This window comes from Carcharodon carcharias, chromosome 17 (assembly GCF_017639515.1).
Source record: "Carcharodon carcharias isolate sCarCar2 chromosome 17, sCarCar2.pri, whole genome shotgun sequence".
Taxonomy (NCBI): Eukaryota; Metazoa; Chordata; class Chondrichthyes; order Lamniformes; family Lamnidae; genus Carcharodon; species Carcharodon carcharias.
The window spans coordinates 73,954,208-74,192,549 of NC_054483.1; the positions used below are offsets into that span (position 1 = coordinate 73,954,208).

A 238,342-nucleotide genomic window follows, 5' to 3' on the forward strand; every position below is an offset into this window, starting at 1 on the left:
TTGTGGTACCCAGGTGCAACTTCTGGAGCTCGTTTGGTTTAACCTAAAACTAGCACTTAAATCATATTCATTACACGAGAGCCAGGAAATCAAAAGTTCTGCTAATTAAAGAAAGAACAAAGGCACTTGAGGATTAACACAATCACCTAGTGCATTAGGTATAAATAAGACATTAATCTGTAGTATTATTGCTACCTTGGGTACTGACCGCATCAGCTTAAACACTCAACAGTTGGAAGATAACAAGAAAGCAAGCTAAGTTTCATCGCCAAGAGCTTGATGTCTATCGTTATTGTGAGCAACGTGTTATGGCTGCAATATCAACATTTTTACTTGCCTTTTCCTTTGCCCATTTTTTTCCTTCTGGTAACTGCCCTGGAGTTTCTAAACTTTTCTTGGGACTTCAAGTTCCCCGAAACATTTCGTTCCCCTTCAGTGTAATGAGACTGGGATCTGCCATGCAGTTGGCCATTGAGAAAATAGATTCAGACCCTGTTTTCATGCTAAACTACACGTTGGATTTTGTGTACGCTGACAGTGAATGTGACCCCAAGGTATCCATAAACGCGTTCATCAGCCAAGTGCAGAAGTACAATATTTCAGCGCTCTTTGGGCCAGGCTGTTCTGAGGCAGCAGAGGTAAGAGATATGTGTAGAGCATCTTCATCTGGCGTTCAGCACGTTAACGTATGTTGTACATCATCCACTGCAAAATTCACATAATTGAAATTACTATTTCAGGAGAAAAAAATTTAGTGAAACAATGCACCACTTTGGATTTAAGGGGAGAAAATTAACTAATTAAACTAACAATGTTTAACATTTAGATCAAATTAATTTTAAAACCTCAAAGAAGTTAAAGTGAATCTAATTAAAAGATTCTGAGTAGGGCAGTTGTCAATTTTCCAGAATTCTGTATATCTTGGGTTGTTCTAATTTGGGTGGTGTTGCATTAAGTAGGTTGTCAACTTGAAATATCATTTTTGTCTGTTGGATGAAACTGCATCCAGAAGGAGCAGTATTAATGTGCTTTTTTAAATTGTTTGAAAGCGTGAAAGGTGAAGAATGGGCAAATGTGAAAAAGCAGTTTAAAGAGAACGTTTCCTGAAACCGAAAAGGGACTGAGCAGGTGAACAATGAATGAAAGGAAATTCTGAAGCCTAAGAAAACAAAATAATTTTAGAAGACAATAAAAAGGATGGAAAGTGAGGTGAAACGAGCATTGATAAGGGATGAAGAAAATAGAAACTAAAGAGGAAAGGCTAAAAGAGAGACTGAATACAATGGACAGCATTTAAAATAATGACAGAAATGGATAAAGAGTCAATTACAATTGAAAGGAGAAAGCTGAAAGAAAAATGGTATAAAATTCAACAATTAGTTCCAGGAACATAGGGGAGAATTTTCTCCCCGTCTTGCAGACTGGGCAGGACTGCACAGCTGATCACCCCCCGCGATTGGCTGCGTGCCGCCATTTTACATGTGCGGGCTAATTAAGGCCCGTCCAGCGTGACGCGCACGCAGAAGCGCTCTGGGGTCCCTGTGCAGGCTGGGGGAAGAGGGAGAGTCGGGGGTCGGCGCTCTTTTGCGCGCATGAGCATAATCTCCCTGAGGCTCGGAGCTGTCTCAGGGAGTTTAATTTGATTGTGAAACCTGAGAAAAAGATTTGAAAAAATTATTCGGACATGTCCCCTCATGTGACAGTGTCACACGAGCTGGGACATGTCTATGAATTTTATTAAAATTTTTTATTAAAGTCATAAGACCTTCATGAAACCTCATCCTGCCCGTGGATGAGATTCCATGAAAAATGCAAAGGCCGTCTGGGCTCTTTGCTTGCCCACCAACATTAAAGTTGGACGGGCAGCCCTGAGAATCAGATTACTTAGTTAATTAATGGCCTTAATAGGCCTTTGACAATTTAGCAGCTGATTCCGGTGCGCGCCTGCTGAACTGAGGATCGGAATGTCGCGCGGTGATGTTGAGATACACGCCCAATGTCACCATGTATCATTTTACACTTCGGCGAATGGTGCCTGCCCCTGCACGCTGACCAGAAGATTCAGGCCATAGGAACATAGGAGCAGGAGTGGGCCATTGGTATCTAGAAATCTATCGACTTCTGCTTTGAACATACTCAATGACTGAGCTTCCATTGCCCTCTGGGGTAGAGAATTCCAAAACTTCACCACCCTCTAACTGAAGAAATTCCTCCTTATCTTGGGCCTAATTCTGAGACTGTGTCCTCTGGTCCTAGAAGCCCCCCACCCCACCGTAACCAGGGAAATCATCTTTCCTCCATCTACCCTGTTACCCCTGTAAGAATTTTGTCATTTTTGTGTTGTCCTGTTGCTTTTTTTTAACTAAACTGATACATCTACTGTGCACTGACTATTCTTCGGACATTCTGTTTAGATTACAGGTCTGCTAGCCTCTCAATGGAACATCCCCGTCTTTGGATTTGTGGACCAAACACCTACATTAAATAATTTCCTTGTGTATGACACTTACATGAAACTGCTGTCTCCACCCCAAAGGAAGGCTGATGTCCTTACCAAAACGTTACAGTTCTTTGGCTGGAAGTACATTGCCCTTATTGGAGGTACTGCCAGTGATTCTACATGGGACAAAATTGACGAGCTATGGGAAATTGTGGTAAAAATGTTGGAAACAAACTTCATCGTCACGGCTAAAGCCAAATATGACACCAGCAACTCAGCCCTTCATCAGGAAAATCTCAAGCAAATTGCCACTGTAGCTAGAAGTAAGTGTCACCACATGATTGCACAAGCAGGTTATTGGGGGAAATGTTCCCAGGCAAGGGGAGGCAGGTTTGGGTGCACAAGCGGAGTTAAATCCCCTAAAAGCAACATCTGGTCAGGATCCAAGCTTCATCCTGCTCTCTTTTGAGTTTCCCCAGGATGGGATTGAAGGTGAGCAGGAACCCCCTTGGATCTGTTGGGTGAGTAATTAAGGTACTTCAAAAACCAATCAGGAATTGTTTTAATCCTCAATTCTGGATTTTCCAGCCAAGGCACCTAGTTTCCCGGCCTGTCAGGAATGCATTAGTGTCACCAAGGCGAGTGCACAGTGGGAGGGGCGTCTTCACTAAAACTGACAGACTGGGGAGTCTTTGTTCAGTAAAGCTGAAGAGCTCCAACCATGGCCAGGGAAGAGCACTTCTCGGAGAGTGCTTTCAATGCTTAATAAGTGATCTCCAATGTCTTGGAGGTCACTTCACTTGCCTTGCAATTCATTCACCTGCAGCCCTGTGACATCACAGGCATTAAGAGGACATGGGCTGTATTTTTTTTAAACTTTCGCTTTCACCCTTTTTAAGGGTGTGCTTCTAGTTACCACATTCCACTCCACAGGCAATTATCTGCACTCTTATCTGCTGTAACTCTGCATCCTAAAATAGCTTACTCATAGTTGAAGCTGAACGCATATGTTGAAAGATCAATGCCTTTCCCTGTTGAATCAACAATCCCTCTAACCTAATATGTCTGATATCATCAAGGGGCGCTCAATGAGTAATAATTTTTTTTTAAAAATCACTGTAATTACTTAGAGAATATCAAACAAATGTTCAAGATGACCATCATTTTTGTAGCTCTTTCATTTTAAAAAGTGAGACTGCCTTCTCAATATTTCATTAATGTTGTCTTTTATTAATTAATTAAACTAATTATCCTTAGTTTTTTATATTCTGTTGATATTTTAGAAATTGTTTTGTTCTTGAGAGACCTAGGAAAAGGATGTCCACAAGATGATACCACAAAAATTTTAAAGGGCAGAATTAAAATAGGACAGCAGTTTAAGAATGTAAGCATCAGCGTGGGCCATTCAGCCAAGGAGCTTGTTTAGCCATTCTATTAGATTATGGCTGATTTGAGTCTCCACTCTATGTACCCACCTTATCTCACAGATCTCTTTCAATCTCAGTCTTGAACATTTCATTTGACTCTGCAACCACACATTATGATGGGAAAGAGTTTTAGATTTCCATAGGATCTTTTAGATCCACTCGAAGCAGTTAGATAGGGCCTTGGTTTAACATCTCATCCAAAAGACAGGATCTTGTTCCCTCATTACTGCACTGGAGTGTCAGTCTTGATTTGGCTCAAGTCCTGGAGTAGGATTTGAACACAAAACCTTATAATACTAAAGCAAGCACACTACCAACCGAGCCACAGCTAACATTTACTAGGATTGGGTGATATTAGATCAAGCCATTTGCACTTAAAATGCTTTTCTCTTGTCGAATAGTGTACAGAATGGCCCATAACTTCGGAGCTTCCCAGCGTCAGATTTGGGGGTACCCCAAAGATGGGCTGGGGAATCCCTCTGGGAATTTCCCAGGTAAGGGTTTGTATGGCAATTGCCCAGAAGTGCACACTTCATCTGGACAATTGCTCTGCTCTGGGAACTATTCGAAAATGTGCTTTAAATCGCAAATTTCGGATGGTTCCACCAGGGTTATACCAAGTTTCCCAGAAAAAGTTAGAAGAATTAAAACATATTCGAACTTCTAAGCAACTATTGTAAAGACCCAGACTGACCCCAGGGGACTCGCCCCACACCTCTGACACTCCCCTCATGGGTCTTTCCCTACTTCCCTGGCCTCCAACACTCCCCACCCCGCCAACTTCCAACACCCCCAACCTCTGAACTCCCACCTCCGACACACCCCACCCCGACCTCCGACACCTCCCACCTCCCGATCTCCCACTTCCCCAACCTCTGACACCCACTACCCAACCAAACTCCAACACCCTCCACCCCCACCAAACTCCAAAACACCCCACCGACCTCGAACACCACCCATCCCCTGTAATTCAAGCCTCCTCACTCCCCATGGACTGCCGACTCTCTGTCACCCCAACCTCCCGGATCTTCCACTGACCTCCGCCCCGATCTTGGGCACCCCGACTCCCCACGGACCTCCGACTTCACTCCTGACACCGACCTCAGACACGCCCAAGTACCTGCCGAATGTCCGACCCCGCCCCACCAAGACCTCCAACTCCTACCAACCACCACCCCCACCCTCCCTCCCAGACCTCAGACCCTCGATACAACACCCCATGACCTCCAATACCCCTCAATGACCTCCTGGGACCTCCGACCGACCTCCACCCCCGACCTCGGACCCCACCCCCACCTCCCCCAATCCTCGAAAGCCCCCCTCTCCCAATCTGTCCATGGACCTCCAAACCCCCACTCCTCCACCGGACTTCTGACCTCCCTCCCCGAACCTCCGAGCAAGCCACCCAGCCCCCTGAGAACTCCAACCACCCCCCACCGACCCCCAAACTGCCCCCGGACACCCCAACCCCCCAAAATCCTATCCACTCACCTTAGACACTTAGCTTTCCCCTGGCCTGTCAATTTCCCAGGCCCTTTAAAATTAAAACAGAATTACTTGGAAAAACTCAGCAGGTCTGGCAGCATAGGCGGAGAAGAAAAGAGTTGACGTTTCGAGTCCTCATGACCCTTCCACAGAACTAGGTGAATCCCAGGAAGGGTTGAAATATAAGCTGGTTTAAGGTGGTGGGGGGAGGAGGGGGGGTTGGGTGGGGGGAGAGAAGTGGAGGGTGGTGGTGTGGTTGTAGGCAAAAGCAGTGATAGAAGCAGATCATCAAAAGATGTCACAGACGACAGAACAGAAGAACACATAGGTATTGAAGTTGGTGATATTATCTAAACGAATGTGCTAATTAAGAATGGATGGTAGGGCACTCAAGGTATAGCTCTAGTGGGGGTGGGGGGAGCATAAAAGATTTAAAAATATTTAAAAATAATGGAAATAGGAGGGAAAAAGAAAAATCTATATAATTCATTGGAAAAAAACAAAAGGAAGGGGGAAGAAACAGAGGGGGGCGGTGGGGATGGAGGAGGGAGGTCAAGACCTAAAATTGTTGAATTCAATATTCATTCCGGAAGGCTGTAAAGTGCCTGGTCGAAAGATGAGCTGCTGTTCCTCCAGTTTGCGTTGGGCTTCACTGGAACAATGCAGCAAGCCAAGGACAGACATGTGGGCAAGAGAGCAGGGTGGAGTGTTGAAATGGCAAGCGACAGGGAGATTTGGGTCATTCTTGCGGACAGACCGCAGGTGTTCTGCAAAGCGGTCGCCCAGTTTACGTTTGGTCTCTCCAATGTAGAGGAGACCGAATTGGGAGCAACGAATGCAGAAGACTAAGTTGGGGGAAATGCAAGTGAAATGTTGCTTCACTTGAAAGGAGTGTTTGGGCCCTTGGACGGTGAGGAGAGAGGAAGTGAAGGGGCAGGTGTTACATCTTTTGTGTGGGCATGGGGTGATACCATAGGTGTGGGTTGGGGAGCAGGGGGTGATGGAGGAGTGGACCAGGGTGTCCCGGAGGGAACAATCCCTACGGAATGCTGACAGTGGGGGTGAAGGGAAGATGTGTTTGGTAGTGGCATCATGTTGGAGTTGGCGGAAATGGCGGAGGATGATCCTTTGAATGCGGAGGCTGGTGGGGTGATAAGTGAGGACAAAGGGGACCCTATCATGTTTCTGGGAGGGAGGAGGTGGCGTGAGGGTGGATGCGTGGGAGATTGGCCGGACATGGTTGAGGGCCCTGTCAACGACCGTGGGTGGAAAACCTCGGTTAAGGAAGAAGGAGGACATGTCAGAGGAACTGTTTTTGAAGGTAGCATCATTGGAACAGATGCGGCGGAGGCGAAGGAACTGAGAGAATGGGATGGAGTCCTTACAGGAAGCGGGGTGTGAGGAGCTGTAGTCAAGGTAGATGTGGGAGTCGGTAGGCTTGCAATGGATATTGGTGGACAGTCTATCACCAGAGATTGAGACAGCGAAGTCAAGGAAGAGAAGGGAAGTGTCAGAGATGGACCACGTGAAAATGATGGAGGGGTGGAGATTGGAAGCAAAATTAATAAATTTTTCCAAGTCCCGACGAGAGCATGAAGCAGCACCGAAGTAATCATCGATGTACCAGAGAAAGAGTTGTGGAAGGGGGCCGGAGTAGGATTGGAATAAGGAATGTTCCATATACCCCATAAAGAGACAGGCATAGCTGGGGCCCATGCAGGTACCCATAGCCACACCTTTTATTTGGAGGAAGTGAGAGGAGTTGAAGGAGAAATTGTTCAGTGTGAGAACAAGTTCAGCCAGACGGAGGAGAGTAGTGGTGGATGGGGATTGTTTGGGCCTCTGTTCGAGGAAGAAGCTAAGGGCCCTCAGACCATCCTGGTGGGGGATGGAGGTGTAGAGGGATTGGACGTCCATGGTGAAGAGGAAGCGGTTGGGGCCAGGGAACTGGAAATTGTTGATGTAACGTAAAGTGTCAGAGGAATCACGGATGTAGGTGGGAAAGGACTGGACAAGGGGAGAGAGAAGGGAGTCAAGATAATGAGAGATGAGTTCTGTGGGGCAGGAGCAAGCTGACATGATCGGTCTACCGGGACAGTTCTGTTTGTGGATTTTGGGTAGGAGGTAGAAGCAGGTTGTCCGAGGTTGGGCGACTATCAGGTTGGAAGCTGTGGGAGAAAGATCCCCAGAGGAGATGAGGTCAGTGACAGTCCTGGAAACAATGGCTTGATGTTCAGTGGTGGGGTCATGGTCCAGGGAGAGGTAGGAGGAAGTGTCTGTGAGTTAACGCTCAGCCTCCGTGAGGTAGAGGTCAGTGCGCCAGACAACAACAGCACCACCCTTGTCAGCGGGTTTGATGACGGTGTCAGGGTTGGACCTGGGAGAATGGAGTGCAGTAAGTTCAGAGAGAGAGAGATTAGAATGGGTGAGAGGAGCAGAGAAATTGAGACGACTAATGTCGCGCCGGCAGTTCTCAATGAAAAGATCAAGAGAAGGTAAGAATCCAGAGGGAGGGGTCCAGGTGGAGGGAGAATATTGGAGGTGGGTGAAAGGATCCGTTGAACGGGGAGAGGACTCCTGCCCAAAGAAGTGAGCCTGGAGACGAAGACGGCGGAAGAAGAGTTCAGCATCGTGCCCAGCCCGAAATTCATTAAGTTGAGGGCGTAGGGGTATGAAACTAAGTCCTTTGCTGAGCCCTTTAAAATTAGCTGCTTTACGGCAGCAATTGCCATAAGAAGGTGGTGTGGCCTCCTCGAATCTGCTGGAGGTAGGCTTCGCTGGGGCCTTCAAGGGATCTCTTGATGTAAGCTGAAGCAGCTCCAGCGAATGGATGTGTCAGCGTAATTTTCAAGACCAGGTAAGTAGGTATTTATTTCTTCTAATTCCTGTGGGCCAGCACTTTCCAATGCTAGTAGGAAGTTATGGCGTTGTAATGTGACAGGAACATGCTAGGTGTTGATTGCTAATATTGCACAGAGTAATCTCTTGTTTTAAAAGCTTGCGGTGTTAGGTTAAAGCAGTTGTTGCTTGATACAAGATCTTATGAGGTGTGCTGGATTATATTGTTCCAAGCAAGAAAAGCAAGATAGAACCAGTCCATGTTAGATGCTATCAAATTACTGTGAAATAGCAATGAGTCAAACCCCAATGACACAAAATTGCAGCTGTGTCAAAGTCGTCAATTATTCCTGCATAGCAAATCCCATAGGATGATGCCTGTGATAAATCAATATTCTGCACTGATAATTCCAGATTAGTTGAACTTGTATAAACTTGTCATATGACCGTGCTGACCAAACAGAGTAGAGTTAGATCACACAAGAGCATGAAATCATGGAGCACTGGGATGGCCACCATTTGGCATCAAGATCTCCCTGTAAAAGGACATGCAAATATAGCTAAACCCGTGAGAGCGTTAAAAGTGTTGTCAATTGAAGGGAAGTTTACGTTGATACAGCATGTGGAAAACCGTGGTTCAAAGTGGAAAGTGGACCTTTCAAAGGAGTGGGAGATTGCACCATTGAGTTTGTCCACTATAATGAAACACAAGGTGAGCATCTTGGAACAGTTTGAGAACAGGCATGTTCTTCAGTAAGAAAACTAATGAGAATGGCTGCCTATCCTGACATCGAAGAAGGTCTGCTAACATGGTTCAAGTCAACCCCAGCAGAAAACATTCCCAACTATGGTCCAATCCTACAGGAAAGGGAGTTGTCCTGGCAAAGAACCTAGGCCACATGGAGTTTACATGCAGCGATGGATGGCTGGACCAATTCAATACAACACAAAACATCATCTTCTGTGTGGTAAGCAGTGAGGGTACATTGCCAATCAATGACAGATGATTGGCTTCAAAGTGCTCTTGCCCATATCTTAACAAGTAAACACCACAAGCCATTTTTAATGCGGATGATCTCTCAGGTTATCGAGGCCATCGATAAAAATCATAAGAATCCAACTGTTCTGGAGGCCATGTTCATGATGAAGATGGCATGGAAAGTGATGATGGAAGACAGAGTTGCCAACTGCTTCCACCACACTGGGATCAAACAGATTACGACTGCACAAGATGATGAGAATGAGGAGGAGCAGGGTGAGGCAAACCAACCTGATGACAAGGAGGCACTTTTTGTCCGCCTGCGAGAGGCCAATATGGAAATTCCAGCAGAGACAACCATGGAAACGTACGCAGAGGTGGACAATGTTGTACACTGCATGACAGAACTGATAGATGTTGCCATCGTAGATGCAGTACATTCCACTGAGGGGCCCAAGGAGGCCAATGACCCTGAAGAGTCTGAAAAATGCCTGCTCACTCATCTGCTTTTTCCTTAACTGATGCTGCAAAGGTATCCTAAGATGCTCCAGGATTTTGCACTGCAGCACAACAACACTGTAAACATGTTTGACTGCAGTGGCAACATGGTGGACTGATCACACACATCTAAAAGCTGCATGCTAAGCAGAAAAAGATTCCCGACATTTTTCAATGCAAAACCTCAGCCTTTTATAAGGTGAGGTCCATTGTAAGGTGTGAACAAATTGTATAAAGATTTTTTCGCACACTTACTGCTTCACTGTGTTTTCATTTGGCATTTGAATCTGCTGTTTTTGACATGTTTGTAGGCATATCAGGTTACTTAGAAGGGCATTCAGGTGGGAATAGGGCCTCTTCCATGAATCTCTACCATGAATCTCCTCATAACACACATTTGTGGCAGATCCCCTGGGAATTCAAATGATTGGGATTTTATTGTATTCCTTGTGCAAACTAGTAAAGGAATTGAACTGTAGGGATCTTTGAAATGGCAAAATGAGCAATTATATCATACTTCAATTTTTTTTATTCTTTAAGGGATGTTGGCAACAGCATTTATTGCCCACCTCTAATTGCCCTTGAGAAGGTGGTGGTGAGCTGCCTTCTTGAACCGTTGCAATCCATCTGGTGTTGTTAGGAAGTTCTAGGATTTTGACTCAGTGATAGTGAAGAAACTGTGATATAGTTCCAAAGCTGGATAGTGTGTGGCCTGGAGGGGAACTTACAGGCGGTGGTGTTCCCATGCATCTGCTGCCTTTGTCCTTCTACATGGTAGAGGTCATGGGTTTGGGAAGTGCTGCCGAAGGAGCCTTGGTGAATTGCTACAGTGCATCTTGTAGATGTTACACATGGTTATCACTATATATCAGTGATGGAGAGAATGAATGTTAAAGGTGGTGAAAGGGGTGCCAATCAAGCTGGCTGTTTTGTCGTGGTAGTGTTGAGCTTTTTGAATCTTTTTGGAGCTGCACTCATTGAGGCAAATAGAGCAAATTCCATCAACTCTGACTTGTGCCTTGCTGATGCTGCATAGGATTTGGAGGGTCAGGAGATGAGTTACTCACTGCAGAATTCCCAGCCTCTAACCTGATGTTGTAGCCACAATATTTATACAGCTGGTCCAGTCAGTTTCTGGTCAATTGTGACCCCCACCTCCATGATGTTGATAATGGGGGATTCAATGATGGTAATGCCATTGAATGTCAAGGGGAGAAGTTTAGATTCTTTCTTGTTGGAGATGGTCATTGACTGGCACTTGTGTGGCATGAATGTTACTAACTATTTATCAGCCCAAATGTTGTCCAGATCCTTCTGCAAATGGATTATGGACTGTTACATTATCTGAGGAGCTGCGAATGGTGCTGATCATTATATAACCTTCAGTGAACATTCCCACTTCTAACCTTATGAGGGAGGGAAGATCATTGATGAAACAGCTGAATATGAATGGGCCTAGGTGTTATGGTATGGCAGGTGGTCTTTGCCAGGCTGACCAAATCCACAAGGGAAACTTGGCCATGCTATCACAACAGTTTTACAATTTGTATTGATTACAGGAAAGCTTATGCACTGAATTCAGAAGTAACGAGTCCACTAACACCTTGAGAGATTTTACAAAATAAATTAAAACATTTATTAACAAAGGCAAAGAATAAAAACATATAGACAAGATTACTTACAATTCCTAAAATTCCTAATTAACCAGACTCCCAACAATACACCCCCTTTAAGGCAACAGTCCAAAATAGATTTTAAATTTAGAGAGAGACAATCCAGCGAGGTTACCACAAGCACCCAATCAACAATGGAATTCCAAAGGCTTTTAACACAACTTTGGTTCCTGGAACAGCAGACTTCAGCAAAGTGATTCGAGGCTTTTCCCCAAGTCTGTTTTCCACAAGTGTACCAGTCAGATCTCATATGGCTACACACCCTCACATAGCCTTCCATCCTTCTTTAAATATATTTCTTCACCTTTAAATACCATTGGTCCCCTTTGTCTTTGGAATTTACTTTTCCCATAATATAAAAATCGTTCATATTATCATTATGGTCAGCACTTCTGGGAAAAATCAACGTAATAACCTTTCTCTATTTATCTTGCCAGTCATAAAAACCTTATCATGTTTCTCTGAAAATCCAACAACTTTTCCCCATAGCTAAAAATGCAAATTTCATTCATACCCTATCTGCTGACTTTACCCTAGCTCACTCATTAGCATTTCAAATGTCCTTTCACACCTCTTTTGATAATTTCAACCTTGAAGTGTATCATTCTCTAATTTAATTAAATCAGTCACACAGACAGAACCATCTAGAAACACACATAAGCCTACTTCATAATGAAGCTATGAAAAATATGATAGTTTTGTGACAATAGGACACTACCCTGAGGTATTCCTGCATCAATGTCCTGGCACTGAGATGATTGACCTCCAACAACTACAATCACCTTCCTTTGTGCTAGATATGACTCCAGTCAGTGGTGAATATACCCCCTGGTTCCCATTGATTCCAGTTTTGCTATGGCTCCTTGATGCCACACTCGGTCAAATGCAGTCTTGATGTCAAGGACAGTCATTCTCACCTCATCTCTTGAGTTCAGCTCTTTTGCCTATGTTTGGATCAGGGCTGTAATGAGGCCAGGAGCTCAGTGGCGCTGGTGGAACCCAAAGTGAGCATCAGCGAGCAGGCTATTGCTCAGTAAATGCCATTTCACAGCACTGTCAATGACACCTTCCATCACTTTGCTGATGATTTCTTTCTTATTCATTCATGGGATGTGGGTGCCACTGGCTAGGCCAGCATTTGTTGCTCATTCCTAATTACCCTTGAGAAGGTAGTGGTGAGCTGCCTTCTTGAACTGCTGCAGTCCATGTGGTGTAGGTACATCAACAGTGCTGTTAGGGAGGGAGTTCCAGGATTTTAACCCAGCGACAGTGAAGGAACAGCGATATATTTCCAAGTCAGGATGTTGAATTGCTTGGAGGGGAACTTCCAGGTAGTGGCGTTCCCATCTATCTGCTGTCCTTTCCCTTCCAGATGGTAGCAGTCGTGGGTTTGGAAGGTGCTGTCTAAGGAGCCTTGGCGAGTTCCTGTAGTGCATCCTGTAGTGTAGTAGATGGTACACATTGCTCCCAAAATGTGTCAGTGGTGGAGGGAGTGAAAGTTTGTGGATGAGGTGCCCATCAAGTGGGTTGCTTTGTCCTGGATGGTGTCAAGCTCCTTGAGCGTTGTTGGAGCTGCACTCATCCAGGCGTGGAGAGTATTCAATCACACGTCTGACCTGTGCCTTGTAGATGGTGGACTTTGGGGAGTCAGGAGGTAAGTTAATCATAGCAGAATTCCCAGCCTCTGACCTGTTCTGTAGTCACAGTATTTATATGGTTAGTCTAGTTCAATTTCTGGTCAACAGTAATCCCCAGGATGTTGATAGTGGGGGATTCAGTGATGGTAAGGCCATTGAACATCAAGGGGCAATGGTTAGATTCTCCCCTGTCGGAGATGGTCATTGCCTGGCACTTGTGTGGCGTGAATGTTACTTGTCGCTTGTCAGCCCAAGCCTGGATATTGTCCAGGTCTTGCTGCATTTGGACACAACTGCTTCAGTACCTGAGGAGTTGTGAATGGTGCTGTACATTGTGCAATTGTCAGCGAATGTCCCCACTTCTGACCTTATGATGGAAGGAAGGTCATTGATGAAGCAGCTGAAGATGATTGGGCCTAGGGCACTAAATGGAGGAACTCCTGCAATGATGTCCTGGAACTGAGATGATTGACCTCCAACAACTACAACCATCTTCCTTTGTGCTTGATATGACTCAACCAGCAGAGAGATTTCCCCCTGATTCCCATTGACTGCAGTTTTGCTAGGGTGCCTTGATGCGAGACTCAGCCTTGATATCAATGGCAGTCACTCTCTCTGCAGTTCAATTCTTTTGTCTATGTTTGAACCAAGGCTGTACTGAGGTCGGGAGCTGAGAAGCCCTGATGGAAGCTAAAGATGGTTGGGCCTACGACACACATGTCCTTCAGAACTCAGCCAACTCAGTCAGCAGTAATACTACCAAGCTACTCTTATATTGGTCATTGAAGTCCCTTATCTAGAGTACATTCTGTGCCCTGATGCCCTGAGTGCTTTTTCCTAATGGTGTTCAACATCGAAGAGTGCTGATTCATCAGCTGAGGGAAATGTGGTAGGTAGTAATTACTTGGAGGTTTCCTTGCCCAGGTTTGACCTGATACAATGAGACTTCATAGAGTCCAGAGTCAATGTTGAGACTTCTAGGGCTACTCCCTCCTAACTGTGTACCACTGTGTCACCTATCTCTGGTGTGTCTGTCTTGCTGGTAGGGCAGGAAATACCTAGGCATGGTGGTGGCCATTTTTGAGACATTACCTGTAAGGTATGATTCTATGAGTATGCCTATGTCAGGCTGCTTCTTGACTAGTCTGTGAGACAGCTCTCCCAATTGTGGCACAAGCCGCCAGATGTTAGCAAGGAGGACTTTACAGGGTTAACAGGGCTGGGTTCGCTGTTGTCATTCCTGTTGCCAAAGTCAATGTCCAGTGGTCCATCTCGTTCCTTTTCAACGTTTCTGTAGCGATTTTGTACAGCTGAGTGGCTTACTAGACCATTTCAGAGGGCAGTGAAGTGTCAACCACATTACTGTGGGCCTGGAGTCACACATAGGCCAGGCCAGGTAAGGACAGTTACTTCCTTCCCTAAAGGACTTTTGTGAACCAGATGGGTTTTTACAACAACTAATGATAGTTTCATGGTCACATTACTGAGACTAGCTTTCAATTCCAGTTTTATTAATAATTTAAATTGATTAACTAATTGAATTCAAATTCCACCAGCTGTCACAGTGGGAATTGAAACTATGTCCCCAGAGCATTCACCTCTGGATAATTGTCCAGTGATGTAACATATTTGAAGAATTTCACTCTTTTTTTTCTTTTTTACATTCTTGCTAATTCAACAATACCACAATAGTTAAATTACTATGATGCACTAGGATTTTTCTAAAAAGCAATACCTGGTTAGAGATGTTTACACCTATATTGAATATGTAAACATAAAGACAAACTCCATCACACATTAGCAGTAAAATTGATGTAATCATATGACATTTCCTTTCTTATGCCTTCAATTAGTAACACTGCTGCATGTTTATTTTTCCAGTTGTCATTTTAATTTGTACTCCTGAGGTGGCAAGATCTATAATGTTGGAAGCTCAGCAGCTTGGCATGACAAGTGGCAAATATGTGTTTTTTATACTGCAGCTGTTTGAAGTCACAGGTGACGTGGTGAGTATGTTTTTAGAAGAAGCTTTTTACAATTAACATGTTGGGAAGAAGGTGAATATTTGTTTGGCAAGACCAATTAGTCACAGTGTAAAGTCAACTGACTAGTCCTAGTATAACACCAGCTCTTTTCCCATTATGAAAACACATAATCCAGTAGTTCTAGAACTCCCACCCAATGTGTTGATAGTATATATGTGTTGATAACAGTTCTGATCTTCCATAGGCTTAACAAGTCAGTTACATCCAATAATGCACAAGGTAACATTTTACAGTTCATGCGGAGAGAGAAACAGAGTTAGTGGTTTGAGTCCGTATGACTCTTCTTCTAAGCTGAAGGGAAGTAGAAATGGAATGCGTTTTATACTGTTGAAGAGAGGGAGGGAGACTAAACGCAGACTGGGTGACCACTTTGCGGAACACGATCGCTCACTCAGCAAGCGTGACCCTGACCTTCCTGTTGCTTGCTATTTCAAATTACCATCTTGCTCTCACACTCACATTTCTGACCTTGGTCTACTACAATGTTCCAGTGAAGCCCTACGTAAACTGGAGGAACAGCACCTCATCTTCCAATTAGGCACTTTACAGCCTTCCGGACTTAACATTAAGTTCAACAATTTCAGACCATGAACTCGGTCCTCCATTTGTGATTTTGTTTTCCCAACGCCCCTGCCCCCCACAGGGCGAATCGAAAACTTGTTCTTATGTTTTGCTTTCACAGAGCTCTGACCCTTGTTCTGCTATTAACACATTCTGCTGTCTGACCTTTATGCCACTATTAGCACCTGCCTTGGCCTTTAACACTTTAAAATCCACTCCTTTTGTCTTGTGTCAATGATATCTTTGTCAAGTTTCTCCTGAGCTCCCACCTATCCCTGACCTTCTATTTTGCTTCACCTGCTCCACTCCCTCTCTTCAGCAGTATAAAACCCATCATATTTCTACCTCTCCTCAGCTCTGAAGAAGTCATATGGACTTGAAATGTTCACTCTCCACAATGTTTCTCTCTCTACAAATGCTTTCAGAACTGCTGAGTTTGTCCAGCGTTTTCTGTTTTTATTTCAGATTTCGAGCATCCACAGTATTTTGCTTTTATTTTACAGTTCATGCCTATTTCATAATGTGATTGAATGAAGGTAAATACATAATTAGTTTTCCATGCTTGAATCAGATCTATCAATATTGAGGTAATAGTCCACTGAATAAAACTGATTGCAATGAATTGTGGCGCTGAATTATTTTGGATAATGATATGTGCCTTCCTTGAAGGAATTCTTTCATTGCTTGGATTTTGCTGACATGTAAATAACTATTTCATTATTAGAAATGAAACTTGAGAGAAATGTATAATGGGCATCTGGCCCAAAATTGACTATTTTATATTATCGGTCATTATCAAACTTATTCCCCAAGGGCTACATAACATAACTGGACAGCCACTTGGCTGCTCCTTAGCTAGTAAAACCATTCTGAGGCCGTCTGTTCAGAGATTTCGTTCTAATAGTGCAATCAAGAAATGTATCCTTGGAATAACAAGGCTTTGGTTGCTGAATATTAGGTGCCTAGAAATCACTGTGTGATATTAGTGCACGGATCTTAACACTTTGCTGCTTTAATTAAGTTATTAATCTGTTAAATCTCATTTCCTGTTTAAAATCTGCAGCAGGTGTCCTTAGTGTTTGAATGTTCTTTCTAAGGTTTCCTCTCTCCTGTGATGTATTATTTTTGGAACTGATTTTATTCCCAGATTCTCAAAAAAAATTGTAGTTTTTATTTAAACAAGATAAATCCAGCTGAAGATGATGAGTTTGAGACTACATCGTTTCTGACAGAGTGGCTACTATACTGCCCATAAATGGTTCATGTGTTTGAATTCCTGAATGACCAGAAAGCATCCTAGGTTAATCATTGCATCGTATTTACAGCTGCAGACCAGTAGCGAAAGCCACAATGGTTTTCCCTCTCAGCGGCAATCTTGAGGATGAAGAGAATGCGATTGATGCTTTTTGCTTGAAACATAGGTTGGAGGTGGAGTGTTTTACATCACTCCCAGTTAAATTGTGCCAGTCCTAGATGCTCAGTCTGAGACACCAACCTTAGACCACAATCCAGACCACTCTGCATTAGTAGCTGGAGATGCGCAACAATGACTGTAGGGAAAGGTACAAATGGAAAACAACAGGTAGCAGGATAAAGATAAAGTTAGAAAGAATTGACAGTGTGCAATTTATCAGTTTTGCATCACAACAATAAATGTATCTCTTTCACTTCGTGCCCTGACTATCCATTACCCATGGATGATAAGAACAAACATGTAATTTAGAATTCAACAATCTTACATTATGGTAGAATTAACTAAAACAAAATACATTCCAAATGTCAGCCACCTGTAGTGGCATTTCACAAAGCTCTGGATCAGCCCAACAGTTTAAATAGCCCACAAGGTAGTTTGTACAAATTACTGGTTCCATGGCATATCAGGAATTCAGGCACAGAAGTCAGCACAACATATACAATTTCCTATCCAATAACTTTGCAGCCAGAAGCACTCATGCTTAAACTGTGTCCTACATTTAAATGTTGTTTCTGGTTGTATTTCAACAAAAGGAAGACAAAAGCAAAAGCCTTAGTCCTCATGGTTTATAATGTCATCCGAAATCCTTTGCTGAAGTGCTGCCTTGCAACTCATAACTATCCATTATTCTCTATACATCATCAAAAATGATGATGCAGAGACTGAGGATGCTGTGGGTAGCTGAATTTGTAAGGCTAAAGTTATCCTATGCTATATCCATTTGGTTTTTAAGACAGGAACATTCTGAGCTTGAACTTGGACTTCTTCTGCTACATTTGGTAAGATTCAAATACGAAGGGAGTGTAACAGCAGTGAAACTCATCCAGAGTATCTCAATTCCCTCCTTACTCCGAAAATGGCATCAATAAGACAGTATGGGAATTGCTCATATTGCTTCAAAGCTTTCTTCTTCACCACAGGATAACTTTTGGAAATCTGCTTCAGTGGATGGGAAAGATGAAACCTTGAATGCATACAAATCGGTATTTCTGATTGCACTGAAGTCCTACAGTGAATATGGCTACTTCAACTTTCTACAAGAAGTGTACCAACGATTAAAAGGAGCCCCTTTTTACAGTGAATTGTCTTCAGAAACAGAGGTTTATAACAGCACTTACTTATGTTGTTAGAACACATTACCATTCTTCAATGAAAGTGAATGGAATTTAAAAAAGCCCATTTATTTTTATAGTTATATTGACACATTTATTTTATTTGTTAAGCTGGCTCCACCAAGTAAAGTCATTATTTTTAAGAGTGAAAACAGACGTTTCCCTCGTGGTTTATTGGAGAGAATCTTTGGCTTGGTGAGCCGGGGTGGGACCCGCTCGCCAAGGCGTAAAATGACGCGGGGTGACGTCAGGCATGTGTCCCGATGTCACCGCGCGTCATTTAGATTTTCAGTTCAGCGGGCGCGCAGCCGAGTCAGCTGCGTGCCCTCCGAGCTGTCAAAAGCCTATTAAGGCCATTTAACTAACAATTAAAATAATTAACGGAGCTGACCGTCCATCCTTAAGGTTGGCGGGCAGGCAAAGAGGCCAGGCGGCTTTCACATTTTTCATGGAACCTCATCCACGGGTGGGATGAGGTTTCATGAATTATTTTAAATTTTCTCAAAAATTTTTATTGAAATCAATGCACATGCCCCAGCTCATGTGACAGTTTCACATGAGAGGACATGTCATAAATATCTTTTCAATACTTTATTGAACTGTTAAATCTTAAAGCTAATCTCCTTAAGGCATAGAGGTGCCTCAGGGAGATTTCTGCTGTCTCAGGGACCCCCCCACCGCCCCCGCCACAGCAGGGAGCAATCAGCACTTCCGGCTGCGTGTCACGCTGGGCGGGCCTTAATTGGCCCGCCCACATAAAATGGCAGCGCGGGCCCAATCGGGGGCGGCGATCAGGTCCATGCCCGCCCATGCCCGCCCCCCAACAACCCCCCACCCCCCTACGGGGGACAATTCTACCTAATGGGTCAAGCACTGACAGGTGTAACAATGAAAAGCACTTAGGTTCAATTCCTGGAAAATGAACATGTGTCAATGTCAGGTGAGACAGGTCAACCATTGTGTGATGCCCTCCTGTCAAGGCACAGTCATGAAGATGAAAACTTATAGTGATGTGAGTGACCTGGGAAAAACTTGCCTCTGCACTTGCATTGTGATGAGTATGGGACTAATATTGCAAATGGTGTAGGAAAAATATGCTATATTGGCAGCCGGAGTGATGTTAAGAAATAAAATACACATGAGGCATGTCTTTGAAAAGTTAGAACAAATAAATCAAAGCGTTATCTGGAGTTTTATGGGCAAAATCTTTAGCTCAACGGGTGGGGGCATGCCCAACCTGCTCGAGTGTAAAATGATGCACATTGACATTGGGTGAGTGTCCCAATCGGTTGGCGGGCAGGCGAAAAGGACGAGCAGCCTTTGCACTTTTTTGGAAACCTCATGCACAGGTGGATGAATTTCTTGCTTGATAACAATCCTTGGCGAGTAATAAAAGTAATGCTTTGATGAAATCAAGGAGGAAAACCTGCAAGAATGGTTCACATCCCTTCAAATGACTTAGTCCCAGACTTGAAGATTGTCTTGCAAAAAAATTGAAATAGAATATAATCATTATTTTTAAATGGCAACAGAACTGAATGAAGCAATTACAAATGTTGAAGACTTTATCATGACGCTCAGTGCTTCAAAATGGTTATCTCCTGTAATAGTGTCATCTATCAGCTTCGCATTAGCCTTCAAGCTTCATTGGGATATCTAGGGTACCTATAATGAATAATCCATTGTAATAACTGGATAAACTATATGCATAACACTTCTATTAAGGAGTATTCCTGTGCCATTTCGAGTCAAATGTGAGGTAATCCAGTTCAATACTAAATAAGGCAAGCTGCAAAATAACCTGTCTGGGACAAACCAAGTGGTGAATAAGCTAGTGCCTTATTTAGGAGAATAATAATAGAAAATAGTAAAATAAAATAAGAGGTTAAAAAAGGAAAGTGGCATTAGGCTGGGTAGCTCCTTTTAGGCCGGTAGAGATATGTTGGGCCAAATGGCCTTCTTCTGTGGTATAAATTTCTATGTTTTCCATGTGAATATTGCTTCAGGGCATATACATAATATACTTGGAAAAGAAATACTAGCAAATACTTTAAATGAGCTAGATTATTTTGCAGATTTAGATGAAGAAAGAAAAGAGAACATATTAGTCTGACAGTTGGATTCTATGACAATTTTGTTCTTAATCTAAATTTTATCTGTTATAATGCAGGTAAATTCCTATTCAGCTTATCTTCATGATGCAGTGATGCTGTATGCCATGGCTGTTCAGGAAATGTTAAAGGCAGGAGAGAACCCATTTGATGGAAGAGCACTTATTAAGAATTTGAAAGGTTATGGTAAAGGGCGATTTTATGGTATGTAATAAAACATTGTGCCTCAAGCTTTCTTCCATTTACTTGTCATCACTTTGTTCTTCGATTAGCATCAGCTTTCTCCACAGTGGCTTGGGAACAGGACACATTGAAACAGAACCTAATTAGAACAGCTTAATCCTCGCTTCTATGATACTTATTAACCTTTGCGAGGAGCACCCCATGAACGCCAGGCAAAACAAGTTAAAATTGGAAGTGATGTTTTATTCCATTATGAATGTACGCTTTTATTGATGCAACAATAAGGTTTTTTATACATTTCAAGAGCATTAGAATATCAGTGAAGCTTTTCAAAAGACCTTTCGGACTGAATATTGAATTCAACAACTTTAGGTCTTGACCTCCCTCCTCCATCCCCACCCCCTTTTTGTTTCTTCCCCTTTCCTTTTGTTTTTTTTCCAATAAATTATATAGATTTTTCTTTTTCCCACTTATTTCCATTATTTTTAAATATTTTTAAATCTTTTATGCTCCCCCCACCCCAACTAGAGCTATACCTTGAGTGCCCTACCATCCATTCTTAATTAGCACATTCGTTTAGATAATATCACCAACTTCAACACCTATGTGTTCTTTTGTTCTGCTGTCTGTGACATCTTTTGATGATCTGCTTCTATCACTGCTTTTGCCTACAACCACACCAACCCCCTCCACTTCTCTCCCCCCACCCAACCCCCCTCCCCCCACCCCCCACCACCACCACCTTAAACCAGCTTATGTTTCACCCCTTCCTGGGATTTACCTAGTTCTGTCGAAGGGTCATGAGGACTTGAAACGTCAACTCTTTTCTTCTCCGCCGATGCTGCCAGACCTGCTGAGTTTTTCCAGGTAATTCTGTTTATGTTTTCAAAAGACCACTTTGATCCCATTTCATTCCTTCCGCATTGTGGCAGTTTTTTTGCCATTCTTCCTTCCTACACTCCTGACGAGAGATGAATAGGTCACAGCTTCAAATGCAGCATCTATCATGGCCATCAATTATAGGCCAGAGGACACAAAGGGTGGAATTTTCCAGGCCCATTGGCAGCAGGCATGGCTGGCGGCGTGAGCAGGCAATATGGTGAGAAGGCCAAAAATCAGTTTCACGACATCGTGAAACCAGTTTGCAATCGTCCACTCTGCCTGTCAATAGCAGGCTGCACTTTTTGCCATTGAATGTCGGGAACATCATTATAATACATATCATTATAAGCCCAGCTCGCGGAATCATCCCCTCACATCAAATTTACCGCCCATGTTGGCAGGAAAACATGTAAGCGCACAACAGATCTTGACAAATGTGACATGCAGAAATCAGGACTTACTGTCAGGGCCTTGCTCACATCGCAGACATCCGAGGAGCAGAAGATGCTGGAGCCTGACAGCAATGGTACACTGGAGGAACATCCATCACAAGCTGGATGGATCCTGATGGACCTGGCTCTGCCGCAAAGTGACTCATGGAAAGTGGAAAGTCACCGTTGAGGGTCTGCTCAGTGTCTTGGCCATGGTCTGCCCTGGCTTGCTTTGGCTGTCCTCTTGTGGGTCAGCTCGTCTCTCTGCGGTGACAGAGAATGAGGCAGAGGGGGTCACTGGCAAAGGGGACTCGGAGGGAGAGGACAGCCTCTGAGATTCCTGAGTGAATGACCCAGCTGCCATTCCTCCTCCCTTCAATGTCTGACTCCTTGATGGGAAGGAGCACCTGGAGGGATGTCGAGGTGCCCCATTTCCCTTGCGTTGCCACTGCAGGAACTCACCCGTGGTTACCACGACGGAGTGCAGGTCTGCATGCATCTCCGCTTTCTGCTGGACCAGGGTCCCCATGGTGTCTGCCATCCTCCCCATGGAGACCTCCATACACACAAATATGGGCGTTACTTCATCAGAGAGCAGGTGCACACATTCCTCCAACTCGCGTGCCACTCTGTTGAGGGCTTCCAAAACATGATGTTCCACCACCTTCTGCTAACTCTCCACAATGAGTTAGAAGCCGAATCCAGAGGCTTGTCACCTGACTCAAACTCACAGATGCCTCTTCCCCAGCAGTCCTCCAAACGCCGGGGAGCTCGGCTGAATCTGCCTCATCCTGCTTCAGGCACATATCCATGCAGTGACCACCAGATTGTGAACCTGAGCCTGCTGTAGATCTAGGTCCCAATGAGGTGTGTGTCCCTGCACTGGTGGAGGGTGTGGGTAAGTGCTGTGATGGGTCTTCCAGGCTGCTTATTTGCAGCTCCAGGAGGAGTCCTCTCGGCTGGAGGTGAAGAGGTAGATTGAGCTGAGGGACTGGCTGGCTGAGGGTCTTAGTTGCTTGGAAGAGCTCCCTGTGAACCAAATTTGAGAGAATTAGTGCATGGCAGCAGAGTCAAAAGCAGGAGAGAGAGAACTCACAGTTCCATTGAGAGAGGGATGATGTGGTGCAGGATCCTCACTATCACTGCAGGCGTAGTCTACAGCCTCACCAGTCAGCATGATGTCATCCTCCTGACAGAAGGCAGGCTGGAATTTGAAACTTTTTGGCTACTCAAACTACAGGATGCATCAAGAAAACATTTAGAGGTTGCTTTGGTTGGGAGTCTTTTTAGTTATTTGCAAACTATGAGGTATATTTTCTCAGGTATTGATGCTCAAACAAAAGTGTGGAAGTGATGGTGGTGTAGTCTAGAAGCCCAGGCAAATGCCTGAGGACATGGGCTCAAACCTCACCAAGGCAGGTGGCAGAATTTAAATTAATTTGATAAATCTGGAATATAAACCATGAAACTATCATCAATTGTCATAAAAGCCCATCTGGTTCATTTAGCCCATCTGTTTCCTTTAGGGAAGGAAATTTGCCATCCTTACCTACATGTGACCCCAAACCCACAGCAATGTGGTTGACTCCTAACTGGCCTAGCAATCCACTCAACTCAAGAGGAATTAGGGATGGGCAACAAATGCTGGCCATGTCACCGGTGTCCCTATCCCATGAAAGAATAAAGAAAAAAGATCTTGAGAAAAGTAGGATTGTTGCCCAATGTGCAACAATTATAAAAATAGTGCACAATTGTATAATTGTTAGGTCCATCTCCATATCAATCTATCCCCTTATGTGATCATGTTGCAGTATGGCCTTTTACAAAATGAATAATGTATGACAGTTTATATGTTTATTTGTACTCTGTTTCCTGCTTTTTTCCTGCCTTAATAGCTATTTGTGACCACATTCCTACTCCAGCTGGAATAGTAGGATGGTCACAGCTATTGTATTTCCCTCCACTATCATGTTTACCAACCCTGCGACACTCAAGCAGCAGCAAGCACATTTGGAGTAGGGAAACTTGTGTTTTTTTCCCCTTCTCACAAATGGGATGGCTCATTCCAAAATGGGCCTCTGTCCAACTGGCTAGCTGAGAACTGATGATACCCACACATCCCAAACAGAGGAACTTAGTCTTATCACTTTCTTGAATTAATCATTCATGCCCTCCCTATATCTTTTTTTCTGTACCTTGTTTGACATTGAAGACATCCACTCCAATTTACACTTCCTCCTCAGTCCTCGACATGTTTCTTTCTCAATCTTTCAATCTGATTAGTTGCTCACCCTGTTCACTCAGGGTCTCGGATTCCGGGCAGAATTTTGCCCTTGGCATGCAGGATCGGTGGGGGCGGGCGGGGGGTGGTTGAGAAGCCGACTGCTGCTCGCGATCGGCAGCGGACCGTGATTTTATGCTGGTGGGCCAGTTAAAGCCTGCCCAGTGTGAAATGCAGCTTGTGAATAAGCGGGAAGGTACGGGCGGAGTCGGGGGCATGATGTCTGCCAGTTCCAATGGCGACCCGACGGCCAATTCAAAAGCTGCCTCGGCAGCCCCTGGAAGGCTGCCAGGGAAGGACGCTGAAGTCTGGTCAATGGAAACCATTGCCTGTGGACTCGACAGGCAGGAGAGCAGCTCGGCGGGGCAGTCAGCTCTGTGTTTCTCCGATGAGTGCCTCGCTGCTTTCCTGGATGAGGAGGCAGCATTGAGAGAAACCCTCGTCCTCAGAGATGGGAGGAGGAGGCCCCCCCACCTCACCAAAAAGGCATGGGCGGAGGTGGCATCCAGGGTCAGCAGCCACAACATGCTGAGGCACACATGAGTGCAGTGCCTGGCTGGCCTCGTCCGTAAGGTAATGAATGAAAGTCAACTCCCGCCTGAACAGAGCTGCTGTCACCAGTTTGATGCAACTGTGGACAGCTGATTGGGAAACTGCACACAGATCCCCCACTGAGCCCTGGAAAGAGCCGGAGGCATAGAAGTTGAGGGCCACCATGACCTTCAGCGCCACTGGCATGGAATGTCCACCCATACAGTCGGAGCTGATCTCAGGGCCAATCATCTGACAGATGGAGGTCACTGCCTCTTTTGAGAGGGGGGGCCTCCTTCAGCACTGCACCTTGGACACATTGAGATAACTGCATCGCTACCTGTAAACCCTGGTAGCAGGATAGTGGTATCTTCTGTGGCCCTTTCCGCCTTGGACTACCTGCTGGCTCTGCGCCCCATGTGACTGCACCTCCCTGGTCTCCTCCCCTTTCTGTCCCTCTCTTCCTCCTCAGAGGAGGTGCCTCCAGGGGAGACCACAATCCCCATTACCAAGGAAAGGGAAGGCTGTCTGACACCCAGAAGTCCCCACATGGTTTGAATCCTCCGGGGGCCTGGAAAACAACAGTGAGTCCTGAACTGAAACCTCTAAAATATCTGAATGCAGCTCTGAAGTGAGATGAAGCTGTTCTATTCGCAGAAGCAATCAGCAGCAAGTGATATCCTGCACTTCTCACTAATCACATTGACAAGGCCACTGACCCCTCTTATCCCACCCATGGTTGAAGTTTTGCTAATTGTGGCCTGACCGTTTTGCCCATGCGATGGCCTGAAAATCGCACGGGCTACGTAAAGCCGGAGACAATTGGTGTCTCTAGGGCCTTAACTGGCCACTTAATTAATGGCGGGGGCGTCACCGTCTCCATGGTGTGCCCGCCTAGCGAAATATCACGAGAGTGCGTGTTTGATGTTGGCAAGCTCAGCCAACGCAACGTGCTTTATTTAATGCACGAACAGGTTGGGCGCAACCCTGCCTGCCAAGCTGAAAATTCTGCCCGGTTTCCTTTGCTGCACAATTTTCAGCTCAGACTCATAGCAACTTGGCATACAATAAAATTAAAAGCCTAAAACATGCAAGAGCAAATCTAACAGCAGACACCATTAGTTGTCCTGTCACAGCAAATAATGGCCAACATTAACCATTCAAAAGAAACCAGGTCAAATGCGAGTGTTAAAATTGCAATATCTCATTTATGGATGGACCTTATTTTACAGACTCAGTGGGAATGAATGATGGAGTGCTTAGCAATTGTGAGATTCTCCATTTTGGAGGAAGCAGTAAAACTTCACAATGTCTGCTCAGCCTCTCCACCACAGGCCTATCTAATACGAATAATCATTAAACATCATTGGTGTAATAATCCATCCTCCAAATCTAGCCAATTTCACATAAATTAATGTTTGCCTGTTTTTAATTATAACAATGTTGATAAGGATGTCAAAAGAGTACTGGAGATTGTAACTTGGTTTTGTAAATAGAGGACAAGAGGTCCATATGAAGGGGACAAATATCCTTTTATCCTCTTGCAATAGCAGAAATTGAGAGCAGAAATCCAACTCTTTGTCTTAATAGGTATAACTGGCTTGGTAGACATTGATAGCTCTGGAGAAAGATATATGGATTATTCTGTGTATGACCTGCAATCATATGAGAACATCACAAAGTTTATTCCTGTTCTTCAATACGACAGCTACAGAAAATCAATAAGGTAGGTTCTGTTGAGCAGGTTATTGTTAGCTCGTTGAATGCTGTAGTGCTTTATAACAGTTTTTTCATGTCTCAGTCTTGATTTGACGAAAGTCTCTTTCCTCTGAAGGCTCATGGAAAAGTATTTGTTAGATTTATTTTATATTTGGGATAAGGAGAAACTAGAGTCCTACATCATTCTGGTCATGACTATATCACCTATGCGTTTCAATATAATAATGTAAATATTTGATGAATGTGCATGTAAAAAAAAAGTCTTCAAAATGCAATGGTTTGTGCAGTCAGAAATCTCAATTTCTTGTTCTGACATTTTAAAAAATTGAACATCTATTTATATGTACTGCAATTTTAACGTTTCATTAGTAACAATGAGCTATCAAATGGGGGAGGGGGAGATAATGCCTGTGCATAAAATCATGAACACCTTTATAAGGAACACACAATTTTACTACGCATGGGAAAGAATTTTACGTCCTGTGGGTGGGTGCTCACCTGACTTGATTGGGGGTAAAACAGAGCGATATTTTTGTCGATAGGTGCGCATGAGAGTCTAAGAGGCCTATTGAGACCATTAAAGTAACAATTTAGACAGATTTTTCACTGCCTGTCCAACCTAACTGTTGGTGGCAAATCGGCCAGGCAGCCTTCGCATTTTTGAGGAAACCTCACCCATGGGCGGGAAGTGGTTTCCGACATTAATTTTAAAAAATGTTTTGCCATAATTTTTATTATGTTTATGTCCATGTGATGGAGTCCTGTGGGGTGGTGGGGGGAGTGGGGGGTGGGGGGGGAGGTGGGTGGGTGGGTGCGGTGTGGAGGGTGGGGGGACATTTTTTTCAGATTTTCCTTATCGTTATTTTTGAGTTTAAAATTCTTCAGCACCCTGAGGCGGCTCTCTGCCTTCAGGGAGCTTTCATTACGCGCTCCCCCTGCCCCTGTGCAGATTTCAGTGCTCGCCCTCCTCCCTCTCCCCCAGCCCCAGCAGTGCTGAGCCTTTCAGCGCGTGTTTCACACTGGCTGGCTGTTAATTGGCCAGCCAGTGTGAAATCGCAGTCGGGGGCCAATCGTGGGCTGTGGACCATTTCCCCACTAATCCCAGGCCTGCTCGCCACACCCGCTCAATGACCCAAAAATCCTGCCTATGGCGCACAGAGGAGCTATCCCTCATAAAACTTAAAATGTTGGTTAGAATGTTTACTACGGACAGGATTTTTCCTTGTCACAGACAGTATATTTACTCTCAAAAAATGTACAGAATGAACCATAGTATGATTATTTCCTCTTCCCCACTTTTTCAGCTCGACTAAGGAATTTGCTTACATTTCATGGCTGAGTGGAACTCCTGTTAAAGACTACCCCGACTGTGGATTTTACAATGAGCTATGTGAAGCAGCCTCCAAAAGTAGGCATTTAACCAAGTCATTCTCCTGTATGGGAGAGCCTGGATGCACCAGTAGGTCTTTTCCTGTCATTCATCTTGAGTCTGTGGCATGTATAGTATGCTTCACATAAGCTTTCACATACATTAAGGTAACATGAGGCTGAAATTTCTCCTATTGATCACTTGACTGAGAAAGTCAGCACAAGGCAGTTAATAGCATTGTTTTTCTACGATAAACAAATAGGATGAATTTCACTTTATGGTCAGTTCCATGTTGTATGATAGTGAATAATACTATCAATGATATCAGGGCTTAAAGAATTAAATTATGAAGACAATAATTATGAAGTCTATGCAGTAATGCATTGACTAGGTTTGTATTCCATTGAGTACAGGAGATTAATGGCTAATTTAATAGACGTGTTTAAGACGATTAAAAGATTTGAAAGGGTTGCTAGAGATAATGAACCTCTGGTTAGGGAGTCCAGAACAAGGGGGCATAAACTTAAAATTAGAGCTACGGCATTCAGGGGAATTGTCAGGAAGCAAGCACTTCTTTACACAAAGGATAGTGGAAATCTGGAACTGTTCCCTCAAAACACTGTAGAGACTAGGTCATTTGAAAATTTAAAAACTGTGATTGATAGATTTTTGTCAGGCAATGGCATTAAGGGATATGGAATGAAAGTGGATAAATTGAGTTATGATACAGATGAACCATGGTCTAACTGAATGGCAGAACAGGCTCAAGGGCTGAGTGACCTCTTCCTGTTCCTATGTCCTGATGCTCACGCACAGGATAAACGCCAACATAGTTTAGTTGGATCGAACAGCCTGTCCTTTGTTGTAATTCTATATTTTGGACCAGGTTTGCATCTAAAAGTATAAGTTTCCTGGAAAGGTGATACGGTTTAGCCATTTTATGTTAATAAACCTGCTATGATTAATTAAGTGCAGCTTTATCATTCACACAATTCTGACAGCTCAACTCTCAGCTGCAGATGGTAACATTCGGATTTATTTAAACAGTTAATTGTAAATGAACATACATATGAATTAGGAGCAGGATGAGGTCACTCAGCCCCTCAAACCTGCTCCACCATTCAATAAAATCATGGCTAATCTGATTGTAACGTCAATTCACATTCCAGCCTACCCTGATAACCTTTCACCCCCTGATAAATGCATGCATCCCATTTAGGTTAGTGCTTCTTTGCATGTATTTGTTCTAGATTTATCACAGTTATCCAAGTAACATTTAGAATGTCAAAGGAACCATAACTGATTACATTGAAATGATCTGGAAAAGGTTAAAAGTCAAATGTTAAATGAACATTTTATGAGGGATATCTCCTCATCATGTATGGTAAAATGCTAAAAGTCCTTAAAAATGATTTGTGCATATGACTTCATTGATTCAAGAGAGCTATTTGTTTAATAGATATATGTGGTGGCTTTTGTGTACAATCTTGTGGGTGAGTGTATAAATATTTACAAAAGGAAACTCTGATTGATTAAGACCTATGCTAAACCGTTATCAAAAATGCACAGTATTATATTTAACTATTGGCTTTACTGATTAAAGGTTTTTCTGTCAAAAGTGGTGCAGAAAACAGTTACTTCCGATACATTAAGGAGAATTTTAATTCCTTTTGCCTGGCAGAAACCAGGCAGAGCACAAGTTCAAAAATCCAAGCACTTTCTGCTCATTTCTGCCACATAGTTTCCTTAGCTGCTGTGTAATTGTGAGTTTCGAGAAGCCGTCTGGCTCAATTGGGAATCTCATAAATAACTGCAAATCGAGGCACTATCACTTAGCTGCGCCTGTGGTGCAATTTTAATCACTGACTGATTGGAATGTTTGTCATGAATGTTCCACTCAGGACAAACACCCAGCGGAGGCACTGCAAGGTAAGTGTAAAATTTATCCTCATGAAGCCTGGAAGAATAGGCGTCCTCTGAGCCCCACAAAAAATGTTTGGGTTATTCCCGCCCGGGATTCTGCTCTCCCGCCCACAAAACCCTCCTGAACATCCCCAGCTTTCTCCCCCACCACCGCCACTTACACCCCCACCCGGACATAATCTACCTGACTGCTGGTCTGGCAGCCCCCAGGCTGCCCGATCTTCGTAGGCCCAAAGCCAGTGAGCTGCCTCTGGTTGCCCATTTCAAGCAGGATGTTCATGAAGCCAGGCTGTTAAACTGAACTGGCCTCCCATTGCTGCCCCTGGACAACGGCCCCTTATCCTGTGGTCTTCCTAACTGCAGTAATTCCAAACCCACCACTCCATAAGTCAGGAAACAACCTCTAAAATATCAAGAAATTTGGCATAAAGGTCAATTGCCTTCTTTTTTCAAACAAACCAATGCAGATTGACAGTGGTAAATAAAAACGGAAAAGGCTGGAAAAACTCAGCAGGTCTGGCAGCATCTGTGTACAGAGAAACAGAGTTAACATCTTGAGTCCAATATGACTCTTCTTTGAAACTGAAGAAGTTCTGAAGAAGATGAGTCATATTGAACTCAAAGCGTTAACTCGGTTTCCCTCTACACAGATGCTGCCAGGACTGTTGAGTTTTTCCAGCATTTTCTGTTTTTATTTCTGATTTCCAGCATCCGCAGTATTTTGCTTTTATTTTCGATTGATAGTAGATTGTAAACCTCATTAGTAACTTATTTAATCTATAGAAGGTCAAAGCTTCTTACAAAAGCTATGGGCTGAATTTTACATGCCCCCGATGGGCGTGTTTTCAGCTGGGGTGGGCAGGGCACATGAAATGACATGGACGCCCACCCCACCATCTTCCCGCCCACCCTCCAGCTCACTCCCATAATACAGTGGGGAGGTGCGGGAAGGCACCGAAATCGGCAGCTCACCCGCCATATTAAAATGACCATTTAGGAATCACTAGGTCTGTTATCGAGCCTATTGACCCTAATAATACCCTGCCCATGCCATAATACATTTGGCTTGGGCAGCAGGTCGGGAGCAGGAAGTCTGATTTTTAACCACAAATGGTTAAAGAGCAAGAAGCAAAGCCAGGGGGATGGTGGGGGGGTTTGGGGGTGGGGTGGCTCTTCGGTGACTGTCCTTTGCCGATTGTGGGGTGGCCCCCCTTAGACTGAACGCCCCCTTCCTTCGCAACTGCCCCTTCTTTTAAACCCGCCCTCTCTCCTGTCACAGCTCCTGTCCCTAACACTCCCAAACCCTCCTGGCCCAAGACCCTGAACTTACTTGCTCTGGGGGCCCTAGGCCTTGGGCTCCAGCTGCATTTTCGCAGCTGCTACTGATGTCTTCCTGGCACTGCTGGAACTGATGGAGTTTCCAGCCAATCAGATTGGCTGACATTGGAACATGGGGTTGGAAGACCCACTTGACCCTCATTAATGCAGCACTTTATTGCTGTGGGGCCGCTCAGCATGGAGTCACTTGGCTTCAGGCCGATGTGGTTTCCAGGGAGATGTGCCATCTGCCACCCCCCAACCCCAAATTATTCAGCCCTATATTCCTGCATCTGAAAATGCTTTAAAAAAAGACTTTTTAAAAAATCCTATTTGTTATCCCAGTACGTGTTAAAGAAGAAACAACTCTCCCACTGCAGTAGAATGCAGTGTCACAGAAGGAGGCCATTCAGCCCATTGTAATTGTGCTGGCTCTTTGGTAGAGATATCCAATATCTGTACTCTTTCCCTATAGCCCTGTAATCTTTTATCCTTCAAGTACTTATCCAATTACATTCTCCCCAGCCCTCCACCCACCACACTCCAATTTCAGGCACTGTCTGTCCCTGGGATAAAAGTTCAATTGGTACCTCAACCATGTCGCCCTTCAAACAACTATTCAACAATGAGCCAGGGATGAATGCAATCTTATTTCCACCCAATATCCACACAGAAGCACAAATGTGCACACGCAGACACACACACTCACAGAAGTCACTAGACAGCAATTCAGAAGCAGAAACTCTGCTTGCATCTTTCCTCTCCATAGCTCATTGGACAATGTGGTCAACTGGGGCTTCTTACTTTGCCTTGGTTGACCAAGTAGACTGAGCACAAACACAGGGACAGAGTCCAGGGCCTTCCTGGGCTGGACAGCTCACTATTCAGGCTAAGACATGAGCATGGGCCTGCGAAAGAACAGTTGTGCCTACAGGCCGACATACACACTTTTTGTCTGTAACCCTGTAAGTTCCTCATCCTCAAATACCTGCCCAGCTCCTTTTTAATATTGATAATGGAACCAGCTTCTACCACAGTGTTTCAGGTAGAGAATTGCAGGTCCTGACATCTCTCTAAATGAAGAAATTTCTCCTCATCTCCCCTAATGTCTTGTACATCTTTTACAGGCACCATTGTTTTCAATGCTACAGTCCCTTCTCTATCAAACACAACAGGTACTTGAAATGAGTTTTCTGAGAATGTGGATGTTTAAGTTAGTTGATTAAACTGGAGGGAATTGCTGAACCAATGATGCAGGGAATGTGGAGCTTGGAAGTACGTCATCGCAGTCTTTAATGTCTATAATCTCCTACAATGTTCAAGCACTTACAATCAAGTTTCCTGTCACTTAATGACTACGTTTTATAAACTTGACCACACCATGATCATGGGCCTGGGTCCTTTTTTTAAATTCATTCATGGGATGTGGGTTTCGCTGGCTGGGCCAGCATTTATATCCCATCCCTAGTTGCCCTTGAGAAGGTGGTGGTGAGCTGCCTTCTTGAACCGCTGCAGTCCATGTAGTGCAGGTGCACCCACAGTGCTGTAAGGAACGGAGTTCCAGGATTTTGACCCAGTGACAGTGAAGGAATGGCAATATATTTCCCAGTCAGGATGGCAAGTGACTTGGAGGGGAATTCCTAGGTGGTGGTTTTCCCAACTATCTGCTGCCCTTTTCCTTCTAGATGGTAGCGGTCGTGGGTTTGGAAGGTGCTGTCGAAGGAGCCTTGGTGAATTCCTGCAGTGTATCTTGTAGATGGTACACACTGCTGCAACTGTGCGTCAGTGGTGGAGGGAGTGAATGTTTGTGGATGGGGTGCCAATCAAGTGGGCTGCTTTGTCCTGGATGGTATCCAGTTTCTTCAGTATTGTGGGAGCTGCATTCATCCAGGCAAGTGGGCAGTATTCCATCACACTCCTGACTTGTGCCTTGTAGATGGTGGACAGGCTTTGTGGAGTCAGGAGGTGGGTTACTCATCGCACTATTCCTAGCCCCTGACCTGCCCTTGTAGCCATAGTATTTATACGGCTAGTCCAATTCAGTTTCTGGTCAATGGTAACCCCCAGGATGTTGATAGTGGGGGATTCAGTGATGGTAATGGCTTTGAACATCAAGGGGTGATGGTTGGATTCTCTCTTGTTGGACATGATCATTCCCAGGCACCTGTGTGGCATGAATGTTACTTGCCATTTGTCAGCCCAAGCTTGGATATTGTCCAGGACTTGCTGCATTTGGACATGGACTGCTTCAATATCTGAGGAATCACAAATGGGGATTGTGAAATCATCAGTGAACATCCCCACTTCTAACCTTATGATGGAAGGAAGGTCATTGATGAAGCAGCTGAAGATGGTTGCGCGGAGGACAATAACCGGACGAACTCCTGTGGTGATGTCCTGGAGCTGAGATGACTCACCTCCAACAACCACAACCATCTTCCATCGTGCTAGGTATGACTCCAACTAGCAGAGAGTTTTCCCCCTGATTCCCATTGACTCCAGTTTTGCTAAGGCTCCTTGATGCCACACTCAGTCAAATGCGGCTTTGATGTAAAGGGCAATCACTCTTACTTCGCCTCTGGAGTTCAGCTCCTTTGTCCATGTTTGAACCAAGGTTGTAATGAGGTCGGGAGCTAGTGGCCCTGGTGGAACCCAAACTGGGTGTCAGTGAGCAGGTTATTGTTAAGCAAATGCCGCTTGATAGCACTGTTAATGACGCCTTCCATTACTTTACTGATGATGGAGAGTAGACTGATGGGGTGGTAATTGGTCGGATTGGATTTGTCCTGCATTTTGTGTACAGGACATATGTGGGCAATTTCCCACATAGTCATGTAGATGCCTGTGTTGTAGCTGTACTGGAGCACAAGTCTTCAGTACTATTGCCGGAATATTGTCAGGGCCCATGGCCTTCCAGCATCCAGTGCTTTCAGCCGTTTCTTGATATCACATGGAGTGAATCGAATTGGCTGAAGACTGGCACCTGAGATGCTGGGGACCTCCGGAGGAGGCTGAGATGGATCATCCACTCGGCACTTCTGCCTGAAGGTTGTAGCAAATGCTTCAGCCTTATCTTTTGCACTGATGTCTGGGTTCCTCCATCATTAGGGATGGGGATATTTGTGGAGTCTCCTCCCCTAGTCAGTTGTTTAATTGTCCACCACCATTCATGACTGGATGTGGCAGGACTGCAGAGCTTAGATATGATCCGTTGGTTGTGGGATCACTTAGCTCTGTCTATCACTTGTTGCTTATGCTGCTTGGCACGCAAGTAGTTCTGTGCTATAGCTTCATCTGGTTGATACCTTATTTTTAGGTATGCCTGGTGCTGCTCCTGGCATGCCCTCCTGCACTCTTCATTGAACCAGGGTTGATCCCCTGGCTTGATGGTAACGGTAGTGTGGGGGGTATGCCGGGCCATGAGGTTACTGATTGTGTTCGAATACAATTCTGCTGCTGCAGATGGCCCACAGTGCCTCATGGATGTCCAGTCCTGAGTTGCTAGATCTGTTCGAAATCTATCCCATTTAGCACAGTGGTAGTGCCACACAACAGAGGGGAGGTGATGGAATAGTGGTATTGTCACTGGACTAGTGAACCAGGGACCCAGAGTAATGGCTTGAATCCCGCCACGGCAGATGGTGGAATTTGAATTAAATAAAAATCTGGAATTTAAAAGTCTAATGATGACCATGAAACCATTGTCAATTGTTGAAAAACCCATCTGGTTCACTAATGTCCTTTAGGGAAGGAAATCTGTTGTCCTTACCTGGTCTGGCCTACACGTGAATCCAGACCCACAGCAATGTGGTTGACTCTTAAATGATCTCGGAAATGGCCTAGCAAGCCTCTTAGTTGTAACAAACCGCTACAAAGTCACAAAAAATGAATGAAACCAGACGGACCATCCAGCATTGACCTAGGCACCGGAAATGAGCAAAACAATCTCAGCCCTGTCGACCCTGCAAAGTCCTCCTTACTAATATCTGGGGGCTAGTGCCAAAATTGGGAGAGCTGTCTGACAGACTAGTCAAGCATCAACCTGACATAGTCATCCTCACGGAATCATAACTTACAGATAATATCCCAGACACCACCATCACTTTCCCTGGTTATGTCCTGTCCCACCGTCAGGACAGACCCAGCAGAGGTGGCAGCACAGTGATATACAGTCAGGAGGGACTTGCCCTGGGAGTCCTCAACATTGACTCCTGACCCCATGACGTTTCATGGCATCAGGTCAAATATGGGTAAGGAAACCTCCTGCTGATTACCATGTACTGCCCTCCCTCAGCTGATGAATCAGTGCTCCTCCATGTTGAACACCACTTGGAGGAAACACTGAGGGTGGCAAAGGTGCAGAATGTATTCTGGGTAGGGGACTTCAATATCCATCACCGGGAGCTGCTCAGTAACACCACTACGGGTTGAGTCCTAAAGGACATAGTAGCTACATTGGGCCTGCGGCAGGTGATGAGGGAACCAACAAGAGGGAAAAACCTACTTGACCTCATCCTCACCAATCTGCCTGCCACAGATGCATCTGTCCATGACAGTATCGGTAAGAGTCACATAATACAACTGGCGCTAATTTACAAGTTCAGCAAAGGCAGTATGTTTGCAGTAGTGGACCTATTTTTCACCTCAGCTGATTTTCATATCCACCGACTTTGGGCTGTTTCTATGAAAGGCTACTTCTTCAGATTAGCCTCATGCAGTGAAGATGGAAATGCAGCACATACAACCTAACCGCTTGTAATCATTTTGCAGGAAATTCCTCAACTATTATTATCACCTCTTCTGTGACAAATAACTGCAAATGGGTGTCTGAGAATTTTACATTTTGAAAATGACAGCTGTACATTAATGGACAAAGTCTGACCTTTTGTTTACATGATTGTCCAAATGGTCTTGTTCTCTTTCTCACCAACGTATGGTTGACTGACAAATTCTTCCCCCTCTGTTCATTCGCCATCAGAATCTCCTCTAAGATGTGCAATGATACACTGGGAAGTACTGGATAGAGAGAATAATGGTTAGGTCCAATTGCCTTGTAACACGCCCCTATTATTGGCGCTGGAAACTCAGAAAAATGCCAATATATTATTGATATAATGCAAAAAAAAAATCAATGACTTGCAAATGGCATGTATTGACATCAGAGGGAAAAGGGACATCAAAGTGAATACGTAGTTTGTAGATGTGTGGAAGAAACTCAGGATAGACAGTCATTCCTCTGAACATTAGTAATGGCACAATTTTAACAGGGAGGGATCAGCAAGATAGAATTAATCATATTTCATTTGAAATTAGCTCTGTTTGATTTAAATTCAAAAGTGGACTTTGCAAAGTAATATTGTAGGCCAGGTGTGACTGTTGATTATCTAATCTGAGCTCTTGTACTTTGCTTACAGTGAACACCACTATCGTTAATGCGACATCTTCTTCAGAGAACACAACAGGTACTGAAAATGCCCTCTTTGAAAGTGCACTGTTTGAAGCCCACGCCCCTCCTCCCACTGAACTTGGTGTAATGCCTCCAGGCCGGGGTCTCTTTCCAATGCTGGCATTGATCACTGGCCCGGACTCTCTCTTTCTCTCCCCTGAGCCTCCAAACTATCCATGCTTTCCGGTCTATATGGCTTCTGTCAGCTTCTTGTCTCCTCCACCAATAGCCTCACCTTTGGTTTTCCAGTGGTGAAACCACATGGTTTTGGATCTCTCTTGTGAGATAGCAAGAGAGGCATAGTTTTACTCAGAAGTCATAACTCCTATGATCAATTTACAAGTGTTAGCATGCCTGCACCTGGGAATAAGAATTCTCCCTATTGTAATACTATCTCCTATAGAATCTAAGTTGCGCCATGGCAGACACTGATACATCCCTGATACATACTGGCAGCACACATTCTTTCTGACTATTATCAATTTAGTTAACCACGTTATGTATTCACTTTGTCTACTCTGTTCTTCCAGATAACTTCGTTGTGATATTAGTTGCTGTTTTGGTCATGGCTTTTGTTGCAGCTGCTTTTATTGCCTACTTAATGGCACAGAAATGTAAATCACTAAATCAGGATCAGGATATATGGTGGAAAATAAGATATGAAGACATAACTATCCTGAAAGAAAACAAGGTACAGGATTGGCTATGTACAATATATTTGCTGTTACCAAGAATTAAAAGAGACATAAAATGAAGTACAACTTTACACAAATGCAGTTTTTGTTTCCATATCAATGTATAGTGCCATGTTGATGTATCAACCAAAGAAGTTGGAAGCATTGGATCTAAAACTATCATCTCAAGCCATCAGAATTACGGTTTCAGAGATAAACTTGGAAACAGAGTAGTTTATTCCACAGTCGGCCTTTATCGGGTGAGTTTGCTTCAAGAATTCTTACATTGTTAAAATATATCATTAGGTGATGCTTTAATGAGTAAGGTCAGATCATTGCCAGGAGTAAGGTTGTTAACAAAATTGAATTTAAATAATATTTAAAATGCTTTCAGAACACAACCTTGAAACATAGGCCAGTTCATTTCAGTGGGATTTTTTATTTTCACAATGTAGGATTTCATATACACTGACTGATTTCATATCAAAAGAATGTACTGCAATATTCCAGAGGCTACCATATTCAACAGGGTGTTCCACCAACTCCCAAGAAACTTCCAGAAAATGCTCCAGCCTCCAATATTTTCTTCATTGAGAAATCCAGATGAGAGGCAAAGGCACCTGGTGTAGGACACAGGCAGAAGAGGTAGCAAAGGGCAGGAGCGGACAAACAAATTAAGAATTTTGATTAGCTAAGGCCAAAAAAACCTATGAACAAAGTAAAATGTTCTACAGTTTTGAGTCGGAGGCAGATTGAATAGGACATAGTTAAAACAGTGTTGATTTCAACAGCAGGATGCCAGGAGGAGGAAAACATGTTGTATAGTACATTTCGAGCTTTGGAAGTGTAAGAATGTTCAGAGGAGAAATAAACTTTACGGTATCGATAGGAGAGATGTTTGCCTCATAAGAATCAGAGCAGGATGTAACTCTTGCATACGTTTAACGTCATAGATACTTACGGGGAAAATTATTGCTTAGCATTAAGAAAAAGTAGCTGAGCTTCTTGGAGGAAGCTTTAGCAATGGAGAGATGTTAGAATTCCATTCAGTAAGAGGAGATAGAAGAATAATGTTGTTAGAACCATTTCTTCCAGGACAATGTCTTCTTTTAAAATATGGAAGGATATTGCATTATCTGGACACTTGGAAGGTGACATGGATTTTTTTTAAGAAAGGGTCGTTTCAGCTTGGATTGTGAACAAGCATGTCTTTTCACATGACCAGCACGGCACTTGAAGGGGGAGAGCTGTTTGCTTATTGAACTGCAATCATTGTAATTGATGGGGGGAAAAAACTGGTTTAAAGGCAGAGGCTAGTGATTTACTAGAAATCACCTGACAGAGGAGCTTTAAGTTTTGAACTTGTTGTTTTGAACTCAGTTGGGAATGAACTGAGAAGGTGAAGCTGCTCAGCTCACACTCTCCTTGCCTTGCCTGAAATAGAGTGGTTATCAGTATCCAGCTAGGAATCCTCATCTCAGTGGAACTTGTCTGTTTTTGGAAACCTGAGAGGCTGAGACGAGAAGAATTGATCCAGCTATATTCTCCTCCATGCCGAAGATATTATGGTGAGAACCTCCAGACATCTACACATGAGGCGGGCTCAAGGTTGACAGCATTGATACCCTGCAAACTTTATGCATTATTTTATGAAATCTTTTTGTGTGTGTGCATGTGTGTGTGTGTTTGCATGCTGGGAAATTTTACGAGGGATAGATAGTTACGCTTCCACATTACATATTATGTGTTAATCAGTTCTTGCAACTTGTATTTAAAAAGTAAGTTTAATTTTATAATAAACCAATCATTCTGAGTTTATTGAAAGAAGCCTGGTTAAAACCTCTTTTAACCTGAGTCTAAAGTAGCAAAAGTAAATAATTAACCATTTTGGTGAGTGAATTAAGCTTTTAAGTTAATGGTGCGATCTATGGAGTAGTGGGGCCTGATAAACAGAGCTAGCACTCTCTAAGGGATTGAAAGCTGGTGGAAAGTTATGGCTTCCAAAGGGAAGAAACATACTGTCCCAAATTCAGTGAGGCCTCTCTTGAGTGCCCACTGGACGCAGTGGAGGCCCATCATGAAGACCTCTACTCTGGGCTAGGAATCTCATCCATGGTGACAAATCCAGCATGAGAGGTGGTGACAGCAGTGGTGAGCACCAACACCCTACAAAAGAGGATAGCCACCCATTGCAGGAAGGGGATGAATGATCTCTTCTGTTCCGCTAGGGTAAGTTACCCTTCTCATCACTCTCAACTCACACTCACAAACTCATCACACATCCACAGGGATCTCACCTACTGCCAGCTCAAAGGGCATCACTATTCACTCTCTCTCACACACCTTCATCTCCTTTGCGGATTATGTCCTCATCCCGTTCATGGCACCGCTCACCACCCACACATGCCAGGCATTTTTCTCATCAGGCCTGGCAGGTGCCCTGCTTACACTCTTCTCCAACTGTCTTCATGTAGGACAAGCTGGTACACAACAAAAGGGAGAGGAATGGAATGCCTGAACTGAAGGTCCTGACTGATTTTGAGAATAGAGCCATCCACCCAGCCAGCGAGGATGTGGACCATTCCTGTGCTAATGGTGACATCAGTGCCACTCAATCAAATGATGATCCTGCACTTCAGCATCCATCGGACAATCACACTGAGTGATGTCTCCTGTTCCGCAGTCCACTGCAATGCACTAATTATCCCTCCTTTCTTTCGCAGGCACATCTGGAAAGCATCCGAGGGCATCCGTGAGCCATGCCCTCGACTCAAACCCCAAAGCCACATTGGAGGAGGAATCTGATGACACCTTAATTGAAGTCCCATCACAGCGCTCACCCACACCCGCACAGAAACACACACCTCGATGGGACCTAGCTTTAGAGTAGCCTTGGGGTCACAATCTGGTGAGAACATCGCGCTGCCTGAACCACAGCAGGTGGAGGCAGGGACCTCCCAGGGTGCTGGCACTCGGAGGACTGCTGAAGGCCAGGAATCTGCTGAGTCCAAGTCAGATGACAAGCCTACGTTCTACCTCAGTTGCTGGAGCTGCAAATACAATCTCAGGAACATCAGGAAGGGAGGTCTGCTGCACTCCTCAGATTGCAAGGCACAATGGAGGAACCTATCCACCTTCAGTCCGAGGTGATATTGCCAGCATGCCATAGCATTGAGGCTAACACTGGTGGGCTGGTAGCCACCGTGGAGACTTTGGTCGAGGACATTGGTCCTGCATTGCTGTATGAATTGCACTCCATCGCTGAGGCATTTGCTGGCATCTATCAGTGTAAAGGTGAGGGAGGGTAGGGCATCTCACTCTCACTCCAGCTGCCCCTTCTCCTCAAGGACTCAGCCAGGGACTCACGGACACCCACAGGGAGGAGGATCAGCAGCCCTACACCCCGGGGCCATCCATCCAGGTGACTCCAGGAATGTCCGACCAATTCAAATCCCCTCTTCCTGTGAGCCCCGCAGCTCTAGCTCCACAAGCCAAGGAGGATGTAGCTTGCCCACAGCAGAACACCCAAAGCAGGCTGGGGCCCTCCAGGTCTTGACCCTCCAGAGGACGCCCACTAAGGTCATCACAGATAGGGCATAGCAGTCAGCAGGCTGCCTCCACCTCTGCTGTGAATGTCCAGGGAGCACCAAGACGTAGTGGCAGGGTTAGGAAGGTTAAGAAGATTGAGCTGCGCAATGTGGGCACGGGTGTTAATTGCTTGTACAGAATGTTGACAATTGTAGATACACTCCCAATCATATCTCCTTGTCTATGGCTCCTTGTTATGATCTAGGCCCTTGACTCAAGCCCTGAAGCCACGTTGGAGGAGGAGGAGGAAATTGATGGTACCCTAATTGAAGACCCGTCACAGCACTCACTCACAACGCCCACCAGTGCAGAGACACACAGCTCGGTGGGACCTAGTTCTAGAGTAGCCTCAGCATTACAATCTGGTGAGAACATCACACTGTCTGATCCACAGTAGGTGGAGACAGGAACATCCAAGGGTGCCGGCACTTGGAGGATGTTCGTGGAAATCAGATGTGAAACCTTGGTTCTTGCACAAACAGAAGGCAAGTGTCGCAGTCCGGGGTCTCTCCCCAGTGCAATGTGTAACCTTCTGACCATAATGATTGCCCATTTCAAAGTCATTCTCCGGATCAGTGATGCTTGCACCTCGATGTGGTTTGCGTTTGCTGTAAGAATCTCATACCCAAGCATTGCAAGGTTCTGTGATGTTCTCTGTGTGCTGTTAGCACTTTTGAGGCAGACTTGCACCCCACCCCCCCATCTCATCAGTATTCCTGACAGGTGAAGGTGTGGTGCTAAATGGAATAGGTGATGAAGCCTGCCAAAGGATTAAGTTGGCTTAAAGTCCGTGGCCGCTGTTTCTCAGCAGCATCTCCATGATATAAGCCTCTTCACAGAGCGCAAGTGCACTGCCCTCAGCCAGACAGCTGTCAGACCTTCCCAGATGCAATATGATGATCTCAGGAGTGTCTCAGGATCTGAGGAGGACGAGGATCTCATCCTCGCCTTCCAGGACCTCGTCACACTCATCCCCTTCAGCTTCCTCCTCATTAGAGGAGATGTGCAGCTATTCCATCTCTTCATTATCCAGGTCCTCCCCACTTTGCATCACCAGGTTGTGTAGCGAGCAGCAGGCCACGGTGTTGTGTGACTCTCTCTGCTCTGCCAGAGACTCATTTTCAGGATCCAAATGGTGTGCTCCACCGAAGTCCAGGTTGTGGCATGAACCTCATTATACCTTCTCTCAGCAGCAGTCTGAGGCTGCCACATGGGTGTCATCAGCCAAGGCCTTTGGGGTAGCCTTCTTCCCTAAGGAGCCAACCCTGCAGCCTGTGTGGACCCTCAAAGATGTCAGGGATCTGAGACTTGCTGAGGATGTACGAGTCATGGATGCTTCCAGGGTATCTGGCGCAAACATGCATGATCCGTTTGTTATGGTAGTAGACCAGGTGAATATTGAGAGAATGGAAGCCTTTGTGGTTCAAATACTGGACTGCTTGTTGCCAGGGAGACTTAAGAGCCATGTGAGTGTAATCGATGGCACCCTGCACCTGTGGGAATCCGGAAGTCACAGCAAATCCCAGCAATCTTGCTTCCTGGCTCGCCTGATCTCTGCTGAAGTTGACAAACTTTTGTGCCTTGGCAAAAATGGCATCCATAACCCCCTGGATGCAATTGTGGGTGGAGGCTCACGAGATCCCACACAGGTCTCCAGTGGAGCCCTGAAAGGAGCCAGTGCCGTAGAAATTGAGCATGGCGGTTACTCTCACTGCCACTGGCACTGATGCCATCCAAGTCTCTGTGGGGCCAGGTCCTGGAAAAAGTAGCATATGTGAGTGACCATTCCCTTGGCATTGGCGACACTGGTTACGAACATACGATCAAGGAGCACTCTTGGTCAAGTCATTGCCTGTGGCTGTATCTCAAGGCTCCTTTATGCATACCAGAAAGTCCTGGCCATTCGGCCCCTTGGGCCTGCTTTCTGCCATTTAATAAGATCATGGCTGATCTGATAGTAAGCTGAAATCTGCATCCCACCTACCACCCATGATCTATCACCCCCTTGCTTACCAAGAATCCACCTACCTCTGCCTTAAAAATATTCAGGCTCTGCTTCCACCATCATTTCAGGAAGAGAATTCCAAAGACCCATGACCATCTGAGTGAAAAAATTTCACCTCATCCCTTGTTTTAAATGGGCAACCCCTTATTTTTAAACAGTGACCCCCTAGTTCTAGATTCTCCCACAAGAATCTTCCCACTTCCACCCTGTCAAGACCCCTCAGGATCTTATATGTTTCAGTCAAGTCACTTCTTACTCTTCTAATCTCCAGTGGATACAAACCTAGTCTGTCCAGCCTTTCCTCATAAGACAACCCACCCATTCCAGGGATTAGTCTGTTAAACCTTCTCTGAACTGCTTCCAATGCATTTACATCCATCTTTAAATAAAGTGACAATTACTGTACACAGTATTCCAAATGTGGTCTTACTAGTGCCCCTTCGCTCATCTGCAGATAGCAAATGCACCATGTATAGACCCTGGGTCTAGCGATGCACCTATGAATGACTGCTCTCTGGGGATCATCCTCTGCATGTGGAGGAAGCCCTGCTGCCCCTTGGTCTTGAGGGTTCTGCTCCTCCCTTTGGTGAGTCAGGCGCCTCCGTCGCATTCTTCTCCTTCTTCCATCCTGCTTATAAGCAATGAGGCAGACAGTGAGATCACCAGGCTCCAATTTCCTGATCGTCTCCTCACTGCAGTATCAAAGAGAGTGACGCAAGGGTCAGCAATTGTCTCCTAAGGACCACTCTTAGTCAAGTCATTGCCTGCGGCTGTATCTCAAGGCTCCTTTGTGCATACCGGAAAGTCCTGGCCACTAAATGGATGCCCAGAGCTTAATATACATGAGGGTTCACCACAACCCCACCCACCTCCACCCCACACCACATGACCCAGTGGCGACAGCTTCAGCTGCATCCTGAGCTCTCTTCTCAGGCGATGCCATTATCCTAACCTACATTCCAAGGCTGCGCAGTTTTGTTGGACCATGACGCTGAATGTACAATGCCTACATAACAATAATGCTAGGGGTACAGAGCGCTACCCCCATGCCCAGTTCTCCCAAGGGGGTCCTTAGGCTTGCCCAGTGGCCCAATGGTTCTGCCGCTATATAACACTCCATTGATTTTGAAGTCCATGCCCGAGATGTTAAAACTAGAAGAGTAATCGTTAGCACTCTCAGAAATAGGTGTTTCCTGAGTGGGCATAATTGCTTCACTAGACTGTGTAAGATTTTCTCGCTCCCATTTCTCCCTTGCAGACTAGGTTTTTTTTATAAAGAACAAAATTGCACAGACACAGGGTTTGGCTCAACCATAAACATGTTGTTTATTAAAAAAAAACCTCCTAACACCCCAATACAAAGACTTTAAACTAGCTTGAATGACACTGCACAATACTTAAATTGGTTAATCCGATTTAAATCCCTCCACGATTTAACCTCGGCTCTCACTCAAACACACAGTCACGATGACTTCTTAGAAAACTTTACTGAAATCCACAGGAAAAGCCTCACATTTCTGCTCCAAACCTTCCTTAATTCAAAACAAAAACAGAATTACCTGGAAAAACTCAGCAGGTCTGGCAGCATCGGCGGAGAAGAAAAGAGTTGACGTTTCGAGTCTTCATGACCCTTCGACAGAACTTGAGTTCGAGTCCAAGAAAAGTCTTTTCGTTAAGCTCTGGCACTGCAGTCAGAAAGGAGGGTCAGGAACAGTCACCCTGGCTCTCGGACTGGGAGGATTGTAAATTTTCAACCAAATCCGAGGGATATTGAGGCTGAAGTCTTAAAGTTACTTAATGTAACAGGCAAATTCTTGGGGCGGGTGGGGAGAGAGGGGTGTTGCTGGGGGGTGGAGGGCTGAGTTGGGTTTGAATTAAGGAATAAAAACAAAAAAACTGCGGATGCTGGAAATCCAAAACAAAAACAGAATTACCTGGAAAAACTCGGCAGGTCTGGCAGCATCGGCAGAGAAGAAAAGAGTTGACGTTTCGAGTCCTCATGACCCTTTGACAGAACTTGAGTTCGAGTCCAAGAAAAGACTGGATGGTCAGTGCTCAGCACCTTTCAGTCCTCTTAGTCTGTTACATGCCCTGGTCCAGACAGACTCACTCGGTGCTGGTGTTATTTTGCATAACTGAAAACAATAGACTCCACCAAGGAGAGGTTTCTCTGGCTCCAAAGCTGATATGCATGTAAAGGTTTCTCTTCTTCCTTGACTGCAGCAAATGCTGTTGTGTGATGGCTGTTGCCTGGGGCTGTTTGGTTGTAACAATGGCCTCCTCATTTCCTAACAACTGGGTTACATGATAGCAGTTATCTTGTGCCATTGTTAGGATAATGTCTCCATTTCTGGTCCTTTAATTGTGTCAGCTCCTTTGCGATGTTGGAGTGTTTGAAATTAACCCCTTACAGTATAGCCTGCCTCTGTGTGTTGTGTGTTGAGGTTTGGCTTTTATTTACAGTGCTCGCATCTGCGGTTTTTGGGGTTTTTCATATTTCATAAAGTCCAGCTGGAGGGGATTCTGATCCCACACCTGACTCCAAGCATATCAATTGAGCTGATGCTAACTGGTCTCAGCTGCTGCAGAGTCTGCATTTTTGAACTGTTTCTCCATTTGCATGGCCACTTTCTTCCCAGCCCCCTCGTCACCCCCACCCCCACAGTCTTGTGTTTGTGTGAAACCTTCCACAATCTTCACACTCACTGGAGCTCTTGCCCCGAGGTTTCCATCCTACAGGCTGTGCTGCCTTGCCCACATCTCGCACTGGAGCCCTTGCCCCGGCACCACACTAAAAACCAACCACGATGGAACTGCTGTGGAGACTTGCCTCTGACCTCACCAGAATCCGTGGAAGCGCTTCCTTGCATTCCTACCGGGGATCCTTGTGAGCGCGGCACTGAGTTGTGTGAACTCTCCTCTGAGTTCCCCACAAAGCTCAGGTCGCCGGCTGTACAACCTTTAAAAGCAGTTGTAAATCATGCTGTTCTTCATTAATGCCGATGTGGGATTTAAATATTGGGGGGGTGCTTCCGGCATACGGCCACAATGATGAGATGCAGTTGCACGCTGATGACATTCACGCTATTCGGCAGAGGGAAACCGCAGCCCGCCATTGATGGGGGGAGGGGCCAATCACTTCCTGGTTTTCCTTCGTGGGAAACGCTCCTAGGGCCTCCTCGCAATATTTTGCGATCCCGCAACTGTACACACCCATCCTGATTGGGCACGGAAAACCCCAGGCAATGTCAATAGTTGAAGAAGAACTGAGGTTGGACCATCATCTGTGAGAGATAATTGCTGGTTAGACATTGTGATATTAACAAAGGGATGCTTTTCAGACCAAACTCATTCTAAGCATTTATATTTAATTTATCCCATTAACTTACAATGGTTCCATGTGCCCCTTGTGATATTTGTTGTTGTTGACATGTGAAAGGACATGCAAAAATTATGGCCTTGAAATTTTGCTTCCAGCTGAAATTTATCTCCACTATTTTAATCCATTTATTTTAAAGGTGGTAACACATCTGCTTATATAGCAGAGAGAAAGATTTTTTTTATTCATTCATGGGATGTGGGCATCACTGGCGAGGCCAGCATTTATTGCCCGTCCCTAATTGCCCTTGAGAAGGTGATGGTGAGCTGCCTTCTTGAACCAATGCAGTCCATGTGATGTAGGTACACCCACAGTGCTATTAGGAAGGAAACTCCAGGATTTTGACCCAAATAGGCAAACATGTTAAACTTTCACATTCTCATATACCACAGCATTATTTCAGCAGAAATGCCTTGAAGGAATGAAAAAAAAAGATTTTCTCCTTTGTTATTTTACTATTTAAAAAATTAAACAGAGTAACTCTTCTATTTACACCTTTTTATGTCTATCTTGGAGATGTAAATCATATTTTCCCGTTACATGATGAGATCTATCATGGTGTTGGTCATGATGAGTGAAAAGATTTGCTAAAATATGACAGGTAGTTAAGTGTGACACCTACAGGATGTACACACTATATGCAAGACCTTTAATAGTGTCCTAAGCCCAACCATCTTTAGCTGCTTCATCAATGAACTTCTGCCCAGCATAAGGTCAGAAGTGGGGATGTTCGCTGATGATTGCACAATATTCAATGCCATTAGAAACTCCTCAGATACTGAAGCAGTCCATGTCCATCTGCAGCAAAACCTGGACAATATCCAGGCTTGGGCTGACAAGTGGCAAGTAACATTCACACCACAGAAGTGCCAGGCAATGACCATCTTCAACAAGAGAGAATCTAACCATTGCCCCTTGACGTTCAATGACATTACCATCACTGAATCCCCCACTATCAACATCGTGGGGGTTACCATTGACCAGAAACTGAACTGGACTAGCCATATAAGTACGGTGGCTACAAGAGCAGGTCAGGGGCTAGGAATCGTGCGATGAGTAACCCACCTCCTGACTCTCCAAAGCCTGTCCACCATCTACAAGGCACAAGCTAGGAGTGTGATGGAATACTCCCCACTTGCCTGGATGAGTGCAGCTCCCGCAACACTCAAGAAACTTGATATCGTTCAGGACAAAGCAGCCTGCTTGATTGGCATCACATCCACAAAAATTCACTCCCTCCACCACTGATGCACAGTAGCAGCAGTGAGTACCATCTACAAGATGCACTACAGGAATTCACCAAGGATCCTTCAACAGCACCTTCCAAACCCATGACCGCTACCATCTAGAAGGACAAGGGCAACAGGTAAATGGGAACACCACCACCTGGAAGTTTCCCTTCAAGCCACTCATCATCCTGACTTGGAAATATATTGCAGTTCCTTCACTGTTGCTAGATCAAAACCCTGGAACTCCCTTCTTTACAGTACCGTGGGTGTACCTGCACCACATGGACTGCAATCATTCAAGAAGGCAGCTCACCACTACCTTTTCAAGGGCACCTAGGGATGGGCAATAAATGCTAGCCCATCCAATGAGGCCCACATCCCATGAATGAACAAAAAAAAACTCCACTTGCCTGGATGAGTGCAGCTCTAACAACACTCAAGAAGCCTGACACCATCCAGGTCAAAGCAGCCCGATTGATTGGCACCCCGTCCATGACCTTCAACGTTCATTCCCTCCACCATTCGCAGTGACAGCAGGGTGTTCCATCTACAAGATGCACTGAGCAACTCACCAAAGCTCCCTCTTCAGCACCTTCCAAACCTACAATATCTACCATCTAGAAGAACAAGGGCAGTAGATGCATGAGCACACCACCACCTGGAAGACCCCCTCCAAGCCACACACCATCCTGACTTGAAAATATATCACCATTCCTTCACTGTCGCTGGGTCAAAATCCTTGAACTCCCTTCCTAACAGTATCCACACCATACCGACTGCAGCAATTCAAGATGACGGCTCACCACCACCTTCTCAAGGGTAATTAGGGATGGACAATAAATGTTTTCCTAGCTAGCAACACCCACATCTCATGAAAGAACAAAATTTTAAAAATTATAGACAAGGGCAACACCAACGATCACGCAACCAACACACATATGGTGAGGCATGTACATTGTACTTGAATGTATATTCTTCTTTCCCATTGCCTACAATAGCACCAGTAAAATAACAGGCAATTTACTCCATTCTCAGAATACTAGCTTGCGATTATTTTCTCACACTTATTATATAGTTAACTTTCATTGGTTCACTGTATCCCATGTGATTGATATTCCAGTGATAAACAGATCGCCTGAGGTTATAATGGGCTATGGAAGACAAAATTGAATATTGAATATGTTTAAATTATTCTCACATTCTGTATGTCAACATATCTGCCAAATTACTAAAAGGACTAGCGACATAATCTGCAGTGGAGCACTCTATCACTAATATGCCCAAAAATTTCATTGGATCGGATGGCTTTATCAGATCATAACAATTGAACGATTATATAGAGTCAAACGTCATTCTCATTGTGAAAATACAATGTGCAGGAAAAGAAAGCACTTTGCTGTGAAAGACAGGCTGGAATCGTGTCAGTGCTGTTTGACAACCAAATAGTTTCTTGTTGACTCATGTTGCCCATGTTTATTCAATTCTAACCATTTGATAGACTGCTTGGCATCTACAATAGGCTGAAACAACTTCGAGTCCACACATGTGGAAATCTAGGCCTGGATTTTCTGGTCCCATTGCGGGCAGGACCCGCCGCGGGTGAGGCACCCCCAGCAGGAAACTCATTGACTTTGGCGGGACTGGAAGATCGCGGCGGTGGGTGGGTGTGGAAAATCCCGCCCCCAGAAACTGCTGTCAGTGATTCTATAGCCAGAATCTTGCCTTGCAGCTGTGGAGGCTGGGAAAGTAGTGGAAAATCCCACTGAGACAGCTCTCAGAAGTGGTCCCGCCTCTGGGCGAGTTTGCCAGAGGTTGGTCTGCTATGGGAATCAGTAACCTTCTCCGTGGAGGTAGGCAGACAACCAAAATTAAAGCGCCATCTAAGGGCCATTATCCTGCACTGATGGAACTTTCAGGAGCCTGGCAGCGATTTGGAAGCTGTAATCTTGATGGAAATGTCTGAGGGCATCAGAACCTGCTCTCCATGCCCTTTGACAGAGACGGAAGGCTGAAACAGCCATAGTCTTAGCCGAAAGCATTCTTGTGGAGGGGAACTGATGGCCTTAACAGCTCTGGGCCCTCTTTGCTATGGAGCCATTTGTGTCCATTTGAGATCATCTCCGTTTTGAGGTACCCTCACATTCATCTTCTGTCTCAGCGGCACCCACCTCTCCCAGTGAGGCCTTCTACTGGTCAGTCCTGCAGGCCCTCTCATTAGGCTTTCCTCATCCCTGTTCTATTAGTCAGTGAACATGGAGGTGGCCTGTTAATTGCGGAACTCCCCTAAGATTGCAACACTCTGCAGACATCAGGCACTACTGGGGTTGGGGCCTAGAAATCGTCTTGACCTTCAGTTATTTTCTAAGTTCACCAGATTCCAGCCTTTGCTTCCCCACAGGTTTTTCTGCTGAAATCCCTGTGGCCTGCAATGAGAAATCACTGCCAAGAACCTGCCCTTTTATGTAGCTAGTCTTGCTGTAAAATCCCTTGAAAAAGTAGCACTTGGTTGGATGAGGTGCAACTGGATTTTTAATGGTGCACTAAGTTTGCTGAACAAGCCCTCTGGCCGTGAAAAACTAATTTTGTTTTTGTGAAATGTCAAATTTCTGCATTATGATAAAGGAAATTCCACATATTTCTAAAATTTATTTTGAAGTTTATTTACGATATTTCAGCTACTACCTTACTCCAAAGTCTGTTTGTTTTCTCTAAAATATTAAATGATACTAAAAAGAGAAGAGATTCAGTGACTTTTATTTCCTCATTTGCTGTTAGTGAGTGAGAATACTTCAATGTGATTGGTTGCTTATTGCATTTGGTGACATCAATGTCACTGGACTCGCGGAGATCCCCTTGACTTGGCGCCAGATTTAAACTGAGGTCTGGAAAAGGGAAATCCACAGCTCGGAGATGGCTAGGCTTTCGCGGGCAGCTTTCTTTGGTGTTAGTACTGAGCGCTGACACTTCACTGCTGTCCAACAAAATGTGGTTCGTCAGGGGTAATTTTACCCCCAAAATGGGCTTGAGTCAGGTGAAAAATCCTAACCCAAACCCGCCTCTAACCCACCCAGCTCTGGCTTTAACAGAAGTGGGAAGGTGGGCAGACGACCAACCCACTCCAAGGAGGCTGGTTGGTACCTTAAATATGCTAATGGGTTGTGAACCTCATTGTTATTCAGCATTAACAGGGCTTTTGGAGCCTCAGGAAATCCAGCAGCTGCATCCAGGTGAGGATTTACTTAGCAGGCCAGGAGGTAAGTGAGTTTATACCTATCTGTTAGATCCACTATGCCTGCGGAGGAACCTTTGTGATCAGGAACACCCTCTCATGATCATTCTCACCAGGTCTCCAATTGCCCTGCCCCAGTCCTCCAATTTCATCAGCTACCCACCACCCCCACCACCAACCCCACCACCCGCCCCCCCCCACCACCCCCCCCCCTCCCCCAACCACCACAAGCTTCCAACCAACACCTGCCCCCCCCCATCCCAGTCTTGCATGCATGCTTCCAAATTCCCTTCCAGGTCTCCATTCTCTCCCCAGGCCTCTGATTTACTCCTCCAGATTTCCCCACCCTCATGTCTCCAATTCTCACCATCAAAGATCTTCTTTATTTGGAAATTTCCTTAACAATAAATCAGTATAATGATGTCTAGTACCAGTATCTGACCCCACCCCACCAACTCCCCACTTCATTTTTGGCAGCAATCCCCCTGCAACACCCCCCTCCCCACCCTCGCCACACCCCCCCCCTACAACACCATCCCCACCCAGGTTTTAAAACTTCACATTCCAATTCTGATATTCCCTTGATTTTCTGCCCCATCCACTCCTGACTGGTCAGGTAGGTAACAATCCAGTGTATTATCTCAGCTCCATTGTGCATAACATGGGACACAGTGTCACCTACAGGCACAATGCCTTTGGCATTTTATAATGCACTCAACAATTTTAACAATATAATTTACTAATAATATTGTTCTCATGAATTCAGATACTGGTACTAGACATCATTACACTGATTTATTGTTAAGGAAATTTCCAAATAAAGAAGATCTTTGATATCATACAAGTCATTATTATAGTGTGTTCTTGGTTCTGATACAGCGTACCTACTCTCCTTATTGCCTGAAATGTTTGATCGATTCTAGGCACTTTAGTGACCAACCCCATGTCGAATCTATCACCTGTGAAAAATCCTCCAAACATACCACCTTGTACAAAAGTCCAAAATTATCTATAGGAGTGAAGGGGCTACCTTGAAATTTCCCAGGAATGGATGCATTAGCATGTGGCATGAATGGAGGGGCATGTGGGAGAATCAATATTTGGACAAAGTGTGTGCAATTTTATATATTCTGCCTACATTTCTAGCCGATAAATGTTATAAATATCTTTGCCCCCTCTTGTAATCTGGGAATATCCTAAAGGTAGTCTGTCAAGATGCACAATACTGGTGAGGATATCACTTACACTCTCAGTGGATTCTACAAACTTAAAGTCTCACACCAACAGAGATTCCCAGGATGTAGTAGAGCCCCTCCATTTTCCACTGAAGACAATGCAATGCAGCAAGTTTAGTGTCACACTACATCAACTGCCCTCCAGCATTTACTTAGCTTGCATGATCTGTAATTCAAACACTGGTTCATAATTACAGTGAGATTTCATCAGAAAACCACCTAGTCAAATTGCTAATCCATGGAAAGGAAATTTGCTGAAAATAAACAAGACTTGATTACTGCTGTGGTACTCATTCATTTCTGCTATGACAGGGAAATTACGTAGCCGTTATGTATCTTGACGGATCAACATCTCCCGATATGAGCAAGCAATCAATACTACAAGAACTGCAGATGGTATGACAAATATGGTTGCAGCTACATTACTTCTCAGAATAGGTTTAAAAACTATTAGTTATATACACTTTAAGAATTGCTTTTTTATTTTTTCTACCTTTTCTCTCCTCCTTTTCCAAGATGCTGACTCTCACTAGGCTCTAGTTCCTCAGGTCCCTACAGCCCTAAGCCCAAGTGATTGTTCCATATGCATATGCTTAAGCAGTGAGTGCTGGCAGTCTATTCCTTCAAGACTGGTCCTGTCCTCCCCTGATCACTAAGGACATGCACCATCCTACAGGGATCCCTGGACAATGCTCAGGAGCAGTAACCCTGGCTTCTTTCCTGATCCACAGTTTACGAGTGCTGTGATTGCCAGTTGTGACTTAACTTCAGCCTCCCCTGTTTGAGCTCAGCTAACCCAGCATGTAAAGGCATTGCTGACTGGAAACTGTAACACAGCCCCTTTAGTAACGTCACAAATTAAATATTCTTCAGGAATCTTAAAATATATATAGTTTTGTGCAAAGGACAGTCAAAAAGAAGCACTGCATATGATTAAGTATATAAGAAATAGCTGCAGGATTAGGTCACATAGCTCCTTGAACCTGCTCCACTGTTCAGCAATATCTTCTTTGTCAAATCCACTGTTCCTGCCCTAATCCCATTTGTCTGAAACTCTTAATGTTCCAAGATTTTCTTTCTTTAAGACTGAGATTGATCCATTTTTATATACTGTATACTGAGCAGTTTGGATGCAAGATTTTCACTGCTACATGTTTATTGACTCAGATATGATCATTTGAAGAAAAAACATACATTCAGTTTTAAGATACGTCTAACCGAATTATTAATGTTGGTTCCAGATGCGAGAACTAAGACATGAAAATCTAGTAACTTTCTTTGGTATATGTATAGACGCACTACAAAACTGTATCATTTCACAATACTGCAAAAAGGGAAGTTTAAAGGTAAGCTGATTGAAATAAAATAATGTGGAATCACTGAGTATTCTCAAATATGTGTCATACTTTATCAGCTTATTACCTGTTCACAGAGATTGAGATCATCTGTTCAGTTGCCTCTATTGCTCCTCTTTAGGCTTCCCCATGCCCTACCTCTGAACCCACACCTTTCGCCAGTTTCTCTTTCCGTATCCTCTCCAAGCTCATCTTGTCTATAAGATCTGCTGACTGCCTGCTCTCTTAACCCTCTTCCCATTAGACTGCTCCCATTTTGGCTCCCATGTGAGTGGTTCCCTTTCCACATTAGCTGACCTCTCCCTTTCAAAACCACCATCATCAACCCCCTCAAAAGCCCCCCTCATTGACCCCTTTGTCCTTGCAAATTACTACCACATCTCCAATTTTGATACTTCTTGAAAATGTTTGAGTGTATTGTTGCGTTCATGCCCAGTATTCCTGCTCTGGTTTTGTCTCTTCAGTCATACTTACTGTCATAAACCACAGAACTGAAATGGTTCTCACCAAAGAAACAAATGACATTCACTAGGACTGTGACTGCAGTGTATTATTTATGCCTCCTTGTTGACCACGATCTCTCTGCAGCCAATGACACGGTTGAATGGACCATCACCCACTGCCTCTGCCATGCCCACTCCTCATTGCGTTCCTTCCTGTCAGGCTCACTGGGATTTCCCTCACTTGATTCCATTCTTACCCACCTGATCATAACCAAAGTATCTTCAGTAATACATTCTTATGTCACCTTTCGTGACATCTTCCGCAGACATAGGGTTAGCTTCCTCATATAGGCTGAGAGGCCCAGCTCTTCTCTTCACCAACTTTCTTGACTCCACCACTTCCTCTGTACTTCCCGACTGTTAATCTAATATTCGGTATTATCTGTGCTGAAATTTCCTCTGGTTAAACATTATGAAGGCTGAAGCACTGACTTCAGCTTCCACAACCAATTCCATTCCCCTCCCTGCCCATTGTCTCAGGTTAAATCCAGCTGGTCACAATCTTAGCATTCCATTCAGCCTTGACTAGTTATCCTCTGCATCACAAAGACTGTCATACTTCCAAGGGGAGATAGTGGTATTGTCACTAGACTGGTATTCCAGTGACCCAGGGTAATGCTCTGGAGACCTAGGTTTGAATCCCACCACCATGACATATGGTAAAATTTGAATTCAATGCAAAAAAAAATCTTGAATTAATAAAGTCTGATGATGACCATGAAACCATTGCTGATCATTATAAAATCCCACTTAGTCTGGCCTACATGTGACTGCAGACCCACAGCAATGTAGTTGACTTGTAAATTCCCTCTTAATGAGGGCAATTAGGGATGGCCAATAATACACCCATATTCAATAAACAAATAATAATATTACCTGACTCTGGTCCTGCAGCAGCCCAGCTACTATAGAAGGCTTTCATCCAGGCACAACTATTCCATTTGTCATCTTCCATACACTGCACTTCATCCAAAACTCTGCTGTTGTATCCTACCAGTTCCTACTCACTTCTTACTCACTTACATCGTATCCTGGTATTCCAACAGCTCCAACTCATAATCCTCATGCTTGTGTTTAAATTCCTTCAGTGCCTTTCCACTCCTTACCTCTATAACTTCCTCCGGTCCTATAACAACCTCAAACTCTCCTTTGTTCAGACTCTAAGCCTCTTGTGCACCTGCTGTCCCTTTATCCCACTATTGGCAGTTGTTGTCATAACCATTTAGGCCCTACACTCTGGAAATCCCCCCCTAAACCCCTCTGCCTCTCCAGCTCCCTTTCACCCTTTAAGATCCTCCTTAAAACTCATCACTTTGTCATTTTAGTCTTCTTCTTCATATCTTCTTCTTTGCCTCAGTGTCCATTTTTGTCTAGTTTCAGCTCTGGTGAAGTACCTTGGGATGTTTTATTTTTGAAAAGAACACTCCTGATTTTCTTTCTTGTTGGGTAGCACATTTGTCTCTGAATCACAAAGTTTTGGGTTCAAGTCCCACTTCAAGGCTTGAGCACAAAAATTAAGGCTGACACTCCAGTGCTGTGCTGAGGGAGCATGTTGCACTATTTGAGGTGCTGTCTTTCAGAAAACACATGCGAACATACGACTTAGGTGCAGGAGCAGGCTGTTTGGCCTTTCAAGCCTGCTCCACCATTCAATAAGATCATGGCTGATCTGATTTTAGACTCAACTCCACATTCCCGCCTAACCCAATAAATTTTCAATACCTCATGGTGCTATTTCAAAGAAGAGCAGAGGGCTTCTCCCTGGTGCCCTGGTCAATATTTAGCCTGGCATCAATTAACATAACAAAAATCAGATTATCTGGTCATCATATTGCTGTTTGTGGGAAATCGTTGAGCACAAATTAGCTGCCTCGTTTCCTACGTTACAGTAATAACACTTCAAAAAGTGCTTCATTGTCATGAAACGTGCTATATAAATGTAAGCCTTTCTTACTTTCCAGGCTGTTTGTGAGTGTTTGCTATTGGTTCCTTTGAGGACCGCTGCACACTACCTGGCACAAATTTTGGTGGAGCAAGCACAGCGCTTACTCTGCCCATTAGTACCGCAAAATTGTATTTGGTGTCCTATGCATACCATTAAGTTCCCGATTTGCATATTATAAGCAACTTTCCTGTTATAGGTGGGCACTCTGACCACCCACCTCAAGGCCCTTTCTAAGATGACAGCAACTAAGGCAGCTGAGTGAACACAACATTAAGTGATTCAACATCATTTTCAGACCATTTCAGCCCTGTTTACACCAGATGGAGAGATTTAAAACCAGCTATAGTATGGCAGTACCTTTAAGCAAAGTTGCCCATTGAAAATGGTACTTGAAAATGTGTTTAATTGGGAACACTTAGGCGCCTTTCTGCTATGGGTCAATACTGTGGAATGTATATCTTTTATTGCTGCTTTCTCATTCCACTGGAGGAAAATTGTATCACAGGGTCCGGATGCCGGATGATCACCACCTGTAAGTCATAGCAAGTTGCATTTATTCAGCACGTGTAACATTATTAACATCAAAAGTCATTTCACAGATGTGCATGCAACACTGAACTATGTGAAAATACTACAAACATCTTCCACGTTAGAGAAGTTAAAGGAGTGATTTTTTTTGAGTGGCATTAACATTGAAATATAAAATTAAGTGATGTAGTTTGTGGGACGTTGCGACTTTAAACAAAAAAACCCTCAGGATTCAGGCAAAATCACACCATCCAGTTGTGTGTGATCAAGCATCTGGCAAGGACACTTGTCCATTCATAGCTGCAGCTAAGCTTTCAACATTTGGCGTTATTTTCGTCCAATCACAAAGGTGAATGTAAAAGTCAGCACATGGTTATAAGGGAGAATAATCTGTCACTGAATATATTCAATACACAAGTATTCAATTTTCTTTCACCAGGATATCCTGAAAAACACAGATTTTAAACTTGACTGGACTTTCAAGCTCTCACTTGCTTATGATATAGTAAACGTAAGTACCTTGGAGCAAGATTAGATATTTTGAAGGTAACAAAGTACATATTAGTTGTGATATCCAATATAACCATTCATGATGGGAATGGAATTTAAAACACAATCTAATATTTTGATTAAAAGTCATGTAAGTTTGAAATACAATTTTTGGGTTCAATTGGCTAGATTTTACACTCCCCCTCCCCCTGCCGGGCATATATCCGGCAGGGAGGCACATAAAATACAAGAGGTGTCCAGCCCACGAACTTTCCCCCCACTCCTGAGCTGTCCCCCATAATATTCTGGGTGAGTGGATGCCAGTCCACTCGCCATATTTAAATAAATAATTAAAGGTCAATTGTGCTTGTTACCAAGCCAATTGACTGGGATATTACACTGCCCATACCATGACATGGTTGGTTGTGGGCAGGCGGGCAGGAGTAGACAGTCCATTTTTGAGGCCAAGTTGGAAAATGGTGGGAAGGAAGGGGGCACATCATTTGAGGGGTTTCCTGTGAGCATTGAGGGCACTCCCTCAAGATTTTACACCCTCTCCCTCCATTCCTGGCTGACTTGCTAACCAATCAGTACCTCTTTTCTCATGCAATATAATTGTTGTTCCCTTTGACATTTGGCATTCTTGTGTCTGTCCTGATAAGTAAAGATGAAAAGCTTTGATAGCATGTCTCTTTTATCAGCAGTGTTTATGTTTTTTTCTGATTTACAGCATTCAGCTTTTTTTTCTTTTTATCTACTACAATGGCCCACTCATGAAAATGCACCCTGACTCTGCACCCATCCTCTGTAATTTATCTGAATCTTGTAATATGATATTTCACTTTTAATGCTCCACAGGTCACTGCTGCTCAAGAGCCAAGTATCAGAATGCAATTGAAATCATACTGAGTGATAAAAAGATTACACATAACAAGAAGGAAATGTATACACATTCTGACACCTAGCCTATGCCAGATTTAATAAATCTTAAATGATTTTCTTCTCTACAGTGCTTTATGGAGGTTGCAGCAGTGTTAATGAAAGTTAAAGACAATTTGGTGGTGCTCAGCCACCATGTTAATGCAATCTCGACATCATCCTTGGATTATTTGCATTTATCAAGTATAGATAGAATATAAAAACAAAGGGATCATGCTGGAACTTTATAAATCCCCATCACCTTCTCAAGGATGATTAAGGATAAGCAACAAATGCTGGCCTTGCCAATGACATCCACATCCCATGAAATAATAAAAACAAATCACTGATTAGACCTCAGCTGGAGTATTGTGCCTAATTCTGGCAATCACCCGTCAGGAAAGAAGTGAAAGCCTTATAAAGGTAACAGAGGAAGTTTCCAGAACGTTACCAAGAATGAGGGAATTCAGTTCTGATGAAGGTTTAGAAAAGTTCAGATATTTCTGCCTGTAACCGTGATGATCAAGAGGTGACCTAATAGAGGTTTTCAAATGGTGAGAGGTTTTGATACGGTAGCGAGAGACTACCTATTCCCTCTGATGAGTGGGTCAATAACGAGAGATCATAGATTCAAAACCACAGGCAAAAGATTGAATGTGGAGATGAGGATTTTTTTTTCTTATGAGAACTGGAACTTCGCAAGAAAGCAAAAGCTGAATCCATAAATAATTTTAGGAGGGAGCTGGACATGCACTTGAGAATGAGGAACTCACAGGGTTACAAACGAAAAGCATGAATGTGGGGCTAGGCACGACTGTTACTTTTATAGCAAGCACAGGCATGATAGGTTGAATGGCCTCCTTCTGTGATGTAAATTTCTCTGCTTTCTAACCAGTATTTTATTTATTAATTTTGGCTACAACTTTGGATCTTACCTCAGATTTTCTCAGGTTCAGTGTTGTTGGTCACAATTAAATGAAACTGTTGTTATTAAATATCTCAGAGTAAAGGCAGGAGAGAAGATAGTGCCAAAGCTAATGATTTTTAAAATTTTGATCTAGGGAATGATATTTTTACATGACAGTCCACTGAAGTCTCATGGTAATTTAAAACCTAAAACGTGTCTGGTAGACAGTCGGATGCAAGTAAAGATATCAGGATTTGGCCTGTGGGAGCTGCGATATGGATCCAAAAGGGAAGTGATCACTGCAGAAGAGATGCACTATGAAGGTATATTCAATCACTGTTATACAGCGGTTAAGAGAAAGCTTGCATTCAGGAATTTGCTATCTATTTTCCACACATATTCAATTTATCTTCTTGCAGAGCTGTACTGGACTGCTCCAGAACTGTTGCGACTCAATGAATATCCATTGAATGGAACACAGAAAGGAGATGTATACAGTTTTGCCATTATTATAAGAGAGCTGCTGTATCATGGGGATAAGGGGCCCTTCCATGATTTTCAGATCAACTCAGAAGGTAAAACATTGATTTGTATCAATTGTTATGATTTATCTTCCTTCCTTCTCCTCATTCTCTTTCTCCTCCGCCTCTTTCTACTCTTCCTCTTCCTCTTCCTCAGCTTGCCACTGTATAGCTGGTAGCAATGGTAAGGTTTCGCACTATATATCCTGATCAAAGTAAATTTTGAGATGTAATGCAACCAAAATGATGCGATTGCAGTCAATGATACCCTGCACCCTTAAGAAGCCTGCAATCCTTGAGGAAACACATACTTGCGTCAGTTGCATCTCTCTGGCAAGAGACAATGAAACGTATGGAGCTCTCTTTTGAAATACAGATCCTGATACCCACTCTGCTAAGTACTGCAGGGCTCCCCAGAGTGCTCTAAACAATAGAAACGTTGTTTAAGCACTCTAATGGTCATGTGGCGGCATGGCTTTCGTTATATGCTTGCTGCCCATGAAAATGGCACACCAGAATCAAGAACCATGATGTCAAAGGATTGCAGAGTAGCCACCTTCTGTTTTGTCATGGTGTTTCAATTGCAGATGGTACAGAGGACTGGCACTGAATGAAGGCATCATGACTGCTGACAGGATAAGGGCATTGACTTGTATGATACATAGGATTTAGGAGCAGGAGAAGGCTATTCAGCCCTTCAAGCCTGCTCCGCCACTCACTGAGATCATGGCTGATCTGGTTGTGGTGTCAACTCTACTTTCCTGTCTACCCCACATAACCCGCGACTCCTTCATCTATTAAAGAGCTATCTAATTCAGCCTTGAATAAATTCAATGACCCAGTCTCCACTGCTTTCTGGGGAAGAGAATTCCACAGACTAACAGCCCTCTGGGAGAAAAAAATTCTAATCATCTCCATCTTAAAAAGGAGACCTCATTCTTAAACTATGTCACCTAATACTAGTCTTCCGCACAAGAGGAAACATCCTCTCAAAGCCACCCTATCAAGTCCCTTCAAAATCTTTATGTTTCCATAAAATTACATGTCATTCTTTTGAACTCCAGTGGGCCCAACCTGTTCAACCTTTCTTCTTAAGATAACCCCTTCATCCCAAGAATGAGTCAAGTGAACCTTCTCTGAACTGCTCCTAACACAATTTTATCTTTTATTCAAATAAGGAGACCAAAACTGTACACAGTACACCTGATATGGTCTCACCAAGGCCCTGTACAGCTGCAGTAAACCTTCCCTACTTTTATATTCCATTTCCCTTGCAATAATAACCAACATTCCATTTGCCTTCCTAATCACTTGCTGTACCTGCATACTAACTGTTTGTGATTCAGGCACCAGGACACCCAGATCCCTCTGTATCACTGAGTTCTGCATTCTCTCTCCATTTGAATAGTGCACTATTTTTCTATTCTTCCTGCCAGGGCAAGTTCAAATTTTCCCACATTAAATCCATCTGCCAAATTTTTGCCCACTCTCTTAGCCCATCTATGTCCCTTTGAAGACTCTCTACCTCCTCTTGACAACTAACTTTCCTACCTATCTTGGTGTCGTTGGCAAATTTAGCTACCATACATTCAGTCTCCTCATCCAAATCATTGATAGAGATTGTAAATAGTTGAGATCCCAGGACTGGTCCCTCTGGCACTTCACTAGTTAAAGGTTGCCAACCCAAAAAAGTCACATTTATCCCTACTCTCTGCTTCCTGTTAGTTAACCAATCCTTTATCCATGCTAATATGTTACCCCCTATTCCATGTGCTCTTATCTTGTGTAGTAACCTTTGATGTGGCATTTTATCAAATGCCTTTTGGAAATCTAACTATCCCACATCTACAGGTTCTCCTTTATCTACCTTGCTTGTTACTTCCTCAAAAACTCTGATAAATTAGTTAAATACAAATTTCTTTTCACCAAACCACATAGACTCTGCCTGATCCCATTATTATTTTCTAAGTCAAAACAAAAATAGCTGGAAAAACTCAGCAGGCCTGACAGCATCTGTGGAGAGGAATACGGTTAACATTTCGAGTCTGTATGACCCTTCATCAGAATTAATGAAATATAGAAATGTGGTGAAATACAAGCTGGTTGAGGGGGGTGGGACAGATAGAGCTCCACCTGTCCCATCCTCCTCAACCAGCTTATATTTCACCACATTTCTAAATTTCGTTAGTTCTGATGAAAAGTCATATGGACTCGAAATGTTAACTGTGTTCCTCTCTGCAGATGCTGTCAGGCCTGCTGAGTTTTTCCAGCTATATTTGTTTTTGTTTCAGATTTCCAGCATCTGCAGTATTTTGCTTTTATATTATTTTCTAAGTATCCTGCTATAACCTCCTTAATAATACCCTGCATATCATTGCATAGCAGTTGGACATTGAAGGGTGGAATCCCTTCTGGTTGAATTACATCTCAAAATTTACTTTGGCGTCTGCAAAATGATGCAATTGCAGTCAATGATACTCTGCACCCTGAGGAAACCTGCGATCCTTGTGGAGATACATGCTTGCGTCAGTTGCGTCTCTCTGGCAAGAGACAATGAAACGTATGGAGCTCTCTTTTGGAATACAGATACTTTCAGCCTGCTAAGGGCCCTTCTCCCTCCCTCTTCCCCTCCTCTTCCCTCTTCCAGAAGCTTTTGTCTATCCTGTACATTCTCCCAGCCATGTTACAGGCCAAAGGGGTGCAAACTACTGCACCAATGTTTGGGAGTAAGTGTTTTGTGAAGAAACCTACCCTCCCCTGTAGAATTCAGTCATTTTCAACAACTCTAAGAACCACCAAACACTTTTACAATTGTAGCAAACGTTAGTAAAGATCTGTCAGCAACTAAGTTGAAAACAGTGATTATCCCTTTAAATAGAGCTGGAGGAGAGTTGCCTCCCTGCCACTAAACACATGTGTAGCTGGCGTGTTTAAGAGATGCCGTTACTTGGAGCATTGAGCTCCAAATTGGCAGCATGGATGTCAAAACAGCATCACGCACCGATTGACAACACAATCTGCCAACTCTGCATTCTTCCAATGGACGCTCCTTGAAAATGTGTTACTAGCCTCATCAAGGTCACACCAGGCACAACTCATACTAGAAGTGTGCGCGCATGCTGCAGATGTCAGTTTGAAGTCAAAACAGCACTCAGTGTTTTAAAAAAAATCAGGCACTACAGTGTTGAATTTCATGGCCACCCTGTTTGGTGTAGGGCACAGTAACCATTGGAGTCCATGGAATTAATTCTGAATCCCCTATGTTCACATCAATATTGAGGGGACTACTCACTGCAAGTACTCAGTGACTGTGAAACTGAATAATATGGCTAATCATGCATTGCATTCCATCTCAAGGGCAAACAAGTTGTTGGAAATCTGTAGAGATTATCCATAAAGCCAGAGCTGGAATATCATGTGATATTTTGGATACCTTACCATCACATTTATAAGATAGAGCAGGTTCAAAAAAGAGCAACAAGAATAATTGCAGAATTCAAGGTATAGATTTTGAAGACAAACTCACAGAAATGAACTTTCTTCTTTAGAAAAATGACTGAGAGGGGCACGGACATGGCTGTACAATGCAGGATATAAAGTGAGGCAGATATTCTGAAGCTATGGTTAAGATAACCTTGGTGGTGAGAAGGGAGGGAGAATCCTAATCTGAACCTTTCTACAGGAAGTTAAATGGATTGGGTAGAGCCCACGATAGAGTGTTTATATATGCTGTGTGAATAAGTGGGTTTGAAGACAAATAGCCTTTTCTCAATACATCTTTTCTTATGGTGTTATACTACAGACAATTTACAGACTTCAAAATAACATGTTGCCCCAGACTACCACTGGAGAAGAGTGAAGGCAGGTGAGGGGGTTTAAGGTGGGGGACTGGAACCAGTGTTCATTCAGTGGATGAAACCTAGCAGTCCTGTGTTGTTTAGTGACAGAGAAAGAGAATTCAAATTCACCAGCATAACGCAAAAAAAAAAATTGCAATATCGGTTCCATAAAAACGTATGAGCAGAGTTACTACTCAACATAGAACAGCAGTGAAGTGGTTCAGTTTGTGTCTGTGTGTCTACATATTGCTGACCTTGGGGCAGTTGAGAAGAAGTAGAGAATTGTTGTGAGGTACTTGAGTACACAGGGAGTAAAACTGTGAAGTTGACACTGCTTTTTTGCATCCTCTAGTGGAGATTGATAACACGGCTGTGATAGAAGTTTGGGAACGTGTCATTACATTGCTACCTGTACTGGAGAATGATGTTTGCCATAGCACAAATGTAAAAAGAAAATGGAGAAAAAATGGAAAAATAGGTTCAGGTTTTGAACAAAAAAGTAGAAATTTAAGAATTAAGATAAATTAATATATATTATTATAATAATATATTTAATATATATTAATATAATAAAATAAATATAAATTCTATGGGAGCAAAATAGGTAAGAGAGGAAAACAGACAAAGGTTTGAAAGATTTACTGATGTGTTTTGTCACAGAATTACCTATAAAGGTAAAGATACTCAGAACTGTCAACTGTTGTGTTTTCTAAATGGAGTTACATGTTTTGTTCTGAAGTTCTAAGTTTTTTAATAGTATGAACTTTATGTTAAAATAATTAAATCAGATGTGTAAGTTTTACACAGGTGCTATGATTTCTTCTAATTTATTTGTCATTCTGAATGAAGAGTAACATTTTGACAATCTAAATCACCAAAATATAATCTACTATAACCTGATCAACTAATAATCCAGAGAACATGTGTTCAAATCCCACTGTGGCAGTTTCAGAATTTGAATTCAGAGTTTTTTTTTAAAAGATCTGGAAATATAAAGCTGGTACCAGTAAAAGTGATCATGAAGCATTGGATATTGTAAAAACTCAACTGGCACACTAATGTCCTTGAGGGAAGGAAAGTGTCATTCTTAACCAGTCTGTGATTCCTGTTCCACAGCAATGTGGTTGAGGCTTAACTACCTTCTGAAGTGGCCCTAGCAAGCCATTCACTAGTATCAAACCACTCACTGTCTTGTGAGGGTGTTGGTAATAGAATGGTGTCTCTTAAAGGAGTCTTTGTAGTCATCAGTAGATAACAGCAAGTCTTTATTAACTACTTGTAACTATATACATATATACAGTAAAGGGTACAGCAAGGAGCTATCTCCATGTCTAGGTCTTCACACATCTCTGCTCAACACCAAGCTGATCCTAGGTCTGGGTCATGCGCCTTCTTACATCACAGTGAGGGCAGTATTGTACTCAGTCTCACATTAATTCAGTAAGTGCCAGACCCTTATACTACACAAGGCAACAAAGAATGATCAATAAATGCCAGCCTTGCCAATGATGCCTACATCCTGCAAATAAATTAAAGTAAGTGAACATAGGAGTGGGCCATTCAGCCCCTTGTGCCCTGTTCTGCCATACAATTCGATCAATTCCTTTTGCCCACCTTTATTTGATACCTCTTGATTTCCTTATTTTAAAAAAATCTATCAAATCAGTCAATTTTCAATTGACCCAACTCCCACAGCGCTTTGTTGGGAGGAGGGGGGTAGGGGGTTGGGGTGGGGGGGGGGGGAGGGGGCATGGGGGTGGGCAGGGTGTTGTACGACACTGTGTGAAAAAACACTGCTTAATTGCTTTCCTAAATGGTCCAGCTCTAATTTCATTCCTGATTCCCTGACCAGAAGAAATAGTTTTTTTTCACATCTAAACTTTTGAACGCATTTATTATTTTAAACATCTTGATTAGATCACCTCTCAATCTTTTAACTCAAATTAATACAGGCAAATTATGTACAACCTGTCCTCATAATTGAATCCTTTAACCCCGTTACCATTCTTGGAAATTTGCATTCTATCCCTCCATAGCCACTGTATCCTCCCTGTGGTTCAGTTTATAAGCCGGGCTGAGTACTCCAGATGGGTTCAGTTGTTCAAAGCCTTGGTCAAACTCCATCTGGAGTACTGCATTCAGAGGAACATTCTGACTGAGGGATTGGGAAATAGCTTAGGATTGGAAAACAAGGAATAATGTAGAAATATAATAAAACTATGACTTTGCTGCTCAAGTTTAGTTTTCCTTTAATAATGAAGACAATATAAGTAATGCGATATACTATTTAGTTAAACATCAAACATAACTTGGGACTGTTGTAGGCTTGAGTTACATGCTACATAAAAAGGAAAGTAAACCAAAGCTAAACAAAATCAATTACAGACTCTAAACTGGGGACCATAACAATTACATCTACAAGGCATCCCAGGAACACAATATCCTCTAGTATGTGCTTAGAGTCTTTACACTGGGCTTTATATAGTCTAGGCTTGGATGTTCCAGTATTGAATTATGAGGACAAACCATTGAAAGACATTCTACTGAATTGTCTATTTGTTTCATTTATTAAGAAACTATGTGAATGGTTGTGTCACCTAGACTCTGAAACATTGAGAAGATTAGAAGGTAAATTAAGTGAAGGTTGGATGACACCAAGCTTGGGCTTCCCTAAATTACAACAGTGACTACACTTCAAATGTACTTCATTGGCTATAAAACTCTTTGAGATGTCCGGTGGTTGTGAACAGTGCAAGTCTTTCGTTAAAAGCTGTAGGCTGTAGAAAACCACAAGATCAATAGTGGTAATAAGTTAAGCATGATGAGTCTTACTTTCAATACAGTGAAGATGTGGGTTAGAAAAAAATTGTGAAGGCCAATATAGTTGTAATTTAAAATAGAAAGAAAGTGGAAGGTTTAAAGGAGAATAGCTTATAATTCCAAGGAAGAGAAAGTTGTGAAATGTGTTTCTTGAGAAGGATGAAGCGGGTCAGTTGGCCCACAATGAAGAGCAATAAAGAAGTTCTCAAGGTAGTGGAGGAAGAAAGGTTGTTAGTGAATATCATCAAGAAAAAGCAACAAAGTTGGATTGGCCATATTCTAAAGAATGAGAACTTTTTGAAGGAGGTGATTGAAGGAAGATTAGAGGGACATAAACCAAGAGGGAGAAAGAAAAAGATTAAGTTTGATAACTTGAAATTGAAAATGGGAGGCTCCCACAAGCAACTGAAGAGGAATAAGACCGCAAGGTATGGAGAAAAAGGCAGAGGACCTGCCCCTAGGCAGATCACCTCTGCTAGATTACAATTAATAAAATAGAGGGGTCAGAGATGTGAGAGTGAGTGCCAATCAGGCAAGAGCCTGATTTTTTTGTCTAGCTGAGGAAACATAAGCTGGGCAATTTCCCCACTTCTGAAACACGAGCCTGTCACCTCTGCTCATATCCTCCATTTTTGTGTCTTCTGGAGACATGGCTGGGGATGGCTCTGCTTTCCCAGATCCCAAGGCAGCACTGGAAGAGTATGGGTGCTGAAATGGGCCGGTTAGAAGACCAGCCCTGGTTCGCTAGGACATCAGCCCAGCTCTCCAAGAGGGTTCTCATTTTCCCTAACCCTGTTGCCACACCCACCAAATGTGCTCTCTCATAGCCCCATGTCCCCTCCATGCATCTGCATTTTTCCCATGTCCCCTCCAGGGCCTCTCAAATCCCTCATGCCCTCTCCAAACTCCCCTGTATCCAGATAGACATTCACCCAGTATCCAATATGTAAGGTAATCAGGAGCCATGAAGTAGCAATGAGAATCTCAAAAATAATATTAAAAAGTATACCTCTAACAGGATAATAGAGCTGTCAATAAAAAACACAACCGTTCACATTTAAAAGAAAATCCTAACTCAATGAAAAGTACTTAAATCCTTCAAGTGGTCAGTCTTCTGTAAAATCAAGCAAAATTATATCAAAGACAGATAATCCTTTAATAACCCCTTAAAACTGTCAATGAAACTGTTAATACAATTCCTTGTTGAGATAAGAGATAGATTTTAAACTCAGTCAAGCATTCATAATAATCACAGCTGTTAAAGCAAACCATTACAGCTCACTGACAATGAAGTCTATTGAAATTACAAGAACAGATTGCCCTTTTGTTTCTAAGATACACCAGATGTCCTGTGAATCAAAGCGGTCCATGAGAATATGTGTTTTTCTCCCTCCCAGGTGAATCTGCAGACCAACTTGTTTTTCAAATTTAAAGGGATAATGACTTTTAAATCTGTTCAGATTATGCCACTAGAGCTCCCAAGCACTGTTTTCTACAGTTTTGAATGCATGATAGTACATTTCCCAAAGGGAAAAGTTTTCTTATGCATCTCTGCACTTACACAATGCTGATCAATGTAATGGTCAACTTACCTTTGCAGGATGGAGCCCTATAGTCAATCACTGCAATAAAAAAAACAACTTATAATACAGCATCTAATAATGACATTTGAAGTTGGCAAGCAACACTTACCTATCAGGATGTTCCTAATGCCATAGCAGGTCCATTAACCATTAAAATAAATGGGTTTTCAGAAGCCTTCCAAAACTCACCTGACCTAATGAAAATACTGTGGGATAGGAAAAGCAAATTTCCCCTAGAGCTGTCAATGGCAACCCCAATGTCAGTGGACGTGCACGCGGGGTCACAACCCAAGCTATTCCTGACCACAAAAAATGGCCATATGAAAATGGCATGGGGTCAGGAAGGCACAGGAAACTTGCTAAGAGAATAAAGCCACAATACTTCACAGGTTTTGAGGAAACACAAATAAACTTTATTATATGAGGTTGGAAAGATGAAACAATTTACAATATCTATCTTAGACTCTAACATTCAGGGTTGATATGAGGTACATGTGAATTAACAGGCAACTGTGGTTGATTACACCACATTGCATTATAAATGGCAGATGTAGATTCCACAGATTTCTCAACAACCCACCCAGACATTAGTAACACTATAAGTCAACCAATTTCATTGAAACTCTGTCTTTCTTAGGAGGGATTCCGGTCTTTATCTTCGAAAATCTCACCTTGGAAGTCTCTCCAAAAGTGACTCCTACTCGGATGGCCTCAACAACAGCCCACTTCGCAGGGATTCAATCTCGTCTTCTGAGATTCTGTTCTCTGAATTCCTAAGTCTGCACGTCAGCATCAACTCACAAACACAACTTCAGCTCTTCGGTTGTGCTGAGCAGAACATTACTGCTCTAAAAGGATATCTTCGCCCCAACAGCCCACAGCCACGGAGTCACCAGCCTTCTGTTGCCTCCTCCGCTTGCCAGAGCATCTCTAGCTAACCACAGCCCTTTTTCTGCCTGGAGCCTCCTTCTCTGCTCTTCTTTCTTCTTAACTGGAACCTTTTCCCATCCTCTGCCCGGGACTTCCTTTGGGACCTCTCCTTGTCCTTTCTCCCTGTCCCCTGCCTGAGACTCTTCCCTAATTATGGCGCTCCGCTCCTGAGTCACATGACACTGTTTTCACACCATTTTCCTTTTATGCAGATGCACCGGGTCCATCCTCAGCCTGAAGAACCACAAAATGCTGGATTGCGGATGCACCGGCCGCTCCCGGTCCGTGCATGCGCAGAAACTCCTGAGGTATGCTGGGAGTTGTAGTTCTCAGGCCCCCCCACTCGGTGAGAAGGTAAGTCAGATCTCGTAACAAAAACAGAAACTGCTGGAAAAACTCAGCAGGTTTGACAGCATCTGTGGAGAGAGAAAAATAAAGTTAACATTTCGAGTCCATATGACCCTTTTTCGGAGCTTCAGATTTCCAGCACCCGCAGTATTTTGCTTTTATCATATCTCGTAACACTGTCTGAGAGTGTGAGAGAGATATTAGCAGATATAGTAGCAGAATTCAAGTATTGGATGGAATTGGGCTTTGTAAGGTATTAAAAACTGTTAAAGAGGGAAACATTTTCACATAAAGAGTAAGGGAAATCTGGAACTCTCCCCAAACCAATAATGTTGAGGCTAAGTCAACTGAAAATTTCAAAACTGAGATTGATACATTTTTGTTAAGTAATGATATTAAGAGGCATGGAACCAAGGTGGTTAAATGAAGTTAAGTTATAAATCATTGAATAGTGTCTCAAGGGACTGAATGGCCTGTTTCTGTTTTTTTTAAAATTCATTTACGGGATGTGGCTAGGCCATCATTTATTGCCCAGCCCTAATTGCCCTTGAGAAGATGGTGGTGAGCTGCCCTCTTGAACTGCTGCAGTCCCTATGGTGTAGGTACACCCACAATGCTGTTAGGGAGCAAGTTACAGGATTTTGACCCAGCGACAATGAAGGAACAGTGATATATTTCCAAGTCAAGATAGTGAGTGGTTTGGAGGGGAATGTCCAGGTGATGGTGTCCCCATGTATCTGCTGCCCTTATCCTTTTTGATGATGGCAGTTGCAGGTTTGGAAGGTGCTGTCTAAGGAGCCTTGGTGAATTCCTGTGGTGCGTCTTATAGATGGTACAGACTGCTACACTGTTTGTCATTGATGGAGGAGGTGAATGTTTGTGGAAAGGGCACCAATCAAATGCACTGCTTTGTCCTGGATGGTGTTGAGCTTCTTGAGTGTTGTTGGAGCTGCATTCATCCAGGCAAGTGGAGAGTATTCCATCACACTCCTGACTTGTGCCTTGTAGATGGTGGACAGGTTTTGAGGAGTTGGAAGGTGAGTTACTCGTCGCAGGATCCCTAGCTCTGACATGCTCTAGTAACCACAGTATTTATTTTACTAGTCCAGTTCAGTTTCTGGTTAATGGTAACTCCCAAGATGTTGATTGTGGGGATTCAATGATGGCAACACCATAGAATATCAAGGGGCGATGGTTAGATTCTCTCTTGTTGGAGATAGTCATTGCCAGGCACTTGTGTGGCACAAATATTACTTGCCAGTTGTCAGCCCAAGCCTGGATATTGCCCAAGTCTTGCTGCATTTGGATATGGGCTGCTTCAGTATCTGAGGAGTTGTGAATGGTGCTGAACATTGTGCAATCATCAGCGAACATCCCCACTTCTGACCTTATGATGGAAGGAAGGTCATTGATGAAGCAGCTGAAGATGATTGGGTCGAGGTCACTACCCTGAGGAACTCTGGCCTGGAACTGAAATAATTGACCTCCAACAAGCACAACCATCTTCCTTTGTACTAGGTTGACTCCAACCAGCGGAGTTTTCCCCTTGATTCCCATTGACTCCAGTTGTGTTAGGGCTCCTTGACGCCACATTCGGTCAAATACTGCCTTGATGTCAATGGGAGTCACTCTCACCTCACCTCTGGAGTTCAGCTTTTTTGTCCATGCTTGGACCAGAGAGCTTACGAGAGTAAGCTTGTGGGGAACATAAAAACTGACTGAAAAAGTTTCTGTAGGTATGTGAAGAGAAAAAGATTGGTGAAGACAAATGTCAGTCAGAAACAGGGTAATTTATAATGGGGAACAAAGAAATCGCTGACCAACTAAATACATACTTTGGTTCTGTCTTCACAAAGGAGGACACAAATAACATACCAGAAATGTTGGGGAACACAGGGTTTAGTGAGAGGGAGGAACTGAAAGAAAACAGTATTAGTAGGGAAATGGTGTTGGTAACTGATGGGATTGAATGCCAATAAATCCCAGGCCTGATAATTTACATCCCATTGTACTTAAGAAAGTGGCCCTAGAAATAATGGATGAATAGGTGGTCATCTTCTAAGATTCTATCGACTCTGGAACAATTCCTACAGATTGGAGGGTAGCTAATGTAACCCCATTATTTAGAAAGGGAGATAGAGAGATAGCAGGGAATTATAGACCAGTCAGCCTGATGTCAGTAGTGGGGAAAATTCTAGAGTCCATTATAAAAGATTTAATGGCTGAGCACTTGGAAAACAGGAATCATTGGACAGAGTCAGCATGGATTTACAAAAAGGAAATCATGCTTGACAAATCTACTGGAATTTTTTAAGGATGTAACTAGTAGAGTTGATGAGGGGGAGCCAGTGGATGTGGTTTATTTGGACTTTCAGAAAGCTTTTAGACCAAGTCCCACATAAGAGATTAGCATGTAAAATTAAAGAGCATGGATTGGGGGTAATGTATTGAGATGGATAGAAAATTGGTTGGAAAACAGGAAACAAAGAGTAGGAATAAACAGATCTTTTTCCAAATGGCAGGCAGTGACTAACGGGGTACCGCAGGAATCGGTGCTGGGACCCTAGCTATTCACAATATATATTAATGATTTAGTTGAGGGAACTAAATGTAATATCTCCAAATTTGCAGATGACACAAAGCTGGGTGGGAGGGTGAGCTGTGAGGAGGATGCAGAGATGCTTCAGTGTGATTTGGACAAGCTGAGTGAATGGGCAAATGCATGGCAGATGCAGGATAATGTGGATAAATGTGAGGTTATCCACATTGGTAGCAAAAACAAGAAGGCAGATTATTATCTGAATGGCTATAAATTGAGAGAGGGGAAAGTGCAATGAGACCCAGGTGTCCTTGTACACCAGTCGCTGAAGGTAAGCATGCAGGTGCATCAGGTAGTAAAGAAAGCAAATGGTATGTTGGCCTTCACAGCCGGAGGATTCAAGTACAGGAACAGGGATGCCTTGCTGCAATTATACAGGGCCTTGGTGAGACCACACCTGGAATATTGTGTGCAGTTTTGGTCTCCTTATCTGAGGAAGGATGTTCTTGCTATAGAGGGAGTGCAGCGAAGGTTTACTAGACTGAATCCTAGGATAGCGGGACTGACATATGAGGAGAGATTGAGTCAGTTAGGATTATATTCGCTGGAGTTCAGAAGAATGAGGGGGGATTGCAGAATCTTATAAAATTCTCACAGGACTAGACAGGGTAGATGCAGGAAGGATGTTCCCGATGGTGGGGGAATCCAGAGCCAGGGGGTCACAGTCTGAGGATACGGGGTGGACCATTTAGGACTGAGAAGAGGAGAAATTTCTTTACCCAGAGAGAGGTGAGCCTGTGGAATTTGCTGCCACAGAAAGTAGTTGAGACCAAAACATTGTATATTTTCAAGATGGAGTAGATATAGCTCTTGGGGTGAAAGGGATCAAAGGATATGGGGAGAAAGCGGGAGCAGGCTATTGAGTTGGATGATCATAATGAATGGCGGAGCAGGCTCAAAGGGCCGAAGGCCAACTCCCGCTCCTATTTTCTATGTTTCTATGTAATGAGGTCAGCATCTGAGTGGCCCTGCCAGAACCCAAACTGAGCATCAGTAAACAGGTTATTGCTAAGCAAGTGCCACTTCATAGCACTATTGATGACCCCTTCTATCACTTTACTGATGATCAAGAGTAGACCGATGGGGCGATAATTGGCCAGATTTGATTTGTCCTGCTTTTTGTGTACAGGACATACCTGGGCAATTCTCCACATTGCCAGGTAGATGCCAGTGCTGTATCTGTACTGGAACAGCTTGGCTAGGCACACAGCAAGTTCTGAAGCACAAGGCTTCAGTACAATTGCTCGAATATTATCAGGGCCCATAGCCTTTGGAGTATCCAATGTCTTTAGCTGTTTCTTGATATCACGTGAAGTGAATCAAATTGGCTGAAGACTGGAATCTATGATGCTTGGGGCCTCCAGAGGGGGCCGAGATGGATCATCCACTCGGCAGTTCTGACTGAAGATTCTTGCAAATGCTTCAGCCTTATCTTTTGTGCTGATCTCCTCCATCATTGAGTATGGGGATATTTGTGGAGCCTCTTCCTCCAGTGAGTTGTTTAATTGTCCACCACTATTCACGACTGGATGTGGCAGGACTGCAGAGCTTAGATCTGATCCAGTGGTTGTGGAATCGCTTATCTCTGTCTATCACTTGTTGCTTATGCTGTTGGTACGCAAGTAATCCTGTGTTATAGCTTCACCAGGTTGATACCTCATTCTTAGGTATGTCTGGTGCTGCTCCTGGCATGCCCTCCTGCACTCTTTTGAACTAGGGTTGATCCCCTGGCTTGATGGTAATGATAGAGTGGGAATTATGCTGGGCCATGAGGGTACAGACTGTGTTTGAGTACAATTCTGTTGCTGATGATGGCTTACAGTGCCTCATAGTTGCCCAGTTTTGAGTTGTTAGTTCTGTTCAAAATCTATCCCATTTAGTACAGAGGTAGTCCCACACAACATGATGGAGGGTACCATCAATGTGAAGATGGGACTTTGTCTCCACAAGGATTGTGCGGTCATCACTCCGACCGATACAGTCATGGACAGACGCATCTACAGCAGCCAAGTTAGTGAGGATGAGGTCAAGTAGGTTTTTCCCTTTTGATGGTTCCTAAACCACCTGCTGTAGACCCAGTTATGTCCTTTAGGACTCGGCCAGTTCGGTCAGTAGTGGTGCTACCAAGCCACTCTTGGTGGTGGACATTGAAGTCTCCCACCTAGAGTACATTCTGCACCTGTGCCACCCCTAGTGCTTCCTCCAAGTGAAAGTTCAACATGGAGGAACACTGATTCATCAACTGAGGGAGGGCGGTACGTGGTAATCATCAGGAGGTTTCCTTGCCCATGTTTGGCCTGATGCCATGAGACTTCATGAGGTCCAGAGTCAACATTGTGGACTCCCAGGGCAACTCCCTCCTGATTGAACACCACTGAGTCGCCAGCTCTGCTAGGTCTGTCCTGCCAGAGAGACAGGACATACCCAGGGATGGAGATAGTGCTGTCTGGGACATGATCTATAAGGTATGATTCTGGGAGTATGATTATGTCAGGCTGTTGCTTGACTAGTCTGTGAGACAGCTCTCCCAATTTTGGCACAAGCCCCCTGATGTTAGTAAGGAGGACTTTACAGGGTCGACAAGGCTGGGTTTGCTATTGCCATTTCCAGTGCCTAGGTCAATGCCAAGTGGTCTTCCCTGTTTCATTCCTTTATTTTAGTGGTTGGATACAACTGTGTGGCTTGCTGGGCCATTTCAGAGGGCATTTAAGAGTCAACCATATTGCTGTGGGTCTGGGATCATATGTAGGCCAGACCAGGTAAGGACAGCAGACTTCCTTAAGGGCATTATAACAATCAACAATGGTTTCATGGTCATCATAGACTTTTAATTCCAGATTTTTTATTGAATTTAAATTCGACCCCAGGTTCCCAGAGCATTACCCTGGGTCTCTAGATTACTAGTCCAGCGGCAATACCACTATACCACTGCCTCCCTATGTTCCTTCCTACTAGAGAAGATAAGACCACACCTCAAATATTGTGTGCAGTTTTGGTTTCCTTATTTAAGAAAGGATGTAAATGCAATGGAGGTGGTTCAGATGAGGTTTACTAGATTGATACCTGGAATGAGTGGGTTGTCTTATGAGGAAAGGTTGGACAGACTGTGCAAATTTCCACTGGAGTTTAGAAGAGTAAAAGGTGACTTGATTGAAGCATACAAGGTCCTGAACAGCCTTGACAAGGTTGATGTTGAAAGGATGTTTCCTCTTGTGGCTGAGTCCAGAACTAGGGGGCAATGTTTTAAAATTAGGGGTTGCCCTTTTAGGACAGAGATGAGGAGAAAATTTTTCTCTAAGAGGGTTGTGCGACTTTGGAATTCTCTGCCTCAGAAGGTGGTAGAGGCGGGGATATTGAATATTTTTAAGGCAGAGGTAGATAGATTATTGTTAGGCAAGAGAATCAAAGGTTATCAGGGTTAGGTGTGAATGTGGAAATTGAAACACAAGAAGATCAGCCATGATCTTATTGAATGGTGGAGCAGGCTCAAGGGGCTAAATGGTCTACTCCTGCTCCTATTTCTTCTGTTCTTATGTTCTTATAATAAATGTTGAAACCACTGGTCTGGTTCAGCATTGATTTGGACACAGAATAACTTGAGGAATTTGTCAATGAAATATATTTTGGATTTTAAAAAGCTATCAGTAATAACCACAATAGTTTTTCATTATATATTTTATTTAGAAATTATTAATAGAATCATAAACCCTGTGACATTGCTGAGACCTACGTTGTCATCTGAAAAATGCAATGAACAGATCGCCACCCTGCTGGATGCCTGCTGGGCTGAATGTGCAGACAGGAGACCAACATTTCATTCAATCAAACAAACACTGCGAAAAGCAAGTCCAGAAGGGTGAGTTTGAAAAGTCTGACACTGATAAGCTTTTCACTTTTCTTAGGAATTAACATTTCATGGCAATTAGGTAAGAATTCTCAATAACTGGTGCAAAAAATGCTTTCCATTCACAGATAGGGAGCTCTTTTTCAGATCTGTTTCTGCTAAATGTCTGAAATATTGTGGATGGTGCTGTTATGTTATGAGAGAACCGTGTAAGCAACATACTGTTGAAAACAATAATTGAAAATTAATGATATAGCCAATAAATATGTGGCACTTTGAGTTCTAATGAAATGATATTTGTAAAGTTCTTGGAACAGAAACAGTAATATATTCCACCAGAGGCATTTAGAATTAGAACTACACAAGCCATTAAATATGGATCCTTTATGATCTCTTCCTAGCAGATTCCCTCTGCTGGTACATGTGTATATGGTAGCCTCAAGTGGACAAAATGCACAATGCAATTGTCAATACAAAACACCATTGACCCTCTATCTCCCAGTAGATGTGTTTTCTAAATAATTCAACAAGGAAACACTGGTCTGTCCCAGTATCATCAAATAAAAGTGCCCCTCTTTTAAACTTAGCCAGAAAGCAAAGAAAGCTCATAAACTTGCGAACTTACTTACTCACAAACTTACTTACGAATGCCAAGTATGCCCTCCAGTTCCTGTGGTACCCATCAATCGTGCAAGGCCTCAAACATACCGGTGGACATTGCAAGCTCCTTCATCGGAGCCACTCTCTCTCCAGGGATGCAGCCTGGCTTTCTGAGTGTTTCCAGAATTTTCTGCTTTTACAGTACTTTTGTTTTCCAGAAGCTAGAGTATTTTGTTGGGTTTGTTTTACTGCATTTAGTGTGTTTGATTGACCAGTAGCTAAAAGACTGTGTTGCACTCTTCAGTTGTTTTGCTGGTCCTCAGTTTGATGAAAGCCTTTCAGCCAATGAATATTCAACATTTGTTCATGTGCATTTGAACAGCCATCACAGCTGTGCTCAGTTAACAAAAAAACTGCGGATGTCGGAAATCCAAAACAAAAACAGAATTACCTGAAAAAACTCAGCAGGTCTGGCAGCATTGGCGGAGAAGAAAAGAGTTGACGTTTCGAGTCCTCATGACCCTTCGACCAAACCGATGCTGCCAGACCTGCTGAGTTTTTTCAGGTAATTCTGTTTTTGTTTTGTGCTCAGTGATAGTTGGATTCCAGCTCCTGTAAGGGGCATAAATGAACTAAGAAAGCGAGTTCATTTCAGGAGTGCTGTTTTTCTAGTTAAATATTTATCTTTATTTTTATAGTGAAGTAAGCATTCTAGACAACATGGTAGATAAACTGGAAAAATATGCTAATCATCTAGAAGAAGTGGTTGAAGAAAGGACAAACCAACTAATGGTGGAGAAGGGGAAGACAGATCAGCTCCTGTCCAACTTGTTGCCAAGGTATTGTTTCCTGGAGTGTTGATATTTGAGAAGCTCTATTAAGAAATGTTCTCCTCATAAAACATTATTCTTATCTGTAGTATCTTAAAACACTATTCTAATTAAAAATAGAACAATGATAATTACGTACAAGAAGATTCTACACTAATCCAAAGTTATGGGTCTTTCTGGAGCGCACAGCACATTCACTCTTACTAGCATATTTAACAAATTCAGGTTGAATCATGACACGATGGGCCAGGTTTCACAGCAGCAGAGTATCTGTAGGTGCTTGCAATTATTAGACTTGCCTTTCCCCATTTAGATTTTAAATTTTTTTTGTGTGGTGAGTTGCTGATAGTGCAACTTGATAATGGCACAGCAAGATAAACAGAGCATCTAGAACCTGAGACAACAACTACAAGAACAAAAACTTACATTTTTATAGCACTTTTAATGCAGTAAAATATTCCAGGACATTTCTATGAAGTACCACCAAACAAATTTTAACACTGAGCCACATAAGGTGATAGTAGGGCAGGTCATCAAAAGCTTGATCAAAGAGGTAGGTTCTAAGGAGCGTCTTAAAGGAGGAGAGAAAAGGTGAGAGGCAGAGAGGTTTAGGGAGGTAATTCTAGAGTTTAGAGCCCAAGCAGCTGAAAGTATGACCAGCAATGCTGGAGGGATTAAAATTAGCGATGTGCAGGTTGAGAATTCGGACCTGCATTGCAAGAGTACAAATATCTCACGGGCCAATAAAAATCATAAGAAATGGGAGGAGGAGTAGGCCATTCGGCCTGTCAATAAGATCATGGCTGATCTGATTGTGACCTGAACTCCACTTTGCTGCCTGTCCCCATAACCCTTGACTCCCTTGTAAATCAAAAATCTGTCTAACTCATCCTTGAATATATTCAGTGAACCAGCCTCCACTGCTCTATGTGGAAGAGAATTCAAAAGATTAACGACCATCTGAGAGAAGAAATTCCTCTTCATCTCTGTCTTAAATAGGAGACCCTTTATAATTAAACTGTGCCCCCTAGTTCTTGATTCCCTCAGGAGGAATCTTCTCAGTATCTCCAATGTCAAAGCCCTTTATATTCTTATAAGCAACAGAGTATCTCCTTATCCAATCAGATTGAAGGATTACAAAATAATTGGTGCAATGACATAGAAGAAAATGTAAGTTAGACTGAGTGAATTCAATGTCAAATCAGGTAGCAAAAGAGAAAGAAAGATTGTATTAATTAAAAGTTAGATTAGAAATAAGACAAAGTAAAATTAAATAAATGAACTTTAAAATCAACATTTGTAAAGTCTCCAACAAGAAGTAATACCTGATGAAATAAAATTTCACACTTTGAATAGTCAATTTGCCATGCCAGAAATGTTAATTGGCAATAATTGACAGTTGTCACACTGTAAGAGATTACTTGTGCTTCTAATGAAAGGACTTAACTTTCTTTGATGAATTTATTTCATATCCACTGCACAAATACAGCATCTCCTTGCAATTCAATACAGTTCAATAGTGAAGTAGAATTCTCTGTTCTTGAAGTTAATGACAATGGCATATCTGCGGGCTGCAGTCAGGCCGGCTGACCTGGGAAAGCATTCAGAGGTAGCCACAGGGCCTGCCAGGTGCCGAAGCAGGCTGTTTAAAAAGACCACCTTGGTGCTGTGGGACTTTATCTCAGTTACAATGAAATAAGTAAGACCCTCTGGCTTTCACCCATCACATCCCCTCACCACCCCACACACTCCCTATTCCCCATCCATGGCACCTCATGCCCCTCATACCAAGTATGGCCCCAGCCACATGCCATTGCCCCGATGCCCCTCATGCCAAGCTATGGCACTTCCATACCCATTCACCCACCATACGCAGTATTGAACTAATGAACCCTATAGTGATAATGGGATGTATAAAAGTAGCTTTTAAAAACAGTCTTTATTTCCACTTTCTTAAAAAAATACTATTTTTGACACGGTCAATCAAATTGTCAATCATCCAGACTCATTAAAGTATCAATAGCAGGAACTGCAAACACTTGAAACCTCCTTGTTTTGTGTAAAGATTGTGCAATTGATAGAAGTGAGCAGAGAACCAGAACTGTCAATCAAGCTTGACTGAGAGCCCAGATATCTATTAGGCTGTTGAAACAGCTGAGCCCCAGGGAAAACATTGCTTGATTGATAGCCCTGGCTCTCTGATTACTTCTGCCAATGGCACAAAGTTTATTTACACCGGATAAAGAGGTTTCAAAGGCTTATGGCTTCTGCTATTGATACTTTAAAGGGTCTGGATAATTGATGCTTTTATTGGCCTGTAGTAAACAGTTTCTTTTAAGAAAATGGAAAGTAATGAATGAATGACTATTTTTATAAAGCTTTTTTCAAACATCCTATTGACACTAAAGGGTTCATAGTTCTATACAATGTATAGTGGGCGAATGGGCATCGAAGTGCCATAGCATGGCATGGGGTGCATTAGGGGCCATTAGGGATGGGTGGGGGAACATGGCTTGGCATGGGGGGCGCATGAGGAGGACCCTTTGAGCTAAGCTTTCAAAAGGTTTCCTCATCCAGACTATGGTTCATGACATCTCTGAACCATGGCTCTTTGAAAAGCTAGCCCGATTCCATATAAATTATGGAGGACTAGGACATGCCTAGCTTCAAAATGGAGCCAGCCACATCGGGAGTGCAGGGTGCTGACTTGTGACCTGAACTAGCCCTCATTCTTAAAAGGCACGAGTGAAAATTGGAAAGCCCAGGCATGGGGTTGGGAATCCTGGAATCAAGTCCCAGTTTCACCCCTCCATGGAGTCTCCACTACTCCAAGAAAATCCAGGCCATGATTTTTGCACTTCTATTAACGAGTTGGGTTGTTACATGGTGTTGGAAAATCAATGCCCTTTTAAGTGCAATGATGCTAATTGGGCTTTTAACTGAAATGTTCAGCCTTGCCGTGCCAATCACATTTTATACATACTGTAAAGTTAGACACAAGTAGTCTCATGACTAATAGGTCAACTCTGAATTTTAAGCCCAAATCCTATTCAAGTGCACTATTCATCACATGTTTTATTCATAGCCACCAGGACACCAGGAATCAAGGCAGTTAAGCTACCTGGGCCTCTGAAGATTTTTCTTTCAACATTTCAGGTCAATGCATTTTCATTAAGTTTTCAAAGATCCAGGATCTCCTTTAGATTATGAATTAGTTGCCTGCTGACTGATAGTTGCTATCCTCATTATCAACAGGTTTATTGCTGAACAGCTCATGCAAGGAAATCCTGTGGAGCCAGAATTCTTTGAATGTGTTACTATCTTCTTCTCGGATATTGTTGGCTTCACGAACTTGTGCTCCATCAGTACTCCGCTGCAGGTTGTGGATATGCTCAATGATCTGTACAGTCTATTTGATGACATTATAAAGTCTTACGATGTATACAAGGTAGGAAAATTCTTACTGGATAATGCTTGATATATTAAATGGTGATTGAAATTCAACTATTTTTCTCATATTCTCCTGTCCTCAATAGATATACACTGAGGAACAATAATTGCATGATTTTACTATATTTGACATATGAAGGCAAGACTAAATAACCAAAGCTTAAGCAAAGAGTTCAATTCTCCTCTGAGTATTTTTACTGGACACAGCAAAACATTTCCGAAGTTAACATGGGCCAGGATTTTCCACCCCTACCATGGTGGGACCCTCTGCGGGAGATGCGGCAGGCCAGCCAAAAGTCCTGGAGATCCCGGTGTCAGGCGGAGCCGGAAAATTCCAGCCATAGTGACACTCCACTGAAGGATCCTGTAGACATGACATATGGGTAATTCCCAGTGAGATTTTACTCTATTCTTCCCCATTCAAATTTAACTTTACGTGAAATATCAATAAGACAGCAAGACCCTGCTAGTCACTACCAAGTTGCATTTCCATTGTTTTAAACAGGCTGTGCCCACAATTTTACAATTTGCTCAGGGTAGTCAATGAGAATGCTCTCATTTGGCTTCCCCCAACTTCCATTCAATTGACTCAGTCTCTTCAATCATGCCTCAGATGCATAAAATGCAATATCAATGTTTTCAACCTGTTCAATTAATGCTGTTTTTTTTATATATAGAATCATCCCAACTGTTTAGAATGATTCCATCTAGTCATGGAAACATGGCATCTCCCTCGATCCAGTTTAATTAATTGTAGCATTTGATAACTTTAACTGTTTGTATTTCAGCATCCTGGTGTGGTACAGTTATTATCAGGCTAAATTAAACTGCTTGTCTGAGTAAATAAAGAGGTAGTTAAGGGTATGGAGTAAATAAGTGACTTTCCCTGATGTCACTCCTTTAAAATTATCATCTTTTCCTCCACTTGTTTTATAAAATGGAGTTATGGAATTCCACTACATGCCCAATATTTATTATGTCCACTGGGCTTTGTAATTAATTTATTTTTCTCTTGGTTCTTTCCAATCCTGGAATATCAAAAATGGGAGAAAATCTTAGCATTTTGTGACTACCGCAATAAAGTTATATGAAAGGTGGAGTAATTATGGAAATTTTTAGTATGTAATGTACCTTTAAGAATAATATTTGTTAGGAAGATTAAATAATCCATAGTAACCAATAGGACAAAAGCAGGAGCTACCTCAGAGTCAGTGTAGAGTTAGAGTTGGAGTTGAAAGCACATGTATAGTTGCTGCTGAGTATATTGTAAATAAATTTTAGGTTTCCACCCAAGAAGTGTCTGCAGATCAACCCTATCACTAATAGTACAACTCGGCCACCTTACAACAAACTAGCAAAGAGGATAAAACAGGATTGAATAGAAGGAATCAAGTTAGAAAGAAATCGGTACCTCGCCCAGTGATTATAAGTAGCAGGCCCTGTTGGAATTGAAGAAGTTACCCTCTCTCAAAATGCCACAATTTGGGAGAATTGATCCTTTTGAACTAGCCACAGGCGACTCTTCTCAATACGTAGAACGCCTTACATTCCTTTTTCAAGTGAACGAGATTACAGGGGAAGAGAAGAGACGAGCAGACATCTTGAGTACTTGTAGGAGCAAAGCCTACAGCTTGATTCAAAGTTTGACGGTACCCAATGCCCCAGATTTGAAGAATTTCAATGAATCGATGGACCTTGTGAAGGGTCACTTTTAACCCAAGCCCTCAGTCACTTTGCAGAGGTTCAGGTTTAATTCGTGAACTCGAGCACCGGGTGAGACAATTGCCAGCTCTGTGGCAAAGTTGAAGCAGCTAACAGAACATTGTGAGTTCGATACGACTCTGAACGACATGCTCAGAGATCATTTAGTGTCTGGTGTGAAAGAGGACTCTATTCAGAAAAGATTATTGTCCGAAGTGAATCTGGATTTCAAGAAGGTGCCAGAGGTAGTGCTGGCCATGGAAAGCGATGTAAGAGATTCAAAAGCAATACAGGGTATGCAAAATGGCACCATCCTCCACATTGAGCAAGAAACCTCAGCCGAAAGTGGTGCAAAAAAGGTGTGAAAAAGCAAGACCCTGCCAAAGAATAAAGAAAAATAACTTAGCGGCGAAATTGAAGAATAATTTTAATAGAGGTGGAAACAAGCAGTCTTTTAGTGATTGGCAGTTTAAAAAAATCGAATGCTACCATTGTCCTAGAAATGGACATATGATGAGGCAATTCAAGGAAAGATTCAAGTAGGCTTGTAAAGAAAAGAAGCAGCCCAATGAAATCTACAATGTAGAAAAGTCTGAAACAGAAAATTCAGACATTACTTGTTTAATCTGAAAGTTGGAAAGACAGGACCAATATTTGTCGCAGTGGAGGTAAATGGCAAACCTGTTAGAATGTAAGTGGACACGGGAGCTTCTACTACAGTAATTGGAGAACATACCTTCAGGAATTTGAATAATGGTGAACATCAATTAAGTTTAGAAGAAACAGCTGCCAAGCTAAAAACATATACGCGTGAAGATATTCAAGGAAAAGGGACAAGCAGAGTAACTGTCCATTATGGAAGCCAATCGGCAAAACTACCTTTGATGGTGGTAGCAGGTGTAGGGCCAAGCCTCCTGGGGTGAAATTGGTTATAGGAGATTAAGTTAGAGTGGGCTGAAATTTTCCAGTTGAGAGCAAGTGGCCTACCAGAGCTACTTAGAAAGCATGCCACCATCTTTAAGAATGAACTGGGGAAAATCTAGGGCCTGCGAGGCCAAGTTTCATGTGGATCCGGAAGCAACCCCTTGCTTCATGAAGGTGTGACCGGTGCCATATGCCCTGCAAGAAAGTCGACATTGAACTGAACAAAATAGAGAAACTGGGCATTACACAAGCTGTTCAGTTCTCAGAATGGGCAGCACCCATTGTCCCCATCCTTAAACTTGACCAAAGCATCCAAATTTGTGGAGACTGCAAACTGACGGTTAATAAAGTAACTAAGTTAGACTGGTTACCCATTCCAAAAAATGAAGACCTGTATGCCAAGCTGGCAAGAGGGACAACATACACAAAGCTTGACATGAGTCATGCTTATCAGTAACTAGAATAGGATAATGCCTCCCAGGAATTTGTCACAATTAACACCCACAAAAGGTTGTACCAATATGCACAATTACCTCTTGGTGTCTCCTCCACTTGTGCCATCTTTCAGAGAAAAATGGAAAGCTTACTGCTGGGACTGCCCAAGGTTGTACTCTATTTAGACGCTGTATTGGTGACAGGATTCACTGAAAAGTAGCACTTGGCAAACCTAGGAGAAGTCTTAAAACATTTCTTGCAAGCTGGAGTGCATTTAAAAAAAGAAAAGTGCACATTCCAAGCAAGGGAGGTAATCTATTTGGGTCACCGGGTGGATTCACAGGGCCTCCACCCAGTTGGCGAGAAAGTGAGAGCCATAAGAGAGGCACCTGCTCCAAGGAACACTTCAGAGCTCAAATCATTCCTAGGAATGATCAACTATTATGGGCGTTTCTTACCCAAGTTGTCTACAGCGTTCAGCAAAGGACTTAGTTTCATACCCTTACGCCCTCACCTCAATGAATTTCGGGCTCGGCATGATGCTGAACTCTTCTTCCGCCGTCTTCGTCTCCGGGCTCACTTCTTTGGGCAGGAGTCCTCTCCCAGTTCAACGGATCCTTTTACCCATCTCCAATATTCTCCCTCCACCTGGACCCCTCCCTCTGGATTCTTACCTTCTCTTGATCTTTTCATTGAGAACTGTCGGCGCGACATTAGTAGTCTCAATTTCTCTGCTCCTCTCACCCATTCTAATCTGTCTCTCTCTGAACTTACTGCACTCCATTCTCTCAGGTCCAACCCTGACATCGTCATCAAACCCGCTGACAAGGGTGGTGCTGTTGTTGTCTGGCGCACTGACCTCTACCTCGCGGAGGCTGAGCGTCAACTCGCAGACACTTCCTCCTACCTCTCCCTGGACCATGACCCCACCACTGAACATCAAGCCATTGTTTCCAGGACTGTCACTGACCTCATCTCCTCTGGGGATCTTCCTCCCACAGCTTCCAACCTGATAGTCGCCCAACCTCGGACGGCCCGCTTCTATCTCCTACCGAAAATCCACAAACAGAACTGTCCCGGTAGACCGATCGTCTCAGCTTGCTCCTGCCCCACAGAACTCATTTCTCGTTATCTTGACTCCCTTCTCTCTCCCCTTGTCCAGTCCCTTTCCACCTACATCCGTGATTCCTCTGACACCTTACGTCACATCAACAATTTCCGGTTCCCTGGCCCCAACCGCTTCCTCTTCACCATGGACGTCCAATCCCTCTACACCTCCATCCCCCACCAGGATGGTCTGAGGGCCCTTAGCTTCTTCCTTGAACAGAGGCCCGAACAATCCCCATCCACCACTACTCTCCTCCGTCTGGCTGAACTTGTTCTCACGCTGAACAATTTTTCCTTCAACTCCTCTCACTTCCTCCAAATAAAAGGTGTGGCTATGGGTATCCGCATGGGCCCCAGCTATGCCTGTCTCTTTATGGGGTATGTGGAACATTCCTTGTTCCAGTCCTACTCCGGCCCCCTTCCACAACTCTTTCTCCGGTACATCGATGATTACTTCGGTGCCGCTTCATGCTCTCGTCAGGACTTGGAAAAATTTATTAATTTTGCTTCCAATTTCCACCCCTCCATCATTTTCACGTGGTCCATCTCTGAAACTTCCCTTCCCTTCCTTGACCTCTCTGTCTCAATCTCTGGTGATAGACTGTCCACCAATATCCATTACAAACCCACCGACTCCCACAGCTATCTCGACTACAGCTCCTCACACCCCGCTTCCTGTAAGGACTCCATCCCATTCTCTCAGTTCCTTTGCCTCTGTCGCATCTGTTCCGATGATGCTACCTTCAAAAACAGTTCCTCTGACATGTCCTTCTTCCTTAACCGAGGTTTTCCACCCACGGTCGTTGACAGGGCCCTCAACCGTGTCCAGCCCATCTCCCGCGCATCCGCCCTCACGCCTTCTCCTCCCTCCCAGAAAATGATAGGGTCCCCCTTGTCCTCACTTATCACCCCACCAGCCTCCGCATTCAAAGGATCATCCTCCACCATTTCCGCCAACTCCAGCATGATGCCACCACAAAACACATCTTCCCTTCACCCCCCCTATCGGAATTCCGTAGGGATCGCTCCCTCCGGGACACTCTGGTCCACTCCTCCATCACCCCCTACTCCTCAACCCCCTCCTATGGCACCACCCCATGCCCACGCAAAAGATGCAATACCTGCCCCTTCACTTCCTCTCTCCTCACTGTCCAAGGACCCAAACACTCCTTTCAAATGAAGCAGCATTTCATTTGCATTTCCCCCAACTTAGTCTACTGCATTTGTTGCTCCCAATGTGGTCTCCTCTACATTGGAGAGACCAAACGTAAACTGGGCGACCGCTTTGCAGAACACCTGCGGTCTGTCCGCAAGAATGACCCAAACCTCCCTGTCGCTTGCCATTTTAACACTCCACCCTGCTCTCTTGCCCACATGTCTGTCCTTGGCTTGCTGCATTGTTCCAGTGAAGCCCAACGCAAACTGGAGGAACAACACCTCATCTTCCGACTAGGCACTTTACAGCCATCCGGACTGAATATTGAATTCAACAACTTTAGGTCGTGAGCTCCCTCCCCCATCCCCACCCCCTTTCTGTTTCCCCCTTCCTTTTCTCTTTTTTTTCCAATAAATTATATAGATTTTCCTTTTCCCACCTATTTCCATTATAAAAAGAAAAAAAAATTATTTATTTGTTTATTTTATTTTTTTTAACATCTTTTATGCTCTCCCCACCCTCACTAGAGCTATACCTTGAGTGCCCTACCATCCATTCGTAATTAGCACATTCGTTTAGATAATATCACCAACTTGAACTTAAACACCTATGTGTTCTTTTGTATTATTGTTGTTGACATCTTTTGATGATCTGCTTCTATCACTGCTTGTTTGTCCCTACAACCACACCCCCACTCCACCTCCCACTCTCTCTCTCTCTCCGCCCCCCACACACAAACCTTAAACCAGCTTATATTTCAACTCTTTCTTGGACTCGAACTCAAGTTCTGTCGATGGGTCATGAGGACTCGAAACGTCAACTCTTTTCTTCTCCGCCGATGCTGCCAGACCTGCTGAGTTTTTCCAGGTAATTCTGTTTTTGTTTTTGTCTACAGTGTTGTCCCCCCTGCATTCCCTACTCAAAAAGAACCAACGTTGGTCTTGGGAGGGGCCCCAGAAAGAAATTTTCATAAAGGTGAAACAACTGTTGCACTCATCCAATCTATTAGTGCATTATGACCAGATGAAAGAGTAGGTGGTGAGATGTTGCGCATCTCTCTACGGAGTGGGAGCAGCGCTCTCTCATCAGATGGATGACGGCACAGAACAGCCAATAGGTTATGTATCAAGAACACTCACCGCAGCCCAAAAGGGATACTTGCAAATAGAATCTTTGGTGTCAAGAAATTTCACCAGTACATACACAGCCGCCATTTTATAATTGTTTCAGACCACAAATCATTGCTAGGATTGTTTAGTGAGGACAAGGCTATACCACCCATAGCCTCAGCAAGAATACAATGATGGGCTTTAATTCTGGCAGCACACAAATACACTTTGGTACATAGGCCTGGCAATCAAATTGCAAACGCCGATGCCCTTAGTCATTTGCCTTTACAAGAAAATGATGAGCGCATCCCACTTCCGCAGGAACTTGTTTTACTGTTAAACTTCTAAGATTCCTCACCTGTATGTGCTCAACAGATCAGAGACTGGACAAGTTGGGACCCTGTCCTATCTCAAGTACAAGAACAAATGCTACAAGGTTGGGTACAGGAGCCCTTATCTTACAAAATGAAACCGTGCTTCAACAGGAGAAATGAAATAACCAGCCAGGATAGCATCTTATTGTGGAGAGCACGAGTGATTGTTCCTCCAAAGGGAAGGGAGCCACTTTCAGTTGAACTACACAGTGCTCACCCAGGAATTTCCAAAATGAAAACAAGAGCATGTAGCTATCTATGGTGGCCTGGGATGGATGGTGAAATAGACAGTTTAGTGTGCACTGTGTGCAATGTCAGCAACTGCAAAAGTTGCCAGTGACAGCTCCATTACACCCATGGAAGTGGCCAGGCAGACCCTGGATGCAGTTACACATTGACTACATTAGACATTCCCCGGGAACAATGTCTCTGTTCATTGTCGATGCCCATTCAAAATGCTTGGACATATATGAGATAAAGTCACCAACGTTGGGCCCTACGATTGAGAAACTTAGTCAGGGTTTTGCCATTTGTGGACTACTAAAAGTAGACGTTTCCGATAACGACACTGCATTTACGAGTGCTGAGTTTCAACAGTTTATCATCCTAAACGATATCACTCATGTGAAAACTGTACCATACCATCCTTCCTTAAATGGACTGGCCGAAAGTGCGATTGAAATGTTTCAAGGCAGGCATGAAAATGCTAACTGGCGATTCCTTGGCAACCAAGCCAGCACGCTTTCTTTTTCATTACAAGACTATCCCTCATACAACAACAGGTGTCATACCTGCAGAGTTATTGTTGAAAAGCCGTCTCAGGACGAGATTGAGCTTAATAATGCCAAATTTAGAGGGGAAGCTGGAAAGAGTATCTTGTTGATGCTCAACACAGGACTGACGTGTCTGATGTTCCCCTAAGAGTTGAGGATACAGAACTGCAAGTGCCCACTGAAGCGCAAGTTCAGGCAAGTCTGGACAAGGAGGTTCCTGACAGAGTCTGGAGCTGTGGAGCTACAATGTTCCACACTTACCAGGAAACTACCTAAAAGACCGAACTTGTAAATTCCTTACCCAGTGTAAATGTTATGTTGTCTTGAAAAATATGTACTTGCAAATATAATATGTACAGCCGAGTTAAAGGGGGAGGAATGTAGTAATTATGGTTTTATTTTAGTGTGTAATATACCTTTAAGAATAATACTTGTTAGGAAGATCACATGATCTGTAGTAACCAATAGGAGAGTAGCAGTTTGAGTTGAAAGCTCATGTGTGGTAGTTGCTGAGTATATTGTAAATAAACTTTAAGGGCAGAATTTTCTGCCTGCTGGGTGGGCGGGGGGCGGGCCCGACCCAATCTCTGGTGGGTGGGGAGCCGATCCTCGCTGGAGAAACGGGCCCCGCTGCCATTTTATGTGGGTGGGCCAATTAAGGCCCGCCCAGCGTGACGTCTGCTGGGAAGCGCAATGTGCTTCCTGGGTGAGGGGGGATTCCCCAAAAGCGAGAGAGCGCTCTTTTGCGCATCCGCATGAAAGAGTGCACATCTCCCAGAGGCGAAGTGCTGCCTCAGGGAGATCGCTGACAGTTTTAAGAACATGAAATTAGAAAAAAAAACCTTAACATGTCCCCCTCATGTGACAATGTCACATGAGATGGGACATGTTCATAAATTACACTAAAACTTTATTAAACTGTTTAAATCCCTACATGAAACCTCATCCCGCTGGTAGATGAGGTTTCAGTTTTTTCTATTCCCCACATTAAGGTTGGACGGGCAGGTCCTTTAATTGTTTCAATGATCCTGTCAATGGCCTCAATTGGCCATTGACAGGTCGGCAGGCCCGCAGCTGATTTTGCTGTGTCCCTGCCTTCCTGAAAATTTAACTGGGGTGGGATGATGTCGGGCGTTCCTCCCAGCGTCATCCTGCATCATTTTACACATCGGCCACCCAAGAAGTGTCTGCAGATCAACCCTATCACTAATAGCACAACTCAGCCTCCCTACAACAAAAGGGTTTTAAATATTCAGTCCCTGTATTAATTTTCTAAAAAATATAATAGTAACATTTAGTTTGTTTTTCAATAGTGACAAGCTATTGCAATAGGATCAAAGACCAGTCAGGAATTGTTGGATGCATTTGCAGTCTTCAGCACTGCATTCATAGTCACTGGACCATCACTTTGCTTGCAACGCAATCACAGGGAAGAGGGTACAGTCATGGTGATGGCAATGTTAAAAACTGACACTGCTACTTCTCTCTAGTGCTTGTGCAACTGATTACATCCTTTAATTATTGTTTGCATTGTCAGTAAATGGTTGTTGAATCAGCTAAAATGTCTGGAGTGACTGCAAATGTTCACAAATTTAAACAGTGTGCAGGACTGTGATTAGTGTTGTGATGGCATCATTGCATAGTCAATCAAGCCTGCTGTCGTTTTCCTTTAAAAAGTTAAATCCAATTTAAAAGGGGGAAGCAAATGTTCTTAATGTCTGTTCCCTTCCATTAGTCCAGATGTTTACACATTCCTTTCAAATTTTGAAAAATTATACAGCGTTCTATTTCTCTCTTGACTGAAGGTTGAAACAATAGGCGACGCTTACATGGTAGCAAGTGGACTCCCCATTCGCAATGGAATGCAGCATGCTGGGGAAATCGCCACAATGTCTTTACATTTTCTCAGCACCATTGTGACCTTTAAGATACGACACACAGATAATGTGCAACTCAAACTTCGAATTGGCCTAAACACAGGTAACATAGCATCAATTTGATTTAAATGTTTCTGTTGTTAATTATTTTATTCTAGTGTACCATACATACACAGATCGTATAATTCTGTCTCCTTAGCCTTTCCACTGTCCTTGCATGATTTCAGTCAAAAATTGAAACTGTTGTAATGCCTGGAATTTTATGTGGCGATGTTGACCCCGAACCTCTGGCTGAAAAGTCAGGGGTGTACCGGCCTCTGCATGGCCAGGAGGCCCTGAGTTGATTTTATGGCAGTCGAGCCATTAAGTGGCTCAGGGCAAGATTTCCACCCCAGTCTGGGAGTAAGTTTCGCCTCTGAGAGCAGCTGGCAGTTCTTAACTCCCACCAGTGTCCCCAGGAGCGGTGGCCAACAAAGACCTAAGACCTTTACTGGACCTGGATATCAAGGTGAGATGTGTGGGTTTTGCCAGGACTAGTCTGGCAGGTCTCGCTGATGGGCAAGGCTGCAATTTGGAGGGCTGGGGGGGTGGAATAAGCACCATGGGGTGGGTCCTCCGTTGGGCACAGAGGTCTGAAATAGAAGTGACCCCCTAACCCAACCCGCAACATGGCCACCAGGAATCATTTGGGGTCTGGCCACTTGATGTGGGAATCCCCTGCCACTTATAAAATATCAGTAGCAGCAGGGGAAAGCTTTAATCGAACATTAATTGACGACTTAAAGGCCTCAATTGGCTCAATGGCGGGTGGACTGCCCGATAATTCCCCCCACCGCTGGTAAAATACCAGTGGAGGTGGGTAGCTGATACACAGGACACATCCTGCCATGCCACCCAATTTTACAGACCTGCCAGCCCAGTCCCAGGGAGCAATGTAAAAGTCCATCAATAATTCGAGTCCAAAACAGGCGCTAATCAATCGGTGTAGGGAGGTCTGAAATGGCACACCCAGAAATTGTGAAGGAAGCAAAGGAATTAAAATGGCTTGGTTTTATTTAAATTTGCTAAAAATGTCACCCACCCAAAAGTGGTGGGATTGATGTCTGGGCCAGAGGGCAGGAATGGGAATTTGGGCATTTGCTGCATCGCACTGGAAAATGATCCCTGACGTAAGCTGTGTGCTGTGGGGAGAATGGATCGTGGAGCTGATGCCAGACAGTGACTCCTGCTGAAGACTTAAAGACACCCAATCATCCTAATCCACATGGATTCCATGTATGGTATCTCAGCCTTCATAAATAGAGGTACTGAATACAAAAGCAGACAAGTTATGCTGAACCTTTATAAAGCTCTGGTTATGCCACAACTGGAGTATTGTCTCACGGTCTGGCCACCATGCTTTACGAAGGATGAGAAAGTTTTTTTAAGAGGGTACAGAGAAAATTTCCAGAATGGTTCTAGGAATAAGGGAATTTAGCTACAAAAATAGGTTGAAGAAGCTGAGACTGTTTTCCTTGGAGCAAAAGAGATTGTGGGGAGAAGACAGAGTTGTACAACATTATGACAAGTTTAGGTAAGGTAAACAAAGAATAGCTGTTCTCATAAAGCTGATTGTACAAGAGGAAGGTCTTGCACAAGGGAAAAAGGGGGGTGTGAGACAGAACTTTTTAATGCAGTGAGTGGTCATGACCTGGAACTGGCTACCCACGAGGGTAATGAAAGCAAAGACAATCAATGATTTCAAAAGCAAATTGGATAGGCACTTGAAGGGAATAAAATGGCAGGGCTATGGTGCAGTGCAGGAAAATGGGATTGACTAGGTTGTTCTACAGAGAGCTGGAATGGACTTGATGGGCCTCCTTCTGTGCTGTAATGCCTCTATGACTATAAAGGTAACATTTTAAACTTAGCTTGGACTTTCTTAGCCACTCTGCGGACTCTTGTCAAGGTAGAGCTGACTATGGGCAGGTCTTTGGAATTCATGAGTTAATATGGAATTGGCGTGTGTGTGACAGTATTGGGCTGTGATTTTTAAATTTTAATGAGGCCTAGCCTGCATTGCAGCAAGAACCTTGACCAATTTCATAGTCGTAGGTAAACTGCTGCCAGTTGGGAATTGTATAGTGTTGGGCCAATAAGTGGATTGAGACAATCTTGACCCCTCCCTCTCACCATTCCTACTTTTGTGGTTGAGGGGGTGGTGTTAAAAATGAATCTCAAGGTGTTTCAGTTTCAATCTCTTTATCATCATTTTCTCCTTCAATGGCCTGAGAACAATTTCTTTAAGCTTTAACCCATGAATATATAATAAGAAGCCAATCCCTCTGAATGGGGTGTCAGATAAAAACAAAGCAAACACACTGCACGGGGCCTGATGACAGTTTCCTTACCATTTGAATTCTGCATCTCCTCGCTTTCTGGCCCAACGGAGTTTCTGAAGCTGATGATGAACAATTGTCCCAACTCGGATTAAACTCCCACACTCACTTTGGATAGGAACAGTAAACAAAGACATTGGGTGGAATCGTCCCAGATTTGCACTAAGTGCGGTAGCAGACGGGGAAAAATGACGTTTCACCCGTCAGTTGCCATGACAGGTTTTCACACTGTATCATCCCAATCCCGCCACATTTATGCATTCCTGGGAAACAGACCGTTTCGATGGCGGGCGGCCTCTCATTTTCCCGCCTGCCATCACCTCGCTGCTTCATCGTGCCAGGCACCATATTTAAAGCCCAGCCATGCGCACACATCTCAACTGTTGCAGGGAAGATGTCCACCAAAGGCAAGAAGACTGTAGCCCCCAGGTTTAGCGGCGCATCACTGGAACACATTTTGGATGCCTTGGAGTACTGCCAGGGTGTCCTCTACCCCCGCTCTGGCTGCAGGGTGGGCAGCCACATCATCAGCCAGACTTGGGAGATGGTGGCAGTGGTGGTCAATGCCAATGCCCTGCAAAATAGGACAGCCACCCAGTGCCTCTACAGGATGAACGGTCTAATCAGTTCCCCCAGGGTAACTCACGCTTCTCATCACTCTCAACTCACACACTCACAAACCCATCACACATCCACAAGGATCTCACACCTCAAAGTACAAAAGCACTAACTCTCACGCACACCCTCACATCTCCATTGGCTCATATCCTCTCGAGCTCACATCCTCATTTCAGCCCAAAGCTTCATTCGCCACACAAACATTCCCTGTGGTGCCATATGTCCTGCTCACACTCTCTCCATCTATTTTCATGCAGGAGAAGCTGGCTCACATCAGCAGGGAGAGGTCCCAGACCGCAGGTGGAGTGGTCCACATTAGACTCCTCCCTCACTTTGAGGAGTGTGCCATCGCGCTGACTGGTGAGGACATGGACTGTGCCTGCAGTGACTGTGAGGTCAGCAGCAAACACCCACGTGAGGATCCTGCACCACACCATCCCTCCCTCAATGCAACTGTGAGTGCTCTCTCTCCTGCTTTCTCTTTCTCTCTCTCTGCTGCCATGCACTAATTATCTCTACTTTGGTTCACAGGCAGCACTGCCAAGGGACCAACATCCTCAGCCAGCCAATCCCTCAGCTCCATCCACATCTTCATCTGCAGCCAAGAGCAGCCCAGAAGACCTGTCACCGCTGATGGAGCAGCCAGCCCACCAGTGATTCTGGATGGAAAAGTGATTGTGTGACAGGGCCTTTCGGAGCCTCATGCAAGCATTCTCTCACGCACACTGATCCTTCACGTTTCACACTCATCTTAATGTCCTGAGCATTTTGAATGCTGCCTGCTGGGGTTCGCTTTCAGTTGTCCATCTGAGCTGACCTGCATCTCCAGCCACTCACTGATCACACTCCCATGCAACACATGATCTCGCCCACCACCACTCTCATTTCACTTTCAGTTTAGCAAGCACAATCTGGTTTCACTGCATTGTCCGCTCACCTGTCTTTTCCCCTCCCGTAGTCACCCATTTCTTCTCCCCTATCACAGTTGACATCGCCCCCCCCACCCCCGACCTCCCCCACCCCACTGAGAGCCTACCAACCAACCCGTTTCCTTCGGGAACCTCCAGGTGAATGTGCACATGAACTTCCTTCCCGAAAATCCCACCTCCATCCACATTCACCTCCCCGACCTCCTCCTTCCCACCCCCAGGGTCCATGTCTGCTTCCAAGTCCCCACAAACCACCTTCACCATCCCTTCAATTGCTACCACTGAATCTCATTCTCCCACCCTACCGCCTCAATCTGCCCTCGGTCATTCTCACTCTTCCTGCATATCACGCCCAACCTCAGTTCACTCCCCAGGAGCCAGACGTGGCCCTATCTGACCCCTCCCGTGAACGTTTACCTGCACATCATCCCCTCCATACCCTTTCCTCCCTCCACACCCCTTCCCCCTCTGCACCCCTTACCCCCTCTTCACCCCTTTACCACTTCACACCCCTTCCACCCCAGTCCTCCCACCCAACCCTTGGACTCCCCACTCCTGCTTAGTTCCTCCCTCTTCCTGACTCCTTCCCCCACCCCACCTCTTCCGCCACCCTTAGTCCCTCCCCCTGACTCCTTCCTCCAGCCTTACCTCTTCCTCCAACCTCATTTCCTCCTCCAGCCTCACTTCTTCCACCAGCCTCACTTCTTCTTCCACCTTACTCCCTCCCCTCTCCGCACACCTTCCCCCCCCACCAGACACCCTCCACTCTGCACTCCTTCCCTTGCACCTTCCAACTCCCCCTTACTCCTACCTGCCCAGTTGCCTTCTTCTCTCCTGTTACCCCCTCCTCCCCATTCTCCCTCCCTCCTCCCACCTTCACCCTGACATGTTTATTCCCTCCCTCCCAATCTTACCCCATCCTGACACCTTCATTCCCCCCTCCCAACCTCACCTCCACCGAAACCTTCATTCCCCCCTCCCAACCACCCCTCCTCGACACCTTCATTCCCCCTCTCAACCTCACCTCTCCCAGTCGATCCTAGCCCTCCCTCTCCCCCCCACCTCGACCATCATCCATTGTGAGCATCAACGGTGACTTTCCAACTTCTGTGAGGTGCTTTGCGGCAGAGCCATGTCCAAGAGAATCCATCCAGCATGCCATGGACGTTCCTCCAGTGTGCCATTGGTGTCAGGCTCCAGCATCCTCTGCTCCTTGGATGTCCGTGGTGTGAGCGAAGCCCTGGTGAGTAAGTCCCGACTTCTGCACATCACAGTTGTCAAGACATGTTCTACAGCGGCATGTTTTCCTGCCAACGTGAGCGGACGATCCAGTGTGGGGGACGATTCCAGCGGGCAGGCCTAATAACGATATGCTGATGTATTACAATGAAGTTCCCAATGTCCGATGGCAGAGAACTGGCTTCACACTGTTGGGAAACAGATCACGCCACTGAACACGCCCGATGCTGATGGGCATGGAAAATCCAAGCCATTGAAACAACATGCTAAAACCATTGATCCAATTTATTTGCAAAGCTAGTTGGTGTTATCAATTAAAGAGATTTACACAAATACAAGTCGAATTTATAACGTCATTTCATCTGCCCTTCTGTAGTTTATGGGGCGTTTGAGGTTTCCTATGGAAGAGATTTAGATATGAGGTCAAGTGCCTGGAGAGCATTTGGATCTCAACACACAGCTTAACCAAAAGTCCAACTCTACTTAAAGAACCAAAAACAAAAGCAGAAAATAAAACCATAAGACCATAAGACGTAGGAGCAGAAGTAGGCCATTCGGCCCATCAAGTCTGCTCCACCATTCAATGAGATCATGGCTGATCTGATAATCTTCAACTCCACTTTCCTGCCTTTTCCCCACAACCCTTGATTCCCTTACTGATTAAAAATTTGTCCATATCAGCTTTGAACACTTACAACTCAGCTTCTACAGCCCTCTGCGGTAAAGAATTCCACAGATAAACTACCCTCTGAAAGAAGAAATTCCTCCTCATCTCTGTTTTAAATGGGCGACCCCTTACTCTGAGATTATGCCCTCTGGTCTTAGACTCTCCCACAGGGGGAAACAACCACTCAGCATCTACCCTGTCAAGCCCCCTAAGAATCTTATATGTTTCAATAAGATCGCATCTCATTCTTCTAAACTCCAATAAGTACAGGCCCAACCTATTCGACCTCTCCTCATAAGAAAATCCCTTCATACCAGGGATCAACCTAGTGAACCTTCTCTGGACTGCCTCCAATGCCAGTATGTCTTTCCTTAGATAAAGGGTCCAAACTGTTCACAGTATCTTAGGTGTGGTCTACCTAGTGCCTTGTACAGTTTTAGCAAGACTTCGCTACTTTTATACTGCATTCCTTTTGAAATAAAGGCCAACATTCCATTCGCCTTCCCTATTATCTGCTGAACTTGTATGTTAGCTTTTTGGGATTCATGCAATTGGACCCCCAAATCCCTCTGTGCTGCAGCCTTCTGCAGTCTTTCTCCGTTTACATAATATTCTTCCTGTCAAAGTGCATAATCTCACATTTTCCCACATTATATTCCATCTGCCACTTTTTTGTGATAGTACATTCATTTCCCTCATCTAAGTCCTTTATATATATTGTAAATAATTGAGGGCCCAGCACAGATCCCTGTGGCATTCCACTGGTTACAGGTTACCATCCTGAAAATGTTCCCCTTATCCCAACTCTCTGTCTTCTATTAGATGGCCAATCCTTATCCATGCTAATATACTACGCCCAACTCTCATCTTATTAAGTAGCCTTATGTGCGGAACCTTATCAAATGCCTTTTGGAAAACCAAATATATTACAACTCCTATTTCCCCTTTATTTATCCTACTTGTTACCTCCTCAAAGAATTCTAATAAATTTGTCAGGCATGATTTCCCCTTCATGAAGCCATGCTGACTCTGCTTGATTAGATTATGTAATTCTAAATGCTCTGCTATTGCATCCTTTATAATAGACTAACATTTTCCCAGAAAGAGATGTTAAGCTAACTGGCCTATAGTTACCAATTTTTGTCTCCCTCCCTTTTTGAATAATTTTGAAAAATGCAGGTAAAGCTCAGCAGGTCGGGCAGCCTCTATGGAGAGAGAAACAGAGTTAAAGTTTCAATTCCATATAACTCTTCTTCAGAGCTCTGAAGAAGTCTTGTGGACTCGAAACATTAACTCTGTTTCTCTCTCCACAGATACTGCCAGACCTATTGAGTTTTTCCAGCATTTTCTGCTTTTATTTCAGATTCCCAGCATCCGCATTATTTTGCTTTTATCTTAGTGTAGAACTAAAAAGTTGCCCCCCAAGTACAAATGAATGAAAGAACAAAGAAATCCTACTTTTGGCTGATATGTATTGGAGTCCTATTATTCTTCATGTGATTGATGATTTTCTATTCCACTTTACATAAAATAGAGAATAAGGCAACATAATACTTCAAAGTTTCCACAGAGGGGGTTTTACTTTCTAGTTTCCTACATTATATGATCAATTCAGATTCTTAATCCCTAGGAGATTTTTGGGAGCTGACTGTTGACAGAGATATGGATTACTGCAAATTATGAGAACCAGGAAACCATCACAGAATATTGGTGGGTGGGTTTGAAAGGTGTTAATTACAGAGTTGTGAAGAGAAAATTCCACTCTTAACTCACTGTTAAAATTACTTTTTCAGGTCCAGTAGTTGCCGGTGTAGTTGGAACAACTATGCCCAGATACTGTCTGTTTGGAGATACTGTCAATGTAGCATCAAGGATGGAGAGCAATGGTTTACGTAAGTATTCAATCTTTTTCCTTAATACGTTTTGTTAAACTAAGTAAAGTAACACATCTGGAGCTCAGCTTCCCTGGATGGGTAGGCAGGGCAGTATCATCCTGTGTACAAGTGTTGAATACTCCATGCTGTACAATGGCCGTAGATTCTGCACCTTCCTCTTTGATATTGTGCATTTGGGAAAGGAATTGCTCAGTAAAAATATGGGATGCTGTAAAATTTGAATTATATTTTAGGCACACATATGTAAAAGAAATCAACTTTTAGTGATCGCAAGAAATCAGTTTCGTTTAATTTTTTTGAAAGTGTAAAACGGAGAAAATATCTTTTCACCAAAAAGAATACTCTCATCAATCAATAATCATGGTCAGAAGGTTGCTAGTGGGCACCCCGGCGACAGCTCACCACTTCCTAACTCTGGATGCCATATTTAAAGTGTAGGCACGCACAGCCTTTTCAATGTCAGTTGTCCAGGACTGCTCCACTGAAGTCATGGCCCTGAAACTCAAGAAGACAGCAGTCCCCAAATTCAGTAGATGCAGTCAAGACCCACTGCCATGTCCTCTATCCCTGCTCTGGCCTCAGGAGGCCCAGCAAGGTGACCAATCCAGCTAGGGAGGCAGTGGCAGTGGTGGTCAGTGCCAACACAGTCCAGAAGAGATCAGCCACCCAGTGCAGGGAGAAGATGAATGACCTCATCTGTTTTGCCAGGATAAGTCATCCATCTCATCACTGTCGACTCGCACACTCACAAACCCATCACACTTTCACTAGCATCTCACTCACTGCAGCTTAAGGGGCATCACCACTCACTCTCACACATGCCCTCATGCCTCCATCTGGGCTCATCCACTCTGGACATCATATCCTTATGCCGTCCATGGCTCTGCTTACCACCCAATCATGTCAGGCATCCTTATCATCTGCCCCAGCATGCGCCTTGCTCACACTCTCCCCATCTGTCTTTATGCAGGTCAAACCCACGCACAATAAAAGGGACAGGCCCAAGGCTGGGGGTGGAGTTCCCCACATCAAGTTCGAGAATCAAGTTCTAGCGTTCAAACTTCCAAACCTGAGTGTCTCTCACACTGCGGTATGTGTCTTATGGGGACAAGGCTCTCGTCACAAACTAGGGGTGCTGTGCTGTGCATCTCCTCACCTCAGCACTTGCCGAAGTCACTGAGGCTAATTCCAAACATTGATTTTTGACGGGTAATTGAGGCTTTGAGCAGGCTCTGGGGGTGAACGTGGTTGCTTTAGACAATGTTTAGGGGAGCAATGGGATAGGAGCAAGGATGTGCTGAAGCTGAAGTGTGCTCATTATTAGCAATGACACTCTTGAGGGCTTCATGGTGTGAGTGCATTTTGGACTTGGCAAGGGGCAGGGCTGGCCATGGGGGCATAATGTTTGTGTTAAAGAGGAGGCATTTTATTGTCTGGCAGGCAAGTGTTTGATGTCATCAGGCTCAGGTGGTCCGCATCCATATTAAGCTGAGGATAAATGCAGCCCTGGATCCCTAACTGAGAGTGTCAGATGTCAGTGTGGTTTGGAAGAATGCACCACAGACGACTGACTCATCTCTAAATGGATTCACAGCAGCAGAATATCATCGGCTACCCTGCCCCATGCGGGAATTAACTGCTTCACCATCGATGTCACACGAGTGTGTAGTTCCATTGCTTCAGATGGACCCTCTTGAGGAGCCTTGTCCCATTGAAGGCACACAGCTTCAATACCACCGAGGATCGACCGACAGCTCCTGGTTCTTGTAGGGTGTCTTTGCGACTGGGATGCTGGAGAGATGCTTGAAGAGGCAGCAGCTTCTAACGTCTGATGCTGGGATGCCCTCCTCCAGTTTGCACCTCATCTCAGCAAGGGCACATGCTGCCAAAGGTTCATCATCCTTCAAAGGATCAGGACAATGTGAGCCTGATGTGTAATTATTCACTCTCATATTGAAGTGTATGGGCGAAATGAGAGGAATTACAATACTGGTGCTCATGCAGGCAAAGGGTGCTCAATACAATTTGTCATCCTCCTGGTGGAATCTGGTAGATCTCAGGTTCTCACATGCATACCTGCTCATCTGGCCCATTCTATGGCCTCATACCCTGCAGCGTCTACTTCCCCAAACTCATCACCCTCATCCCCTTCGAGGTCCTCTCATCGGAGGAGATGTGCGGCTCCTTCATCTCACCATCTGGCAAGTCCTCCCCACTTTACAGCTGCAGGTTGTGCAGCGCGCAGCAAGCCACGATGATCCTTGAGACCCTCTATAGACAGTACTGGAGTGCTCCACCAGATCTGCCCAGGCATTGCATCTTTAGGATCCCTACGTTGTGCTGCACCAATGCTTGGCTAGTGCCAAGAACTCGTTGTACATTCTCTCTGCAGGAGTCTGAAGCTGCCACATGGCGTCATCAGCCATTTCCTTTGCTGGTACCCTTTGTCACCGAGGAGCTAGCCCTGAACCCTGGATGGTCCCTCAAAGATGTCTGGGATCTGCGACCTACTCAAGGTGTATGAGTCATGGACGGCTCCTGGGTGTTCAGCGCAAACCTGCATAATCAGTTTCTTGTGGTCACAGACCAGCTCTACATTGAGCGAATGGTAGCCTTTCCGGTTTATGTATTGCAGTGCCTGTTGCCAGGGAGCTTTTATAGCCACATGAGCCCAGCACATCAGCGCAAAAGGAAAGGCTGAAGCTTTTGCTGGAAACTTCAGCCAGATTTGCCGAGTGGGCGATCCATCTCGGCCTCCTCCAGAGGTCCCCAGCATCACAGATGCCAGTCTTCAGCCAATTTGATTCACTCCACGTGATATCAAGAAATGGCCGAAGGCACTGGATATTACAAAGCCTGCAGGCCCTGACAATATTCAGGCAATTGTACTTAAGACTTGTGATCCAGAACTTGCCACATGTCTAGCCAAGCTGTTTCAGTGCAGCTACAACATTGGCATCTACCTGGCTATGTGGAAAGTTGCACAGCTATGTCCTGTACACAAAAAGCAGTACAAATCCAGCCGGCCAATTACCGCCCCATCAGTCTACTCTCCAGCATCAGTAAAGTAATGGAAGGGGTCATCAACAGTGTTATCAAGCAGCACTTGCTTAGCAATAACCTGCTCACCTACACCCAGTTTGGGTTCTGCCAGGGCCACTCAGCTCCTGACCTCATTACTGTCTTGGTTCAAACATGGACAAAAGAGCTGAACTGCCGAGGTGAATTGAGAGTGACTGCCCTTGATATCAAGGCAGCTTTTGACCTAGTGTGGCATCAAGGAACTCTAATGAAATTGCAGTTAATGGGAATCAAGGGAAAAGTTCTCCACTGGTTGGAGTCATACCTAGCACAAAGGAAGATGGTTGTGGCGAGGTGGGTGATGACGTGCCACTTAGCAACATTAGTCACACATGAATGGGTATCATTGCTTCATTTTCCCGATTCCCTGCACTGCTATTGAAAGGTTCCTAACATGCCTCAGCTGTGCCCCTCTCCTCATTTGGGAATGCACAGTTCAGTTCTGTGCCAATGTACCAGTCCCCCCAGTGCATGCAGCTTCCCTCCAATCTGCCCACCGATACTTCACCAGCAGAGTTTCTCCTCATTCTAATTTAGGACTGCATCATCGCTATAGGTTGGAAGATGGTGGTGCAGAACTCTCACTGCCAGACCAGCTTGAACCCTCTCTGTGTGAGTATGGAAACCTCTCCCATTGTCCAAGAGCAGCTTCATGTTCAGGTTTCCCTCCCTCACAGATGTCCCCATCCACCCCTATATTCATCAATCCCATCATGCTTCAGCTGCATGTCTTTTTGTGAGCCCCCAAACATTTTGAAGTGGATGTGTCTACAGCTCATGTGGACCTCACCCATCCCCATTTTGAAGCCACTTACACTGTTCAACTTCCCAACACAAACACTCCCCCCCTGCACACTCCACCCTCCCACCCAGTCATGTGTCTGAGTGCATCCTTCCCCACTCGTAACCCCCAGTATAGCCCTAGCCCCACAGCCCCTTCTCCAGTGTGAGGCCACTTGCTGCTTTCCCCAATACAATCCTAACCATGCAGCCCATGAGGAGCCACACCCGCCTTACCGCTGGTCTGGTAGTTAGAGGCTTACCTGTGACAACCTCCTGAAAATTATGTGGTGCTGCCTGCAAAGCTTGGCACTGATTCCCATGAGCGCTATGCAACACAAGTTATGCAAGCTAACCTTGAAGTGATGAGCGAAGTGCAGGTCGCCAGGTGCAGGTGGCTTATACTCTGTTGTGAAACACATCGTTCTAATTGCAGGTCGACCTGCCCAGATGATCCATGGAGGGTTGGTTCCAGCGAGGAGTCCTTAGAATGACATACAGAAATGTTGAAATGAAGTTCCTGATGTGCCATGGTGGGAAATGGGGCCCACCGTTGACGGCTGTAGTGCACAATTGCGACCTGGTTTTACGACGCAGCACTTCTCACGATACTTTCCACTCCCACCCGTGATGATGCCTGCTGTGAACGGGACCGGAAAATCCTGGCCATAGTCTCAGGATGAGAGATCAGCCTTTTAAAACAGTGATGAGGAGACTATTTCTTCACTCAGAGGGTCGTGAATCTTTGGAATTTTCTATTCCAGATGCTATGGATGCCCATTAATTGGCTGGGATTTTCTGGTCCCACCAGTGGCGGGCACTGTCGTGGTGGGATGGGATGGGAAAATTTGGGGAGCTGTTGATTTTTAACAGCTCTCCAAATTTTCCCATTCCTGCTTGCGACAATGTCTGCCGGTGTCTGGGATGGAAAATTCTGCCCATCGAGTATATTCAACACTGAAATTCACAGCTTTTTGGACACTCAAAGAATGAAGGGATATGGGGAATCGGGCAGAAAAGTGGAGCTGGGATCTAAGATTAGCCATGACTTTATTGAATGGTAAAGCAGGCTTAAGGGCCTACTCCTGCTCCTATTTCTTATGTTCTTATGTTAGTTGACTTTCTTTTGATATTTAGCCTTGAAAATACACATATCACAGAGCACCGCTGAAGCACTGAGGGCATTGGGAGGATACGATCTAGTGGAAAGAGGGACAATTAAAGTGAAGGTAGGAAATCAAATTGTAATCTTTTTAATCTGTTTATTTTTACATTAGAAACAGTATAAACATCATTCCTTTAAGTAATATACTTGACAGTTTGCATTTAACAAATCAGCAGGTGAATTATGCTGCCATTTCCATTGAGCTCTGCACTTCAGCTGTATTAAATGCATTTATGGAGCACCACGGTCAATGTTGGTAACATTTTAATGTTAGTAAAATTGCATGAGGCCTTTTGATCATTTGTTAATATTTAAAAACCTACAGTGTTCCTCAAAATCATTTTCAACTGTGAAAGTATTTTTTTTGAAAGCTGGCATTGCATGATTGGTAGTTATATTGCAGCCAACATGAAGATCCCGCCGTGTGCAACTACCCCCTCAAAACAGTCTGCCACTATTTGCCAACAGTGGTGACTTCAAATTATGGTCATATAGTATTTTCTGTATCAATGTAATGTGAAATCTATCACAGAAACAGCTGTGCAGCTGAGCTGCAACTTCCATCCAGTGCTGATCCTAATGCGGTGTTTAAAATAAATTTATGACTTATGTAACCGTCAATACAGACAGAAATAATCCAACTTGGGCCTAGATCAATTCTCTCTCTCTGATTTTCCTTTCATTCCTGAAACAAAATTCATGGACAGTATCTACATTTTAGTTTCCATATTGCTGTTGGTAGAACTTAAATTGCACCATTGCCTTTTGTCAACTTAGTGTACAAGTACATCTGTTTAGATTTTATGTTGGTTCCCTACCATGAAACCTGCACAATTGCACTCAACTTCATTACAATACCTTAAGTAATCATGTAATCATTTCAAAATGTCCTCCAAATATATGAGAACAACTTTTTTTCTGCCACTCCCCAGCTGGTGGCAGATATCTGAAGCATATTGTGTCAAATTTCCTGGCCCAGACTATTAGCACGTTTGGGTCTTGCACTGAGAATGAGAGGCAGTAAAAGAGACTTGCCTGCATTTCTGGCAGTCAGATTTGAGAGACCTCCTTGAAGTACATGATGAGATATGAAAGTAACCTTACCTGCAGCCTACCTCTATCTTTAAGCCATTCACAAGTTCAGCTGACCTCAATGATCTTCCAGTCTAAGAAGATTCTGTGATTGGACAACGTCTGCTAAATAATCTTCAGTGTGCTAAAAATTATGCTGACAACCAATTTAAGATTGTCAGTCAAGCTCGTAGTGTGATACATTTGCTATATATATTAATACACAGGGCCCTTTTCTTTGCAAACAGAAAGAACATGTACACACCTTGCGCCTGTTTCAGCTAAACAAAATAAGTGACAGCCATTCGCTGACTCATTCCTTAGGGCAATGCCTTAACCACTTATACCAGGCTACCTGGTATAAATTTCAAACAATGCTTGACAGTTAACTCTCAGTCACCATTAACTGGTTCATTCTCCATCACAAAGCCTCTTCCAATTAGAGTCCACTTGCCAACAAATCAGTACTCTCTTCTCATACAGTATAAAGTTGTTGTTTCCCCTGACATTGATATTCTTCTGATTGTCCTGATGAGTGCAAGATGAAAAGCTTCAACAAAATGTCTTTTTTCAGCAATACTCTAAGAAAATTCCTGATTCAGGCCCCACTATCTGCTTTTGGGGGATGCCTTATCTTTGGGTGTCTAATTGCTCAGTGTATTGTAAAATAAGGTAGGCTTCCTCCCACCTCATGTTAATACACAATGAGCGGAATTTTCTGTGACCGCTAGCTTGTTGGGCATGTTTGAGTGGACAATATGGCAAGAAGGCCCAAAATCAGTTTCACAACATTGTGAAACCAGTTTGCGATCGTCCTCTCAGCCCATTGATACTGGGCCACGTATCCTGCCATCCAATGTCAGGACCCTCATTGTAAAACACCCGCCAACGTTATAAGGCCAGGCTGTCAAAATCATTGCCCCATGCTGGATCGTCTGCCCATCACGCCGAAGTGTTTCACAACAGCATGTATAAGGCATGCACTTTGAGGGGATCTCGGAGGTGAGTGCACGGTAACGTTGCGCAGCTCTCGCAAAGGTCATTTGTTGGACTTCAAGGTAGAGGCGGCTTGGGGGTGGGGACAAGGTCTGCCCTGCAGTTGAGGTGATTTGGGGTGGGGGTGGAGGTGGGGCAAGGGCTGCCCTGCGGTTGAAGGTAGTGCACAAGCACATGCATGTTGGAGGGAAGGAAGCGGTCACACATTAGGAAAACCTTGTATAAAGTGACCATTCCTCCGCAGCTGAGGCAGTTTAGGTGCAGACAAATTGACATATGGACTGCAAACTAATGAACATTTTAGTGGACTGCAGGACAGTTGGACGACTGGGCACGTTGTACAATCTCCTTGCTAAATCTGGCCATGGAGCAGTCACTGCCTGAGGTGATCACAGCCCCTTGCAATGTCATCGTCCCGGTTTGGACCATTCGCCCCCCCCCCCGGGTTTAAGCTAACAGTTCAGCCTTGCAGTGTGGGTTCGGAGAATGCCTGCACCTGAGCTGAGAGCACAGCATGCAGTCCAATGGGCAAAGCTGCCGTCAATCATAAGAACATAAGAAATAGGAGCAGGAGTAGGCCATTCAGCCCATCAAGCCTACCCCATCATTCAATTAGATCATGGCTGATCCGGCCCAGGCCTCAACTCATCTTTCGTGCCAGCTCCTCATAGCCCTCAACTCCCTGATATTTCAAAAATTTATCTACATCCTCTTTAAATACTTTCAGTGATCTAACCTCCACAACTCTCTGGGGTAGAGAATTTCAGACACTCACTACCCTCTGAGAGAAGAAATTCCTTTGCATCTCAGTTTAAATAAGCGTCCCCTTATTCTGTAACTATGTCCCCTAGTTCGAGATTCCCCCACTAGTGGAAACATCTTCTCAACATCTACCCTGTCAAGCCCCCTCAGAATCTTGTACTTTTCAATAAGATCACCCCTCATTCTTCTAAACTCTAATGAATAAAGGCCTAATCTGTTTAGTCATTCTTGATAAGTCAACGCCTTCATCCCAGGAATCAGCCTAATGAATCTCTTTTGAACTGCCTCCACTGCCAGTATATCCTTTCTTAAATATGGGGACCAAAACAGTACTCCAGGTGCGGCCTCACCAACACCCTGTACAGTTGTAACAAGACTTCCCTATTTTTAAGCTCCAACCCCCTAGAAATACAGGCCAAAATTCCATTTGCCTTCTTAATTACTTGCTGCATCTGCACGCTAACTTTTTGTGTTTCATGCACAAGAAAACCCAGATCCCTCTGTACTGCAACTTTTTAGAGTCTCTCATCATTTAAATAATAGACTGCCTTTTGATTCTTCCTATCAAAGTGCATGACCTCACACTTTCCTACATTAAACTCCATCAGCCAAGTTTTTTCCCACTCACTCAACTTATCGAAATCCCCTTACAGATTCCTTATGTCCTTAACACAACAAGCCCTCCCACCTATTTTTGTATGGTCAGCAAATTTGGATACACTACACTCTGCCCCCTCTTCCAAATAATGAATATAGATAGTAAATAATTGTGGCTTTAGGGCTGATCCTTGTGGCACTCCACTAGTTATGTCTTTCCAATCTGAAAAAGACTCATTAATCCTGACTCTTTATCTTCTGTGTGTTAACCAATCCTCAATCCATGCTAATACATTACCCCCAATACCATAAGCTCCTAGCTTGTGCAATATCTTTTACGTGGCACCTTATCGAATGCCTTCTGGAAATCCAAATACACTACATCTACCGGTTCCCCTTTGTCAACTCTGCTTATTATATCCTCAAAGAACTCTAGCAAATTTGTCAAACATGATTTCTCTTTCACAAAATCATGTTGACTCTGTTTGATTGTGTTAAGCTTTTCTAAATGTCCTGCTATTCCTTAATAATGGATTCTAGCATTTCCCAACAACCAATAATTTCCTGCTTTTTGTCTCCCTCCCTTCTTGACCGGGGTGTCATATTAGCAGTTTTCCAATCCGCAGGGACCCTCCCGGAATCCAATGAGTTCTGGGATATTTTGACCAATGCTTCCACTCGGTCAGGTGGAGTGGGGCAGAGGTGGGTGGGGCAGAGGTGGGTGGGGTTTCGGGCAGCCATGCAGCACACTGAACTCTGGCCATCCAAGTGGTGGTCAGCACTCCCTGGGATGTGTTAAGGAGCCTTCAGACTTAACCAAGAGAGGTTCTTAGAACATCCACCTAACCCACGTGTTTCTCTCTTTCATCCTCCAGGAGGAGTCCATCAGGAGCATGGAGGTGACCTAGTTGTATGCCTCATGGCTTACAGAGAGTGAAGAGGGTGGAGGAGAGAGTGATTGAAGCACCTGGCTACACAGAGAGAGGAGCAGCATGCTCAGGAAGAAGCGGCAGCTGGGGCTCCCAGACATGCCATCAAAGAGCCACAGCGAGCCATTGCTTGTGGACGCCTAGCTATCCCAAGGTCTATAGAAGCCATCTTTCATTCCTGCAGATGACTGAGAATCAGTGTCGCCGAAGACTGTGCATGTCTAGGGAACTGGTCGGTCACATCTGCCACCTCCTGCAGGATTTGGTGCCACAGGGAGATGGAAGGGATCCACTGCCCATAGCCATGAAAGTGACCATGGAGCTCAATTTCTACACCAGCGGCTCCTTTCAGGGCTCCACAAGCCTCCACCCACAAATGCATCCATGAGGTCACGGATGCATTCTTCACGAGGGCACACAACTTTGTGCATTTTGCTCAGGACCAGGAAAGCCAGGATGCAAGAGCAATTGGATTTGCCCAGATCTAGGGATTCCCACAGGTGCAGGGTACAATTGACTGCATTCATATAGCGCTCAGATCTCCATCACAACAAGTGGTCAACTATGTCAACCACAGGGGATTCCATTTTCTGAATGTGCAGCTGGTGTGCAACCACCACAAACACATCCTACAGGTGTGCACATGGTTTCCAGGGATTGTCCACGACTCCTACATCCTCAGTCGGTCACATCTTTCAGGGTCCACAGAAGCTGCAGGGTTGGCTCCTTGGGGACAAGGGCTGATGACACCTGTGCGGCAGCCTCAGACTGCAGCAGAGTGACACTATAACGAGGCTCATGCCCCAACTTGCACCTTGGTGGAGCAAACCATTGGGATGCTGAAAATGAGGTTCTGGTGTCTGGACTGGTCTGGTGGAGCCCTGCAATATAGTCCACAGAGGGTGTCACACATTGTCGCTTTCTGCACCCTTTACAACCTGGCGCTGCAATGGGGAGGGGAGCTAGCTGAAGAGGAGATGGAGGAGCTGGAGGGAGAGGTCAATGGGGATCAAGATGAGGAGGTCCTCAAAGGCAACAATGACAGCGATGGGCCCTCACACTGGCTAGACAAGGCAGGCACGCTCAGGAGGCCCTCAAAGCTGCTAGATTTGTGGAGGATGATGATGACATGCAGCGAGGAGACACCATAGATCCTCACATTGCATCTGTGAATGTTTTACTCCAATCTCGCTTATGGCAGTGCATATACCCTCTGTGATAATGCTCCTGTCATGGAGATGCAATGGAGGCCCTAATAGTTGCTCAATTTCAGGAGGATGATGATACCATCTAGTGAAGACACTCCTTAGATCTTCACATAGCCTCTGAGAATGTCTGACTCCTGACTGGCCGAGGGCAGCTAGCTTGTGCTCTGTGATCAGGGTCATATCATGGAGACACAGCCGTGAAACTTTAAAAGAATCAGATCCTTTGTCTGCCTTCAGCACCTGAGCCCTTCAGGAGCACAGTGTCACTGGTCACAGATGCTGAAGAGATGGAGGCCAACCCCACCTTAAAGGTGCTGAGAGCACACAGAGAGAATGAGAGAACTCTGTGACACTTGCCCACGACATTCTGGTAGCATTGACGAGCACCATCAATGTGCAGGCATCACTAATGTGTCCAGGGAGTGTGAGGCTGGATCATCACTTTGGTCTGAAGGCTGCAGAAAGCACAGGGAAGAGGCTCTGGACTGACACACCTACCTTTATCTTGTGCAGAAATGTTTCTGAGTGACAAGAATGCTGCTCTTCAGAACAAGGAGCCATAGGCAGGATGACATTGTGAGAGTTTATTGACAATAGTGAACATTATGTACAAATGATTAACACCTGTGTCCAAGCGTATCCAACTTTCCTAACCCTGCTGCTATGTCTTGGTGATCCCCGGACATCCATAGTGGAGGTGGAAGCAGCCTGTTGACTGTGATGTCCTGTCTGTGATGCCCTTGGTGGGCGTCCTCTGGAGGGCCAAGACCTGGAGGCCCAGCCTGCTTTCAGGGTCCTGCTGTGCGGCACTGGCACCCTCCTCGGCCTGTGGAGCTGGAGCTGCTGGGGTCACAGGAAGAGGGGATTCAGATGGGCCGGGCAATCCTGGAGTCACTTGGCTGAATGGCCCTGGGGTGTGCACCTGCTGATCCTCCTCCCTATGGGTGCCCAAGAGCCCCTGGCTGATTCCGTGAGGAGAAGGGGAAGCTGGAGTGAGAGTGGGCTGCCCAGCACCACTCTCACGTACATACTGTTGGAGGTCAACTATGGTGTCAGTGATGGAGTTCAACCTGCGCAGCAGTGCAGGAGTGACACCCTGGACCAAGGTCTACATGGCGGCCACCATCCTACCAGTGTTGACCTCGGTGCATTGCAATGCCGGCGCTATCACCTTACCCTGAAGGCAGACAGACTCCTCCATTGTGCCTTGCAATCTGAGGAGTGCAGTGAATATCCCTTCCTGTTGTTCCCTAGCTTGCCGCTGCAGCTTCAGCAACTGTGACATGACCGAGTCCAGAGGCTCGTCATCCCACTTGGACTCAGCAAATTTATGGCCTCCAGCAGTCCTCGGAGTTCTGGGGACCTGGAAGGCCCCAGCCACCATCTGCTGTGGATCAGACATTGCGATGTGCTCACCAGATTGTGATCCCAAGGCTACTCTAAAACTGGGTCCCACCGAGGTGTATGTCTCTGCACTGGTGCAGGGTGTGGGTGAGCACTGTGATGGTCTTCAAGAAGGGTGCCTTTAGATTCCTCTTCAGAGGTTTCTTCGGGGCTTGATTGGAGACCCTGGGTCATGTACTCTGTCGGATTTTTCCCAAATGTGTCCACGAAAGCAAGCTGAGATAATTAGTGAATGGCAGTGGCCTGTGAAACAGGACACTTCACTCACAGCATGGTTGTCTGATGGATGTTGCACTGCTGGATCCTCTTGGGTGAGCACTGCCAGCCTCACCATCAGCACAGGAACGGTCAAGATCCTCTGTGATAATGCTCCTGTCATGGAGATGCAGTGGAGGCCCTAATAGTTGCTCAATTTCAGGAGGATGATGACGACATCCTGTGAAGACACTCCATAAATCTTTACATAGTCACTGAGAATGTCTGACTCCTGTCTGGCCAAGGGCAGCTAGCTTGCGCTCTGTGATCAGGGTCATATCATGGAGACGCACCCATGAAACTTTAAAATCTCCTGACCCTTTGTCCGCCTTCAGTACAGGACCCTTTCAGCAGATGACTCTCCAATGGTTTTCAAAGTCTGTGAGGGCCTTGATTTCAGACATTCCTCCACTGGTCTGCAACCTCTCTTTCTTGTTGTGTGCCAACTTGTCCTGCATGAATAGAGATGGAGAGAGTGTAAGCAGGATGCCTGCCAGGCCACATGATAAGTATGCCTGGCATGTGTGGGTGGGATGAGGACAAGGAAGGTGAGTACGAGAAGTGAATGGTGATGTCCCTTGAACTGGCAGTAAGGTCCCTATGGATGTGTGATGGGTTTGTGAATGTGTGAGTTGAGAGTGATGAGAAGAGTGACTTACCCTGGCAGAACAGACGAGATCATTAATCATCTTTTGCGGGGCGTTGGCGCTGACCACCACCTCCCAGGCTAGATTGATAATGTTGCTGCCCATTCTGCAGCTAGGGCGAGGGTAGGGAACATTATAGCAGGCCTCCATTGCGTCCAAAAGGTGCTCGAGGGACTGATCACTAAACCTGGGGACTGCAGTCTTTTTGTCTTTTGGGGCCATGTCTTCTGTGCAGCATGGGCTGGAAGCACTGAGAGGTGTGCATGTGGCTGCACTTTAAATATGGAGCCCAGCATTATGAAGTGGCGAGGTGATGGCGTGGCGGGGAAATGAGATCCCGCCCCCCCCGCCCCCCCCGCCCCCATGGAAACAGCGTTTCCCGGGAATGCATAATCAATATGGTGGGATTGGGACTATACAGTGTGAGAAGCCGCCATTGCAGCCGATAGGTAAAATGTCGTTTTTCCCGCCCTCTACTGCACTTATTGCAAATCTGGGGCGATTCCACCCCAATGTCTACTGCAGGTCCAAGCTCTGTTATATCCAGACTAGGATCACCAGGAAATACCAGAATGGCGTTGTGGGAATGGAAACCTAATGAACCAGTTCTCTACTCCTTTTCTCTTCCCAATGTCTGGAATCTGAGTATTCATCAGACACAAAGAAGAATAGCCCTATTTTCCTTCAATTTAAAATGTGGATGTTATGCGTTCAAGGAAAAGATTTTTTAAGGAGATGAATCCACCCATACTATTCCACACATCCAACTCTTATTATAAAAAAATGTATTTTACTTCAAAAATAAGAGAAATTAATATTCCAATATGTAACATTGAGAATATGACCCACTTTTATTTTTCATAAGGGGAAGGGAAATCAAGCAACATACTGGCTAAGAGACAAAGAGGGATTCAACAAGCCTTTGCCAAAATTAGATTTCAATATAGGAGAAGATTTAAAGGACTCGTTGGAGGTAGGAATGGATTAATTGGAGGTAAACTATGTTTAACATGATACAGAAAAGCTGCAAAACATTTTGAATTAAAGTATTTTAGTAAAAATGCATGAGGATAGTCTTCCTTCTTGAGCAGTAGTGGAAAGCTTTACTCTTAACAAAAGGATGACTTGCATTGACTTACCTTTCACTGCCCCTGGATATCCTCAAGTGTTTCACAGCCAATTAAATGCTTTTGAAGTGTGGTCACTATTATGATGTAGGAAACTGAAATGCCATAAACTCTACACTGTACAATGGTATGAAAGTTGCTGCACCAATTGTCTACAAGATTCATCAGTGCTGTGTAATTATTCAAAGATTTCCCATTATGCAAATAGTGCAACTTGGATGTGCTTTGGCTGCCTGATCTTATTGGCACTCAAGCTAAGGCTCCTCCAAAACAAAATACATTTCCCCACCTGCCTCACCTGCCCCCCCCTTCTCAATTTGACCAAACCCTTTTACCTCTCCTTTCTTCCCCTCTCCTCATCTCCCTTTGATCTTCACTATCTCCCCTCCTTATCCAGCAAACCTCCTGTAAACCACCAGGCAGCCTGCAGCCCATAACCTCTCCCAGTTCCGTGTTGAGCAATCCCATGTTTTTAACGTGTCTTCATCGTGTCAGAAATATTCAAATCAGCTAACTTTGTGTTATCACTTCAGCCCATCTCATTTGTGTACAAAGGCTTAGAACATTTGAACAACACTGGCACAGGCTGCACTGCCCGTGGACTGCAGTATTGACCCCATAGTTAGAAACAATAACAGGCACCCTCTTGCTCTATCCAACCTGCTCCATACAATGATGATCCGGTGTTCATCACAGTATATACTCTCCCCATCGCACATGAAACATTTGATCTCCTGGGAGAGAAACAAAGAGATGAAAATTGAGGCAAATTAGGGGGAAAAATATCTGGAAAATTCCTTTTTAACCCCCTGAGGTGATCAAAACTAGCCCAGGAAATCACTCTGGCCCTGATATAATCTTGGTGAGGTGACCTCCTCCCCAGCCAGAAACAAGTCCAGCTCTCACTCGAAGAAACTTACTAGATGAATTCACTAGATGAGTCTACAGCCTATTCCACAGGTACACAATTCTCTGAAAAAAAAACAGCTCCTAACAATTAGCTTAGTTTTGGCCTTGTATAATTAGCGATTGTGACCACCCCCGTCCACCTTCCTCCCCGCCCCCTGACCCCTGCCCTCTGCCCAAGAGTGAATGACTGCATGTCATTTTGATTAGTAGGGCAGATGTGCAAGGATTCTAGCTTCTTTCGTCCTCCTCGTTAGCATTTGTGTTTTGATTTATAAATGGATATTATAATATTAGACACTTATTAGGCTGAATTTTCTGGTTGGTGGGGGGGGAGGAGCAGGAGCAGGTGCAGTCCGACGTGGACCCGATCGATGCCCGGGATCAAGTCTGCGTCGCCAATTAAGGCCCGCCCAGCATAACGTGCGACTCCCGAGGATAGTGGGAGTGGGTGGGTGGCGGTGGGAGTGCACTGTCTGCTGGGTCCAATGGCAACCCGGCAACCTGTTTATCTGAAGCACTATCAGCCTTTGCAAGGCTGCTCACAATGGCAAGTGGAAGGGCTCACCAGAGGGCTTCTGGTGAGCAGGCCAGGCTGGAGGGTAGGCCAGTGGAGCAGGCTAGGCTGGAGGGTAACCAGCGGGACAGGCCAGGCCAGACGATAGGCCAGGGAGCCAGTGCGCCCCTCGTTTCTTGGATAACTGCCTTGCTGCCCTCCTCGAGGAAGTGGCAGCACGGTGGGAGATGTTGGTTCCCCAGGATGGGAGGAGGAGGAGGCCCCCCACAGATGACGAAACCTGCCTGGGAGGACGTGGCAGAGGTGGTGAGTTCCCGCAATGTGGTGCGGCACACCTGGATCCAGTGTTGCAAGTGCTTCAATGACTTGTTGCGCTCTGGCAGGGTGAGAACCATGTTGGCATTGGGCATTTATTCCAGCAGGTTGGCATACCCCCCCTGCTGCCCCACACTCCCCCCACCCCCCATGTCTGAGTGTAGTGACTGCATTGAATCATTGACGGCATTTGTCGTTTGCTGGGTGGGCCAGTAGATATTGCCCACGCTGAGGAAGCCTGAGAAGGTGATGAAGAGATGTGTTTTGCCTCCACAGTTACACTAGACCCACATGACTGGTTTGGGGGCAGCCTGGAGGAGCTGCACCTGGACGCTGTGTTTGAAATCCAGGACATGTCCAAGTCAGGGTGATGACATGCTGGGAGGGGAGCTCCAAGGTGGCATGGCAACGAACCATCTGCTGCGCTCTGCACTCCATGTGCTTGTGCCTCCTTGCTATGGAAAGATATGCCGTGTGGTGCCTAATGTGATGTAGGCAGCATGTGTCCAAGAGGAGGGGTGGGGGGTTGTGGAGCAGACCTAGCATCTTTGTGTGAATGTTCACCAGCAGCGGGTTGAGGAGGCACTGGAGTCCTGATATGTCCCACTCTGGTTGGGGTGGGCCGTGTGTGAAGAGAGTCCATATGCAACTTGCACTAATCAATGCTCGTCTCTCATTTTCAGGAGAAGAATGCTTATGACATGGCAGAGCATGTGAGGACTGGCAGCAGCCAGGCGCAGATCGCCATTCTTAGCTGCTTCGAGCAGGAGGCCCTGGATCTGGAGAGGTGCCATGCACCAAGGGCCACTGGTGTTGGTGAGGCTGGGGTGCCAAGCCAGGTATTTATGCCCAACAATGAGGTCAGCATTGTTCTCCCAACAGCCATAGCTCTGCTGAATGTTAAGTGATTTAATTTTGCAACATGCCTTGACCATTGGTTATGGAAGGATGAGCGCATAATGATCCGGTGGACAGGGATGCACTTTGACATTGTCTCCACGTTAACTGACCCACTGTCCTTGTTCTTTCTTTCAGCATCACTGGAGCAGGGCCGAGAGGAGGAGCAGCGGAGGCCCCCGCTCACACCTGAGGGGCCTGAAGTCTCATCAGAGTCACACCATTTCTGCGAGGCAGGCACCAGCACTTCGGCGGGAATTCAAACATCGGCTAGTATCCCAGGGCACAGTGGTGAGGGCACTTCACAGTCGCTAGAGGAGCTGGCAGAAACAGAGAGTGCCCATGGCGCCAGCAGTCGGAGGACTGCAGGGGACCAGGCACATGCTCAGTCGGTGCCTGATGATGTGCCTCTGGAGTCATCCACAAGGCAGCAGGTGCTGGAAATGCGGCCGGGTGTGCAGGAGCATTTGGGGGTGATACATGAGGCTATACTTGGCTTGGTCTCCGTGTTGGAGGAGTCTAACGGACGATCACCTAAGCAATGAGTCACATGTCCGAATGCCAAGCATCCTTCATGGTGACTCTCATGGAAAGGCTACTCCAGGAGACCCATAACGGCTTCCTGGGGATGCACTCTGACCAGCAAGCCCTCACATCAGCATTGACCACAGCTGGTCAGTGCCAGTGTGGGAGATAGTTTGGGCATCAACTTTCCCAGCTCGGTGCCCATCCATCCACGGTGAGCAGGAAGGTTCAAAGCGACCTCACGTCAGTGCTGCAGCTGCCTGGCGTCTTTGTGGGCTCCTCTCAGGGCGCTCCAGATGAGGGTGGCAGCTCCTTCGCCCCTCTCCCAGTGACCATACCATCCGGTGAGGCTGAGATGACTGGGGAGATGCCAGCTGTGGAATTGGCAGCTCCCTCCCAGGCGGGGCCAGCACAGGCTCCATGGGCCAGAGGACGACTGCCAAGGTCATCGAGGCCAATAGGACAGCAGAGTCAGCAGGCTGGCTCAGATGCCACTCCCAGCGAGGGGGTCAGCACCCAGACGTAGCACCCAGAAACAAAAACATAAAACCTTAGGTACACCATGAGTTTTTCACTGGTGCTTTTGTGTTGGCCCGAGATGAGGTCCTTATGATTTGTTTTGTTTTGTAACACTATTGTCTTTTTTTTGGAATAAGTTGCTTTGCTTGACATATTAAATTCAGATATGTCACCATGGCTGAGGGTGCCTTTTTTCTTCTGTATGTGGATGGTTTCCAAAACTGTAATGAGTGCTTTGTTGGACATTCAGCTTTATTAACAAGGCCCTTAGTAAATGTTCCTAACCTGGCAGATTTTGCACTTAGGTGTTGAGTATCGAGACTACAGCCCAGGCTTGTCCTGGTGGTCCATTTGTGGTGGGTGAGCTGGAGGTTCATTGGATTAAAGCCTCTCGGGTGTCCCTGCCTCCCTGGAGTATCCCTGGGTCAGCGTCTACTCCCTCAGCATTTCCCTGTGCGTGCTCATCCTCAGACACACTGCTGGACTCATTGTGTGCAGCCGCAGCCATTGTGTCGACATCTTCATCATCCGCTGCATCCCCCCTTTCCAGTGCATGATTGGGGAGAGCGCAGCATGCAACCACTATCACCGAGACATGATCTGGGGGCTACTGGAGTGCACCCCCTGAGCAGTCCAGGCATCGGAAGTGCATCTTGAGAAGACTGATGGTTCTTTCCACCACAGCCCTTGTGATGCCGTGGCTGCTATTGTACCGCTGCTCAGCTTCTGTTCTTGGATGGCGGAGAAGCATCATGAGCCACCTTCTGAGGGGGTAGCCCTTGTCACCCAGCAGCCATCCATCCAGCCGGGCTGGAGCACTGAAGATCCCCGGCACCTGGGAGTTTCTGAGGATGTAGGCGTTGTGAGAGCTGCCGGAGTACCTTGCACAGACTTGTAAAATCACATCCTGTGATCACACAGTATCTGCACGTTCATGGAGTGGAAGCCCTTCCTGTTGGCGAAGGCATCGTGCTCACCTGCTGGCGCCTTGATGGCCACATGTGTACAGTCTATAGCACCCTGGACACGGGGGAAGCCAGCAATGGCCACGAAGCCTCTGGCTCACTCTGTCTGGCTTGCCTGGTCCCAATGGAAGTGGATGAAGGTCAATGCATGCCTGAACAGAGCGTCTGTGACCTGCTTGACACAAGTGTGGACAGCTGATTGTGAGACACCACAGAGATCACCCACAAAGCCCTGGAAGGAGCCAGAGGCATAAAGGTTGAGGGCAACTGTGACCTTTAGAGCCACTGACATGGGGTGTCCACCCACACAGTTAGCGGAGATCTGAGGCCCTATCATTTGACAGATATAGTTGACTGTCTCCCTTGAGAGATGGAGCCTCCTTTGGCTCAGACATATTGAGATAGCTACTTCATTGCTATCATTGCTTCATTGTATACCCTGGCAGCAGGATAGTGGTGTCTTCTGCGGCCCCTTCTGCCTTGGACTACCTCTTCGCCCTGCACCCCATTGTGTCTTCCCAAAGGTGGCTCCCCTCGAGGCTGGATGTGCATTCCTGGCCTTCTCCCCCTTCTAGCCCTCCCTTCCTCCTCAGAGGAGCTGCCTCCAGTGGAGAGTTTAGTTCCCCTTCCCAGGCCAAGGGAAGGCTTCCTGAAACCTGCAGGCCCAGAAAAGATTCCTGAGTGCTGACCTGAAGGGTTGGAGTCCAGAAAAAGCAGCTGGCATGTGTTTTGAAGTCCTGCAGATCACACAGGCAAGTTTGAAAAACTTTCATAAATAAGTACTTGACTGTGCACACTCGCAGCCCCAGTGAGCCTTCTTATCCCGTCCACGGATGAGGTTTATACAAATGTGTCCTACCTGCCTGCCCATTGCGCCCGTGCGCCAACCCGAAGATTGCACGAGCGCCGAAAAATCGGCGTCGATTGGGGAGTTAAGGGCCTTAAGTGGCCCATTAATTAATGGCGGGCACGGGTCGAACATCATTGCGCACCCGCCCGGTGAAATATCGCAATAGCACGCGGTGACTTCGGGACGCTCTCCTGATATCACCACGCGTCATTTTACACGCGGACATCTGGGGCCAGCCCCTGCACGCTAACGGGAAAATTCTGCCCATTGTGTATATTCTGAAACTTATTAGATACAGTGCAGGAATACGGCATTGGGATAGCGGGATCAGCCATGATCATATTGAATGGCGGGCAGGCTTGAAGGACCAAATGACCTACTCCTGCTCCTATTTTCTATGTTTTTTGTGCTTGTGCTGTTGGACCATTATGGAGGCAAATTATAAGTATGTCCACAATAGATACGGCTTTGCAGAATCTCGTGAGCTGGAGGTTCTGTGTTGAGGGAATAGAACGTGGACTCTCAGATTTGTGAATATTAGGGACAAATTATTCTGATCAAAGAGAGTCTTGAAAATAACAATTCAATATACAAAGTTATATCAGGAGCTGTTAGCAACAGAGACCATTTGTTAAGGAGTCTCATAGAAGGTACTCTAAGTTTTAGTGAATTGGTAGGTAATAGATGACAAAGTGATGGGAGAAGGGATCCTTAGTTCAGCTTGCATCTCTAGAACACTGGGCAGAATTTTCAGTTTGATGTTCGGGCGCAATCAGCAAGTCCGGGAGTGGCCGGGGAGCAGATCCCTGACTCTGATCGGCCCCTGACCGCACTTTCACGCAACCAGCCAGCCAGTGTGAAACGCGTGCTGCAATGCTCAATGCTTCTGGGGTGGGGACGGGAGGAGGGCGAGCACTGACGTAAGTGCGGGACAAAAACAAAAATACCTGGAAAAACTCAGCAGGTCTGACAGCGTCTGCGGAGAGGAATACAGTTAACGTTTCGAGTCCGTATGACTCTTCATCAGAACTAAGGAAAAATAGAAAAGAGGTGAAATATAAGCTGGTTTAAGGGGGGGGTGAGGGGGTGGGGCGGTGGGAAAGGTAGAGCTGGATAGAGAGCCAGTGATAGGTGGATTGCCCAAAAGATGTCATAGATAAAAGGACAAAGAGGTGTTGACGGTGGTGATATTAGCTAAGGAGTGTGCTAATGGAGACATTAAGGGTAGAAAGCAGGACGAGCAAACGAGCAAGGTACAGATAGCCCTAGTGGGGGTGGGGTGGGGGGAAGGGATCGAAATAGGCTAAAAGGTAGAGATAAAACAATGGATGGAAATACATTTAAAAATAATGGAAATAGTTGGGAAAAGAAAAATATATATAAATTATTGGAAAAAGGGGGATCGGAAAGGGGGTGAGGATGGAGGAGAGAGTTCATGATCTAAAATTGTTGAACTCAATATTCAGTCCAGAAGGCTGTAAAGTGCCTAGTCGGAAGATGAGATGCTGTTCCTCCAGTTTGCGTTGAGCTTCACTGGAACAATGCAGCAGGACAAGGACGGACATGTGGGCAAGAGAGCGGGGTGGAGTGTTGAAATGCCAAGCGACAGGGAGGTCTGGGTCATGCTTGCGGACAGACCGAAGGTGCAGGTGAGCGCTAAATGAAAGCTCCCTGAAGGCAGAGATCTGCCTCAGGGAGCTGAAGAACTTAAAAGTAATGAATAAATATTTTAAAATTCAGAAAAAAATGTCCATGCATCAGAATCAATCACCTGAAAAAATAGATGATGAAAATCCTGTCCAAATATTTTTTTTAAATTAATAACGGAAGCCTCATCCCGCCCTTGGATGAGCTTTCATCAAAAAGGCAAACTCCACCAGGCAGATTCGCCCGTCTACCAACCGTAAATCTTGAGTTCATTGGAACTTTAATTAATTTTAATTTAATTTTCGGTCGACGCACTTCTGACTTACACGCATGCCCGCCGACCAAAATATCGCATGAGCCCAGGATGACGTCAGGATGCTTGCCTGATGTCATCACGCACTATTTTACGTTTGAGCAGGTCAGGAGCACACCAAGCTAAAAATTCTGCTCACTGATTGTAAGTAATAAAGGAGTGTTCTATATGCAGGGGAAGTAGTTAGTTTACCTTGATTACTCTGGTGACAGCATTAAACTTCTTTCTGATATGCGAACGAGTACTGGGGGGGTGTTTGGGGGAGGGAGGGTGGAGAAGGAGTGGAGGTCAAACATGCACTGTTCCATTCGTTTCTTTCCACAATGTGCCCATGCACCCAATTCCAAACAGCCCGTGCCTCCTGCTTCATTTTTCTTTTTAGTGGAAAATCCAAATTACTCTTTCTCAGTTCCAAGTCTCTTTTCAAGTCTCCTTGCTATCACCAAACTTTAGCTTTCTTCTTTCCTCCACAGTTGCTATTTCTGTTTTAAGTAAGTTTTATATTTTGCTGCTGCATCAGATCTCCATATCTCTCAAACTGATTTCCTGCCCCTGGCATTTTGACCATTGAGTGGCATTGGGATGTTTCTCTTGCCTCTCTAAATGCTTTCTATCTCCTCCCTCATCACTCCCCAGCCAATGGCATCGCAAACTTGTTTGATTTGTACAGCATGCATGCCCTTCATTTCAATTACCCAAAATGGTGATTTAATGGGGTTGGCATTACTATAATTTGGCAGCTGAAAATCCTGCTCTATCTCAATTTCTAGTCCCTTTGTTTTATGTATGAATAGCATGGTGCTGATGTTGTATGACACTCTTGATGCATTGTTTGTGGATCATTATTTGCTCTTATTTGGTACTTATTTCTAACCCAATGTGATCGTGTTTCAAATTGTACCATCACATTTAGAAGTATGAGGAGAATGAGGCAGAACAAGCAGCATTTGCAGCATCACAGGCACCGTGGGATTCGGCATCAGACCCTCCAGAAGAAATGTGTGCAAGGCCTCTCGGATGCATCCTCGAAAAGAATACAGTGAAAGACAAAACCTTCTGATTGGCACAAGGCATTCTCAAAGATGACACGAACACACAAATATGTTAAAAACAGATGATCAGAATCCTAATAGAACAACTTTAGTAGTACTTATAAATTGAATTACTGATAATGATGCAAGTTATTATCCTGAAGAACAAAGGCTTAGAAAGAAATAATATATTTACTAGGAATTTATAATAATTAGCTTTATATGTAATTATGAAAGTTATAAATACTAATGTTGCTAAGTGAACAGATTCAATGATCTCATATTTGTTTACAGAATTAAAAGTGTAGAAAACCTGTCTCTTATGAATCTATCATGGCTCATGGTTATTCAAGCGACAGATATTGTGAATGTATCGGTGCACATAGAAACACAACATTAATTTGAGAACTTTCACGAAGTTGGGTATCTTCAAACTATACCTGTATTGGTATTTTTAATAGGAGAGAAAGAGGTAAAGAAGTAAAAATCAATCCTGGTTTTACTCTGATTAGCACTTTATTTTAAAAAGAAACTTCTTGGGATGTGGGTGACACTGGGAATATAGTATTCATTGTTTATCTCTCATTTCCTCTGGGAGGCATTAGGAGTTAATCACATAATGTGAAACTAGAGGCATATGGAAGTCAGGCAAGGAGAGAACGGCAGATTCCATCTCTGCAGGACATCAATGAACTGGTTGACTTTACTAACAATCTGACAGTTTTCATGAATGGCAAAGATATTAGCTTAGATTTACTAAGATGATCCCAGGAATGAAAGGACATATTTAAGAAGTGAGACTTGATAGATGAGGACTATGTTCACTGGAGCAGAGGACCTTAAAGGGCAGCCTTCTAAGGCTATTCAAAATTTTGAATGATGAGAAATGATTTCCACTGTTTGGTGAGTCAGCAACAAGGTGGAATAAATAGTAATTAGTAAATTAGTACGAAAATGATAAAGAGGGAGCTCAGAAGTCATTTCCTTCACATACAGTATTATTTTGAATGTGGAGCATATTACCACTTGGCAACTGAAGCTGAGTCAATTATGATATGTTCAAGTGAATGAGAGAAACATTTGGGGTAGACCTGTGATATTACTACTTATACAAGAAGATCTTGTATTTTCATTATGCCTTTAATGTAGAAACTTTTACAGAGGTTTCATAGAGACTGTTAAAGGGGTAGAGGGAGGTATGGAGGCAGAGGGCATTTGGAAGGAAATTTCAGAGACTGAAGGTGTGACACTCAAAGGAATGAAAGATGATGTATAAGAGGATGGAATGGGAGTGTACAAGAGGTTGGAGTCAGTGCACTTGAGAGTTTAGAGAGCAGAGTGTAGCACTGGAGGAGAAGTAGAGACATAGAGGGAAAAGGACTTGAAAGGAATTTAAACATGAGTTGAGAAAATTTAGGCTGTGGGGGCTTGGCACCAATGTAGATTAAGGAGCTTTAGGGTGAAGGGGATTTAGAACAGGATTGGATACAGACAGCAGGGTTTCAGATGAAGTGCAGTTTATGGATGGTGGAGGAGTGGAGGTCACCCTGGAGGGCTTTGGAATAGGGGTCTAGAAGTGACAAAGACTGGAATGAAGGTTTGAACAGTTGATTAGCTGAGGTAGGGACAAAGACAGGCAATGTTACAGGGGTAGAAGTAGGCAGCCCTTGTGATGAAGAAGATACAGTTTGGGAGTTCAACTCAGGATCACATAGAATACTGAGGTTGACAACAGTCCAGTTCAACCTGAGATAGTAGCTGAGAAGACAGGAGGAAGTCAATGGAAAGGATACAGAGTTTATGGCAAGGGCAAAAGATGCACAACACTTCGTTGGAAAACCTGCAGCTCACTTAAAACTGTAACAAAATGTGTATACATGCTGTTCAATCACTTATCTGACAATGCAGAACTCCCTCGGTGTCACACAGGAGTGTCAGCTAATATTGTGAGCTCAAATCCTTTTGAACTCAGGGTCTTCTCACTCAAGAGATTATAGATAAAAGAAAAAGATTATAGATAAATGGAAATTATTGATTGTAATAATTGCCTAACTTGTTTATTGTAGACAGGCATTAGCTGTCATTTACAAGAACTTGCACATTTTCTGCAACGCTACACTAACCATAGAACCAGGAGCTGAATTTTACATCCCGCAGGCAGGCATGCGCCCAAACCGATCAGACATAAAATCGAGTGAGAAGACGTCAGGCGCAAATAAAAGTCAGAAGTGTGCCCACCAAAAATTAAGAGGGCAATTAAGCCCATTAACAGCGATATTGTCTCCGATTTTTCGTGGCCCAACCAGCATTACGGTTGGCGGACAAGCAAATCAGCCAGGCTGCCTTTACATTTTCATTAAACTTCATCCAAGGACGGGATGAGATTTCCGTTGTGAAATAAAAATAAAATACATATCTGTGGACAACATTTTTATCAGGTATATTTTCAGGTGCCTGACTGTGATGCATGGGCATTTTTTTCTGGTTTTTAAAACTTTATTTTAAGATTTTCAGGTCTGCAGCTCCCTAATGTACCTGTTGGCCTTCAGGGAGCTTTCTCGCAGCAGTCACCTGCGCCCATGGAAATGTCATCGCCCATCCTCTTCCCGCCCCCACCCCAGCAGCGCTGAGCTTCTCAGTGCGCGCTTCACGCTGGTTGGCAGTTAATTGGCCAGCCAGTGTGAAATCACGGTCGGGGGCCGCTCGTGGTTGGAGATCTGTTTCCCAACCGCTCCCAGGCCTGCCGATTGTGTGCACACCCACCAATGGTAAAATTCAGGCCCAGAAGTAGTACAAAAATGTACTTGATGTCCATATTAGGTGAGTGAGTTATTTGACAATTTTGTTTCAATTATTGACTATGGTGTTACATAATTTGCATGATAAATTATATGTTAAGATACCAGCTCCGACAAAACATCACTATGTCCTCATTTGATAAATTCACTGACAATAAGCAACCAGCATAAAGGGTTAAATGAAATATGTTTATTCAGTAACAATTTCTATCATGACTTTAAAATATCTATGCTTACTCATCTTGTTACTTCCAATACATCTAGCATATTTATAAATTAAATTTGATGATACCTTTGTAGTGATTTATATTTAGTTGCAATCCACAACCTAGTCTTTAAGGTATTTTGTTATATTAATAAAATCTGAAAAATTGTAACAGCCAGTTACAAGGACTAAATGAACTCACATAGCACAGAAATCCTCTCAGATTGGCAGCCAAGCCAGATAAAAGTGCAGCTGCCTTCAAATAGAAGCAATTTTGGTCATCCTGGTTTCTGAAACCCGATTAAACATGGCTTCACACATTTGAGGAAAAGGTCTAAATCTAGCAGAATTCTTGGGAGGTAAGGTACCCTTTTGGAGAATTCATGTGCCCCTTTGGGATTGTTAACAGTAGATGTTAACGTGCGTAAAAGGTGGATAAACTCTGTGGAACTGTCAAGCTGTCAAGGTATTTAAATCTCCTGTCCTTTAAATGATTGAAAAAAAAGCCTGCAGTTGCAAAGAATCGGTCCTTGCAATTTCACTGGTTGTTTGACATAAGCCTGAAAGATATCCTAATAGAATTAGTGCTGCTTGACTGCTTCTACAACCTGTCATTATCACAGTGGTGGTGTCTAAGTTCACAGTTTGATTGACAGCTCCAAGTGCTTATAAAAAGATTAGCTGACTTTGATGTGGGGCTATGAATACAAATATTTGTTTTATAAGGGCTTAAGTACTTGGAATGGATTCAAATGTATTGAATAGGCTTTTCTTAATGAGAGTGTTTTTTTTTAATTTCATGAAATCTGTAATAGATATTCAGAACTTATTTTATTTTACCTCACCATGGTCCCTGAGCTCTGGCTACGGTAGAAATTGGGTGAGTTGGCATGGAGGGTGTAAGGGCAAAGAATGGTGGGTGGGGGCATGGGTTGGCAATGTTGGCATAGGGGCTATAAAGAGCCATGGGGGTGGGTAGAGGGGCATACGTTGGCATGGAGGGTCTGAAGGGCTTTGGGGAACTGGTGTGGGGCATGAGTTGGCTTGAATGGGCCATGTAGAGTTTGTTGGGGAGTGAGGTTGAGGCTAAAGGGTTGTTTTTTGTTTTACTGTTTTTTTTACAAGAGCACTGAGGTGGGCCTTTTAAGCAGCCTGCCATCGCACTAAGCAGTTCTTGTGGCTGCCTCCACACTGTTTGCAGGATCAGTGGGCCCAACTCCAGTTAGCACCTGCTTCCACGGAGTAAAAATCTGGCAAGTCGGGGCACTCTCTTCCAAGTCAGGTTTGCAGAGGTGGGAATTTTCCGAAGTCAGGAGTGAAAATTCAAACCTTGGGATTAGGAAAAACTGGATTGCTGCATATTTATATGTTATTCCTCTGACACATCTACAAGAAGAAACAGGTTTAATACTTCAACATGGTTGTGTTGTGAAAGCCATTTTAAAAAAGTTCTCAAGAATTTCTATATGTGTAAAGTTGGATCAGACTTAGGGCCACCAAAATGGACACACTATCAAATTTGCTATTAAATTCTAAAGTGGCACTAGAAATAACTTGGCTCAGCTGGTAGCACATTGTTCTCTGAGTTAGAAGATTATAGGTCAAATCCCCACCCCAGTTCTACAAGCTCACAATCTAGGCTGATCAGTGCAAAAGTAAAAGAGTGTTGTCATGTGAAAGACCTGTTAAATTGAGGACCTCTCTGCCTATTCCCGTGAATGTTGAAGATCCTATAAAGCCTTCTGAAGAAACACAGAGAGCTCTCCCAGCGTCCTGGCCAACATCCCTCCCAGACCAACACCAAATTAACATTTTAACTAATCATTCAGTTCATTGCGGTTTGTGGAATCGTGTTGTAAATAAATTAACTGCCATTTCTGTCCCCAAAACGATTGTGTATGTATACCAAAGATTTTTAAATGTTAAAAGACATGTCCTCTCATGTGACTGTCACATGAGCAAGGGCATGTTATGAATGAAATGTTAACATTTTTATTTAATTTTTCGTTGCAGTTGGAAACCTTATCCAGCCCGTGGATGAGGTTTCCTAAAAAAATCCAAAGGCTGCTTGGCCTTTTTGCCTGCTTGCCAACCGTAAGGTTGGACGGCCAGTGAAATATTTAATTCAATTGTTACTTTAATGGCCTTAATAGGCTTGTTAATTGTTAGCAAGTGTGCCGCCCACTCCAGCATGCGCCCGCCAACCAAAATATCGTGCGTCATTTTATGCTCGCTCGGGTCGGGCGCACGCATGCCTGCCCGACAAGCGCAATATTCCGCCCATAGACTCATCGGCGTTTACAGCACAGAAGGAGGCTTTTCAGCCCATTGTGTCTGCGCCGACCAACAAAGATCTGACTACACTATAAGTTCAAACACTTTCTGACTTTGTATCTTTAAAACTGAGGGTAATTTTAACTTTCTATAATAGTGTAAAATCAGTAATGGCAAATCGACAGCATATTTTATATCTCTCAATGGATTTTTATTTCCATTGAAGTCCACGGAAAGCCCTTCTGTAACCACTGTTCTTCACTCAACGTGTTGCAAAGCAATAGTAAAAAAGAATGCGAGAATAGTTTGGACTCAGACAAAAGTCCAGCTGTTAGCACACCCATAAAAGTCACGTACTACATAATGTGTTTATTGTTCAGCTCTCAAAGTAAACAGTTTTGCAAGTGATTTGTAACAGACTGAGTGGATCCTGTTTCTGTTTGAAATTACAGTAACAATTCATTCTTCTTTCACCCAATTTACAGATGTAATGAGTTTCAATGATTCCTTGGTTTCAAGAAAAAAGTGACTGAAATGAGACCTACCTGGGGGCTAGGTTGGGAGAATGGTCTACACTCTCAAATCAAAGAGGAGGCAGCTTGGTTTTTGTGGCGATTTTCACTCCCTTACAAAGGGGTAGGTGCAAATATTCAGCTCTGTGTTCGTGGTGAGGCAAGGTGCAGGAGGGAATTCAACATCTTTCGCCCTCCAACAAAACCAGCTGCCATTATTTTAGCTTGCAGCCTCCTGGGTCAGCTCATGGCTGTAGTTGTGCGCCTAATGATCCAATGCAATGCTATTCAAGAGACCTCCCACTGACCCCTTTAAGTTTGGCAGACTAGTAGAAGAGATCCCCAGAGTACACAATCATCAGTCCAAACATTTTTTTTTGGAAAAGTATACTTTATTCATAAAATATTTGGAAGAACATTCCAAACCAATTCAAAGTCACCATCACAAACGTACAATCAGGTTCACCTTTTACAACATGTATCACGAGGTGCATCAATACAATCAATGAATATTACAATCATTTGCAGACAAGCATTTTGAGCTGTACAGGCCAAGGGGCTCTTAACAGTTCCCAGTCCCTTGGTGCCCTATGGCAGAAAAGTCTTGACAGCGACCCTTCCCCATTGCGCCTTTGCGGCGGCTGCCCCAAGCTTTAATGCGTCCCTCAGTACGTAGTCCTGGACTTTGGAATGTGCCAGTCCGCAACACTCGGGACAACTCTTTGCGCTGGAAGACTAAAAAATTTTGGGCAGACCAAAGAGCGTCTTCCACCGAGTTGATGATCCTCCAGCAGCAGTTGATGCTTGTCTCGGTGTGTCCCCCTGAGAACAGCCTGTAGAGCACAGAGTCCTGTGTCACAGAACTGCTCGGGATGAACCTCGACAGAAACCACTGCATCTCTCTCCAGACCTTCTTTGCAAAGGCACAATCCACAAGGAGATGAACAACGGTCTCGACCCCACCACAGCCACCTCGAGGGCAATGTGCAGAGTGGGTGAGACTCCTGGAGTGTTGGAAGGATCTGAAAGGGAGGGCCTTTCTCACCACCAGCCAAGCTAAGTCTTGGTGCTTGTTGGAAAGTTCTGGCGATGAAACATTCTGCCAAATGACTTTGACAGTCTGCTCAGGGAACCATCCCACAGGATCCACCCTCTCCTTTTCCCACAGGGCCTCTAAGACGTTACGTGCCGATCATTGCCTGATGGACTTGTGGTCAAAGATGTTTGTCTGCATAAATTTTTCCACGAGTGACAGGTGGTATGGTACGGTCCAACCACTTGAAGCATTCTGCGGCAGCGTGGCCAGACCCATCCTTTGCAACACCGGGGACAGGTAGAGCCTCAGCACGTGGTGACACTTGGTGTTTGCGTACCGAGGGTCTACGCACAGCTTGATGCAGCCGCACACAAAGATGGCCATCAGTATGAGGGCGATGTTGGGCACGTTTTTTTCCGCTTTATTTAGAGGATTGCACATCACGTCCTTGCAGACACGATCCATTTTCGACCCCCAGGTAAAGCGAAAGATGGCTCGGGTGATCGCCATCTTGCAGGAGTCCGGAATGGGCCAGACCTGCGCCACGTACAACAACAGCGAGAGTGCCTCACACCTGATGACCAGGTTCTTACCTGCAATAGAGAGGAAGTGTCACTCCAACATGCCCAGTTTTCTTTGCACCATAGACTCTCGCTCCTTCCAGTTTCTAACACATGCCCCGGTCCCTCCGAACCAAATCCCCAACACCTTCAGGCCATCAGCCCTGATGGCGAAGAAGACAAAGGATCGGTCAGCCCAGTTCCCAAAGAACATGGCCTCGCTCTTCCTACGATTTACCTTGGCTCCCAAGGCCAGTTTGAACTGGTCGCAGATGTGGATCAGTCTGTGCATCGACAGCGGATCTGAGCAGAAGACGGCAACATCGTCCATGTACAGGGAGGCTTTGACCTGAGTGCCTCCACTGCCTGGGATCATCACTCCTCTTATGCCCGGATCCTTCCTGATGGACTCAACAAAGGGTTCTATGCAACACACAAACAGGACAGGGGAGAGAGGGCAGCCCTGCCTGACTCCAGAATTAATAGGAAAGCTATCTGATTCCCACCCATTGATTGAAACTGCGCTTACTGATGTTAGTGTAGAGCAGTTGGATCTAATTGCGAATTCCCTCCCCAAGCCCTATTTTGGAGAGCACATCCACCACGTAGGTGTGCGATATTCTGTCAAAGGCCTTCTCCTGATCCAGGCTGATGAGGCAGGTGTCCAAATCCCTGTCCTGCACATAGGCAATCATCTCCCTGAACAGCGTGAAGCTGTTAGAGAGCTTCCTCCTGGCACTGTGCAGGTCTTGTCAGGGTGGATCACCAATTCCAGCGCAGACTTAACCCGATTGGCGATGACCTTGGACAGAATCTTATAGTCCACATTCAACAGTGAAATGGGTCGCCAATTCTTAATTTCCTCCCTTTCCCCCTTGTGCTTATAGATGAGGGTGATGATGCCTTTCCTCATGGATTCTGACATGCTGCCGGCCAGGAGCATACTCTCGTACACTTCTAGCAGGTCTGGGCTGATCCAGTCCCACAGAGCTGAATAGAACTCCGCCGGCAAGCCGTCGCTTCCGGGAGTTTTACTTTTCTTGAAGGACTCAAGGGCCTTAGTCAGTTCGTCAGGAGTTAGCGGTTTGTCCAGGCTTTCCCGTGTACAGTTGTCTAAGACCTCCATGATAGAGCACAGGAAGGACTGGGATGCCGTGCTGTCTGTGGGTTTCACATCATACAATCCGGCATAAAAGAATTTGCTGATCCTCAAAATGTCGGACTGTGATGACTTTACTGAGCCGGCTTCTTCCTTCAGGCTGCTGATCACAGAGCTCTTTGTGTGTACCTTTTGGAAGAAGAAACGTGAGCACGTCTCATCCTGCTCTACGGAGCGGACTCTGGAACGGAAGATGATCTTGGAGGCCTCTGAGGCAAAGAGCGATGTTTGCTGGCTCTTCACCTCTTGGAGTTCCTCCTTGACATCGACACCCATCGACTGCAGCCGGAGCAGATTCTGCATGCTTTTCTGGAGTCGGGACATTTTCCTGTGTTCCTTTCTAGTTTTCTGGATGCCTTTGAGGATGATAAACCTCTTGATGTTTCCCTTGATCGCTTCCCACCAGTGTGTCAGGGACTCAAAGAGGGGTTTCACGGTTCTCCAACCTTTGTAATCCCTCTTGAGCTCCTCAATGTTCTCTGGGGTCAGCAGTTGCACGTTTAGCTTCCATGACCCCCTGCCCACCGTCTGGTCTTCCTCTAAGTGGCAGTCAGCCAGTACGAGGCAGTAGTCAGAGAAGAACACCGGCTTGACTTCGGTGGATTTGACTGCGAACGCTCGGCACACAAACAGGAAGTCTATCCTGGAACGGATGGACCCGTCTGGCCGCGACCAGGTGTACCTACGCTGTGCTCCATCTGCAGGGTTGCTGAAGATGTCGTGCAGCTTGGCATCCTTTACTGTTTCCATCAGGGATCTGGACGTAGCGTCCAATCTGCTGTCAGCCCTGCTGGATCGTCCAGCCGCATCGATGATGCAGTTGAAGTCACCAGCCCAGAATGACCGGCCTGGAGGTCGCCAGCAGCAGTGGGAGCTGCTGAAGGACCGCCAGCCGCTCGCCCTTTTGTGCCGGAGCGTACACGTTAATTAACCGGAGTGGAACATTTTTGTACATTACGTCTGCTACGAGAAGGAGCCCGCCCACCACCTCCTTAACCTCAGAGACAGTGAAGTTGCCCCCACCCCGCAGCAGGATACCCAGGCCGGAGGAACGAGAGTCGTTTCTGCCCAACTAGATCGATGGCCCATGGGACCACCATCGTGACCATTGCTTGTAGGAGCTGAGGTGCGGAATCGCACACTCCTGCAGAAACAACAGGTCAGCTTTGATCTTGGCAAGGTAGTCCAAGGTCACAACACATCATGTAGTAGATTTAATGCTACGCACATTTATGGATACAATCTTTACACCCATTTTAAAGCATTTAGTCTCTTACCAAACATGTTGTCTCTGAGAGTTCCAGACCCTTGGTCTGCTCCTTCATACCCATAGTGTTCACAAATTGCCTCATTTTGGATGGGCTGAGGAAACTGTCCTGAACCTCCCCATTGGAGATGTTCCGCTCAGGTGGAATCTGGGGGTTCATGCAGAGAACGGGATTTGAAATGTTCTTTGTTGGAGAAGCTTATCCAATCCTCTAGCCCTCTGGGCGTTTCTGCTCCTGGCTTCCCGGAGCTGGGGTGCACTGAGCTCTTCGGGTTGTGGGCTGGTCTCCTCATTGTCTCCAATGTTCTAGAGCTCGGATATCTCGTCCTTCAACTCCCTAAAGCTTTGCCGCTTCTTCTGTAGGTGCCGCCCTGGCACTTTTTCGTCTGAAGAGCAGCTGCCCTTGTCATCCGTGTCGGATGGGAGACGCCTCTTGCCACTTGTCTGGGAAGTGGCTTGGTCCCTTCTTAGCCCCTTCTTCCTTTCGGGTCTCTTCACCAGCTGCCACTTCCCCTGCTAATTTTCCGCTGCTTCCTTCTCTATTGATTCGCTCTCCTGAGGAGTGGGAGGTTCAGGGACCAGTGCTGTCGATTGGCTGTCTGCTGCCTCAATCTTTTCCTCCACCTTGTCTCTCTCTGTGTCCTCCTTTGTCCCATTGTTCTCACTGGGGGCCATGGTGGTTGGAGTGTTGCAAGTGTCCTTGGTACTAGTGACATGAAGCATTTCTTCTGCTTCCCCCTCGTTGGCTTTGGCTGCCTGTGCATAAGTGAGGCAGCGTTTGGGGCAGGTCCTGTAGAAGTGACCTGCCTCATCACACAGGTTGCAGCACTTAGTCTGTTTGCAGTTCTTTGTCTGGAGCCCTTCCTGCTTGCAGTTCTTGCAGAGAGCAGCGCTGCATTTGGCTATCACATGACCAGACTTGCCGCATGAGCGACAAAGTTTGGGTTGCTTAGCGTAGACAAGGTAGCCACGGCTTCCCCCGATAGCGAAGCTGGAAGGAGGGTGGAAGATGGCTCCCTTACTATCGGTCTTGAGCGTGACCTTAACCTAATGTTTGCATGTCCAAATCCCAAAGGCATCTCTAACCTAGGTGCAGCTCCCAACCTTGTGGATGCACCTGGCGAGGAAGGTGAGCACATCGGCGACAGGGACGTAGGGGTTGTAGAGATGCACCGTCACCACATGGTCCCGTTGCAACAGCAGAGCAGAGCGGCTCCACCTTCAGGATCTTCTGGTCTTCTCCAACACCTTCAGGAACTTGACGCAAGCTGCCACTCATTTGAAAGTCACGTCGAAACATCCAGCGCTGGGGAAGTCTTGCAGGGAGTAGATCTCCTCCACTTCAAATCCACACACCTTCAACAGGATCCGCTTGATGAAGAAGGCTCAATCCATGGGTGTTCCTCTTTCGCTGTCCTTCACCGTGACCCGGACGGTGTTAGGTACCCCATGGTATGGGGCTCGACTGGTTATAGCCATCCCTTCACGACTACACTTGATCTTAGCCAAAAGGCTGAGAAGCGTTCAGTCCATACATGTTTCAGGACTGCTACTTACACATAATTGTGGAAGGCGCAAAGTAGAAATGGTATCTGGAAAGCCAAAGTTTTACATACACATTTAATCTAATCTACTACAAACAACTTTTCTTGTAAGTTTATTTGAGTTGCTCAACATTATAACATTATAAATTGAGTGATTGTTGGTCACATGATATGGATAATAATCCCCATATACTTATCAGCTTAATAGCAGTAAATACAAAGTTACCCTCCAAATTAATCTGCATTATCGCCAGCCAATTGTTTGATGTTACTGCATGGCATCATATTTGGGAGGTATTGTGCAAGGGACACAGATTATGCAATTGGAACCATAAAATTGAATATGCGTTACAATGAATTTCTTAATCCCCTTGAAGAACTCAGCAACCTACAAAGTTAAATGCGCGTCATGAGATGCTGAACAATTCGGGGGGAAACCTGAGCAGCACTGAATTTGGGCACTTGGATCTTCCTTTGGATCATTGGATTTTCTGTTAACATGGGCAGCCTGGCAGTGCCAGTGGTATTGAATCTGTCTCCCAAGCAAACGGCTGTGGGTTTTGAGATGTTTGTTTTTGAGATCAACCACCAAATCTGAAAGCAATTTCCATGAAAGCCTTGGAAGGCCACCACACAGGAGCGCCATGTTAAGCCTAACCACTCTGATCTTGATTTTCCTAAGCCTTCCCATTAATTTTTTGGCTGGCCTGGATCAGACATGGCTGAACAAATCACTTGTGCATATGTTCTGCTTTGTCTTGCTTTTTGTATACTTCCAATTGGCAAGTCAGGTGGTAATGACAGGTTTCAGTCTGTTGTGGGCAGGCACATGCTAATGATATTACAAGAAGGAAAATACATATCTGTCAAGTTTCTCACTATTTGGCCTCAAATGGTGGAGGCAAAGCCACCTGTTAGCAATCTAATGCTGGCAGAAAGACCCTTGTGGGTCCCTTGAAAGAGGGGCTTGTCCTAGTGCTTTCAGGGTCTGAAATTCTGGAACTGACAGGCAAGATTCCTGATGGCCAATCCAGAATGATATTGAAGCCATCCCAAATCATGGGCCTGAAAATGCAGAGACCCATAATCCCAATTTAGGTGTCTGGATGCTCCTGCTGACCACTTTTCTCAGATGACCCCAACAAACTTTTTGGGATCAGGGTGGCATTCGCTACTTTACAAGGCATGGAAGCCCTTCCCACTAGGGGTGCATCTCGGGCATTTATCCTGCTGGAAAGACTGGGTACTTCAGTGGGAAGAAGCAGGGACTCATTCCCACCCCTCAGTGAAAAAGCACTGGTTCAGAAATAAGAAAATTGCTATATTTTTCTTCTGTGCTCTAGAACACAATGTCAACAGGACCCACTTCCATCCTTTGTTGGCCAGATATGCCTGGCCTAACCAGACATGCCAGGACTGATCCTACACTGAGTTCCTCTTGAAAGCCAGGGAAGCCAAGACTCCAAATTCAAGAATCCCAGCCTCAATAGTTCTAATTAACATATTCTGGTGCTGGCTTAATTTCTTGCCCTTGTGACACTGTCTTGCAGGGGTTACAATGAAAGTTCACGAGAAAGGTTGAGGGTTTTTGGCCCCAGGACGAATATCCTTTCCTGGACTAGGGTAAGGGTAATGCTATATTGCACCGAAATATCTCAATATGCATTCTCTCTGCCATTTATCACATGATCCAATTTAGTGGCCATATGCTGTCACATGATTCATTCTCCCAAAGTGAAGATAAGATGATAAGAAATTTGCAGGGTTACAGGGAAAGGGGTGAGGGGAGGGGTAAACTCAGTTGATGAGATGGCTAACGTATGGGTCAGATTAATGCCAACAGCAGATCCCCATTCTGGCTGAGGTAGACCCAGAGCCTTCCACCTCACCCTATATTTTAGTAAAAAAATATCAGAACTTTGCCGTGGTTTGGTGAATAAACATCAAGGACCTGCCTTCAGCAGAGAACTCAAGAAGCAGAAGAAAACAGGGAAAGAGCAGGGCAATGGGGCTAGTTGAATTTCTCATGCAGAGAACCAGATGGGCTGAACGGCCCTCCTCTGCTGCAACTATTCTATGATTCGATGTGCTGCCACCTGTACCTTTCCCTTCAGCCACACTGACTCACTTTAATTCAAGCTTACTTTGGGCTTCACTGGAACACTGCAGTTGGCCAAGGACAGAAATGTGAATCTGAGAGCAAGATGGTGAATTAAAGTGGCAAGCAACTGAAAGTTTGAGGTCATACTTGCAGGCTTAGTGGAGCTGTTCTGCAAAGTGATCACCCAGTCTGTGTTTGGTCTCTCCCAATGTAGAGGAGACTGCATTGTAAGCAACAATTAGACTACGCTACATTGAAAGAAGTACAAATAAAGCACTGCTTCACCTGGAGGAGTGTTTGGCATCTTGGACAGTGAGGAGAGAGAAGGTATAAAGGGCCATCTCCTCTACACAGGGGGCCAACTACTTCAAACCGTGAACTCTGTCCTCCATTTTGATTTATTTTTGCCATCTGTAACTTGTTTTCATATTTTTGCTGTCAGATAGAGCTGTCATTTATTCTGCCATTAACATTTATTCTGGACCAGTGCTTTGTTTCTTTACAAGCATTGCAAGTCCAGTACTGGTACAATCCAGTTTTGTTTACACAATTCTTTCCAGTGTTTTCCAGCTACTAGCTAATTATAGGAGGGAGAAGAAAAAGAACAATGGAATCTTAGAAATAGATAATGTATTCAATTCAATGACTATGACTGTCAATATTAGCAGATCAACAAAATTATCATCCTGCAAAATCTCCAATGCTTGAAATACGTTAACATGTACCTTCACACTTGTATATCTGAATAAAGCAATACCAGTACCTTTAAGCTTGAGAAGAGTTAGGCCAAAAAGCTTAACCTGTCTTTTTAGCACAAATGTTGACTGACCTTTTGCCTTTTGTTCCATGATATCTTGGTTATCCCTAACCTTTCCTTTTGTTCCATCAGACCCTCCCCCCTTTCTCAACAGCATAAAACCCATCAGATCTCTACCTCTCTTTCAGTTCTGAATGGACTTGAAATGTTAACTCTATTTCTCCCTCCCCAGATGCGGCCAGACCTTCTGAGCTTTTCCAGCACTTTGTTTTTATCTCTGACACATGAACTTGTTGCTTTATTTCTTAAGCATTGTGCCTGAGTTGCTGAATCTATCCAGCATTTTCTGCTGTTATTTTGATCTGCACTGTGATATTCTACATTTTACAATCCAAAATCCTTTAAATGTAAAATTCTTAACTTATTTATGATGTTAAATGAAGATCTTCATTCTGAGATTATCCAAAGTAACTCACCAATGATTACCATAAACCTTCATTGTCCCAGTTTTTGTATCATCGATTAAAATTAAAAATTCAATCAAAATATAAACAGTAAATGACTTTTTTTTTAAATACAGAGGAATATATAAGGTAACTAACAAATTTGTACAAAGCAAGCAAAACAAATGAGATTCACGGAACTTTGAAGATTTTGTTGATAATATTTGAATACTTAATTTTGCCCTCCATGTTTTCATCATATTTTGACATCATCTGATAAATTTCATCTTCATCCAAGATGACATTACAGAGTTGAAGAACAGATCGGAATTCAGGCAATGTGAGAAATCCAGTACTGGCACAATCCAGTTTTTTACACATTCTTTCCAGTGTTTTCCAGTTACCAGCCAACTGTAGGAGGGAGAAGAAAATAGATAGTGTATTCAATTCAGTGACTATGACTGTCAATATTAGTAGATCAACAAAATTATCATCCTGCAAAATCTCCAATGCTCGAAATACATTAACATGTACCTTCACACTTGTATATCTGAATAAAGCAATACTAGTACCTTTAAGCTTGAGAAGAGTTAGACCAAAATTCTTAACCTGTCTTTTTATCACATATGTTGACTGACCATGTCTTAGCTTTTTTCAGATCTCTAACTTTTGCAGTTTTTCTTTTAATCTCTACAATAGTACTTTTAAATTTTTACCTGACAAACCAGACATCTACAATAGCATAACCCAACTGTAGCTTCAGTTTAATGTAAGAGCAAACCAACTCTTTTTTAAAGATAACTTCAAGTAATCATTGGCTATGTGGTACAAGCAAGTTGTGGTAGAACTCGTAAAGATCAAGCAAGTTGCAGGTTATCGTTTTATGAAAAGTTGTCAGGATTAAGTTGGGTGGTAGAGAAAGAACGACAATTGTCTTCTGCTTTTGGTGATGGGGGAACAAAATCTCTTAAATTGCAATTGAGCAACACCTAATAACGTTCTTTTGTAAGGCTGGAAAGTGGAGGCAGGGTTGAGTTAAGTTGTATATCCCTCTCTGTCACAGTCAATAAATCTGCCAATGTGAAGAATAACCATTCGGACAAAGTACTGCAAACATCGTCCATCCAGAGAACATACTCCACTATGCAGGTGAGAAGTACTGGTAAAGGTAGAAAATTCTGTAAAAGGAATTTGTAAACTAAAATAGCAAGCTGATGCTTGGGAGTAAAGGATTCTTAAGTCACTTCCTATACAGTGCTCACTAGAAAATTATACTGCCACTTTTAAGATAAAAGACAAACTTTCTTTTTTATTAATTCTTTCATGAGCTATGGGTGTCACCGGCAAGGCCAGCATTTGTTGCCCATCCCTAGTTACCCTTCAACTGAGTGGCTTGCTAGACCATTTCAGAGGGCAGTTAAGAGTCAATCCCATTGCTGTGGGTCTGGAGTCACATGTAGGCTAGGCCAGGTAAGGATGGCAGATTCCCTTCACTAAAGGACAAACCAGATGGGGTTTCACAACAATGGATGGTAGTTTCATGGTCACTATTACTGAGATTATCTTTATATTCCAGATTTTATTAATGGATTCAAATTCAGGCAGCTGCTGTGGTGGGATTTCAATTCATACCCCCAGAGCACTGGCCTGGGCCTCTGGATTACTAGTTCAGTGACATTACCTCTACCCCACCATCTCGCCATTAATAGACAAAAAGGATACCCAAATAGCTTGATTAGTTTTTACAACATGTCGATCACAGGTATTTTCATGCACCTAAATAAATATTCCAAATTGCCTTCAGCTTCACAAATTGGAATATATATTAAACCAGCAAGGGAACATGCAATTTAGGGATAAAAACAAAAAAACTGCGGATGCTGGAAATCCAAAACAAAAACAGAATTACCTGGAAAAACTCAGTAGGTCTGGCAGCATCGGCGGAGAAGAAAAGAGTTGACGTTTCAAGTCCTCATGACCCTTCACCAGAACTAGGTGAATCCAAGGAAGGGGTGAAATATAAAAATATAAGCTGGTTTAAGGTGTGTGTGTAGGGGTGGGGGAGGTGGTGGGGAAGAGAAGTGGAGCGGGGTGGTGTGGTTGTAGGGACAAACAAGCAGTGATAGAAGCAGATCATCAAAAGATGTCACAGACAACACAACAAAAGAACACATAGGTGTTAAAGTTGGTGATATTATCTAAACGAATGTGCTAATTAAGAATGGATGGTAGGGCACTCAAGGTATAGCTCTAGTGGGGGTGGGGGGAGCATAAAAGATTTAAAAATATTTAAAAATAATGGAAATAGGTGGGATAAGAAAAATCTATATAATTTATTGGAAAAAAACAAAATGAAGGGGGAAGAAACAGAAAAGGGGTGGGGATGGAGGAGGGAGCTCAAGACCTAAAGTTGTTGAATTCAATATTCAGTCTGGAAGGCTGTAAAGTGCCTAGTCAGAAGATGAGGTGTTGTTCCTCCAGTTTGCGTTGGGCTTCACTGGAACAATGCAGCAAGCCAAGGACAGACATGTGAGCAAGAGAGCAGGGTGGAGTGTTAAAATGGCAAGCGACAGGGAGGTTTGGGTCATTCTTGCGGACAGACCGCAGGTGTTCTGCAAAGCAGTCGCCCAGTTTATGTTTGGTCTCTCCAATGTAGAGGAGACCACATTGGGAGCAACGAATGCAGTAGACTAAGTTGGGGGAAATGCAAGTGAAATGCTGCTTCACTTGAAAGGAGTGTTTGGGCCCTTGGACAGTGAGGAGAGAGGAGGTGAAGGGGCAGGTGTTACATCTTTTGCGTGGGCATAGGGTGGTGCCATAGGAGGGTTTGAGGAGTAGGGGGTGATGGAGGAGTGGACCAGGGTGTCTCGGAGGGAACGATCCTTACAGAATGCCGACAGTCAGGGTGAGGGGAAGAGGCGTTTGGTGGTGGCATCATGCTGGAGTTGGCGGAAATGGCGGAGGATGATCCTTTGAATGCGGAGGCTGGTGGGGTGATAAGTGAGGACAAGGGGGCCCTATCATGTTTCTGGGAGGGAGGAGAAGGCGTGAGGGCGGATGCGCGGGAGATGGGCCGGACACAGTTGAGGGCGCTGTCAACGACCGTGGGTGGAAAACCTCGGTTAAGAAAGAAGGAGGACATGTCAGAGGAACTGTTTTTGAAGGTAGCATCATCGGAACAGATGCGACGGAGGCGAAGGAACTGAGAGAATGGGATGGAGTTCTTACAGGAAGCAGGGTGTGAGGAGCTGTAGTCGAGGTAGCTGTGGGAGTCGGTAGGTTTGTAATGGATATTGGTGGACAGTCTATCACCAGAGATTGAGACAGAGAGGTCAAGGAAGGGAAGGGAAGTGCCAGAGATGGACCACGTGAAAATGATGGAGGGGTGGAGATTGCAAGCAAAATTAATAAATTTTTCCAAGTCCTGACGAGAGCATGAAGCAGCACCGAAGTAATCATCGATGTACCGGAGAAAGAGTTGTGGAAGGGGGCCGGAGTAGGACTGGAACAAGGAATGTTCCACATACCCCATAAAGAGACAGGCATAGCTGGGGCCCATGCGGGTACCCATAGCCCCACCTTTTATTTGGAGGAAGTGAGAGGAGTTGAAGGAGAAATTGTTCAGTGTGAGAACAAGTTCAGCCAGACAGAAGAGAGTAGTGGTGGATGGAGATTGTTCGGGCCTCTGCTCGAGGAAGAAGCTAAGGGCCCTCAGACCATCCTGGTGGGGGATGGAGGTGTAGAGGGATTGGACGTCCATAGTGAAGAGGAAGCGATTGGGGCCAGGGAACCGGAAATTGTTGATGTGACGTAAGGTGTCAGAGGAATCACGGATGTAGGTGGGAAGGGACTGGACAAGGGGACAGAGAAGGGAGTCAAGATAACAAGAAATGAGTTCTGTGGGGAAGGAGCAAGCTGACATGATTGGTCTACCGGGACAGTTCTGTTTGTGGATTTTGGGTAGGAGGTAGAAGCGGGCCATCCGAGGTTGGGCGACTATCAGGTTGGAAGCTGTGGAAGGAAAATCCCCAGAGGAGATGAGGTCAGTGACTGTCCTAGAAACAATGGCTTGATGTTCAGTGATGGGGTCATGGTCCAGGGAGAGGTAGGAGGAAGTGTCTGCGAGTTGACGCTCAGCCTCCGCGAGGTAGAGGTCAGTGCGCCAGACAACAACAGCACCACCCTTGTCAGCTGGTTTGATGACAATGTCAGGATTGGACCTGAGAGAATGGAATGTACTAAGTTCAGAGAGAGCGAGATTAGAATGGGTGAGAGGAGCAGAGAAATTGAGACAACTAACGTCGCGCCGACAGTTCTCAATGAAAAGATCAAGAGAAGGTAAGAATCCAGAGGGAGGGGTCCAGGTGGAGGGAGAATATTGGAGGTGGGTGAAAGGATCTGTTGAATGGGGAGAGGACTCCTGCCCAAAGAAGTGAGCCCGGAGACGAAGACGGCGGAAGAAGAGTTCAGCATCATGCCGAGCCCGAAATTCATTGAGGTGAGGGCGTAAGGGTATGAAACTAAGTCCTTTGCTGAGCACTGAATGTTCAGCATCGGAGAGGGGAAGGTCAGGGGGTATAGTGAACACACGGCTGGAACTGGGATTGGAAGATGGGTTGGGGACGGAGGGACAGGCAGGGGTGGAGGGTCCTAGATGGATGTTGGTGTCGATGAGTTGTTGGAGCTTGCGTTCCCTAGCACTTAAGAGAAAGAGAAAAAGTTTCTTGTTGAGACGTTGCATGAGATGAAGAATAAAATAAAAATAAAATAAAATGAAACTGGGGGCACGCGCAGCTTTGAAAAAGGGTACGGCGGTTCTGCTAGAGGGAGAGGTCGAGTGTGTTCATATGGCGGTGCATGGCACTGAGTGTGTATCTCGACACCAACACCCATCTAGGACCCTCCAACCCCTGCCTGTCCCTCCATCCCCACCCCATCTTCCAATCCCAGCTCCAGCCGTGTATTCACTTTACCCCCTGACCTTCCCCTCTCCGATGCTGAAGGTTCAGTGCTCAGCAAAGGACTTAGTTTCATACCCTTACGCCCTCACCTCAGTGAATTTCGGGCTTGGCATGATGCTGAACTCTTCTTCCGCCGTCTTCGTCTCCAGGCTCACTTCTTTGGGCAGGAGTCCTCTCCCCATTCAACGGATCCTTTCACCCACCTCCAATATTCTCCCTCCACCTGGACCCCTCCCTCTGGATTCTTACCTTCTCTTGACCTTTTTATTGAGAACTGTTGGCGCGACATTAGTCGTCTCAATTTCTCTGTCCTCTCACCCATTTTAATCTCTCTCTCTCTGAACTTACTACACTCCATTCTCTCAGGTCCAACCCTGATATTGTCATCAAACCCGCTAACAAGAGTGGTGCTGTTGTTGTCTGGCGCACTGACCTCTACCTCGCGGAGGCTGAGCGTCAACTCGCAGACACTTCCTCCTACCTCTCCCTGGACCATGACCCCATCACTGAACATCAAGCCATTGTTTCCAGGACAGTCGCTGACCTCATCTCCTCTGGGGATCTTCCTCCCACAGCTTCCAACCTGATAGTCGCCCAATTGCGGACGGCCCGCTTCTACCTCCTACCGAAAATCCACAAACAGAACTGTCCCGGTAGACCGATCGTGTCAGCTTGCTCCTTCCCCACAGAACTCATTTCTTGTTATCTTGACTCCCTTCTCTCTCCCCTTGTCCAGTCCCTTCCCATCTACATCCGTGATTCCTCTGACACCTTACGTCACATCAACTATTTCCAGTTCCCTGGCCCCAACCGCTTCCTCTTCACTATGGACGTCCAATCCCTCTACACCTCCATCTCCCACCAGGATGGTCTGAGGGCCCTTAGCTTCTTCCTCAAACAGAGGCCCGAAAAATCCCCATCCACCACTACTCTCCTCTGTCTGGCTGAACTTGTTCTCACACTGAACAATTTCTCCTTCAACTCCTCTCACTTCCTCCAAATAAAAGGTGTGGCTATGGGTACCCGCATGGGCCCCAGCTATGCCTGTCTCTTTATGGGGTATGTGGAACATTCCTTGTTCCAGTCCTACTCCGGCCCCCTTCCACAACTCTTTCTCCGGTACATCGATGATTACTTCGGTGCTGCTTCATGCTCTCGTCGGGACTTGGAAAAATTTATTAATTTTGCTTCCAATCTGCACCCCTCCAACATTTTCACGTGGTCCATCTCTGACACTTCCCTTCCCTTCCTTGACCTCTCTGTCTCAATCTCTGGTGATAGACTGTCCACCAATATCCATTACAAACCTACTGACTCCCACAGCTACCTCGACTATAGCTCCTCACACCCTGCTTCCTGTAAGGATTCCATCCCATTCTCTCAGTTCCTTCGCCTCCGTCTCATCTGTTCCGATGATGCTACCTTCAAAAACAGTTCCTCTGACATGTCCTCCTTCTTTCTTAACCGAGGTTTGCCACCCACGGTCGTTGACAGGGCCCTCAACCGTGTCCGGCCCATCTCCCGCGCATCCACCCTCACGCCTTCTCCTCCCTCCCAGAAACATGATAGGGTCTCCCTTGTCCTCACTTATCACCCCACCAGCCTCTGCATTCAAAGGATCATCCTCCGCCATTTCCGCCAACTCCAGCATGATGCCACCACCAAACACATCTTCCCCTCACCCCCCCCATTGGCATTCCGTAGGGATCGTTCCCTCCGGGACACCCTGGTCCACTCCTTCATCACCCCCTACTTGTCAACCCCCTCCTATGTCACCACCCCATGCCCATGCAAAAGATGTAACGCCTGCCCCTTCACCTCCTCTCTCCTCACTGTCCAAGGGCCCAAACACTCCTTTCAAGTGAAGCAGCATTTCACTTGCATTTCCCCCAACTTAGTCTACTGCATTCGTTGCTCCCAATGCGGTCTCCTCTACATTGGAGAGACCAAATGTAAACTGGGCGACCGCTTTGCAGAACACCTGCGGTCTGTCCGCAAGAATGACCCAAACCTCCCTGTCGCTTGCCATTTTAACACTCCACCCTGCTCTCTTGCTCACATGTCTGTCCTTGGCTTGCTGCATTGTTCCAGTGAAGCCCAATGCAAACTGGAGGAACAACACCTCATCTTTCAACTAGGCACTTTACAGCCTCCCGGACTGAATATTGAATTCAACAACTTTAGGTCTTGAGCTCCCTCCTCCATCCCCACCCCTTTTCTGTTTCTTCCCCCTTCCTTTTGTTTTTTCCAATAAATTATATAGATTTTTCTTTTCCCACCTATTTCCATTATTTTTAAATATTTTAAAATCTTTTATGCTCCCCCCACCCCCACTAGAGCTATACCTTGAGTACTCTACCATCCATTCTTAATTAGCACATTCGTTTAGATAATATCACCAACTTTAACACCTATGTGTTCTTTTGTTGTGTTGTCTGTGACATCTTTTGATGATCTGCTTCTATCACTGCTTGTTTGTCCCTACAACCATACCACCCCCCTCCACTTCTCTTCCCCCCCCCCCCCCACACACACACACACACACCTTAAACCAGCTTATATTTCACCCAGTTCTGCTGAAGGGTCATGAGGACTAGAAATGTCGACTATTTTCTTCTCCTCCGATGCTGCCAGACCTGCTGAGTTTTTCCAGGTAATTCTGTTTTTGTTATGCAATTTAGGGAAATGGCTAGCTCCTACTGCTCATCCGTTCCTCCAATTTTCATTATACTGTTAAGATTGTAAACACATTGAAGTTACAATTGCAAGTATGAGGAACTATCCTGCGCCTTTCCATTCTATGGCTTAAAACATTGGGAGCTAGAAATGGATTACAGGCTGTGTCGGTATCTGGTCAGCCACCAGTTTAACTGATATTTAATTCTACTGACTGTCCAAAATGAGCTTCTAGCCCTAGGTCAGTCTCAAAAAGATTACCAGACTAATGTACCCACTCTGATATGCTTCTTGTATTTGAACTATTGGTCGGTGTTCTCTACAATTTAGTAAATAAATCTTCAATTCCAAGCAGATTGCAACAAGAACCTGCCACTTGCTGTCAATCTGTTACAAATACCTCATTTACCACAAGGTAAAGTACAATATTGGCTACAAAGCCTAGTGAAGGGACTTTTCTAATCAATTACCTTTCTTCGAAGTTTCTCTGTGATAGTATTCAAACCTTTATGCATGGATTCTGTGTACATGGTGAACTCTGGTTGTTGTTGTTTTTGGATTGGAGTTTTCACATTGTTAAACCTGACTGACCTCCTTCGATCTTCAAATGGCTGAAGAAACTCGAGGTAAGAAATCCTAAACAAAATATATGTAATTATTTCAAAGAAAATTCACCTCTAAATTATAACAACGCACAAGCTTTAAGTATATTTTTGACTATGGCCTGAAATTGAGACAGTTTCACTTAAGCTGAAAAAGCTATATAATGATATACTTCATACCATAATTAATCTAAGTTGCAGTGGTTTATTTGACGTTGCTGGTTTTGTGACCAATTAGCTGCAATTAGTAATTTTTTAAATTTAATATTTGACCTCTGATGTAGGAACAAAGGAATGTTGTGAATTGCATGTAGCAGATGTGAAAAATAATTCAATTTATGATATTAAGAGGCATATAATCCCCTTACCCTTTAGACTTGTGAGATGTACAAAGCAGTCAGGATAACGATTGAACTTGCCTGGCTTTCCCCTCTATTTGCCCTGGCAAAAGGTCATTTTGGCTTGCAGTGTCAACCACCAATGCTAGGACCACATTCCCAGTTCTCTCAGACATCCTCCATGACATAAGGTGATCTTTAATTAAGAGCAACCTGGGCTGCACCTAATGCTTGATCCTTGCAATGGTTTCTCTTCCCACTCTCACACCGTTATCTCTGGTATCCCCCTAGAATCTATCCTTGACCTCTTCCTATTTCTCGTCTACATGCTGCCCTTAGTGACATCATCCAAAAGCACAGCATTAATTTTCACATATACTCTGATGACAGCCAGCTCTGCCTCACTATCATGTTTATTGATTTCTCCACTGTTGCTAAATTATCAAACTGCTTATCCATCATCCAGTTACCGGATGAATAGAAATTTACTCCATTTAAATACCTGCAAGATGAAAAGCCATGGTTCCCTTAGTTCCCTAAATACTGATTCCACCCATCTCATATTTTGTTTGTAATGCTCCTGTAAATCCACTGGGGATGTTTTCTTACATTAAAGGTTCTACATAATTGTCACAAAATGGCAATGCCTCAATTGTATATTTTTTTAAACAATCTGTCTTTGGCAAGAAAGCAAAATAAGTTTTTGTAATACTGGCATGTCATCCCTTTGTCTCACCATTTTTATCATTTTCTTTCCCTCTCTCAGCACATGGCAAGCACCAAGCTCACGTCCATCCCTGTGGAGAAATGTCCACATTCTGCTGACGCTCTACAACCTCCTCCCAATCAACAAATAAAAGGTCATAAAATGGTTGTGTGTGAATTTGTACCTGTAAGCTTACATCCTACTGCTCCATGGAAAATACCATGAATGCACCTCACCTATCCCTAAATACTGGTGACTATATTTTTGTGGTTCCTCATTCATTTCTGTATGAATGCAATCAGGATGTGACGGTGCAATCTGGGGAGGAAATTATTTTCAAACAAGACAACTGGACGTTAACTAACCGGTTCTTTCCATGGTCAAACTTGTTGGTGATTATCTCACGTGCCTGATCATTCAGTACCTCGCATAGGTCCATGAGGATGTCTTTGAACTCCTCTTTACTAACAAATCCAGTATTAAATTGATCCAACTCATGAAAGTTTGTCCAAAGTTCATCCAGCAAGAGCTGAACCTATGATAAGATAGCACCACAGTAACCAATAAGAATGAAAATCAGTGATAAGACAACCAGTCGGTTTGTTCCACATACTTGTGTTGCAGAAGAATCTATAAAGTGTGAATGAATATCAGATCGAATGGTAGCTTGAATTGTGTTTACAAAAAGAAATGGTTCATTTCTGCCTATTTTTATCCACCTACTTGTAATCAAAATCAAATTAGTTTAGTGATATTACTGATAGGTTTTATACTATAAAGATTACAATTAGAATGCACTTTTGTTCTAAATATTATATCATTGTGAACCCAACTTAAGAGAACTTAGCAGAGAGCTAGGTCTATATGGAAGTGCTTAAAAACCAGAATTACACTCCTGTATATTAGCTATTTTGAGCTCCACAATGATTTCGGCCTCAAAACTTCCAGGAACTCTTCCTATTGCTCCATTAACCTGCCAGCTACTAGGCTAACTACAGTAGGCTTTTAGTTTGTGATAGAAAATTTTATAGAGAAGGTACAGAGATTTATGAGGATGTTGCCAGGGATAGAGAATTTTAGTTCTGAGGGAAGAGGCTGAAGTTGCTTCCTTTGGAACAGAGGGGAGATTTAATTGAGGTATATAAAAGTATGAGGGGCTCAGATAGATTGGATAGGAGGGGTCTATTTCCATTAACAAAGAGGTCAATAACCAGGCGGCAAAGACTTTGCAATTCGTAGAAGGATTAGAGGACAGTTATGGAGAAATACTTTCACCCAGAGGGTGAAGGAGGTCTGGAACTCACTACCTGAAAAAGTGACAGAGGCAGAAATCCTCATGGCATTTAAAGAAACACTTTGATATGCACTTGAGGTGCCATAACCAACGGAGCTATGGACTAAGAGCTGGAAGTTGGGGTTAGACTGGATGGATGTTTTTCAGCCAACACAAACAATGGGTAAATGGCCTCCTTCTATACTGTACATTTCTATTATTCTATGATTCTAGAAATGTATACAAAGTATATTATTCTATCAACCATATAATCACACAATAAATAATCATACGGTATGTGAACTGCAGGTGCACTAAGTTTTTGCTTATAATTCACTTAGCAAGGGCCAGCAGAAGAACCACATTACCATTACTTATTCATTGCAAAACTTTATCTGGAAAGACAGAACTGAGCAAGTTCTTATAACACCTCTTGATCTTCTTATCAACATAGCAAACAACATAGCATAACATATTTCATTAAGCTAGCAGCAAGTTACTTCAAAGCTACTGATCAAAGCGGTCAGATGATGCTCATAGATGGTAGGAATTTTACTTCTCGGTGTGTTCATGATCAGCTGAGCTGCTCAATTATTTCTGGCATTGATTTTTACTCTCAGGCACCCAAACTTCTATACGTTTCTAGAGTGAGTATGCCAATGGTGCCAACTCTGAATGGAAACATTGTGGAGATAGAGCTGGTTTTCATTCAAAGACCTTAAACTAGTGATAACATTCACTGGGATAGGTTTTAACAACAGTCCACCAGCCAGCAGAGAGCACTGGCCTAACAGCACATGTAAGTGAGCCCGACTGACAGTCTTAAACTGGTTTTCATTGTAATTCTTAGCACAATCAGGATTGTCTAGCAGGTGTTCCAACTGTGGAATCACATCTAATGTTGAGCACTATGTTTTGAGTTTTGTGGGCTGGTTGGGTACAGTCAGTGATTTGTTGAGAACAGCTAAAGGGAACGTGCTGTTTGATACAATTTGCCAATTGTTGGGATGTTTGGCCTATATACCTGGCATCACACTGGCACTGAAATTCATATACCACATTGCTCATTTGTGTGATAGGCTGATATCTCTTTGGCTTGACAGTAGCATCCTGTTAGTGGAGAATACCACTCGTGTTGCTACTGCACAGTAACAGCATGCAACAGCTCGCTTCACCTGTTGCACAAAGTTTTGAGACACCTTACCCTTCCAGGGTAATCTGAGGTAAACTGTACACTTTTCAGGAATGAAAATGGCGGCCTTAGGCCCATTCATGAGTTTGTGCAATATACAGCGATCAATGATCTGATCAGGGTAGCCATATCCCGCAGGATGGCTTTGATGTGCCCTACTTCAACATCAAGCTTGCGCAGTGAGCAAATGGCTCAGGCCCTATTTACGATGTTGCTGATAAAGCCAATCTTTTGGCACATGGAACTGTAGGAATTCCAACGTATATATTGACCAGTGAAGGTAGGATTGCGGTAGACAGTTGTAGAAAACCCAGTTGCAGATTTCTCAACTGGCACGTTGAGGAAAAGGAGCTTGTTTGATTGCTTCACTTCCAAGGTGAATTTGACTCAAGGTGAAGCTCATTAAGATGTGTAAGGATGTTTTTACATGCAAATAAAGCAAATGCATCAACTATATATCAGAAATGTGCAAGGGGTAGGAGTTAGGAGTCAAAGATGCATTCCTCATGGAGACCGAAGAAGATGCTTGCGAGAGCTGGACCTAGAGGCGATCCTGAGGCAACATCATCTATTTGGCATACATGATGTCCTTAAAACTGAACTCAACTACACGAGTTGCTGAATTCATAAGTTCAGTGAACACAGATTCAGAACTTGGTGAATCTAGATTGCCATGATATAGTGATGCGATGCAAATGTCTATGGCTTCCTTGAGCAGTACATTGGTGAATAGGTGAGCAATATCAAATGAACACATGGACATGGCATCACTATCAAGATGTAAGTCCTGTGTATGTGGAAAACTTGCTCAGAACTGATCGTAGCAAATTGCCCAAACATTTGGCCGATTCATGTTGTGCAGAGCTGGTCATGGAGCATAATGCGACATCACTTGTGTTTGTCTTGGGCAGCCCATACATACACAATCCGTGAACAATGAGGATGAATCCTATCAAAATACCACCTGGCAACTCATTACTCTTACATAAGTCCGACAAGCGTTTTTGCAACTTGCTTTCGAGCACGGCTGTCCACTTATGTTTTTCACATGCAACGTGAATGTCTGGTAGTATTGCTAGGCCTCAAGACCAACCCAGACTTATCTAACAGTAAACTTGACAAAGGGACTGGTATAGTCATCCTCAACAAGTGTGATTATATCAGCAAAGTGTGCACCATTCTTAATAACAGGTCCAAATTGGTATCCATTGGACCTGCTGCTAAGCATGACCCTCCATTGTGTTGCACCAAATGGGACAGGTTTCAAACAGAGCTAGCAACTCAAAACTGGGCATGCATAAGGCACTGTGGGCCATCATCAACAGCAGAACTGTATACAACCACAAGCTGAAACATCATGGCCCAGCATATTGCTCTATCATTACCATCAAGCTGCGGAATCGACCCAGGTTCAATGAAGAATGCAGGAGGGCATTCCAGGAGCAGCACAAGTCACGCTTAAAATTGAGCTGTCAACCTGCTGAAGGTACAACACAGGATTATTTGCATACCAAACAGCAGAAGCAGCACGTGATAGACAGAACTAAGCAATCCCGTAACCACTGGATCAGATCTAAGCTCTACAGTCCTGCCACATCCAGTCCTGAATGATGGTGGACAATTAAACAATTAATGGGGGAATGAGGCTCCACAAATATTCCCATCCTCAATGATGGGGAAGCCCAGCACATTAGTGCGAAAGGCAAGGCTGAAGCATTTGCAACAATCTTCAGCCAGAAGTGCCAAGTGGATGATCCATCTTGGCCTCCTCCTGGGGGCCCCAGGATCACAGATGCCAATCTTCAACCAGCTCAGTTCACTCCACATGATATTAAGAAATGGCTGAAGGCACTGGATTCTGCAAAGGCTATGGGCCCTGAGAATATTCTGGCATTAATATTGAAGATTTGTGCTCCAGAACTAGCTGCACCCTTAGCTAAGCTGTTCCAGTACAGCTACAACACTGGCATCTACCTGGCAATGTGTAAAACTGCCTAGGAATGTCTTGCCCAAAAAAAGCAAGACAAGTCCAATCTGGCCAATTACTGTCCCATCAGTCTACTCTCTATCATCAGTAAAGTGATAGAAGAGGTCATTAACAGTGCTATCAAGTGGCACTTACTCAGAAATAACATTCTCACTGACACTCAGTTTGGGTTCTGTGAAGACCACTCAGCTCCTGAACTCATTACAGCATTAGTCCAAACATAGACTAAAGACCTGAACTCAAGAGGTGAGGTGAGAGTGACTATCCTTGATGTCAAGACAGCATTTGACTAAGTGTGGCATCAAGGGGCCCTAGCAAATCTGGAGTCAATGGTAATAGGGGGAAAAGTCTCCACTGGTTGGAGTCATATTTAGCACAAAGGAAAGCGGTTGTGGTTGTTGGAGGTCAATCATCTCAGTCCCAGGACATCACTGCAGGAGTTCCTCAGGATAGTGTCCTCGGCTCAACCATCTTCAGCTGTTTCATCAATGACCCTCCTTCCATCATAAGGTCAGAAGTGGGTTTGTTCGCTGATGATTGCACAATGTTCAGCACCATTCACGATTCCTCAGATACTGAAGCAGTCGTGTCCATCTGCAGCAATACCTGGACAACATTCAGGTTTGGGCTGATGAGTGGCAAGTAACATTCATGCCACACAAATGTCAGGCAATGACCATCTCCAACAAGAGATAATCCAACCATCTCCGCTTGACATGTAATGGTTTTACCATCGCTGAAACCCTCACTATCAACATCCTGAAGGTTACCGTTGACCAGAAACAGAACTGGACCAGCCAAAAAATACTATGGCTACAAGAACAGATCAGGGGCTGGGAATTCTGTGGAGAGTGACTCACCTCCTGGCCTCCCAAAGCCTGTCTATCATCTATAAGGCACAAGTCATTGCACAAGTGTGATGGAATTCTCTCCACTTCCCTGGATGAGTCCAGCTTCAACAAAACTCAAGAATCTTGACACCATCCAGGGCAAAGCAACCTGCTTGATTGGCACTACATCCACCCCTTCAACATCCACTCCCTCCACCACAAATGCACAGTAACAGCAGTTGTACCATTTACAAGCTTCCTTCCACAGTACCTTCCAAACTCATAATTTCTACCACCTAGAAGGACAAAGGTAGCAGATGCATGGGAATGCTAGCATGGGCAAGTTCCAGGCCACACCCATCCTGACTTCAAAATATATCGCCGTTCCTTCTCTGCCACTTTGTTAAAATCTTGGAACTCCCTCCCTAACAGCAAAGGATACTAATAGCATCATTTCAGCAGTTCACCAAGGCTTCTTTGACAGGGCCTTCTAAAACTTGTGATTCTTGTAGATGGTACACACTAAAGCCATGAAGGGAGTAATTTTTTAAGGCAACAGTGGGAACAGAGCAGTGTCATTAGCCATCATCTTTGGGGCACTACTGATGTGCTTGTGCCAGGTGGGGAGCCCTGAAATCCACTCCACTGTATCAGTCTGGGCAGCTCCAGGGACCACACATAATTATACAGCACATGGAATCAGCTACAGATAAAGCTGTGTTTAAGATCCTGAAGGCGGGAAGTTTGGCTAAGTATACAATTGGCATCAAAGGAGGGAATCAAAGACAAATTTTATGCATACATAATTTATAGATTGCCCCATACTTTAGCCATGTGCAATAATATTTACATTTAATTGGACCTTTTAAAAATATCCAAAACACTTTGCACAATGAATTTCTATTGAGGTGCAATGATATCCCACAAACAACAAATGAATAAGCAACCCATGAATCTGTTTTGTATTATGAGCATGTCATGTTGGCCACAATACCAGGGGAAACTCTTTGTTCTACTTTGACTAGAATAGTGCCAAAGGCTGCCTTACATGCATCTAGAACAACTGATATAACAGGGATAGGGCTTTGGTTTCACACCTCATTGCCAATTCCATCAATGCAACACTCTAGTACTGTATTATTGTCATAGATACATACAAACTAGGATCTCTGCCATTCAATGAGATCATGGCTGATCTGACAGTAGACTGCTCCCCATCACCTTTCATCCCCTTGTTAATCAAGAATCTATCTAGCTCTGCCTTTAAAATATTCAAAGACCCTTCTTCCACTGCCTTTTGAAGGAGAGAGTTTGAAAAACTCACGACCCTTTGACAGAAAAATTTTCTGTACAACTTAGTCTTAAATGAGTGACCGCTTATTTTTAAACTGTGACCCCTAGTTCTAGATTCTCCCGCAAGAGGAAACATCTTTTCCACATCCACTCTGTTAAGACCCTTCAGGATCTTAAAGGTTTCAATCAAGTTACCTCTTACTCTTCTAAACTCCAGTGGATACAAGCCTAACTTGTCCAACCTTTCCACATAAGACAACCCACCCATTCCTGGTATTAGCCTAGTAAATCTTCTCTGAACTGCTTCTACCGCATTTACATCTTTCCTTAAATAGGGAGACCAATACTGTACACAATACTCCAGATGTGGTCTCACAGTGACCTGTACAACTGAAGCATAACCTCCTCACTGCACTGAGTGCTGTCTTGGCCTACATTTGGATGCTTCAGTTGGAGTTTGGTGAGAGAGTGAGTGAGTGAATGAGTTTGCTGAAAGGGGAAGGAGGTCATCCTTTCATATTCTATTGTTCCTCAGAAGGAAGAGCAGAGGCCTTGGTAATTAGGATTTGGTGAGTATTTCTACTGTCCTTAATATTCTCTAAACTAGAGAAAGTAAAAGTAAAGGGAATAATTTATGGCAGGGCAGCTCGTCACGTGGAATGCTCCTTTTGTGCAGGAAGTGTCTCCAGCTGCAGCTACTTGAAATCTGCCTTTCGGGTCTGGAACAGCAGCTGGAGTTGTTGTGGAGCATCTGCAAGGCTGAGAGCTTCATTGTAAGGCATATACAGTGAGGTGGTCACACTCCAAGTGAAGAGTGCACAGGAAGAAAGGGAATGGATGACCACCAGACAGAGTAAAAGCACTAGGCAAGTAGTGGAGTCCCCTGGGTCAATCTCCGTCTCTAACAGATTTTCCATTTTGGATACTACTGGGAGAGATAGTTTCTCAGGGGAATGCAGTGAGAGCCAAGTCCATAGCTTCATGAGTGGCTCAGCTGCACGGGGTGGGGAGAAAAGAGTGGGAGAGCAATAGTGATATGGGGTTCTATCATAAGGGAAACAGGTAGATGTTTCTGTCCTCAGATGTGACATCAGATATTGCCTCCCTGGTGCCAGGGTCAAGGATGATACTGAGCGGCTGCAGGACATTCTGAAGGGGGAGGTGAACAGCCAGAGGTCATGGTCCAAATTGGTACTAGCGAAATAGGTAAAAAGAGTGATGAGGTCCTGTGAGCAGAATATAGGGAGATAGGAAATAAATCTACAGAGCAGGACCTCAAAGGTAGTAGCCTTAGGATTACTCCCAGCGCCACGTGCTAGTGAGATCAGGAATAGGAAAATAGACTGGATGAATGTGTGGCTGGAGAGATGGTGTAGGAGGGAGGGATTTAGATTCCTGAGGCATTGGGACTGATTCTGGGAAGATAGGACCTGTACAAGCTAGATGGGTTGCACCCCAGCAGGAGCAGGACCAATATCCTCACAGAGGTATTCGCTAGAAAGAAAGAGTATAGTTGCCATAGAGGGAGTGCAGTGAAGGTTCACCAAACTGTTTTCTGGGATGGCAGGATTGTCATATGAGAAGAGATTGGGCCGACTAGGCCTGTATTCACTGGAGTTTGGAAGAATGGGCGGGATCTCAATGGAATATATAAAATTCTGACAGGGCTGGACAGACAGGACGCAGGGATGATGTTTCCTCTGGTTGGGGGCTCTAGAAAAAGGGGTCACAATCTCAGGATACGGGTTAGGCCATTTAGGACTGAGATAAGGAGAAACTTTTTCACTCAGAGGGTGGTGAATCTGTGGAATTCTCTACCACAGAAGGCTTTGGAGGCCAAGTCACTGAATATAGTTAAGGAGGAAATAGATAGGTTTCTAGACTCTAAAGGTATGGGGAGAGAGTGGGAGTATGGCTTTGAGATAGGGGATCAGCCATGATCATACTGAATGGCAGAGCAGGCTCAAAGGGCCAAATGACCTACTCCTGTTTCTATTTTCAATATATTCAATTCCCCTCACAACAAATGACAACATTTTATTAATTTTTCTAATTACTTGCTGTACCTGCAAACTAACCTTTTGTGATTCATGCACTGGCACCCAGATCCACTGAATCTCAGACCTCTACAATCTCTCACTATTTAGGTAATATGCTTCTTTTTTTATTCTTCCTACCAAAATGGACAATTTCACATTTGCCCACATTTTACTCTATTTGCCAGGTCTTTGCCCACTCACTTAACCTATCTATGTCTCTTTGTCCTCCTTATGTCCTCTTCACAATTTACTTTCCTATCTAAAACAAAAACAAAAACAGAATTACCTGGAAAAACTCAGCAGGTCTGGCAGCATCGGCGGAGAAGAAAAGAGTTGACGATGCTGCCAGACCTGCTGAGTTTTTCCAGGTAATTCTGTTTTTGTTTTTTGTTTTGGATTTCCAGCATCCGCAGTTTTTTTGTTTTTACTTTTCTATCTATCTTTGTGTTGTCAGCAAATTTAGCAACCATTCCTTCAGCCCCTTCATCCAAGTCATTACATAAATTGTAAAAAGTTGAGGCCCCAACACTGATCCCTGTGACACACCATTCATCACATTCCGCCAACCAGAAAAAGAGCCATTTATGGCAACCCTCAGTTTCCTGTTAGCTTGCCAATCTTCTAGCCATGCCAATATATTACCCCCTACACCATGAGCTTTTATTTTCCACGATAACCTTTGATGTGGCACTTATCAAATGCCTTCTGGAAATCTAAGCTTCATGAACTTAAGTCTTTGAGCAGAGGCATTCAAACTCACAAGTTTCTGGCCTAGAGGTGAAAACACTACCAAACTGATATCATAGAGATGAAATCTAAAATATGATTTTCAGCAAAAGGTGATGCTTCATTATAAAAAGGGAGATGTAGTTAGCTAAACAATAAAAATAGGATACATCACCCCATCTTGTACTATGTCCATTTTGTCCTACCTCTTATGCTGAACCTATATCAAATGTAATTGATAAATAAAAATGTTGTACACTGACTCTGGATGTAATGCATATCAATTTCTTAACTGAATTATTACTCAACCTTAGCTTGCAGATTATCCTCAATGATGTCCATGTCACAGTTTAGCTTTCTAGATCGAATCAGAAAGTCACTGTCACCCTTAACTGGTGGATATATTTTTGCACTTGGATAACAAGCTGATTTAGGTGAGAATCCAAAGTGTCGAACAAATTCATAGAAATCCAAAGTGTTATCATGACTGGTAATTACAGTGCTCCAGAGTTTTCTGACTTCATCTCTATTGATTATTGGGTGAATGTCAAATCTGTGTAAAACAATGCAGACAATGTGAGCAATTTACAAGTGGAAAAAAATACTCTTTGTAACTATGAATTGCAATTCCATTAATTTTAATAGGAAAAGCAGGAAACATTTCCTTAACTGCTTCAGTAGCTGATACATTGACTCAGGAGAAAATCGTCTGATGTTCATTTTATCAAGTTTATTAAAGCTTTGTTCTACCATTTGGTATTGTTTCTTCACAAGATCCCGTATAACATTTGAGATCTAGAATGAAAGAAGTGATTTATAAGTGACAGTGAAATAACATGGTGAAATAATGTTACTTCCAATACTCTTTATTCATATGCTGCCAAAATCAGCTTCCAATGGAAAGCATGTGTTGTATTCTTGATAGCCAGTGGGTGAAGGAAGAAACCAGAGCCAAACTTTACTTGGTATAGATTTGTTCACAGAGTGAATCATTACAGGTATGTACCTCCTAACTTGACTCACCCCCTCTACCAGTAGGTATCCCTTTATATTGTTCACCCAATCAATGCTGCCCAGCTGTAGATACTTAACCACAATTGATCCAATTAACAGCCCACACTTCTCATTAACCAGTCATTAACCTTTTGCCTTAAATACTGAGGTTGGCATTGTCATAGGAACAGTCCAACCTAGTTTTAGGGTGTGCATCAGAAATAAAGTCTTTTATCAAAGCATGCTCAAGATTTCTCAAACTGACAGAAAACTTCAAGCAAAACTAAGTAGATTAGCAGATTAAATAGCTAACAATATTTCACTTAATTTGATATTATCACTTCTCTTCAATAACTCTTAACCTCGGAGTCAATTTTCTGAAGGCACATTCCTACTGCACACCTTCATTCAACAGGACCGCATACAGGAAAATTGTGAGCGGATCCCCTATAAACTTCCACCCATTAATAGTTTATGGACCTTACCTAACTAATAAATTAACTTGGATACTGGTCTATCAGTCATAATAAACATGTCAAATAAGCTCTGACTCCACCCAAGTCCTTCTATCTGAAGAAGATAATAAGAAAAACTGGTACATCACATCAAATACAAACATTTCAGACAGAAAACAATAGCTATAAATCTTTACCTGATCTGTTGTTCTGCCTAAATTATGCTCTTTGTTTGTTGAATGTTCATTGCTGAGGTTTGTCATCACAGACTTGTCACACAAAAGACTTTTTGCACCTTTACTATTAAGCAATCAAGACAAATGTCACTTAGTACTTGATCTGTTACTGCATTTTAAATAATAGTGATAATTATATATGTTTATATAATAGTCTTACTAATCTTGGAATCAAAATTATTTCTGTTTGTCGTTCTCTCCCTGTGAGTTTTCATCCTTTCCTGAGACTATTAACTCCGGCAGTGAAACAGTGCTAATGGTATCAGGTGTCCCAAACAAAGGCTAAACTTAATGTTAGCAGACAGTAGGGGGCACTCGTGCACTTACATCAAAGGTTGCTGAATAGCAGTCAGGAATTGGGAAACCTTATTAATATTCCATTCCTAACCCAGGTTGGCTAAGAATACTTGTAGCAGATGTACCATCAATCAGGATGAAAGTAGATAACTCAGTACAGACTAGAGATTGAACCTGACATTTTCAGGTTTTGCAGCTAATCAGTGCCTTAACCAGCTGAGCTCTTAGGGAAGTTTGCACGATGGACTAATCAAAGAAAAATACATACAACGAGGACAATAAAATACTAGAGGAAAGACCTAACAACTCAGGAGTGGTGAAGTAATCAGTGAGTTATGATAGCCATCTAAATGAGTTAAATTGTATTATGGGTGGTGGCTCTCATATTACCCTATATAATTTATCACTATCCACAAAGTAGTAATGACTGCATGGAACAAAATTCCACTCTAATTCATTCAGCTTATCATGAAAACTGTAAACATGACAAAGCATGACCTCAGGCAACTAATTGCCCAACAGTTGTGAAATTCAGATATGGCTTCCGGGGCCGGCTAGATGCTGGGCTTGGCCACCGCCTCCTCATAAAATCGCGGCCTTGGTATGTGAGAGTGGTAACAATTAAAATACACATTTAGACTGATTTCTGTATCTACCAATTATTCTATAGTATGGCGAGTGAGCCATCCTTTTATAGGAGATAGGAATGATGCACAGGAATTTAATGACTCTTCACATTTGGAAAAGGAAAATCTGGTGACATCTGGTGAAAGAGATTAGCACTAAGTTAAAATGCTCAAAGATCCACTACAGACATGATGGGCCGAATGGCCTCCTTCTGCACTATAACAATTCAGTGATTCTGTGATGACATAGATTGAAATCTGCGAGACAGTTTTCCTAAGCCACATATATAGATAATCTATATGTTAACAATCATGACGAGCACATCTGAACAGTGAATACATTTGTTCAATAAACCAACAGTGCTTAAATTAAGATATTATTGAAAACAAACTAGATCTGAACTTGTATTTCTTTTTAATTTAGACTCTGCAGACTAAAATGGATTTATGGAATGTTGAAATTCAGTAAATGTTGCAGGCTTGGTTCTTTGTGGAGATCCACCAGTCTGTGCAAAAGGTCAGGGTTTTGCCCTTGTCGGGCGGGCTTGACGGGGGTAGGCAGGAGCGTTCGGGAAGCAGACCGCTGCCCGCAATCGGGGGCCGACCTTGATTTCACGCTGGTGGGCCAATTAAAGTCCACTCAGCGTGAAACACGCACTGCAGTGCTCAGTGATGCCTCTGGCCGGGGTGGGGGGGGGGGGTGGGGGCGGGTGGACAGAGCTGCCTCTGGGAGATGAAGAATTTAAGAATTAAAAATGAGAAATTTTAAATTGTTAAAAAAACATGTCCCCTCATGTGATTCTGTCACACGAGCAGGAACATGTTATTAATGAAATATTTAAATTTTTATTTAATTTTTAATAGCTGATGGAAATGTCATTCTGCTCGTGGATGAGGTTTCCTAAAAAATCCAAAGGCCACTTGGCTTTTTTGCCTGCCCGCCAACTGTAAGGTTGGGTGGCAGCAAAAAAGTTAACTCAATTGTGACTTTAATGGACCTGTTAATTGTCGGCGGGCATGCTGCTGACCAAAATATTGCGTGCGTGTGCAATGATGTCGGGACGTTCGCCCAATGTCATCACGCATCATTTTACACTCATTTGGGTCGGGCGTATGCCCACCTGATGAGCTAAAAATTCAGGCCAAATATACATTCACAAACTCAATTGTCATAGGGCTATCTTGCGACTAGTGGGATACTATTCACGGTTTATAACTCGAAATGGACCAGGAGCCAGCATTCCACGCATAATTATATTCTCTACTGCTGAGGTTCCCAAAACGTGGATTGTGACCCCGCCCCCTCCCCCCAGTGGGGCTGTGATGAGGTTTTGGGGTTGCGAGGCCCGAGATCGTAATGGTAGCTGTAAGACGATCTAATGGAACTCTTGTAATGGGTCACTTTGGTAGAAGTATAACTCCCCAGCATGCGCCGTGGCAAGAGTCTGGCTGGTTATGGCAACATCTGCTGGAGGCGCCCTCTGCTTTGCTGCCTTGAGTTTGATCCAGCAGTGTGCACTATGCTGCCCTCGGTTCACTGGTCTTCCCTGTGGCCCGCTTGCCATTTCTCCTGCTCCCTCGATCATTTCCACCCATCTCGGCGTCCCTCTCCTGAGGCCTCACCGCACCGTCCCCCCGCCCCCCCCATCCCAACGCGCTCAACTCGCCACTCCCCACCCTCACACTGGGGTCATGTCAGTTTAAAAGCATTAAAACGGGTCACAGTGGGACACTGGTCTGTCGTTCTTGTTAAAAAAAAATCCTTTCACCAGAATTAGACTAGTGCAGATATCTCAGAGGATTGTGAAGCTAGAGGAAATGACATATAGGGAAGGATCAGACCATGGGGAGGTTTGAAAAAAAGGATCAATCATATTTAAGAATATCTTAAAATGTTACAAAATAGAAGATGTTAGTAATGTATTAAACTATTCTGGGATAGCACAGTCTTGCTTATAATTCTGCTCTTTAATTCTCAATTTATTCTATTAATATCTAAGGTAAGAAGTAAAGCTTCAAATCAGTAACTAGTGGTAATATTAATATTAAGAAATCTCTCTTTCTTGGTTACGAAACATGGCTATCAATTTTACAGAATGTAATTCATTATTCAGCCAAATGGTGACAGGGCTCCTCATCTGTACAACTGTAGAATAAAATGTTCCGTAATGGTAGAAACTTGAAACCAGCTAATTGCTAAAAAGAATTTCTATCATGATGATACTGCGAATGCTGGAAATCTGAAACAAAGACAAAAATAGCTGGAAAAACTCAGCAGGTCTGACATCATCTGCAGAGAGGAACACAGTTAACGTTTCGAGTCCGAATGATTCTTCATCAGATGAGTTTGACAACACCGCATTAAAAGAATGAGTATGTCAGACTCCATCCAAGGAAGGTCACTTGCATTTATTAAGCTAAATGCTACGTCATTGTCCTGCAGACATTTACCTTTGTCATATTATAAAACAACTTGTATGACATTATGTTATTAAACATATCATACTCTAGTTTTGTCTATTTTGCATTCATATTTTTATTATTTGTGACTTAATCGATTTTATAAAGTATGGGTTAAAGCTTTGGATTTCTGGTTTAAAATGCAGTTCATCTGCAATAAGATGAATAATGAGGCATTGTACAAAATAACTGCTAATTTTAATTTTTTTTGCCAGTTGCAGATTTGATGTCAGTTACTTCCATCCAGCATATTAAACTATAATTACTCTGAGATCCAATGTCTACAGAGATTATATTTGATGTAAAGTTTTCAAGTTTTTGTTAGTTTTCTTAGGATGAAAGTTGCTTGGATTTTGTGGTAAGAATAACAGTAAGGCTAATAGTGCTCACCATTATTATGAAGTAACTTGGAAAACAACTTTTGATGTCCACACGTGCACAGTTAAACAAAGAAATCCTTTAGTTGCTGCCAAAGACCCCAATCCTACACAAGCTGCACTAAACTGGTACCTCGTCAATAGACATGGGGCAGAATTTTGCCGTCAGCGAGCAGGGGGTAGGGCCCATACGCCGACGTGTAAAATGACACAGGATGATGTCGGGCGGAACCCCCGACGTCATCCCGCCCCATTTAAATTTTCAGGAAGGCAGGGGCACAGCAAAATCAGCTGCGGGCCCGCCGTCCTGCCAATGGCCAATTGAGGGACCAATTAACCAATTTAATTAACCAATTAAAGGACCTGCCCATCCAACCTTAAGGTTGGCGAGCAGGCCAGGAGCCTCAGCGGGCAATAGAAAAAACATGAAACCTCATCCAGCGGCGGGATGAGGTTTCATGCAGGGTTTTAAAAATTTTAATAAAGTTGTTCTGCAAATTGTCACATGAGGGGAACATGTTAGGAATTTTTTTTTTCTATTTTTTTAATATTTTTCAAAGTGAAAGCCATCTCCCTGAGGCAGCACTTAGCCTCAGGAAGATGTGCTCTCTTTCGTGCACATGCGCGAAAAAGCGCACTTTCGCTTTTAGGGAAACCCCCGCCCGCAAAGGAAGCGCATAGCTCTTCCCGCCAGACGTCACGCTGGGCGGGCCTTAATTGGCCCACCTCGTAAAATGGCGGTGGGGCCCGCTTCACTGGCGGGGATCGGCTCCCCGCCCACCCGAGGTTGGGTCGGGCCCACCCACCCGACAGGCAGAAAATTCTGTCCATGTTGTTGAAATCTATGCAGGGGCAAGATGTTGCTGCATACACCCACTAAACATCCAAGAAACATTTTGGACTAGTCTATTCAGGTGTAAGTGATTTTTTTAATGGCATGACAAGTCTCACTTATCTCTGAACAACCTCTCTGGGACTAAATTTTTAATTTGATAAGTGTGGAGTCACTTCCCTTCAGATTTTAATTATTGTTGGAGAGTTAATGAAGATTAAAAATGAAAACATTTGTCTTTATTCTCTTGTTCTATTTTATATCTCTTTCTCTAATCCTGTCTTTCTTTCTGTAAAGTCTGTAAACATTCTGAACGGTGAGTGTCATTCCATGGCCATTTACCACAAAATCCAGGTGATTATATCACTCTTTCATTCACCAAAGCAGCTGTAGTGAATGAAAAGGCCACTTTATTGCATTATTCTGTTCTTCAATCTCTTGGAATGCACACTTTATATACCTAGCCACCAACAGAGATGGTGAGCATCTCCATTAACAAGGAAAACATCTATTTTATGAATATCCATATGTGTGATGCCATAAAATGATTATGAATGCCAGTTAATGTTACAATCTCAGTGACTTATTCATCCTTGTCAAATTAGAGCTAGGCAGGTCTTTGATAGAAGAATTGATTGATAGCTGTTAGGAACCACATTATCTGAGGGTGTTTGTTCTTTTCATCATACACCTTTGGCCTCAAATTGGAATGCATCTGACCTATAATAAAGACCTACTTACTAACTGTCAAACATGGACATGAACTCGAGGTATTTTACATTGCCTTGGGCATCAAGTGGTATCCGGTCCTTCAGGTGATTCACTTCTTCATCAGACATGTTTATGCCAAACCTTGCAGGGTAAACAAGAAAAAAACCCAGAAAATAACCAGGCAGTATTAAACACAAGGTACAATTTCATCTTCTTTAGAAAAAGTTAAATTCAGAAGAATACTGCAAACAAAGAAAGTAGTTTACAAGCACAATGTGTCACTATGTAGTGCAGAATACCAACTCCACTGGAGTACTTCTTCTACCTGTGCACTAAGAAAATGTGTCAAAATAATTAGCTCATTCTCTGTTGACCTAGCTTACAACATTTCAGAACAATTTTGGCTTACACATAAAAGTCTTTTTTTTTTGCTTCAACATAATGTAGAAAATTTCATCCGGCAATCCTTAATATGCTCAAAGAGCATGTCCGTTTCTAGAATGGGAAGTTCATTATGTACCATCCTAGAATTCAAAAATATATATATAACCTTGAGGGTTATATATTTTTCTGTGTGAGGATTTTCCTAATCTTCTCAAGACTTACTCCTTTTTTCATAAGATCCTGTGCATGTTATTGTCACACTATCCCACAGCCACCTGGTACTCTGACTCAATCAAAGGAGGAGAGATAGGGTAGTTTACTTGATGATGAATAAAAACAGCTTAACAATCTGGACAATAAATGTAAAAAGAGAGACAACTATCAAAATATACCAATATCAAACAAGGAATTATTTCTCTAAAACACTAATGCAGTAGATGACTTTCTTGTTAAACTTTTTTCATTTAAACTTCTAAAATTGTTCTGGATGTAATTTCTATCAGCAAAATGGCGCTAGTAACTGTAATGAGAACCTCGTCTAATTGAAGCAGATTGCTGGTTTTAGAAATTGTGCATACAATATGTTAAATCAAAACAATTTCCTCAGAATCAAATTGTGTTTTAAGAAAAAAAATCAACCAAAGAAGATGGGAATATTTTACTTCGAACTGTTTTACTTTCTTCTTATTACAAGGATGACTATTATTCACAGATGCAGAAGCTTCTTTACTGCTTGATCCCTTCATTCATTCTTCCAAACCAGCTCAGCAATGCCCTCATTAATGGCTCAAACTGTTGTGTAATTAGGATGAAGGATGCAGCACATATTAGATCTCATTTTTGAGCAGTGCATTCTCATGTGTCTGAAGATTGTCTATTTATACTGTTACATCTGCCCTCCTTTTTTTTAGAAAAATGTACTAGCCCCCAAATCCTTGAGAGGCCTATATGTTTTTCAAATTAGCTGTCCTATGGGCTCAGAGTGAGGCTACAATAAATAAGTTCATGGGTATTATTTTAAACTGTAGGCTTTGGCCTATAAATTGTTTTGAGACAATCCTGACTCATTGGCCCTGATATTTGCAGGAAGGTGGTGAGATCTGCGGTTCACGTAGGCCTGCAATTCAACACCCGCAATACCACCAAGATCCAGTGTCCTCCCGATGTCATCCACATCCCTCAATCTATTCCCTAACCAGCCCCCCACCATGTCCTTCTTGGTCCCAGCTCAAGGAAATGGCCAGCCAGCATTAATGCTGGAACAGAGAGAAAAGTCTGAGGCATGCAACATCTGTAAGATATTTAAATGCGCAATTCGCCTTCTGGAAATGGGTCCTCTGTTCCATCTCCATTAAAACTGGCAGTGGGCAGGGCCATTGCATGTATAGATCCCTTTCCATAAAGTTTACGGAAAACAAAATTCCACATTATTATACATATTACTGGCAATTTAGTATCACAAATGTTTGCCTGTATTGTCTATAATCTTACAAAGACTGTTAGTCATCCATGCGAGAATTGAAAAAAATGTACCTGCTTTTTAGGATTGTCCAGAAGTCTTGTTGGCTGATCACATCTCGTTTCTGCTTGTCAACTTTACTGCAAATCAAGATAATAGCAAAGTGATATCTATTTATAATGGTACATGTTGCATATGCTTCTAATGAATGTACATGTAACGTATGTGACATTGTGCAGATTTATGACATCACATTACTCAGCCGCTGACCTTTCCTCAACTCATCTACTGATGAAATCGTCATTCACACTCTTGTTACATCCAGAGATGACTAATCCAATTCTCTCCTGGCTGATTTCCCATCTTCCATTCTCTCTGCCTCGCTTCCTCTTTTAGAATGATCCTAAAAGCATACTGCTTTCATCCAAGCTTTTGGTCAGCATTCCTGATCATGGCTCGGTGTCAAGAATGGCAAAAATGTTATTGTCCTTGCTAAATGCTTTGGGACATTTTGCGGTGTTTTATATGCACTTTATAAATGTAAGTTCTTGTTGAGTCAGAAGACTATAATATAGACTTACAATTCAGCGCAGAATTAATGGGGTGTTGCATTGTCAGAGGATTTCATCTGTTGGTTGAAATGTTGCACTAACCTGTCCAATCAGATGACCGGCAGCTCTTCAGTGCCACTGCGAGGTCCCTCTGCTGAGTTTGCAAGGAGAATGAGAGGAGGCCTCCATTCTGAGGTTCAGTTATAGGGGAGGAAAACACTTAATTTTTCTGCTGGGGTCAAGCAAGCAGTCCACGGCATTCATTGAGGAAACTCCCCTGGTAATGGAGTTGGGGATGCCATTGCTGCTAATGGCGCCCTCCTTGCTTAGGCATTGGAGCCTCCCCCATTGAAAGGCTGCAGAGAGGCTGCCACCATGCAACTAGTGGCCTTCGCATGTGGCAGGGGGCCACTCTGTCCTGCTGCCAGCTAAATGCTGCTAGCCCAGTAAGTCAGCCCTGGGCCTTTAATAGGCTAAATCGGTTGCCCACTTCTGGTTAGTGAGCAGTCCTGCCGCTGCTGTTCCTGCCACTGGGAAATTTCCCCAGTAACATCACTGCATTGAAGAGCTGTCCCAACATGGTTCCCTGGCATTTCACTGGGCAACCCCCCCCACCACATTTCTATGCCCAACACCTGAGGGGCAGTAAAGTCTCACCCAAAGGGTGCCTCCTGCCTGCAGTATTTGCCTATAACAACATTGATTGTACTTCAAAAGTTACTAATTCATGTTCTAAGTACAATTTCTTTTTCTTTATTATCAGTTCATGATAATTATCAGGCACATAAAATTGAATATATCACTTACTGGAAATTTCCTAAAAGAGAAAGAAACTCATTATGCAACAGTTCCATTAGCTTTGCCTCCAAAGCAGTCACTGAAGATTGAGAACCAAAGCTTCTGACTTTGTTAAATCTGTGCAGGACAATGAAGAACTATTAAAAACATTAAAGACAGAATTCATCCTGAAATAATTTTACAGCAAACATACACTATTATTTCTATAGTCTGAACAATTCCTGTAGCACCAGTTCTCTACCACAGGTACTAAGCAGAGAAATACTTCAAAGACAAAATACCTACTGCTGTATGGCTTCATCGTCAGCTACTCACCTGTGATTTTCATCAGTTATAATTCTGTGAGGAACTCCGCTTCCACTTCTATCTTGAAAATTGTGAAGAAATTCCATGTAGCTTATATTTGCTACATCTTCTTGAAGACCACAACGTACAAGGAAAGTATTTAGCTGGTCTCCTTTAAGTCGAAGGTTGTACTTTTTCAGAACACGTAAAAAGTTTTCTCTGGTTACCTTCATGTAAAGTAAAATCCCAGAAGTGGTTTAGCTAGGTTTTGGTGCTGACACTCTTTCAGCACAAGGTAAATTCTTACTTTTGTTAATTGGTGAATGGACTTACCAAGGTGACTGACAATATGTTTACACCTCAAACCAGTTGATATCAACATTTATCCTGTAATATACAGTTTGCCATTGTGTTAGTATTCACCCCTGCCCTTTCACATTTTTAATTATTGTATAAATGGTTAAGTATTTTAAGCTTGCCCTATCATGCTCTGCAGCAGAGTGCTACGCACCTGTCTGGCGAAGGTCATCACACACACATCTTGTTGACACAATTGAATGCAACAATGTGCATCATAACTGGAACTCTCTGTTCAACACCTCTCCCCTGGCTTCCTGTCCTCACACACATCGCTCTGTCACATATCAGCCGACTGACGAAAACCCACAAGCTGGCTGAAACCATCCATGCTGCACCTCACTTACTACTCCATGATGACCTGTTCAACCCACCTGCTGCCCACCTTCCATCTCAGCGCCCCATATGGAGCAACCTTCCTGAGCAAGATCTACCAGTAGATATCCTTTGGATCAAGGAATGGGAAACATGGGAAGCCATGAACAAGTTGCATGTGACAAACCCCATCTGTTGAATGGCAGGCTGTGGCCCTTGCTAAATAGGTTCTGGACAGGCCAGGGCCCCTGTACAGTCAGCCTCCACCACAGGGGCCTCAGTACAAACCCCTTATGGACTTGTAGAAATACACAAACCATGCTGCACATTACCGAGGAGTGTCCGCTTTACAGACTAATTGGTGTACTAATCACCTTAAACTCAGCAAATTAGGTGGCTATCACTTAACTTCGGGCATTTGCATTCACTGAATAAAAAATATTTTTAAATGTTACCAGCTGACTTTAATGAAAAGTCAAATCAGGCAGAGTGAAAAATGAGCACCCAATCCAATCCTGTTAATTTTCCACTAGACAAGTTTGGTTAAAATTACCCCATTAACTTTTGGACATAACTTCTATTCTAGTATTTAACTCTAAAGAAACCCCCAAATAGAGGTCATTATTTTGATGCAGTTCACTTTTTGAAAAGACTTAATTCCACTTTTCTAATATTACTGAGAACAATGCCTTTGACAGCATGCATTTCTCTAAAATAAATTAGACAATGGATCAGACATGGCACAGATGCTTCCCTCCAGTGTGCTGGCATGCACCCTCACCCCGAGTTTTTGCAAAGGACATTAATAGCACCATTACAGCAACTCACCAAGGCTCCTTTGACAGCACCTTCCAAACCCGTGACCACTACCACCTAGAAGGGCATAGGCAGCAGATGCATGGGAACACCACTCCAAATCACACACCTTTTTGGAACTACATCACCATTCCTTCAGTGTTGCTGGGTCAAAATCCTGAAACTCTCTGCACTGTGGACTAACACCACATGGACTGGAGCGGTTCATGAAGGCAGCGCACCACCACCTTCTCGAGGGCAATTAAGGATGGGCAATAAATACTGACCTAGCCAGCGATGGCCACATCCCAAAACGAATATAAAAAATTGCCACTACTCCACTCACCAGACTCATTGACTTTGTGTCCTCATGACCCTTCAACAGAACTTAAGTTCGAGTACAGACTCGAACTCAAGTTCTGTTGAAGGGTCATGAGGACTCGAAACGTCAACTCTTTTCTTCTCCGCCGATGCTGCCAGACCTGCTGAGTTTTTCCAGGTAATTCTGTTTTTGTTTTGGATTTCCAGCATCCCCAGTTTTTTTGTTTTTTTCATTGACTTTGTGGACTGACAAAGCTGAATCATTAAATTAGTGTTTAATATCTGGAAGTGTATTTACATTGTGGATTAATTATACTGGGAACTGAGTCAAGGCTCCACGGAATTATTTACTGTTAAAACTGTATCCCTTCAGTCTAGGCTGTATTCCAGCCCAGTTTCCATTGTGTCACTCAGTCCCTTAATTTGGTAATATAAATATTCTCTTTTCAAAATTGGACTTTCTTCAAATAGCAAAAATGCACTGTCTTTATAAAAAAAATCATATCACACACATATCATATGACAATAAGTTCCAACTAATGCCATATGATTTCAAGAAAATAAAAAATTGTTTACCTAACACTATTATGAAGATAGTGCCCCTTAATTGTCTCCACCATATAACTCTATGCAGTTACTCTATTAAGTCTACAGTCTGTTCCAAATGTTACTTGAAAGTTGGCACATTCCCCAAAGAACTGAATAGGAGCCTGGACAAAGGCAAACTTGTTTTGCACGCTGGAATATTGAGGCTTTTCAGCTCCTCCTGCTCCATACTGATGCACATAATTCCTTCTGACTAGAACAGACAAACGCGAACAGAGGTTGAAAATCACCTGAGAATAGAATGTAACTTTGAGCTTTATGAACATTTAATATCAATAGGTCTGAAGGACACTGTTACCTTTCCAGAATTGCCTTGGTCATAGTAATAGAAATCAGCCAGCATACACTTGAAACCCTCCCTAAACTTTTCCTTTAACCAGTTTTCTATGTCCAATGTCAGCTTTCTCTCCACGTCTGCTTTGGTTTGGTTTCTTCCTGGGGATCCTGCATTTGAATATGAAAGGTTATCCAGTAATGTAAAAGTCAACAAGATCTAGCTGGGGAAAGAAGCTGAATCTCTTAAATTTGATGCATTCATCAATTGATATTGAAACCCGTGCAAAACATGTACACCTTAAATTATGCCACAATTTTTAACCAGCAGAAAATGTATGGCAGGTTATTAAATGGTACTAGTTTTAGTTACTGGTTTATGGGCTGGATAAAAAATGAAGGGATGCTAATTTCACTTTATTTTTGGATTTCACATCGAGCAAAGCTCCCAGCCTCCAAGTCCCCCTATGTGTTCTTACACATGCACACAACCAAAAATCTGTTCCAATTTTGTGGTACTTGAGTGCAATTTTATAATGTGCATTTTTGTTACTTCCAATTCTCATTTGGGGGAGACTTTAGCTCCGTGTGGCAGAAACTAAGCAGTAGCTGAATTGGAGGTGCCGATCTTTCTGCCCCATTCTATGTTGCCCTATTTCCCTGGGCCTTCCACCAGGTGGGGAGGCACCTTCTTGTATCAGGTTGAAGCTTAATTTACCCAGGTCGTGAGGAGGAAGAGCACACCTCCAGATTCCACATGAATAATGTGGGCCGCAGCCACCCTGGGCTCTCATAGTTTTAATTGCAAAACCCCCTCCCCACAAGCCTATCTTTCCTACACTGGAGCTGGAAAACAGCCTCGTGACACCCACCTGCTGCCTGCAGCTCACCGCATATATATTAGCAAGGCCTAACCCTCAGAATATACTGGGCACTATGGAACAGCCAGCCCCGCACTCCACCAGTCACCGGTTTAATACTTAAAGTCCACCATGAGTTTCACGAAGGGCAGAGAAAGCATCCATACGTACTTGGCTGATCTTCTGGTAATTGGAATCTGGTTATCTTGCCAAGCGCTGATGGAACTGATCGCCATCCTTCCCTGTTATCACTTTTCGTTTGGAAATTCAATGCCCTCATTAAGCTATCGGCTTTAACAATTCCAAGGTCACCTGGGTCATACCTGGAGATGGTATTGATAAAGGATAGAGGAGCTCAGAAGAGGTTTAACATGGAAAGGAGATACAAATCAATTGTATATGAAATCAAAGTACAGGAGCTAAAGTTCTATATAATTGTGTGAGGAGAACCTGCTTTCTTTTAAAAAAATAGTGGCTTAAAACAATTTAACTGAAAATGTAATGTCATGTATGAACATTCTCATCATGGAAGCATTATACCTAATGGTGGGAAGACCCCTCCTTTGTACAGATTTGTTGCATAGATAGGCCACAGTATATCTACAAACAGCACAAACTCAACTGGGGCTGTTCCTGAACAAAGAAATTATGATCAAGAATTAACCATGAGGTGAATGGTTTTCTGAATCTTGCATCCTGTCACCAATCTGTTGCACAATCACATCAATCTTTTGTGAAAATGATTTTCCAAAAATATTGTGGGCAACTAATATCTGTATTTTCATTGATGCTTTCATTGGCCAATTAACTACACAACTGTACTGAGGTATCTACAGGTATACTTATATTCCAGCTAATGATCCAAGACTGTTGCTGGAATGTTGGTTCCAGCCAAATACTACCTTATTTACACTGCCTGCTCCTGGAATTCTTCTGTCCTGGAGCAAACACTGGTTCTGCTTTCCCAAATGCTGCACCCAGTGGTTCACACTTAAATGTTCAGAGAATGCAGGCACAAGCATCCACATTCTCCAAGCATTTAAAACAACTCAGGATGCCTTTCAAAAGTATGAACAAGGTCTAACAGGTGCCCAAGGACTTAGTAAACCAGACTTGATAATAGGCTGGAATTGAATGGACTCAAACTGCTTTTGTCCAAGGGTTAGATTGGAATCCCACTGCAACTTTTCCATTGTTACAAAGCACGTCCTAAGAAAACCCCTTCGCTGAGAAGTTAATACTCAGTTGAATGTAGTGTTACATGGGTTTCTTACAAAGCAGGACTATGTATAATTGTACTATGCAGTACTGTATAATTAGTTAATTCAACTTGTGAGTGTTTCCCAGCTCTAACTTGAGGTAAAAAGAGTTAAACATATGGGGCTCAGTTTTCCTCTCAATGTAAAGGTGTCACTACTTTCATGTGCCAATATTCTGTTCACATCCAAGGATGCCCACATAAGATCAATCTGTCAAATGCCAGTTTACATAACTATATTTTCCCCACCATCTTTAATGTAAGGAGCTAAAAACATTAATAAGCAGGAACCAACATTTAGCCACAAAATTTGGCTGCATAGTGCCCTTATTTCTGGCAGCATAGTTGTTCTCTTGGGTCTGAAATGGTGGCTGTGCCACACTTCTGGTGCAGGTGCTGCCCGTGCTCCATGTTGGGTAGGCTGTTAGTGTGGGGCACTAGCAACACCTGCTGAAGTATGCAGAATAGGCAGATCATGATGTCATTCAGCGTGTAATGCTGATTTGTCACTAGCCATGTTTGATTTCAATACTAAAGTTAACATCCTCTTGTAATCTCACACAGCCAAACATGTGTTCAGAAGCTGGGAGGAGCCCCAACCAGTGCTTTGTAAAGGTATCTTCAACAATTTTCAGTTAGTTGCAGACTGATTTCTACTGGCTGTTGCTGAGTTAGAAGAAGGGCTTGAAAGTTTGTATTTCTAATTAAAGTTGGTGAAGTTTACAGGAAATGGTGTTGCACATGATGACAGCCTTGGTTCTCACTTCAAAGTTTCTGTTCAGGCCAATTGATCTCAGTCATGGGTTCCATAATTTTTATTCTCCTTGGCCTGCAAGATGACAGGGGAAATAGGAAATGGACAGAGGTGACAAAAAAATGATAAACTGCTAGAAGAGGGAGGAGTTAGAAGGGGAGGAGGGGGAGAAGGGCTCGCAGCAGGAGGCCACAGTCACCCAAGGCAAGAGAGCAATTCTCCTACTGCTCCATCAGCCTGGAGCTGCCATGGAAACCCAGAGGATAGTTAGGTAAAGAATGGCTATCTGCTGAACACATGGTTTATGACTCTGCGCAACCCATGGGCAACATACAATATGAGCCATGCTCTCACATGAAATGTCATCGAGCAGACCATTGTGGTGCTTAAGCAAATTTTGCTGCCTGGACCACTCTGCAGCAGCCCTGCAGTATTGCCAAAGTATGTGTCACAATTCATCATGATCTTTGCATCATGTGAGCACAGCCCTTGCCACCAGGTGCACAGCAACTAGCTGAGGAATAGGAGGAGAAATAAAAGGGGGAGAAGAAGGAAGCAACCAACATAGTCCCTTTCCAGCTGGGCTGTCTGTGGTCAGCGGATCCAACTGCAGTATCGGTGAACACTACCCCAATTCCCCATTCACCAACAGTTCCAGTCCTTACCTTCCCTCTGTTACTGACTATCACAGCATCCTCTTACCAAGAATTCTGAAATAAAGGCCATGACAAAAAAAATTCCAGACCAGATAATCAAACCAAACCTTCCAATACCTCAAACAAATATCAACAAATAAAATTAGTGCCTGTCATTTGTGTACATTTATTTGACCTAGTGCTCCTACACAATACTACCCCAGTGGCTGCTGGTGGAAGGCTGCTGGCTTTTAGTGGAATTGACTGCAGATGGCCTTGCAGGTTGACCTAAACCAGCTCTGGGCCGAGAAGGCCTGGATTCAAACTACGTCACCTTGGCATGGGCAGCAGGAGTCTGGCTGGCTGGCCAACAGGTAACAGCAAGGGTGCTGGAGGAGTGGAAGAGGTGGGAGGACAAATGCTGTAATCCTGAGGGAGCACAGCAGGTCTGTGCTCTATGGAGCCACTGCCACTATGCTGATGGCACTTCAGAAATCCTAGTAACCTGTTGGAGGACTGCACCTGCATTCATGATGGCAGCAGTTTGAGCCTGTGTGATAACAAACTGGGCTTGGATGGCAACAAACATGGATTGCTTGACATCAATCTGAGCCCCCGCTATAGCACTGTATATTATGAGGCTTCTAGTGTGCTGCCATGGAAGTTCAGCCATTAGTCTGCATCATGTTTGGGTCCACAATTGTTCTCATGGAGTTGACTGCCTCAGGCACACTGGAATGGATGGGCTTCAAGCTCTGAGAAAAGCCATGAACAAGGTTGGTGAGGGCTTCTCCATCCTCCTTGACATGAACTGCAGGCTTTCTGGATTCCTTATGCACCAAACTTTTCACTGTGTATACCCATCAGCCTTTTTCTGTATGTCAACCCATCAAAATCCTCATCTGAGTCCCCTGAAGCTGAATCCTCCGGTGAACTGATTCCTGGGCTGCTGTTTTTTCCTGACCTGGATGCAAGTCACTCATGCCCAGTATCTCACCACATGCAGATCCCTCCTCCAAACTATCCTCTAAAGTAGGCAATTGTGTGTTTCTTCATCATCATTCCCTTTTTCCTCTTCGACTTCATGCTCCTGCACCACTACCTGGCCAGTCTGAAGTTCTTGATTATCTGAAAGAAGAAAGTCACAGGGATAGAGTTGCAGTGAAAAGGGGGTGTTGAGGGGGAGGTGGGAAGCAAGAGGTGCACCCTTAAACCATCTGAAGCTTGTAAATCAGACAGAGATTGTGGGATGAAGGGGATGTGGGATGTGAAAAGGCGGCTTGGATCTGAGTATACCACTATCTTCGATCCTTTCAGCTCCACTGCTGGCTACAGCCTCAGCTGTGGATGCTCCAACAGTGGTGAGCACTGTCTCCTCCAGTGGAGCAAGCACACGCAGCTATGTCTGTTCCCTACCGATTAGCTGCCGCTACCTGCAGCTGTGCGATACCTTGCCCTGCAAGGGAGAGGAAAGTGTGTCAGTGAGTGTGGTGTAATAACTTTTGATGATATACATGTTGAATAGCTGGCAGCGTGTGTGAGCTATGAGATGTGACTTTGAAGGTTGCAGCAGTGCTAAGTGTGTGAGAGAGATGATGCTACTAATATGAGGTATAAGTAACTGTTTACAGAGATTGAGTGAAGAGAGATCGGTGAATTGAGCAGTGTGTGTGTGAGAATAGTGGTTCAGATGTAAGAATATGGCATTTGAAAATATATTCATAGACCTTGACTACTCGGGTGAGGTCAATGAACTTTTTGGTGCACTGCATCCATGTCATTGGGGCTATACTGCTGGCATTGACCGCGATGATTAGTTGTCCCTACTGCCTTCACAGTGTCTGTCTGGAAATCCTCCTAGAGCCTCTGTCTCCTCTCCATCTCCTGCACCATGGTCTCCAGTGCTGCAATAGAGACTTGCTCTGTATCATGTTGTGCTATTTGTTTGACTTTACCAGATCAAACTAACTCTTGGAATGACATCCAGCACCCAATGCAGTCAAAATAAACCTCTTCCTTAAGAGGGACAAGCTGGCTTTAACCAGTGCAGGTGAATATGAACTTGTCCGAGCCTCTCACGATTTTGTCCAGGCATGCAGCCACTCAGTGGCAAGCCTATTGCTGGCTGCACGTTGCAATCACATAAATGGCAGGAATTTTGCATAATGCCTGTATTGGAACTAATGGGCACAGGTCAATCGTGCATCACGATCCTAAGCCTGTCTTTGGGAGCTGTCTGATTTTGCCCCCTTGGTATGTAATTACAAAGTTCTATCTTTTTTAAATGGAACAGGTGTTCAAACAGATTGTTATCACTTTCCTTTGTCAACCATCTTAATGGAGATATTAGCCTGCTTATTTTAAATGTGTTAATACCTCCAGCAAAATACTGGACAAAGAAATATCATAAGCCTGCTAATATCGCCAACAATAATTTCTGGGCTTTAATCACATTGGAGGGAAAAACTAACCAAGTCCTCTGTACTGTAATCATGCCATCAAGGCATTTGTACAAATCATTTCATGATTAATATTGCAGTCATTAATAATATTCTGTACCTTTTCAACAGTTTTCTGAATTCTTCTTGTTCCATTTCTATTCCTAGTTGATGCAAAACATTTTGAAATGTGCTTGGAAGCATTCTGCCATTATTCATCTTCGTAAATAGATCTCTCATTTCCAGCGACCTGGAATTAAGGCGAAATGTGTATAATGCAAATTTACACATTTGGATGTTAAAATAAAGATTTCCTTTAAAATAGAGCAAAACGTGACAGGGTGCTGAAACACACAACAAACTGAGATGGTGGGATGCAGGTTTGACCCTACATTGCTGCTGGATTTCCATTCCGAGCCACACTGTGGCCCAGAAGCCTGCTGCATGAGAAGGAGAATAATTGCATAGCCCCCATTACAAATATCCAAACAATCAGCTAATTGCTGGCATTGACTATGGCCTTGAAGTTGACCAGCATCTTCTCAGCTTCAGAAATGCATGGCTTAGAAAGAACTCTGTGGGGCGTGGGGTTGGGGGTTGTTGGAGGAGATGGAGGAATTATCCAAGGTGCAGACTCTGCCCCTATAAAGTTTCAATACCATTTGCATTTAAATTGAATGCAATTAATCTCTTCTTTATAAAAAACAGCAAGAAAATCAGTGTTTATACTTTATTAATGTATCATATTACATTGTGAAAAATATTAATTGTTTTTACAAAATTAACGGCTTGTGAACATACCTTAGATATCTAGTTTAATGATAATATGATGGATGAGCTCTCAATGGATGAAAATGATTGCTTTTGCAACATTTTTGACATAATACAAGCAACCTTCTGCTTGTTTATGAAAGCACGATTACTTTGACTCACAGAGTAGAATATTACCACATGTTCAGGAGATGTGTTGCTCTGTTTCAGTTTGTGTTCAATTATTCTACGGCTTCCAACAAAATCATAGCAACCTCAAAACATTGAATTGAAGTGATCCTTTGAGACTAGCAACTTTTTCAGGAACACTGACAGTTGAGCTGACCACCCATGACACCAAGGCAGCATTGGCGGAGTCCATCAAACAGCCCTAGAGAAATTGAAGTCAATGGGAATCAGGGGGAAAACTCACCACTGGAGAGATGGAGAGGCCAACCATATCAGCACCATGACATTGCTGCAAGAGTTCCTCAGGATAGTGACCTAAGGCCAACTATCTTCAGTTGCTTCATCATTGAGCTTCCTTCTTTCATCAGGTCAGAAGTGGGGATGCTCTGTACCATTCACAACTCTGTCGCTGAAGCAGTTCCAGCCCATTTGTGGCAACCCCTGGAGAACATTCAATCTTGGGCTGATAAGTGTTAAGTAACATTCATGCCATAAAAGTGTCAGGCAATCACCATCTCCAACAAGAGAGTCTAACCATCTGCCCTTGATGTTCAATGGCATTACCATCAGTCTATCATCCAACAACAACAACAACCTGGGGGTTACCATTGGCCAGAAACTTAACTAAATCAACTATATAAATACTGTGTCTACAAGACCAAGTCAGAGACTGGGAATTCTGCAATATGTAACTCACCTCCTGGCTCTCCAAAGCATGTCCACTATTTACAAGGCACACATCAGGAGTGTGATGGAATGCTTTCTACTTGTCTGGATGAGTGCAGCTTCAACAACACTCAAGATACTCGACATCATCCAGGACAAAGCAGCCTGCTTGATCAGCATCTCATCCACTACCTTAAACATTCACTCCCTTCTCAATCTCTACTGCATAGAGGAAGAAGGGCAGAAGACTCGTGGGAACACCAGCACCTGTAAGTTTTCCTTCAAGTCATACAGCATCCTGACTTGGAAATATATCAATATACCCTCATTGTCACTGGGTCTAAGTCCTGGAGCTCTTTACCCATCAGTATGGTTGGTGTACTTACATCAAATGGACTGCAGCAAATTCAAGAAGGTTGCTCACTACCTCACTCTCATGGGCAATACCCATCCTTGCCAGCAACAGTCACATCCCATGAACAAATAAAAGAAAACAAAAGGAGGAAGCAAAAAGCATTAACACAAGAGAAGATGTAATTTGGCAAGTATCACTGATGACTTCCTAAGGATTTTGCATATTGTGAGTTCAACACCCAAAATACCGTGCCATGTCACTTTACAGTGTGGTGTGTACATTTGTCTGACAGAACCCGTTGGACAGTGATATAAGTATATGCAGTCTTACCATATATGGGCTATGAAAGTTATATAATCACACCAATTAAACAATAGAAGTAGACACAGCAGAAGAGCAACTTATCATTAATGAGACATAAGCTTTATTTAAGATAACAGACAAAAATATTTTCTTCAAGTTTAAAGAAAATAATTAAAAAGCCCTAAATAAAAACAGAAAATGCTGGAAAAACTCAGCAGGTCTGACAGCATCTGTGGAGAGAGAAACAGAGTTAATGTTTCGAGTCCATGTGACCCTTCTTCAGAAGCCTTACTTTTATTTTTTGTAAAGACATAGACATTACCTCTCCCTAATCATTGCTTTCAGTTGTATATGAACTTGTATTGCACTCATCCTTTTGCTTTCTTGAGACCTTTTTACAGGATCCATCCAAGTTGGATAACCCTTAGGTTCTTGATCTTTGAAGTGCGAATAAAAATTTTCAAATGTAATGATGGAGTTTGCGTTAAGTTTAAGCCTGTAAAAATACAATTGATAAATATTGAACAGTACAGGTCAGTTAAAAAAGCTGAACAATATGTTGGTGGGTCATGTAGTGGACATGAACACTGCTACTTGAATTCCAACTACAGCTTTTTTTCCATGTCTTAGGCTTCCTATTGAAAGTATGTTGGCAAAACAGTGCAAATTAATCAGACAATGTGTGAATTGAAGGTGGGGTACGTGAACAAAAAGAGGGCGCAAATCACTATGGTATCCACATTGAGCTGCGATTCTCAGAATGACCTGCTCCAAGATATTTCTTCAACATCTGTTATGATGGTAGTTTAAATTTTTATCTTTGCTGTCTCACTTTAAGTATCACATATATATTTTAAAATCACTATGGGGGGAGAAATCTCAAGCAACAAGATTCTACTTTTTAGTGGAAAATGTCAATATGGAGATTAACATGCTATTGATGAGAAAAATCAAATTAGCTCCATGGAAAATTATTAAAATACCTATGGCTGATGTCCATACTTACTAAATTGAATCTTACTAGCAGAATTTTTAAGATAGCAAGTGAGGTATCTTCTGCATATCCAATAGCCTAAGCTAAAATTAAGTTTAATATGGTTTAAAAGAACTATTCTAGTATCATATTTTGTATCAAACATTATATATAAACAACAATGATAATAAGTGACTGAATATACGACTCTTGTTGACTAATCTTGTCACAACACGAGTGAAAATATGGAAAATATCATCCTCCAAAAACACCACCAGCTGACAGCTAATGAAACACTCCCATTGACGCAGGACCTCAAAGATAACGCATACATTCATCTGAAATCCTAGAGTCTTAACTGGGACACACTTCACACTCTACAAACTGATGACAGCCCCACCTCTCAATGATGCACCTCCTGGTTGACTCCAAACATCACCAACCACAACCTGGTAACTGATCAAGTGGTGAAGTCCCAGGTTCAACCTCCATAGAAAATCTGGACAACCCTCAGTTGCTTGAGGATGGGTCAGGGAAGATGTGGCTACCTGGTGCCTCTAGTGGAACATGAGGAATGGCTCAAATTGTGACCATGGCCATCTAAGTCAGACCATTGCCCACATACTGAAACTCCTGCCCTGAGAGGTTGATCCCTGGTGGCATCTCAACCATTCACAGTGCATCAGCTGAAAGCATTGAATCGATTGTTAACCTCAATATCAAACTATAACTGCTTCCCCAGCCATATGAATAAATAATAAGCTCACTAATAAAATAAAACCTGTATATAACAGCCCACCATTGAGCATCCTCTATGAAATAAAATGTCCAATATCTAATGTACCACTTAGCCATTCAAAGTATATTTTAGAACATACCTGAGTAAAAGATGATAGAACTGCCTTGCAGCAATGTACCTTCTCAAAAATCTTGTTAGAATCGTCAATAATACTTCCCTGAAGTATAAAAAAAATGATAAAAAACATTGTGCCATTATGCATTGAACCAATTGTGGTCCTACATTTTCACTCAAATATAATGCTGAATTGTATTGTGTTACACATCTCTGTACTAAACTAGCCATTATTGTGTGTTTTGTTCCATTGATCTTATTCAAACGAATGTCGGATGTGCCAGAAATTGCTGCAATGGTGGGTCTGGTGGTCTTTTATGCTCATCGTTTACAATCACAATCTTTTTGTGGGATTTTGATCCGATAATGCACATCAACATCAATGTCATATCAGGGACCTCATGAATGTTGTCCTGATACATTATCTTCTTGACCAATGAAAGAAAAGGCATGAGAAAGAAACAATGTGAAAGATGGAGAAAGAACCAGGGTGAATTTGAAAAAGGAATAAAGAGGGAAAGAAAACTAGTGGACTAAGAGACGAGAGACAAGAGAGACAGGGAGGAAAAGTAAGAAAAACATGTAAAAGAGAAAGCAGAAGATGAGGGCATTGTAACCCAGTTGTGTTTGGCCATTGTTATATTGGTCCTTAATGAGTGACAGCCTGCTTAGATGTATGAAATGTAAAAACATTGAAGGATAGAACCAGAAGATCAGGAAACGTGGAATATTCAGTGGGTACTGTTTTCATGGGAACAAAGGAATTGATAGACAAAGATGAAGATCAATCTCATTTGCCTTATAATACCCTGATAGTCACACGAAACATTAATAATGGATTTGTTGACTAATCATAGCAATCAGTCTCTATCAATTAGTCTACAACTGACATAGAAATTACATGAGGAAAACTCCTGTGGTGGAGAGCTTTGGGGACAGCAACTCCTAAATCAGCTCCTTCCTCTCAAGCATGTGGCACTTACCACAACCCCCAAGTTACTTGCATATTCATTCTCTGAAAGAAATTAATTTAATTATCATTCAAATGAGTGACCCACTTCTGAATGTGGAAGCAACTTTGGCCGTGAAAATGATTTTTTTCTGATATTAACAAGAGTGTGGATGCCAAAGCTGGCACAAAAGTACTGGCAAGGCAGATAAAGTGTATTTAAAAACCTCCAGGAACAATTCATTACCTGCTAGAGTGAGATTCCACAGCTTCACTGGTCCTTTCATGGGCTACAAAGGACGTTCAATGTCATGTGAGGACCATAAGTTACTTCCCCAACTACCAGCTTTAAATGATTGCAGCAGGATTAATGTTTAATCATGTATTAAGTTCAATGGGGAGGCTAATAATGAGATAGAGCTTCTATTGGCTTTGATGAGATGAACAGGAAACATTTCAGTAATTTGCGAGGAAACAAAACTCATAACATATCTCGTTTACTCTGTGAATTGCTGGATTTTTAGCAAATTAATAGTGCCAAGTGCTGTTAATGTGTCATTTCAATGATATGAGTATCCAGCAATTTTTGTCCCAATGCATGTTTTCTAATAATTGTGAAATTTTGAAGTGCAGGCAAGAATTCTCTGAATGACTAAAACTCAATAAATTTAAATGAACCTTTCTTACCTCTAACCACTCAAACAATTTAATGTGCATAAGTTCATTGGTGTAGTGTGTTATTAAGTCATACCAATCAAGACCGTAGACAAGGACAAAGAATTGGATGCGGATATTTGGAGAAATTCTTGGGCTTACAGCAAGGGAGAGAAGGGACCCTAGCTAATCCAAAAAAATTGAAGGGGAGCACGTTCCCTATGTTTGCATCTATGATTCACCTAAAGAACCTTGTTTAGCATGTATAAAATCCAACTTTTATCAATGTGGGCATTTAATAAAATATATCTATTTAACTTGTTATCATTTTCTCAGTACTTGCAAACCCTGGTTGAATATTGCTCTATGCTGAGTTAATTGATCTTAGCAAGTTAGGTTGATGGAAACACCACAAATGGACTCAATGTTCTGAGCAAAGAAAGAGAACCCAGTCTTGATCATTGTCCTCTACAGGAATTTTCTTACTATACATTACCTTTTATACGCCTTAAAGGAACATGTGTGATCTGTTGCACTTAGCGTACTGCATTCATGAATGATTGGAAATTACAAGCAATATAAAATGACTCCATCCCCACTCCCCCCCACGCCCCCCACCATTTCAGCATTATAATGAAGCTTGCTGATGAAAGCTCTGTGCTTCTGTTTACTTGGCCCTGGAAATGAATTTAATGTCCACAATAAGCAGGATCTCAGTATAACTCATCAAGTTCACAGTCCTTAAACTCTGATTTACACCTGTTAATAAGCCAAAGACTAACAGAAAATCTGTGTTTTCCATTTATGAATCCTGACAGTCCTACCAGAGGAATGCAAAAGGGCCTGCCTCGTCTTCATGAGGAAGGCTGTCACTGAATTAAGCCATCTCATTGACACGAACCTGTAGACAAATTCTATTGCAGGGCACAACTCTGCCTGTGGGTGTGAAGGTCTGTACTGTGCTACTGGGGAGGGAAAAACATAAAGTGCAGACTATCTAAATGAAACTGAAAGTTATATTGAGGTTCATGCTGTTTGTCATCAGGCAGATTTTTTACCATACAAAGCAGTAGGCTGTGCGTTAGACGAGCAGGTTTCAGCATCTGATGTTATTGCATGCGTTCCCAGCCATTGAGTTTCCACATTACCATTGAAGCCTCACAAAATGTATCTTTAGTTATAAAAACAACGTTTGGCTCAAGTTATTAAAGTTATACCACACTAACATTTGCCTAAATTTTAAAACAATTCAGTAAAGAAAAAGGCTTTGTTCTTCACCTTGTCACAAGACCTCTACCAGTTGGGTCATGGGCCTGGAAAAGCTGTTTTAGAATATAGAATCCACCGGATTTGAGTTTTTCATGAAGAAGAAATTGAAGCTGGAAAACCAATGAGGAGAAATGCATCAGATCCAACAAAATGTAATATGTAAGCCTTATTCTATAGTATACTGTTACAGTTTAGGTTTTCTCCCAACACTCTAGCAGCTCTAAGTAAATCCACATTACCTATGATGTCAAACTTCCTCATACCATTAATGTGAGCATGTGATGCAGAAATGCCAGTTATACTTTTAATAGTGTTAAGCATTGAAGCCCGCTTAGCATCCCGTTCACTCTAGGAATCAGAAAAGACCGCATTATCTGAATGTACTATTCAGACTAAAACTAAAAGATAATTTAAGTTCTGAAGAGTCCATACTGGACTCGAAACATTAACCCTGTTTCTCCCTCCACAGATTCTGCCAGACCTGCTGAGCTTTTCCAGCACTTTCTGTTTTTATTATAGCTAATTTGAGGGCTGTGATTACACAAAAGAAAAGAAGTTTCCAGCAAATAACCACCAATTGTACTACTTGATCTGCACAATGCTTAAACTGTTACAAAATGAAATAAGAGTCCAGGATGTCTGTGCTTTGCAGGGCTTGCATGTTATAAATGTTTTTTTATTTATTCTTTCACAGAATGTCGCTGGCTAGGCTAGCATTTATTGCTCATCCCTAATTGACCTTGAGGTGGCGTTAGTGAGCCACTTTCTTGAACCACTGCATTCCATGTGGTGTAGGTACACCTGCAGTGCTGTTGGGGAGGGACTTCCAGGATTTTGACCCAGCAAAAGTGAAGGAATGGCAATATATTTCCAAGTCAAAATGGTGTGTCACTTGGAGGGGAACTTGCAGGTGGTGGTGTTCCCATGCATCTGCTGTCCTTGTCCTTCTAGATGGTGGAGGTCACAGGTTTGGAAGGTACTATTGAAGGAGTCTTGGTGATTTGCTGCAGTGCATCTTGTAGATGGTGCACATTGCTGCCACTGTGCATTTGTGGTGGAGGGAGTGACTGCTTAAGATGGTGGATGGGGTGCCAATCAAGCAGGCTGCTTTGTCCTGGATGGTGTCAAGCTTCTTGAGTACTGTTGGAGCTGCACTCATCCAGGCAAGTGGAGAGTATTTCATCACACACCTGATTGTACTTTGTGGATGGTGGACAGGCTTTGGGGAGTCAGGTGAATTATTTGCAACAGAATTCCCAGCCTCTGACTTGCTCTTGTAGCCACAGTATTTATATGGCTAGTCTAGATCAGTTTCTGACCAATGGTAAACTCCAGGATGTTGATAGTGGGGTATTCAGTGATGGTAATGCCATTGAAGGCCAAGGGGAGATGATTAGATTTTCTCTTGTCGGAGATTGTCATATGGCATGAATGTTACTTGCCACTTATCAGCCCAAGCCTGAGTCTTGTCCAGCTCTTGCTCCATTGGGACACAGACTGCTTCAGCATATGAGAAGTCATGAATGGTGCTATTCATCAGCGAACATCCCCACTTCTATACTTATGATGGAGGCAAGGTCGTTGATGAAGCAGCTGAAGATGGTTTGACCTAGGACACTACCCTGAGGAACTCCTGCAGAGCTGAGATGACTGACCTCCAACAACCACATCCACCTTCCTTCATGCTAGGTATGACTCCTATCAGTGGAGAGCTTTCCCCCACCCTCCTGACACCCACTCTGAACCCCCACTCCCAATTCTCATTGATTTCAATTTTGCTAGGGCTCCTTGATGTCAAGGGTGGTCAGTCTCACCTCACCTTTTGAGTTCAGCTCTTTTGTCATGCTTGGACCATGGTTATAATGAGGTCAGGAGCTCGGTGGCCCTGGCAGAACCCAAACTGAACATCAGTGAGCAGGTTATTGCTGCATAAGTGCCACTTGATAGCACTATCAATGACCTCTTCCATTACTTTACTGATGATGGAGAGTAGATTGATGGGGCAGTAATTGGCCGGGTTGGATTTGTCCTGCTTTTTGTGTACAGGACATACCTGGGCAATTTTCCACATTGTCGGATAGATGCCAGTGTTGTAGCTGTACTGGAACAGCTTGGCCAGGGGCACGACAAGTCCTGGAACACAAGTCTGCAGTACTACTGCTGCAGCCTTTCCAGTATCCAGTGCCTTGTCTTTTCCTACTGTCACTTGGAATGAATTGTATTGGCTGAACATTGGCATCTGTGATGCTGTGGGCCTCAAGAGGATGCCTGGTTCGATCATCTATTTGGCACTTCTGGCTGAAGATGCTTGAAAATGTTTGAGCCTTGTCTTTTGCACTGATGTGCTGGGCTCCCCCATCATTGAGAATGGGGATATTTGTGGACCCTTCACCTCTGGTACGTTGTTAAATTGTCCACCACCATCACGACTGGATGTGGCAAGGCTGCAGTGCTTTGAACTGATGCGTTGGTTGTGGGATCACTTGGCTCTGTCTATTGCATGCTGTTTACACTTTTTGGTGCGCAAATGGTCCTGTGTTGCAGGTTCCCCAGGTTGACACCTAATTTTCAGGTATGTCAGTTGTTGTTCCTGGAATGTCCTCCTGCACTCTTTATTGAACCAGGATTGGTCTCCTGGCTTGATGGTAACGTTAGAGTGGGGGATATTCCAGGTTATGAGGTTACAAATTGCAGTTGAAAACAATTCTGCTGTTGTTGATGGCCATGGCGCGTCATGGATGCCCAGTTTTGAGTTGCTAGATCTGTTTGAAATCCATGCCATTTAGTACAGTGGTAGCACCACACAAGGCGATGGAGGGTATCATCATTGTGAAGACAGGACTTTGTCTCCACAAGGACTGTGTGGTAGTCACTCATACTGATACAGTCATGGACAGATGTATTTGTGACACGTAGATTGATGAGGATGAGGTCAAGTAGGTTTTTCGCTCTTGTTGGTTCCCTCACCATCTGCTGCAGATGCTGTCTAGCAGCTATGTGCTTTAGGACTTGGCCTGTAGTAGATACTGAGCCAACCTCAGTGACAGACATTGAAATCCCCAACCCAGCGTACATTCCGTACCCTTGCCACCTTCGTACATTCTATCTGCTTGTGTGTTATAGGGGTTTATGGTTTTTGCAATTCACTGATTTATCAATAACTGTTGAAATGGTTACATTTTCTGAGCTGTTGCTATGCCTGAATATTGGACATTTGATCGAGCTATCAAATTAGATTAAAAACCAGATGTACCAGGTTCAAATAATTGCTTTCAGCTTACATAATGTGAGTTTATATTCACAAACAGAATATTGTTATGAAAACTATGCTTCACTCATAGAGCGTGGAGGTCGGGAACTTCAATTCCCGATGATCACAGAGCTTTTGCGCATGAGCAGACTGCACATGCACAGTTCAGCAATTTTTTCGTTCTGTGGGCCCAATGCGCCTGTGCAGAAAGAGAAACAGTGCAAAAGCCTGGGTCAGGTGGCCAGGAGCTGAGTGCCATGGAAGACAAGCATCCCAGGCAGGGGACAGGGAGAGATTCCAGAGTCCCAGAGAGGGGAGGGGATGGGGACAGGTCCCAGTTCAGTTAAAAAGGGGGAGCAGAGAAACAGGCTCCAAACAGGAAAAGGAATGTGGGGAGCAGACGTTAGGTGAGGAAGGCAGCCAAAGGTTGGGGACTCCTTGCTGCAGGCCACTGAGGCAAAGGTACCCCTTTGGAACAACAGTGTTCTGCTCGGCTTGGCCGAAGAGCTGAAGTTGTGCTTGTGAGTTGGTTTTTGGGGTGTATACTTGGAAATTCAGAGGAACAGAATTTCGGGAGATGAAATTGAAACCCTGTGAGGTGGGCCATCATTGATGCCCTCCAGGTCTGGTATTGAAGAGGGCTCAGGAGAAGCCAAGAGATCCAAGAAGGCAGCCAAAGGTTGGTGACCCCAAGCTGCAGGCCGCTGGAGCAAAGGCACCCCTTTGGGGCAGTGGCTCAGCTGAAAATCTGAAGTTGTGTTTGTGAGCTGGTGCTTGAATGCATATTCAGATGAGGTGGACCGTTGTTGATGGTGTCTGAGTTGGAGCAACTTTTGGAGAAAATTCCAAGGTTAGACCTTCAATGGTGAAGATGGGAGAATTTCAGTGAGATTGTTTGAATCACAGTGTTTTTAGACATCTGGGTGGGTTGTTGAGAAATCCATGGACTCAGTCTTGCTCACATGTCACTTATTGTGCATTGGGGTGTTTTTGACCAGATTTTGCCTGTTAATTCACGTGTATTCATTTTAACCTTGAACATTAGTGTAAAAGGTAGAGATTGTAACTTGTTTCACCTTTCTGACCTTGTATAGTAAAATCTATTTTTGTTTGTTCAAAAGCTATGGAATCTTGTGGCTTCATTCATTTAGTGTCTTGAATCTCAAACTTTGTCTAGTTTAAAAACGTTATTTGTCCCTAACCAGATCTTACCAAAAACTTGGGGTCTGACCTAGGATCGTAGGAATATGCAAATCTGAATTAAGCAAATTCCTGGGATAAATAAGCAAATAATTATAAATCATCAGTCTGTTCCTATTATCATTGATATAGTTAGATATAGTGGCCCCAACATTTTATCAGTCCCAAGTTGTTCCAAGTCATAATTCAATGTATTTCGAGACAATATGGAACCATAATAATAGTACTGGTTTCATATTCAGGTGGTCATGGCTTTAAACCATAAGGTTGCCTATCAGTTAAATGCACCTAACAAAATCTCTGTGGAGTTATCCTTTGGAGTTATCACAGTGCCTTAAGATAGCCGTACTACTGTACTGTTGAGTAAGAACAACTGAGAACTCAGTTCCACATAGATCTCTGTCATTAGTACTAAAATAAGACTTGTACCAAAAAAATCCAAGCTCCATTTTGCAGAAGAGGCATCAGCTCCCCTGATGGCTTAAGTGTGTAAATGTACAGTGCGGTATCAAGGTATATAGTGACAACACAGATTCAATCCGTGATTTTTCATGATCTCAAGTGGAGCAGCAGTGCAAAGCTGCTTTTGGCTTCAGTGATCCTAAGCTGTAGAGGGGAAGGAAATCAGTCGGAGTCCCTGCTCTTGATTATTTCCAAGAGGGATCATTGAATATCAAATGTGACAAAGCTGGAAATCTGAAATAAAAATAGAAAATGTAGGTCTATCATTGCCAAAGCCATAGCTCTCTTTTCTCTCAATAGACAGGATTAGATCCAACAAATGTGGAGGCTGAATCAGATTATATATGGAAGAAAAGATGAGTAAATGGAGCAGGAGCAATGACACAGTAAATCAGTACATTATTGAAAAGAAAATCTGTCCTGGGATTCTGAAAAAAGAGTGTAATGAATATTTACAAAGAACCTATTAATTCACAGCTCATCATCACATTGTCAGATAGTCTAGCATGTATCAAAAGCATTAGAATCTCATCTATTATGAATATGTAACCGGTTTAACTCAATAAGAAATTTATTTATAATCTATTTGAACACGAAGGAGCATTAAAATCAGCAGGAAACATATAATTGATTATTTTTTCGGTTGATTTCAGTTCACCTACAAAGAAGAGTATAATAATGCAATTATATGCCTGAGACTCTTGACTGAAATACCATGAATAAAAGTTATGCGCTTTCTGACACCCTAAATTTAAGAATCCTTTTGCAGTTCAGTTATTTTAAGTGAAAGGTTCTCTTTTTGAACTATGTTGTAGTAAGCAATATAGTGTTCAATCCTTCTGAAATCAAATAATATCTTGCAGTCATTCTTAATTAAATTCTGATTTTTTGCGCACTGGGGGGACATATTAGATGCAGTCATCAATTTTCTGTGATTTGAATTCTATCCAGAAAGTTTTCTTCTGATAGTGCTGATTGAAGTAGCAGCTGATCAAGGATGGGCATCCATAATGGTTGAGTTTTCACAGAGGAGAATATTGCTGAATAGATTGAATTCTGTTCATGATTTTCCAGGCATTTAGATTAAGGTCACATTTATCATAGTTTGCCTGTGACACTCATATTGCTTTTTCAGCAGGAATCTCTTCCAGATCATTGGGACACAGCATCTTTTCAATGGCCCGAATTTTTTGGTCAATGGTCAAACAAGAGCAGTTGCAGCTGACCTAGAAGAAATCCTGGCTGAGAGATCTAGCAATGTTATGGTGTTTCTAACAGCAATACTGGAAACAAAAAGAAGCAGTTCTCATCGAATCAATTGATTACACAGATTTCTGGTTCGGGTTGAGGGGGTTGCTGGGGAAAGTGGACACAGTGCAGCCTGTGGTGGCACAGTGAATTATAGATTGTGATTTCAGGATTGTGCTAAATTCTGAAGTTGCTGGTCAGATTCAGAGGGATAATAACGACAAACACTGATGGTTCACCATCAAAAAGCTCTGCAAATTCTAGGCTAAAGTATTTTTCAGATATTCAAGTTAAAATCAAACCAAGAATACGCAAAGACACTATTCGAAAAGCTTGGATAGAAGATTCTTAGTTGTGTTATTTGATCGAGAATCTCATGAAATGAATCTCTGCTTGAGTTTCTGGTCTCACCTACTATTATTATGCTGCCCAAACTTTTCCCTAGTGCTCCTTTAAGTACACCTGCCTCTGTATTGGATGGGCCCAGAACAAAATTCTAAAGTGTCATCATTAGGTTTTTAAATAAAATTCAATTCGTGCAGTGACTATATGTTTTAGCTTTCTGTAAACATTCAAAATGTTTTATTTAATATTGCTGCAATTTTTCTTTTACATCTGATTGAGAATGCAATAGCAGCACACTAAATACATATAATATTAAAAACTGCAGCTTCTAAATTCCTCACTTCATCAATTTGCAGTCTCATCTGTGTCCCAGGTCTTGATGAGATAATTGTCTCAGCGTCCTGATCGGCCATTCTGGGGTCACGGGCCCACCGTTTTCCTAATTTATAAAAAACACTGTCATTATCAGAAGATTACAGAATTATGAGCTCAATTCCTCCCTTATCCAATAAAATTAAAATTTATAATAAATTGAAAATTTAAAGTTCATAATTATGGCTACCCTCTTATCGATTTTTTTCCTTAATTAATTGTCATTTTCATCTAACATTTGAAAAATATCTGTTTGTTTTTCAAGACTCCCTGATAAATCATTCATTCTTGACCCAAAGAGTGCATAGGTAACTAATCAATAACTCACTCTATCAGCATCCATTAAAGGTATACAAGGATGGATCGTGATGAATCACTTTATGCAGGAACCAATGCTTCCTTGGAGCATCTGAAAACTTGACATTGCAGGCTGAATTTCAATGCTTTCCTGATTCATATCTTCTGAGACACTATCCCCTCTATCTCATGCATTCTTTGAATTACTATATGGTATATAGTTGAAAGACTTAGCTGAGCATATTCACTTTACTGATGCTTAATCCAAGTTATCTATGAATAAACATTTAAAGTGGCACTTACTGAGATTTATCCAATGATCCAGCTTTCTCCACGTGTCCAATTGTCCCTTTTTGTGCTCTTCGAGTGCATTTTCTAAAGCAGAAATGTATTCACTCCTTCTGGTGCTATATTTCGATGTTATCCTATTATTTGTTAGTTCCTGAGAAGCGGACCTTTCACTACACAGTCCTCCGCTTGACAGTCTGGATTCTCCCTGAACTGAAAGGGCTTCAGGATTGCCCAGCCTTGACAAACGATGTTGCACTTCAGGAAACCTGGGTGGTAACCCCGAATGTGAAGCTGGTCTAGTAATGCTCACCTGAGCCATTTTGGTTATCTTCAGCTGAACAAATACTAAGTTGCCATGATTAGAAAAGCAGTGCTCTCCTTGCAGCAAATGGGAACTCGAGTCACAGCAACAACTTTGTGTTGCTACAGGCAACCTCAATTATATACCTCTGAAAGGAATTAGCTGCAGGGGAGCTCTGATTGAATGGCTGTCTCTTAAAGGTTTCCACTAAATTAAACATTGTTCTGCTATTATTGAATCAATAGTGTGTCATTAACACTGAACTCAGTAGTTAGGGTCTGTGTCACACCTTTGACATTCTTTGAACAAAAGCATTTGCTTATTAATTACTCATCTCTTTTGTATTTGAGTTCTATGGTTTCTGCTATTTTTATAAATCTACACTGTATTAATGATCTTAAGCCCATTTTTAATTGTTCCTTCTCGTGTATTTACCTACCATTAATATTACTCTTGAAAAAGCACCACAGCATCTTATGAGGTAAAACATAGCTGTGTGTATCCTATCCCACACAAAGTGTTGCTCAAACATCAACCCTTTGTTTGCCAACCTACATTGGGTCCCTGTTTCCCAATGCCTCATGCCTTTCCTTATCTCTGTAACCTCCTTCGGCCCTCTAACTCTCCAACTCACACTGTGGATCCCCACTCCCTTTTCCACATCACTGGTGGTTGTGTCTTCAGCTGTCTAAGGCCTATGTTCCAGGATACCCACCCTAAACCTCTCCATTTCCTCATGACCACCTCCTCCTTTCAGGCCATGCTTAAAACATACCTCTTTACCCAAGCATTTTGGCCCTCCTAATATTTCCTTCTTTAGCTTGTTGTCCATCTTTCCCTGATTACACTTCTGCAAAGGCGCCTTGTGGTATTTTTCTGTGTTAATGATGCTAAACAAATGCAAATTTTTTTTTGTTGCTCAACCCTTGTGACCTTTTCATTAAATGTCAGTTCAATGACACAGCACTGTTCTATTTGAGGATATTCAAGTTTTCACAGAACAGCTTCAGAAAAGCACAATTTGTACATTTGTGGCTTTGGCTTCTCTTTTTCATGTTGCTTTAGGTTCTGTATATTGCAAGTAACAAAGCACAAAATCAGAAGTAATTATGTATACCAATCATGGCTTCCAGGATTGATCACTGATATCGTAATTTATTATCATAATAAATAATAGCAGAAGAAAATACCATAACATTTCAGCTTGTTCAGCTTTTATCTAAATGTTAAGAAAAATACCTTTTCACAACAGGTATAGGGAAGGCTTCTGGTGACTAGTTTCCAAGTGTGCAAAGTGTGGACAGACAAATTTAAGAATGTATTTTAGTTTTAGGTAGCAGCTGCAGGATTTGTTTTCAGCCAAGCACAATACTCCATTTACCTTGCCTGGCTAGATGCATATTTGTATTTTTAAACAAATGCACAGAAGGCTTCATCTAATAGTTACATTTAAAATGCTTAGACAGTGCTGATGGCAGTGGCCACTTGCCTAAACCGTTAAAATAATTGCAGGTTGGTTTAAAAGTGTTTGAAGTCCAACTCCATACACTGAACTTCATACAATGTCAAACAGAAACAATGGGGACAATTATCCCCATGTCAGGTGGACCATGTGGGAGCGGGCGCAGGCAGGCACAGAACCGATCGCCGCCTGCGATCAGGTCCGCAATGCCATTTTATGCCGGTGGGCCAATTAAGGCCCGCCCAGTGTAGTTCACGGCTCCCGTGCATAGTGGGAGTGTGAGGGCAGCGGTGGGCACGCTGAGACCGCCGGGTCCAATGGCGACCCAGCAGCCTGTTTAAAGGAAGGCCTGGCAGCCTTGGAAAGGCTGGTCACAATGGCTGGGAAAAGAGCACATCAGAGGGGCAATGTGCCTGGCGCAAGTCCAGAGGATAGGCCGTCAGGGCAGAACAGGCCGGAGGGTAGGCCAGTGGGGCAGTATGCCCCTCTTTTTTCTGACGAGTGTCTATTTGCCCTCCTGGAGGAGGTGGCAGCGCGGCGGGATGTCCTGATTGCGAGGGACGGGAGGCAAAGGCCTCCACGCCTGACCAAACATGCGTGGGAGGAGGTGGCCGAGAGTATGAGCTCCCATGATGCAGTGCATCGCACATGGCTCCAGTGTCGCAAAAGATTCAATGATCTCCTGGGCTCAGGAAGGGTGAGTACCATGTTGCCTCAAGTCACTTAATACAGCTGTCATCCATCATGGTGCTGAAACTGTGAAGCATGTCAAAGTCAGGGTGCTAACACGCTGGGAGGGGAGCTTCCAGTTGGCGGGGCACCAATCCATCTGCTGGTCTTTGCGCTCCACATGCTTGTACTTCCTCGTGGTGCCACATGTGAAGGAGGCAGCATTTGGGCAATGGTGGGGGGGGGGGGGGGGGGGGGGGGGTCAGCCCTGCCTTGTTTGGGTGAGTATGCGGCAGCTGCGGGGTGAAGAAGAACTGGAATCCTGCAATCTCCCACTCTGGCTGGGTTGGCAGGGATGCGATGGAAATCCAGGTGCAGGCTGGACTAATCAATGCTCCTCTCTCCTTTTCAGGAAAAGACTGCGCACAATGCGTCGGAACAAATGCGGACTGGTGGAGGACAGGCCCAGTTGGCCATCCTAATGGCTTACGAGCAGCAGGCCATGGATCTGGAGAGGAGCTATGACCCCAGGTCCACCGGTGGCGATGAGACTGAAGTGCCGTGGGGAGGTATGTTTGGCGAGCACTCAGGTCACCATGTGTGTCACAGAAGCCATGGGACTGCTGAATGCTCCATGATTGAAGTTTGCAAGGTGGGTTTACCATTGATTATGGAAAGATGAGTGCATAATGATCCGGGGGAACGACATGCGAGTTGACATTGTCTGCACTAATTAAATGTCCTTTATTTTCCTCTTAGCATCACCGGAGCAGGAAGCAGAGGAGCCACCTCTCACACCTGAGGGCCCAGAGCAAATCCATTCACCAGCATCACATCATCTCAGCCAGGCAGGCACCAGCGCAGATAATAGCACCTCGTGGGAATTAAATATTCGGTTAGTGTCCCGGGGCACAGCGGTGAGGAACCTTCACACTCACTTGAGCTGAGGGCAGAGACAGAGAGTGCCCAGGGCACTAGCAGTCGGTGGACTGCTGGGGAACAGGTACTTGCTCGATTGGTGGCTGATGCTGTGCCTCTGGAGTCGTCCATGAGGCAGTGAATGCTGGAAGTGCAGCAGGATATGTGGGTCGATGTGGCGGAGATACATGAGGCTACGCTTGGCATGGTGCCCATGCTGGAAGAGTCCATGTGGAGCATCACTGATGCAATGAGCCTCAAGGCTAAGCGCCATGATTCCTCCATGGAGAGAGTGGTGGCTCTCGTGGAGAGGCTCCTCCAGGAGAACAATCAGGGCCTCCTGGGGTTGTGCTTGAACCTGTAAGCCCTTACAGCGAAATTGGCCTCAGCTGGTCATTGCCTGTGTGAGAGATTGTTTGGGCACCAAGTGCCCATCCATCTACGATGAGCAGGGAGGTCCGAAGCAACCTCACGTCGGCACAGCAGCTGCATGTCGCCTCTGCGGGCTGCTCTCAGGGCGCTCTGAATGAGGGCAGCAGCTCCTCCGCCCCTCTGCCAGTGACCGTAGCATCCAATGAGGCTGCAGCAACTGGGGAGAATCCAGCTGTGGAACTGGCCGCTCCCTCTCAGGCGGGGACATCAAATGCTCTGCAGGCCAGAGGACGTCTGCCAAGGTCATCGAGGCCAACAGGACAGCACAGTGAGCAGGCTGTCTCAGATGTCAGTGCCAGTGAGGGGGCAGCACCTAGACATAGCAACCGTAAGCGTAAATTTAAGGCACCTTAGGCACACTACAGGTTTCTCACCGATGATTTTATGTCGACCCATAGTACTTTGTGGAAGATATGGTGTGATGTCCAACACCGTTCTTGTTTTGCTTTATCAAGTTACATTTGTTCACTCAATAAATGTTGACATGTTGCCATGCCTCAGGGTGATTCCTTACTTCTGCAAGTGGACGGGAAGCCATGATGTTATGAGCGAGTTGTTTGACATTGAGCTTTAGTGACAAGGGCCTTAGTTAATGTTATTATCCAGGCTGATTTAGCACTCAGGTATTGAGTGTGGAGCCTGCAGCCCTGGCATGTGTTGAAGCTCCATCTGTGGTGGGCTAGCTGAAGGTTCTTTGGATTAAAGCCTCCCGGGTGTCCCTGCCCCACTGGAGTATGCTCGGTTCAGCATCTACCCCCCCCCCAGCACTCTCCTGTGCATGCTTATCCTCGGACTCACTGCTGGACTCATCGTGTGCATCAGGAGCAACTGCGTCCATGTCTCCCTCGTCCACTGTGTTGCCCCTTTCCAATGCCAGATTGTGGAGAGCGCAGCATGCAACCACTATCAGCGACACATGATCTGGGGGCTACTGGAGTTCACCCCCTGAAAGGTCAAGCCATTGGAAGTGCATCTTGAGAAGACCGATGGCTCTATCCGCCACAGCCCTTGTGGAGGTGTGGCTCCTATTTTACCGCTGCTCAGCCTCTGTTCTTAGATGGCGGAGAGGCGTCATGAGCCACCTTCTGAAAGGAAAGCCCTTGTCACCCAGCAGCCATCCATCCAGCCGGGCTGGAGCACTGAAGAGCCCCAGCACCTGGGAGTGTCTGAGGATGTAGGCGTCATGGGAGTTGCCGGGGTACCTTGCACAGACTTGTAGAATCAGCATCCTGTGATGACACACTATCTGCACTTTCATGGAGTGGAAGCCCTTCCTGTTGACGAAGGCACCAGGTTCACCTGCTGGCGCCTTGATGGCCACATGTGTGCAGTCTATAGCACCCTGGACACGGGGGAAGCCAGCAATGGCCGCGAAGCCTTTGGCTCGCTGTGTCTGGCTGGTATCGTCCCAGCGGTAATGGATGAAGGTCAATGTATGCCTGAATAGAACGTCTGTAACCTCTTGACACAAGTGTGGACAGCTGATTGGGAGACTCCACAGAGATTACCCACTGACCCCTGGAAAGAGCCGGAGGCACAGAAGTTGAGGGCAGCTGTGAACTTCAGAGCCACTGACATGTGGTGCCCACCCACACAGTTTGCGGAGATCTCAGTGCCTATCATCCAACAAATGAAAGTGACTGTCTCCCTTGAGAGATGGAGTCTCCTTCAGCGCTGGATTTCAGACATATTGAGATAGCTGCTTCGCCACCTGTATACCCTGGCAGCAGGATATTGGGGTCTTCTGCGGTCCCTTCCGCCTTGCACTTCCCTATTGGCCCTGCGCCCCTTGTGCCTGCACCTCTCCTCCCAAAGGTGGCTCCCCTGGAGGCTGAATGCGGACTCCTGGCCTCCTCCCCACTCTGGCTCTCCCTTCTGCCTCAGAGGAGGTGCATCCAGTGGAGAGCACAACTCCCATTCCCAGGCTAAGGGAAGGCTTTCTGAAAGCTGTAGGCCCCAGAAATGATTTCTACTGTAGAGTCCTGACCAAGGCTTTTGCTCCTGTCCAAGTAGCTGGCATGAGTTTTGAAGTCTTCCTGCTCACACAGGCAAGTAAAAATTACTTTCACAATTAAATACCGGAAAGATCATATTGGCGACCCCACTCACCCCTCTTATCCTGCCCGTGGATGAGGTTTATACAAATGTCTCCTACCCGCCTGCCTGTTGCGCCCATGCGACGTCCTGAAGATCGCACGGGCTGCGGAATATTGAATTCAATTGCTGCCTTAAGGGCCTTAGCTGGCCTGTCAATTGATGGCGGGTGCGCATCCTAACTTATAGCACGCCCGCCTTCCCAAATATCGCCATGACGCCGGGACGCTGGCCTGACATCACTGCATGTCATTTTCCTAAGGGGAAGATTCTGCCCAATGTGGTACCTTCTGCTCCTGAGAGTCTCATATTGCTTTGTTCTAAGATTAGGTCAGTGCCTGACTCTGGATTGAGGCCAGAATTTCCCAGCACCGTTACCTTCAGGCGCCATAGCAGGCGGGGTGGGCCAATTCGACGTGAGGAGCAGAAATCGGTTTCATGCTGGCCTGAAATCACAACGACGGATCACGGACCTGCTGGAGGCCAGCATGAACCTGATTTGCATCCCGATAATAGGATGCAAAGTAAGGCCTGACCGGAATCGTTCCCCCAGGCCCAATTTTCCATTATGCCGGCGGGAAAATACTTGACTCAGAACATGTCTGGACAAGTGTGACGTGCAGAAGCCGGGAGTTACCGTTAGGGCGTTGTTTAGATGGAGGACATCCAAAGAGATGATGCTGGAGCCCTGCAGTTGTCAGACTCTGGAGGAACATGTGCATCGCATGCTGGGTGGATTCTCATGGACATGGCTCCGCCACGAAGCAGCTCACGGAAGGTGGGAGGTCTGTGTTGATGCTCTGGATATGCTTCGGAACATCACAGTCTTGGCCAGGGTCTGCCACAGATGATCGGTGAGGGGGAGGGGTGAGAGGGAGGTCTAGCTGTCTTGCTGGATAACCAGGCAGGCAGTGGGGGTGGAGGGGTGTGGTTGGGAGAGGAAGCTTGGACTGGGAGAGGAAGGTGAACTGGGCAGGGTGGGCGGGGTGGGGTGTGGTGGCGGTGAAGTTGGGAGGGCACGGGGAGGAAGAAGTCAGGGTGGTGAAGTTGGGAATGGGGGAGATGAAGGCATCAGGGGGGTGATGTTGGGAGGATGGAATAGGGAGTACAGGTGCAGAGGCTGTAACAGGGGAGAATGCAGCAAGTGGAGAGGTAGGTGTAAGTGGGGAGGAAGGTGAAAGTTCGGAGGGCGGGAGAAATTCAGAGAGGGGAAGGAATGTGGAGTGGGGAAGGAGTTCGGTGGGGAGAAGCTGTCTGAGAGGAGGAGGGAATTTGGAGGGTGGAAGGTGTCTGGGCCTAGCATGGAGTTCAGAAGAGGGGAGATGTCTGGGGAGAGGAAAGTGTCCGGGGGAGGAGGGAGAAAGGGTAGAGGAGGTAGTAGGGGTGGAGGAGGAAGTAAGAGGGGGGGAAGTCCAGGTGAACATGCAAGAGGGGGGGGGTCTGTGGAATAAATGGCTGCCTACTGAGGAGCTAACTGAGGGTGAGCATGGTAGGAGGGAATGGTGAGTATGAGAGGGGGCAGAGGGAGTCTGTAGGGTGGGAGGGTGAAGGTGCGTCGGTAGTAGTAAAAGGGACAGCGAGGGTGGTTGGTGGTGACTCGGAGGCAGATACGGACCCTGGGGGTGGAAAGGAGGAAGCCAGCGATGTCAATGTGGATGGGGGTGGGATTCTCAGGAAGGTAAGGAACACGCATGTTCACCTGGACATCTCGGAAAGATAAGGGGTCGGCTTGGTGGGTGACAGTGGGGATGTGGAAGGTGATGCTGGGGGGTCGACAGTGAGGGCTTGGGTGACTGGGGGAGGGGAAAGGATGAGGGAACTGATGACAAACTTGACAACTACGGTTTTGCAGAAATTGAAAGTGAAAGTTTGAAAGTTCCTCTCGTTGGACGGGCACAGGTGCTGCACGGGAGTGTAGTCAGTGGGTGAGCAGAGATGCAAGTCAGATCAGATGGACAACTGAAAGAGAAGCCCAGCAGGCAGCATTGAAAATGCCTGGGACAGTGAAATGAGTGTGATGAATGAAGGCTCTGCATGCGGAGTGCTTGCATGAGTCCCTGAAAGGCCGTGCCACAAACACACACACACACACACACTTCTCCCTCCAGAATCACTCGTGGTCCGTCTGCGTGGAGTTGAACTGCTGGGGGGGAGGGACGCAGGGGGAGTACTCGCGATGCCCATCAATGCAGCTGAAAGACTACATTACGGGTTATTCAATGAAAGGGAATAAATTTTCAAATTAAAAAGTGACAAAATATGTTCACTCGTGCAACCAGCTGTGATCAAAATTTCTTAACTTCTCTAGGCCTCCTACTTCTTCTCGGTGCTGCCCTGACATTCGCAGCAGTGGTGGAGACAACCTGTGCAATGGTTGGCCCCGTTGCTTCTGATGACTTTAACGTGGATCCTCTGGAGAACTGAGGCCTTTAGGGCCCCAGCTGGCTTTGCCTGTCCTCTTGTGGGCCAGCTGCTCCCTCTGTGGTGACAGAAAATGTGTTTGAGGGAGTCACAGGCAAAAGGGACTCAGGGGGAGCAGACAGCCTCTGCGATTTCTGAATGTATGACCCATGGTTGTCCAGCTGCTACTCCTCCTCCCTTAGGGTGCCCAAGGACTGACTCCTTGAGGGGAAGGAGCACCTGGAGGGATGTCGTGGTGCCTCACTTCCCCTCGCATTGTCAGTGTAGGAACTCAACCATGGCACTCCATCCACTTTGCGATGGAGTGCAAGTCTGTGCACATCTCCGCGTTCTGTTGGACCAGGGTCTCCATGGCATCTGCCATCCTTCCCATGGAGACCTCCATACACGCATATGTGGGCACCATCAGAGAGCAGGTGGACACACTCCTCCAACTCGCGTGCCACTGTTTTGAGGGTTTCCAACAGCTCTACGTGATGTTCTGCCACTTTCTGCTGACTCTGCATGATGAGTTGGAAGGCCAAATCCAGGTGTTCATCATCTGTCTCGGACCTCACAGATGCCTCTTCCCCAGCAGTCCTCCAAGTGCTGGGGAGCTCGGCTGAACCTGGCTCCTCTTGCTGCGGACACATGCCCATGTGGTGACCAGCAGATTATGAACCCGAGCCTGCTCTAGATCTAGGTCCTACCAAGGTGTGTGTCTCTGCGCTGGTGGAGGGTGTGGGTAAACTCTGTGATGGGACTTCCAGGCTGCTTATGTCCAGCTCTTCACTAGAAGAGGTGTCCTCTTGACTGGAGGTGAGGACCTGGATGGAGCTGAGGGACTGGCTGGCTGAGGGAGTCGGTTGCTAGGCACAGCTCCCTGTGAACCAAAGTAGAGATAATTCATGCATGCAGCAGAGTCAAAAGCAGGAGAGAGAGCACTCACAGTTGCTTTGTGAGAGGGATGATGTGGTGTAGGATCCTGATGTGGGTATTCGCCACTGACCTCACCATCACCACAAGCAGGGTCCATGTCCTCACCAGTCAGTTCGATGGCACACTCCTCATAGTGAGTCGGGGGGGGGCCTAATGTCGGCCACCCCACCCTCGGTCTGGGACCTTTGCCTGCTGTTGTTAGCCTACTGGTCCTGCATGAAAACAGACAGAGAGAATGTGAGCAAGATGCGTGGCACTGCATGGAATGTTTGTGTGGTGAGTGGAGCCATTGACGGGATGTGTATGTGAGCTTGAGATGATATGAGCCTGATGGAGCTGTGAGAGTGTGAGAGAGTCAGTGCTGTTGTTCTTTGATGTGTGAGATCCCTGTGGATGTGTGATAGGCTTGGGAGTGTGTGAGTTGAGAGTGATGAGGTGGTTGACTTACCCTGGTGGAATGGATCAGAACATTGATCCTCTTCCTGCACTGGATGATGACCTCCTCTGTGCTCTGGTGTGCTGACCGCAGCTACCACCGCCCCTCAGGCTGGATCGGTGACTCTGGTGGACCTCCTGCAGCCTGAGCGGGGCTAGAGGACAGTGGGCGCCTTCCACTGCATCCAGCAGGTGCCCCAGAGAGGCATCACTAAATTTGGGGCTGCCGCCTTCTTTGCTTTTGGGGCCATCTGTCACCTGGAGCAATTCTGGTCAGTGGGCATGAAGTAGGCTGCGCTCTGGTGTACATTAAATATGATACCCGGAGTGAGGAAGCGCTGAGGTCACGGCATGGCAGACAAACATGAGCTCTTATGCCAGCGATCCAGAGTGTTGCCTGTGAACATGTTGGGAATGGAGCAATGTGGAGCGAAAACACGCCATTGCAGCCGTCAGATAAAACAACTTTTTTCACATCTGCTACCACACTTAGTGCAAATTTGGGATGATTCCACCCTGAATCTGTACCATAAACACTTCTTCAGGAGCAGGAGAAAGACAATCTGAAAAATCAATTTGAAGACAAATTTCTGGGTCTCAGGGTGTGGGTGGGTCAACAATTTCACTTGGCAAGCTATCAATGTGAAAACAATCCCTTTTCAACATTTAGCATTCAGAGGAAATGGCGATCTGTAGGTAATAGGTAAATTGCTTTTAAATTATTTAGGCGTTTTATTTTTCTTTTAAGGGAAAAGTGGGTAAATAGGGTGAGCAGAGGAAGCAACAGGTCTATTAGGATGCCTTCTGAATGTGCTAGCAAAGAGCCAGCACAAAGAAAAGACAAATGGCCTCATCCTGTGCTTGTAAAATTTCATGGTTCGACCTAAGTTATCTGGGCAGCAAGAGAGAAACTAACTAAACAAGGAAGGTTCTAGCCAAAACAAAGATCTCTGATCAACTTACTACATCCATCAATGTAAATGTTAGACATTATTCTCTTGCTTTTCAAATGCTACAAGGTGATCCTTCATGGTTAAGGGCATTTTGTAAAACTTAAGACTTGGTTTCTGGGTGTAACTGAGGCAACCTCACCAACTATTGTCGAGGAAGCATGTTCCTTGATCTTCAAATATTATAGCTAGGGTAAATTCCATTCATCGAGCAATGATTGCATCCCGTGTTTACATTTGCTCTGGTATATTAGTATACAAAGCAATTATAGACACAAAGGCTTACGATAATCTAGCATATAAATTTCACCATTTGAAATAATGCTGCCAACATTGCTCTAATTGGATTGCAGAGGTGTCCCAAGTTATTTTTTGCATTTCATTATTTTAAGGACATGTTGTACAATTGTTCAATATAAAAAAAGTTTTATTTTATTATAAGTTAAGAATTAAACACAAGATATTTTTAATTGTAATTGATTTATTATAAAAATAATATCCCTTTTTAAAAGAAATTGAAAAGACTTGATGTTTTTGGTGCTGAAATGATATCCTAAATGGTGCAGATACAATTATTGACTTCATGTACATAAATGTGAGGGACAATACAACATAAACAAACAGTAGCTGGATGAATGACCAGCTAGCCTGCACATGATGAAAAAAGCAAAATACTGTGGATGCTGGAAATCTGAAACAAAAACAGAAAATGCTGGAAAAACCCAGCAGGTCCGGCACCATCTGTGGATAACGAGTTACAGAATTAACATTTCGAGTCCAAATGACTGAAACTTCATACAGACTCGAAACGTTAACTCTGTTTATATCTGTACATTATGATGTTGGTTGAGGGAGCAATGTTGGCCAAGAACATTGGACACCTTACTCTTTAAATAATGCCATGGAATCTAGCATCACGACCTCAGGGACAGCCAGATAGGGTTCTGTTTTAGCTACTGATTGAAAGCTAACAGCCTGACAATGCAACAGTCAGACACTGAAGAAGATTCATATGTCCATATGTCAAAGCGTTAACTTTGTTTCTCTCTCCACAGATGCTGCCAAACCTGCTGGGTTTTTCCAGCATTTTCTGTTTTTGTTTCAGATTTCCAGCATCCGCAGTATTTTGCTTTCATCTTATTATAATGTAGTTTGTCTGCTCAAGTTCTAGAATGGGACCTGGATCTAAAATGCATACCTTATTCGTAGGAGAGAGAGTAGGGCAGAAACTCTGCCAGTCCTCTCTAGTATGCTGCTATGAGATGTTTGAGAATAACCCACAGTAGTTTCTCCCCTTAATCTTTCCCCCCTCCCTCCAGGAAATCACCTAGTTTTATTTGTTGTCTGTTTCTGAGACTGGGAACCAACAATGTGAGGTGACACCACTCTGCCTAGCATTCCAATATACGACTAGGAAACCACCTGTCAAATCAATTATCTAGAAGTTTACTCCATGATGTGCTGAAAGTATAATAATTTTCATAATATTTTTCTGGTTTATTGTGCTGTAGGTTTATGGGTGTGATTATAGTTGGGTCTGTCTGTGTGATTTAATTACATTTGGAGTCAAGTAGACTGCAAGCTTGAAATCATCATAAGAAGCTAGGTTATGAAATGTGCTTGACATGCTAATGAGTAAACATGGATGCTGGCTTAGCATGTAAAGTGTGGAGCGAATTTGCATTTTTAGATAAATGAAGGGATTGTTTGGATTTCAAAGGGATCTTAGTCTGTTTACAACTAGCCAGATAAGCAAGGCTAAGAAGTGTGTTTATTTTTCCAAAGGTTACTGACAATATTGGCAATATGAAAGTTTTTATATTATGAAGAAAATACAGTTTCAAAGACTTGGAACTATAGAATTTACATATTAAAGAGAGAGAAACAGATATAAAGGAGAATGAAAGGCTATGAAAGGAAGGCCATGTAAGATCAAGTCATTAATGGTGGTGTACAATTAAACAACTAACCAGGTGAGGAGGCTCCACAAATATGCCCATCTGCAATGATGGGGGAGCCCAGCACATCAGTGCAAGAAGTCAAGGCTGAATAATCTTCTACCAGAAGTGCCGAGTGGATGATCCACCTCAGCCTCCTCCTGAGGACCCCAGTATCACAGATGCCAGTCTTCAGCCAATTCAATTCGATTATGCCCCATCCACAAAAATGGACAAATCCTACTGAGCCAATTACTGCTCTTGATCATCAGCAAAGTGATAGAAAGTTTGCGAAACAGTCTTCAAGAAGCCTCCAGTCATTTGTGCATAAGCTTGCTACGTAAAGTAACTGAAGTTGGAGAAAAGCCATTTGAAACTCTGTTGTCAAGTGGGTACTGTGTTAACTTGCTGCATTTTTTGTGGCAACTGGTGGAATTAAAAAGCTGGTTTTGGTAATAATGACCATGAAAACATTGTTGTAAAAACCCATCTGGTTCAGAGGTGGCCATTAGGGAAGGAAATGTACTGTCCTTACCTGTTCTGGCCTACATGTGGCTCCAGACTCACAGCAATGTGGTTGACTCTTAAATGCCCTCCGAAATGGCCTAGCAAGCCACTCAGTTATATAAAAAACTACAACAAAGCCTACAAAAAGGAATGGAACCATACAGATCACCAGCACTAACCTAACCAGAAATGAGAGTACAAATTCAGCCCTGTCGACCCTGCAAAATTTTCCTTACTGGAGGGCTAGGTCCTCCTAGCTGAGGGCAAGTACTAAAATTGGGAGAGCTGTCTCACAGGCTAGCCAAGCAACAGCCTTACATAATCATACTCACGGGAACATTACAGATAATGTCCCAGACACCACCATCACCATGGACTGACCCACCAGAGTGGCGGCACAGTGGTACACATTCGGGAGGGAGTTCCCCTGGGAGCTCTCAACATCCACTCTGGGCTCCATAAAATCTCATGGTATCAGGTCAAACATGGGCAAGGAAACCACCTGCTGGTTACCACCAACCACAAACCCCTCCGCGCCCCCCTCCTCAGCTGATGAATCACGACTCCACTTGGAGGAAGCACTGAAGCTGGCAAGGGCACAGAATATACTCTGGGTGGGGTACTTCAATGTCGATTACCAAGAGGGGCTCGGTAGCACCACTACTGACCAAGCTGACTGAGTCCTAAAGGACATAGTTGCTTGACTGGGTCTGCGGCAGGTGGTGAGGAAACCAACAAGAGGTAAAAACATGCCTGACCTTACCAATCTACCTGTCACAGATGCATCTGTCCATTGACAGTATTGGCTGCAGTGATCGCTGTATAGTCCCTGTGGAGATGAAGTCCCATCTTCACATTAAGGATACCCTCTATTGTGTTGCATGGCACTATCACAATGCTAAATGGGGTAGATTTTGAACAGATTGAGCAACACAATCCATAAAGCATTGTGGGCCATCAGCAGCAGCAGAACAACCACAACTGTAACCTCATGACCCAGCATATGCCCGACTCTACCATTACCATCAAGCTGGGGGATCAATCCTGGTTTAATGAAGAGTGCAGGATGACATGCCAGAAGCAACACACATAAAAATGAGGTCAACCTTGTGAAGCTACAAAACAGTATTACTTGCATGCCAAGCAGCGAAAGCAGCATGCAATACATGGAGCTAGGCAATTCCACAACCAACTGGTCAAATCTAAGCTCTGCAGTCCTGCACATACTCAATTACTGACACTCCAATAATGCAGCACACCCTCAGTTACTAAGACTCCAATAGTGCAGCACACCCTCAATTACTGACCCTCCAATACTGCGGCACACCCTCAATTACTGACCCTCTGACAGTGCAGTACACCCTCAAATACTGACCATCCAATAGTGCACACACCCTCAATTACTGACCCTCCAGCAGTGCAGCAAATCCTCAATTATTGAGCATCTAATAGTGCAGCATACTGTCAAATACTGACTCTCCGACAGTGCCGCACAACCTCGATTACTGACCCTCCAATAGTGCAGCACACCCTCAATTACTGACACTCCAGACATGCCGCACACTGTCAATTTCTGACCCTCCAATAGTGCAGCACACCCTCAATTACTGACCCTCCGATAGTGCAGCACACCCTCAATTACTGACACACCAATAGTGCAGCACACCCTCAATTACTGACCCTCCAATAGCGCACCACACCCTCAATTACTGACCCACCAATACTGCGGCAAACGCACAATTACTGACCCTCCGACAGCGCAGCACACCTTGAAATACTGACCATCCAATAGTGTGCACACCCTCAATTACTGACCCTTCATCAGTGCTGCACAACGTCAATTACTGAAACACCAAGTGTGCAGCACACCCTCAATTACTGACGCTCCAATAGTGCAGCACACCCTCAGTTACTGACACTCCAATAGTGAAGCACACCCTCAATTACTGACACTCCAATAGCGCAGAACACCTTCAATTACTGACCCACCAATAGTGCAGCACCCCCTCAATCACTTACACTCCAATAGTGCAGCACACCCTCAATTACTGACCCTCCAATAGTGTATCACGCCGTCAATTAATGACACTCTAATAGTCGGCATATCCTCAATTACTGACATTCCAATAGTGCAGCACATCCTCAATTACAGACCTTTCAGTAGTGCGGCACACCCTCAGTTACTGATACACCAATAGTGCAGCACACCCTCAATTACTGACATTCCAATAGAGCAGCACACCCTCAATTACTGAAAATCCATTATGCAGCATACCCTCAATTACTGACCCTCCAATAGTGCAGTACACCATCAATTACTGAACCTCCAATACCGCGGCAAACCCTCAATTACTGACCCTCCGACAGTACAGGACACTCCCAAATACTGACCATCCCATAGTGCGCACACCCTCAATTACTGACCCTCCAACAGTGCAGCACATCCTCATCCTCAATTATTGAGCATCTAATAATGCAGCACACTGTCAAATACTGACTCTCTGACAGTGCCGCACAACCTCAATTACTGACCATCCAGTGGTGCAGCACACCCTCAATTACTGACATTCAAATACTGCAGCACACCCTCAATTACTGACACTCCAAACGTGCCGCACATTGTCAATTTCTGACCCTCCAATAGTGCAGCACACCCTCAATTACTGACCCTCCAATAGTGCAGCAAACCGTCAATTACTGACACACCAATAGTGCAGCACAACCTTAATTACTGACACTACAATAGTGCAGCACACCCTCAATTACTAACCCTCCAAAGGTCCAGCACGCCCTCAATTACTGATACTCAAAAAGTGTAACAAACTCTCAATTACTGACACTCCAATAGTGCAGCACACCCTCAATTACTGACCCTTCATCAGTGCTGCACAACGTCAATTACTGAAACACCAAGAGTGCAGCACACCCTCAATTACTGACGCTCCAATAGTGCAGCACACCCTCAATTTCTGACACACCAATAGTGCAGCACACCCTCAATTACTGACACTCCAATAGTGCAGCACACCTTCAATTACTGACCCACCAATAGTGCAGCCCACCCTCAATTACTAACACTCCAATAGTGCAGCACACCCTCAATTACTGACCCTCCAATAGTTCATCACACCGTCAATTAATGACACTCTAATAGTCAGCACATCCTGAATTACTGACATTCCAACAGTGCAGCACATCCTTAATTACTGACACTCCAAAAGTGCAGCACAGCGTCAATTAGAGGACCCTCCAATAGTGCGGCACACCCTCAGTTACTGATACACCAATAGTGCAGCACACCCTCAGTTTCTCACACACCAATAGTGCAGCACATCCTCAATTACTGAAAATCCATTATGCAGCACACCCTCAATTACTGACCCTCCAATAGTGCAGCACACCCTCAATTACTGACCCTCCAATACTGCGGCACACTCTCAATTAATGACATTCCAATAGTGCAGCACACCCTCAATTACTGACCCTCCAATAGTGCAGCACACCCTCAATTACTGATGCTGCAATAGTACAGCACATCCTCAATAGCTGACACTCCAATTAAGCAGCACACACTCAATTACTGACACTCCAATGGTGCAGCACACCCTCAAATACTGACACTCCAATGGTGCGGAACACCCTCAATTACTGACGCTCCAATAGTTCAGCACACTCTCAATTACTGACCCCCCAAAAGTGCAGTATAGCCTCAATTACTGAGCCTCCAATAATGCAGCAAACCCTCAATTACTGACACTCCCAATAGTGTAGCACAGCCTCAATTACTGACACTCCAATAGTGCAGCATACCCACAATTACTGACCCTCCAATAGCTCGGCACACCCTCAAATACTGAACCTCCAATAATGCAGCTAATCCTCAATTACTGACCCTACAATCGTGCAGCACACTCTCAATTACTGACAGCCCAATAGTGCTGCACACCCTAAATTACTGAGCCTCCAATAGTGCAGCAAACCCTCAATTACTGGCACTGCAATAGTGCAGTATACCCTCAATTACAGACACTCCAATAGTGTATCACAGCCTCAATTACTGACACTCCAATAGTGCAGCACACCTTCAATTACTGACACTCCAATAGTGCAGCAAACCCTCAGTTACTGACCCTCCAATAGTTCATCACAGTGTCAATTAATGACACTCTAATAGTCAGCACATCCTGAATTACTGACATTCCAACAGTGCAGCACATCCTTAGTTACTGACACTCCAAAAGTGCAGCACAGCCTCATTTACAGACCCTCCAATAGTGCGGCACACCCTCAATTACTGACACTCAAATAGTGCAGCACACCCTCAATTACTGACCCACCAATACTGCAGCAAACCGACAATTACTGAGCCTCCGACAGTGCAGCACAACTTGAAATACTGACCATCCAATACTGTGCACACCCTCAATTTCTGACCCGCCATCAGTGCTGCACAACGTCAATTACTGACTGTCCAATGGTGCAGCACATCCTCAATTACTGACACTCCAAACGTGCCGCACACCCTCAATTACTGATACACCAATAGTACAGCATACCCTTAATTACTGACACTACAATAGTGCAGCACACCCTCAATTACTAACCCTCCAATAGTCCAGCATGCCCTCAATTACTGACACTCCAATAGTGCAGCACACCTTCAATTACTGACCGACCAGGAGTGCCACACACGCTCAATTACTGACCCTCCAATAGTGCAGCACATCCTCAATTACTGACCCTCCAATAGTGCATCACACCGTCAATTAATGACACTCTAATCGTCGGCACATCCTCAATTACTGACATTCCAATAGTGCAGCACATCCTCAATTACTGACACTCCAAAAGTGCAGCACAGCCTCAATTACAGACCCTCCAATCATGCAGCCCATCCTCAATTACTGAAAATCCATTATGCAGCACACCCTCAATTACTGACCCTCCAATACTGCGGCTCACCCTCAATTACTGACCCTCCAATAATGCGCACACCCTCAATTAATGACCCTCCAACCGTGCAGCACATCCTCAATTATTGAGCATCTAATAGTACAGCACACTGTCAAATACTGACTCTCTGACAGTGCAGCACAACCTCAATTACTGACCATCCAATGGTGCAGCAAGCCCTCAATTACTGACACACCAATAGTTCAGCACACCCTCACATACTGACAGTCCAATGGTGCACCATACCCTCAAATACTAACACTTCAATAGTGCAGCACAGCCTCAATTATTGACACTCTAATAGTGCGGCACACCCTTAATTACTGACCGACCAATACTGCGGCAAACTCACAATTACTGACCCCCTGACAGCGCAGCCTCCTTGAAATACTGACCATCCAATAGTGTGCACACCCTCAATTACTGACCCTCCATCAGTGCTTAACAACGTCAATTACTGAAACTCCAAGAGTGCAGCACACCCTCAATTTCTGATACTCCAATGGTGCAGCATACCCTCAATTACTGACACTCCAATAGTGCAGCAAACCCTCAATTACTGACCCTGCAGTTGTGCAGCACACCCTTAATTACTAGCCCACCAAAAGTGCAGCACTCCCTCAATTACTGACCCTACAATATTGCAGCACACCCTCGATTACTGACCCTCCGACAGTGCAGCACACCCTCAACTACTGACCCTCCAATAGTGCAGCAAACCCTCAATTACTTACACTCCGACCATGAAGCACACCCTCAATTACTGACACACAAATAATGAAGCTCACCCACAATTACAGACAATGCAATAGTGCAGCACACCCTCAATTACTCACACATCAATAATGCAGCAAACACTCAATTTTGACTCTCCAGTAGTGCAACAGGCCCTCAATTACTGACCCTGCAATACTGTAGCACACTCTCAATTACAAACACTCCAATATTGCAGCACACTCTCAATTACTGACACTCAAATAGTGACCATCCAATACTGTGCACACCCTCAATTTCTGACCCGCCATCAGTGCTGCACAACGTCAATTACTGAAACTCCAAGAGTGCAGCACACCCTCAATTACTGACACTCAAATATTGCAGCACACCCTCAATATCTGACACTCCTATATTGCAGCAAACTGTCAATAATTGACCCTCCAATAGTGCAGCACACCCTCAATTACTGACCCTCCAATAGGGTGGCACACCCTCAAGTACTGACCCTCCAATAGTGCAGCACATCATCCATTACTGACATTCCAATAGTGCAGCACACCCTCAATTACTGACCCTCCAATACTGTGGCACACCCTCAATTAATGACCCTCCAACAGTGCAGCACATCCTCAATTATTGAGCATCTAATAATGCAGCACACTGTCAAATACTGACTCTCCAACAGTGCCGCGCAACCTCAATTACTGACCGTTCAATGGTGCAGCACACCCTCAATTACTGACACTCCAATAGTGCAGCACACCCTCAATTTCTGACACACCAATAGTGCAGCACACCCTCAATTACTGATGCTGCAATAGTACAGCACACCCTCAATAGCTGACACTCCAATAATGCAGCACACACTCAATTACTGACACTCCAATGGTGCAGCACACCCTCAATTACTAACACTCCAATGGTGCAGAACACCCTCAATTACTGACGCTGCAATAGTTCAGCACAATCTCAATTACTGACCCCCCAAAAGAGCCGTATAGCCTCAATTACTGAGCCTCCAATAATGCAGCAAAACCTCAATTACTGGTACTCCATTAGTGCAGTATACCCTCAATTACTGACACTCCCAATAGTGTAGCACTGCCTCAATTACTGACACTCCAATAGTGCAGCACAGCTTCAATTACTGACACTCCAATAGTGCAGCATACCCACAATTACTGACCCTCCAATAGTGCAGCACACCCTCAATTATTTAACCACCAATAAAGCAGCTAATCCTCAATTACTGACCTACAATCGTGCAGCAAACACTCAATTACTGACAGTCCAGTAGTGCTGCACACCCTAAATTATTGACATTCCAATAGTGCAGCACAGCCTCAATTACTGACCCTCCAGTAGTGCTGTACCTGTCCTGGGGGTGTTTGAGGACGACACTGTGGATGGAACTTTACTCTGTATCTAACTCCATGCTCCACCTGTCCTTGGAGTGTTTGATGAGGACACTGTAGAGGGAACTTTACTCTGTATCTAACCACATGGTGTACAAGTCCTGGTTTCGTTTGACGGGGACACTTAGAGGGAGCTTTACTCTGTATCTAACCCCGTGTTGTACCTGTCCTGGGAGTGTTTGATGGGGACAGTGTAGAGGAAGTTTACTATGCATCTAACACCATCCTGTACCTGTCCTGAAAGCGTTTGATGGGGACAGTGTAGGGGGAGCTTTATTCTGTATCTAACCCTGTGCTGTACCTATCTTGGGAGTGTTTGATGGGGAGAGCATAGAGGGAGCTTTACTCTGTATCTAAACCTGTTCTGTATCTGCCCTGGGAGTGTTTTACTGGGACTGTGTAGAGGGAGCTTTACTCTTTATTGAACCACATGGTGTACCTGTCCTAGGAGTGTTTGATGAAGACAGTGTAGAGGGTGCTTTACTCTGTATCTAAACCCTGGTTGTACCTGTCCTAGGAGTGTTTGATGGGGACAGTGTAGAGGGAGCTTTATTCTCTATCTAACCCCTTGCTGTACCTGTCCTGGCAGTGTTTAATGGTGCCAGTGTTGAGGGAGATTTACTCTGTATCAAACCCCATGCTGTCCCTATCCTGAAAGAGTTTGATGGGGACAGTGTAGACGGAGCTTTGCTCTGTATCTAACCCCGTGCTGTACCAGTCCTGGGAGTGTTTAATGGGGACAGTGTAGAGGGACCTTTACTCTGTATCTAACCCCGTGCTGTATCTGTCCTGGGAGTGTTATATTGGGACTGTGTAGAGGGAGTTTTACTCTGTATCTAACCCCGTGCTGTACCTATCTTGGGAGTGTTTGATGGGGACAGCGTAGAGGGAGCTTTACTCTGCATCTAAAGCCGTTCTGTACCTGCCCTGGGAGTGTTATATTCGGATTGGGTAGAGGGAGTTTTACTCTGTATCTAACCCAGTGCTGTACCTATCTAGGGAGCGTTTGATGGGGACAGTAGAGAGGGAGTTTTATTCTGTATCTAACCCCGTTTTGTACCTGTCCTGGGAGAGTTTGATGGAGACAGTTTAGAGGGAGATTTAATCTGTATCTAACCACTTGCTGTACGTGTCCTGGGTGTTTTGGATGGGGACAGTGTAGAGGGAGCTTTACTCTGTATCTAACCCCGTGCTGTACCTTTCCTGGTAGTGTTTGATGGGGACAGTATAGCGGGAGCTTTACTCTGTATCTAACCCCGTGCTGTACCGGTCCTGGGAGATTTGATGGGTACAGTGTAGAGGGAGCTTTACTCTCTATCTAACCACGTGCTGTACCTGTCCTGGAAGTGTTTAATGGTGCCAGTGCGGAGGGAGATTTACTCTGTATCAAACCCCGTGCTGTCCCTGTCCTGAAAGTGTTTGATGGGGCAGTGTAGAGGGAGCTTTACTCTGTATCTAACCCCGTGCTGTACCTATCTTGGGAGTGTTTGATGGGGACAGCGTAGAGGGAGCTTTACTCTGCATCTAAACCCGTTCTGTACCTGCCCTGGGAGTGTTATATTCGGATTGCGTAGAGGGAGTTTTACTCTGTATCTAACCCCGTGCTGTACCTATCTAGGGAATGTTTGATGGGGACAGTAGAGAGGGAGCTTTATTCTGTATCCAACCCCGTTTTGTACCTGTCCTGGGAGAGTTTGATGGAGACAGTTCAGAGGGAGATTTACTCTGTATCTAACCACTTGCTGTACGTGTCCTGGGTGTTTTGGATGGGGACAGTGTAGAGGGAGATTTACTCTGCATCTAACCCCGTGCTGTACCGGTCCTGGGAGATTTGATGGGTACAGTGTAGAGGGAGCATTACTCTGTATCTAACCCCGTGCTGTATCTGTCCTGGGAGTGCTTGATGGGGACAGTGTAGAGGGAGCTTTAATCTCTATCTAACCCCATGATGTACCTGTCCTGGGAGTGTTTAATGGGGCCAGTGAAGAGGGAGATTTACTCTGAATCAAACCCCGTGCTGTCCCTGTCCTGAAAGTGTTTGATGGGGCAGTGTAGAGGGAGGTTTACTCTGTATCTCACCCCGTGCTGTACCTGTCGTGTGAGTGTTTAATGGGGGCAGTGTAGACGGAGCTTTCCTCTATATCTAACCCCAAGCTGTACCTGTCCTGGGAGTGTTTAATGGTGCCAGTGTTGAGGGAGATTTACTCTGTATCAAACCCCGATCTGTCCCTGTTCTGAAAGTGTTTGATGGGTGCAGTGTAGATGGAGCTTTACTCTGTATCTAACCCTGTGCTGTACCAGTCCTGGGAGTGTTTTATTGGGACTGTGTAGAGGGAGTTTTACTCTGTATCTAACCCCGTGCTGTACCTGTCTTGGGAGTGTTTGATGGGGACAGCACAGAGGGAGCTTTACTCTGCATCTAAACCCGTTCTGTACCTGCCCTAGGAGTGTTTTCTTGAGACTGTGTACAGGGAGCTCTGTCGAAGGGTCATGAGGACTCGAAACGTCAACTCTTTTCTTCTCCGCCGATGCTGCCAGACCTGCTGAGTTTTTCCAGATAATTCTGTTTTTGTTTTGGATTTCCAGCATCCGCAGTTTTTTTGTTCTTATCACAGTGTAGAGGGACCTTTACTCTGTATCAAACCCCGTGCTGTCCCTGTCCTGGGAGTGTTTGATGTGGACAGTGTGGAGGGAGCTTTACTCTGTATCTAACCCCATGCTGTACCTGTCCTGAGTGTTTAATGGGGCCAGTATAGGGGGAGATTTATTCTGTATCTAACTCCGTGCTGTAGCTGTCCTGTGAGCTTTTGAGGGGTACAGTGTAGAGAGAGCTTACTCTGTATCTAACCCCGTGCTGTTCCTGACCTGGTAGTGTTTTATTGGGACTGTGTAGAGGAAGCTTTACTCTGTATCTAACCCCGTGCTGTGCCTGTCCTGGGATTGTTTGATGGGGACAGTGTAGAGGAAGCTTTACTCTGTATTTAACCACGTGCTGTACCTGTCCTGGGATTGCTTGATGGGGACTGTATAGAAGCAGCTTTATTCTGTACCTAACCCCTGCTGTAGCTGTCCTGGGAATGTTTGATGGGGACAGTTTAGAAGGAGATTTACTCTGTATCTAACCCCATTCTGTACCTGTCCTGTGAGTTTTTGATGGGTACAGTGTAGAGGGAGATTTACTCTGTATCTAACTCCGTGCTGTACCTGTCCTGTGAGTGTTTAATGGGGACAGTGTAGACAGAGCTTTTCTCTATATCTAACCCCATTGTGTACATGTCCTGTGATTGTTTGATGGGTACAGTGTAGAGGGAGCTTTTCTCTGTATCTAACCCTGTGCTGTACCAGTCCTGGGAGTGTTTTATTGGGACTGTGTGGAGGGAGTTTTACTCTGTATCTAACACCGTGCTGTACCTGTCTTGGGAGTGTTTGATGGGGACAGCGTAGAGGGAACATTACTCTGCATCTAAACCCGTTCTGTACCTGCCCTAGGAGAGTTTTCTTGAGACTGTGTAGAGGGAGGTTTACTCTGTATCTAAACCCGTGCTGTACTTGTCCTGGTAGTGCTTGATGGGGACAGTGTAGAGGGACATTTACTCTGTATCAAACCCCGTGCTGTCCCTGTCCTGGGAGTGTTTGATGGGGACAGTGTGGAGGGAGCTTTACTCTGTATCTAACCCCATGCTGTATCTGTTCTGGGTGTGTTTGTGGGGACAGTAGAGAGGGAGCTTTATTCTGTATCTAACCCCGTTTTGTACATGTCCTGGGAGTGTTTGATGGAGACAGTTTAGAGGGAGATTTACTCTGTATCTAACCACTTGCTGTAGGTGTCCTGGGTGTTTTGGATGGGGACAATGTAGAGGCAGCTTTACTCTGTACCTAACCCCATGCTGTACCTTTCCTGGTAGTGTTTGATGGGGGCAGTATAACGGGAGCTTTACTCTGTATCCTACCCCGTGCTGTACCGGTCCTGGGAGTTTTTGATGGGTAGAGTGTAGAGGGAGCTTTACTCTGTATCTAACCCCATGCTGTATCTGTTCTGGGAGCGTTTGATGGTGCCAGTGCGGAGGGAGATTTACTCCGTATCAAACCCCGTGCTGTCCCTGTCCTGAAAGTGTTTGATGTGGCAATGTAGAGGGAGCTATACTCTGTATCTAGCCCGTGCTGTAAATGTCCTGGGAGTGTTTAATGGGGCCTGTGTTGAGGTAGATTTACTTTGTATCTAAACCCATTCTGTACATGCCCTAGGATTGTTTTATTGGGAATGTGTAGAGGGAGCTTTACTCTGAAACAAACCCCGTGCTGTCCCTCTCCTGGGAGTGTTTGAAGGGGACAGTGTGGAGGATGCTTTACTCTGTATCTAACCCGGTTCTGTGCCTGTCCTGGGAGTGTTTGATGGAGACAGTGTGGAGGAAGCTTTACTCTGTATTTAACCACGTGCTGTACCTGTCCTGGGATTGCTTGATGGGGACTGTATAGAAGGAGCTTTATTCTGTACCTAACCCCTGCTGTAGCTGTCCTGGGAATGTTTGATGGGGACAGTTTAGAGGGAGATTTACTCTGTATCTAACCCCATTCTGTACCTGTCCTGTGAGTTTTTGATGGGTACAGTGTAGAGGGAGATTTACTCTGTATCTAACCCCGTGCTGTACCTGTCCTGTGAGTGTTTAATGGGGACAGTGTAGACAGAGCTTTCCTCTATATCTAACCTCATGAAGTACATGTCCTGTGATTGTTTGATAGGTACAGTGTAGAGGGAGCTTTATTCTGTATCTAACCCTGTGCTGTACCTGTCCTTAGAGTGTTTTATTGGGTCTGTGTATAGGGAGCTTTACTCTTTATCTAACACCTTGCTGTACCTCTCTTGGGAGTGTTTGTTGGAGACAGCTTAGAGGGAGCTTTACTCTGTATCTAAACCTGTTCTGTACCTGCCCTAGGATTGTTTTATTGGGACTGTGTAGAGGGAGCTTTACTGTGTATCAAACCCAGTGCTGTCCCTGTCCTGGGTGTGTTTGATGGGGACAGGGTGGAGGGAACTTTATTCTGAATCTAACCTCGTGCTGTACCTGTCCTTGGAGTGTTTAATGGTGCCAGTGTTGAGGGAGATTTACTCTGTATCAAAACCCGTGCTGTCCCTGTCCTGAAAGTGTTTGATGGGGACAGTGTAGATGGAGCTTTACTCTGTATCTAACCCCGTGCTGTACCTGTCCTGGGAGTGTTTAACGGGGCCAGTATAGGGGGAGATTTAGTCTGTATCTAACTCCGTGCTGTACCTGTCCTGTGAGCTTTTGAGGGGTACAGTGTAGAGAGAGCTTACTCTGTATCTAACCCCGTGCTGTACCTGACCTGGTAGTGTTTTATTGGGACTGTGTAGAGGAAGCTTTACTCTGTATCTAACCCCGTGGTGTACCTATCTTGGGAGTGTTTGATGGGGACAGTGTAGAGGGAGCTTTACTCTGTATCTAAACCCGTTCTGTACCTGCCCTAGGAGGGTTTTATTCGGACTGTGTAGAGGGAGCTATACTCTGTATCTAACCCAGTGCTGTACCTGTCCTGCGAGTGTTTGATGGGGACTGAAGAGAGGGATTTTTAATCTCTATCTAACCACGTTTTGTACCTGTCCTGGGACTGTTTGATGGAGAGAGTGTAGAGGGATCTTTACTCTGAATCAAACCCCGTGCTGTCCCTCTCCTGGGAGTGTTTGAAGGGGACAGTGTGGAGGATGCTTTACTCTGTATCTAACCCCGTGCTGTGCCTGTCCTGGGATTGTTTGATGGAGACAGTGTGGAGGAAGCTTTACTTTGTATTTAACCACGTGCTGTACCTGTCCTGGGATTGCTTGATGGGGACTGTATTGAAGGAGCTTTATTCTGTACCTAACCCCTGCTGTAGCTGTCCTGGGAATGTTTGATGGGGACAGTTTAGATGGAGATTTACTCTGTATCTAACCCCATTCTGTACCTGTCCTGTGAGTTTTTGATGGGTACAGTGTAGAGGGAGATTTACTCTGTTGCTAACCCCGTGCTGTACCTGTCCTGTGAGTGTTTAAGGGGGTCAGTGTAGACAGGAGCTTTCCTCTATATCTAACCCCATGCTGTACATGTCCTGTGATTGTTTGATGGGTACAGTGTAGAGGGAGCTTTACTCTGTATCTAACCCTGTGCTGTACTTGTCCTGAGAGTGTTTTATTGGGTCTGTGTATAGGGGGCTTTACTCTTTATCTAACACCTTGCTGTACCTCTCTTGGGAGTGTTTGTTGGAGACAGCTTAGAGGGAGATTTACTCTGTATCTAAACCTGTTCTGTACCTGCCCTAGGATTGTTTTATTGGGACTATGTAGAGGGAGCTTTACTGTGTATCAAACCCAGTGCTGTCCCTGTCCTGGGTGTGTTTGTTGGGGACAGTGTGGAGGGACCTTTACTCTGTATCAAACCCCGTGCTGGCCCTGTCCTGGGAGTGTTTGATGTGGACAGTGTGGAGGGAGCTTTCCTCTGTATCTAACCCCGTGCTGTACCTGTCCTGGGTGTGTTTGATGGGGACAGTAGAGAGGGAGCTTTATTCTGTATCTAACCCTGTTTTGTACATGTCCTGGGAGTGTTTGACGGAGACAGTTTAGAGGGAGATTTACTCTGTATCTAACCACTTGCTGTGCGTGTCCTGGGTGTTTTGGATTGGGACAGTGTAGAGGCAGCTTTACTCTGTACCTAACCCCATGCTGTACCTTTCCTGGTAGTGTTTGATGGGGACAGTATAGCGGGAGCTTTACTCTGTATCCTACCCCGTGCTGTACCGGTCCTGGGAGTTTTTGATGGGTAGAATGTAGAGGGAGCTTTACTCTGTATCTAACCCCGTGCTGTATCTGTTCTGGGAGTGTTTGATGGTGCCAGTGCGGAGGGAGATTTACTCTGTATCAAACCCCGTGCTGTCCCTGTCCTGAAAGTTTTTGATGTGGCAATGTAGAGGGAGCTATACTCTGTATCTAACCCCGTGCTGTAATTGTCCTGGGAGTGTTTAATGGGGCCTGTGTTGAGGGAGATTTACTTTGTATCTAAACCCGTTCTGTACATGCCCTAGGATTGTTTTATTGGGACTGTGTAGAGGGAGCTTTACTCTGAAACAAACCCCGTGCTGTCCCTATCCTGGGAGTGTTTGAAGGGGACAGTGTGGAGGATGCTTTACTCTGTATCTAACCCGGTGCTGTGCCTGTCCTGGGAGTGTTTGATGGAGACAGTGTGGAGAAGCTTTACTCTGTATTTAACCACGTGCTGTACCTGTCCTGGAATTGCTTGATGGGGACCGTATAGAAGGAGCTTTATTCTGTACCTAACCCCTGCTGTAGCTGTCCTGGGAATGTTTGATGGGGACAGTTTAAATGGAGATTTACTCTGTACCTAACCCGGTGCTGTACCTGTCCTGTGAGTTTTTGATGGGTACAGTGTAGAGGGAGATTTACTCTGTATCTAACCCCGTGCTGTACCTGTCCTGTGAGTGTTTAATGGGGACAGTGTAGACAGAGCTTTCCTCTATATCTAACCTCATGCTGTACATGTCCTGTGATTGTTTGATGGGTACAGTGTAGAGGGAGCTTTACTCTGTATCTAACCCTGTGCTGTACCTTTCCTGAGAGTGTTTTATTGGGTCTGTGTATAGGGAGCTTTGCTCTTTATCTAACACCTTGCTGTACCTCTCTTGGGAGTGTTTGTTGGAGACAGCTTAGAGGGAGCTTTACTCTGTATCTAAATCTGTTCTGTACCTGCCATGGGATTGTTTTATTGGGACTGTGTAGAGGGAGCTTTACTGTGTATCAAACCCAGTGCTGTCCCTGTCCTGGGTGTGTTTGATGGGGACAGGGTGGAGGGAACTTTATTCTGAATCTAACCTCGTGCTGTATCTGTCCTGGGAGTGTTTAATGGGGACAGTGTAGAGGGAGATTTACTCTGTATCTAACCCCGTGCTGTACTTGTCCTGGGAATGTTTGATGGGGACAGTCGAGAGGGAGCTTTACTCTCTATCTAACCCCGTGCTGTACCTGTCCTGTGCGTGTTGAATGGGGACAGTGTAGACAGAGCTTTCCTCTATATCTAACCCCATGCTGTACCTATCTTCAGAGCTTTACTCTGTATCTAAACCCGTTCTGTACCTGACCTAGGAGTGTTTTATTGGGACTGTGTAGAGGGAGCTTTACTCTGTATTGAACCACATGGTGTGCCTGTTCTGGGAGTGTTTGATGAGGACAGTGTAGAGGGAGCTTTAGACTGTATCTAAACCCGGGTTGAACCTCTACTAGGAGTGTTTGATGGGGACAGTGCACTGGAAGATTTACTCTCTATCTTACCCCTTGCTGTACCTGTCCTTGGAGTGTTTAATGGTGCCAGTGTTGAGGGAGATTTACTCTGTATCAAACCCCGTGCTGTCCCTGTCCTGAAAGTGTTTGATGGGGACAGTGTAGATGGAGCTTTACTCTGTATCTAACCCCGTGCTGTACCTGTCCTGGGAGTGTTTAATGGGGCCAGTATTGTGGAGATTTAGTCTGTATCTAACTCCGTGCTGTACCTGTCCTGTGAGCTTTTGAGGGGTACAGTGTAGAGAGAGCTTACTCTGTATCTAACCCCGTGCTATACCTGACCTGGTAGTGTTTTATTGGGACTGTGTAGAGGAAGCTTTACTCTGTATCTAACCCCGTGGCGTACCTATCTTGGGAGTGTTTGATGGGGACAGCATAGAGGGAGCTTTACTCTGTATCTAAACCCGTTCTGTACCTGCCCTAGGAGGGTTTTATTCAGACTGTGTAGAGGGAGCTATACTCTGTATCTAACCCAGTGCTGTACCTGTCCTGCGAGTGTTTGATGGGGACTGAAGAGAGGGATTTTTAATCTCTATCTAACCACGTTTTGTACCTGTCCTGGGACTGTTTGATGGAGAGAGTGTAGAGGGATCTTTACTCTGAATCAAACCCCGTGCTGTCCCTCTCCTGGGAGTGTTTGAAGGGGACAGTGTGGAGGATGCTTTACTCTGTATCTAACCCCGTGCTGTGCCTGTCCTGGGATTGTTTGATGGAGACAGTGTGGAGGAAGCTTTACTTTGTATTTAACCACGTGCTGTACCTGTCCTGGGATTGCTTGATGGGGACTGTATAGAAGGAGCTTTATTCTGTACCTAACCCCTGCTGTAGCTGTCCTGGGAATGTTTGATGGGGACAGTTTAGATGGAGATTTACTCTGTATCTAACCCCATTCTGTACCTGTCCTGTGAGTTTTTGATGGGTACAGTGTAGAGGGGGATTTACTCTGTTGCTAACCCCGTGCTGTACCTGTCCTGTGAGTGTTTAATGGGGTCAGTGTAGACAGGAGCTTTCCTCTATATCTAACCCCATGCTGTACATGTCCTGTGATTGTTTGATGGGTACAGTGTAGAGGGAGCTTTACTCTGTATCTAACCCTGTGCTGTACTTGTCCTGAGAGTGTTTTATTGGGTCTGTGTATAGGGGGCTTTACTCTTTATCTAACACCTTGCTGTACCTCTCTTGGGAGTGTTTGTTGGAGACAGCTTAGAGGGAGATTTACTCTGTATCTAAACCTGTTCTGTACCTGCCCTAGGATTGTTTTATTGGGACTATGTAGAGGGAGCTTTACTGTGTATCAAACCCAGTGCTGTCCCTGTCCTGGGTGTGTTTGATGGGGACAGGGTGGAGGGAACTTTATTCTGAATCTAACCCCGAGCTGTATCTGTCCTGGGAGTGTTTAATGGGGACAGTGTAGAGGGAGATTTACTCTGTATCTAACCCCGTGCTGTATTTGTCCTGGGAATGTTTGATGGGGACAGTTGAGATGGAGCTTTACTCTCTATCTAACCCCGTGCTGTACCTGTCCTGTGCGTGTTTAAAGGGGACAGTGTAGACAGAGCTTTCCTCTATATCTAACCCCATGCTGTGCCTATCTTCAGAGCTTTACTCTGTATCTAAACCCGTTCTGTACCTGACCTAGGAGTGTTTTATTGGGACTGTGTAGAGGGAGCTTTACTGTGTATCAAACTCAGGGCTGTCCCTTTCCTGGGTGTGTTTGATGTGGACAGAGTGGAGGGAGCTTTACTCTGTATCTAACCCCGTGCTGTACCTGTCCGGGGAGTGTTTGATGGGGACTGTGGAGAGGAAACTTTGTTCTGAATCTAACCTCGTGCTGTACCTATCCTGTGAGTTTTTTATGGGTACGGTGTAGAGAGAGCTTTACTCTGATTCTAACCCCGTGCTGTACCTGTCCTGGTAGTGTATTATTGGGACTTTGTAGAGGAAGTTTTACACTGTATCTAACCCCGTGGTGTACCTATCTTGGGAGTGTTTGATGGGGACAGCGTAGAGGGAGCTTTACTCTGTATCTAAAGCCGTTCTGTACCTGCCGTAGGAGTGTTTTATTGGGACTGTGTAGAGAGAGCTTTATTCTGTATCTAACCACGTGCTGTACCTTTCCTGATAGTGTTTGATGGGGACAGTATAGCGGGAGCTTTACTCTGTATCTAACCCCGTGCTGTACCTGTCCTGGGAGTTTTTGATGGGTACAGTGTAGAGGGAGCTTTTCTCTGTATCTAACCCCGTGCTGTATCTGACCTGGGAGTGTTTGATGGGGACAGTGTACAGGGTGCTTTACTCTCTATCTAACCACGTGCTGTACCTGTCCTGGGAGTGTTTAATGGTGCCAGTGCGGAGGGAAATTTACTCTGTATCAGACTCCGAGCTGTCCCTGTCCTGAAAGTGTTTGATGGGGCAGTGTAGAGGGAGCTATACTCTATATGTAATTCCGTTCTGTACCTGTCCTGGGAGTGTTTAATGGGGCCTGTGTAGAGGGAGATTTACTCTGTATCTAAAACCATTCTGTACCTGCCCTAGCATTGTTTTATTGGGACTGTGTAGAGGGAGCTTTACTCTGTATCAAACCCCGTGCTGTCCCTGTCCTGGGAGTGTTTGATGGGGAGAGTGCAGAGGGAGCTTTATTCTGTATCTAACCACGTGCTGTACCTATCTTGGGAGTGTTTGATGGGGACAGCGTAGAGAGAGCTTTGCTCTGTATCTATATCCTTTCTGTACCTGCCCTGGGAGTGTTTTGTTGAGACTGTGTAGAGGGAGCTTTACTCTGTATCTAACACCGTGCAGTACCTGTCCTGGTAGTGTTTGATGGGGACAGTGTCGAGGGACATTTAATCTGTATCAAACCCCTGCTGTCTCTGTCCTCGGAGTGTTTGATGTGGACAGTGTGGAGGGAGCTTTATTCTGTATCTAACCCCATGCTGTACCTGTCCTGGGAGTGTTTGATGAGCACACTGTAGAGGGAGGTTTACTCTGTATCTAACCACATGGTGTATCTGTCCAGGGAGTGTTTGATGAGGAGAGTGTAGAGGGAGCTTACTCTGTATCTAACCCCGTGCTGTACCTCGCCTGGGAGTGTTTGAAGGGGACAGTTTAGAGGGGAATTACTACGTCTCTAACCCCGTGCTGTACCTGTGCTGGGATTGTTTGATGGGGACAGTGTAGAGGGACCTTCACTCTGCATCTAACCCCGTGCTTTACCTGACCTGGGAGAGTTTTTGGGGACGGTATAGAGGGAACTTGACTTTGTATCAAACCCCGTGTTGTACGTGTCCTGGTTTTGTTTGATGGGGACCCTTAGAGGGGGCTTTACTCTGTACGTAACCCTGTGCTATACCTGTCCTGGGACTGTCTGATTGGGACAGTTTGGAGGGAGCTTTACTCTGTATCAAACCCTGTGCTGTACCTGTCCTGGGAATGTTTGATGGGACAGTTTTGGGGGAGCTTTACTCTGTATCTAACCCGGGCTGTATCTGTCTTGGGAGTGTTTGATGGGGACAGTATAGAGGGATCTTTATACTGTACCTAACCCCGTGCTGTACCTGTCCTGGTAGTGTTTGATTGGGACAGTTTAGAGGGAGATTTACTCTGTATCTAACACCGTACTGTACCTGTCCTGTGAGTTTTTGATGGGTACAGTGTAGAGGGAGCTTTACTCTGTATCTAACCCCATGCTGTAACTGTCCTGGGAGTGTTTGATGGGGACAGTGGAGAGAGACCTTTACTCGCTATCTAACCCCGTGCTGTACCTGTCCTGGGATTTTTTGATGGTTACAGTGTTGAGGGAGCTGTACTCTCTATCGAACCCCATGCTGTACCTCTCCCGGGAGTGTTTGATTGGGGACAGTGTAGAGGGAGCTTTACTCTCTATCTAACCCCGTGTTGTACCTGTCTTGGGAGTGTTTAATGGTGCCAGTGCGGAGGGAGATTTACTCTGTATCAAAACCCGTGCTGTCCCTGTCCTGAAAGTGTTTGATGGGGTGGGGTAGAGGGAGCTTTACTGTGTATCTAACCCCGTGCTGTACCTGTCCTGGGAGTGTTTAATGGGGCCAGTATAGAGGGAGTTTCCACTTTATCTAACACCATGCTATACCTGTACTAGGTATGTTTGATGGCGACAGTGTTTGAGGAGCTTTACTCTGTATCTAAACTCATGCTGTACCTGTCCCGGGTAGTGTTTGATGGGGACAGTGTAAGGGGAATTACTCTGTATCTAACCCGGTGTTGTACCTGTCCTCTGAGTTTTTGATGGGTACAGTGTAGAGGGAACTTACTCTGTATCTAACCCGGTGCTGTACCTGTCCTGTGAGTATTTGATGGATACAGTGTAGAAAGAGCCTTACTCTATATGTCACACCGTGTTGTACCTGTCCTGCCGGTATTTGATAGGGACAGTGGACAGGGAGATTTACTCTGTAACTAACCCCGTGCTGTATCTGTCCTGTGAGTGTTTAATGGGGACAGTGTAGACGGAGCTTTCCTCTGTATCGAACACCATGCTGTACCTGTCCTGTGATTGTTTGATGAGGACAGTGTAGAGGGAGCTTTACTCTGTATCTAAACCCACGCTGTATCTATCTTGGGAGTGTTTGATGGGGACAGCGTAGAGAGAGCTTTGCTCTGTACCTAAAACCTTTCTGTACCTGCCCTGGGATTTTTTTGTTGAGACTGTGTAGAGGGAGCTTTAATCTGTATCTAACCCCGTGCTGTACCTGTCCTGGTAGTGTTCGATGGGGACACTGTAGAGAGACATTTACTCTGTATCTAACCCCGTGCTGTACCTCTCCCGGGAGTGTTTGATGGGGACAGTGTAGAGGGAACTTACTCTGTACCTAACCCGGTGCTGTACCTGTCCTGTGAGTTTTTGATGGGTACAGTGTAGAGGGAGCCTTACTCTATATCTCACACCGTGTTGTACCTGTCCTGGGGGTATTTGATACGGACAGTGGACAAGGAGATTTACTCTGTAACTAACCCCGTGCTGTATCTGTCCTGTGAGTGTTTAATGGGGAGAGTGTAGACGGAGCTTTCCTCTGTATTGAACACCATGCTGTACCTGTCCTGTGATTGTTTGATGGGGACAGTGTAGAGGGAACTTTACTCTGTATCTAAACCCACGTTGTATCTATCTTGGGAGTGTTTGATGGGGACAGCGTAGAGAGAGCTTTGCTCTGTACCTAAAACCTTTCTGTACCTGCCCTGGGAGTTTTTTGTTGAGACTGTGTAGAGGGAGGTTTAATCTGTATCTAACCCCGTGCTGTACCTGTCCTGGTACTGTTCGATGGGGACACTGTAGAGAGACATTTACTCTGTATCTAACCCCGTGCTGTACCTCTCCCGGAAGTGTTTGATGGGGACAGTGTAGAGGGAACTTACTCTGTATCTAAGCCGGTGCTGTACCTGTCCTGTGAGTTTTTGATGGGTACAGTGTAGAGGGAGCCTTACTCTATATCTCACACCGTGTTGTACCTGTCCTGGGGGTATTTGATACGGACAGTGGACAAGGAGATTTACTCTGTAACTAACCCCGTGCTGTATCTGTCCTGTGAGTGTTTAATGGAGACAGTGTAGACGGAGCTTTCCTCTGTATCGAACACCATGCTGTACCTGTCCTGTGATTGTTTGATGGGGACAGTGTAGAGGGAGCTTTACTCTGTATCTAAACCCACGCTGTATCTATCTTGGGAGTGTTTGATGGGGACAGCGTAGAGAGAGCTTTGCTCTGTACCTAAAACCTTTCTGTACCTGCCCTGGGAGTTTTTGTTGAGACTGTGTAGACGGAGCTATCCTCTATATCTAACACCATGCTGTACCTGTCCTGGGAGTGTTTGATGGGGACAGTGTAGAGGGAGATTTACTCTATCTTAGCCCATGCTGTACCTGTCCTTGGAGTGTTTAATGGTGCCAGTGTAGAGGGAGATTTACTCTGTATCAAACCCCGTGCCATCCCTGTCCTGAAATTGCTTGATGGGGACAGTGTAGAGGGAGCTTTACTCTGTATCTAACCCCGCGCTGTACCTCTCCTGGGACTGTTTGATGGGGACAGTGTAGAGAGTATTTGCTCTGTAACTAGCCCCGTGCTATACCTGTCCTGGAATTGTTTGATGGGAACAGTGAAGAGGGAACCTTATTCTGAATCTAAGCCAGTGCTGTACCTGTCCTGGGAGTATTTGATGGAGAAAGTGTAGAGGGAGCTTTTTTCGGTATCTAACCCCGTGCTGTACCTCTCCTGGGAGTGTTTGATGGGGACATTGGAGAGGGAGATTTACTCTGTATCTAACACCGTGCTGCACCTGTCCTGGTAGTGTGTGGTGGGGACAGTGTCGAGGGACATTTAATCTGTATCAAACCCGTGCTGTCCCTGTCCTGGGAGTGTTTAACATGGACAGTGCAGAGGGAGCTTTATTCTGTACCTAACCCCGTGCTGTACCTATCTTGGGAGCGTTTGATGGGACAACGTAGAGAGAGCTTTGCTCTGTATCTATACCATTTCTGTACCTGCCCTGGGAGTGTTTTGTTGGTACTGTGTAGAGGGAGCTTTACTCTGTATCTAAACCCGTGCTGTGCCTATCCTGGTAGTGTTTGATGGGGACAGTGGAGAGGGATATTTACTCTGTATCAAACCCGTGCTGTTGCCGTCCTGGGAGTGTTTGATGGGGACAGTGTGGAGGCAGCTTTACTCTGTATCTAACCCCGTGCTGTACCTCTCCTGGGAGTGTTTGATGAGGACACTGTAGAGGGACATTTACTCTGTATCTAACCACATGGTGTACCTGTCCTGGGAGTGTTTATGTGTACGGGGTAGAGGGAACTTTACTCTGTATCTAACCCCGTGCTGTGCCTATCCTTGTAGTGTTTGATGGGGACAGTGGAGAGGGACATTTACTCTGTATCAAACCCGTGCTGTCGCTGTCCTGGGAGTGTTTGATGGGGACAGTGTGGAGGGAGATTTACTCTGTATCTAACCCCGTGCTGTACCTGTCCTGGTAATCTTTGATGGGGACAGTGTAGAGTGACATTTACTCTGTATCAAACCCCGTGCTGTCCCTGTCCTCAAACTGTTTGATGGGAACTGTGTGTAGGGTGCTTTACTCTGTATCTAACCCCTTTGATGTACCAGTCCCTGGGACTGTCTGATGGTCACAGTGTAGATGGAGATTTACTCTGTATCTAACCCCGTGCTGCAGCTGGAGTATTTAATGGGACAGTCACATTGGCTGAAACACACACTGTCCCATCTTTCTCTCTTGTGGCTGATTGCCATTTACATACTGAAATTATATTTTAATCGATTGGATGTTGGTACACAACACCACCTGCTGGGTATCTCCTTTAGTCCTTTTCTTCAGTTCCATTTGGACACTGCTATTACCATAAAATGGGATTAAATGTCTCACCCTCTCTCCCAGTTACAGTCAGACATCAGGCCGCCTGTTCCTATCCGAAGGGATTAACCCTCTCACCCACCTCTCTCCCAGTTACAGTCAGACGCTGGGCAGTCTGTTCCTATCGGAGGGGATTAACCAGCTCAACTACTTCTCTCTCAGTTACAGTCAGACACTGGGCAGCCTGTTCCTATCTGAGGGAATTAGCCCTCTCACCCACCTTTTCCCCAGTTGAAGCCAGACAATAGGCAGACTGTTCCTATCCAAAGGTATTAACCCCCTCATTCACCTCTCACCACTTACAGTCAGACACCGGGCAGCCTGTTATTATCGAAGGGGATTAACCCTCTCACCCACCCCTCTCCCAGTCACAGTCAGACACCGGGCAGCTGGTTCCTATTGGAGGGGATTAACCCTCTCACCCACCCCTCTCCCAGTCACAGTCAGACACCGGGCAGCTGGTTCCTATTGGAGGGGATTAACCCTCTCACCCACCCCTCTCCCAGTCACAGTCAGACACCGGGCAGCCTGTTCCTATCGGAGGGGATTAACCCTCTCACCCACCCCTCTCCCAGTCACAGTCAGACACCGGGCAGCTGGTTCCTATTGGAGGGGATTAACCCTCTCACCCACCCCTCTCCCAGTCACAGGCAGACACTGGGCAGCTGGTTCCTATTGGAGGGGATTAACCCTCTCACCCACCCCTCTCCCAGTCACAGTCAGACACTGGGCAGCTGGTTCCTATTGGAGGGGATTAACCCTCTCACCCACCCCTCTCCCAGTCACAGGCAGACACCGGGCAGCTGGTTCCTATTGGAGGGGATTAACCCTCTCACCCACCTCTCCCCCAGTCACAGTCAGACACTGGGCAGCCCGTTCCTATTGGAGGGGATTAACATGTAATTATACATGCTAAGTGCAGCCTCAGGGAGATCGCTGATACTTTTAAAACTATTAAAAATAGAAACAAAAAAATTCCTGAACGTGTCCCCATCATGAGATGGGACATGTTCATAATTTACTTGATAATTTTATTAAACTTTTTAAAACCCTACATGAAAACCCATCCCACCGGTGGATGAGGTTTCATGTTGTCTCTATTCCCCACCGGGAATCCCAGCCGACCCGCCAACCTTAAGGTTGGACGGGCAGGTCCTGTAATTGTATAAATGATCCTGTCAGTGGCCTCAATTGGCCATTGACAGGACAGCGGGCCCGCAGCAGATTTTGCTGCGCCCCTGCCTTCCTGAAAATTTAAATGGGGCGGGGGTTCCGCCCGGCGTCATCCCGCGTCATTTTGTGCGTTGGCGAGCGGGCCCTGCCCCTGCTCGGCGACAGCAAAATTCTGTCCGTAAGTCTCCTTTTCGATCATTGAATATTGTTGTACCTACAGCTGTACATACAGTTTCCATGAAAAACACTCCATTGGTTTCTCAACTCCAGTGTCAGCTTTTTGCAACAATACTGCCCCAATGCCTATATCATTTGCGTCAATGGCCAACTTAAATTGCTTGACGTGATTGGGTACTGCCAAAATTGGTGTCATTGTCAATACAGTTTTCAAACTATCAAATGCCTTCCCACACTCCTGTGTCCATTGTAAACCCTTATTCTTTTTTAATAGTTCAGTCAATGGAGCAACCACACAGCTAAAATTTGGTACAAAATTCTGGTAAAACCTACTCATGCCCAGAAACCTCAAAACTTCGCATTTTGTTGCAGGCACAGGGAAATCCACCATAGCCTTGGCTTTCACGTCTCTTGGAGTCACCTTACCATGTCCAATGGTATGGCCTAGGTATGTAACTTGCGCTTTTGCAAATTCACTTTTAGCCAAGTTCATCACCAAATTAGCTTCTTGCAATTGATTAAATAATTCTTCCAGATGTTGTAAATGCTCCTCCCACGTTTGACTGAAAACTATCAAGTCGCCAATATAAACAGCACAATTGCTCAGTCCTGCGATTGCTTTGTTTGTCAGTCTTTGAAATGTTGCAGGTGCATTTTTCATGCCAAAAGGCATGACATTAAACTGATATAGTCCATCTTGCTTCACAAAAGCCGATATTTCCTTTGCTCTCTCCGATAATGGTACTTGCCAATATTCTCTTAATAAGGCAGTCTTTATGATAATTTTTGATTGCCCCACTTTCTCAATGCAATTTTCCGACTGTGATATGGGATCTGAATCCGCTTTTGTCACTGCGTTCACCTTTTGATAGTCCACACATAGGCCAGGATATTTCCCTCAGTGATTTGGGGGCGGGGCCAGCTTGCCAAGGGGAAAATGACATGGGATGACACCGGGAGGAATCCCCGACGTCATCCTGGTCCCTTTAAATTTTCAGGAAGGCGGGCGGACAGGGAAATCAGCTGTCCGCCCGCCGACCTGTCAATGGCCAATTGAGGCCATTGACAGGGTCATTAAGATAATTAAAGACCCTGCCCGTCCAAGCTTAAGGCTGCGGGCAGGCCAGGAGCCCCAGCGGGCTCCAGATTATTCATCAAACCTAATCCACTGGCGGGATTTAAAAAATGTAATAAATTTTAAGTGTTTATTATTAACATGTCCCATCTCGTGTGACATTGTCATATGAGGGGGACAGGTTAATAATTTTAATATTTCTCTATTTTTAGGCTTTACTTACCTCCCACTGATCTCCCTGAGACAGGACTTAGTCTCACGGAGCAGAGCGCTCTTTCGCGCACATGCCAGGAAGAGTGCACTTTGACAGATGGAGATTCCCTCCACAGCCCCCCCTTGAACAGGAAGTACATAGCGCTTCCCGTCGGGAAGGCCGCTGGACTGGCCTTAATTTGCCCGCCCACTCAAAATAGCGGCGGCCCTTCCCTCCCATCCGAGGGCAAAATTCTGCCCATAGACTTTGTGTTCCACCTGGTTTGGGGACCAGCACATCGCGATATTTCAGTGGGCCGGGCGCGCTCAGTTCGCCCGCCATTAATTAAAGGGCTCGTTAAGCCCCTTAACTTGCCAAGTGCCTACGATTTTGAGGGGCCCGCGTGAACTTCGGGTCAGCGCACGGGCCCAACAGGCAGGCGGGTAGCAGATTAGTTAAGAAAGCATTTGCAATATCGGGATATGTGGACTCAGAGGGGTTGTTCATGTTTTTCACAAAGTTATATTTGATGAAAGTATTTAAAACTTGCCTGTGTGAATGTTAGTAGTTCCCATCGATGTCCAAGAGGCTTTTGTGTGAAGTGAAAGCTTTCTGCAGACAGCATTCTTTTTCAGCCTTGCAGCTTTCCGGAGACCTCCATTTAGCCTGGGGCTATGAGCTCTGACCTCTCCAGTGGAGGCAGATCCCCTGAGGAGGAAGGGAGAGATAGAATCAGGAGACCAGGACTGGACAATCAGCCTCCAAGGGAGCCACCTTTGGAGGGCCAGGCGCAGGCACAAGGGGAGCAGGGCCAAGCGGTAGCCCAGGGTGCAATTTGCCACTATCCTGCTGCCAGGGTATACAGGCGGCGAAGCAGCTACCTCAATATGTCTGAGGTGCAGGGCTGAAGGAGGCTCCGACTGTCAAGGGAGACAGTCAACTATATCTGTCAGATGATTGGCCCTGAGATCTCCCCTAACTGTGTGGGTGGACACCCCATGCCATTGGCTCTGAAGGTCACAGTTGCCCTCCACTTCTATGCCATTGGCTCCTTCCAGGGCTCGATGGGTGATCTTTGCCGTGTTTTCCAATCAGCTGTCCACACTTGTGTCAAGCAGGTTACAGATGCTCTGTTCAGACGGGTATCCACCTTCATTCACTTCTGCAGCGGCCAGGCAAGCCAGACATAGTGAGCCAGAGGCTTTGCGGCCATTGCTGGCTTCCCCCGCGTCCAGTGTGCAATAGACTGTACACATGTGGCCATCCAGGCACCAGCAGGTGAGCCCAGTGCCTTTGTCAACAGGAACAGCTTCCACTCCATGAACATGCAGATAGTGTGTGATCACAGGATGCTGATTCTACAAGTCTGTGCAAGGTACCCAGTCAGCTCCCACGACGCCTACATCCTCAGACACTCCTAAGTGCTGGTGCTCTTCAGTGCTCCAGCCCGACTGGATGGTTGTCTGCTGGGTGACAAGGGCTATCCCCTGTGAAGATGGCTCATGACGCCTCTCTGCCGTCCAAGAACAGAAGCTGAGCAGCTGTACAATAGGAACCAGGGCATCACAAGGGCTGTGGTGGAGAGAGCCATCGGTCTTCTCAAGATGCACTTCCAATGCCTGGACTGCTCAGGGGGGCGCACTCCAGTACCCCCCAGATCGCGTCTCTCTGATAGTGATAGTCTGCAGCGCCCTGCACAATCTTGCGCTGGAAAGGGGGGATGCAGTTGACGATGAAAACCTTGATGCCCTGGATGAGGCTGCACATGATGAATCCAGCAGTGCCTCAGAGGATGGGGAAGCACAGGGTGATGATGAGGGGCAGCAAGCCGACCCGCTACTACACCAAGGAGGCAGGGACACCCGGGACAATTTAATCCAAAGAACCTTCAGCTAGCTCCACACACATGAATCAGCAGGAGCAGCATTGCCTGGAACTTCCACACATGGCACTTAGGTGCTCCATCTTCCACCTGTTCAGCTGCAAATAAGTGCTTAGTACAGAAACATCAGTGTCCACTCAAATATGCATGATAAATATGGGAAAAAGAAAAATGCACCACAAACAAAAGACCCTCAGCCATGGTTACAAAGGTGGACTTTATTCTGTCCAAAACAAAAACACACACCACTTGTTAGTGATCACAAATTTATAGGTCCCTATTCTAAGGCCAACACAAAATCACCAGTGACATACCTGTAGTGTGCCTAAGGTGCTTTATGCTTGCGTTTTCGGGTGCTACATCTAGGTGCCGCCCCATCGCTAGGACTGGCTTGTGAGACAGCCTGCTGACTCTACTGTCCTGTTGGCCTCAATGACCGTGGTGGACGTCCTTTGGCCTGTGGAGCCTGTGCTGGGCCGCGCCTGAGAGGGAGTGGCCAGTTCCTGAACTGGCACCTCCCCAGTTGTCGCAGCTTCAACAGAAGCAACGTTGACTGGCAGAGGGGCAGAGGAGCTGCTGCCCTCATCTGGAGCGCCCTGAGAGGAGCTGCTGCTGCTGCACCGAGATGAGGTCCAAATCTACCTCCCTGCTCACCGCCAATGCATGGGCACTGAATGCTGGCGCTTGGTGTCCACAACATCTCCCACAATGGAAAATGCCACCTGTGGCCAGAACCACTGTGAGGGCCTGCCGGTCAGAGCGTAACCCATTCATAATTTGATCCATTTGGTGGAAGCTCCTCTCTATGAGAGTCACCAATCTCTTATTGAAGGAATCCTGATGCTCTGCCCTGAGGATGGGTTCTTCACGCGCACTCTTCTGTCGCAGAGAGCAACTGAACCATTCCCTCATGCACCCTGCCAGATGCAAATGCACTTCCTGCCACCTGTCCTGCAGCTGCTGCAATGGAGACAACTCCAGAGGCACGTCATCAGTGCTGGACTCAGCATGTGCCTCATCCCCTGCAGCCCTCCGGCTGCTGGCACCATTGGCACTCTCTGCCCCTACCATCTCCTCCAGCGATCGTGATGTACCCTCTCCAATGTGACCTGGGACACTAACCGAGGGTAAAGTCCCCACCGAGGTGTGTGTGTCTGTGCTGGTGCCTGGCTGGCTGAAATGATGTGCCGCAAGTTGCACTTGTTGGCCCTCAGGTGCGGAGGGGGTGCCGCAGGGTTGAGGTGCAGGTCGCTCTGGTGGTGATGCTGAAATTAACAACAAGGACAATGCATCAGTTAGCATACATTCACTTCAACCTTTCATCCCTTTCACCCCACCCCAGCCTCATAAGTTGCTCACCCTTCAAGACCCTAAGGAGAAGAACATTGGTGAGGTGAAAAAGAGTCAAGAGGCGGCCCAACCATTAAACGCACATTCAGACAGGCTGGTCAGATGGCCTCAGGAATGCCACATGGCATGTTATGAACCACAGGAGTGGGGAGAGTGATAGTGGTCACAAATGGGATAAGGTGACTTTGGAAGGTGGTGGAGACGCGATTCCTCAAGGGGACGAGGGTCCCTTCTGTATGACCCACACGTCAGAGTGTCTCAGTCTGTGAATGAGCATTGTTTCAGCATTAATGATTGCAGCAACCATCAGTGGTTTGGATGGTGGGGACACAGAGTGGATGGGACTGTGGACCTCAAATACCTGCCCGCCGGATCCCAGCCTCGAGGGGCTGAAGGGCCTACTCCCGCTCCTAATTCTTGTGTTCTTGTGTTACGGAGTGCGGCACTCGTGGAGGTGGGATTCCTCTGGAGTTCCTGGCGCAGCAACCCTCCTTCCGGCCAGGTCGGATGACCCTGCTGCCCGTCTATTCCTGCCCCCAGATATGCCCCCCTCCCCCCAACTCTCTCTCTCTCTCTCTCCTGCCACCCATGGGGACTCGCACAGCCACCAACGTGGGGCCCGGGTGTGGTTGAGGTCGGTAGGCGCGCCGGACGGCGATGTGGGCGAGTGACGGTGATGGGGTGGCGGTTGTGGGGGTGGGGGGGGGAGGTGGAGGGGGAGGAGAACCCCCCCTCGACCAAATAAAAACTGCTAATCTCTCCGCTCCCGCACCCCCACCTCCCCTCCCTCATGCTGAAGTTGGCAGCATGCCCGCTGACAGTTGAAAGGCCTATTAAGACCATTAACAAAGTCATTGAAACAAATTTTTTGCTGCCCATCCAACCAAGGCCACAGGCGGGATGAGGTTTTCAACATCAAATAAAAATAAAATAAAATGTTTAAAATTTCATTTATAACATGGCCCTACTTATGACAGAGCCACATGAGGGGACATGTTTTATAACATTTTAAAAATCTTTATTTCTAATTTTTAAAACTGTTCAGCTCCCTGAGGTAACTCTGTGCCTCAGGGAGATTTTCAAGTGCGCACTCATGCCCATGCATGAAGTTTGCACAGGCCCTCCTCCCCCACCCCAATAGGCAGCGCTGATATAATATATATATATATATATATATATATAATATATATAATATGATATAATATAAGGAGACGGGTGGAACATAAACTGGTTCTGCCCCTCTCCTGGGATTCACCCAGTTCTGCTGAAGGGTCATGAGGACTCGAAACGTCAACTCTTTTCTTCTCCGCCGATGCTGCCAGACCTGCTGAGTTTTTCCAGGTAATTCTGTTTGTTTTGGATTTCCAGCATCCACAGTTTTTTGTTTTTAGTGGTGTGCTAGTTTAGCTAGTTATGGGGAGTTTGGAAGGTGTGGTGCGTGTGAGGGTTGGGTTAGTGGGAGTCAGGATTAGTGGAGTGCTAGTTTAGCTAGTTATGGGGAGTTTGGAAGATGTGTGTGTGTTTGAGTGAGGTTTGGGTTAGTGGGAGTCAGGATTAGCACTCCACTCCTCGGCCCCCGCCCTCTGCGCGCCCTTGGCCCCGCCCGCGGCCCGTGTCAGAGAGAGAGAAAGCAGCAGGGTTAACACAAGATGCTTCGGTGGTGCAGGGCGGCAGGGGGAAAATGGAAACCTCCTCCTTTGGGTTGGGCTGAGGTCGGCGAGCTGAGGTACTTCAGAGCGGAGGTTCAGTTCAGCAGATGCCAGTGGAACAGCTGCATTCAATAAGATGGCGGGTTGGTCCAACTGTAACCTCAACGAACTCTAATAAATTGTTTAAACATGATTTCTGCTATCACCTCCTTAATAAAGCTTCTAAACATGAAAAATGTTATTCTAACTGGCCTGTTTCCTGCTTTGTCACCATTCCTTGGAAAATGGTCAATGTAACTCAAATATTCAAATCTAATGGGACCGTCCCCAAATCTAGGGAATTTTAGGAAATTAAAACCAACATGTCAACTATCTCACCAGCCACTTCTAAGATGACAGGGAAGGTTTACTCAATAGGTCCTGGGGGGGAAGCGGAGCAAGTGGGGGTTGTCCTAATCCGCGCTCGGATTCTCCGAGAGGCGACCTGGTCAGGACCTACACGGTTCTGAAGGGGGGTTTGACAGGTTCGACACCTAGAGATCGTACCCTAGCTGGTCCCGAGGAATCTAAAACACCTGGGGGGGAGGGACAGAGTCTCGGGATGAGGGGGCCAGATGTTTTGGGGACTGAGACGAGGAGGAATTTCTTCACTCGGGTTTGTGAATCTTTGGGATTCTCCATCCATGGGGGGTTGCGGATGCTCCATCGTCGAAGACATTTGAGGCTGGGACGGACAGATTTCCAGACTCAGCCACGATCGTATTGAATGGCGGAGCAGGCTCGATGGGCTGAATGGCCTGGTGTTCTTGTGTCTCTCACTCATGCACACACACACAGACCAGACCGTACCAGATGAGAGGGACTTATTCCCTTTTAACCGCTGACCCCGAGACGGACAGTATCCACACATCTCCCTTTTACTTAGCAGGCTCGGTGTTCCGTGCAATGTGGGTCACACTAGGCACTATGTAGCCTCCAATTTGCCAGCCAGGCAGTAAGCACCAGCATCCAGGCTTTGGGCTGACAAGTGGCAAGTAAATGTCGCGCCACACAAGTGTCAGGCAATGACCATCTCCAACAAGAGAGAATCCCACCCCCATCCACATTGACATCCCTGGCTTCCTCCTTTCCACCCCCAGGGTCTGTATCTGCCTCCGAGTCACCAACAACCACCCTCGCTGTCCTTTCTATTACTACCGAAGCACCCTCACCCTCCCACCCTACAGCCTCCCTCTGCCCCCTCTCATACTCACCGTTTCCTCCTACCATGCTCACCCTCAGTTAGCTCCTCAGTAGGCAGCCATTTATTCCACAGACCCCCCTCTAAGCATCGCCCCTTGACATTCAATAGCATTACCATAGCTGAATCCCCCACTATCAACATCTTGATGGTTACCATTGATCAGAAACTGAACTAGACCAGCCATATAAATGCTGTGGCTACAAGGGCAGGTCGGAGGCTGGGAATCCTGCGGAGAGTCACTCACCTCCTGACTCCCCAAAGCCTGTCCACCATCTACAAGGCACAACTCAGGAGTGCGATGGGATACTCCCCACTTGCCTGGATGAGGGCGGCCAATTTACGCACAGCAGGATCCCACCGTTGGCGCTGAGGGAATGGCCAGGTTGTTCTGCCTTTTTGGGTGGGGGTGGGCGGGGCGAAGGCAGTGTGGGGGGATTTACCTACCATTTATCGTGTATTTACCTACCATTAATATTACTCTTGAAAAAGCACCACAGCATCTTATGAGGCAAAACATAGCTGTGTGTATCCTATCCCACACAAAGTGTTGCTCAACCATCAACCCTTTGTTTGCCAACCTACATTGGGTCCCTGTTTCCCAATGCCTCATGCCTTTCCTTATCTCTGTAACTTCCTTCGGCCCTCTAACTCTCCAACTCACACTGTGGATCCCCACTCCCATTTCCACATCACTGGTGGTTGTGTCTTCAGCTGTCTAAGGCCTATGTTCCAGGATACCCACCCTAAACCTCTCCATTTCCTCATGACCACCTCCTCCTTTAAGGCCATGGTTAAAACATACCTCTTTACCCAAGCATTTTGGCCCTCCTAATATTTCCTTCTTTAGCTTGTTGTCCATTTTTCCCTGATTACACTTCTGCAAAGTCACCTTGTGGTATTTTTCTGTGTTAATGATGCTAAACAAATGCAAATGCTTTTTTTGTTGCTCAACCCTTTTCATTAAATGTCAGTTCAATGACACAGCACTGTTCTATTTGAGGATATTCAAGTTTTCACAGAACAGCTTCAGAAAAGCACAATTTGTACATTTGTGGCTTTGGCTTCTCTTTTTCATGTTGCTTTAGGTTCTGTATATTGCAAGTAACAAAGCACAAAATCAGAAGTAATTATGTATACCAATCATGGCTTCCAGAAAAATACCTTTTCACAACAGGTATAGGGAAAGCTTCTGCTGACTAGTTTCCAAGTGTGCAAAGTGTGGACAGACAAATTTAAGAATATATTTTAGTTTTAGGTAGCAGCTGCAGGATTTGTTTTCAGCCAAGCACAATACTCCATTTACCTTGCCTGGCTAGATGCATATTTGTATTCTTAAACAAATGCACAGAAGGCTTCATCTAATAGTTACATTTAAAATGCTTAGACAGTGCTGATGGCAGTGGCCACTTGCCTAAACCGTTAAAATAATTGCAGGTTGGTTTATAAGTGTTTGAAGTCCAACTCCATACACTGAACTCCATACAGTGTCAAACAGAAACAATGGGGAGAGGATTGGCCATCAAGACAGAACAGGCCGGAGGGTAGGCCAGTGGGGCAGTGTGCCCCTCTTTTTTCTGATGAGTGTCTAGCTGCCCTGCTGGAGGAGGTGGCAGTGCAGCGGGATGTCCTGATTGCGAGGGACGGGAGGCAAAGGCCTCCACGCCTGACCAAACATGCGTGGGAGGAGGTGGCCGAGAGTATTAGCTCCCATGATGCAGTGCATCGCATATGGCTCCAGTGTTGCAAAAGATTCAATGATCTCCTGCGCTCAGGAAGGGTGAGTACCATGTTGCCTCAAGTCACTTAATACAGCTGTCATCCATCATGGTGCTGGAACTGTGAAGCATGTCAAAGTCAAGGTGCTAACACGCTGGGAGGGGAGCTTCCAGTTGGCGGGGCATCAATCCATCTGCTGGTCTTTGCCCTCCACATGCTTGTACTTCCTCGTGATGCCATATGTGAGGGAGGCAGCATTTGGACAATAGTGGGGGGGGTCAGCCCTGGCTTGTTTGGGTGAGTATGCGGCAGCTGCGGGGTGAAGAAGAACTGGAATCCTGCAATGTCCCACTCTGTCTTGCTGGATAACCAGGCAGGCAGTGGGGGTGGGGGGAGTGGTTGGGAGAGGAAGCTTGGACTGGGAGACGAAGGTGAACTGGGCAGGGTCGGGGGGGCGGTGGGGGGGGGGGGTTGGATGTGTGTGTGTGTGGTGGCGGTGAAGTTGGGAGGACACGGGGAAGAAGGAGTCATGGTTGTGAAGTTGGGAATGGGGGAGATGAAGGTGTCAGGGGGGTGATGTTGGGTGAATGGAGTAGAGAGTACAGGTGCAGAGGCTGTAACAGGGGAGAATGCAGCAAGTGGAGAGGTAGGTGTAAGTGGGGAGGAAGGTGAAATTTCAGAGGCCGGGAGAAATTCAGAGAGGGGGAGGAATTTGGAGTGGGGAAGGAGTTCGGTGGGGAGAAGCTGTCTGAGAGGACGAGGGAATTTGGAGGGTGGAAGGTGTCTGGGCCTAGCATGGAGTTCAGAAGGGTGGAGATGTCTGGGGAGAGGAAAGTGTCCGGGGCAGGAGGGAGAAAGGATAGAGGAGGTAGTAGGGGTGGAGGAGGAAGTAAGGTGGGGGGAAGTCCAGGTGAACATGCAAGAGGGGGGTCTGTGGAATAAATGGCTGCCTACTGAGGAGTTAACTGAGGGTGAGCATGGTAGGAGGGAATGGTGAGTATGAGAGGGGGCAGAGGGAGTCTGTAGGGTGGGAGGGTGAGGTTGTAGTAGTAGAAGGGACAGCGAGGGTGGTTGGTGGTGACTCGGAGGCAGATACGGACCCTGGGGGTGGAAAGGAGGAAGCCAGCGATGTCAATGTGGATGGGGGTGGGATTCTCAGGAAGGTAAGGAACACACACGTTCACCTGGACATCTCGGAAAGATAAGGGGTCGGCTTGGTGGGTGACAGTGGGGATGTGGAAGGTGATGCTGGGGGGTCGACAGTAAGGGCTTGGGTGACTGGGGGAGGGGAAAGGATGAGGGAGTTGATGACAAACTTGACAGCTATGGTTTTGCAGAAATTGAAAGTGAAAGTTCGAAAGTTCCTCTCGTTGGACGGGCACAGGTGTTGCATGGGAGTGTAGTCAGTGGGTGAGCAGAGATGCAAGTCAGATCAGATGGACAACTGAAAGAGAAGCCCAGCAGGCAGCATTGAAAATGCCTGGGACAGTGAAATGAGTGTGATGAATGAAGGCTCTGCATGTGGAGTGCTTGCATGAGTCCCTGAAAGGCCGTGCCACACACACACACACTTCTCTCTCCAGAATCACTCGTGGTCCGTCTGCGTGGGGTTGAACTGCTGTGGGGGAGGGACGCAGGGGGAGGACTCGCGATGCCCATCAATGCAGCTGAAAGACTACATTACAGGTTATTCAGTGAAAGGGAATAAATTTTCAAATTAAAAAGTGACAAAATGTGTTCACTCGTGCAACCACCTGTGATCAAAATTTCTTAACTTCTCTTGGCCTCCCACTTCTTCTCGTTGCTGCCCTGACATACGCAGCAGTGGTGGAGACAACCTGTGCAATGGTTGGCCCCGTTGCTTCTGATGACTTCAGCGTGGATCCTATGGAGAACTTAGGCCTTTAGGGCCCCAGTTTGCTTTGCCTGTCCTCCTGTGGGCCAGCTGCTCCCTCTGTGGTGACAGAAAATGTGTTTGAGGGAGTCACAGGCGAAAGGGACTCAGGGGGAGCAGACAGCCTCTGAGATTTCTGAGTGTATGACACATGGTTGTCCAGCTGCTACTCCTCCTCCCTTCGGGTGCCCAAGGACTGACTCCTTGAGGGGAAGGAGCACCTGGAGGGATGTCGTGGTGCCTCACTTCCCCTCGCATTGTCAGTGTAGGAACTCAACCATGGCACTCCATCCACATCGCGATGGAGTGCAGGTCTGTGCACATCTCCGCGTTCTGTTGGACCAGGGTCTCCATGGCATCTGCCATCCTTCCCATGGAGACCTCCATACACGCATATGTGGGCACCATCAGAGAGCAGGTGGACACACTCCTCCAACTCGCGTGCCACTGTTTTGAGGGTTTCCAACAGCTCTACGTGATGTTCCGCCACTTTCTGCTGACTCTGCATGATGAGTTGGAAGGCCAAATCCAGGTGTTCATCATCTGTCTCGGACCTCACAGATGCCTCTTCCCCAGCAGTCCTCCAAGCGCCGGGGAGCTCGGCTGAACCTGGCTCCTCTTGCTGCGGACACATGCCCATGTGGTGACCAGCAGATTATGAACCCGAGCCTGCTCTAGATCTAGGTCCTACCAAGGTGTGTGTCTCTGCGCTGGTGGAGGGTGTGGGTAAACGCTGTGATGGGACTTCCAGGCTGCTTATGTCCAGCTCTTCACTAGAAGAGGTGTCCTCTTGACTGGAGGTGAGGACCTGGCTGGCTGAGGGAGTCGGTTGCTAGGCACAGCTCCCTGTGAACCAAAGTAGAGATGATTTGTGCATGCAGCAGAGTCAAAAGCAGGAGAGAGAGCACTCTCAGTTGCTTTGTGAGAGGGATGATGTGGTGTAGGATCCTGATGTGGGTATTCGCCACTGACCTCACCATCACCACAAGCAGGGTCCATGTCCTCACCAGTCAGTTTGATGGCACACTCCTCATAGTGAGTGGGGGGGGCCTAATGTCGGCCACCCCACCCTCGGTCTGGGACCTTTGCCTGCTGTTGTTAGCCTACTGGTCCTGCATGAAAACAGACAGAGAGAATGTGAGCAAGATGCATGGCACTGCATGGAATGTTTGTGTGGTGAGTGGAGCCATGGACAGGATGTGTATGTGAGCTCGAGATGATATGAGCCTGATGGATCTGTGAGAGTGTGAGAGAGTCAGTGCTGTTGTTCTTTGATGTGTGAGATCCCTGTGGATGTGTGATAGGCTTGGGAGCGTGTGAGTTGAGAGTGATGAGGTGGTTGACTTACCCTGGTGGAATGGATGAGAACATTGATCCTCTTCCTGCACTGGATGATGACCTCCTCTGTGCTCTGGTGGTGCTGACCGCAGCTACCACCGCCCCTCAGGCTGGATCGGTGACTCTGGTGGACCTCCTGCAGCCTGAGCGGGGCTAGAGGACAGTGGGCGGCCTTCCACTGCATCCAGCGGGCGCCCCAGAGTGGCATCACTAAATTTGGGGGTTGCTGCCTTCTTTGCTTTTGGGGCCATCTGTCACCTGGAGCAATTCTGGTCAGTGGGCATGAAGTAGGCTGCATTCTGGTGTACATTAAATATGATACCCGGAGTGAGGAAGCTCTGAGGTCACGGCATGGCAGACAAACATGAGCCCTTATGCCAGCGATCCAGAGTGTCGCCCGTGAACATGTTGGGAATGGAGCAATGTGGAGCGAAAAAACGCCATTGCAGCCGTCAGATAAAACAACTTTTTTCACATCCGCTACCACATTTAGTGCAAATTTGGGATGATTCCACCCTAAATCTGTACCATAAACACTTCTTCAGGAGCAGGAGAAAGACAATCTGAAAAATCAATTTGAAGACAAATTTCTGGGTCTCAGGGTGTGGGTGGGTCAACAATTTCACTTGGCAAGCTATCAATGTGAAAACAATCCCTTTTCAACATTTAGCATTCAGAGGAAATGGCGATCTGCAGGTTATAGGTAAATTGCTTTTAAATTATTTAGGCGTTTTATTTTTCTTTTAAGGGAAAAGTGGGTAAATATGGTGAACAGAGGAAGCAACAGGTCTATCAGGATGCCTTCTGAATGTGCTTGCAAAGAGCCAGCACAAATAAAAGACAAATGGCCTCTTCCTGTACTTGTAAAATTTCATGGTTCGACCTAAGTTATCTGGGCAGCAAGAGAGAAACTAACTAAACAAGGAAGGTTCTAGCCAAAACAAGTATCTCTGATCAACTTACTACATCCATCAATGTAAATGTTAGACATTATTCTCTTGCTTTTCAAACGCTGCCAGGTGATCCTTCATGGTTAAGGTCATTTTGTAAAACTTAAGACTTGGTTTCTGGGTGTGACTGAGGCAACCTCACCAACTATTTTCGAGGAAGCATGTTCCTTGATCTTCAAATATTATAGCTAGGGTAAATTCCATTCATCGAGCAATGATTATATCCTGTGTTTACATTTGCTCTGGTACATTATTATACAAAGCAATTATAGACACAAAGGCTTACGATAACCTAGCATATAAATTTCACCATTTGAAATAATGTTGCCAACATTGCTCTAATTGGATTGCAGAAGTGTCCCAAGTTATTTTTTGCATTTCATTATTTTAAGGACATTTGTACAATTGTTCAATATAAAAAACTTTTATTCTGTTATTAGTTAAGAATTAAACACAAGATATTTTTAATTGTAATTGATTTATTATAAAAATAATATCCCTTTTTAAAAGAAATTGAAAAGACTTGATGTTTTTGGTGCTGAAATGATATCCTAAATGGTGCAGATACAATTATTGACATCATGTACATAAATGTGAGGGACAATACAACATAAACAAACTGCAGCTGGATGAATGACCAGCTAGCCTGCAAATGTTGATAAAAGCAAAGTACTGTGGACACTGGAAATCTGAAATAAAAACAAAATGCTGGAAAAACCCAGCAACTCTGGCAGCATCTGTGCATAACGAGTAACAGAATTAACATTTCGAGTCCAAACGACTGAAACTTCATACAGACCCGAAACATTAACTCTGTTTATATTTGTGCATTATGATGTTGGTTGAGGGAGCAATGTTGGCCAAGAACATTGGACACCTTGCTCTTTAAATAATGCCATGGAATCTAGCATCAGGACCTCAGGGACATCCAGATAGGGTTCTGTTTTAGCAACTGATTGAAAGCTAACAGCCTGAAAATGCAGCAGTCAGACACTGAAGAAGAGTCATATGGACTCAAAGCGCTAACTTTGTTTCTCTTGCCCTAGATGCTGCCAAACCTGCTGGGTTTTTCCAGCATTTTCTGTTTTTGTTTCAGATTTCCAGCATCCACAGTATTTTGCTTCCATCTTACTATAGTGTAGTTTGTCTGCTCAAGTTCTAGAATGGGACCTGGATCTAAAATGCATACCTTATTCGTAGAAGAGAGAGTAGGGCAGAAACTCTGCCAGTCCTCTCTAGTATGCTGCTATGAGATGTTTGAGAATAACCCACAGTGGTTTCTCCCCTTAATCTTTCCCCCCTCCCTCCAGGAAATCACCTAGTTTTATTTGTTGTCTGTTTCTGAGACTGGGAACCAACAATGTGAGGTGACACCACTTGCCTAGCATTCCAATATACGACTAGGAAACCACCTGTCAAATCAATTATCTAAAAGTTTACTCCATGATGTGATGAAAATATAATAATTTTCATAATATCTTTCTGGTTTATTGTGCTGTAGGTTTATGGGTGTGATTATAGTTGGGTCTGTCTGTGTGATTTAATTACATTTGGAGTCAAGTAGACTGCAAGCTTGAAATCATCATAAGAAGCTAGGTTATGAAATGTGCTTGACATGCTAATGAGTAAACATGGATGCTGGCTTAGCATGTAAA

General features: G+C 44.9%; 2 protein-coding genes across 2 annotated transcripts; one reads left to right on the top strand and one right to left on the bottom strand.

Annotated features, from left to right (window-relative positions):
* The first annotated feature begins 443 nt into the window (after positions 1-443).
* On the top strand, positions 444-119,722 carry gucy2g (guanylate cyclase 2g). The gene is made up of 25 exons (XM_041209857.1): positions 444-638; positions 2,415-2,763; positions 14,859-14,968; positions 17,978-18,157; positions 20,340-20,484; positions 26,179-26,314; positions 27,612-27,702; positions 32,960-32,972; positions 36,893-37,053; positions 37,165-37,296; positions 52,014-52,097; positions 52,943-53,047; positions 56,472-56,543; positions 58,501-58,669; positions 58,766-58,921; positions 74,671-74,842; positions 76,129-76,269; positions 79,516-79,708; positions 89,095-89,269; positions 96,791-96,889; positions 101,891-101,982; positions 110,653-110,760; positions 113,336-113,491; positions 113,688-113,840; positions 119,282-119,722. Exons 1-25 carry the CDS (start codon positions 459-461, stop codon positions 119,426-119,428), a joined length of 3,519 nt encoding a protein of 1,172 aa, XP_041065791.1. The 5' UTR covers positions 444-458; the 3' UTR covers positions 119,429-119,722.
* A 13,826-nt stretch (positions 119,723-133,548) lies between these two features.
* On the bottom strand, positions 133,549-154,595 carry LOC121290182 (EF-hand calcium-binding domain-containing protein 6-like). Its single transcript, XM_041210439.1, has 7 exons — positions 154,523-154,595; positions 154,324-154,426; positions 153,349-153,473; positions 152,988-153,231; positions 143,704-143,873; positions 142,163-142,328; positions 133,549-134,466 (listed from the first exon to the last, which is right to left on the bottom strand). The coding sequence occupies exons 2-7, from the start codon at positions 154,387-154,389 to the stop codon at positions 134,248-134,250; spliced, it is 990 nt and encodes a 329-aa protein (XP_041066373.1). The 5' UTR covers positions 154,390-154,426; positions 154,523-154,595; the 3' UTR covers positions 133,549-134,247.
* Between the last annotated feature and the right edge of the window lie 83,747 nt (positions 154,596-238,342).

Bases quoted from the DNA above. Each gene is read 5' to 3' on its own strand.
- gucy2g (XM_041209857.1), top strand. From the start codon at position 459: ATGCAGTTGGCCATTGAGAAAATAGATTCAGACCCTGTTTTCATGCTA. The intron at 14,969-17,977 runs GTCACAGGTGAC...TCTTCACCACAG, and splicing joins TTATACTGCAGCTGTTTGAA to GATAACTTTTGGAAATCTGC. The intron at 26,315-27,611 runs GTAGGTTCTGTT...CCACTTTTTCAG, and splicing joins AGCTACAGAAAATCAATAAG to CTCGACTAAGGAATTTGCTT.
- LOC121290182 (XM_041210439.1), bottom strand. From the start codon at position 154,389: ATGACAAACCTCAGCAATGAACATTCAACAAACAAAGAGCATAATTTA. The intron at 153,232-153,348 runs GTTAAGGAAATG...TGTTTTACACAG, and splicing joins ATGTATCAGCTACTGAAGCA to ATTTGACATTCACCCAATAA. The intron at 142,329-143,703 runs GTTAGTTAACGT...TATTTTGTTTAG, and splicing joins TTTGACCATGGAAAGAACCG to GATTTCTTACCTCGAGTTTC.